The 288,358-nt window shown below is 37.4% G+C and overlaps 2 protein-coding genes across 2 annotated transcripts; one reads left to right on the top strand and one right to left on the bottom strand.

Annotated features, from left to right (window-relative positions):
- Positions 1 to 26,319: 26,319 nt before the first annotated feature.
- LOC782525 (elongation factor 1-gamma-like) lies at positions 26,320 to 27,782 on the bottom strand. Its single transcript, XM_059889360.1, has one exon. It carries the CDS (start codon positions 27,762 to 27,764, stop codon positions 27,255 to 27,257), a length of 510 nt encoding a protein of 169 aa, XP_059745343.1. The 5' UTR covers positions 27,765 to 27,782; the 3' UTR covers positions 26,320 to 27,254.
- Positions 27,783 to 163,705: 135,923 nt separating this feature from the next.
- On the top strand, positions 163,706 to 168,660 carry DMRTA1 (DMRT like family A1). The gene is made up of 2 exons (NM_001192640.1): positions 163,706 to 164,627; positions 167,813 to 168,660. The coding sequence occupies exons 1-2, from the start codon at positions 163,985 to 163,987 to the stop codon at positions 168,658 to 168,660; spliced, it is 1,491 nt and encodes a 496-aa protein (NP_001179569.1). The 5' UTR covers positions 163,706 to 163,984.
- The last annotated feature ends 119,698 nt before the right edge of the window (positions 168,661 to 288,358 follow it).

Genomic DNA, 288,358 nt, shown 5'->3' with positions numbered 1-288,358 from the left:
ACTTATTTTTATTGCATTTTATTATATTTTCCATGTATTTTACAAAAGTATTAGCCTGGAATAGACTAAAAAAGAAACCCAATAGTTTGAGAAGCACTGATGAGAAGATATGTTTAGAACAAGTAAGTGGCAGCCTAAGCAATTATGATAAAGGACTATGTGTTGGTGAAATGTACATGATTGTCATGGAATCTGGAATTGGAGTACAGAGGCTGAGATAATAAGTACATCTGAAAGGTATAGGACTGTCTCAATCTTTCCATGGTTGTATCCCCAGGGTCCAGAACAGGTTCTGGTATATATTAATAGTGAGCACTCTCAGTATATTTGGTCAATGAATGAATGAGTGAATGAGCTGTGGTGTTTTGCAGGCAGGTCTAATGGAATCACCAGAGTATGCTCGATTAAAATGCAGTCCTATTTCATTGTGCTTTTTCAGGCATTGTACAACGCCCTCTAGTTCCTTTTGTTCTGATTACAGAAACACCAAGACAACTTTCTGCGTATTAGTTGGGTTGTCAATATACACTGAATTCAAGTAGGATTAATGTAAAATTCTGGGCTGTATACCACAACAGATAGGATAGGTTGGATTATGTTTCTGTAATAAACAACCTCACTATCTCAGTGGCTTGATCCAGCAATTATGTTTTTTTTTTTCTTTTACACACATGCACTCAACAAAGGTTGTTATAGGGCGTGGTCATTGCAAGTCACCAAAACCTGTACATCCACAATAACCAAGCAGAGGAAGTGGCAAATCACACTCTGTTTCTTAGAGCTTCAGCATGACAGTGACACATTTAACTTCATTTTTTTTTTTTTTAAGCTGAAATACTGAGCATGGCTAATATCAGTAGGGTGGGAAACAGTCCTACCACGTATCAGAAAAGTGAAGAGCCAGGAATATTTTGTGAGGAGTGCTGATTACCAGCATATACACTCATCTATTGTGAATTACATTAACAAGAGTTATTCTGTCTTTGATCTTCGGTGATTGTGTCATCTGCACTGAGGTATGGCACTTTCAGATCTGAGGACCAAATCTTGCATGTGATGACCTTATAAAGGGAGGGTCATTTGTATCCTTGGCCTCAGCCATCCGCTCACTTACTCTAGCAGTTCTGTTTTCTGTTCTTTCTACAATAACAATAGTGACCTCTGTGAGAGAATACCATCTCCTTAGGTTCCGATTCTCTCTCCACCAACCAAACTTTACTGTTGAATACATCCTTTGCATCCATAAGAAGGCAGGTGGTTGGCCTTAGATCTTGGTCAGGGAGATTTCTTCTAGGGAATTTTTTTTAAAATGATTTTCAATAAAATTTTTTAAATAAATATTTTTGTATGAGATTGTTAGACTGAGTCAGCTTCCAAAAGGTTCATAAATCTTAAGAAAATCAAGCATATCAAGTTTCTACATTTGCAAACCTGAGCAGTAGGTCCCTGGGCCTAGTGATGTGTATATTCCTTCTTTTCTTTCCTCCCTTTTCTTCCTCCCTCCCTCCTTTCCTTCCATCTATTACCTATCTATCTATCTATCCATCCATCCATCATCCTTCGAGGCAGGACATACCTACATATCTAGATTGGCATAGAAAAGATACTTCTGAAGTACATGAAAACTTTTGCTTTCTAATGGAATATAAAACATTTTTGCCCTTTACAAATATTTTTATATAATCTGCTTGTGAATTTACCAGGAAAGAAAAGCTTGGCTTTAAAAAGATGATCTTTTTGCAGCTATTGTCAGCATTACTTGGACTTCCAAAATTAGTGGAATCTTAATCAAGCTGGGTGAAGTTTGACAGCACATTTGAAAAGCCCATACTTTGGAAATTATAAATAGAAATAAAAATATCAATATCTGCCTCTGTCTATAGACAGATAGCAGAGGGAGGTGGAAATTTGAGACTTCAAAATGTGATTAGCATAAGCAGTCAAATGAGATTGCTGAGATTCCCCCACAGCCACTTTGAAGAGGCCTATGCCTGTGGCTGCCTATGAACACATTAGCAGAGTAATTTTCAGATTTTTTCAGGATGGTGCCAGTGGACACAGACAAGTCACCCAGCTGAAAGGTAATGGGGGAGGGATCTTTTACTACTCCTCAATCAGCTGTTGCACATCTAGACATGTAACTATTCATTTGTTAGCCTCTAATTTTGGAGGTTGGCTCTAGATGATAAGCCTCATAAAAAGTTAACAAGGAGATTCCTTTGATAAGGTGGTAAATCATTAAATGGAGAAATGACCAGTTGATTTATGACCTACTGGACTACTTTAGACTGTGAAAGATAAACCTCAATTTCTGTTTTGCAAGTGATATCCCCCCTGTTTCTTAAAAAAAAAAAAAATTAAACATAGATTACACAAAGCAAAAAAGAGCACATTTTCCTCCAGTTTCAGAGATTCTGGCTGATTGGTGAAGCTCAAGTTCTATGTCATCCTATTTACAGAGGCTGCACTTAAGTTCTTTCAAACAGGGGCTGCATCTCTAGAGTAATCAGCCTGGTTTTGGCATAGTAGGTGCTTGGTGACAATCTTTTGACTGTGTGCACCAATCCTGGGTTAAAAATGTATGATTATATAGACAAAAAATATTGTGAAAAAGAGAAAGGATTGAGTCCCCTAAAAAAAAGTGGGACTCCTCCTTCAGTACTCCTGTTTCAGGGCCTTTGTGCTTATTCCTTCCGTCTGAAGTCTTTCTCTCAGATTTTGCTCTGGCTTGTGTGTTCAGTTCTTTCAGGCTTCCTTCCACAAGTCACTGCCTTAAAGATTCCTTACCCTGCCACCTTATACACCAGTATCACTCTCCCCACTGTAGCTCTGTTGTTATTTTCTTCATAAAACTGGAAACTACCTTACACATTTCTATTTATGGTTTTTCTTTGCTGTTAGAATGTGAACCCCATGGGACGGTGGGGGATGGGTAGTATGAGAAGGACTTCATGTTGTTTACAGCTCTTTTTCTTTAGTACCTAGCTGTGGGCCTACATCCTACCCAATGAGTGCTTAATACATATGCTTAAAAATGAAGAAATGGGTAAACGAAAGATGAGTCAATTAATTCATAAAACTGGAAAATGACTGTGACTCCCAGGAGCAGGATTTTTTTCTCTAAAGTTAGTTGTGTGCACGCATGCCCAGTCGCTTCAGTCAGGTCTGACTCTTTGTGACCCTATGGACTGTAGCCCACCAGACTCCTCTGTCCATGGGATTATCCAGGCAAGGTAACTGGAGTGGGTTGCCATGTCCTCCTTCAGGGAATCTTCCCAACCCAAGGATCAAACCCACATCTCCTGTGGCTCTTGCATTGCAGGCAGATTCTTTACTGCTGAGCCACTGGGAAGCCCCAGAGTTAGTTGACTGTATTAAAATCAGAGGTTGAAATAACTTCTTATAATCTACATTGCTATAATAGTCATATCATATAGTCCTCTCCTGTTATGAAGACAACTATTTAAAAGTTCTTTTTTTCTCACTATGTTGTAATCATATATGTACTAAAATGTATTAAAAATGATTTGATTTGGGGAGCATTAGGATCTTAATAATGAAGTAAATTCAGATACCAAAAGCTACTTCCTGTCAGTCTGTAGTTGGGAAATGCTAATTTATTAAAAAAATTTTTTTCAGTCTATATTAATTCATTATTTTAAAATCAAGTCACTTTTTATCTATAAGGTTTATCATTAGAAAATTGAGCCAACTTTATTTTAAATACTCATTTTGAATTAAAGAGACACATTTAAAACAATCAACTAAATGCTGTTGATAGGAGAAATAAAAATCTCAAACAAATTTTTTGAAGCATATAGTTCTAAGTAAACATAAAATAACTAAGGCTGACTCATGATCAATGTGGGTATTAGTTAAGTATACAGATATCACTTTTTCAGAGTTTAGTTAGATACAGTAAAATAATTTCAAATGCATCACTGTGATGGATTTAGTTTGTATTTGATTGTGCTGCTGCTGCTGCTAAGTCACTTCAGTCGTGTCCAACTCTGGGCGACCCCATAGACGGCAGCCCATCAGGCTTCACCATCCCTGGGATTCTCCAGGCAAGAACACTGGAGTGGTTGCCATTTCCTTCTCCAATGCATGAGAGTGAAAAGTGAAAGTGAAGTTGCTCAGTCGTGTCCGACCCTCAGCAACCCCATGGACTGCAGCCTTCCAGGCTCCTCCATCCATGGGATTTTCCAGGCAAGAGTACTGGAGTGGGGTGCCACTGCCTTCTCCGTTGATTGTGCTACAGGCTGCAAATACTAAAATGTCCCCAGACAGAAAATGTTAATTTCTTAAAGAATAAAGATGGGGACTTTTAGTCATAGGTAATTGTGTGTAGTTGCTCAGTTGTGTCCAACTCTGTGTGAACGCATGGACTACAGCCCTCCAGACTCCTCTGTCCTTGGAGATCCTACAGGCAAGAGTGGGTTGCACGCCCTCCTGCAGGGGATTCCCATCCTAGGAATCTAACCCAGGTCTCCCACACTGCAGGCGGATTCTTTACCATTTGAGCTACCAGGAAAGCCCGAGAACACTGGAGTAGGTAGCCTATCCCTTCTCCAAGGGAACTTCCTGAGCCAGGAATCAAACCAGAGTCTCCTGCATTACAGGCAGATTCTTTACCAACTGAGTTACCCAGGTAGCTATAGGTAGTTGGTGACAGCTAAAAGTTCTCAAAGTAAAGTTCTAAAATTTAGATTTTTTTGAATATAAATAGATTTTAAAAACTTACGAAAAATATATTTTAAAAATAATGTGAAAAAATTTGACGATGAAATCACTTTTCCAGTCCAAAAAGAATTTTTCTAACATGTTGAAGGCTCAGATTCTTGAAAGGCAGCACCTCTCCTGTTCCTTAGAAAATGTCTTATCCATAAACAAAGGGACTCCTAAAGAGTCTTTCTGAATTCCAACTGCAAGTTCACAGAGGCACTTCTAAATTGGGCAGGAAAACAGGACCGATGGCTTTGAATATGAGCTTTGGAGACGTGTTGAATGTATGTTGCATGTCATATCTCACAGTGTAACTACAAATCTTTGTAAAAAAATTTGGAAAAACATTATTCAATGCAATGCCTTGGACTTTAGACGTACTCAGTTAGGATAAATGATCATTACCTAGTTCTGGTATCCAATTTCCTCTTCTGACCATATAGGTACAGCATGTGAAATGCTGAGCTGATGAATCACAAGCTGGAATTGAGATTGCCAGGAGAAATAGCAACAACCTCAGATATGCAGATGATACCACTCTAAAGGCAGAAAGCAAAGAGGAACTAAAGAGCCTCATGATAAGGGTGAAAGAGGAGAGGGAAAAAGTTGGCTTAAAACTCAACATTCAAAAAACTAAGATCATGGCATCTGGTTCCATCATTTAATGGCAAATAGAAGGGGGAAAGTGGAAACAGTGGCAGATTTTATTTTCTTGGGCTCCAAAATCACTGCACATGGTGACTGCAGCCATGAAATTAAAAGACACCTGCTCCTTGGAAGAAAAACTATGACAAACCTAGTGTATTAAAATGCAGAGACATCACTTTGCTGACAAAGGTTCATATAGTCAAAGCTATGGTTTTTCCAGTATTCATGTATGAATGTGAGAATTGGACTACAAAGAAGGCTGAGTGCCAAAGAACTGATACTTTCAAATTGGGGTGCTGGAGAAGCAAGGAGATCAAACCAGTCAATCCTAAAGGAAATCAAGCCTGAATAGTCACTGGAAGGACAGATGCTGAAACTCCAATACTCTGACCACCTGATGTGAAGAGCAACTCACTGGAACAGACCCAGATGCTGGGAAAGATTGAGGGCAGGAGGAGAAAGGGGTGACAGAGGATGAGATGGTTGGATGGCATCACTGACTCAATGGACATGAGTTTGAGCAAGCTCTGGGAGATGGTGAAGGACAGGGAAGCCTGGCGTGCTGCGATTCATGGGGTTGCAAAGAGTCAGACATGACTGAGTGAATGGACAACAACAATTACCATGTAGGTAGGCAGTTCAGAAATAGTTGCATCAATATTTCCTTGAAAGCAGATAAAAATGGTAGAAATTATGAAGAATAAGTACACAAAGACAATATCATTTTGTGATAAAATACAACTTATAGCAGTGTTTGGCTGAGAATTGTTTAGGGATATACACAATTTTGCCATAATTTAATGAGGTGTACATAATAAGAAATTCCTGTAAATTACTATAATTGTTATTTATATTCTCAGATCAAGTTCTTCAGGGCCTACTTGGGGAAAGATTTGATGAGATAAAGCAGCAATTGTGTGGAAGACACGCTGTGTAGACATGGTATAGCTACAAATTAGTGGAAACAGGAAATGAGTCCTTTTCCTTAAGTAGACTTAATAACCTGGGAAAGAAAATTACTGTCTCTGATCCTCATTTGTCTTAGGTGTACAGTGGGGGATTTGACTTAATATAGCATTTCCATGCCATTTAAACTGCTATGACATGGAAATTCCCTGTGGCCCAGTGGTTAGGACTCTGTGCTTCCACTGCAGGGGGCACGGGTTTGATCCCTGGTCAGGGCTTCCCTGATAGCTCAGTTGGTAAAGAATCCACCTGCAATGCAGGAGACCCTGGTTCCATTCCTGGGTCGGGAAGAACCACTGGAGAAGGAATAGGCCACCCATTCCAGTATTCTTGGGCTTCTCTTGTGGCTCAGCTGGCAAAGAATCTGCCTGCATTGTGGGAGACCTGGGTTCAATCCCTGGGTTGGGAAGATCCCCTGGAGAAGGGAAAGGTAAACCACTCCAGTATTCTGGTCTGGAGAATTCCATGGACTGTATAGTCCATGGGGTCACAAAGAGTCGGACACAACTGAGTGACTTTCACTTTCACTTTCAGGAAACTAAGATCTGTCATGCAGTGCAGCATGACCAAAGGGGAAAAAAAAATTGCTGTGACATATGACTCACTTTCTGAATTTTTATCCAGGTGAAAATAGGTTGCTTTCTATTTTTCCTTTATTTTATAAGGTTTATTTAAGAAGAATTCACTCAGCTGAGTGCATAAAAAAAAAAGAGCTGAAAAAGAGATACAACTAGAGGAAAGAAACCGAAGAAGATAAAGTGATCAGTTGCTGATAACATGATACTGATATTATGCCGAAGATAATAAATGAAAAGTTCTTAGAATTAGTAAAAGTTTAAACTGAATTAATACAAAGTAAATATTCACAAAATGATTCCTTTCTTCTTTTATACCAATAATTAGGAAATAAAAGGTTATGGGGAGATGCCCATATACCATAGCAGCTATAAAAATAAAGCATCCTAAAATTAGCTTGTCAATAAATATGTAGAAATGATACAAAAACTATAAAATGTTACTATGAGTTATAAAAGAAGACAAGAAAAGGGACATATCATGCTCATGTGAGAAGACTCAATGTTCTAAAGATGTGTATCTTTAATCTGTATATTAAGAGTAATGTCAATCAAAATCTCAATGGAACTCTGTGGAAAATATGCCCAAATGATTCTGAAGCTCATCTGGGGAAAAGAAATGGAAATAATTTCTCCTACCTGTCCTCCTGGGGAGGTGAAGGTCTGGGCTGAGTGACAAGACATAGATGACAGGAAGGTGAGGAAGCAGGCTGGGGACAGAGGACTGCCATCACCTGGGTCCTGTGACCCATTCTCAAAGTGATCCAGAGCAACTCTTCAACAAGACTTTGGGCATTTCTTACTGGGAAATGAGTGTTTTTTAGTCATTAAACAAAGGTTGATTGAACATCAGGAATTAGGGGTAGAGCAGTGAATAAAACAAAGTCTCATCCTTGGGGAACTTAGATTCTAGTTGGAGAGGCAGACAACAAACTCAGGTTTTGCTGAATGATTCATAGGCCTTGTAAGGGAGACCTGGAGACACCTACAAAGATCCTAATGAAATTAATGTTTCTTAAACTGTTTGTCTTGAAGGACCAATTGTTTCCATTTCCAATCAGTGGCAGACAGATAATTTTGAAAATCTAGAATCTTTTGGTTGGATGATGTGGTACTACCAAATTTTTGTTCTTTTTTCATTCAGAACCCTGGCACACACTGAGTTACACCGAACTCAGGGAATGTGTTTCAAATGGGATATAGTGCTACAGACAAGCTAGTTTCTAACGGAAGTTGGCTATGGGAGTGAGTCTTGCTCCATTCTTTTGTCATTTCACAGTTGTTCCTCTTCATTCACACAAGAGCACACTTATTTCTAAAAGTGTCAGTCCTCTACCCTTCAACGTAGTCTCAGTAGCAGTGGCACGGGAGGGGGCACAGTGAGCTGCCAACAGGCTGAGTCAGCTGAGCAAAGTGAATAGGAGTCCAGGTTCTGAACTGAATCTTCCTGGATTCAAATCCACTAGCTCTGTGCCATTGAGTGGTAAGTGGGGTCTACTGAGAAAGAATATGGATACAATTCTAAAAAAGAGAAAGACAAAGACAGGGGATGTGAGAGTATGTTTCCCCCCATTGTATATTGAGAAATACCATTTCCATTTTTGAAGATTCAAAAATTAATGAATGGCCTAATCTCCCATCTAAATGCTAACTGAGTTTCTCCTAATTCCCGTTTCTCAAGGCTCTCAGACAGTGTGAGGATCTCAAATTTTGTCAGAAGAAATTGCTGTCTACTTAAAAAAATTTTTTTAAATCTCTCTGAGCAAAAATTTTCTTGTCAATGGAGATAATAATGATACACAATGGTAATCACATTGCAATATATAAATGTGTATTTATATATGTTGTACACCATAAATTTATACAAAGTTGTCAACTATGTCTCAGTTTAAAAATTGATATATATCTTGTAGGGCTGTTGAGATCATGAAATTAATTAAAGTTTGTGGAGGTCCTAGCACCAAGCCAGGGATATTTTAAGTGCTTGATTAATGGTAGCTGTTCTCTTAGACATAAGAGTTGAACAGGTGGTTATTTCTTTGTGTGTACAGTTTTCTTCTACTTCTAGGGTTTCTAAATTCAGGACTCCAGAATTTCAGAAAAGTATTTTCTTGGTTCATTTTCCCTTCTGATTCTCATACAAAAAGAAGAGGTGTGCTGGTATATGATCATTTCTACGGGTTTAGTTAACATGTAGGTTATGGATTAGACTCTGTGGACCATACTTTTTCTTTCCCTGATTGCTTGCCTTCAGAAAGACTTTAATCACAAAAATCATCTCAGTTATCCTTGAGAGAGACAGAGAAGAAGACAAGTCCCTGAAAGGCAACTGGGGCCCGGTTAGGTGTATGAGCGGAGGGGTGGTCTGAGGGGCAAGGGGCAAACTTCTGCCAGCAGACAGGGTATGCCCACCACAGAAACCTCAGTTCTTGCTGGCCCCAAATAAAGTCATCTTTGACTCATTTTAATTTCCCTCCCCAGGCAGAAGAAAGCTTTGGTCCATGCCACTTTATCACTTAATTTGGAAATTGTTTTCGACTGTCAGACACAACTATGTCTGAAATCAAGATTAAAGCCTGTGAGTGTTTGGTGAACAAAATGGAAATAAATGCTGAAAATTCCCCTACTCACCTTGAAAGGCTAATGTGGAATGAGAGACTGTTTTCTCGGTCAGTTTTATCTCTCCAGGTGTTGTGTAGAAGCCTAAACAGTCAGTCAGTGGGTATGAGTCACCCAGCTGTGGTCAGATTAGAAATTCCTAAAACATGATATAGAAGTCCAGATCTGAGGGGAAAAACGAAGAAGGGAGCTCTCTACGGCTTCTATCACCACCTCTACCTTTTGGAAGCCTAATTTCCTTCTTTAGTTTTGGACATGTACAGATTGAGATGCTGCTTGTTTTCTAATCTTCCTTTCTTCTTTTGTTTTCACCCCCTCTTTCCTGACTTTTAAAACCAGACACTTATTTATATTGCACGTATAACAGACCATCATTAGGGAATTGATCTATGTAAAAATGCTTAAAAGAGGGAGAAGATGAAAGAGGAGAGACAGAAGAGGTAGAGATGGGCAAGAGCAGGGGAGGAGGGAAAGTGAGGAGGACGAGGACACTGAGCCTGCAGAGACCAATGAGGAGAAGCAAAAGTCTGTGTTCCTTTAAAAGACAGACTGATGATGTCATACTTTGCTAAACAATAATTTTCTGTTTGCCCATGCTACAACTAAAGAAAACAAAGGCAATTGTTGAAGTTCACCTAATTTAAGTTTTAAGGTGTTTTGACTTTAAACATCTTCCAGAGCAGTTTCTGTATTCTTGAGATTGCTCAGTAGCTCAGAGCCGAGGATAAGCTGGCCCCTGGGTGTTTTCTATTCTGAAGTGCTCTCCAGAAGACTATTAGGTTTGGGCAAGAACAGTGTTCCCACTGAAAGTCTCCTTGGCCTGCATTCTGAAGCAGAGTAATACAAAATCTAATTGGAAATAAAAGTCAGCAGCTGAAATGTCCTTTTCTTTACAGAACTCCATATCATTTACAGCAGTCAGAAGTTCCTGTTTAGTAAATGCCCGTGCTCTCCCTTAGCACTGAGGGTTCAAAGAACCTGCATGATGTTCTTTTTTTTTCCCTTTTCTTTTGCATTTAGCACAGAGAAAGTTTCACTGCAAGGGTCATTCAAAGGAAACAGGTGGCTTGAGTCATGTTCATTCTTAAAGGTCCTCAAGTACTTTTGAAGTCGTGATTATTTTTACTTTGAGGACACCTAGTGGCAGTTTATTGAAAGTGAAATCGCTCAGTCGTGTCTGACTCTTTGCGACCCCATGGACGGTAGCCTACCGGGCTCCGCGGTCCATGGGATATTTCCAGGCAAGAATACTGGAGTGGGCTGCCATTTCCTTCTCCAGGGGATCTTCCCAACCCAGGGATGGAACCCAGGTCTCCTGCATTGCAGACAGACACTTTACTGTCTGAGCCACTAGGGAAGCCCTAGTTTATTACCTGTGTCCTTTAAAGCTGGAAGAAGCTACAGGATGTAGTAACCGCAGGCGAGCCTGTTTTTCTCAACACCTTCAGACTGAAGACAAACTTGCTCTGGCCCTGGGTGATCGGCTGGCCCTTGCCACCTTCTGCAGCTAAATCCCTACCCTCACCTTTCACAGTTATCAAACAAAATCCCCTGCCTAATTGTTTCACAAGTGGTTTTTAATGAGTTCATTTTTTATTTGCCACCAATGACCTCTTTTTAAACATTACAGGATGACCAACATTTGGTCAATTCACCAACTAATGAAAAGATCCTGACGGTCTGTTTTAGGCAGACATTTTGAAGAGTTTAGAAATATAAGACAAAGATCTAGGTGCATGGGATTTTTTTGGGGGGGAGGGGGAATCTCTTCTGATGGTGAAGAGCTCCTTCTCAGCTGTATTCTCAGAGCCATGACTTCATCCCTCTTTCCTTTTCCTTATCTCTAAAATGGAGGTGAGCTGTGCTTAGGTTAGAAGGTGGGTGTGAAGATTACAAGAAATCTCGCGATAACTCGCATAGCACCTAGTATCTGGTAGATACTAAATAATTGTTAAGAGCCTTCCCTCTCTACTCATCTAATTTTACTCCTGACCTGGGGCATGGCCCTTGCTCTGGTTGTCTTCCTGACAGAAGACAGCTGTTCACTGTTTCACTCTGATTCATCCCCATCTCAGTCCCAGAAACTTAACACATCTCACCACTTTCATTCTCACTTGCAATACAGATCTACTGACTTGCTCTGGATCCATCTTACAACCCTATTCTGTTAGAAGGAGATAAACCACACAAAGTTAAATCTCTATAGGCAGAGTTTCCTGTTAGTTATGATACCCAGCATCAAAACGGACTGTTTTAACAGTAAATTCCTTCCCTGATGGTCAAGAAGAGATGATGTGATTAGCTCTTTGCCAACAAGCCACTCATCCCCTACCCCCTGCTTTTTTTGGCTTAAGTTTAGACCGGATGGTTTCTACAATCCTCACTGCATTTGGTATAAAGTCCAAGCATTTTGATATGGCCTTTAAGGAGCCACAAAACTGTCTCTGCCTACCTCTTAAGCTGCATCATGATCCACTCTTGGACTTGCTTATTACATTCCTACCCATTAATTAAAAAAAAAATCTCCCATAAACCAAGTGAGCTCTTTATTGCCTTGTGAAATTTGTACACGAGTGTTGTTTCCGGACCTCTCATTCTTCTACTCTTTATCTGACTAACTCCTTCTTAGAGGATTCATACAGGTTGCTTCCCTGGAAAGTTCCTTCCTGACACTAATCTAAATTTAGTCTCTTCCTTATACTCCTCTTCTTAGCACCTATCATAATTTCTAGCTATGTGTTTATGTTTATATTTTGTTTATTGTCTGTGTTCCCACTAGAAACAGATTTTCAGTGAAAATAGGGACATGGCATTTTTATTTATTTCATTTACCTAGCAAGATATTGGCTCATGCAGAGCACTCATTATTGAATGAATGAAGCCAACGCTATTAATGAGGAAAGTCCATTTATCATTTCCGCACACTAACCTGCCCTACATTTCCATCCACAAAGTATTTTTGTTCAGCAGCCTTCTGGGGATTCCCCTTTGCCTCAGAGGTTATTTTTGGCTGCTGATAGTTTCTAATGAACAAAAATTGTTTCCTAAGAAGAATCTCTATCTTTTTACCATTCAGAAGATACTTTTCCCCCTTAAAATAGACAATTCAATTAATGCTCCTTACATATCTTTTTGTTTAAACTTATAATAGCACAAATTCTTTTTGGACAAATTCCCATCACAACAGATAGCTTTGTGTAATGAAAAGATTTTTTCATGCCCTGAGTTTTGTGGGTTGAGAAGTAATCCAAAAATCCAAGTCTGTTTTTCACTCAGTGAGTAATGCACAATTCCGTAGTTCAGAATTTCATAGAATTTCATAGTTCTTTTTCTTTACATGTGGTTAAGCCTAACTTACTGGGGCTTCCCAGTTGGTGCTAGTGGTAAAGAACCCACCTGCCAGTGCAGGAGAACTAAGAGAGGCAGATTCGATCCCTGGATGGGGAAGATCCCCTGGAGGAGGGAATGGCAACCCACTCCAGTATTCTTGCCTGGAAAATCCCATGGGCAGAGGAGCCTGGCAGGTACAGTCGATGGGGTTGCAAAGAGTTGGACACAACTGAAGCAACTTAGCACACACGCACAGTATGAAGAGCAGTATATTTAGATCCAGCATTATAATTTTTCAAAAACTAACCAGACCTTAAGACTAGAAATCTTTATAATTAAAATATGAATCATTTTGTCTTACTTTGGCTTCCCAGAAAGCAGAATCTAAAACACAGATTTTTGTACCAGTAGCTTATTTGTGAAGTGGTTTCAAGATTAAGACAGGGAAGGAGAGAAATCCAATGTGAGGGCATTATTGAAATTATTTTTGTGATCAATAGGGGCCTATGCTATGCTATGCTAAGTCACTTCAGTCATGTCCGACTCTGTGTGACCCCATAGACGGTAGCCTACCAGGCTCCCCCGTCCCTGGGATTCTCCAGGCAAGAACACTGGAGTGGGTTGCTATTTCCTTCTCCAATGCATGAAAGTGAAAAGTGAAAGTGAAGTCGCTCAGTCGTGTCCGACTCTTAGCGACCCCATGGACTGCAGCCCACCAGGCTCCTCCGTCCATGGGATTTTCCAGGCAAGAGTGCTGGAGTGGGGTGCCATTGTCTTCTCCGGACCTGCATATAGGTTTTTCAAAAGGCAGGTCAGGTGGTCTGGTATTCCCATCTCTTTCAGAACTTTCCAAAGTTTATTGTGATCCACACAGTCAAAGGCTTTGGCATAGTCAATAAAGCAGAAATAGATGTTTTTCTGGAACTCTCTTGCTTTTTCGATAATCCAGTGGATGTTGGCAATTTGATCTCTGGTTCCTCTGCCTTTTCTAAAACCAGCTTGAACATCTGGAAGTTCACGGTTCACGTATTGCTGAAGCCTGGCTTGGAGAATTTTGAGCATTACTTTACTAGCGTGTGAGATGAGTGCAATTGTGCGGTAGTTTGAGCATTCTTTGGCATTGCCTTTCTTTGGCATTGGAATGAAAACTGACCTATAACCTTGATACGGCATGTTGTAGGGGGAAAAAACCTTGAATTCTTAGTGAGAGTTTTTCTTTTATTTTTCTCCCCTTTTAAGAGTTTTTCAATAACCTTGTAACTCTCTCATTGAAGTTCAGCAAAACTGGCCACAGGGCGAAGTCGTTTGTGGTGGTTAGCTGAATACAGCAGCTGGCCCAGCTTATCTCAGTGCTTTGAGTCAAGAAACGGCAAAGCCTTTAAGACTGTGCTTCTATGAAGGAATTGGTCAGAGAGCTTTGATCTCCCAGGTGTCTTGGTAGCTATAGACGATTACAAAGTGATACATTATCTCCACTGACATTTTCCCTAAAAAGATGATTTCCTTTGTTTTAATTGAGACTAGAGTTGAAAATTGCTTCAAAGTCTTAGTGCTGGGCCATATTTAGAAACACAACCTGGAATCAAGATTGCTGGGAGAAATATCAATAAACCTCAGATATGCAGATGAAACCACCCTATGGCAGAAAGTGAAGAGGAACTCAAAAGCCTCTTGATAAAAGTGAAAGTGGAGAGTGAAAAAGTTGGCTGAAAGCTCAACATTCAGAAAACGAAGATCATGGCATCTGGTCCCATCACTTCATGGGAAATAGATGGGGAAACTGTGGAAACAGCGTCAGACTTTATTTTTTTGGGCTCCAAAATCACTGCAGATGGTGACTGCAGCCATGAAATTAAAAGATGCTTACTCCTTGGAAGGAAAGTTATGTCCAACCTAGATAGCATATTCAAAAGCAGAGACATTACTTTGCCAACAAAGGTCTGTCTAGTCAAGGCTATGGTTTTTCCTGTGGTCATGTATGGATGTGAGAGTTGGACTGTGAAGAAGGCTGAGCACCGAAGAATTGAAGCTTTTGAACTGTGGTGTTGGAGAAGACTCTTTAGAGTCCCTTGGACTGCAAGGAGATCCAACCAGTCCATTCTGAAGGAGATCAGCCCTGGGATTTCTTTAGAAGGAATGATGCTAAAGCTGAAACTCCAGTACTTTGGCCACCTCATGCGAAGAGTTGACTCACTGGAAAAGACTCTGATGCTGGGAGGGATTGGGGGCAGGAGGAGAAAGGGATGACAGAGGATGAGATGGCTGGATGGCATCACCTACTCGATGGACATGAGTCTGAGTGAATTCCGGGAGTTGGTAATGGACAGAGAGGCCTGGTGTGCTGCGGTTCATGGGGTCTCAAAGAGTTGGACACGACTGAGCGACTGAACTGAACTGAACTGATATTTAAAAACAAATACATGAACCTTAATTTTAGTCAATTGCAGCAAATGTGGTCATTCCACTTCCTAGTGTTTTGAAGTGCAGTTATGAAAGTCATCATAATGAAACCCAAAGTTTCCCCCGGCTGTAGTGTATGACTATGCCACGGGGAATATAGTCACAATGAAAGGAACAGGTTTTCTCTTTTTTTCACAACAGAATTGTAGATCCGATTCTCTCTTATCATGTTGATATTCGATCCTGAAATGTTCTCGCTTGTATTGTCCATCTTGCTGCTGCTGCTGCTTAATCGCTAAAGTCGTGTCCAAGTCTGTGCGACCCTATGGACTGTCGTCCACCAGGCTCCTCTGTTCATGGGATTCTCCAGGCAAGATTACTGGAGTTGGTTGCCATGTCCTCATCCAGGGGCTCTTCCCAACCCAGCGATCGAACCTGAGTCTCCTGCATCTCAGGCAGATTCTTTACCACTGAGCTACCAGGGAAGTGCATATTATTCATCTTAAGCCCTTGCAAAAATTCTGCAATTCACTTTAAGCATTGAGTCTCTACTTTTTACATTGCAAAGTGAGACTTAAAACATTTCCTGAATATGTCTTGCAAAACATCTGAGAATTTTCCTGAATGACTTAAAATAACTTTGGTTTGTTTAAACCAAGATCCAAACAAACCACTTGCCGATTTATTTCACTGAAGACTTTTTAAAGTCTGTTTTAATCTGGAATAGCAGTTTTTCCTCACTCCCCTTTTCATGGTTGTATCGGTCAGTTGTCCTATAGATTATTTCACTGTAGCAGATGCTTTTCGTACCCTGCTCATATTCCTTGCACATTCATTGTTCTCGTGTACTCTGACCCAGAAGACTCCAAAAGAAAGCAGCTTACTATGACTCTGCCCTTAGGCTTTCTTGCCTCTTTCTACCATCAGCTATACACCCTCTTCCTGTTACCGAAAATGGAAGAATGACTGCTTGCCACTCAAAAGCAAATAAAGAGGCAAGTTAGTGGAAAGGAAAATTTGGTTTATTTAGGAGCCTGGCGGGGAAATGGAGGAGGGTGGCCTCTTGTCTAAAGGCCAACTTTCCCCACTGACAGTCAGTGGGCAAGGGATTTTACAGATGGAGGGAGGGGGCTATATGCCAAAACAGCACAGTCAGCTCTGGCAGTCATCTTGATATTAGTCATGCGGTGTTCTGATTAGCATCATTTTGATTGTTTTAAGTATAGTTAAATCTTTCATTTCAGGATTGGCTTGTTTCCATTTCTTAGAGACAAGTTCTCAGAATTGTTGCATATTATGTCATAAGTTCTCAGAATTGTTGCATATTATGTCATGGCTTCAGTCTTGTCCTCCTGTAGTTAACTTCTTCCCCCCCGGTGGGACTTTCAATATCTATAAGACAGCTCACAGAATATGGTTCAGAATATTATCTGTCACACTTGAGGAGGAATTAAAGTCTTGATTTTACTTAATGACTAAACTCGTTATTTGGTCTCATTTGACTGTTTTCCTTTGTTTCTACATTTTCTCACTTCTTTGATTAACCTTATTCTTCAGTTAAAGTTTTTCTACAGAGGCTGGGGACATGCAGGCCAAGGACCATAGAGTCCTGCTCCATGTCACTCCCACTCCACCACCCCAAGCAGCCTTCAACCAATGACCGAAGTGAGTGAATAGAGGATGTATCTTCCTAACCTTTTGGATAACTCTGAGATAAGTTCGTAAACTATTGATGACAGGAGCATTCAAATGAAGATGTAGGATCAGAACACAGGTGAAATCTATTCCCTCCTTCGTGATATGAAGGAAGCATTAATATCAGATTGTTATTGTGAACACTGAGTATAGATTTTCCCATAGGAAAGTCCTATACCAATGGTAGTAATTACTACAGCAGTTTGTCATTCTGAAGACAAACATTAAATTGTAGAGCTACTTTTCCTTATATTTACTTTGAACGTATTTTCTTTTTAAAACTCATAGGTTTAAGTTATAATTTGCAGGTTCTATGAAATTCCATGTACAGGCAAAGAAGGAAATGCCTTTGAAAGGGAGAGATACATTTTTCTTAATCCAAAAGGACCTCATTTGCTGCAGTTCCAGAGAATCTTATTTTAACTTTAATTCACTGATGCTTTAATAGTGTTAATCTGAAGCAATGGAGACAGCTTTATTAATTGGAATCTTTCATTACAGCCATGATTTCATTGCTAGGGGAGTAAGTGGCCTATGTTTTTTAAAAACATTCATTAAAATGTCAATAAGTATCAATCAGAGAAATCATTTCCCAAACCTTTTAATCTTAAAAATAGGGTGAAAAGAACCTTCACGCTCATTTCTTTGTGCCAACAAGGGCTGAGATGACCAATGTCTTGAGTTAGAGCCCAGAACTGGCTGATTCAGTTTAGTGCACAGATTTTTTATTGTCATTTGAAATTAAAGAGCTAAACCAAAGTTTAAAAAAAATACATAAGAGAAGAGCAGCAGCTTATGCAGATCATTTGCCAAGTTGTCCTTTATAGGATAGAAGGCATACAAAAATGCAGTTTTTACAGGAGTTTTGACAGGCCTAGAATCCTCATTCATGTTGTGTGTCTTAGATCATCCCAAGGGTCTAACGACAGAAATAGGTCATCTCCCCAGAAAAATGCTCATATTTACAAATATTTTACATGCTATTTTGAAGCATTATTGACACACTTCCTCCCCTAAAGTCCATAGATTTTAGGTAATGAACTGCTGGTTTAGGTGTTCAGTTCCCAGAAACAGTCATCAGAAGGACAATTCAACATTTAATCTTGAGTTTGAGCCCTGATGTCACATAAAGCTGTGTTATAGTTTGGTTTGAAAGAGGTCTGAATTTCAAGGGATGATGTGATCAGTACATTGGCTCCCATACTGGGATATATCCACTCATACTTACTTTACCTAATCATTCAGAGGAAACAAAGCAGTCTTTCAATTCAAAGTTAGTTTGAAAAAACCTAATGAAAAAATAAGACTCTCCAAGGAGTTGGATGTAGGCATTAGAATGCAGTTCAAGAAGCAGACAGGCATGGAATATATTTCCATGAATGTTCCTTCTAGGTCCCAGCTGGATAATGAAAACCTGAACCCTTCACCTGAAGAGTAACAGGAGGGGTTTGGATCAGAGAAGGGCTGTGTTTGTTCTCTGCATCTATCTTGTTTCTAAGCACATGTTCTCTAATTCAGGAATTGAGTTTCTACTTTGTGCCTTAGAATGGGTCTGGACATTTAATTTCTTGATTTTATCTTTAAAATTCAGCACATTTCTTTTCTTTATTGGGCACAGTCAGCACCATCTGAAGTTTGCTTCAGTGGAGCTGAGGGTGAGTATATTCCTAAGATGACTTATGTGCTCCTAATGGTAGCCATTTAATTTCCCCACATTTGTAAGGTATATATAATTCATAAAAGGCTTTCATATTAATGACCTATGTTCTGAATGAAGGACAGGCATTACTATGTCCAGCTTATGGGTGAGGAAATGGAGGCTTGCAAATATTTGAGGCATACTGTCAGTAAATGAGAGCCGAGATTACACTCCGGCTCTCTGACCTTTATGTGGATGCTTAAGTTCTTAAGTGTACTTGAAAGTCCATTTTTTCTTTTACTCATATGTTGGTTAACTGAATTTATTTAATCATAGTTATGGTTGTGACTAAATATCACCTTGGGCCCATTTCTGGCTGCATTTCCATCCTATTAGTTCTTGGGTGGATTGGGTGGATTTGAAGCCAGAACTAGTCTGAATTCTGCTTCTGAATCAGTTTGTCTCATAATGAAAGTAGTCCTTTTGTTTTTAAAGGTTTCTACATGAATTACCGCATCTGTTTGATGTCATTCTCAGAAAAACAATTCATCCATGAAAGGTCATTTCACATCAGCTTTACAAAAGAATAATCTTAATTTTGTATGAACTCATTGTATAAAGGATTGTAGTTATAATAAAACCCCATCATCAAGGATGCCAGAGTGAAAGCCTCCTGCTCGTACCTGTGTCATTCTTACATTCTTGGTGCCTCCGAGTGCATGGCACTGGGTGGGTGTGTACTTAATTGAATATTTCAAAACATCATCACATTGGTCTTGTGGAAATAAAATTTGAATTTAAGAAAACATTTCCCAAAGCTTCTAAATTTTACAGAAATCTTAGCCTCCATATAGGAGGAAAGTTCTAAAAGTGCTAAAACTATAGCATTCCAAAACATCCTTCATCCTAGTATTGTGCATGAAATAGGACTAGGAACAAGCAAAAGCAAGCTCACCAAACACACAAATATGCCATGCACTCAACTTGACTTCTCAACAAAGAGGAAAATTAAAACTCTCTTTTCCTATTTCTGCATCTTTGCTTCTAAATGTTGACCGATTGCTTTTAGGTAAATATGTGTGTGTTGCTGTACATTGAAAAATAGCGACAAAACACCCGTAATGCTGACAGTGGAAAATGCATGCCTCTGTGGTCTGAAGAGCTCAAGCAGTACCTTTCTTTCAATTTTGTGTAGAGCAGAGCTACACCCTGCTTCTATGTTGTTAAGCACTAATTGCCTAATTACAGTGCTTTGGGACACTGTTAAAAATTGTGCCTGAGGCTTTTCAGCAAATTCAACTTTAAAGCAAATGATCCTAGTAAACACAGTACTAAACACAGTACAAAGTTTCTTCTAGAAAGATTATTTAAGGCCTATTACACTTGCTAGATCTTTAAATTACAAAACACTTGAGTACTTAGTGAGCCTGTTGCCTCTTCTCATGAGGACTTTTTTTCAGCACCAAACTATAGAAGGAAACATTATGTATTTGAGAAGAGTAGGCTCAGATCATGTGGCATGTGTATACGTCGGGGTAGGATGCTGGGACTTTCCCCATAAACCACTAAGTAAGCAGATCTTCTTAATATGAAAGCAGTTTCCTTTATATGAGGTTGCACAGAGTTGGACACGACTGAAGCGACTTAGCAGCAGCAGCAGCAGGCCATTTTGAAGAGGCATAATGAGTTGTTCCTTATCAGGGCATTATTTATAAATACAGAGTTAAAAGTTTATCTCAAAAAATACTCTCCTTGTGTTAAAATACAGTCATGTAAGCTACAAGGGATTTGAGTGTGTGCTAAATCATTGCATTATTTGAACACATTCCTTTCTTAAAATCTGTGTGGAAAATTGTATCAAACATTTTGCATTATTGAGAATATGTACAACCACTGAGGTCTATGAGGCATTTTCTCATACATTTCTTTTTAGTTTTTCTCAGCTCTCGGCTGGCATTTCCAGATCCATTTTACAGAAGAGGAAGTTGAGGCTTGGATGGACAAATATCCTTGTAAGATCACACTACTGGTAAGAGGCAGGAGCATGGGTGTTATGTATAGGTTAATTTCAAGTTCTTGGACTCAATTGCAATGTGTGTGTGTGTGCGTGTGTGTGCGTGTGTGCGTGTGTGTGCGTGTGTGTGCGTGTGTATGTTTGCGTGTGGGGGTAGGATGCTGGGAGTTTCCCCACAAACCACTATATAATTCTAGGACACCAGCAGGGTGTCTAAGAATCCCACTCAATTCAATTCAATTCTTACTCTATCTGTTGTACCTAAGTATAGCATCAGGTTCCACCATCAGTCCTATACGACTGTCCCCCTGCCCCCAATTCAGACACCAGTTGCAAGCACAGGCTGTTACCTATACTTCTGACAACTGGCTATGAATCAGAGCGTCCCACAGTCTCCTCCTCAGATTTGAAAAATTTGCTAGAGCAGCACACAGAACTCAGGGAAACATTTTGCTTCCTAGGTAACCTGCTTATTACAAAATGATATAATTCAAGAACAGCCAGATGCGCAGGGAAAGGTATAGGAAAGGGCTCAGAGTTTCTATGCCCTCTCAGAGTGAGCCATTCTCCCCAAATCTCCATTGCTCACTAACCTGGAAGCTCTCCAAACCCTATCCTTTTGGATTTTTATGGAGGCTTCATTACACAGGCATGAAGGATGCAGTCAATGGCCATTGGTGACTCAATTTCCAGCTCCTCTCCCCTCCTAAGAAGTCAGGGGATGGGACTGAAAGCTCCAAACCTCTAAGCACATGTTAGGTTCTCCTGCTAGTCAGCCCCCATTCCTAGGTTGCGGGGGGAATCCCCAAATCACCTTATTAAGTATAACAAAAGATATCTTGATTGCTCCCATCAGTTAGAAAATTCTGAACTCTGTGCCAGAAAAGAGGACAAATACCAAATGTATATTTCTTATTATAAATCACAATATCAGTTAAAAATGAAAACAGTGATGACATTTATACAGAAGATAGGGCAGAAAGGGAGATTTTAAAAATGAAAAGCTCTATAAAATATGCTGATAAAAAGTTGATTATAAATAAATTTTAAAATTGGGGATGTATTTTAATTAAATGTTTTTAAAATCTTTTAGCAATTTTTTTTTTAATTCTAGGCATACAACATAGTGATTTGATGTTATTATAGATTATACTCCAGATGAAGTTATTATAAAATGTTGACTATATTCTGTGTGCTGTACATTACATCCTTGAATCTTATTTATTTTATACCTAGTAGCTGGTACCTCACAATCCCTTTCCCTATCTGTTTCACCCCAACTCCTCTTGCCTACTGGTAATGACTAGTTTACTCCCTTTACCTGTGAGTCTGTTTCAGTTTTTTGTTATATTTGTTTGATTCAGTTTTTAGATTCCATATATAAGTGAGATAGTATAGTATTTGTCTTCCTCTGTGTGACTTAGTTCTTTTTTAAAAAATTTACTTATTTTAATTGGAGGCTAATTACTTTACAATATTGTATTGGTTTTGCCATACATCAACATGAATCCACCACGGGTGTACACGTCTTCCCCATCTTGAACCCCCCTTCCACCTTCCTCCCTGTACCATCCCTCTGGGTCATCCCAGTGCACCAGCCCTAAGCAACCAGTATCATGCATTGAACTTGGACTGGCGATTCATTTCATATATGGTATTATACATGTTTCAATGCCATTCTCCCAAATCATCCCACGCTCTCCCTCTCCCACAGAGTCCAAAAGACTGTTCTATACATCTGTGTCTCTTTTGCTGTCTCGCATACAGGGTTATCGTTACTATCTTTCTAAATTCTGTATATATGCGTTAGTATACTGTATTGGTGTTTTTCTTTCTGGCTTACTTCACTCTGTATAATAGGCTCCAGTTTCATCCATCTCATTAGAATTGATTCAAATGTATTCTTTTTAATGGCTGAGTAATACTCCATTGTGTATATGTACCACAACTTTCTTATTCATTCATCTGCTGATGGACATCTAGGTTGCTTCTATGTCCTGGCTATTATAAACAGTGCTGCGATGAACACTGGGGTACACGTGTCTCTTTCCCTTCTGGTTTCCTCGGTGTGTATGCCCAGCAGTGGGATTGCTGGATCATAAGACAGTTCTATTTCCAGTTTTTTAAGGAATCTCCTCCACACTGTTCTCCATAGTGGCTGTACTAGTTTGCATTCCCACCAACAGTGTAAGAGGGTTCCCTTTTTTCCACACCCTCTCCAGTATTTATTGCTTGTAGACTTTTGGATTGCAGCCATTCTGACTGGTGTGAAATGGTACCTCATAGTGGTTTTGATTTGCATTTCTCTGATAATGAGTGATGTTGAGCATCTTTTCATGTGTTTGTTAGCCATCTGTATGTCTTCCTTGGAGAAATGTCTGTTTAGTTCTTTGGCCCATTTTTTGATTGGGTCATTTATTTTTCTGGAATTGAGCTGCAGGAGTTGCTTATATATTTTTGAGATTAGTTGTTTGTCAGTTGCTTCATTTGCTATTATTTTATTCCATTCTGAAGGCTGTCTTTTCACCTTGCTTATAGTTTTCTTTGTTGTGCAGAAGCTTTTAATTTTAATTAGGTCCCATTTGTTTATTTTTGCTTTTATTTCCAATATTCTGGGAGGTAGGTCATAAAGGATTATGCTGTGATTTATGTCAGAGAGTGTTTTGCCTATGTTCTCCTCTAGGAGTTTTATAGTTTTTGGTCTTACGTTTAGATCTTTAATCCATTTTGAGTTTATTTTTGTGTATGGTGTTAGTGTTCTAGTTTCATTCTTTTATAAGTGGTTGGCCAGTTTTCCCAGCACCACTTGTTAAAGAGATTGTCTTTTCTCCACTGTGTATTCCTGCCTCCTTTGTAGCATAATACATTCTAGGTCCATCCATGTTGTTGCAAAAGGCAAAATTTCATCCTTTTTTCTGGTTGAATAGTATTCTCTTTTTGTCTCCACGAAATTAATTGACACAGTTGCCTATCCTGGTCTCGAAGTCATGTCCTTGTGTGGGTATTCCTATGCAGTCTGTGTGTTCCTGGTGGTTCAGGTGGAAGAGCTAGATCTAAAGTGAACACAGGCCATGTCTTCTCCTGGCTGTGCTGCAGTTGGTGCCTTGGTGCAAGGTGTGGCTAGGGATGGAGGGGCTATAGCTAGAGCCAGGTGTGAGCTGGGGCTTCTCTTGGGCTCAGTAATAATCTCTGCTGTGGTTGGGGGCATGGCCGGGGCTCAAGGGCTTGGAGCTGCCCTCCTGAGCTGGCTTTGCTCCTTCCTTTGTGTATATGCACACCCGCCATGGCAGTTTCTGCCCTGGCTAGAGGCAGGAGTGAGGCCCAAGCTGGTTCTGTGGCGAGGCAGGCGGGGCTGAAGCAGGAGGCTGATGTGGGCTGGAGGGTCTGTGGGGCTGTCCTGGCAGGATGGCCAGAGCATGAGGCAGTTTTCAGTCTGCTGTTTCTGTGCTGAGATGGGGAGCAAGCAAACCTGTGCATGCGTTCATTGAGAGTGGAGTCTTGGTTTTTCACACTCCTCTGTTAAGCCCCACTGATATTTAAATCAGTTAAGGCGATTTGTCTTCCTGGTGTTAGACCCCACAGCTGGGTTACCTAATATGTTGCTTGAACTCCTCACTCCAAAGGGAGGCTCCCCAAGCCTGTGATATCCTCTTCCTCTTGTGGGTCACCTGCTAGGGGTGTGGGTCCTGCCTGACTAGATCACTTCTCCCCTTTCTACCATACTCCATGTGGTTCTTTCTTTGGAGCTTTGGTTGTACGAGAGCCATTCTGCTAGTTTTCAGATCATTCTTAGAGAATGTTGCACTGTATGTATTTGTAGTTTTGATGTGTTTGTGAGGGAAAGTGAGCTCAGAATCTTCCTGTTCTACTATCTTGATCCCATCAGTCTCGCATTTATTTTAAAATCACTCTCCATCTTTTATGTTAGTCTAGGTTTCAAGTATCAGATTTGCACAAAGTGGGACTCACCCACAGCATTTAGAACTATACCTATGTAACACTTGTTATATCCTTTAACACATGTAATTCATATAATCCATTCACCTCTCTTGGTCTTTCTAGTTAATAGATATTGTGGTGTCTTTTATTGCATTGATAATATATTATGATATTTATATCAAATATCACCTTTATATATATATCTACAAAGTCCTTTTATGCCCTTCCCTGACCTATTTGAATTTAATGTTAAGCTGTACACATAATTATGTACTTCAAACGTAACAGAAATAGCCTTGACTTTCATCATCAGTAGTTTCTCTTTTGGTGTATTTTTTAAGATTTTTTTTTTTTTAGTTTAGACTGTGAAAATCCAGAAGTAGGTAAATTTACTCAGAAGGGTCACCTTAGAAGTTAGTGTCTATGTATATATTCACTACACCTAACCAAATCAACAAATTAAAAAAACAATAAAAAAAAAACTCTCAAGGGAACATCTCAAGAAAAAACTTACTTTTGGTGTAGACTTGCCTTGTCCATAGTAGGCATACAAAAATATTTCTTAAATTGAATTGAATAGATTATTCCTTGTTAAGGGCATTTCTTTGTTATAATCTTGACACTGATATATGATTTGACAATGCTGCAAGTTAGATTTTCTGAAAAACATACTCAGATAGCAATTGGTACCAACTTCTGGTAGGGAGCGTTCTTAGGGAAATAGCTAGGAATGGGCAGAAAGAGAAGTCGGTCTACAGTGTAATCTCAACCAAGACTTCAGTCAACCCCTTAGGGAGCTTTGAAGATGGGTTGACCCTTCTGATTTGTGTCTTATTCTGGTAAGAGAGCCTAGACCTTTATAATCTGGAACTGACCACTTATTTAGTATGAACTTCCCTACTTCCTTCCTAGTAAGAGTCTGACCTTGGCCAAAACAGCTGACTCCAGCTAAGGGCAATTTCTCGAGAGGGTTGACTGTAGAAATAGCAGTACTTCCAGTGGCTGGAATAATAGGAATAAATCCTGGTGCTTTGTAGGAGGATCTGAGAGAGGTACACACTGGATTCTGTATAGGTAGGAAGTTAAATTCAGCAAAAATGGCAAAAAGCAGTATTTTGACCATGTCATTTTTTTTTCACATCTCACCTTTCAATCTCTAATTCTGTCAAAGGATGGGCATTTTTATTTGTTTCTTTACTTTCAATACACAGGTAGATTTGCAAAGTCTGACTTGGCTAATTATTCTGACAATTTCCTATTCATTATCTCACATAGCAGGGAGCCTCATTGGACCATCAAGCCTGTAAATTTATGATTGTACATCAATCTGTGAAATATATTGCTAGCTGCTGGCTCTGGGCTTAGGGAGCACCAGATAAGCCAGGATGTGCACAGTTAGCCCCAAGGTTTGGTCAGGAGCACTCGGCCATCCGACAAGTAAAGGAACTTTGCAGTAATTGAGAAAATGAACACCTTGGGTTATTTTCTTGCTGGCAATATTTAGAAGCTCTTATCATTGAATTGCCCTGCTTTGTTTCTCATTATCTATCAAAAGCTTTGCCAGGAAAGAAGCTATTTGGCACAGATTGAATTTTAGCTTGTTTGGGGGTGAAGAAGGTGATTTACAAAAGATGTTAAGTTCTAACACAGTACAGATTCAGGGCTTTCGATTTTTATATTTTGTATAATTTTTCATTACATGGGTGAGATGGTGGAACTTAATCTGCAAGTTCTGAAGATCTTCTAAAAGTTTACATACTATTTAGCTATATATACATCTGGACATTTTCTTTGCCTTTTTTTTTTTTTTTTTCCAATGTTCAGTTTCCTTTAATGACCCCCATTCTCCCCGAAGGGCAGGTGCAGGCGGCTGGGCGATGGCAAGAGGTGTTCATTTGAAGATCTTGCCCTGATTGAAGGCTTTGCCCACATGCTGGAAGGCCCCTTCCCAGCAAAAGTATTCTCGAACCAGCGTCTGGGTCTCCTCGCTGCCGGGATCCAGTTTCCGCCATGTGTATGACTCCTAGTCCACCTGCCAATCTGGACTCAGCAGAAAAGCAAGCTCCTGGCCTCGAAAGACCCAGACCCCAGAAATGGAGCTGCTATTGTTGGTTCCAAAGAGAATGACACTGGCAAAGGCATTCTTCCTCAGTTTGTCCAATCGCTGGAACATTCCAGTGATGAGGTTGCAACTCATGAAGGTCTGGGTGAGCTCTTCAGGGAAGCGATACTCAGAGTACCACAGGGACCAGCCATCCTTATCAAAGTGATCCCAAAAGTACGGCAGCGCCACGGAGAGCGTATCCTCGTTGGAGTACTTGCGCTTAAATTCATCCAACACAAAGGTACTCTTGGGCAGATGGGCAAAAGGATCCTTGGCCTTCGGCTCGGCAGCCAGCGCCTGCTCACATTCATCCAGCTCCTCCTCAGGAGAGGGGGCAGCCGCCTTCTTCTCCTCTTTGCCCTCCTTCCGCTCCACCTGGGGCTTCGGCTTCTCTTCTCGAGAACCTTTCTCCTTCCGTGGGGTGTCCTTTTTAGGCTGGCTCTCTGCAAACTTTTTAGCATCAAACTGGGCCATTTTCTCACAGAGTTTCACCTCTCCCAAGACAGCCCGGAACTGGGGCTGGTTAATGCAGGTGAGGAACCAGTGGTTGGTATTAGGGAAGGCCTGGCGAAAAGAAGGCTCCAGAACCTGTTTGTAAAGCTACAGCAGGGTGCAGACAACTGTGATGTCAGCCAGCGTCACGCGTTCGCCCACCAGAAAAGTTCTCGTCTTCAAGTGAGCATCCAGCAGCCCCAGAATTCGCCTCATCTCCTCCTTTGCATTCTCTGTGGCCTGCTTGTTGTGGTGCATGATGCCCAAGGTAGGGAACACCCAGGTGCTGGCCGGTGGCACTATGTCGCTATCAGCAAAGCTCACCCACTGCACCACCTGCGCTGCTGCCTCGGGAGTACTTCCCCGCAGCTCCTCGTTGCTCACATAGTAGGCAATGGCATTGCTGTCGAACACACAGAATCCATCGTCACCCTCAAAGGCTGGAACCTTGCCAGCAGGAAATTTGCGGAGAAATTCGGGGGTGCGGTTGGTTTGGCCAAAATGGAAGTGGGGTGGTGCGGAGAGCACGCGGACCTGAGCCCCGCTGTACTGAGCGGCAATGAGGGCCTTGAAGGCCCTCCAGTTTTCAGGATATGTGTACAGGGTCCCAGCCGCCATGGTGATTCCGCAGAGAAAGCTTTCTTTGCTTTTTTACTGAGTATATTTGGCTGTAATTAGATGTTCAAAGTGACATACGATACCAGAAAGCTTAGAAATCATTGCACTAAAAATAAAACAAAATAAGACAGGATTCACTCTCTGATTTTTCAAAGCTTCTCTATATCATGCTTAAAAGTGTATTTGGACACTCCACAAGTACCCTCTTCAAGTTTTCTACAACTCATTCATCACAAGCAAACCCAATCACTGTTTTCTCCATTTCTGTTAATACCACAGTCGTTTAATCCTTCAGTTTAGCGATCTAGGCATTATTTCCTTCTCTTTTGCTTTGTTCCCCGATTCTGAGATCCATGTCATGATGTGGTTGAAAGACAAATTATTTTATTTCCTAGATATCCACTTATCTTGGTGGACTCTTATACACTGCTTCTCATGGTGCTTCATGAAACTTTGCTCAATTAGAAATAGTTCTGGAACAGGATAGTTATAAGAACAGAGTAGAAACTATTTCTTTATGTTAGGACAGAAAGAGCCAGTAAGGTCTAGTTTGTGGGGAAAATACTTAGTTTTTTGCATTGTGGTGGATGAATTAGGAGAGGGCCTTTCAGAGATCAAGCTGAACCTTGCTACCTTATCTCAATGATTATATAGGGGAAGCTATATGATCTGGAATCAGTCGCATGTAGGCTGAGTTTCAGAGGTCAATACTCTTTGAGAAGACTTGCTGTGAACTCTGCTCAGTAGCAACACTTCATACCTAGAGGGGCAAAAGACCTCATTTAAATTCACAATTTGGGGGAAACACAGATGTTAAGTGAAGAAACAGTCAGGTCACACAGGCAAAAATTCTTGTCCCTAGCAAAGTTAGGCAGATTTTCCTGGTGTCTTATGAAGTTTGCCACACATTCCTGAGCAGGAAGCTGCTCTTCTAAGACCTCCCTTTCTATTTCCCATGTATTCTTACAATGAATTCATTGTAAGCAATGAATTGGAAGCAATTTGCGTGTCTTTTCCTTGAAACTCTTGAGAATCTTGCTAGGCTGATAAAACCTCTCCAACTTAGAGGAAATATTGCCCTGCCAGTGAGCTTACAGGTGTTTACTGATGCCCAAGAGTCCAGTCACAAGGTAGAAAGCCTTTTATTCCACTAGGAAAGATGAGGAATAGGGAGGAAAAGGAGGAAGTCAATTTTTATTTATTGGGAATCTATTATGGTACAGACATTATACTAAGCCCTTTATTTAGATTATCTATTTGTATACATGACACTACCATCCAAGGTAGATGTAACTATCCCAGAAGAGGAAATTAATGCCAGTGAGTTTATGCAACTTGCCCAAAGTCAGTCATCTTTCCCTTAGGAGAATTTGTCATTTACCTATTTTCCCTCAGCTCCAAGTCAACTCTCCTAAAACTTCTTTGCCAAGGTTGTTCTCTTTTTATTTAGTTGTTAAGTTGTGTCAAACTCTTTTCTGACCCTGTGGACTGTAGCCTGCCAGGCTCCTTTGTCCATATGGAATTTTCCAGGCAAGAATACTGTAGTGGGTTGCCATTTCCTTCTCCAAGGGATCTTCCCAAGCTAAGGATCAAATCTGCATCTCCTGCATTGGCCAGGCATATTCTTTACCACTGAGTCACCAGGGAAGTCCCTGTTGTCTTTTAGGATCTGCCAATAGGGGCACTAGAGAGAGACTGGAAAGCGTAAGGAGGAGGGAGAGGACTTCTCTCCTGTTTTACCTATTTCTACAGTGTGAAGTGGGCTTCCCTGGCGGCTCAGTGGTAAAAAAAATCCACCTGCCCATGCAGGAGATAGGCTCAATCTCTGATCCAGGGAGATTCCCTTGGAGAAGGAAATGGCAACCCACTCCAGTATACTTGCCTGGGAAATCCCATGGACAGAGGAGCCTGGTGGGTTATGGTTCATGGTGTCGTAAAAGACGTAATTTAGCAACTAAACAAAAACAATGACAACATAGTAGGAGGCCCTAGCAGCGAAAGTTGGTTCCAACCTCTAATTACTTTTAGCACCCTAAGAACAGTGTCTTCATACACTCTTGGGGTACCAGCCATGGCCAATTATGTGCCCTGTCCTTTGAGGGCTGAGCACCAATTCCTAAGGCTCCTGGTTCATGCTCATAGGTCCTTGTAAACTCCTCTCTGCCTTTTCTTCTTTCAGTCTTAGGGTAGTAACTGCTTCTTGCCTAGTCTACCTCACAGCTCCCTTCTTTCTATTTTAGTCATCCAACACCTGTTGTACCAATTTCCTATATTAAGCCCTTTGTGTGTGTGTGTGTGTGTATGTATATTATTTGGCCACACTGTGTGGCTTGTGGGATCTTAGTTTTCCCATCAGGGATTGAACCTGGGCTAACATTGTGAGAGTTCAGAGTCCCAACCACTGGACAGCCAGGGAACTCCCAAGTCCTTTGTGTTTTGAAATGTCTCCGTGGTTTCTGTTTTCCTGACCAGATGTAGATTGTGTGTGTGTGTGTGTGTGTGTCTAACTGTGGAGTGGATACACACGCAACTGGGAGTACCAAAGGCTGGAGAAAACTAGAAAAATCTCTGATCTGGTCCAGTAAACTGCTGGCTGCATCAGAGGAGTGTTAGAGGAGGCATTATCTTGACTGAGAAGCTCTTGGAAGAAAATGTATGATTTCCACGTTATCCATAGTTAGAATGTCTCTTAAAGCACGGAAGAGTAAGGTTCAGAGAAATGCTTTAGATGCCGTGTCTCTTTAAAGTGAACGCAAAAGGCCACACAGAGGAGTCAGGTTTTCATATTGTGGCCTCTTTTCACTAAGTCAGGCTGTAAAAGAAAATCATTTACATTTTGATCCTTTTCACTGGAGATACCAGAATAGTCCGCCATCACGTGTCCAATCCCTCTCTTACTTTCAGAGAGCTTGGGGTGAAATGGCATGAAAAATTTGTTCCTCCCCCATCTAAAAATTACTCAGTTTTTCTTTCCGCTCAAATGTCATTGAATGCTTTCAATTGTTTTCTAAGGGAACAAATTACCTATTTATTGAAATGAGTTAACTGTAGCTTGCTGACAAACAGTATTTCATTTTCAGGAGCAGCTGTCAGACTTTTAAAACATGAAAAGCCCATCAAAAACATTTTAGAAAGTACAGCCAAAACCTTATAAGTGCCTTTCTAAAATCTGTTCTGCTCAGATGTATTCAAGGTAATTAACTAGTAGTTTTTGTATTCTGGGCAGAGGATTTGGGTTCTGTTTTTTGTTTGTGTGTGTGTTTTAGAAGTTTTCATGGATACATTCTTAAGTTCAACAAATGTACACTGCATGAAGCAGTGACGATAAAAATGACCATATTACATTGGAGACCTACAGTCTGCCCAAGGGTAATGAAAATTTCTTCCAAATTGGGGTGGCATGGAGCACCCTGATTTATCCCTCTCCTTTGCTTATAATTCCCTTTTACCCAGTCCTCCAACCTTATTTTTGGGTAGAGCCCTTTGGGAGCACACCAGATGGAATGATCAAAAGCCCAGATGGTAGGTAAAGGACCCCTTAATGCTAAGCAGTTTGGAATAGAAAAAAGCTTGGAATTTCAACTGGGTACCCATTTTCTGAAATGTATTTCATGTAATCTTGCCCCACAGTTGCTCCATGAAAACAGCATTTCTCCAGTCACTCATATGAGGGGAATGAGACAGACCCTCACTTGGGGATTTGGGGCTTCCCAGGTGGCGCTAGTGGTAAAGAACCTGCCTGCCAGTTCAGGAGACATAAGACACATGGGCTCGATCCCTGGGTTGGGAAGATTCCCTGGGGGAAGGCATGGCAACCCATTCCAGTATTCTTGCCTGGAGAATCTCCATCAGAGAAGCCTGGTGGGCTGCAGTCCATGGGGTCGTAAAGGGTTGGCCATGATTAAGCGACAGCACAGCACAGCAAAGTGACTTAGCACACATGCATACACTTGCAGATTTAGCACGTAAGTCATAGGCTAAAGACTCTCAGAAGTCCTTCAGTAAAGAACTCATCTAACTTTGCAGAAGGAAGTAATTTCCACATTTATGTGACCATGGAGCATCTCCTTCCTTTTACATTTTGTATGGTGCAACAACCCAATCTAATTTTACTTGGAACACATGTTTGGGATACTGTGTATAAATGAATGAAGGAAGAGGAAGACATTTAAAGGTCCTTCAGTAAGTGAAGCCAAAGGAAGATTAGCTTTATATATAGTCATATATACTATCTGAAAAATGGAAGACATCTTAGATCAGTTAGGACTCTCTGTTGAAAGGGCTAAGAAAATTGTTTCGAAGAGGCTTAAAGGGAAAAAGAGAATTTAATATTTCACAATGCTGAAAAACTGAGGGTCGATGTGGCTTCAGACATGGCTGAATTCAGGGACCAACCAGTTTTCCTTCATCTGCAGTGTTCCTGTATATTTTCTGGAAGTTCATTCTTTCTGTTTGTGGGGCACGGTAGCTACAGAGTCTCCATCCCTTCGTGTTTTCAGAATAGAGCCCCCTTGTTTGGTGGAAATAGTAATGGACCCTTTCAGGATAAATGAATTGAGAGGGAAGGCATTGAGCACTGTTAAAAAGAAACTGAGGATGGTTGCTATAGTCAGAGGAAATGGATGCTGGGGAAGACACACAATCAAAATGTCAAAATAATAATCTAGTGCATCTGCCTGCCCTGTTTTTTACTGTTCTGACAGGAAGGAAAAAACCCTTAGAGCATGCTTTAAAGGTATGTGTGCTTATTTGAGTGACTGGATAAGGGGAGAAGCTTGGAGTGTTGACCTGATTCTCAGATTGCACTGGAAGAGATGAGAAAGATATCCTGGTCAGGAGCAATCACTGGCGGAGTAGAAGGCAAAGCAGAGGCTCTTAGAAGGAAAGAATGTGTTGAACTATTAAAGTCCCCCAGATAGTTTGGAAATGTGGCCCTAGTAGTTTGCTCTAGCAGGAGCTCCCAAAGTCAAGGCAAGAAGAATCTAGAGAAGACACAGAAGGAAAATGGAAGCCCATGATTGGCCCATTTTGAATCTCATTCCTTTGGTTGCCATCCTCAACCCAGTGTCTAATCCCTTACAATTTTGCATTGCTTAGAGGGTTACCCCAGCTCTTCACTTTGTCAGTCCATCTCTCCCTTCCATATCACCAAGAATAGGTCTCTACAAATGATCACACAGCCCCTGACCTCTGTGGCTTGGATCTAGGAGTTTATTTTTGGTGACTGGTGAGAGATGGGATGTGAATTATTATTTATTGTAAACAGGGAAGATACTTTCCTTGCCATCCAAGGTGGTATTTGAATGATTTCCCTCCCTCTACTCACATCAGTACTTGGTATGTATTGAAGTTCAATGAATGCTTCTGTGAATTTTGATACTTTTGGGAATTATTGCCCAAAGAACCTTGTTGCCCAGTCTATAAACTGGCTCCTCCCAGTCTTACCAGTCAGAACTTACACTTTTATGCTCCATCAATGCAACCCTTTGAAGTTCTCCAAGCATTCCTATGCTGTATACCACTGTCTTGGGTTTGGTTCCCTGGAAACAGCCTGAGATGCAGATTCTTGTGCCAGTATTTACTGAGGAACTGCCTTCAGGAGAAACCTGAAATGGAACAAGGGAGGCACAACAGGACAGGCCAAGATGTGGGTTCACCTGATCCTATGGGGAGCTTTTGGAGCATGAATTATACCATAAAGCTTTCCTACCCTGAGGTAAGGGGACTGGCCATATCAGTGTATTATTGGTATTGTGCCACTTTTGGAAAGGGGAGTAACTTAGGCATTTCCAGGCAAGTTCTTTCCCATAGGTTGAGAACAATTCTCAGAAGAATGCAACTTGGAGCTCTTAACAACCCATCCTCAGAGCAGCTGGGAGATCTACTACAATCATCCCAAGTATTTGCTTACACAATTCACTCCATGAAAAAGCAGCAGCCCCTCCTCCTGTGTTACTGCCTGAAAACTTGCCCTAATATAGTAGTTTTCAAACCTTACCTAGGGAACCTACCTATTCACTCATACCCTCATCACCCTTCCCCTTCTTGGATTAGTACCCTTTTTCCTTCACTAACACTCTATGCACTTATTATACTCTTTGGAATTATACTTGGGAGAGTCTTTGCTCTCCCAAGACTCTCCAAGGAGAGTCTTTTCAAGGAAAAGCTTTGAATGAGTTTACCATAAAAATAAATTCTGTCTTGTTACCTTGCAAATCCTTGAGGACAGCACTCTATCTTATTCATCTCCTGGCCCTTACTCCTGGCCCTTAGAACCTCACCTGATGCCTTGTAGGAGTTCCAACACAGGTTTGCTGAATTAAACAATATCAATCTTGTTTAGGATTGGTATCATGGAAAAATAAGTTGAATTTACCTAAGTTAAATACATACATAAATTAAAATATGTTTAACTTACCTATGGGAAAATATGTCAACCTAGAGTAAACTTTTTGAACCTAATTTATTTTCCAGTTGAAGATTGCCTTCTCTAGTATGCTATGTCTATTCCTAAACATACAGAGAAAGACATTAACCTGACTTTTCGTACACAAATGAGTCACTTCCAAAAATAAGCACCATTTCTTGACCAACACTTACTTAATTCATCAACCTGTAATTTGCTTTTGGAAAAATCATCTCATAAAATGATGATGACTTGAGGTTTAAGAAATCTGGTGCAGAGCTAGAAAAAAAAGTAAACTTCGTGGCGACATTGCAAAGAACAAAATGCAAACTGCAGTTAGTGTTGGTAGCTGTTAAATGCAAGCATTCACTGTAGCAGACAGTCTTTCTTTAGAAAACACAGGCCAATGACAGAAGATAACAAATAGACACCCTTCTCTCTAGAAGAAACGTAATAATTAGCGGTGAGGGGGGGTGGAAATTAGCGAAAGGTGACTTTGGAAGAGTGGCTGGAGAGTATATAATGTAACGACTGTTCAGATGCATATTCATCAAAGCTGTTGACATAGTTCTCTTATTAGCTAATATGTAAAATGTTGTTTTAAGGAAATGGTGCCTCTGTAAAATACCAGAGGCAAGAGAGTCTGGAGTAGCTGCCATTAAACCTCTTTGCTAATTGGACACACCAGCTACTGCTATCACATTAATCTGCGGCCTTACCTGACAGGCTAAACAGCCTGAGCTAACAGAACATTTAGAATTAATGTGTTTACTTTAAGAAACACGAAGTCTGATTCTATTAACATTCAAAGTCATAGAGGCTACAGAATTAAACATTGGAGGCTTTTCTTTCTTTCTTTTTCTGTTTGATAGTCCGGTGTTTACAGAACTTACATTAATGATGAAGCGATGTAATTTTTTTTGTCTTGGAGGCTGAAAACATAAAAAATTGGATTAAAATTATGAAGCTACTCTGACATGATATATTAAAGAGCTCTGAATGATGCCTAGGGATGGAGGAGAGAAGAAAAACACTTGAGTAAGTAAACAGAGTTTATGAGACTTGTTTATGCCAGGAAAGCAGGATGAATATTTCTGACTAAAAGTTAATTAACTATTTTGCTTCAGCGAGCCAATTTGTCGTCCTAAACTTTGATTCATTAACTGCAAACTGAGAGAGTTGCTTGTTCCTTGGTGTACTCATATACTGCGCTTGTGTTAAATGGTGCCATGAGATATTGTCTGCTCTATCCAATTGAAACTAACGGAAAAGGCTATTATACTGAAAGTAAGACTTTTTAAGTAGCAGTAAGTAGATGGGTATTCTTTCAGAGCTATGCCCCCAAACTATATAGCTTAATTGCAAAGCTAATCAGCCCTTATCAAGTAAAATGAGGGTATACCAGGATTTTTGAATCTGTACATTAAATGGGGCATGAAAGTTGCCCAGTTGGAGATTCTATAGGCTTAAGTCTTGTGAACTTACCAGCAGTACTGCTTCATTTTTTGCCACTTGGAGACTATAATTTAGAAAAAAATCTGTTGTAAGGAGAAAATAAATCTCCATTTGTCAATAATGGAGATTATTTGTTTCTAATAATGATATGTTTTGTGAAAGTCTGTTTGCTATGTATAAAGGACCTTTGAGCTTATGACTGGGTTAATGAAAAGATAAGCATTTAGGAGAAAAAACCCTGGCCATACTCCTAGGATAGTGATGTTTCAGGTTTTAATCACAGTTGCATCCCAGCTGATGAGAGGTAAAGAATCTGCGTGCCAGCGCAGGAGAGGAAGAGACAGGGGTTTGGTCCTGGGGTTGGGAAGGGCCCCTGGAGTAGGAAATGGCAACCTGCTCCAGTATTCTTGCCTGGAAAATTCCATGGACAGAGGAGCCTGGGGGGGCTACAGTCCATGGGTTTGCAAGGAGTCAGATACGACTGAGCCACTGAGCACAACCACACACACACACACACACACACACACTCTCTCTCTCTCTCTCTCTCTCTCTCTCACACACACACACGACTAACTCTATATCATAGGACATACTTGAGAATATTTGTGAAAATTCATGCAACTTAGTTAATTTGGGTCTGTAAACCTTAATCCAAGTAGTGGAAATGTTGTTCTTTACAAGAAATGGTTGCTTTTTTCCACAGTAAAGCTTATGGACTTTCTGTCTTACACTGCTTCTCTGTCCCTAGTGTGGAAACAGAGAACATTCTGCCCCTCTCTGTGAAAAGTCTTTTTGTGAATGCAGATTTTAAAGCCCCTTGAACATGGGCTAGACTATAAATTCCATGAAAGTAAGGGCTTTGTATGTAAATAGCTGCATTCCCAGTTCCTGGAATAATGCTTATGGAATGAATAAAGTAATGAATGAGTGAATGAACAAATGAATGAAGGCTTCAGGGCATTTTAAATATCCTGAGGAGATTATAATATTGTTTCGGTAAAATGAATAATGAGTTAATCTGGGTTTCCCCAGGGCTTTGAATATTGGGTGCATGGAAAGTAAGTAAGTGAGTAAGCATGGACTGTGTGAAATCTTTGTTATAGTTACTGTGTAACTTTTGGCAAGCTATTTAATCTCTCTAAATCTTAATTTCATCATTCACAAATTAGGGTTAATAATGATAGTATCTTTCTCATAGGTATACTGAGGAAATATTTCATTGAGAAATGAAGAAGGTATTGTTTGTAAAGTGCTTTGAAGAGTTCACCTACTTAGCTGTAATTTATGAAGATGCCATGTGCTAATGGCAAAGAACACTCAAACTACCGCACAACTGCACTCATGTCACACGCTAGTAAAGTAATGCTCAAAATTCTCCAAGCCAGGATTCAGCAATATATGAACCGTGAACTTCCAATGTTCAAGCTGGTTTTAGAAAAGGCAGAGGAACCAGAGATCAAATTGCCAACATCTGCTGGATCATCAAAAAAGCAAGAGAGTTTCAGAAAAACATCTATTTCTGCTTTATTGACTATGCCAAAGCCTTTGACTGTGTGGATCACAATAAACTGTGGAAAATTCTGAAAGACATGGGAATACCAGACCACCTGACCTGCCTCTTGAGAAACCTGTATGCAGGTCAGGAAGCAACAGTTAGAACTGGACATGGAACAACAGACTGGTTCCAAATAGGAGTACGTCAAGGCTGTATATTGTCACCCTGCTTATTTAACTTATATGCAGAGTACATCATGAGAAACGCTGGGCTGGAAGAAGCACAAGCTGGAATCAAGATGCCAGGAGAAATATCAATAACCTCAGATATGCAGATGACACCACCCTTATGGCAGAAAGTGAAGAGGAACTAAAAAGCCTCTTGATGAAAGTGAAAGAGGAGAGTGAAAAAGTTGGCTTAAAGCTCAACATTCAGAAAATGAAGATCATGGCATCTGGTCCCATCACTTCATGGGAAATAGATGGGGAAACAGTGGAAACAGTGTCAGACTTTATCTTTTTGGGCTCCAAAATCACTGCAGATGGTGACTGCAGCCATGAAATTAAAAGACGCTTACTCCTTGGAAGAAAAGTTATGACCAACCTAGATAGCATATTCAAAAGCAGAGACATTACTTTGCTGACAAAGCTCCGTCTAGTCAAGGCTATGGTTTTTCCAGTGGTCATGTATGCATGTGAGAGTTGGACTGTGAAGAAAGCTGATCGCGGAAGAATTGATGCTTTTGAACTGTGGTGTTGGAGAAGACTCTTGAGAGTCCCTTGGACTGCAAGGAGATCCAACCAGTCCATTCTAAAGGAGATTAGTCCTGGGTGTTCTTTGGAAGGAATGATGCTGAAGCTGAAACTCCAGTACTTTGGCCACCTCATGCGAAGAGTTGACTTACTGGAAAAGACTGTGATGCTGGGAGAGATTGGGGGCAGGAGGAGAAGGGGACGACAGAGGATGAGATGGCTGGATGGCATCACTGACTCGATGGATGTGAGTTTGAGTGAACTCCGGGAGTTAGTGATGGACAGGAAGGCCTGGCGTGGTGCAATTCATGGGGTCTCAAAGAGTCGGACACGACTGAGTGACTGAACTGAACTGAACTGACTGATGAGGTTATTAATCCAGATGTGGAGATTGTCCCAAAAGAGAGTCAGAAAATATCAGTATTTGCAGTTGAGGCTCTGTAAAGACAATGGACATTTGGGTTACTTCCACCTGTTGGCTGCTCTGAATAATTCTGCAATGAATGTAGGTGCAGAAACATCTCTTGGAGATCCTGTCCAAGCATCTGTTTATTCAGCATTACTGGTGATTAAATCAAAACCAGATGGAATGGAGCTACTAACATGAGAAAGTAGTTATTGCTTGCTTTGATCTAGCAAATTATTTCTTATTCATTAGAAAGTATATATGGCTTCACTGCAAAGATTTGGATGATCCTTAATGTGGATGTTTGTTATGCAGAAATGCAGGCTCTTCATTTCTCTTGGCACCCACTCCCATTTTCTTGCGTCTTAGCTATTATTTTGATGTTTCTAAAGTTTCTGCCTGTGTTCCCCCTTTTCCTAGGGTTTGATCTTTTCTTCTGTATCAGACAAGTCCACAGCATCCTCTTATATCTTTGAATTTCCCCTGTGTGTATCTGAGGGCTAGGCATTCACTTCAGTATCTGTTTGTGCTGGGTTTCTTTTTTTTTAATTTTAATAATTTATTTATTTATTTTTTGGCCAGGCCACTTGGCATGTGGGATCCTAGTTCCCCAACCAAAGATCAAACCTGTGCACCCTGAATTGGAAGTGTGGAGTCTTAACCACCCGACCACCAGAGAAGTTCCCTGTGTGTGCTGTTCTGAGCCTCAAGTGTGGAGATAAAGAGGAAGAGAATAGGGGTGATCAGCAGTCTGTTTGCAGTAGCTTTTTGGATCTTCAGCTGTACTTAGAGAATGAATGAATGATTCTGTGAATGGCTACACGACATCTTGTGTTGTTGGGTTTCTGTTGAGCTGTATATTTGTTGGTCAGTGTTTGAGCAGTACTACAAAGGACTGTTCATTAAGTGGAGACTTAGAGTTCAAGTTGGTGTGCATATCCTTGTTCTGGTTTCATATAGGACCTAATGGCAGCAGCATAAGGTTATCCATTTGTAGTGAGGATGCAGCAGGGCCAGTGATAAAGGCATGGAAGCTAGCTTGGCAGGGAGTTTCAGTGGGGCGCTACCGAGCCATCACTACTTAAGGTGAAAGTACATAATAAAAGGCAGCAGAGATCAAGAAAAAAGGGCTAGAGACCAGGGCAAACGGATGTGTTCAGAGAGAGATCAAAACTAGGCAAGCTATTTGGACATCAGAAATGGGACCAACGCAAAAAGAATTAAGGCATTTACAGAGCTCTTGGATTAATAATATTAATAGTAAGAGTTTGGAGAAGGCAATGGCAACCCACTCCAGTATTCTTGCCTAGAGAATCCCTTGGACAGAGGAGCCTGGTGGGCTGCTGTCCATGGGGTCGCACAGAGTCGAACACGACTGAAGTGACTCAGCATGCCTGCACGCATTGGAGAAGGAAATGGCAACCCACTCCAGTATTCTTGCCTGGAGAATCCCAGGGATGGGGGAGCCTGGTGGGCTGCCGTCTGTGGGGTTGCAGAGAGTCAGACACGACTGAAGCGACTTAACAGCAGAGTTACATTTATTGCCTACTTAATCTGTGCCAGACAATGTTAGGTACTTTTATGCATTGTGTTATTTAGTTCTTCCTGGAGAAGGCAATGGCACCCCACTCCAGTACTCTTGCCCATGGGAAAATCCCATGGACGGAGGAGCCTGGTAGGCTGCAGTCCATGGGGTCGCTAAGAGTAGGACATGACTGAGCGACTTTACTTTCACTTTTCACTTTCATGCATTGGAGAGGGAAGTGGCAACCCACTCCAGTACTCTTGCCTGGAAAATCCCATGGATGGCAGAGCCTGGTGGGCTGCCGTCTATGGGGTCGCACAGAGTCGGACACAACTGAAGTGACTTAGCAGCAGCAGCAGCAGTTCTATGAGGCAAGTTCTATTATTACCTTAATTTTACAAATGAGGAAACTAAGTCTCAGAGAGATTAAGGATACGATTAGTAAATGAATGAGCTGGTTGTCAGACTCAGCAGTGCTTTCTGGTTGTGAGCAGATATGAACTGGACTGAGGGAACAAGGAGTAAGTACAGTGTCACTTATCTCACTGTACTGTGACTTGTAATGAACTTTATGGTGAGTAGCAGGTATCATTTGTCGTTTGATTACAATTCAGTCAATGGTTTTGCTTGAATAAATGATATTTCAACTTCAGTTCAGTTCAGTTCAGTCGCTCAGTCGTGTCCGACTCTTTGCGACCCCATGAATTGCACCACGCCAGGCTTCCCTGTCCATCACCAACTCCTGGAGTTCACTCAAACTCACATCCATCCAGTCAGTGATGCCATCCAGCCATCTTATCCTCTGTCGTCCCCTTCTCCTCCTGCCCCCAATCCCTCCCAGCATCACAGTCTTTTCCAGTGAGTCAACTCTTTGCATGAGGTGGCCAAAGTACTGGAGTTTCAGCTTCAGCATCATTCCTTCCAAAGAACACCCAGGACTGATCTCCTTTAGAATGGACTGCTTGGATCTCCTTGCAGTCCAAGGGACTCTCAAGAGTCTTCTCCAACACCACAGTTCAAAAGCATCAATTCTTCGGCACTCAGCTTTCTTCACAGTCCAACTCTCACATCCATACATGACTACTGGAAAAACCATAGCCTTGACTAGACGGACCTTTGTTGGCAAAGTAATGTTTCTGCTTTTCGATATGCTATCTAGGTTGGTCATAACTTTTCTTCCAAGGAGTAAGCATCTTTTAATTTCATGGCTGCTGTCACCATCTGTCTCCCTCAAATTCAGTAGTTATTTCTGCATAATCATACAAAAAAAGGATGTAGAAGTAGAAACTTCAAGATTTGAATTCTTGAGGGAACTCTATTTCCAAAATACTCTATCCTCTTCAAATGCATTTCCAAACATACCACAATTATCTTAAATTCTTGTTCAAAGATATTGTCACTGTGGAGAGAGGTATTAGCATTAACTGATGCATGTTTTAAGAGTTAGAAACATCTGGCTTCCAATCTAGATTTTCTAATTTTTCAATCATATATCTGGTATGAAATTTTTGAAGAAAGAGATATTGAAACAGTGATCTGAGACTCTGAAACTTGAGAAAGAATCTCGCTTTGAGAGGGGGAATGGCAAGATTGCAAATGTGGAAGAGTGAGGATTGTGTGGGATAGAAAGAATGTTAGATTTGGTGCCTAAAGATTTAGGTTTATATTTGACCCCTGCTACAGAGAAGGCAATGGCACCCCACTCCAGTACTCTTGCCTGGAAAATCCATGGATGGAGGAGCCTGGTGGGCTATGGTCCACGGGGTCGCTAAGAGTCAGACACGACTGAGCGACTTCACTTTCACTTTTCACTTTCATGCATTGGAGAAGGAAATGGGAACCCACTCCAGTGTTCTTGCCTGGAGAATCCCAGGGACAGGGGAGCCTAATGGGCTGCCGTCTATGGGGTCGCACAGAGTCGGACACGACTGAAATGACTTAGCCCCAGCAGCAGCAGCAGCTGACCCCTGCTGATTTCAAACCTGAAACTGAGAATGGTAATGTTGCATTTTCAGAGTCATCCCATAGTTCAAACAAAATAGTGTTATATGAGTGTCCTTTGTAAAATATAAATTTAATAAAGCAAATAGTAGGCACGCATTATCACAGCTAAGTTTCTAAAGCTTAATTTTTTACTTACAATGGTGTTTCTAGGATTGATTTTGAGAGTCAAGATAAATTCCTAGAACAACTAAGCATAGGTGAAATGGGAATCGTTCATTTGGTGAGATATTTGGTGAAGATGAGATAAGATATTAGACCTTCTCTTAGAGACAATGACTTAATCAAATTTACCTACATTCAATTTGAGTGGCTGGAGCTTCTAGTTTCAGAAGTGACTTCTAAGACCCACGAGAGGGAGCTCATGCACTTCTTAGGCTCTGCTGGTTAGCTTTCCAATATCTCATTCAAAACAGGCAGTCGTTGGGGAGGTGAGGTGTGATGGAGAAAATGATCATGAGAAATGAACTCCTTCAAGAAAAATTATTGGGAGATACAAACTTAATTTCTTTACTATGTCTGAAAGCTATTGAGAAAATTCTGGCCAGAATCCTTTTAACTGGCTCCCTTAAAGGAGGAAGAACTGCTACTACCATTTTAGATTAATATCTCTGCCTTAACACCCGTTCCAAATATTCTCCTCTTGCAAAAGAGCACTGAGAGATGATGATCCAGCAGGAATGATGTCCCACTCCACTTAGCCCAGGCAGCCTTGGGAGGCAACCAGGAATATCATAGTTTTGGCATTTGTGATCACAGCCTGTTTCAGTTAAATATTCAGGGAGAAAGGAGTCTATGCACACAAATTTAAATAAGTGTTGATTGTCTGAAGTACTTTTGTAAAGGCTGTCATAGACTGGGAAAGGATGAATGAGTGTGTGTGTGTATGTGTGTGTGTCGGGGCGGGGGCAATGGGGTGTGTGTGTGTGTGTGTGTGTGTGTGTGTGTGTGTGTGTGTGTGATGAGGGGATGGGATGGAAGGCAGCATGGACACATTCTCAGTTTTGATATTTTTCATTTCATGATGTGGCACACTTCTCAGAGTTATAAAACGTGATCAAAGGAGAGACGTCTAAAAGGCACTAAACCCTCTGCTTGTGAAGAAATTCTGCCAATGAAAGATGAGTTTCTGGCTCATCCATATCTTGTTGTGTTACATTACAATGGATGAGTAGGCTCAATAATATATTCAGTCAATGTATTATAAGCATTAATCATTATATTGAATGATTATTTTCCACATAAGCTTTGTGTAAACTGAATTAGTATGCATGAAATGGAATTTTATACTTCAGTCTTATAATAAAATTGAAAACGTATTTTGCTGTAGACATTTTTGGATCCAATACCTAATAACATTACTAAGGCAGTAAATCTTTTAAAATCAAACAGTTAAAGGAAAATAATGACTGTTTTGACCAATAATTAACAAGAAAATATTTTACTATTCATTACTAAATCAATAAGGAAACAAACCACAAAATACCAATTCACGGGGTTAAAGTTTAAATTGAATGAGCTGCAATGAGGTCAAGCTGTTACCAGGAAAGGCCAACTGGCCGTCTCCCAAAGGGTCTACATAGGGATGTATTCATTGTCTACAAAATCAGAAACTAGTTTGGGCAACCCTTTTGAAGTGAATCCACTTTGCAAGGATTAACTAATGCATGAATTAAAAAACAATGGGAAATGTAGCTTGCAATTAGAATCATCATGATCAGAGAATTATTTTCTAATAGGAAAAACTCCAAGGGAAGTCACATTTAATTAGAAGCTTGATTTGTGTAAAATTAGAACAGAAAGGCTGATTTAAAATAGTTTGAGGGTTTTTTCTTTTCCTCATGTAAGCTGTTTGAGTCTCCGTTCCCTATTGCAGGGATAGTTTTTCCAAAGGCATAAAAATATTAAATACCCGGGAGCCAACATCCTCTTCTTTGGACTCTATTTAGATGGTAAATGAGGCCTAGCTCTGTCCCTTGTGGGATTTCCAGTCTGGAAAAGTATGATAAAATGCCTAAAATAAAAAATAATATCTTAATTGACTTACTAATAACATTTATATCAGAACTTTTCCCTCATCCAGAAGTCCCACCATGACCCCTGTAATTACTAATACCCTTCTTTTCCCAAAGGTATCCATTGTCACCAAAGATAAGTTTTGCTATTTTCTGAAAATTCCATAAATGGAATCATAGAGTAATAATTATTTTCTTCTGTCTTCTTTGACTTAAGACTGTGTGTGTTAGGTTCATTGATATTGATTCATGTAGTTTTAGTTCATTTGTTTTAATTGCTGTAGAGTATTCTACTGTATGACTAAATAAGAAAAAATCTCTAGGCTAGTATACTGAAGATCAGGAGTCAGTAGAATTTTTCTGTCAATGGTAAGATACTAATTATTTTAGTCTGTGTGGGCTGTATGGTTTTTGTTGCAACTATTCATCTTTGATATTATATTATTACAGCAGTCATAGACAATGTGTAAATGATAGCTGTGGCTGTGTTCCAATAATGTAACAAATGAATGACAGGTTGGATTTGGCTTGTGGATCACCCTTGAATATTTGGATTGTTTTCAGGTTGGTGTTACCATGAATGAACCTGTGTAATTTCTTGTATGTGTCTTTTGGTGTTTGCATGTAGGTGATTCCCTTCGATATGCAGCAAGCAATGAATTACTTTGTTCAGCTTTGGTAGATGCTGCCAACTTTTTCAAAGTGATTTTCTAAACAGCCTAGGTGCTCCATGTTTTATCAACATGTGAAATTTTCATTCGTTGAAAATTTAGCCCTTTTGGTGGGTATGTGGTATCATTTCCCTAATGTAAGCCTTTTCTGATATGTCAACTGAGAAAGCCAGTAAATTCTGTCATATGAGTATATACATTCCACTGATTGTTCTATGGGTTTGTTTTATTTTATGCAAACGATTACCTGAAATAAAATAAAAATCAGAATATTTAAGTGTTGCAGTTCAAAACAAAAATATAAAAATACTGAAATTTGGCTTGGCTTTGAGAACAATGGAGGGAGGGGATATATGTATACATATAGCTAATTCACTTCCTTGTATAGCAGAAACTAATGCAACATTGTAAAGCAATTATACTCCAATAAAAACAACAGCAAAAACAAATTAAATGGAAGAATAAAGAGCTTTTGAAGTGCTTTTACCTGAGAAACTTTTAGGGTTTCAGAGCAGAGAGTTTAAGATTAAGAATTAGTTCTAGATTTATAACAGCTAGTATCAAATAGGTTATGAGGCTTATAAACTGTATGAGCTTGAAAAAGTAACTTTAAAGCATTGTTGTAAAGTAGAATTAATAAAATCTGTACCATCATTTCCACATGAATTTTGTGAGTATAAAATATGATTATATTTGTGATAATGTAAAATATTCAGAGAGAATTAAACTTCATTAAGGGTTCTTTATCCACTCAGGATACCAAATCTTAAATGTCAGGAATCTCCCAAAGTGTACATTCATCTGTAAAAATAGTTGAATAAATTCTCTAACTTAAAACCCTCTGAAGATAATAAAAGGGGCAGTTTGACTAAGAAAAGTATGATGTTGTGATTTATAATAAGAAATATAGATTTTACTTTTATCCCCTTTTCTGGCACAGAGCTCCTAAAATCCTTGGAGTTTCCTGAGAGGACCAATAAATGCGACTTTTGTTATGTGTTAGTAAGGTGACTTTGGGACCCCATCTAAGAGTGGGGACTGATCGATGGGAAAACCAACCATACAATTAGATGATTGGAACTTTCAGCCCCACTCCCAACCTCTGAGATGCAGAAAGGCTGGTGGTTGAATCAATCACCAATGACCAATGGGTTAATCAATCACAAGCCTCTATTCAAAAAACCAAAAGCAGGGGGTTTGGAGATCTTCCCGGCTGGTGAACAGGGAGATTATGTGAGACTGGAGAGGGCATGGAATCTCCTTGCCCCTTCTCTATACTCGCCCTATGCCTCTCTCCCATCCGGTTGTTCCAGAGTTATAAATCCTTTTACAACAAACTTGTGATACTGAGTCAATGGGTTTCCTGAGTTCAACGAGCTACTCTAACAAATTCATCAAACTCAAAGAGGAGGTCACAGGGACCTCTGATTGATAGCCAGTCAGTCAGAAACACAGTTAATAATCTGGGCTTCTGATTGACATCTGAAGTTTTGAACAGGGGGCATTCTTGTAGGACTGAACCCTTAAGTTTTCAAATCTGACACTGTCTCAGGATAGACAGTGTCAGAATTGAGTTGAATTGTAGGATCCCTAGCTGGTGTCAGAAAATTCTTTTTGTTGGTGTAGCAATACCATTCCTCCACCCCCTACACACACTGGACTTGGTCTCGGAACACCAAAAAATAAAACCATACTGTATAATGGGAACTACATATGTGACACAATTAGATTATGCATAGATACATTATCCTACTGTGAATTGGAGTTTTGGCATTTTCTAGCTCTTACTCACAAAGCAAAAAAGCTGGACAGAAAGTTCAGTTATTGAGATTTAGGAAGTGTTTCTCTTTTGGTTTGGGTTTATCTTTTCCTCAGTTCAGTTCAGTAGCTCAGTCATGTCTGACTCTTTGCAACCCCATGGACAGCAGCAGACCAGGCTTCCCTGTCCATCACCAACTGCTGGAGCTTGCTCAAACTCATGTCCATTGAGTTGGTGATGCCATCCAAGCATCTCATCCTCTGTCGTCCCCTTCTCCTCCCACCTTCAATCTTTCCCAGCATCAGGGTTTTTTCCAAAGAGTCAGTTCTTCGCATCAGGTGGTCAAAGTATTGAAGCTTCAGCTTCAGCGTCAGTCCTTCCAATGAATATTCAGGACTGATCTCCTTTAGGATGGACTGGTTGGATCTCCTTGCAGTCCAAGAGACTCTCAAGAGTCTTCTGCTACACCACAGTTCAAAAGCATCAATTCTTGGCACTCAGCTATCCTTATGGTCCAGCTCTCACATCCATGTGTCTACTGGAAAAACCATAGCTTTGACTAGATGGACCTTTGTCAGCAAAGTAATATCTCTGCTTTTTAATATGCTGTCTAGGTTGGTCATAGTTTTTCTTTCAAGGAGCAAGCATCTTTTAATTTCATGGCTACAGTTACTATCGACAGTGATTTTGGAGCTACCCAAAGTAAAGCCTGTCTCTGCTTTCACTGTTCCCCATCTGTTTGCCATGAAGAGATAGAACCAGATGCCATGATCTTAGTTTTTTGAATGTTGAGTTTTAAGCCAGCCTTTTCAATCCCCTCTTTCACTTTCATCAAGATGCATATTTTCCTAGGTGCTAACAATTCTTTTCTGTTTTCTAATTTTGTTGGAATATGATAGCTCTTTGCCTCATTGGATATTATTTGCCAACATTTTTCAGAGTCTGCTAATGTTATAGTCCAAAGTTCAGATCTTTAGTTTTGATGAAGATGTGGTTTTTCCATTAAGTTCTGCATATTGACTATGATTTTTAACAGGGGATGGCATTCTTTCCCTTAATTTTCTTGTTTTTTTTGGCTGTCCCACTTCAGTGGTTGGAAAGTCTACATAGCTTATGTCTTTCAGCGAGAAAAATAGCATCTTGTTTAGGGACCAACCTGATAATTTATCTCCCATCAGGGGAAAAAGGGATGTCATACTATTTTGCAAAATTTATTAAACATCCGTGGCTCAGAGTATGTTTTTTTGACCATTTCATTCCTAATAGTGGCTATCCTCCAAAAAATAGTTTTTAAACTGTAAAGCTCTCAGTTCAGTTCAGTTCAGTAGCTCAGTCATGTCCGACTCTTTGCGACTCCATTGACTGCAGCATGTCAGGCCTCCCTGTTCATCACCAACTCCCAGAGTTTACCCAAACTCATGTCTGTTGAGTCATCCAACCATCTCATCCTCTGTCGTCCACTTCTCCTCCTGCCTTCATCTTTCTGAGCATCAGGGTCTTTTCCAATGAGTCAGTTCTTTGCATCAGGTGGCCAAAGTATCGGAGTTTCAGCTTTAGCATCAGTCCTTCCAATGAACACCCAGGACTGATCTCCTTTAGGATGTACTGGTTGGATCTCCTTGCGGTCTAAGGGACTCACAAAAGTCTTTTCCAACACCACAGTGCAAAAGCATCAATTCTTTGGTGCTCAGCTTTCTTTATAGTCCAACTCTCACATCCATACATGACTATTGGAAATACCATAGCCTTGACTAGATGGACCTTTGTTGGTAAACTAATGTCTCTGCTTTTTAACACGCTGTCTAGGTTGGTCATAACTTTCCTTCCAAGGAGCAAGCGTCTTTTATTTCATGGCTGCAGTCACCATCTGCAGTGATTTTGGAGCCCCCCAAAATAAAGTCTGTCACTGTTTCCACTGTTTATCCATCTATTTGCCATGAAGTGATGGGACCAGATGCCATGATCTTAGTTTTCTGAATGTTGAGTTTTAAGCCCACTTTTTCACTCTCCTCTTTCACTTTCATTAAGAGGCTCTTTAGTTCTTCTTCACTTTCTGCCATAAGGATGGTGTCATCTGCATATCTGAGGTTATTGATATTTCTCCCAGCAATCTTGATTCCAGCTTGTGCTTCATCCAGCCCAGCATTTCTCATGATGTACTCTGCATATAAGTTAAATAAAATAGGTAGGGTGACAATATACAGCCTTGACATACTCCTTTTCCTATTTGGAACCAGTCTGTTGTTCCATGTCCAGTTCTAACTGTTGCTTCCTGACCTGCATACAGATTTCTCAAGAGATAGGTTAGGTGGTCTGGTATTCCCATCTCTTCCAGAATTTTCCACAGTTTATTGTGATCCACACAGTCAAAGGCTTTGGCATAGTCAATAAAGCAGAAATAGATGTTTTTCTGGAACTCTCTTGCTTTTTTGATGATCCAGCGGATGTTGGCAATTTTATCTCTGGTTCTTCTGCCTTTTCTAAAACCAGCTTGAACATTGGAAGTTCATGGTTCATGTATTGCTGAAGCCTGGCTTGGAGAATTTTGAACATTACTTTACTAACATGTGAGATGAATGCAATTGTGTGGTAGTTTGAGAATTCTTTGCCATTGCCTTTCTCTGGGATTGGAATGAAAACTGACCTTTTCCAGTCCTGTGGCCACTGCTGAGTTTTTCAAATTTGCTGGCATATTGAGTGCAGCACTTTCACAGCATCATCTTTTAGGATTTGAAATAGTTCAGTTGGAATTCTATCACCTCCACTAGCTTTGTTCATAGTGAACAAAAGCACAGTTGACTTTGCATTCTAGGATATCAGGCTCTAGGTGAGTGATCACACATTGTGATTATCTGGGTCATGAAGATCTTTTTTGTATAGTTCTTCTGTGTATTCTTGCCGCCTCTTGTTAATATCTTCTGCTTCTGTAGGTCCCTACCATTTCTGTCCTTTATTGTGCCCATCTTTGCATGCAATGTTCCCTTGGCATCTCTCATTTTCCTAAAGAGATATCTAGTTCTTCCCCTTCTATTGTTTTTCTCTTTCTTTGCATTGATCACTGAAGAAGGCTTTCTTATCTCTCCTTGCTATTCTTTGGAACTCTGCATTCAAATGGGTATATCTTTCCTTTCCCCTTTGTTTTTCGCTTCTCTTTTTTCACAGCTATTTGTAAATCCTCCTCTGACAGCCATTTTGCTTTTTGCATTTCTTTTTCTTGGGAATGGTCTTGATCCCTGTCTCTTGTACAATGTCACGAATGTCTGTCCATAGTTCATCAGGCACTCTGTCTGTCAGATCTAGTCCCTTAAATCTATTTTCCACTTCTACTATATAATCATAAGGGCTTTGATTTAGGTCATACCTGATTGGTCTAGTGGTTTTTCCTACTTTCTTCAGTTTAAGTTAAAGTGCTAGATAAATATTAATTTATAATGTTCATTGTATTGAACCTTGAAAGATAATTTCTTTTTTCTCTTGCTCTGTGAAATTTTTTTTTTCTCCCTACAAAAGCAAGGGAGAAAATCATGATGATGAATCCTAGACAAATGGAAGAAAGAAATTTCTTGTCTATTTCTTATATTTCCATATTTTCCAAAGTGAGTACCATAAACTAAACCTATCTCCTGAAGTTTCTTTTTCCTAACAGCTTAATCAAGATATACTTGGTTCACAAAACAAAGGACATATTTTATGTATATAATTTGATGGGTTTGTGGATACACATACACCTGTGAAACCGTAATCACAGTCTTTCTTTCCTTGTATCGACTAATTCTCCGTCTGTGGAATACAAAGAAGCTCAAGCTTTAAACTTTCTAATTTTGTTCTTGCTTTTAATCTCATTTTTGATGAAGCATTCTAAATTTTTACAATGAGGGAAAAGGCTCCAAAAGCTCTGGACATAAAGTCTAACTCTGTTTCAATATATACAATTTTCTTTTCCCCTCCATACCTAGTGAAATTCACACTCAGGATATGCTCTAATTAGTTTCACTTTTAGGAGTCTAACGGGATCATCAAAGTAACAAGTCTCAACTGACAACTTGACATCTCATTAACACGTGCATTACAACATATGGTGCTTAGGTGACTTGAGTTAGGAGGTGGTGGAGGTGGGGTGGAGTCAAATTTTCCTGGCATTTGACATGTTACCGTAAGGAAAATATTAGTTACATTTTCTGAGCACAGTAGATGATCATGAATGGAATAGAATCTTCAGGTCCAGCAATTTAAATGAGTTATTGTGTATATGATTCTGATACTTAAGTGAAAACATGCCTAATGCCAATATAATAGAGCAGAATATATATTTGATGGGGAGTTGCCATGTTTTGGCTCATTTATTGCAAAGGTGATCTAATTAAGTTCATTATCTGAAGCTCTAGATATAGTGTTTATACTTGAAATTCTTTTTCTATAGTTTCTGTAAAAAACTCAAGTTCTTTCTTCTTGACTTAGATTCGGATATTCTGACAAATTGTCACCTACAGTTTAAACAAAGTTTATTGAATAGACTGTATGTTTATTTAATTTGAAATATGCCTTGTTTTGTAGAAAGAGGAATGGGAAACTCTGGTATAGCTAGTTTTAAAAATTAGGCTTATGACATTTGTAAATCTAAATGTTAAATTGCTTTTACTTTAGCTATTCACAAATATTTTTCAGTTAGTCTACATGGTAAGAACTTCATTGAACACTATAAGCCTGAGGTGACCAGATGGTAGAATTATAGGATTTGGAGCTCAGAGGGACTCAGGGGTCGTTTAATCCAACATCTTAACTTTACAGAGGTGAAAACTAAGCCGTGGAGCTACAGCTTATATTTTTTAAACAGCAGTTGCTTCCTTAACAAAATGAGAGAGCTTTAGACAGACAACTGAGTCTATGATGAATGGATGTAGACAACCAATTCAGTTATGACAGTGTATTTAATATCCTGAACAAATGAAAGAAGAACCCATGGGAAGAGTTATGATACAGAATGCATTAAGGCCTGATGTCATAAGTCATGCAATAACATTGCTGTAGGTAGTGATTCTCAATTCCCAGAGCAAGAAGTATCATTTTTTAAGTAACTCTAATCGGTTTTCACACTGAGATCTAGGATTTCAAGGTATATATTCTGTAGAGTTGTATGTACCACCATGGAGAAATGTTTTACTCCATTACCATGCTTTCTCGTTTATTTCACTACCCTATGTGTTTAAAACATTGCAACCTCTTCTCTTAAGGTTTTGTAGTTTTGCTTTTTAACATCTTTTTCATTTTGGATACAGCATGTTTTCCTTAAAAATACATAATAGAACTTCAAAGCAGTCCTTTAAATTCCAGTGATGCTTAATTTGATCAGAATGTTTCATTTATTTTTGGTACAGAAATTACTCTTATGAATAGCTTATAGCATAGATTATTGGAAGAAGAAAAACAGACAAATGCCACATGATGCTCTGAATTTTTAAAGGTTTATTCAAGTAATGTTTAAAAATATGGAAGCAAAGAGGAAAATCAGCATATGTAACAGTTATAGGCAATTGTTCTCACTAGGGTAGTATAAAAAGTGTAAGAGTATTTATTTGCTTCTTTGTTTTTCTTTTAATTTCTTTACAGTTGCAGTTATTTTTTATTTCTCTAATGATGTAGACAACATCTTTTCATTGTGATAAAGTTTTAAAACTATATAACATATAATTAAACTTATTTCTTCCATTATGAATACCAAGAATAAAATATTATGTGATAATTTGTCTTTAATATGATGAAAACTTTGGCATTCATAATTTCATTCCTTCTTTATCCTCTCAATTTTTTTAATGTTAGATGGGATTTTGGTTCAATTCAGTATTATTTCTTTCAAGACTAACTTATAGATGCCATTTTGATATTTTGCTTTAAAGTTTAAGGGCTTATTAGTAATTCTATTGCAATTAAAAGATTAACCATACTTATAAATACAAAGAGTATTTGGTTGGGTTATTTTATCACTATCAATGCTTTTATTCTGAAATTTCCATAGTTTGTTTCTTTACGTGAATTCACCGCTTAGTTAGCTAGGCTATGTTTTTGAGCAATTTTACAGGAAGAAAATATAGGTGTCACAGTCTCTTGCTTACTTGTCTAAAATAACTTTTGGTTACTCTTGAACTTGCAAGACTGATTGACTGTACATGGAATTTTTATTTCAGAATCATTTCCTCTTCAAGCCATTGACACCTGGTATTTTGTGTTGTAGAAGAGAATTCTGATCCCAAACTGATTCCTTTTTTTTTTTTTTTGGCCTCTATTTAGGTAATGCTTTCTTTTCTCTGCTGTGGTGATTGTAGACCTTTTAAAATACAAGAATTTTAAAAATAGAAGGTTAAAAATTTTGTTCCTATTTGTATACATCCAGAATTTGACATTTTACTAGGTAAGAAGTACTCTTATTTGGTAAAATCCTTTTTATCTAGAGTCATGTCTTGGCTTCATTTCAGAATTTTTCCATTATTCTTTAGCTGTTGCTCAGTATCTATAGAGGAGCGTGGTAGGCTGCAGTCCATGGGGTCACTAAGAGTTGGACACGACTGAGCAACTTCCCTTTCACTTTTCACTTTCCTGATTTGGAGAAGGAAATGGCAACCCACTCCAGTGTTCTTGCCTGGAGTATCCCAGGGACAGGGGAGCCTGGTGGGCTGCCGTCTGTGGGGTCACACAGAGTCAGACACGACTGAAGAGACTTAGCAGCAGCAGCAGCAGCAGCAGCAGTATCTATTATGCTCTGTTGTTTCCAGTACACACAGATATCTTCAAATCTTATAATCTTTGAGTGGATTGCCTTAATTTTTGTGTAAGTTGTTAATTATCACCATTGTAGTTGGTAAATTTACAGCTGAGTTTTTAGTTTCGTATTATCTCTGATCTCAGAAGCCACCTGATTTTGTGACTGCTTACTTAGATATCCGAAGCTGGGATGTTTTATTAAATGTCATTGAGAATATTAATCCAAATTTTCCTTGCAGTTTTCTCTTGTATCTTGATACTCACTAACTTTCCCTCTTAAAATCATTCTCCTGGATTACAGTACAGTTCTTCATACATTTTATGACTTTTCCCTACTCTTGTTCTTTCATCTTGATATGACAAAATGACTTGATCTGCTATTCTGGCCCTCTTGTCTCCTGGCCATTGACTCTGAAGGAAATTCCATCCTACCGGCCTTGACCTGATATTTTCTGACTCCTCTTAGTCCAAGATTTTAGAGTGAGATTCAGTTTGAGTTTCCTCTATTTCCTCGCCATTGATCTTTATGTCTTATTCTGTCTTGTTCTATACACACCATACCTACTAGAAATTCCTTATATTTCTGACAGATAGTTTTGTACAGCTGATAAAGTTTATTGCTTATTTTTAAATCCTGTGGCCTCTGTATTCATCTGTGGAGGTCTAGCAAATGCCTTTGCTATTTCAACATATTACTCAGAAGTACCCAGGCTTTTCTATAGATCAATTAGTTTTTACCTTTTACATTTGAGTAGGTTAAACAGTCATCTGGCTTCTGACTCTATGATCTGTCAACTTTCCATATACTATAATCCATCTACTTTACTTTCCAGCCATGTAGAATCACCTTCTGTTTTCCATTAAACAATCACACTGTCATATCTCTGCATTAAATACCAGGCACACTCCTGAAAATGCATCCATCCATCAGTTTTCAGATCAAAGTCTTTCTGTCTTCTTCTAGGCAGATCTATTCTCCATTATCATAATCATTCTGTTGTTTAGTTGTTACTCATATACAGACATCTTCCCACTAAGATGTAAACTTCATGAAGGCAGATAATGCAATTTATTCAATCCTGAATCCCTAGCTCCTAGAAAAGTGCCTGGTCCATAGAAGGTACTCGAATGACTGGATGGGTGAATGATTGAGTGGAGCAAACCCATTACAAGCACTTAGGATAAGCAAGTCAATAGAACATGTGTAAGGGCTGAGTATGGAATGATATACTTTGGTCATCAGGTTCACAGGAAAACATCTCAATAAACAAACCCAACTACCGCAACCAATTATTGATCTACTCTTTAATGGACTACTGCTAGAGATGTAAAGACTCAGGGAGCTTACAGCCTCCCATTTCTCCCACATCATTCATAGGCTGCAGAGCTCTTACAGAACATATTTGTGTCGGGTTTTAATTTTAATGAAGAGTAATTTTGAAAAAAAATTACGTTAGAGAGGTATGTTGGACTAAGGAATCTGATGCACCTTTCATTTAAATCCCACATCCAATATTTATTGGTTGCCTGGCAATATTTGAAGCTCTTTGATCATTAATTGTTTTATTTTGTTGTTAGATATGTAAATACAAATACACATGATAGGTATATGGTACTGATTTGAAATCTTCCTTTCCCTTCAACTTATATTAATAATGTTGCTGTTGTTTAGTGGCTAAGTCGTGTCTGACTCTTTGCGACCCCAGGTACTGAAGCCCACCAGCCTCCTCTGTCCATGGGATTTACCAGGCAAGAATCCTGGAGTGGATTGCCATTTTCTTCTCCAGGGGATCTTCCTGACTCAGGAATTGAACCCACGTCTCTTACATTAGCAGGCTGATTTTTTACCATTAAGCTAACAAAGAAGCCCATATTAAGAATATAGGAAAATATAGTCTTTCTTCATATTAATTATGTGATTAATTTATATTTGAAAATAAATTGGTGACATTAATATCACAATTAATACCTTTCCAAGTTAGAAAGATAGTTCTCAGTAAAATCTTAAAGCATGACATGTATTTATGACTAGTGAGAAGAATCCTCTACATATTCCCTTAGTTATGGTTTGTACACAGTATTTAAAGTTTATACATTACTATACGTTTATCGGTGAGGTTTCAAAAGGCCTGTCCACATGGTGTATCATCTGATAGTAATAATGGAAACAAGAGCTACTTTGTTTCATAACTTTATGGTTTGCAAAGCTCTTTCTTACACACTTCATCCTTTGATGCCAGCTGGTAATGAAATGTTTTCTAATTATTATGCATCATTTGGTGGGGTGAGCCTGAAGGCCAAAAGCAGTTAACAGGTATTAATTGTAACTATTTACTTTTCTCTGAACTTTAATTGACATTCCCACAGGTTAAAATCCTTAAATATTCTATACATTTGCTTTCTCAGCTTTTTCTCTATTCATTTATCTTTTAAATATACCGTGTATCGACCACTTGATAAATTTTTGTGGCTCAATCTAGGTTGTTTCCTACTGCAGGTGATTTAATGCAGGTTTCTAAGGGTTCTTTGTTTTCTATTGAGCATATAGTAATTTGTGCTGGAAACATAATAAATAAATTCCCCAAAATGGTTATTGAAACTGAAAACAGTTAATAGAGACAATTTTTACATAGTCCAGTTACATAGACATAGTGCAGTTGGCCAACACCATATTTATTGACTTTAAAATCATTTAAGTGTATGGATTGAAAATAAACCAAAGAGCTTTTGGGTGACTGTAAGGTCATGGAGTTCAGTGACTCTCAACTTTCCTCAAGTTAGAAAGCCCAATCATAGTGTCTAGGATATTGAGTCTCATTAATCGTCAGAACAAAAACTTTTTTCCCAGGACTATATATATATTGTTGTTGTATAGTCACTAAGTCATGCTGAACTCTTGTGACCCCATGGGCTGTAGCCTACCAGGCTCCTCTGTCTATGCAATTTTTCAGGGAAGAATACTGGAGTGGGTTGCCATTTCCTTCTCCAGGGTCTCTTCCTGACTCAGGGATCAGATTTGTGACTCCTGCATTGGTAGGCTCTACTGCTGAGCCACCAGAGAAGCTCATGTATATATATATATAATAATTTAGGGCAGATTATATAACATGAAGTTGATGGGCAGTAGTGTTTGGAGTCGGAGAAGGCAATGGCAACCCACTCCAGTACTCTTGCCTGGAAAACCCCATGGACGGAGGGGCCTGGTGGGCTGTAGTCCATGGGGTTGCTAGGAGTCAGACACGACTAAGCGACTTCACTTTCACTTTTCACTTTCATGCATTGAAGAAGGAAATGGCAACCCACTCCAATGTTCTTGCCTGGAGAATCCCAGGGACAGGGGAGCCTGGTGGGCTGCCGTCTATGGGGTCGCACAGAGTCGGACACGACTGAAGCAACTTAGCAGCAGTGTTTGGAGTTGGTTTTAATTGTATAATATAAAACCCAAATGGACAAAAATGGTTATCCTGTTTGTATATGAACACTAGAATAAGAGTGCTCAGAAATATATATTTCTTAATACATAAGTGTTAAACAAGATAATCAGCACAAAATGTCATGCATGATATTTGGGGATCAACAGAAAATAGAATATGCTATAGGGAGCAAATTCTTTTTACAAATACTATGAAAAATGTCTATCCTAGCTAGACTGTTTCTATATGTAATTGGTTTCTCTCTATATATATGTATAGATAATTTGATAGCTGCTTTGATAGATGCTTTGATAGTTCCATTTCCTATCTCTTGTGGTACATCACATATTTGTCTCAAATATTAACTTTACTTTCCCTATATACATGTTCCTTGAACATGACTGTGGCTCTTCCCATTAAAGAGGAAGTGCATTTGTCTCTGGCTCTTGACTTTAGATTTCTCCATGTGACTTGCTTTGGCTAATAGAATAGGGAAATTACAGTATGCCAACTTTAGCTTAGACCTTAGGTGAACTTGTATGTTCCTCAATCAGGTTCAGCCCAGATTAACTGACTTTCAGTGGATCCACAGATGTATGAGTGAGCCAAGCTAAATACACTGTGTATCTAGCTGTTTGCCTGATTTTTTAAAAAAATTAATCAGTCTATTGATATATCACTTTATCCATCCTTCTCTTTATGTTTCTATCTAACCTCCAACCTTATTGTGTTAAAACTTGAGATATTTATGAATCTGAATTCATCAAAGGGAAATAGATGTAATTCATCCAACACTCTCTTGTGGATTGTAAATAGAAAGTAGGTAGAAAAGTGCTGAAAATTCTGTAATATAAATACATATTTTTCTTTAAAAGGTATCTGTTCCAATTTCAAAGCAATAAGGAGTGGAGGCAATTTTGTTATGTTTCAGATATTAATAGTTTTATTGGGCTTCCTGATATGGAAAAAAATTAACAAATCCATTCGATATCAGAATTGATCAACCTAATATTTACTGAGCGCCTACTATGGTCCAGAATATACTAGAGATGCATAATATACAGTATTCAACAAGAGACACATGATCCCTACCATCAGCCTGGAAATGATGATATTAATCTAAATAAATATTAATCCAAATCAGAATAAATACATAATGATTAATTGTTATATGTGATACGAAGGAAAATTGTGGGATGTTATAGGAGCACATAATAGGGGGCTTTATCATAGGGTCAGAGAAGGCTCGTTAAGTGACATTTTAGCTAAATTTGAAAGATGAGTAAGAGTTAAGGTAAAGAAGTCGGATTTGGAGAAGAGCATTGCAGGGAAAGGGGAAATCTGTGCAGAGGTCCAGAAAAAGGAAAACATGTGGTGTATTCTTAGAGCTGAAAGAAATAAAAAGTTAGTGTGATTAAGGAATGGTGATGAGGTTGAATCCAAACCTGGGGACACATGATGTTGGACCCTGGAGTCCATTTAAAAATGTTTGGCTTTATCCTAAGTTCAATTGAAAGCTATCAAAAGATTTTAGAACAGACAGGATTATATTCACATTTGCATTTTAAAAGATCATTTTGGATGCAGTGTGACAAAGCATGAGAGAGAAAAATGGACCTAGTGAGGCTCAACAGCCAGGTGGTGGCAGTAGCTTAGGTGGAAGACAGAGGTAGCTTAGACTTGAATAGGAAGGGAATTTTGGAAGTAAACTAGAATTTTATGGTGGGTTAAATATTGGAGGTGCTTAGATTAACCAGTGGTGTATGACAAGCTTTCCAAAGCCTCAATGACATACAACAGTAGCATTTACTTAGCACATGCATCTGTGTGTTGGCTACCTGTGATGGGCTATTAGCAGCTATGCCATGTGCCTTCCTGATTTTGGATCTTCATACATTTTTACTTAACTACATGCTGGCTAGTTTTGATGTTTCTTAGTGTTATCTTTGTCTTTTCACTAGACTGGATTGTGGTTTCTGGAGACTATGAAGTATCATTCACATGTTAAAAATATTCTCCAATATATAGCAAAGCATGTGACTGAATAAATGGTAGGTCCTTAATACCTTTTAAGTACTGGTTTATCTACCACTTTGTATAATATTTTGTTCAGAATTTGGAAGGGGCATATTGAATCACTTTCTAATGCCTTGCTTACTTGAGAGATGCATTAATATATTAACTTACCCAGCCCTTTATTTAGAAGTTATTCCAGCAGTCAGTATACTAGGTCTTCAGGATTCAAAAAATTCCAAAACCTTATCCCATCCTCATGGAACTCATTCTAGTAAGCGAAAGATATCTATAAAGGAAAACAATATGTATATGCCAGTCTTAATTATCAATAAATGCTATTACTTGACCACTATAAAAGTCACATTTAAAAATGCACTCTTGCAAAATAACAATTAAAATAGACCAATCAGCCTGAATTATATAGTCCAAATGCAGTGAACTTTGTTCATATCTTTTCAAAGATCAGTTATCCTCATTCCAAACTCCTAATCTACAATGTTGATTTAAATGCAAAATGCTCCCACTTCTTCCTTCTATAAACAAACATGTTCTTGCCTCTGGCCCATTCATTGAAGCTTCCAAAGACCAACATTCAGTAAATAGTATTGAAATGAATTTTATCCTTTATAAGGAGCTCAAAAATCTAAATGCAAGAAGAGAAATAATTTGACAAATTCTATTTAAGCTCCCACATGTATCCTAATTCCGGACATCATATGAGCATTGTGAAGCTAATACATACAAACAAAAAGAGGATTTTATGACTTCTGATTAGAATTAAAGAAGGAAAATCCAAAAGATTTTATAATGGAAAAGAATGATATTCTCTATTATGTTCCCAGTTATTATTTAACATTGAATACTGATACTGAAATAATGGAAGAATTTATTTTCAACTATTTTTAGTTCTGAAGACTGAAGACTTACAATAAATAAAGAAACCACTCCATCTTCAATTTTTTAAAAAGAAAATTGTAAAACTACCACATTAAAAATATTATTTTATAATGCTGGTAAGTAAATTCTCTATATACAAATATCAAATGCATCAGCTAGACATATATTAGACTATTGGGAAATCTTGCCAAGTGTGAAAGTGATGGTTTTCACAGCCGGTACAGAAAGTTTACAGTAATTATATTTGTTATTTATACTTTAAATTCATTTGGTCTCAAATAGCTGAAGTAAAAGTAGAATTTTTACCCATATAGGGAGTGCTAAAATGATTTAAACTCTAGTAAAAAGTTTTGGTAAAATTAAAAAAGAGACATTTCCATGGCTAAGTTTTTACAGTCTTATTTTTTTAACCTCCAGACAAATGTTTTGCTTTTTATTTAAATATTTTTACTCTCTTAGTTTTGAAAGCAAAAAAAGAAAAGTGATTTCATGTAATTGAATTACTCATCAAACCGCAAATATTTATTAAACAAAATTGTTGATCACCTGGATTTCATCTATATGTTTATAAAAAGCTTGTGATTTCTTTTTATGAAATTTTCACAAGGTATAAGGAGGAAGAAATTGTTTGCTAGGTAAAACCTGTAAAATTAGAGAATTTTTATTATCTGATATTCAGAGGCTTACTTTTGGTCTGTAGGATAAACTTTATGTACCTTAGCTTGTAATTGCACACAAAGAGATGATATTTAAAAATTTTCTATATGTCTTATAAAAGATATTTCCTACTCAAATTCAACCACTTTTCTACTGCCAAAACCTTAGGTCAGAATAATCCACTATTTCTTGCATTTACATATACACACTCACATACATACATTAAAAAAATATAAATGAGATCTTACCACACACATTTTGAGATATTATTATTATTTCAAGAGTTTATCTTGGTGATTCGCTAGTCTCAGTCTATACATAATTATTCACTAAGTACAATGAATTTCATAGAACTGCGATGACATAATTTATTTAGTTACTGTCGGAGAGAAATTAGATTGATTTTATTTATTTGTTTTAAAAAGTATAGCAATGAACTTATACATGAATCTTAGGGCAAATACAAATTTCAAAAGGCCAAATATATGCTGTCCTATGCTAAGTTGCTTAGTTGTGTCCGACTCTTTGCGACCCCGTGGACTGTAGCCTGCCAGGCTCCTCTGTCCATGGGGTTCTCCAGGCAAGAATACTGGAGTGGGTTGCCATGCCCTCCTCCAGGGGATCTTCACAACTCAGGGACTGAACCCATGTCTCCTGTGATTCCGCATTGTAGGCAGGTTCTTTATTGCTGAGGCACCTGGGAAATATCTAGGATAAATATATAGAAATAAAATTCATGCATATGGTTTACATACTTAGAAATGCTAAGTTTTAATATATATCGACAAAAGTACCCTCTAAAAATGGTTTATGACTTCAAACTTCCACGAATGGGTTATGAAAGTAATTGTTTCTTCATCAGATCAGATCAGATCAGTCACTCAGTCGTGTCCGACTCTTTGCACCCCCTGAATCGCAGCATGCCAGGCCTCCCTGTCCGTCACCAACTCCCGGAGTTCACTCAGACTCACGTCCATCGAGTCAGTGATGCCATCCAGCCATCTCATCCTCTGTCATCCCCTTCTCCTCCTGCCCCCAATCCCTCCCAGCATCAGAGTCTTTTCCAATAAGTCAACTCTTCGCATGAGGTGGCCAAAGTACTGGAGTTTCAGCTTTAGCATCATTCCTTCCAAAGAAATCCCAGGGCTGATCTCCTTCAGAATGGACTGGTTGGAGCTCCTTGCAGTCCAAGGGACTCTCAAGAGTCTTCTCCAACACCACAGTTCAAAACCTTCAATTCTTTGGTGCTCAGCCTTCTTCACAGTCCAACTCTCACATCCATACATGACCACTGGAAAAACCATAGCCTTGACTAGACGAACCTTTGTTGGCAAAGTAATGTTTCTGCTTTTCGATATGCTATCTAGGTTGGTCATAACTTTCCTTCCAAGGAGTAAGCGTCTTTTAATTTCATGGCTGCAGTCACCATCTGTAGTGATTTTGGAGCCCAGAAAAATAAAGTCTGACACTGTTTCCACTGTTTCCCCATCTATTTCCCATGAAGTGGTGGGACCGGATGCCATGATCTTCGTTTTTTGAATGTTGAGCTTTAAGCCAACTTTTTCACTCTCCTCTTTCACTTTTATCAAGAGGCTTTTGAGTTCCTCTTCACTTTCTGCCATAAGGGTGGTGTCATCTGCATATCTGAGGTTATTGATATTTCTCCCAGCAATCTTGATTCCAGCTTGTATTTCTTCCAGTCCAGCGTTTCTCATGATGTACTCTGCATATAAGTTAAATAAACACTCCTCCAAATGGGCATTATCAAATTTTAAAAGTGTATATAACCTGAGGAATAAAAATTACATAGTGATATTGTTTTAGTTTCAATTTCCTTTAAAACTATGAAGGTTTAGCATAATTTCGTATACTTATGTAGGGTACAGTTTCACCGGTGAATTCTTTCCTAGTAACTTTTATCCAACATCTTATAAGATCATTGCCTCTTCTTAATAACATGGGTGCTCTCTTTACACAATAATTATTACTACTTGTTTCTTAAACTTTTTACAAATATTTTCTCTCAGTATTCTTTTTTATTATTATTATGTTTTCTGTCAGTACTGTCTTTTACTATTATTATTACTATATTGTTGTTCATAATGATCTTTGCCACAAAGAAGTTTTAAGATTTTTATGCAATTAATCTGCTAGTAATTTTCTTTACTGTGTGTGAGACTGTTTCATTCCTTTAAGATTAAAAGCCATCATTCTATTAAATTTTTTAATAGTTTTATTTATATTACCACTTTAATTATTCTATAATTTGTTTTGTGTATAGTGTTCCAATTAACCTTAATTTAAAGGGCTAATCATACTTTTTTTAAAAAAATGTTTCAGTAAGTTTAGTTTCTTTAATTATGAATGCAAAAATCAGTTTTGAAATGTCAAAAAAGTTAAATCTTGCCATTTTGGGGTTAGATAAGTACTTGCAAGTATTAACTCCATACCAATTATAGAAACAAGTCCAATGTAGAGTTTCATTGGGTGGCTGCCTGACTGGGAGCTGGCAGGTTAGAAGCACAGTTTCCCACTTCCTTCTAGTTTCATTTTATTACAAAGTACACATCAAAGCAAGGGTGCTTTGAAGCTATAGTGCTCAAAGGGCCTGTTCTTGTCCCCAAAGTAGATTCTAGGTGACCTTAGGTGGCTCTTTTGGAAATCCTGCCAATGAAGCCAAGTGATGTTGGTGAAAATAATCAATAAACAATCATGGCCTCTGAGGCCAGCAGTTTCCAGCTACAGCTCTGGCCTCCTCTCACGTCTTTCACCTTGGGAGCCTCCAAACTTCCTAGAACCTCATTTTTTAAATAGTGCAATATTTCTCTACTAATTTAAATTTCCATTTTCTCTCATATATTAATATACATACATACATGTACACTCACCCATACATCTTCTGGACTCTCTATTTTGTTCCATTGGTAATATACTGCTTGCATTTTCAGAGTTTTAAAGTATTTGTTATGGCAAGTCATCTCAACTGTCCCTCTCAAATAGAAGTCCTGTTATGAATTTGGTTGGGATAATACTGAATTTATAATTATTTTATGGAAAATTATCTCTTCAATGTTGAGCTTAATTACTCTTAGTTATGCAATCATCCTTATGCTTAAAATTCCCCTTTTACCTGTCTGTGGACAGTATTTCTATTTAAGTTGCTTACAGACCATGGGAAAGGTGTGAAACACGCTCCTGAGTTGGCCACTAGTTTTCTTCCAGATGTGAGGCTACTTGGAACCATGCCCTGTGTTTTTCATCTCAGTGCCCATAATGCCGGCTTTCACGAAAATGGAAGTGTTACTTGCTCAGTCATGTCCTATTCTTTATAAGCCCCATGGACCATAGCCTTCCAGGCTCCTCTGTCCATGGAATTCTCCAGGCAAGAATACTGGACTGGGTAGTCATTTCCTTCTCCAGGGGATATAACCCAGGTCTCTTGCGATGCAGGTGTATTCTTTACCATTTGAGCCACCAGGGCTGACTTTATCTGGGGTGCAAATGCACTGTCTTCTGCAGTTCTCCCAACACTCATCTGCTGCTTTCTCCAGGGCCAAATGTGACATGATGAATCTGTTGATTCTGGCTCTGAAGATCTTTCAACAACTTCTAGCTCTGTGGCAGTTTTCACCTCTGTGTGTTTTAAACTGTGCTTTCCTCTGGTTTTGAAATTCTAATACAATCCCATTGACTTTTTATTATTCAAGAATCCAATTTCTTGTTTCTTAACAATGTTTTGGATTAAAAAAATTCTTCCACAGTTTTGGTAATATTCAGTGAAATGGTGGTTACCCTTCTTGTCACATTTTCAGTAAGCTATTGAAAACATTTTCTAGAAGAAAGCAAGTACCAAATCATCCCATGAGATTCAGTTTCTGTATTTGTAAAGCAGGGATGGTGAGAAACTCTTTTACAAGGCTATTCTGGAGATTAAATGAATCACACATGTATCTTAAACTCTTACCATAAAATACATTCAATATATATCAAAGAATATCACTTTTCTTTAATCTTAAATAAAGCTCAACCTCATGAAAAAAAAATTCTGACTGAAGGGTCATGGAAGGGGCAAAAATAGGTCATCTTTTGAAAGCATCTGAAATTTCTCGGTAAAATCTGCTACTAGAAACACTACAGGCAGAATGATGGGAAACTGAAATTTGGTCAGTAATCTAGATGTATTTGGCCCCACAGCTATAATCTGTTAGCAGTAAGAAAACTTCACGGGAAAAATGATATTGGGATATTCTCAAGAAATGACAGTGACACTGTTAGTACTATCAAGCTTCTTGTCTATTGTATAGCTGCTGTCGCAGCAATTCATTACTCTGATGAACTCTCAGTGAAGGTAGGGTTCAGAGCAGCAGCAATTTAGCAGCATCATAGAAAAGGCCATGAGGCCTCAGAGTCATTTCAATGTGATAATATAGCAGCAGCATTTAAATCACTGATGTTGATTGTTCTAACTAAAATCTAGTTTTAAAAGTAATCATCTGTCCTATTTGTGATCATAAGCAGTTATCAGTTCAGTTCAGTTCAGTTCAGTCGCTCAGTTGTGTCCAACTCTTTGTGACCCCATGAATCACAGCATGCCAGGCCTCTCTGTCCATCACCAACTCCAGGAGTTTATTCAGACTCATGTCCATCAAGTTGGTAATGCCATCCAGCCATCTTATCCTCTATGAACTCTGTCAGAAGTCAAAATGAAAAGTTTACAAGGACAAGTAGCTTTTTGCTTTTTCATCAGTTTTTAACTCAACCCTGAATGTGTGTAAAAACGTAGAGGCTTACATAAATCTAGCCTTGGTAAATTCAAAGAAATTGACATCATTCCAAGGATCTTTTCTTATCACAATGAGGTAAGATTAGATGTCAACTACAGGAAAGAAACTATTAAAAATAAAAACATATGGAGGCTAAACAACACTCTTCTGAATAACCAACAAATCACAGAAGAAATAAAAAAAGAAATCAAAATATGCATAGAAATGAATGACAATGAAAACACAACAACCCAAAACCTATGGGACTCAGTAAAAGCATGCTAAGGGCAAGGTTCCTAGCAATACAAGCTTACCTCAAGAAACAGAGAAAAGTCAAATAAATAACCTAACTCTACACCTAAAGCAACTAGAAAAGGAAGAAATGAATAACTCCAGAGTTAGTAGAAGGAAAGAAATCATAAAAATTAGGGCAGAAATAAATGAAAAAGAAACAAAGGAGACCATAGCAAAAGTAAGCAAAGCTAAAAGCTGGTTCTTTAAGAAGATAAATAAAATAGACAAACTGTTAGCCAGACTCATCAAGAAACAAAGGGAGAAAAATCAAATCAACAAAATTAGAAATGAAAATGGAGAAATCACAACAGACAACACAGAAATACAAAGGATCATAAGAGAGTACTATCAGCAACTATATGCCAATAAAATGGACAACTTGGAAGAAACAGACAAATTATTAGAAAAGTATAACTTTCCAAAACTGAACAGGGAAAAAATAGAAAATCTTAATAGACCCATCACAAGCACAGAAATCGAAACTGTAATCAGAAATCTTCCTGCAAACAAAAGCCCAGGACCAGATGGCTTCACAACTGAATTCTGTCAAAAATTTAAAGGAGAGCTAATACCTGTCCTACTCAAACTCTTCCAGAAAATTGCAGAGGAAGGTAAACTGCCAAATTCATTGTATGAGGCCACCATCACCCTAACACCAAAACCAGACAAAGATGCCACAAAAAAAAGAAAACTACAGGCCAATATCACTGATGAACAAAGATGCAAAAATCCTTAACAAAATTCTAGCAAACAGAATCCAACAACATATTAAAAAGATCATATATCATGACCAAGTGGGCTTTATCCCAGGGATGCAAGTATTTTTTAATATCCACAAATCAATAAATGTGATACACCACATTAACAAATTGAAAGATAAAAACAATATGATTATCTCAATAGATGCAGAGAAAGCCTTTGACAAAATTCAACATCCATTTATGATAAAAACCCTCCAGAAAGCAGGAATAGAAGGAACATACCTCAACATAATAAATGCCATATATGATAAACCCATAGCAAACATTATCATCAATGGTGAAAAATGGAAAGCATTTCCCCTTAAGTCAGGAACAAGACAAGAGTGTCCACTACTGTTCAACATAGTTTTGGAAGTTTTAGCCACAGCAGAGAAGAAAAAAAAATAAAAGGAATCCAGATTGGAAAAAAAGAAGTAAAACTCTCACTGTTTGCAGATGATATGATCCTCTACATAGAAAACTCTAAAGACTCCATCAGAAAATTATTAGAGCTAATAAATGAATATAGTAAAGTTGTAGGATATAAAATTAACACACAGAAATCCCTTGCATTCCTCTATACTAACAATGAGAAAACAGAAAGAGAAATTAAGGATCACCATTGCAATGAAAAGAATAAAATACTTAGGAATAAATCTACCTAAAGAAACAAAAGACTTATATATAGACTTTGACAAAGGAGGCAAGAATATACAATGGATTAAAGACAATCTTTTTAACAAGTGGTGCTGGGAAATCTGGTCAACCACTTGTAAAAGAATGAAATTAGAACACTTTCTAACACCATACACAAAAATAAACTCAAAATGGATTAAAGATCTCAATGTAAGACCAGAAACTATAAAACTCCTAGAGGAGAACATAGGCAAAACACTCTCTGACATACATCACAGCAGGATCCTCTATGACCCACCTCCCAGAATATTGGAAATGAAAGCAAAAATAAACAAATGGGACCTATTTAAAATTAAAATCTTCTGCACATCAAAGGAAACTATTAGCAAGGTGAAAAGACAGCCTTCAGAATGCGATAAAATAATAGCAAATGAAGCAACTGACAAACTAATCTCAAAAATATACAAGCAACTCCTATAGCTCAACTCCAGAAAAATAAATGACCCAATCAAAAAATGGGCCAAAGAACTAAATAGACATTTCTCCAAAGAAGACATACAGATGGCTAACAAACACATGAAAAGATGCTCAACATCACTCATTATCAGAGAAATGCAAATCAAAACCACTATGAGGTACCATTTCACACCAGTCAGAATGGCTGCGATCCAAAAGTCTACAAATAATAATAAATGCTGGAGAGGGTGTGGAGAAAAGGGAACCCTCTTACACTGTTGGTGGGAATGCAAACTAGTACAGCCACTATGGAGAACAGTGTGGAGATTCCTTAAAAAACTGGAAATAGAACTGCCTTATGACCCAGCAATCCCACTGCTGGGCATACACACTGAGGAAACCAGAAGGGAAAGAGACACGTGTACCCCAATGTTCATCGCAGCACTGTTTATAATAGCCAGGACATGGAAGCAACCTAGATGTCCATCAGCAGATGAATGGATAAGAAAGCTGTGGTACATATACACAATGGAGTATTACTCAGCCATTAAAAAGAATGCATTTGAATCAGTTCTAATGAGGTGGATGAAACTGGAGCCTATTATACAGAGTGAAGTAAGCCAGAAGGAAAAACACCAACACAGTATACTAATGCATATATATGGAATTTAGAAAGATGGTAACAATAACCCGGTGCACGAGACAGCAAAAGAGACACTGATGTATAGAACAGTGTTATGGACTCTGTGGGAGAGGGAGAGGGTGGGAAGATTTGGGAGAATGACATTGAAACATGTAAAATATCATATAAGAAACGAGTTGCCAGTCCAGGTTCGATGCACGATACTGGATGCTTGGGGCTAGTGCACTGGGACGACCCAGAGGGATGGTATGGGGAGGCGGAGGGTTCAGGATGGGGAACACATGTATACCTGTGGCAGATTCATTTTGATATTTGGCAAAACTAATACAATTATGTAAAGTTTAAAAATAAAATAAAATTAAAAAAAAGAAAACTATAAAACACTGATGAAAGAAATCAAAGACGACACAAATAGATGGAAAAATATATCATGTTCATGGATCGGAAGAATCAATATAGTGAAAATGAGTATACTACCCAAAGCAATCTATGGATTCAATGCAATCCCTATTAAGCTACCAACAGTATTTTTCAGAGAACTAGAACAAATAATTTCACAATTTGTATGGAAATACAAAAAAAACTTGAATAGCCAAAGCAATCTTGAGAAAGAAGAATGAAACTTGAGGAATCCACCTGCCTGAGTTCAGGCTATACTATAAAGCAACAGTCATCAAGACAGTACGGTACTGGCACAAAGACAGAAATATAGCTCAATGGAACAAAATAGAAAGCCCAGAGATAGATCCACACACCTATGGACACTGTATCTTTGACAAAGGAGGCAAGAATATACAATGGAGAAAAGACAATCTCTTTAACAAGTGGTTCTGGAAAAACTGGTCAACCACTTGTAAAAGAATGAAACTAGAACACTTTCTAACACCAAACAAAAATAAACTCAAAATGGATTAAAGATCTAAAGTAAGACCAGAAACTACAAAGCTTCTAGAGGAAAATATAGGCAAAACACTCTCTGACGTAAATCATAGCAGGACCCTCTATGACCCCCCTCCCAGAGTAATGGAAATAAAAGCAAAACTAAACAAATTGGACCTAATTAAACTTAAAAGCTTTTGCACAATGAAGGAAACTATAAGCAAGGTGAAAAGGCAGCCTTCAGAATGGGAGGAAATAATAGCAAACAAAGCAACTGACAAAGAATTAATCTCAAAAAATATACAAGCAGCTCCTGCAGCTCAATTCCAGAAAAATAAATGACCCAATAAAAAAATAGGCCAAAGAAATAAACAGACATTTCTCCAAAGAAGACACACAGATGACTAACAAACACATGAAAAGATGCTCAACATCATTCATGATCAGAGAAATGCAAATCAAAACCATAATGAGATACCATCTCACACCGGTCAGAATGGCTGCTATCACAAAGTCTACAAACAATAAATACTGCAATGGGTGCGGAGAAAAGGGAACCCTCTTACACTGTTGGTGCGAATGCAAACTAGTACAGCTACTATGGAGAACAGTAATGGAGATTCCTTAAAAACTGGAAATAGAATTGCCATACGACTCAGTAATCCCACTGCTGGGCATATACACCGAGGAAACCAGAATTGAAAGAGACACATGTACCCCAATGTTCATTACAGCACTGTTTACAATAGCCAGGACATGGAAGCAACCTAGATGTCCATTGGCAGACAAATGGATAAGAAAGCTGTGGTATATATACACAATGGAATATTACTCAGCCATTAAAAATGCTTTTGAATCAGTTTTAATGAGGTAGATGAAACTGAAGCCTATTATACAGAGTGAAGCAAGTCAGAAAGAAAAACATCAATACAGTATACTAACACATATATATGGAATTTAGAAAGATGGTAACGATGACCCTATATGCAAGACAGCAAAAGAGACACAGATGTAAAGAACAGTTTTTGGACTCTGTGGGAGAAAGCGAGGGTGGGATGATTTGAAAGTGTAGCATTGAAATGTGTATATTATCATATGTGAAGCAGATCGCCAGTCCAGGTTCGATGCATGATACAGGGTGCTCGGGGCTGCCGCACTGCAATGACCCTGGGGGATGGGATGGGGAGGGAGGTGGTAGGCGGTTCTGGGGAACACATGTGCACCTGTGGCTGATTCATGTCTATGTTTGGCAAAAACCACTACAATATTGTAAAGTAATTAGCCTCCAGTTAAATAAATTCATTTTTTTTTAAAGTAGAGGCTTATATCAGGTATGAATATGGCCACTACCACTGAGGAATCTAAAAGGTAAATGATGGTCCCTGAATAGTGTGGTAAGTCAGAATAAAGCACAGATCTCTGATGAATTTTTCTGCTGTCTAGACTCCCATTTTCCTCTCAGATCTATAATGCTACTTTTCTTCTCCTTTTTTGAGGTAGAGGAAGGGTTCTGCTCTGATGCTAAATTTTGCACATCTTGTCATAGCCTAGTTGGCATCCATATCAAAACATAAATAAATAAAACAACAAAAAAAGAGAAGTACTGTATGAGTCTGGAAGCATCTGCAGTGAATTTGAAATTTCAAGGACAACTTGGAGGTACCAGTGATTCATGAAATAGGAATGTTAGCCAACTCTGATGTAATATTTTATATGAAGGGCTTTTCACTTACAAAAGTCTCAGTATTTAACAAAATTAAATATCCAAAGCATACATTTCATCCTGCACAGACTAATGATGTGCAAATCGGATTGAATGGACCTGAGAAGTCATTTAACATACAGCAAGTGTTTATAGCAACTGAGCTAAGCGGATAAAAAAGAGCCTGTTCTTTTGAAACTACAGGGAAGGCTGTGAGCAGGCGGCCACAGGCATCCAGCTAAGTTGACTCTGTCTAGGACTCCAGGTTGTGGGGACATGACCATGGCCAGCTATATTTGCTAACCACACATTAAAAGTTATGAAATGTTTATTTTTGGCTTCTCAGGCTAGGGAAAGTTAAAGATCATATCTGTAACCAAATAGGCTTATGAGCCCTCTGTACTTCAAGCCTTCTCAGTAACCTTAGTCTGTGCAAACAAACTTAGATTTATCCCTTTTATAAGGGAGAAGAGATTATCATTCCTTATCGGTGAGCTACAGCAAGTACTGAATTATATACAGCCTCTAACATCAGAATTATTTTTAGACTTATGCTTTGTGAGACTAATGTTGTGGAAGACCAGCACTACCATCTGTCTCCCTCTTAGAGACCGTAATCTTACTTGCTTCTGTTGGAAGAGTTCTGTCTCCTTGGAAAAAGAGTTTGTTATTACAATATTATGCAAGAAACTACTGAAGTCGTCTTTAAATTGTGTTAGGAATCCCACTCTATTACAATCCATTTCATGTCCCTGTAATGTGGATCTCAGATAAACTGTGCAGGTGTACAATTTTGGCCCTATATTCCATCCAGTCCTTGAAAGAGACGTTTTGAATTAGCACTTTCTCCCCCAAAGTGTTTAACACATGACTTTTAGAGTTCTTAGTTCTGTTTTGGACTCTATTCCTAAGGCCAGATTAAGTTTGACTATACATATGAAACTAACACTTTCACTTTAAGGGCTTCCCTGGTGGTTCAGACGATAAAGAATTTGCCTGAAATTCAGGAGACCAGGGTTTGATCCCTGGGTCTAGGTCTGGAAGATCCCCTGGAAAAGGCAATGGCTACCCACTCCAGTATTCTTGCCTGGAGAATTCCATGGACAGAGGAGCTTGGGGGCTATGGGGTCACAAAGAGTCACGACACGACATGGGGACACGACTGAATGACTAACACCTTCAAAACCTATGAAAAAAAAATCTCACTAGACTGAATGTATGGAAAAGGAATGGGGTGAACACCATTGAGAAGTATGGATTATTTTAAGTGAAATGCAATTTTATTGCATTCAAGTACATTTGGCAAGAAGAAGTAGGCTGGATGCTTACCTATGCATGCTTTGATGAATGAATAAGAATGTAGTATAATTTCCTCATAATTCTATGCTTTTGATATTTTTGAAAAAGTTATGGTAGAACACAAAATTTTCTGACAGCTAAAACAAAAAATGAAAACCATTGGAAACATAGTGCTATTTGTCAGAAAAGAGAAATACACAATTTTCTCAACAGGGATAACATTTTTACTGACATTGAAATGAAGGTAAAGATATTGCTCTTTATATACTTACTGGCCTAAGCTAGTTAATTATCTTTTTTTATTGAGCACCTACTACATGTACTACTACATTTTATTGAGCACCTACTACAGGTACTGTGCTACGTACTGAGGTTTATAGACAAATAAGATATTGTCTCTGTACTCAAGGAGCTAACAACTAACACATAGAAGATGGTGCATAAAGATTTTATAAAAGTGCAATTTTATTCAAATGGTTGTCTTTTCCTTATATATATGAGGACACAATATTAAATCTTAATTAATGTATGTTATTCCTTGTATATTTGAGACAGTACTTTCAGGACCACACTTTTAATCCAGAGCATAGAGAACTGAGAGCAACAAAAGCTCAACATATCTACTCTACTGTCTTTCTCAAGTATCAAGTGTATGGAATGAGACTTTGGCCAATTTTAATATTCTTGTGAAACTTTTAAGAGTATATTTGGAGTTTGGGTTTTTTCCCCCAAACCATTTGGCCAGTCACCATCTGCTCTTCCTAGAAATCCAGGGAGCTAGCAGAAAGGGTTGATATTTTCCTCCAATAAGATCTCTGAATCTGTTTGAACCGTTTTGTGTGCTCTTGTTTGGTGCTGTTACCTCATTTCCCCAAGTTGGATTCCCATTTTTGGACTGAACCCCCAAAGCTAGAAATGGCTGTATTGAGAATAAAGTGACTTTGGGGCACAAACATTTAATCAGACTGGAAATAACCACCATATTAAAATCAGTGGTGCCTGATACCAAGGAGCTTACTAGAAGTCTTTTAGTTAAGGCTAAGAGATCTAACTTATGAGTTGTGGTCAACTTGCGTTAGTTTTGACATTGTGCTTGACACAAATGGATGTTGCTTCACACCCTGGCCCTGGTACATGGACCATAAGGAAAAGGAAAAAGGCAAACCACTCCAGATTGGTAGGTGGTAGTTTTAATAAGCAAGGGAACTTACATTTGAGGCTTTTCTCAGGCCACAAGATGAGTAGATCTCTGCATCTGCCTGCTAGAATCTTAAAAATTTATAGGGAGGCCTTAATTGAGTTACATCACATACACCATCCAGCTGGTCTCAACAACACATTATTCTCTCAAGGCTGTGTCCTCAAAAAAAATTTGCACTGTGTGAACTGTGGGCAGAATTTAACTTACATTTTGAGGCCAGGCCGGGGGAGGTGGGGGAGGAGCCTCTGTTCATGTCCAGCCAGGAGATCAACCAGTGGTCACATCCTCTCAGTGACTTAATCTGACAATGAAAGCAGACAACACTTAAGTATTTTTTAAAATTTCCCTCTATTCTTTAATGTGTCAGTTTGATGACTTTGGACATTTGTGATACCATCGCTATAATCAAGGTCATAGACAAATTCAACACCTCGAAGTTTTCTTGTGTCCCTTTGTTCTTGTTTTTGTGTTAAGAACATTTAACATGAAATCTACCTGCTTGATAATTTTTGAAGGGCACAATACTGTATTTTAACTATAGGCACCATATTGTACAGCAGATCTGTAGAACTTAAACATCTTGCCTAACTGAAACTTTATATCCATTACACAAGAATGCCCATTTTCCTCACCCTCCAGCTTATGGCAATCACTACTGTATTTGTTTCTATGAGTTTGAGTATTTTAGTCAGATACTTTGTATAAGCAGAATCATGCAGTATTTGTCCTTCTGTGACTGACATTTCACTTAGCATAATGTCCTCCAGGTTCATCCATGGTGTTGAAAATTGCAGGACTTCATATTTTTAAGGCAGAATAATATTCCACCATGTGCATATGCTATGTTTTCTTTATCTATTGACCCAGATGCTTGGGTTGTTTTCATATCTTGACTGTTGTAAATAAGCTGTAATAAAGAGGAGTGCAGATATCTCTTTGAGAACCATATTTCAAATCATTTGGGTATATACCCAGAAAGAGGCTGACTGGATCATACAGTAGTTCTATTTTTAGTTTTTTGAGGAATCTCCATACTATTAGCTGCACCATTTTAATTTCCCACCAACAGTGTACAAGGGTTCACATTTTCCACATTCTTTCCAACACTTGTTCTTCATTATTTTTTGATAACAGCCACTCAAATAGGTGTTAGGTGATCACAATCTCATTTAGTGATTTGGGCTTGCATTTCCCTGATAATTAGTGACATTGAGCCACTTTTCTTAAACTGGTTGACAATGAAAGCAGACAACACTTACATATTTATTTAAACTTTTATACTCATGTCTTCTTTGGAGAAATGTCTGTTTAAGTCCTCTGCCCATCTTTAAATTGGGCTTTTCTGTTTTTTTTTTGTTGTTGTTGTTATTGTTTTTGTTCTTTTTGCTATTGTGTTGTATGAGTTCCTTATACCTTGGAAATTAACTCCTTACCAGATATATTTTTTACAAATATTTTCTCCTATTTCAAAGGCTGCTTATTCGTTAGGGTGATTGTTTTCTTTGCTGTGAAGAAGCTTTTTAGTTATTGTTCATTTATTGTGAGGAGTGATTTAATTCCTGAATCCAAAGGATTGCCCAATGCCATGGCATATTACACTTGTATGATTTTAAGCGTCAGTGTTCAGAGACAGCATTTTATTTAAAGTTCTGTTCTCTATCATACAGACTTTATATTGAAGGCATGACAGTATCTAAATGATGGAAAGCCCAAAGCAATGATCGCATATCCATGCCCCATGTGAAAGGCTTTGTTTTAATGATGGTGTGCATGCTAAGTCACTCAGTCATGTCTGACTCTTTGCGACCCCATGGACTGTAGTCCTCCAGGCTCCTCTGAACATGGGATCCTCCAGACAAGAATACTGGAGTGGGTTGCCGTGCCCTCCTCCAGGTTTAATGATGGGCAGAGGGGTAAATCTCTACAAGATGTAAGGATATATACTCTTTTCTCAGAGTATTTCTATACTGGCAAACCAACACTCTGAAGTCCAAGTTGTCAAGAAGCCTAGGTCTCTTGTAAAGTGGGAAGAAACCACTCCACAATTCTGCTATTCTCTAAGCTTAATGAAATGCTAGCAGGCTGCCCTGCTGTTCCCCATATCTTATATTTCCAGGCCTTGCCACCTGTGCAACAAAAGCAAGCAATCTATTTAGAAGAGTGTTTTTCATTCTCTTAACTCTGAAGGTCTTTATTCTCAGCATGAGATTATTGCAACAACTTAACAAGCCGTGTTTTCTCCCCCTATTTTCCTTTCTTTTCTTTTTGCACCTATGTCCTTTTAAGTCCATTCAGGCCTTAGGGAAACATTTAGTACTTAAGCTTTGGTTTTTCAAGCTCAATCGGGTAGAAAATCTAACACAGAATGTGTGCACAAACGATAGCTCTGCACAATAGAGACAAACAAATAGCACAAAGAGAAAAGAAGAATATGAGTGTTCAGGGAGCAAGGCTGCACTTGAATTCAATTTCCCAACAGCAGACCTGATGCTTTCCCCCAAGATTCCCAGGTTTCAAATTGGCCGTATATTGAGGGCCAGTTACCTGGACAATGAGGGGAAATGGCAGTCAGTAATTATGATCTTGGTTTCTAGGTTGTTAAGAGACTAATATTAATCCTGAAATTGTATGAAGAATGTGTTCATCTGGCTATAATTGAATAGTGTTCTTGAAAGCATTTACCAGCAATGCTAATTTAACGCAAATCACCCCAGGGGAGTATTTCTGAGCTAATGGAGTTGCCAATTTATTGGTTAACTCAGGACAGTTACTTCAGTACAGAAATAGCAACCGGAAGCTTACAAAAAGACACAGGTATATACTTTCATTTTCTATCAGGTGAACAATTCATTATAAAGGTTATCAAACACATTTTGTTCTTTGAAAAATGAGATGCCTGTGTGGGCTGGCTGGCAAATGATTGTGAATGTTAATGAATTACACGCAATTAAAAGCATCATAAGATATTAACACCAGGAGATAATAATGCTATTTTCAGAAAACACATTAAATTTGAATCAATATATCAAAATGTTTTTCCCAGTGAAATATCTGTGTAGAAGAATGATTCATCCTACTCTCTCATTTTCCCCCCAAATTAAAGCATAGATTATAGGTGCCTTGTTTGTGTTTGTTTCTGTTCTGTGAGAGAAAAGAAGATTGAAAATCCCAAGAAGTTTCCAAAAGTGTTACATTTTTGAAACAAGACAAAAGAATCATGAGTATTTGCATAAACTTGCCTTTTAAGATGATTTTATTTTTCACAGTGAAGACTACTCTTTCTGTCTTTTGTGCTTCTTCAATCACTTATTTCATCAGAGCTGTCTGACAGGAAAAGGCAAATTTATGAACTTTTGGATATGTTTTATGTTCCATTTTTTTAGACAATGTGTTTTTAAGTGTTATAGAGAATAGTATGCAACTAGGATTGAAGCAACTTAGCAGCAGCAGCAGCAGATAATTTCACTGATTCATGGGGCCAACTCTGTTGTACATATGAGTAAGAGAATAATGTTGCCACAAATATTATAGCTCTTGGAAGAGAAATGTAGAAATATTCTCAAAAAAAGGTTGCTTTGTTACTGACTCTGAGTTTGTATTGCTCACCAGATGACAGGCCAATAAATTGAGAGACAAGTTTTTGGCACAAGGAAGAATGACTTTATTCAGAAGGCCAGCAGACTGAGAGGATGGTGGACTAGTGTCCCAAAGAACATTCTTGCCTGGGCTCGGATGCTAGTTTATTCTATAGAACAGAGAGCAGAAGGTGAGGAGGTATTTTAAAAAATATGAAATGGTATTGCAAATATTTCCTGTTTCTGGCCAGACTTCAGAGAGGATGTGTTAATTTCTTCTTGCATCCATTCACAGGTGGGCATGGTTAGGATGATTCCTGTGAGCTTAAGGAAAGGTATTTAGCTTAACATTCTTTTCATGGGAAGCAGGGTTCTTGGAGATGGGCCACTATGTATAATTTAAGATATAGGCAATATCCCTTTAGTGATTAACTTGTAGCAGAAATGATAGAATATAAAGTTTAAAGAAACAGATCCAATATGGTGTCAGATTTGTTCTTCCCTATTACAGGTTTATTTATTGACAAGACCATAATATTCAGTTTGTCTCTATTATTGATGATAATGATTTGGCATCTTAACATTAAGCAAACACGAGGAATAATGGGGATAGAATATTAACATTATCACTAAAATGATCCAAGAAAAGAAAAATTTCTTCCCAGTCTGGTTTTCTTTTCAGGGTAATGCTGGCCTTATAAAATGAGTTTGGAAGTGTTCCCCTAAGAGAGTTGAACACAAGTGTTCTCACCACACACAAAGGACATTCATAACAAGTGAAGTGATGGATAGGTTAATTAGCTTCTTTGTTATAATTATTTTACAATGAATACATATAGCAAAACATCACATTTTACACCTTAAATATATACAACTTTTATTTGTCAAGTATGCCTTAATGGAGCTGGAGATAAATAAATAATAATTGTTGAATAAAATTTAATGCAATATTAAACATAAAATAAATCATTATATTTAAAATTGAAAATACATTATCTCAATATTGCCATATTTAGAAAGCCTAAAATTAAACAAATGGTATTTTTCCTTAAAAATAGAGACAGCAGTTTGAATTTACATCTAAAATAACATAAAAAGCTATCATTGTGTAATTATGACTGATGTTCCTTTTCCAAGAAGTGCTTGGATTATCCAAGTTTGCATTCAGTTATTCTAATTTTAACTCAAAAGGTTTTTCATATCGCTCCTGCTCTTTTCTGTTCCCTACTCTTAGTTCAGTGTCTCACCTCAATTCAATGGTCTTTTAACCAGTTTCCCTATCTTGACTCTATTAAACTCATCTTAGTGTCAATACAGCTCCCAGAATAGCCTTTCTAAAATGCAGAATTAAGTTTTTAATTATTAAGTTTGATGACTTTCCATGGTGCAAAGCCAAACTTGATTGGACACTAAGCTCCTGAATCACGACCAAGCCTTCCTTTCCTTGGTTGTCAACCACCATGCCCTTCCATAGATGTTACAAATTAAGTTTATTTCTCTGAACACAATTTATAATTTCTTCTCTTTAGGCTTTGGATTTGCCATTTATTTTTCATGGATTGACACTTCTTTACTTCACTTAGAGAATTCAGACTTATCCTTCAAAATCCTTTAAAACATTAACTCCATATATATTGTCTTTATGATTCCTTCTGACAGAAGAACCAATCAATTAGTCTCCTGGGTTTATTTCTATGCCTTTATTTTAAACTTAATCCTTTAAAATATATTTGTTACACCATAAGAATGAACACCTTGAGATAAAGGACTTAGTTTTATGGCGGGGGGCAGGGGTTTGGGTATTTTTGGCCACATTGTGCAACATGTGGGATCTTGGTTCTCACTGACCAGTGGTTGAATCTGCACCTGTGCATTGGAAGTTTGAGGTCTTAACCACTTGACTAGAGGGAAATCCCTAGGTTTTATGTTTTTAAATGTCTCATTATATAGCATAAAGCTTAACACGTCATGAATCCTCAGTAAGCATTTGTTGGTTGGATGGATTGATGAATGAAAATCAATCAAAACTGTTAAGCATTAGACAAAGTTACAAAGTAACAGAAGGACTTGCACCCCTGGCTATGCACATAGGGATTTGTAAAAAAATTTTACTTTAAATTGGAGGCTAATTACTCTACAATATTGTGGTGGTTTTTGTCATACATTCACATGAATCAGCCATGGGTGTACCTGTGCTCCCCATCCTGACCCTCCCTCCCACCTCCCTCCACATCCCGTCCCTAGGGTCATCTGAGTGCATCAGCCCTGAGCACCCTGTCTCATTCATTGAACCTGGACTGGCAATCTATTTCACATATGATAATATATATGTTGCAATGCTGTTTGCTCAAATCATCCCACCCTTGCCTTCTCCTACAGAGTCCAAATCTGTTCCTTACATCTGTATCTCTTTGGCTGTCTCGCATATAGGGTCATTGTTATCATCTTTCTAAATTCCATATATATGCGTTAATATACTGTATTGGTGTTTTTCTTTCTGACTTACTTCACTCTGTATAATAGGCTCCAGTTTCATCTACCTCATTAGAGCTGATTCAAATGCATTCTTTTTAATAGCTGAGTAATATTCCATTGTGTATATGTACCACGGCTTTCGTATCCATTTGTCTGCCAATGGACATCTAGGTTGCTTCCATGTCCTGGCTATTGTAAACAGTGCTGCGATGAACATTGGGGTACACGTGTCTCTTTCAATTCTGGTTTCCTTGGTGTGTATGCCTAGCAGTGGGATTGCTGGGTTGTATGGCAGTTCTATTTCCAGTTTTTTAGGAGTCTCCACATTGTTCTCCATAGTGGCTGCACTAGTTTGCATTCCCACCAATGGTGTAAGAGGGTTCCCTTTTTTCTGCACCCTCTCCAGTATTTATTTTTTGTAGACTTTTTGACAGCAGCCATTCTGACTGGTGTGAGATGGTATCTCATTATGGTTTTGATTTGCATTCCTCTGATCATGAGTGATGTTGAGCATCTTTTCATGTGTTTGTTAGACATCTGTATGTCTTTGGAGAAATGTCTGTTTATTTCTTTGGCCCATTTTTTGATTGGGTCATTTATTTTTCTGGAATTGAGCTGCAGGAGTTGCTTGTATATTTTTGAGATTAATTCTTTGCTAGTTGCTTCATTTGCTATTATTTTCTCCCATTCTGAAGGCTGCCTTTTCACCTTGCTTATAGTTTCCTTCATTGTGCAAAAGCTTTTAAATTTAATTAGTTCCCATTTGTTTATTTTTGCCTTTATTTTCATTACTCTGGGAGGTGGGTCATAGAGGGTCCTGCTGTGATTAATGTCAGAGAGTGTTTTGCCTATGTTTTCCTCTAGGAGCTTTGTAGTTTCTGGTCTTACGTTTAGATCTTTAATCCATTTTGAGTTTATTTTTGTGTATGGTGTTAGAAAGTGTTCTAGTTTCATTCTTTTACAAGTGGTTGACCAGGTTTCCCAGCACCACTTCCTAAAGAGATTGTCTTTTCTCCATTGTATATTCTTGCCTCCTTTGTCAAAGATAAGGTGTCCATAGGTGTGTGGATTTATCTCTGGGCTTTCTATTTTGTTCCATTGAGCTATATTCCTCTCTTTGTGCCAGTACCATACTGTCTTGATGACTGTTGCTTTATAGTATAGCCTGAAGTCAGGCAGGTGGATTCCTCAAGTTTCATTCTTCTTTCTCAAGATTGCTTTGGCTATTAAAGTTTTTTTTTTTTTTTTGTATTTCCATACAAATTGTGAAATTATTTGTTCTAGTTCTCTGAAAAATACTGTTGGTAGCTTGATAGGGATTGCATTGAATCTATAAATTGCTTTGGGTAGTATACTCATTTTCACTATATTAATTCTTCTGATCCATGAACATGGTATATTTTTCCATCTATTTGTGTCATCTTTGATTTCCTTCATCAGTGTTTTCTAGTTTTCTATATATAAGTCTTTTGTTTCTTTAGGTAGATTTATTCCTAAGTATTTTATTCTTTTCATTGCAATGGTGAATGGAATTGTTTCCTTAATTTCTCTTTCTGTTTTCTCATTGTTAGTATAGAGGAATGCAAGGGATTTCTGTGTGTTGATTTTATATCCTGCAACTTAACTATATTTATTGATTAACTCTAGCAATTTTCTGGTGAATCTTTAGAGTTTTCTATGTAGAGGATCACGTCATCTGCAAACAGTGAGAGTTTTACTTCTTTTCCAATCTGGATTCCTTTTATTTCTTTTTCTTCTCTGCTGTGGCTAAAACTGCCAAAACTATGTTGAACAGTAGTGGTGAGAGTGGGCATCCTTGTCTTGTTCCTGACTTTAGGGGAAAATGCTTTCCATTTTTCACCATTGATGATAATGTTTGCTATGGGTTTATCATATATGGCTTTTATTATGTTGAGGTATGTTCCTTCCATGCCTGCTTTCTGGAGGGTTTTTTATCATAAATCGATGTTGAATTTTGTCAAAGGCTTTCTCTGCATCTATTGAGATAATCATATAGGTTTTATCTTTCAAATTATTAACGTGGTATATCATTTTGATTGATTTGTGAATACTGAAGAATCCTTGTATCCCTGGGATAAAGCCCACTTGGTCATGATGTATGATCTTTTTAATAGCACATAGGTATTTTATGCTGCTTTCTAAACACTCTTGGTATTATATAATCTCTTCTTCTTGGTGGAGAACTCTAGAGTTCAAAACATTCCCATTTTTCTTTATCTAAAATTTATTTGTTAGTGAAGTGTAGCTGTTAAAAGCATGGGTTTATGATTAGATTGCCTACCACCAAATCCTGATTCCCTTATTTTACACAATGTGTAAATCTTTTGAAGTTATTTAATGTCCTGTGCATTACTTTACTCATCTATAAATTGTTTAATTGTAGAATCCACCTGATAGCATTTTGGTAAAGATGAAATGAGTTAATGTATGTGAAGCAACCAAAATTACTTCTGGCATGCTTTCAAATATATTTTTGTTAGTTTTTAGCTATTATAATGACTGTTTATGAGTTTTAGATATCTAGGACTTTGTTGATCAGTGACTAGTGGATCTTCAAATGCACCTCTACTAAAGTCTTAGTGACTGAGATTAATGTGGACTTATTTATTTCCTCACAACAATGTGTGATTTTAAATACCTTTAATGGGACGTGCCAAAAAGGTGGTTTATGTGTGGGGATTTTGAGTATTATGATGACTTTTAAGTAAGATTATTGAATGGATCTTTTCCCAACAAATTACAGTTTCCACCTTTAAGTATCTATTTAAGAATCTTTCTTCATCCTGTATGATGCTATCTACAAACTGGGGGTTACCAGGGAAGAATGAAAAAAAATGTATTAAAAATGGTGCAAGTTTTAAACTAATAAACATAATATATTTTGTAGAAGACTGGACTTTAAAAATTATAGAAATTCAAGCATGTAGTGGGTTTGGGATAATCATTAAAGCTTTTTGGAGAGAGAATCCTGATTGATAGGCAGGGTAAGATGAGAAGATAAGAAACACAGAGCTAAGAAAAGGCACAACATCAATTTGAGAGGACAACTTGTTTGTCCATTAAATGACAAGAATGAGCACTGCTTTCAATGGTATATCTTAGGTTATAGTATGAACTCCTTTTCTTTTTTTGGTGTATGTTTATTTATTTATGTATTTATCATTTGTTTATTTATTTTGCCTGTGCCGTGTGGCATGAGGGATCCTAGTTTGCCAATCAGGGATAAAACCCATGCTTATTGCACTAGGAGCATGGGGTCCTAACCACTGGACTTCTAGAGAAGTCCCTGAATATCTATTTCTTATCCAGAAGTCTCAAGATAAAATACTAGTTCTTACCTGCCAATTGACTTTGAGTGTCAAATGTTGGCTATTGCTGTAGGACTATCGAAGGGGGAAATGTCTGTAAAGAATGTTTTATGCGTGCTGGGAAGGGATGGGAAAGACTTGCATCTGACACTCGACAGACGGCTATGAGAGAGGTGGAGCTCAAGAAGCCGGAAGTCATCCTGAGGGAGGCATGTGTGGAGAGAAGCAGTGGCTGCTGTTGGAGGAGAGATCAAGCCCTGAGCCTTTGGAGTGGGAGCACTGACTCCAAGACCCTAGACTACCAGAGATCTAACCCTAGGGAGTATCAAATAGTGAGAACTCACACAAAGAAAACCATTAGAATACAAGACCCAGAATCACCCAAACACCAGTAGCACCCTGTGCAGGACGCCTCATCTAAACAACAAACAAAACAAAATTACAAACTGAATCATCAGCAGACAGCATTACTACCTCACTCAGCCTTGCCCATCAGAGGAAAAACAAACATACAAACAGTCAGTACAAATCTCACCCTATACAAAGCTTACACAAACCACTGGACCAACCTAGGAGGGAAGAGACCAAAAGGAAGAAAGAATTCAACCTTGAAGTCCGGGAAAAGGAGACCTCAAACACAATAAGTTAAAGAAAATAATTAAAAGGCAGAGAAATACTACACAAATGAAGGAACAAACTAGAAACACAGAAGTCCAAATAAATGAAGATGAAATAGGCAAATTACCTGAAAAAGAATTCAGAATAATGATAGCAAAGCATCAAGGAAGAAGCAAGTAACATACAAGGGAAACCACATCTGCTTAACAGTTGATCTTTCAGCAGAAAGTCTGCAGGCCAGAATGGAATGGCAGGATATATTTAAAGTATGGAAAGGGAAACATCTACAACCAAGATTACTGTCCCTGGCAGGGATCTCATTCAAAATTGATGGAGAAATAAAAATCTTTTCAGATGAGCAGAAGTTAAGAGAATTCAATACCACCAAACCAGCTTTACAACATATGTTAAAGGGACTTATATAGTCAAGAAATAAAGAGAAGAAAAAAGATCTACAAAATCAACCCCAAACAGTTGAGAAAATAGCAGTAGGGACATATATATCAATAATTACTTTAAATGTAAATGGATTAAATGCTTCAACCAGAAGAGACAGTCTGGCTGAATGGATACAAAAACAAGACCCATATATATGCTGTCCAGAAGAAACCCACTTCAGACCTAAAGACACACATAGACTGAAAGTGAGAGGGTGGAAATATATATTCCATGCATATGGGAAGCAAAAGAAAGCAGAGTGGCAATCCTCATATCAAACACAATAGACCTTAAAATAAAGAAGACTACAAGAGATAAATGAGGACACTACATAATGATTAAGGGATCAATCCAAGAGGAAGACATAACAATTGTTAAATATCTATGCACCCAACATAGGAGCACCTCAATACATAAGACAAACACTAGCAGACATAAAAGGAGAAATTGACAGTAACACAATAATCGTAGGAGACGTTAACACCCCACTCACACCAATTGACAGATCATCAAAACAGAAAATTAATAAGGAAACACAAGTCTTAAATGGTACATTCAGTTCAGTTCAGTTCGGTAGCTCAGTCGTGTCTGACTCTTTGAGACCCCATGAATCACAGCATGCCATGAGATGAATCTCATTGATATCTTCAGGACATACCATCTAAATGCAGAAGAATACATCTTCCTTTCAAGTACACATGGAACATTCTCCAGGATAGATCACATCTTGGGTCACAAATCAAACTTCAGTAAATTTAAGAAAATTGAAATCGTATCAAGCATCTTCTCCAACCACAATGCTATGAGACTAGATATCAATTACAAGAAAAAAAAGAAACTGTAAGAATACAAACACATGGAGATTAAACAACACATTTCTAAATAACCAACACGTTACTGAAGAAATCAAAAGGGGAATAAAAAAATTTCTGGAAACAAATGACAAATGAAAACATGACAACTCAAAACCTATGGGATGCAGCAAAAGCAGTCCTAAGAGGGAAATTTATAGCAATACAATCCTACCTCAAGAAACAGGAAAATCATCGAATAGACGACCTAACTTTACACCTAAAACAACTGGAAAAAGAAGAAGAAGAACAACAACAACAACAAAACGCCAAAATTAGTAGAAGGAAAGAAATCATAAAGATCCAAGCAGAAATAAATGAAAAAGAAATGAAAGAAACAACAGTAAAGATAAATAAAACTAAAAACTGGTTCTTTGAGAAGATAAACAAAATTGACAAGCCTTTAGCCAGACCCATCAAGAGAAACAGAGAGAAGAATAAAATCAACAAAATTAGAAATGAAAAAGGAGGGGTTACAACAGACAATGCAGAAATACAGAGGATTATGAGATTATTATGAACAACTATATGGCAATAAAATGGATAACCTGAAAGAAATGGACAGACTATTAGAAAAGTTCAATCTTCCAAGACTGAACCAGGAAGAAATAGAGATTATGAATAATCAAATTACAAGCACTGAAATTGAAGCTGAGATCAAAAATCTCCCCAAAAACAAAAGCCCAGACCAGATGTCTTCACAGGAGAATACTATCAAACATTTAGAGAAGAGCTAATGCCTATCCTTCTAAAATTCTGTAAAAAAATTGCAGAGGAAGGAACACTTCCAAACTCATTCTGTGAGGCCACCATCACCCTGATACCAAAACCAGAAAAAGACAACACACAAAAAAGAAAACTACAGGTGAACATCACTGATGAACATAGATGCAAAAATCCTCAACAAAAGTTTAGCAAACAGAATTCAGCAACACATCAAAAAGCTCATACACCATCATCAAGTTGGGTTTATTCCAGGAATGCAAGAATTTTTCTATATACACATATCAATCAATGTGATACACCATATTAACAAATTGAAAGATAAAACCACATGATCATCTCAATAGATGCAGATAAAGCCTTTGACAAAATTCAGCACCCATTTATGATTAAAACTCTTCAAAAAATGGGCATAGAAGGAACCTACCTCAACATAGTAAAGGCCATATATGATAAGCCTACAGCAAACATTATTCTCAATGGTGAAAAACTGAAAGCATTCCCAAGATCAGGAACAAAACAAGGGTGTCCACTTTCACCACCACTATTCAACAGTTCTGGAAGTCTGTTATGTACAGCAATCAGAGAAGAAAAAAATAAAATAAAATAAAAGGAATCCAGATTAGAAAAGAAGAAGTAAAGCTCTCACTGCTTGCAGATGACATGGTACTGTACATAGCAAACCCTAAAGATAGTATCAGAAAATTAATAGAGCTAATCAGTGAATTTAGCAAAGTTGCAGGATACAGAATCAATATACAGAAATCACTTGCATTTCTATATACTAACAATGAAAAATCAGAAAGGGAAATTAAGGAATCAATCCCATTCACCATTGCAACAAAAAGAATTAAATATCTAGGAATAAAATTACCTAAGGAGACAAAAGAACTTTACACAGAAAATTATAAGACACTGATGAAAGAAGTCAAAGATGACATAAACAGATGGAGAGATAGTCCATGTTCCTGGGTAGGAAGAATCAATATTGTGAAAATGACTATACTACCAAATGCAGTCTACAGATTCAATGCGATCCCTATCAAATCACCAATGGCATTTTTCACAGAGCTAGAACAAAAAATTTCACAATTCATATGTAAACACAGAAGATCCTGAATAGCCAAAGCAGTCTTGAGAAAGAATGGAGCTGGGAAGAATCAACCTTCCTGACTTCAGATTATACTACAAAGCTACAGTCATCAAGACAGTATGGTACTGGCACAGAAACAGAAATATAGACCCATGGAACAAGATAGAAAACACAGAAATAAACCCATGCACCTATTGGTATCTTATTTTTGACAAAGAAGGCAAGAATATACAATAGGGCAAAGACAGCCTCTTCAATAAATGGTACTGGGGAAACTGGACAGCTTCATGTAAAAGAATGAAATTAGAACACTTTATAACACCATACACAAAGATAAACTCAAAATGGATTAAAGACCTAAATGTAAGATGAGAAACTATAAAACTCTTAGAGGAAAACATAGGCAGAACACTCGATGACCCTCGATGATTTATCGATGAACACTTGATAAATGGAAGCAAGATTCTCTATGACTCATTTTCTAGAATAATGGAAATAAAAACAAAAGTAAACAAGTGGGGCCTGATTAAAGTTAAAAGCTTTCACACAGCAAAGGAACTATAAGCAAGGTGAAAAGACAACCCTCAGAATGGGAGAAAATAATAGCAAATGAAACAACTGACAAAGGATTAATTTCCAAAATATACAAGCAGCTCATACAACTCAATGCCAGAAAAACAAACAACTCAATCAAAAAGTGGGAAAAGACCTAAACAGACATTTCTCCAAAGAAGACATACAGATGGCTAACACAGATGAAAAGATACTCAACACTGCTCATTATTCAGTTCAGTTCAGTTCAGTTGCTCAGTCGTGTCCGACTCTTTGCAACCCCATGAATTGCAGCACTCCAGGCCTCCCTGTCCATCACCAACTCCCGGAGTTCACTAATGAAAATCAAAACCACAATAAGATATCCCCTCACACTGGTCAGAATGGCCATTATCAAAAAATCTACAAACAATAAAAGCTGGAGAGGGTGTTGAGAAAAGGGAACACTCTTGCACTGTTGGTAGGAATGCAAATTGATACAGGTACTGTGGAAGACAGTATGGAGATTCCTTAAAAAACTAGGAATAAAACCACCATATGGCCCAGCAATCCCAGTCCTAGGCATATACCCTGAGGAAACCAAAATTGAAAAAGATACATATATCCCATTGCAGCACTATTTACAATAGCTAGAACATGGAAGCAACCTAGATGTCCATTGACAGATGAATGGATAAAGAAGTCGTGGTACATATACACAATGCAATATTACTCAGCTATAAAATGGAACACATTTGAGTCAGTTCTGATGAGGTGAATGAACCTAGAACCTATTATACTATTTTCTTTCTGACATAAATAAAAAGATAAAAATCGTATTCTAGTGCACATGTATGGGGTCTGGGGGAATGGTGCTGAGGAATTTATTTGTGGGGCAGAAGTAGAGAAATAGATGTGGAAAGTGGACTTGTGGTCATGGGGAGAGGAGAGGAGAGGGTGAGATGTATGGAAGGAGTAATCTGGAAACTTGCATTACCATGTGTAAAACAGATAGCCAATGGGAATTTGCTGTATGGCCCAGGAAACTCAAACAGGGGTTTTGTATCAACCTAGAGGAGTGGGATGGGGAGGGAGAGGCAAGAGAGTTTCAAAAGGGAGGGGAAAAAAATCCCAGGAAGTTGACATGACACTTAAGTTTATATGAATAAGCAAAAGATGCAGAATAGCCAACTCAATACTGATGGAGAACAGGGTCTGAGGACTGATATTACCTAACTTTAAGACTTAGTAATCAAGATAATTAAAAAAAATTGAATCTATATATTCACCTTACATCCTTCACAAAAAATTAACTAAAAATGGATCTGAGATTCAGCTAAAGAAAGCCGAGTGCCAAAGAATTGATGCTTTTAAACCGTGGTGTTGGAGAAAACTCTTGAGAGTCCCTTCAACTGCAAGGAGATCCAACCAGTCCATCCTAAAGGAAATCAGTCCTGACTATTCTTTGGATGGACTGATGCTGAAGCTGAAATTCCAATACTCTGGCCACCTGATGCGAAGAACTGACTCATTGGAAAACACTGTGATGCTGGGAAAGATTGAAGGCAGGAGGAGAAGGGGATGACAGAGGATGAGATGGTTGGATGGCATCACTGACTCTATGGACATGAGTTTGAGCAAGCTCTGGGAGTTGGTGATGGACAGGGAAGTCTGGTGTACTGTTGTTCATGGGGTTGCAAAGAGTCGGACATGACTAAGTGACTGAACTGAGCCAAGATGGTATGATACTGGCAAAAGACTAGACAAATAGATAAACGGAACAGCGTAGAGTCCAGAAATATACTGACATAGACAACTGATCTTTGACAAAGGACTAAATGCAAGACAATGGAGAAAAGTTCGTTTCTTAAGTAAATGGTGCTGTAATATCTGGACATCCACAAACAAAAAAAATGCATCTATATATTAACCTTACACCCTTCACAAAAATTAACTCAAAATGGATCTGAGAGCTAAATTTTAAATGTAAAACTGTAAAACTCCTAGAAATTGACATAAGAGAAAATTTAGATGAATTTGGGTTTAGTGATGAGTTTTTAGAAACAACACTAAAAGCACAGTCTGTGAAAGAAGTCCATTAGCTGGACTTTGTTGAAATTTTAACTTTCTGCTCTGCAAAGGACACTGTCAAAAAAATGAGAAGACGAGCCACAAATTGGTTGAAAATATTTGCAGAAGACATATCTGATAAAGGACTATTATCCAAAATATACAAGTAGCTAAAAACTCAACAATAAGATAACAACCCATTAAGAAATGGGTCAAGGACATTAGTAGACACCTCACCAAAACATATATACATGGAAAATAAACATGAAATGATGCTCAACATCATATATCATCAGGGAACTGCAATTTAAAACAATCATGAGATTCTACTACACACCTACTGCTGCTGCTGCTGCAAAGTCGCTTCAGTCGTGTCCAACTCTGTGCAACCCCATAGATGGAAGCTCACCAGGCTCCCCCGTCCCTGGGATTCTCCAGGCAAGAACACTGGAGTGGGTTGCCATTTCCTTCTCCAATGCATAAAAGTGAAACGTGAAAGGGAAGTCGCTCAGTCGGGACTACAGCCTACCAGGCTCCTCCATCCATGGGATTCTCTAGGCAAGAGTACTGAAGTGGGGTGCCATTGCCTTCTCAGAGACACCTACTAGAATGATCAAAATCCAGAACACAGACAAAATCACATGCTGTTGAGGATGTGGAGGAATGGGAACTCTTGCTCATTGATACAGAGAAGGCAAAATAGTACAGACACTTTTTGGGGAGTATAATTCCTTTACAATGTTGTGCTACCTTCTGCTGTACAACAAAGTGAATCAGCTACATGTGTACATATGTCTCCTTCCTTTTGGACCTCTGTCCCACCCTTCTATCCCACCTATATCTGGATCATAACAGAGCACCGAGCTGAGCTCCCTGCGCTATACAATATGTTCCCACTGGCTGGCTGTTTTACACATGGTAGTGTATATCAGTTCAGTTCAGTTCAGTCACTCAGTCCTGTCTGACTCTTTGGGACCCCATGAATCACAGCACCCCAGGCCTCCCTGTCCATCACCAACTCCCGGAGTCCACCTAAACCCACGTCCATTGAGTCGGTGATGACATCCAACCATCTCATCCTCTGTGTCCACTTCTCCTCCTGTTGTCAATCTTTCCCAGCATCAGGGTCTTTTCAAATGAATTAGCTCTTCGCATCAGGTGGCCAAAGTATTAGAGTTTCAGCTTCAACATCAGTCCTTCCAATGAACACCCAGGCTGATCTCCTTTAGAACGGACTGGTTGGATCTTCTTGCAGTCCAAGGGACTCTCAAGAGTCTTCTCCAACACCACAGTTCAAAAGCATCAGTTCTTTGGCGCTCAGCTTTCTTTATAGTCCAACTCTCACATCCATACATGTCCACTGGAAAAACCATAGCCTTGACTAGATGAACCTTTGTTGGCAAAGTAATGTCTCTGCTTTTTAGTATGTTGTCTAGGTTGGTCATAACTTTCCTTCCAAGGAGTAAGTGTCTTTTAATTTCATGGCTGCAATCACCATCTGCAGTGATTTTGGAGCCCCCCCAAAATAAAGTCTGACACTGTTTCCACTGTTTCCCATCTATTTCCCATGAAGTGATGGGACCAAATGCCATGATCTTAGTTTTCTGAATGTTGAGCTTTAAGCCAAGTTTTTCACTCTCCTCTTTCACTTTAGAGGCTCTTTAGTTCTTCTTCACTTTCTGCCATAAGCATGGTGTCATCTGCATATCTGAGGTTATTGATATTTCTCCCAGCAATCTTGATTCCAGCTTGTGCTTCCTCCAGCCCAGCATTTCTCATGAAGTACTGTGTATAAGTTAAATAAGCAGGGTGACAATATACAGCCTTGATACACTCCTTTTCCTGTTTGGAACCAGTCTGTTGATCTATGTCCAGTTCTAACTGTTGCTTTCTGACCTGCATACAGATTTCTCAAGAGGTAGGTCAGGTGGCCTGGTATTGCCATCTTTTTCAAAAATTTCCACAGTTTATTGTGATCCACACAGGCAAAGGCTTTGGCATAGTCAATAAAGCAGAAATAGATGTTTTTCTGGAACTCTCTTGCTTTTTTGATGATCCAGCAGATATTGGCAATTCGATCTCTGGTTCCTCTGCCTTTTCTAAACCCATCTTGAACATCTGGAAGTTCATGGTTCATGTATTGCTGAAGCCTGGCTTGGAGAATTTTGGGCATTACTTTACTAGTGTGTGCTATGCTATGCTATGCTATGCTAAGTCGCTTCAGTCGTGTCTGACTCTATGTGACCCCATAGACGGCAGCCCACCAGGCTCCGCTGTCCCTGGGATTCTCCAGGCAAGAATACTGGAGTGGGTTGCCATTTCCTTCTCCAATGCATGAAAGAGAAAAGTGAAAGTGAAGTCGCTCAGTCGTGTCCGACTCAGCGACCCCATGGACTGCAGCCTACCAGGCTCCTCGGTCCATGGGATTTTCCGGGCAAGAGTACTGGAGTGGGGTGCCATTGCTGAGTGCAATTATACATCAATCCTAATCTGCCAATTTGTCCCACCCTCGGGTCCACATGTCCATTCTCTGCATCTGCATCTCCATCCTTGGTCTGCGGATGGGTTCATCTGTGCCACTTTTCTAGATTTCATATATATGTGTTAATATAAAATTAAAGAAAAGAATGTTAGTATAAAATTAAAAAAAAGAATTGAACCCGGGTCTCCCGCATTGCAAGCAGACTCCTTTACATCTGAGCCACAAGGGAAGCTCAAAAAAAAAAAATGTTATATGGAAGATAGATACAAGTTTTATCAGTGGTGGGCAGAGTGGGTAGAAGGAAAGGGATGAAGATTTGATCATTTGTTTTCAGAAGCACCTTCAAACTCTGAACAGATGAATTTCTGATAATTAAATTTAGTTTGCAGTACAATGTATTGATTTTTCTGGCCATATATCACACTTTTACCTAGAGTTCAAAAGAATCTTCATGTCTTCTTTGTTAGAGCTTTTATCTTTTTTCATCCTCTAAGGATAATTTATGAGTACAAAATGATTCTGGAAATGAGAATTTATTCCTAAAGGATTACTGAGTAAGTGGGGTGAATGTTCCTTTGTATATCTGTAGTTCTTGGGAGGCTCTCAATCATTAAGAAATCCCTACATCTCCATAATTATTGTTAAAAAATTAATTTTCAGGATATATTAATGGGTGAAAAAAATTATCTAAGTCTTCTATAAATTTGACTACATATATCATTCTGTTTATAGTGGACACTTTTTCTCGGTGTAGAGAATGTCTTTGATGATGTAATGACAAAGTCATATTGCATCATTTCTTTCAAATGACCTGATTTTCCTTTGAACATTCTTATTAGCTTAGGAATTATCATGAACTGGCAGCCTTATATCAGGCATCTGAAAAATTTACTGCATCATGACTACTATAGGTTAGATTAAGCAGGACATGGCATATGACTTATCATCAAAGAGAGGAGAGGCCTGTCACTTTGTAGAATCTTTATATTAAAAAAAAGAAATATAAGGATAATGCTGCTTAGTTCTCTGCCCTAGAAAATGGGTTTTGAGATATTTTATAATTATATATTCAATAGAAAACTGTTAAAAGGCATAGGTCTGCAAGTCTGGCAGTCCTGGGTTTGAGTCTTATATTCACTCATTCTGAGCTGTAGTCTTTTAGCCTTCTCATCTGTCAAATGGGGTTAAGTCAATGTATATAAATACGTGCAACATGTGCTCATGTGTTCAGTCATGTCTGACTCTTTGCCACTCCATGGACTGCCAGAATCCTCTGTCCATGGAATTTTCCAGGCAGGAATAGTGGAGTGGGTTGCCATTTCCTTCTCCAGCAGATCTTCTCAACTCAGGGATAGAACCTGTGTCCCTTGCGTCTCCTGCATTGGCAGGTGGATTCTTTACCACTAGTGTCACCAATAGCATTAGTCAGGGTAAGGGCACTGACATATAATGACCTCAGTCTACATATTGATAATTTATTTTGTGATTAATGGGAACCACTTATAAAATATTTTCCCCCAACTCTTTCATTCGTTTGATCCTCAGGGCCTGAATTCAATGAATAGAGTAAAAATACAATTGGTAAAACTCTGTAAGAAAGTCCTGACTGTTGAATTCAGGTCTTTTCATTTGGGGCCTCTTCATCATGCCAACAGGAGAGAGATACCTTCATTATTTGTACCATTAATACGCCCCTTTCATTCTTTATACCATGTGGTCAAAAGCCTCATGGAGATGGATTTCTAGTTATTAGAATTCAATGATTTTGGAACAGGATTAATTTCTTATCTATGTCCCTGTCAATAAAATTGAAACAATAATATTTGTTTTTACCTATGGGTAAGAGGAGTCTAAGTGTATTGGAGAGTCCCACTTGGAAGGCCGCAAGATAAGGAACAAAAATCTGGTTTTACTTTGTAATAGTCATTTGAGGAAGTCTATGAAGTGTGTTGTTTTAAATATAAGAAGAAAGGAATGTGGAATTGACAACCAAACTTTATATGCAGCAGAACTGGATGAATACATGTTTCCAATTTCCACTCATTTATTCACTCATTCACTATCACGCATTATGCTAACAGAAATATAGAGATGAAAAAGATGCATTTTCTTTTTTGTCTTAAGATGTCAACTGTCTAATGGTGAAGACAACAGGTATTGATTGTTATTCTGGCACTTATTACTGGCATGAACTTGAGCTGGTCACTCACTTGCTATGATACTCTATTCCCTCATTTATAAATGAGGATAAGTATCCTACATTCCAAGGTTTCTGTGAATATTAGAGACGAGCTGTAACAAGTAGTCACTGAAAAATAGCTGTTAAAATACAATATGGGTGAAACATGGAGGGGATCAGAGTTTTAGAACCAAATTGTACACTCTAGTTAAGGATCACAGGGAATCACTGAAGGATATTTTGCAAGGACATGGCATGATCAGGTTTTCATATTGAAAGGTTTCACCTTGGTAGCAGGAAGGACGTTGAGCAGCACAGGGACTAACCTGAAGGGTAGGAAATCCATTAGGAAAGTATTGAAATAGAGGATGAAGGCTTACAAGTTAAAGAGATACTGTGAACTTGGAACAGAGAGAAGTTAAATTTTGGAGATAGAATAGATTTCCTTATATCTTAAATAGGGTTATTTTATGGGATTTAAAAATGAAATCTTAGGGAAAACCAAGTGTTAAGACAAGTGCTTTTTGCAGACAAATCCTGTTTTGAACATCTCTTGGTTTCGAGGCAGAATAAAGATCCATATTCTGGATGTTAATGTCCTGCCTCTGAGCTCTCTCCATCTCCCCTTCCCAAGGGTCAGTTAGGGATCGCGTTCTTTTGGGCATTGGCACCCTTCCTCATCTCCTTTCTAGCACATACATCACCACACTGCTCTTATTTTTTTTTGAAGACCTTCCCCAGTAGATGGAGAGCTCAAGGAATGAAGAATGTCTTTTTATGAATGCACAGAGAAGATATTCAGTAAATGTTTGTTGGATAAATGAATGGGTAAACAAGTAAGAGCAGAGTAGTTTAACATAAGATATTTGGAGTAGGACTAATAGGTTTTGAATCTTGATTCCATCACGAATTTCTAGCATGATAACCTTCTAAGCCTGTTTATTCATTGATTAAAAGGAAATTCCAATATCATAGTAAGTTAAACGGCACAAATATATGCAAAGTGAATTTAAGTGGCACAAATATATGGAGAGTGCTTAACCCACTCCCTCTCACAAAATAAACATTTGTTTCATTAAACTAGAGCTGTCACCATTACTATCAGTATTACTATCTTGAAGACAACTGGAATCTTCATTCCTAACAACTTTACTCCATCTCTGTACTCTCTGCTGCTCAATATAACCCTGATTTTAAAAAGCAAATTGAATCAGATGGTTTTATTAACTAAACATGCTGAACAGTAGGATAGATTGAGTCTTCTTTTCTTTTATTATTCTAGCTTACTTGTTCACTTTCTGCCCCATGCAATCGGTCTTAGCGTATATCTGTATCTGTAGCTATATATCTCTATAGACTACATATGATATATGGTATACATACACACATCTTCAACCTAACCTATATGTCCTATATATCATATAAAAGAGATATATATATGTGAATATATACAGGTGATATATATGTGTATATATACTCTACAAACCTATATGTCCTATATGTCATATAATTATATAAATATCCACTTGCCATAAAGAAGTATTAGAGAAGGAAGATCAGATCATTGGGGATCCAGAAACAGAAGCTTGACCTTTTTAAGGTACTAAGGCAAGTAGATGTCTTTGAAGAATTAGACCAATATAAACAAGAGTCACTGGGACAATTGTAAAGTAGTTTTCACAGCTTTGTTTTCATACGAACTGACCAAACATGAAAGATGAAACTCAATATGCCGCAAGGGCTCCCCTTTATACACTTTCTCTAGCACCTTCCATGTTTCCAAATAATTTGTTTGAGAAGCACACTTTGTGCTTTTTATAAAACACATGATTGGGCCAGATTTCTCTGTATTAGGAGACTTAATTTGCCAGTGAACTATAGCTTCAGGTTGGCCATCTGGAAAAATAAACTTCTCAACAGCCATGTAATTTGTCTTTTGTCTGGTTTCAGGCAGTGGATTTTGGGGGATTAGTATTGAGCAAATAGCAAGCAGATGCTTTCCTGGCTCCTTGAAACCCTCTCCCTTCTCCAAAGGGGCATCTTGCTAGGTTACAAGTTAACAAATGGTCCTTTTATACATTAGAGGAGAAGCAAATGCTCCCATAATGCCTTAGTCAACACTATGTATATATGAACCTAATTTTCCAAAAAACAAAACAGCTTTCCCTTTTCAACATGGGGAGGCAATGCCATATGGGCCAAAGCTTCAGGTCAGGAAAGCATATTGTCTGGAACACAGGCCAACACACCAGCTGTGCTGTTGCAGCAGAAGGTGAAGGGGTGGCAGGAGGAGACCTTTCTCTCTCAGCTCCAGTGCTTATCCTCACCCACCCCAGCTCAACAAGGTACAAGCTTGGTTGTTTGGGAAATGTCTTAGGAGACAGTCCCCAGCTTTTCCCAAAACTGAATGTATCTTTTCTCCCAAAACTTAAATACCAGGTTACCTTTATCAGACTTCAGCATGTAACAAGTAGGGCTTGGCAAGCCAGTGTTAAAATCTGCATTCACTCCGGAAAGCACCACAGTTTCTGATAACCTTCACTTGTTACAGTTCACAGTGACCTAATCATTACTCTCCCTTTAACTTCTCTCCATAAGAAAACAATTAGAGGGACTCCCAAGTTGTAGTTAAACTATGGGTGTGAGTTCAGATAGACTGGGTTTCCTGGCCTGATTCTGTAACCTCGTTAGTGAAGCAATCTTGACTGAATTATGTAACCTCCTAAACCTCAATTTTTTTCTCCTGTTTAATGGGGACAATGTAACAGTCATAGACTTCATCTCATGGGCTTATTTGTAATTCCGTGAGATCATGTCGACATATGGAGGTATTAAGACAGGTCTGACAAAAATACTTAATAGATTTTTTTTAGAATTTTTATTTTATTTTTAAACTTTACATAATTGTATTAGTTTTGCCAAATATCAAAATGAATCCATCACAGGTATACATGTGCTCCCCATCCTGAACCCTCCTCCCTCCTCCCTCCCCATACCATCCCTCTGGGTCGTCCCAGTGCACTAGCCCCAAGCATCCAGTATCGTGCATTGAACCTGGACTGGCATCTCGTTTCATACATGATATTTTACATGTTTCAATGCCATTCTCCCAAGTCTTCCCACCCTCTCCCTCTCCCACAGATTCCATAAGACTGTTCCATACATCAGCGTCACTTTTGCTGTCTCGTACACAGGGTTATTGTTATCATCTTTCTAACAGGGACTTCCCTTGTGGTCCTGCAGCTAAGACTCTGCACTCTAAAAGCAGGGGGCCTGGGTTCCATCCCTGGTCAGGGAACTAGATCCCACATGACTCAACTAAGAATTCGCATTCCATAACTAAAGACTCAGCATGCCCAACCAAAGATTCAGATGCTGCAACTGAAAAAAAAAAAAAAGGATCCCTACATGCCACAACTGAGAGACCTGGAAAAACCAAATAAATAAGTAAAATAAATACGAAAAATATGAAATTAATTAGGACAAATACACATTTGTTAGGCTCAAACCACACATACTCCCATATGCTATGCTAGGTTTTGAATATAATAATTATACTTACTTTTTATAGTTGTACTTTGAGCCAAGAACTAGGCCAAGGACTTTACAGCTACTATTTCTATGGTATAGGAACTGTTGAAACTCAGAGAAGTTGTCTAGTATTTCCAAGTTCATTTGTGAACACAGGATTTAAATTAGGATGCTCAGGCTCTTTGTATTTACCAAATTGCTAAAATCCTGATTATTGAGGGAAAAACTGTAAAACTTCATTCATTTGCCTTAGTGTTTAAGTGGTAACTTACTAATTTTATACTGTTTCTTACAATCTTCATAAAACAGTGGCCACACATGGGCAGTACCTTTGTTTATCTCCATTCAACTTGTATGCTTAATGGCTTTATCCAAGCCTAGTGCAAAAGAAATGGCAACCCACTCCAGTGTTCTTTCCTGGAGAATCCCATGGATGGGGGAACCTGGTGGGCTGCCGTCTATGGGGTCGCACAGAGTCGGACACGACTGAAGTGACTTAGCAGCAGCAGTGCAAAAGAAACTGATTACCTTCAGATATTGTCAGAAAGATTTACCATCAAAGTGAAAAGTGAGTCTGTTCTACAACTGTGTATTAGTTTGCTAGGGTTTCTGTAACAAAGTACCACAAACTGATGGCTTAAACATCAGAAATTTATTATCTTACGGTCTGGAGGCTAGTTTGAAACACAGATGTTGGCAAGATTGGTTCCTTTCGAGGACAGTGAAGGAAAGATCTATTCCAAGCCATTCTCTTAGGCTGTCTACTTCTTATGTCTCAATCCTTTAAGTGTATCTCTGTGCCCAAGTTTCTTCTTTTTATAAGGACACTTATCTTAGGCTATTGCAGCCCACCATAATGGCCTCACTTTATTTAACTTTATTACTTCCCTAAAGACCCTATCCTCCAAATCAGATAAAATCCTGAGCTACTGTTAGGATCAAAACCTGAGCTAAGGTTAGTATTTCAATATCTGAGTTTAGGGGGTGTGTCACAATTCAACCCATAACAAGCTCATTGGTGAATATATGCTTTATCTGCTGCAGAGTTTAATAAGTGTGGGTTGAATTAGGATACATACCATCAGCCTCAATCTGTAACTTAAAGGCCATTTAGAAAAAAATTACTGTTTTTACTTTCTCTATTATCTGCTATCCTACCAAACCTATCAAACTTTAGTCCTTTCTAGGCAAATTCTTTTTATTTGACACTTTTCATTTCCCTTTATAACTTCTTAGGGAAGGCTCTGGATACACTCTTAACATAAAATGTAATCCTGTAGTAGAAAATGTTGCTTGCTTACCCTGAAGTCATTCTCCCGAAAAAGTTCTTTCGTATTGTGACAGCTTGTCCCCAAAATGCCAGATAAATGTTTCCCATTTTAACTTTTTTCTTTTTTACAACTCAAGGCAAAATTTCAGCATCCCTAGCCTCTGTTCAGATTCTGGTTGTACTAGCCCAGTTATGATAAAAATGTGTCCAGACATTGAAAAATGTCCCTTGAGAGGACAGCAGAATTATCTCTGTTTGATAACCATTAAGCTGGAGTGTGCATATGAGGCCATGTATGGCAGATGGTAGACACTAAAAAAATGATATTTTCCTTTCCTAACATTTCCAAAACTTTAGATATCTTCTAAGTCTTTTCTGCTGCTGCTACTGCTGCTGCTGCTGCTAAGTCGCTTCAGTCTAGCCTCCTTTATTTCCAATTATTTTTGTCCATTAAAACTAAATAATGTCTTAAAGTTTCAACTTCATCCAAGATGTGTCCCAAAGATGTACTGTTAATCTCTCCAGGTCTTCTGAATACGCTATTAGACATTTCTTTTAGATTGTCTAACCTTTACCTTGGAGAAGGCATGGCACCCCATTCCAGTACTCTTGCCTGGGAAATCCCATGGATGGAGGAGCCTGGTAGGCTGCAGTCCATGGGGTCGCTAAGAGTCTGACACGACTGAGCAACTTCACTTTCACTTTTCACTTTCATGCATTGGAGAAGGAAATGGCAACCCACTCCAGTGTTCTTGCCTAGAGAATCCCAGGGTTGGGGGAGCCTGGTGGGCTGCCGTCTATGGGGTCGGACACGACTGAAGTGACTTAGCAGCAGCAGCAACCTTTACCTTATAACGAATGCATGTGTGCTATTTGCTTCAGTTGTGTCCAACTCTTTGCTCTGGCCTGTAGCCCGCCAGACTTCCCTGTTCATGGGATTCTCCAGGCAAGGATACTGGGGTGGGTGTCTATGCATTCCTCCAGGCGATCTTCCCAACCCAGGGATCAAACCCGCATCTCCTATATCTCCTAGCCTTGCAGGCAGATTCTTTATCATTGAGTCACTGGGGAAGCCCTCACCTTACAATAAGCTTACATAAATGAAACTCCTAATTTTATCCTCTCAAAAGATGTCCTTTCCTAATTTTATTATTTTAAATAATAGATTCACTTTTCCTAGTCACATAAATTGTGAAGTATAAGTACATACAAGCTACTTAAGCACTCTTTCCTCTGGTGGACCTAAGTTCATATTCCATCACTTATTACAGGCAAGTCATATAAACTCTGAACTCATTTATACACATGTAACTGTGGTTTTGAGGAATATAAGTTATATGAAAATGACATAATTATTAAGGCCTTAATAAATGTCAGCACTGTTTTATTAGAAATAATGAGGTAAATAATTTTATATGGAATAGTTTCCTGTTTACCATCTAGAAGCTGATATAATGAGTAAGTTACATTAAAAAGCATCAAAGCAGATAAATAAGTGTGATGGGATCCTAGAGAAAGAATAAGAAATATTAACATTAAGTATGCTGCTGCTGCTGCTGCTGCTAAGTCGCTTCAGTTGTGTCCACCTCTGTGCGACCCCATGGACTGCAGCCTACCAGGTTCCTCCATCCATGGGATTTTCCAGGCAAGAGTACTGGAGTGGGGTGCCATTGCCTTCTCTGAACATTAAGTATATGCATATGCTTAATATATATAACTTATATACTTAATAAATATAACATTAAGTATAACCGTATACTGTACTATACTGGTTATTTACCATATATTTATCACATGTCAGGAAAAATCTGAACTTTCAAGTGTAGTATATTGATACCTTTCTGAGGAAGTGGAAGTAGTACTAAATGGAGAGAGCACCTCTAGCTGTCATACTTAAAATTTACACAACCTTAAGTGCATCACTTCTTTATATGCCTTGGCTTATTATCCACAAAATTGAATAATATCCTTACCTCATTGGGAAAGGCAAAACGTTTTGCATGGTTTCAGAGATAATCCACTTTTAGCTAAATGGTATCTTGGCTGAGATATAAAGATTTCCCCAAACCATTGTGACAGAGGGCTCAAACACTTGATGCCTATTTCATCAGTAAGACGATCACTATAACACATTAGCCTAGACTGGAGAATTTGAAAATGTCAATGGAGTTCAAGAAGATGCTTTCTTTGGAATGGTTAAAATTAGTTCTAGGGTCTTATTGGAGGCAAATGTTCATGCGTGATAATTCACAGATTTTCTAGGAAAACCCTAAATACTGTAGAAGCTGACTCTTCTTCCTAATGCAGTGAGCATAGGGCTGCTGAAGCTCAGATTCACACATTCTACCCTGTCCTTCACTAATCAGTGCTAATTTGGGTGATGGAAAACCTGATGGAACACCCTCTTGCTGTTGCACTTATGTAGAATTTTGGTGCCATTCTTCTAGTTTCTAGTACGATAAGTTCCATGTAGGTGGAGAAACTTCTCGTGTAAATTGTATGTCAGCTGTAGGGAAGGAAAAAGAATGTTCCCTCTACTTTTCTGAGTTCTTAGCTGAGACCCATGAGATAAAAAGCTATTAATAAGAGAAAAAACAAAGTTTATTAATATGTATATATGTTAATATATAGGGAAAAATGAGTAAATCCCTGAGGTAACTTAGAATTCAGGCTTAAATATTATCTTAACAGAGAAAAGGGAGGGCGATGTAGGCTCTTAGGGGAGAGTGAATGATTTGTAGGAAAGATGAACGGGCCCTCAGGAGAGTAGATAGGAGGTATGACGGTTTGTGACAAAGTTTGTCTGGGTGCGATGTCAACTTCTAGTCTCCTCACTGGTGACAAGAGTCAATTTTCCCTGGTTGATGAATCTCCCACAGAGGGGATTTGTGACAAGTGAATTCTTTTGGAGAATCTGTCTTTAGGCAGAATCTCTCTGAGGTGAGTTCAGAGAAGGCCTCTCCCTGCATTTGCTGTTTTTCAAGGGCCTAAGGCTCAAAATAAACAGCACATTAAAGCGGCACATGTTGAAGTGGCATGCTCTGAACTCCTGTCATATTTTGGCAGGTTCTGCCATCTTTCACAACGTTTCTATGTTAGAAAAGGCACTTGCAATCTTGACTCATTTTTACCCATTTTCTCCATTCACAGAATGGATTGTGAGGTTGGGAAACTAAGGGCAGACTGACTTAACATATGAGAGGTTCTGCCCCACATAAGACAGACGGAGCCAGGAGTCTAAGAAGCTACAGCATTAGAAGATGTAGGTAAGAGTCAGTGTGCGTACTTGACATTTGTCTAAGCAACAGTTTCTCAAACTGGTATATTTTAGAATCACCTGGAGAGCTAATAAAGAATCAGGGGTTCACTATAGTCAGCATGTTTTGAACTCCTACTGTCATATTTTGGGATGGCATATCTTGCCATTCTTCACAACTTTTCTCTGTTAGATCCAGAAACTAGAGTGATTGGTGAGCTGCTTGTCTGGTCTGAAACTATGTTTTCCAGGAAGCGAGACCACTATCTGCTACTCAGAAGGTCCTAGCTTGGCTACCGAGTCTCTACAACACACACCATACACAGTGCCTACTGACATTTGTAAACCAGGAGGCAGTATGGGCATCTCCCGTATAGCGCTAGGAAGGTCCCTTGTAAGTCCACATCTTTTGTTTGAAGAAGCAAGAGAATGACTGATATTACTGTACCACAAAACCCTAATGCCCTTCGAGTGAATCTTCTGAGGATTCACCAGGTGGAAAACTCCATCCTGAAGCTCGAAGAATTTCCAGAGGGAGTAAGATTTGTTTAAATCTATATACTGGATTTGATTTCTAGAATGGCATTGGGAGTAGGGGATTGATGGGTAGCAGGGAGCAAGGAGAATGAAAAGACTGCCTTTCCTGTTACTTGCTAAATGCTGTCACTTAAGGGCATGTGCCTTAATTATTCCTCTTTCATGCCTGGGTGCCCTGTTTGCTGAAGGGGTTGTGAAAAGTTGCCAAGAGATAAATTCAACTGTTTATGAGAATCATTACAAGGTTCTGTGTTTATTTTCCTGGCACCCTCCAAGATCTACGGTTTGGAGCTGAATAGCTGTTTTCTGGTGCTTGCAAATAAAAGTATTTATAAATGTGTCTTAAACACATTGTTTGGAAAGTGTACCTACCCAAAACAGAATGTCTTTCTAGTATGAGGAAACCTATAAGAAGAAGGAAAGGACATGTTATCATTTGGCGACTGCTAACATTTATTGTGTGATTGGGATAATGTTACATTCTCTCAGTGCTGGTTATAAAGGTGGTGTTTAAATGGGCAGTTCCCACAGGCTTCTGACCAACTTAGAAGCATTTCTCTTTCTCAGGTTTCAGCTACTACCTCCCCTAAGAGGGAGCTGGAAAAGCCAAATAAGAAGACCTTTGAAGCCACACAATGTCTGGTCTGTCTTGGTAAACTGTGATGTAATGTAACTGACGTTATAGCAGAGAGCAGGATAATTCATGTCAGAACAATTCCTCATCTCCTTTATAGCAAGGAACAGAATGTACATTGCCATACGTCTGGGCAACCACTGGCTCCCCAACTAGAGAAGATGATAGTTGAATCAACTGTTGACCTGAATACTCTTCCAATATGGCTATAGCACAGTTTATCAATATCATATTAAAAGGATGAGTCTTTTCATTCAAAAAGACTCTGTGGACTTCCCTGGCAGTCCAGTGGTTGAGACTCCACACTTTTAGTGCAGGTTCGATCCCTGGTCAGGGAACTAGGATCCTGACCCATGGCACATACCCCATGGCAAGGCCAAAAAAAGAAAAAAAAGCAGTCATACACTATACAGAAAAGTGGGCATGGATGTGTTCCCATAAAACTTTATCTACCTAAGAACAGGTAATGGACAGATTTGGCCCATAGACCTCAGTAAAACAAAAGGCATACTCTGATGTTCTTCTTTTTCTTCACCTCTACTCCCAGCAGTCTATCTCATGGATTATAAGAGGACATTCAGTCTGGTTCTCCAGCGTGTGTATGACTGAGAAGCCAAAGCCTAGCTATCACTGTGCTGGGTTAGCAGGACTATGAGTTATCTATTAAACACTCATCTGTGTTGAGAAGCCATTGCTTTCCTATAGTCTTTGAAAGAAAAGCATTTCTATAACCCTCTGGTTAGTTGGTAAAGGAAAGAGAAGACAAAAGAAGTCAGGATTGCCATGTTTTGTTGTATAAGGACAAAAACAATTGTTGGGACATCCTTATGAATTTGTGGAATAAAAGTGTAGAGACTCAATGACTTCTCTGATAAAATTGCTTAAACTCCTGAAGTTGCTAAAGTGCCTCTCTATTTTAAATTGAGTTTTGTCTTTGAATCATTTAGCTGAGGTGTAGCCTAATCTCTGGGCTTCCCTGGTGGCTCAGATGGTAAAGAATCTGCCTGCAATGTGGGAGATTTAACCCCTGGGTTGGGAAGATCCCTTGGAGAAGGGAATGGCTACCCACTCTAGTATTCTTGCTTGGAGAACTCCAAGGACAGAGGAGCCTGGCTGGCTGGGCTACAGGTCATGGGGTCATGTTGTACATGACTGAGGAACTAACACTTTCTTTACTTTCAGCCTACTCTATATGGCTCAGTCTTGGGTAGTCATGGTACTATTTTGGGGGCCTCTGAAGCCAGACTCATTTCAGACTTGTGTCTAAGACTACAAAATGTCAAATGCTAGACCAATCATGTATTGTGATAAGACCTGATGAACACTTTAATTCAAAAGAGTGAGCTGAAAAGAAAGAATCCAGGGGAAATCATCACTTCCTCAATCTGATTGAAGGTTGAGAGGGATCAAGGAAAATTTCAATAGCTTGGAAACTAGGCCCCAGGAAAACAATGAATAAAGCCTGAGAGAAAAGAAAGGAAGCCTTGATGATTAGCTCCCCCTGTGGAGAGAGTCTCTGCCACTTGGCTCCCTTTGATGAGATTACAGTCTTCTGAAACTTGTTCCCACCAGGAAAGTAGACATGTTGAAAGAACATCCTTCTAAGTAGGCAGGGAACACATTCCTCACTCTTGGGAAAGTATACTATTTTGTTCTCTGGAATGACTTAATCATGTTTCCAACCCTGAGACCACAGTTTTGCTTCAAGAGGTTCTGAGCCAATCTAGTCTAAATTGAAGTTCAGATTCATTTCAGGAAGTTGCAGCATTTTCAGATAGACAAAGCACTGTGCTTTTATCTTTATACAATATTCCTCAATAGGATGGAGAGACCCTAATGGTTCTCTTATATTCCTCGCCCTTAAGATTGTTCCAATTGCATTTCTCTGTGGCCCCTCCATGCCCCACCATGTTGGTTGGGGAATGAGACTCTAAGCTAACTTTTTATTGATTTGGATATCACAACCTAAGAAATAATTTCTGCCCCTTCATCTTATGCTCTCAATTCTTACTCTATCTATATATTGATGCTTCAACTTATACTCTCACAATTTAAGACACTTAGAATTGAACAGGGTTCTAGCGTAGAGTTAAACTTCCCAGCCCAAGTGGGAAGTCCCATTCCTAACTTATTACCCCTAAGTCATGGCTTCCTCAAAGCCATCAGTGTTAGGAGAACTACTTGTTTGACTTAAACCTATTTTGGTACAGCTTGCCTTTAGTTCACATCCTCCACGTATACCTTCCCCTCATGTCTCTGCCTTTCCCAATCTCATATATCTTTCAAAGCCCAGGTTAAATCCTACCATTTCCTTAATAATTTCTTAGACTAAAGATGACCATATAAACTTATAAACCCTGAAGAATCAGAATCTTAAATCCAGAAGAGGATGTACAGATGTTCTAGTATTATCTCCTCATTTTACAGATGTGGGAATGAAGACAAGGGAGCTCTGATAAGAAAACAGGCCACATCTTATATTTTGATATCTTCTCTAATGCAGCCATAACAAATATTTAATATATATAGTAAAACACTGCAAGTATGTTTGTATTTTTTCTCTTAATTATGATCTTTTTGAAGGGAGTGGTTATAATTTCTATGATCTTGTCTGTGTTTAATACATACTGTGCTTAGTAGCTCATTTGTGTCTGACTCTGCGACCTCATGGACTGCAGCCTGCCAGGCTTCTCTGTCCATGGGGATTCTCCAGGCAAGAATACTGGAGTGAGTTGCCATGCCCTCCTCCAAGGGATCTTTCCAACACAGGGATTGAACCCAGGTCTCCTGCATTGCTGGCAGATTCTTTATCATCTGAGCCACCTGGGAAGTCCAAGAATACTGGAGTGGGTAGCCTATCCCGTCTCCAGAGGATTTTCCTGACCCAGGAATTGAACCAGAGTCTCCTGTGTTGCAGGAGGATTGTTTACCAGCCGAGCTACCAGGGAAGCCCAGATACATATGAGGTTGTTTTAACTCAGGGCTGTCCAGAGAACTTTCTAAGATGGTATAAATGTTCTGTGATATCTGCCCAATCTATCACTAGCCACATGTAGCTTTTAAGCACTTGAAATGTGGTTAGTGTGCCTGATGTATTAAATTTTAAAATTATATTATTGTAAGCACCTTGAATTTAAATCTATTTCACCACATGTTGCTAATGATTATCATATCGAAGGTTGCAGCTGTTATTCATTTGCTGATTCACATCAAGTGAGGAAAAATTATGGTATATTTGACTTGGTAATGTCTCAATATTGTTTGAATCAGAAAAACAGAGGTTTAGAGATGACATGGACCAAGTCTCATCACCTCAATTAATATTCCCAGAAAAATGAAAGCATTAGTTTAAAGTCACATGTTTAATTAGGAAGAGAGCTGGCACTGGGGCCTAGGCCTCCTGGCTATAGTTTTTCTTTATTATTGTTTTCTTGTTTGTCATCATATCTTGATGAAAGTGGGAGGAGGAGGAATCCCTCTTCCTAGTAGTAGAAGCAAGAGCCAATAGAAACTTTTAAAAATATGATGGGAATGAAGGAGGATTATAGATAAGGAAGAAGAGAAGAAAGGATGTCATACAAAAGTAGAGGTATTTGTCAATATCAGTGAACTGAGATGAATAAAAGAAAAAAGTTAAAAGCTCATACTTTCATTCACAGGCCAGTGAAGAAAAAAAGAATTCTCTTTTAAACAGAAAACAATGTAACTGTAATAAATCAGGGACCATTATATAGGTGTGCCCAGTATTACAAAATGAAGAGAGCTTAGTGGTTACTGAACCATGACAAAGTCCTCATACTAATGAATTACATTCCTCCAAGCCTTTGTCAAATCAATCAAAGAACTCTATGAATGAGATGGAATGTTAACGTCTGGTTCACCGAATAGAGATAACAGTTTCATCCAAAGCCTTAGTTACTCAAGCTTTTATCTCTCCCTGCTGTCCACTGATCCCACTTTATCCTTTCTTCTTGCTTTGCAGCTGTTCAATAAAGGAGAGATCTTACTGAAGAGCACTGGATTCAGTGGTGTGTAAATTACCTGGGAAGTAGAGAACGCTGGTGGAAGTGAGTTATTTTGAAGCTGAAAGTGTGCTCCAGATGCCCCTTCTCCATACAGAGCCTGATAATCTCAGTAGCTGTAGCAACCTTATAAGAGAAATAATTTGTGTAGAGACTGTTGGTTATTATGAAATAATAGAAGCAACTAGTTTCCCCAAACTCAGTGGGGTTCAAAACAGGATGTGACAGTTTGGGGGTGGTTGTCTCAGAGTATTTTGTATAACACTGAAGGAAGGAAAAACTAAGACTAAACTCTGTAATATCAAGATCTGTAACATGCATTTTGTTTCCTTGTATCTTTTCCCATTTCTGCAGGGAAGTAAAATGATACTGAACTTGGATCAGAGTGTGTGGAATATTCTTCTTACTAACTTAATGGTTGTTCAGTTAGGTCACAGGCATAGCAAGCTTTTTCTTCTCATCTTGAGTGCTGCTTTACCTGTTGATATGGCAGTAATTTCAAAGTCACAAACTTAGGTTAGGCTTTGTTCATTTAAGATTGCAAGTGGGAGTCAATGATCAGTCCCTTCCAAATCTTATTCTCTCTCTCTCTTCCTGCCACCTGCTTTCTTCTTCTGGGTCCCCACTTTCTTATTAATACTACTACTCATTCTGACCAATTGCATTAGAAGTCTGTGGGGCGTTTCAACTGTCTCCTTTCTCTTATGCCCCACCTCTAAGTGATGACTCCATCAAGCAGCTTTCCTTTGCAGAGTGTCTCACATTTGTCACCCTCCTTTCCATTTCGTTGCTTCCACCCTAAGCCAGAGTGGTCTTAGTTTTCTGTCTTTCCTGTCACCAGTACAAGCCACACACTGTCCCTAAATGAATCTAAAGATCGGGACTAATGGTATCATTTTATGGTTTAGAAACTTTCAATGGTGTGAGGTACTTACAAGAAAGAAAAGGAGAAAGAGACTGAAAGGAGGTGGAGGAGAAAGAAGAAAAGGAGAAAGGAGGAGGAAGTTGCAAGTGAAACAAAATAGAAACCTAAGAAATTTTATTATAGTTAAGAATTGAACATATACTACTGATGGCAAGTCAAATCAATGGGAACTATATTTCATGCAAGAGTTGTGAGTAATTGTTTCAAAATGTTTAAGTCAGAATCTTAGCTTCTAAAATACACCAAATAATTTTCAGGTTATTTAAAATGTTAAATGTAAAAAAAAAAAAAAAAAAAAGAACTTTCTAACCAAAATGAAAGCCAAAGAAGAAAGAATAAAAGATTAAACATAACACAGGCATTAAAAATCCAGTTAAAAAAAAAAAAAAACTTATCATCAAAAGTCAAAAGCAAATTGTTATCTGGGAAAAAACATATCCAAGATACATGACATACAAAATGTGACTGTATTTAAAATATCAAGATTTCTTACAAATCAGCAGGGGAAAGAATACTCTAATAGAAAAAATTTGCAAAAATTATGGAGAGGAATTTCACAAAAGAATATAAATGAAATATCATGAAGAAAAGACATTAAAACTTTTCTCCCCTCTGTGTGTTCTTCTATGTGTTTTAAGTTCACAAAAGCTTTCCTCATTTTAGGATTGGTCATCTTTTTTCCAGTTTATATTTTTAGTTGGCGTTTAATATTTTAATTCATTTAGTGTATTTGGATGTATGCTCTGAAACAATTCAGCTGTAATCTTTCCTCACCCTCCTGGATTGTAAATTCCTTGAGGGCAGGAACAATGTGCTATTTATTTTTGTGGCTCCTGTAGCATATAGCAAGTTCATAAAAGAATAGTTAACCCAGGAGGGGCAAAGAAGGAGGATCAGAAATATTTTGAAAGAGGAGGCATCTTTGAGATTAGAATCTCCAAATATTTTCAAGATACTATGTTTTTGTTTTTTCCTTTTGTGTGTCTCTTTTGGGTTAAATGTGGCTTAAAGGCAAGGAAATTTGACAAGAGATAAGTGTACTGAAAAATGACAAATCGGTTACTGACATTACTAATCACTTATGTCATTCTGAGCTTCAATTCCTCATCTGTAAAACTGATATACTGGTTACTACTTATATGGTCATTGTAAAGTGATAGGCATGTTGATTTCATTCCCTTCTTATTCTGCTTCTCTGGAAGGGACACTTTGCATCCCTTAGCCTGTTTTTCTGTGGTGAAGTAAAAACATGCTGGTTTGTGTGAAAATATCTTGTAACATGAGATGTTTCTAGTAGCATTAAGTAGTATTAATTATTTTTTTGCTCTCTATTGAAGTATAAATTGCTTGCTATGCTTTTGTTAATGATAAATTGAATGGAAGTGATGTTTGGGTGAGAGGTTTCAGAACAGATATGTAAAAAGAGGTAAGAAAATAAAGTTAAATGTGAAAAACAGGAAATTAGAAAAAATTCTGGTAAGTTGAAGTCGTATTGTAGAAATAGAACAGATTTAGGGGTCAGGCAAACACGAATTTGAGTCTTAGTTTTGCCATAAACTCTCTGTGCAGCTTTGGGAAGGCTACTTGCGCTCACTGAGGCTCAGTTTCTCAACCTATCAAGCTGGTATTAATAACATTGCCCTGGCAGGGGTGTTGTGAAGACCTGTGAGATTAGTAAACAAATCTTATGGCACACAGTCGACATTTGGTAAATGCTTGTTTTTTGCTTCTTTTAATGCGTCATATATGTTGGGCGTCTATATGTTTAAAATATCTAAATATGATTTATTAAGTACCCAGCAAACCACCAGTGAGCGGCTCAGGCTTCATGGAGAACAGATCGTACATTTAAGAATGCATTCAGACTTGATCCCTCTGTTCACAAAAGGATTTCTGGATCCAAGTATGTCTCATGACACAAAGTCTAAGTCTCTATCCATTTTCAGTTAATCATCTTGGTTTGTCTCGCAGGACCACAGCCATCATCTTGCTCCTTGGAGGATGGGACACTGTGTACCAGTTCCTTTCTTTTAGGAGACTATCATTAGTTGTTATCACTGCTTGCTTTTAAAATTTTGTGAGCTGTAAAATACAGTAGTATATATTCATGGGAAATTTTTCCCCCACTGAGAGTATTTAAGTTGAATGTTTTTCTAATAGTTTGGGAGGGAAGATACTGGTAATAAAACAAAGCACTTGTAAATTTAAAAATAAGCTACACTTTTATAGTAATTATGTAGAGATGGCATTAGTGATTAAATATAGTATTATAGAATAATATACCTAGAGTGAAAAATGTTCATCATTGTAGCCCACTGATTTTTTTCTCATTCTTTTTGTCTTTTAATAAAAGAATCCTTTTTTTTTTTTTTTTTTAGAATGGATGAATCATGGCCTACTTTATTTGCATTAGTTTATTTCATGTAATAGGATATAGCAAAGTCCTTACATCACTACTTTAATTTTAAAATTATTAGTTAAGGCATATGATTCTAACCTCTCTCATTTTTTGTTTAGATATGACCTTGAATGACAGAAGGAAACATCTCTTTTCTTCAATGTAAAACACTGCAAATACTATTTCCTCTTCCATTCCTGGGCTATGGAGATGTGGATTTGCTGTTTCCTTTACCTGTATGTACTGAGTCATAACTATCTTGCTAGAATCAACAATTTATTAATTAGCCCATCTGTCTTAACATTTGACTTGAGTCTTTTATGTCCACTTTTGTACTTTATAAGGATTATCTCATTTTACTACTTACTTTAAGGTTTGGTGATATAGATTTGATTGTCTTGTTTCAGAGCTGAGGGAAAGGGGGCCCAGAGAGCTTTTGGAAACTCTCCCACATTCTTATCTAGTGAGTGAGTTAAAATTATAAACTCTTTCTGAATAGCTGTAAATATAAGCTCTTTCCAAGTTAGTTCAGTTCAGTCGCTCAGTCGTGTCTGACTCTTTGCCACCCCATGGATCTCAGCACACCAAGCCTCCCTGCTGCTGCTACTGTTCAGTCGCTTCAGTCGTGTCCGACTCTGTTCGACCCCATAGATGGCAGCCCACCAGGCTCCCCCGTCCCTGGGACTCTCCAGGCAAGAACACTGGAGTGGGTTGCCATTTCCTTCTCCAATGCGTGAAAGTGAAAAGTGAAAGTGAAGTCACTCAGTCGTGTCCGACTCTTAGCGACCCCATGGACTGCAGCCTACCAGGCTCCTCCATCCATGGGATTTTCCAGGCAAGAGTACTGGAGTGGGGTGCCATTGCCTTCTCCGCCAAGCCTCCCATCACCAACTCCCAGATTTTACCCAAACTCATGTCCATCAAGTTGGTGATGCCATCCAACCACATCATCCTCTGTTGTCCCCTTCTCCCACCTTCAATCTTTCCCAGCATCAGGGTCTTTTCAAATGAGTCAGCTTTTTGCATCAGATGGCCATGGTCTTGGGGCCTCAGCTTCAGCATCAGTCCTTCCAATGAATATTCAGGACTGCTTTCCTTGAGAATGGACTGGTTGGATCTCCTTGCAGTCCAAGGGACTCTCAAGAGTCTTCTCCAACACCACAGTTCAAAAGCATCAATTCTTTGGCGCTCAGCTTTCTTTATAGTCCAACTCTCACATCCATACATGACTATTGGAAAAACCATAGCCTTGATGAGATGCACCTTTGTTGGCAAAGTAATGTCTTTGCTTTTTAATATGCTGTCTACGTTGGTCATAGCTTTTGTTCCAAAGAGTAAGCGTCTTTTATTTCATGGCTGCAGTCACCATCTGCAGTGATTTTGGAGTGCCCCCCCCCGCCCCCAAAATAAAGTCTGCCACTGTTTCCACTGTTTCCCCATCTATTTGCCATGAAGTGATATGACCGGATGCCATGATAGGGTCCTGGAATTTAATACTGATTTATAAGTTCTTAAATGATGATCTTTTTACGGTTAAAAGATTTTGTAAAGATAATGATTTACATCCCAGAATAGAGGAGCAGGCTTTTTGAGGGGAGGGATGAAGAGCTTGGCCTTCCACATGCTCTTTCATGAGTCTGCCACACACCCAGGTGTTTTTTGCTGTTGTTCAGTAGCTAAGTCATGTCCGACTCTTTGCGAACCCATGGGCTACAGCATGCCAGGCCTCCCTGTCCATCACTATCTCCTGGAGCTTGCTCAAACTCATGTCCATTGAGTTGGTGATGCCATCCAACCATCTCAACCAGGTAGAGTGGATATATAGAGAATCTAATCTTCAGAAAAAGAGTTGAGGACCAGAGATAGAAGTTTGGGAGCAGCAGTGATATGTACACTATAGACAAAAGGCACTTTGCAATCTTGTTTTTGCCCGTTTTCCCCAAAGAATGATTTGTGAGCTTGGGAAACTAGGGTCAGAATGACTTAACATATGGGAGGTTCTGCCCTAAATAAGACAGAGGGAGCCAGGAGTCTAAGAGGCTATACCATTAGAAGATATGGGTAGGAGTCAATGTAAGTACTTGATATTTGTCTAATACAGAATTTCTCCAGCTGGTGGTGTATATTAGAATCACCCAGGGACCAAATAAAGAATCAGAGACCCAGTATAGTAGGCCTGGACCTCTGTGTTTTTACTGAGTTCTCAAGAAGACTTTGGGCTTCCCTGGTGGCTCAGCAGTAAAGAATCCACCTGCAGTAAAGGAACCACAGGAGACATGGGTTCAATCCCTGGGTCAGGAAGATCCCCTGGAGGAGGGCAGGGCAACCCACTCTGGTACCCTTGCCTGGAGAATCCCACGGATAGGGGAACCTGGTGGGCTACAGTCCACGGGGTCACAAAGAGTTGGACATGACTGAAGCAACTTAGCATACACACATGCAAGAACACTGATAGGCTCCAAAGTTTGAGAAGCACCAGCCTAAATCATATTTTGAAATGAATCTCTCTTCACCAAGTAATAACTCTAAAAAAAAAATTATAAGGCCCTAAATTAATAAATCCTAAATTGATAATTTGGAAGGATCTGCTGCTGATTTGAAATTTGAAGTTAAAAATATTTATGTTTTATGCAGGTATCTGAGGCTGACAATGACACTGACATGGTGAAGTCTTTCCAAGATGATTGCACCTTGTCCCTTCTACACAAGGCAAAGATGAGTACACCTAGGGGATCTGAAAGATTTTCAAATGTTGCTCTCCCTGTGGGAAACAGTGTGAGGAAAGGACATAAGTCCTAACCTACCCTGGAGGTAATGCTTACACATATTTTGGAATCTGGGGGCAGCTGCCAATTTCACCTGGAGGCAGGAAGTACACACCTGTTAGCTACATGGTTTTAAAAATATCCTGTACTTGGCCAGATTACAAGGAACATTGTTGTTATGGCATCAAAAAGGAAGCTGACTTACATGCAATTAATCCTTATTAAAGGGGATTTTAGGAAGCAGGACACTTGAGAAAAGCAGGCAGTTGTGAAAAGAATATCTCCTGCTTACCTTTTTAAAAGCCAACAATTATCCCCAAATTGAGTTGGGATTAGATAAGGCAATCAGTTGTAATAGAGTTGATATCTGGGAAGGGGGAAATTTGAGTCATTCAGAGATAAACCTCTTATTATGGTTCCCTTTCCTTGATCATCTTTATCCTTCTACCCCACCCCTACCTTTATACATAGTGGTTGCTGGTGGGGAGAGGAAGGAATGACTTTGGAAGAGCTCCTTAACCAGGCTTTTGTATGCATTGTCCCAGGCTCAGGACTTTCTCATCAGCAGGCTTTCCAGCCCTGTCATTAGTCCTTGTGTCTAAGAACCTCATTCTCATGAACTGACCCATGCTACAAGCAGGTCACCTCAGATGGAAGCTTGCTGCTTTATTCAAAGGCTTCTGAAATTCCCAGATGTTAGGGCAAGATGGAAATATGGGGACACACTTTCCTGGCTCCTCAGTTCCTTTTTGGACCACTGGAAGGAATGGGGTTCATCTGCTGGCCAAACGCATGTTTCACATGGGGATGGTGGATTCTCACCTTTCATAGTTGCAATCGTGAGAAGAGTCTCTTTGTGAAAGCAACAGTTAATTCTCTCTGAATGTTACTACAGTTCTGCAAAAAAAAGTATTCCCCCCTCTTCTTTATATTTCCCCTTCACTTATACTTAAAGACAGGTAATTGGAGCAGGGCTTCGAAGTGTAATTTTGCCCAAAGGCTAAGCTTGCCACCTAATGACACAGGGTTGTTCTTCTTTATTGAGGCAGTCTTTCACTCATTATCCCTAAATTAGTTCCCTTTTCTCCTTTGCTTTATTATTCATCCACCTCCTCCTTTTTCATTTGGATTTTTCCAAGTGAACCATGACAAAGTGTCTTTATGAGGTTGTGTGTCTGTGCAACAGTGCATCTGTGTGAGTGTGCATGAGTCTTTCTTCCTTTCCTCACTGCCCTGCGTTTACATTAAGTGTTTATTTAAGCCAAGGCAGTGGAAAACTGACAAAAATCTTTGGCACTGATTGCCTCATACTGATTTCACATCAATCCTGGGAGGAAAATCTAGCTGAAAGTAGAAGAAGCTGATATTCAGTTGCAGGGTTCCCCTTGTCACAGTCTGATACAAGCAGTTCAAACTCTGAAAAAAAGTTGAAACTGGGTTTTGAATGAAGACTGTGAGAGTGTTTATGTAAAGGTATATAATTAAGACTTTAACATCCTGTTCTGTCAAAAGAAAACATTTACATACCTTTCATGTAATGTTATATTCAGTTGGACATGCAACGTATGGTAAAGACAAGAAAACACCGATGTGGTTTTCTTTCTTCAGATCTGGGCTGGAATCACTTCTTTACTCCTGGGAACCTACTGTCAGTATTACTTAGTCTGTTGACTCTCTTTCTTCATCTAAAATAGGGATAATAATATCAATCTCACAGATTTGTGGTGAAGATTAGAGATGATATTCAAAGTGATTAATATAATGACTGTTGTCTTGTAGACCACACATTACATTAAAAATTTGACATCCTTTTTGATTCCCTTATAATAAACTGAAACACAGCTTGGAATAGTTTTGACTTAATAGCCTAAGAATCTGCGCTTGGATTGTTTTTCTCTCTCTAAGATCATTTCTTTCTTGAACTTAAAAAAGGACCTAGAATTTCTGAAGCACACCCAGCATTTTTATTACATACCAAGCACTTTGCTTGGCAGTACAATCTTATCAAACACTTGGACAAACTCTGCAAGGGCTTACTATTATTCCCATATTGCAGATGGGAAAATAGAGGCTCAGAAAAGTTAAATAACTTGCCAAAGGTTCTAGAGTTAAGTGTTGGAGCAGGTATGCAAAAAAGGGTTTAAGTCCCAAAGGGTCTAAATACTACTGAGAATTAGTTCTATTTGATTCACCTAAATTTGCTTTAAGAAAGTTATTTCTTCAAATATAATATAACAATTTTTTGATTCAGAAGCCTGTACAGAGGAGAGAATATTTGCAACTTTGACAGCTTGATTCTTAAGGTAAGCATGCATTTAATAGTATGTGTATTCGATATATATTTGCTCTTGATATTATTAGTCAGGCTCAGTTATTTCTGCCTCTTTACCAAAATGATTTCCTTCAGACACACATCTCATAGATTACAGATTTTCCATCTCCTTTTCTTTGTCCTCCCTTGACATTCCAAAGGTAAGCACCCCACTTTGCTCCCACCATATTCCAGCTCAAATGTCCTTTCTCTTCATTAGGCTATGGGTACCTAGGTGTTCTTCAGTCTCTAGAGCACTGACAATCCTAGGCTGTTGGTTATGTTCTGTTATTCCTTCCACACTTAGTTTTTTTCTTATCCTATAAAGACATTTCTTCCTCTTCTCCTTTTTCTCCTTCCACAAAGCCAGGTAGCCAGGTGAGTGTCCAGTGATGTGGTGCAGGGGGAGATATAAAGCTTCTAGTTCTAGATTGGTGAACTTGGTGAGTGTTTACACTCCATACCTCAGTTTCCTCAGCAGTAAAAATAAATGTTCCATTGTAATTGATTGATTCTTTCTTGACCTTGGCTCCAGAGGCTGCAGATGCAATTTTTATGCCATGGCTTCCATCAGAGGTACAGTGTCTTATTCAAGTTGGTACCAATAATACTATGAACATATAGCACTCTGTATTCATGAGAATAGTATGGAGACGACATTTTACTTGTTCTTTCCAACAGAGTGACTTGGGCCTGGTTGCCCAGCTCGTCAGTAACAGGGCCAGGACCTGAATATGGTCCTCTCAATTCTGAATCTTGCATTCTCTGCTCTGCCCCTCAGCAGGGTAAGGGAAACTGGCTGGGGCACAATGAAAGAAGGATCAAAAGGTTTTTTGTGTGATGTCTGTATGTAAACCGTGCAGGGGGAGTGAATGGATAATAGAAAATTAAAGGGTAGAAGTGGTAGTATGAATTTTTCAAAAAGAAAATATTTCTTCTGAATTAATTATTGTTTCAGGCCTTGCAGCTTTTCCCAAACATCTGCAGGACATTTGAGAAAGGGGAGTGTAACAGAAAGTATAACTTCAACTTTAAAATCCTAAACCTGACACTAAAGAATGCAGAACAAGTTATTCTAGTGACTTAATTGATTTTCTTTTTTCCCAGATATTTTCTCTAAAATTATATTTCTTATTTTAAATTTTCTCTGTGGTTAGACTAAAGATTAGCTTATACAGTCCCTTGAATTACAAGCCTAGGGATTTGTAACATATTTTAAATGTCAAAATCAACAACTCCTTCTCTGGTTGACCTTGTCCTGTCTTGGTAAAAAGGATCAAATTTAAACCTGTCTATTGTATACTCAGTGGCCTCTTTTGACCATAAAAGAGTTCATTCTCCATTAAAAGGCCCATAACATATTCCAGATTCTTTGTGAAAGAATCAAACGTATCTCTTTTTGTTCAGGAGGTGGTTGTTAGCAGGTGGAGTGACAGGGGAACAGGGAAGTGGTGGTGGTTTCATCATACATGGCAGAAGTCTAATGTGATGCATTGGCCAACCGCTTTCCCCTTAAGATTTAAACCAATATTTATTTTTGAAAGGAAATTCAACCCATATGTATCTGCCTCAGTAGCCTTGTTGGCTTTTACTGACAGGAAACAGGAAGTTACTTTTTTGCCAACATTACAAAGGGCCTAAAGATCAAGTGAATTTTAATCTTGGCAAACTGTAGCTTCTATCCTGAAAGGTGGAACACAGGTTCCAGGTAATAACAAAAGAAAGCTAAACATTATCTTTAACTGTCTTCCAAGATAAGAGCAGAGAGGACTGAATAAGTTCTAAGAATTACTGATTGTTTCATTTTGTCCCAAAGCTAGTATAATTTATTCTTAAATGCAGATTCTCACATGCATAGGCGATGGTACCATTTATAGCTGTAGATGCTGAAGTCTTAGCATAAAAAGAAAAAAATTACTGTAATAGCATCTTTGATTATTTGTGGCCTTCAAAAAGAAACTATGGATGCAGGCTGTTTGTCCCAAGGAGGCTCCTATTTTGATCTATACTTTCTATATAAAATAGATACATTTTTTAGAATAGGAGACATTTTCACATCATCCTGAGGGAAAAAATCTATCTTTACTATCTTACATTATTTTCTAAGTTAATTAGTTCAGGAAAAAAAAAATGTTTCACAGAATATATTCCCCACTTTTTTTCATCTATTGTAAAGACTTGACACTGTGAATAGTTCTGATTTTCTGTTAAGCTAATTCAACCTAACCTTATGGAAGGGCTTGTTAAGTGGCACAGTGGTGAAGAATCTGCCTGCCAATGCAGGAGACACAGGAGATGAGGGTTCTATTCTTGGGTCAGGAAGATTCCTTGGAGGAGGAAATGCCAACTGACTCCAGTATTCTTGCCTGTAGAATCCACAGAGAGAGGAGCCTGTTGGGCTACAGGCCATGGGGTCACAAAAAGTTGGGGATGACTGAGCAATCCCGTGTGAATGCACTCATGGAAAAGTGCTCCTGTAGACTGACTGCCCTTGGCCTAAATAAGGGTTCCCAGGAGTGGCAGAGATGGAAACCAAGTTCTATAGCCCCAGGGCCAGATTGATAAGAGAGACAGGCACAAAATTTGGTAACTCTCCGCACTTAGTTGAACCAGGAGGCCTGGGCAAGATGAAGTCAGGAGGCAAGATGCTTAGTATCACAAAAATTCAAGCACAGAATAAACTTTATTTCTCCTTAGAATTTATCTAGGATCTGAAAGTCCATTTTCCCCATGAGGTCCTGAATTGGTAAGAAGTCCCTAGGCTCATTCCTTCCTCTAAGCAAAAGTCACATTTAAATAAGACTTTCTTTGGCCCAGACATTCCTCTAAGCAGTGTCTCTCACAGTGTGGTTCCCCAGACCAGGAGCATTGGCATAACCTTGTTATGCTTGTTACAAATGCAAATTCTCAGGCCTTGCCCAAATATTACTTAATCATAACCTCTGGGATTAGAACTCAACAAACCATGTTTTAACAAGTCATCTAGGTAACACCAGTGCTTGCTAAAGTTTAACAAATCCTGCTCTAAAGTATAGAATGCCTTTAAGCTTTTGGTGTAAAACTGTAATGTAATCATCTTATAGCAGTTTGAATTTATCCACAATTCATCGCTAAGAGTTGGACACGACTGAGCGACTTCACTTTCACTTTTCACTTTCATGAATTGGAGAAAGAAATGGCAACCCACTCCAGTGTTCTTGCCTGGAGAATCCCAGGGACGGGGGAGCCTGGTGGGCTGCCGTCTGTGGGGTCACACAGAGTTGGACTCGACTGAAGTGACTTAGCAGCAGCAGCAGCAGCCGTGAGTTTCAGTGCCAGTCCATATGAACAATTGGCCATCAGCCATATGTTTTAAATGAATGCATAGATTCTTTTTCTCTGGGAGCCTCAACTCTGACTCCCTGGTCAGCTCACTCAACTTAGCCTCTAAACAATGGTTACCATCTATGTGTAATTAGGCTGTTTGAACTCTGCCTATCCTGCTGCTGCTGCTGCTAAGTCGCTTCAGTCGTGTCCAACTCTGTGCGATCCCACAGACGGCAGCCCACCAGGCTCCCCCATCCCTGGGATTCTCCAGGCAAGAATACTGGAGTGGGTTGCCATTTCCTTCTCCAAGGCAGGAAAGTGAAAAGTGAAAGTGAAGTCGCTCAGTCATGTCTGACTCTTCACGACCCCATGGCTGCAGCCTACCAGGTTCCTCTGTCCATGGGATTTTCCAGGCAAGAGTACTGGAGTGGGGTGCCACTGCCTTCTCCTCTGCCTATCCTACCATTTCCTAAAAGAGTCAAGCTAGATTCAGGTGGCTCAGTTTGGAACAAGTGCCTGTCAGCCTCTTTCTAGGATATTCTGAAGCAATGGGTTATATACTTGTGCTGCTGGAAGTTCTGGCTGTCCTTAGGCCAGGTGAGAAAGGACCCATATTTATGAAAGCTCAAAACTCTTGGAAAAAAACTCAACCCCTTTTCCACTTCCAGACTGTATATATAGTACATAGCTTGAAGTGAATAAAAAACTAGCAACTTTAATTCCCCTTTCAGTGATAGGGAAAGCCTATCAAGTAGCTTTCAACCTTGTTTTTGCACATGTTTTGTGAGTCTTATATTTATGCAAAAACCACTCATCTAAAGAGACACAAAACTATTCTTGCTCCTACTCTCATACCAGAAATTTAGTCCTGACTTTGACTCCTTATTGATTTTTCAGAGGTTACTCCAGGCAAAGGAATTACTTATGGCTAGTTTGATCCCATTTCCAAATCCTTGTGGGAGTTAGGGGTATGTCACCTGTGACTTCAGGGATCCCTTTGTCACTTCTGTTGCTGTGCTTTACTCAGTCCTGTCCCACTCTTTGTGGTCGACTGGACTATAGCCTGCCAGGCTTCTCTGTCCATGGGATTTTTCAGGAAGAATACTGGAGTGGGTTGCCATTTCTTTCTCCAAGGGATCTTCCCAACCCAGGGATTGAAGTCAAGTCTCCTGTGTCTCCTGCATTGCAGGGAGATTCTTTACCCACTGAGCCTAAGCTTATCTCCTATGCTCTGAGTTCCACCTTGTCTTCTAGTCTGACTCATAATTGGAGAGGCACCTCCTTTCAAAAACATAATCTGAGAGGCAGGCACCCAGTGATGCTGGTATGAAGTAGGTAGAAGCATTTGTAAACTTCTTTCTGGGAAAGAAACCAAACCCCTCTAGTGGCAGTTTGGAAATCTAGTCAGTGGGCATATTTAGTTGGAAATGGATATACTCAGAGAGAGGTAAGTCTTAAAAACCATCCAAATACTTAGTGAACCATTTTCTTATTTTTAAAACCATTTTCTACTATAACATATGCTCAAAGAATTGAATGCTAAATGTGTGTCAGGAATATATATATTACCTAAGATATTTAATTTAATCCTTGCATCAGCCTCGTGAGGTAGGAATTATGAAGATCACTAGTTTATATGATGATAAACCAAGGTCTATGGAGTTTAGATGAAGTGCTGTCAAAGAGCAAGTGAATCAGGAAATGCATTCCATCCTTAGATGATTCTTTCATAAATTCTGCGCTATTAACCACTATGCTATTGGTTCTCAGTCTATATCACACTCAACCTCCACCCATCCTCTTTTATAATAAATATTTGAAAGACTCCCTTTACTATTAGGAAATATACAGATAATATAATCAGCCTACATATAAAACTCAAAAATTCATAAAATTACATGCTGTTCAGCAATGAAAAAAAAAGAACAAACTATGGACACATGAAACAATGCAGCTGAATCTCAAAAGCACCATGTTGAGTAAATTTGGGCACAAAAGAATACATTATTTCTGATTCCATTTGTAAGATACTTGAAAGCAGTAAAATTCATCAATGAAATTAGATGTCAGAACACTGGTTACTTTTGGGAGTGGAAGAGGAAGCGGATTGACAATAGAGACATGAGGTAAGTAGAGTGATTGGAATCTTCTGTAATTTGATGGGAGTATGGAATGGATGGGTTATATAGTTGTTAAACTCCCAGTTGTTGCTCAGTTGCCAAGTTGTGTCTGACTCTTTGCCACCCCATGGACTGTATCATGCCAGGCTCCTCTGTCCTCCACTATCTCCTGGAGTTGGCTCAAATTCATGAGTCATGGACTCATGCTAGGGATTATTTATATTTGAAGATGTAATGACATCATCAGATGCTTGCATCTAATATTAATACATAAACTTGGATTTTAAATTTTGAATTGAATACTGTAAAAAGTGTTTTTTACATCACATTTTGAAGATATTATACATACATATATATGTAGATAGAGATTCAACTAGAATGAAACTTTAAATGCAGACACATAGAACATCATACTGGATTCACTAATATCATGAGTAGTGCTGTTTTTGATGGAATGATGGACTATCCTTGGACAAATTTCCAAAATTTTTCCCCAAACCCTCCTCTATACAGTCATGTTAATTTTGGAAAATTCAGTAAATAAATTATGCAAAAATTATTTTTGTGTTTACATATAAAACAGAGTTAAGTTTAGAATCCAGATGATTAAAAGTTGGGTTTTTATCTATAAGAATGTCCAAATATTAAAAAATATTATAACTGATCCTTTTCCACCAAACATATGTAGGACTGTGCACTAACATTGAAACCCCAAACAAATCTTAATCTCTTCAAGAGGACTGACACTGGCAGAATTGAGAGCTATGCTCCATACAGGACTGCAAATTTTGAGATCCTTCTTAGGTGTTACCTCTTCTTCAGAGCTTATCAACATTCCTTCCGTCTTCAAGATGAATCAGAAAGATGTTTGTAGCTGTCCTCAAGAGAATCCCAAGGACGTTTCTATCTTAGAAATTATCTTATTTTTGATAATTGTTAGTATACTTGTCTGTGTCTTTCTGGAAATAAGGTCCTTAATGTTGGAAATATTTTTATTTCTAACACCCAGATAAGTGTAGGCACATGTTCCTCACTTAGAACATTTGTTAAGAGCATACATGACTGGATTAATGAAATAGCAAGTGTAAACATCAAATATACTGAGTACACATGATCCAAGCAATAGACTGAATTTATATTTCTTTGCTATGGTTATTTATTACATACACACTATTATGTTGTATAGTTGGGATTTACTAGCATTAGAACAAAGGCAAATTGAGGAATTCTTTCAATAAGATGTTTTTAGAAAACATGCCAGTGGCATTGAAAGATTAATAAATAGGTGTATTTTACATAAAGACCTCTTTGTTCTCATTTCCTTTTACTGAAATTAAGATGTGATGATAAGTGCTGTATCAGTTTTTAACCTCAAACTATCTCACTGTTATATAACAAGAGGGAAAAAAAGAAATTAAGCAAAAGGGCAGATTACTTAACGAAATCTTTATTTATTTGAAAAGACAAAATGTGATTCAGATATTGCTGTTACCAATGGGAAAGAGACCTAAGAAGTCCATTATACACAGAAAGGTAGCTTTGTTACCTTTGCACCTGAAGCTTTATCTGGGTTCTTACCTGTAGTTATCTGCAAAAATCTCAATAGGCTACATTCATTGCTGCTAGGTTTATAGATTTGGGATCTTCCTTGTTGTGAAGTGAGCTCCAAAATTGCAATTATATAGACGTCCCATTTCCAATCCCTCCCAGCTGTTAACACTGGATGACTTTTCAGATCTCTCAGTTCTGTGGAAATAAAGAGGTACAGTATAAGATTCCACCAAATCTCAGGCTAGCTACCATAGTTTTGCTCTGCAAATATGAGTTAGACTTGTGTTTATTTTTATCATAAACCAAAAAGGGCTAATAGCATTAAGATTTCCAGAAAGACCCAAGCTTGGATATATGTTTGGCTATAAACATAAACAAAATAAAACAGTAGTAAAAAGCTCACAGTTACACTTCTAGAAAGTCCCTTTTGAAGATTTTTTTTCCTTTATGTATGAAAGCACAGAATTCAGACCTGGTTAGGGGCAGTAAACAATAAAGGCAAGAATTTTACAATGTGTTATATCCTTTTTTGGGGGTGGTAGGAAATTTTTCCTGAATATAATCCTGATGGAGCCTTCTCTGAATCATTTTGAGGACAAGTTGGCCCCTTTGGGTCTTGAATTTGAACTCAAAGCTAGGATATTCTAATTTTGTCATTGTATTTGGGGCATTACGGAGAAAGAACCCCCTTTCTCAGTAGTTTTTTTACTGAGAAAAATGTTTGTAGCTGTACTCAAGAGAATCCCAAGGACATTTCTATCTTAAAAATTATCTTTTTATTTTTGGTAATTGTTAGTATACTTGTCTGTGTCTCTCCAGAAATAAGGTCCTTGATGTTGGAAATGTTTTTATTTCTAACACCCAGATAAATGTAGGCACATGTTCCTCACTTAGAACATTTGTTAAGAGCACACATGACTGGATTAATGAAATAGCAAGTGTAAACATCAAATATACTGAGTACACATGATCCAAGCAATAGACTGAATTTATATTTCTTTGCTATGGTTATTTATTACACACACACTCAGTTCAGTCAGTCAGTTCAGTCGCTCGGTTGTGTCCGACTCTTTGCAACCCCATGAATCACAGCACGCCAGGCCTCCCTGTCCATCACCAACTCCCGGAGTTCACCCAGACTCACGTCCATCGAGTCAGTGATGCCATCCAGCCATCTCATCCTCTGTCGTCCCCTTCTCCTCCTGCCCGCAATCCCTCCCAGCATCAGAGTCTTTTCCAATGAGTCAACTCTTCACATGAGGTGGCCAAAGTACTGGAGTTTCAGCTTTAGCATCATTCCTTCTAAAGAAATCCCAGGGCTGATCTCCTTCAGAATGGACTGGTTGGATCTCCTTGCAGTCCAAGGGACTCTTAAGAGTCTTCTCCAACACCACAGTTCAAAAGCATCAATTCTTCGGTGCTCAGCCTTCTTCACAGTCCAACTCTCACATCCATACATGACCACAGGAAAAACCATAGCCTTGACTAGACGAACCTTTGTTGGCAAAGTATTGTCTCTGCTTTTGAATATGCTAAGTTGGTCATAACTTTCCTTCCAAGGAGTAAGCGTCTTTTAATTTCATGGCTGCAGTCACCATCTGCAGTGATTTTGGAGCCCCAAAAAATAAAGTCTGACACTGTTTCCATCGTTTCCCCATCTATTTCCCATGAAGTGATGGGACTGGATGCCATGATCTTCGTTTTCTGAATGTTGAGCTTTAAGCCAACTTTCTCACTCTCCACTTCACACTTCAAACACACACTGTTATGTTGTATATACTTCAGTATGTTTTGAAAAGGCTTTCTAGGTGGCACAAGTGGTAAAGAACCTGCTTGCCAATGCAAGAGACACAAGAGGTGGGTTTGATCCCTGGGTTGGGAAGATTCCCTGGAGGAGGGCATGGCAACCCACTCCAATATTCTTGCCTACAGAACCCCATGTTCAGCAGAGCCCGGCAGATTACAGTCCATAGGGTCTGGTGACTTATGAGGCTCCCAGGCCTGTATTGAAAAAGTCTCTTCTTTAGAGTTCGAGATAGCTCTTTGTTCAGGCAGTTCATTCCTCTGTGCAGTTGTTTCCACCCATAAAACATTTGCAAATATTTTTACAAGGCAAATTGAACAGTGTCTGTAGAGTATTATTTCTGAATATATATATTCAATCATAAATAATACATATGCTTTATATGTAGGGGAAGTAAGCACACCTCCCAGTGGAAGCTGGATCTTCTGGAATCTCACGGGATCTTGTGGGATTTCACAGAATCCTGTGGGCACTCTCAGGATCTCGCGGGAACTCGGGGTTCCACAGGTCGACTTTGGCGTTATGGAATGAGAAATACCTGGGTGCTGTGGGTGACAAGAGGCTACGCTTTTGTCACCTCTCAAGCAAATGGCAGCGTCTCGCTGCACCTCGCCTCAGGGGCCCTGCCAAGTGCAGGACGGATCTGGCACAAAGGCTTTGAGTCACTCCTCAGAGTCGCGAAGTGAACTGAGCCTTCGGAGCTGCAAACCTGGTTAGCGCCGCGGACTTTTGGTGAGGAATTGCCGTGGCCCAAGCCGATGTCTGCCGGGTCCTAGGCGACCGCAACTCTAACTATTATCCTTGGGGCCAGCTGTTTTTCCCTTTGGTCCTGAGGGGGCTAGAATTCATCCTAAGAGACCGTGGCTGTTGCTCTCTAAAGAGCAGCCTCAGGGTATTGCTTTCTCTGATTCCGCCCAAGGCCGGCAGCCTGCGATGGGGGAGCTGTTCTCTTCACCCAAGTCCCTGTGAGGAAATGTTCTCCTCTTTTAAATACGCCGGAGAGCCGGGGCCAGGTGGGACCGGGTGGGTAGAGTGTTGAGTTTTCCAGGGAAGCTAACAGGGAACAGGTGGAGCCTGCAGTGTGTGCATTGTGGCTCGGCTGTGGTATCCTCCTCAGGTACTTAATTACGAGTAATAAAATTTGTGGGGGTAAGAATGACCTTATAAAATTAGGTAAGATCAAGAGTTGTAAATATAAAATTATAGGATGGAAATAAGAAAAGCGAAGATATTAACAAGTAAGATTATAGGACGTCTCTTAGCCACTCCCAGTGCAGGAGTCCGGGTTTTCCTGCACCTTGGAGTTCACGTGCAGGGGCTGAGAAAAGGATCTTGCCTATTAGCAAGAGAGGTCAAGATCCTGCGTGGTGCAGCCGGACCCAGCGCAGTCAAATAAATAAAAGAAAAGGAGATTATGAAAGCTGTTTCAGAACACTTCCCAGTCACATGACAAACTAAGCTAATACATTTTTAGCGGTCTTTCCACATTACACTACTCGTTGTCAGGCTTAAGGGAAATAACGGGCAATTAACATGAGCTAAAAATAAAAAAACTTGGAATCAGAAAGCCCAGTGTGCAAGTTGGTACTGTGACAAATCAAGATGGTGCTTGTGGTCTACATAAAGTGCAGGGACTAGGGATTTAACACTAAGAAATGTGGTCCTGGCTAACAAGAGTTGGAGAGTTGCAGTTAAAACCCTAATGTAAAGCTGGAACCATAAAGGGCTTCAAACTTTTTGAAAGATCGCTAAAAAGACTCCTCAGTGGAATAGAGAAGAGTTTGGAGTTTAGAATGAAGAGAAAAATCTATAAATAATCGAAATCCCAAGCATTATACACAAATAAAGCTCAAGTTCAAACTACTTGCATTGTAGTTTCAGGTTGAGAAATTAGCATTCTTTCCTGTACTAGTGAAACTCCTGAGATTCATAGCAGAATTAAATACAAAATGGGAATTTTCCCCTCCAAAGTCACAAGACTTATAGAAAACGTAATTTGGACTAAGATGAATAGATAACAACAACAAAATATTATACAAGCCACACATGAAAGCAATTTATCATAAAAGAGTTTCAATAGAAACAAAGAACAGGAAGATTAACCTCAAAGAATGTAAGGAAATGTAATAATTGGAAAAGATTTGGAAATAAAATTCAAGGGAGAAGATATGATGGAAACTATAGTGAGGTAATAGGACTGCTGCTGCTGCTGCTGCTAAGTCGCTTCAGTCGTGTCTGACTCTGTGCGACCCCATAGATGGCAGCCCACCAGGCTCCGCCGTCCCTGGGATTCTCCAGGCAAGAACACTGGAGTGGGTTGCCATTTCCTTCTCCAATGCATGAAAGTGAAAAGTGAAAGTGAAGTTGCTCAGTCGTGTGCGATTCTTCATGACCCCACGGACTGCAGCCTACCAGGCTCCTCCATCCATGGGATTTTCCAGGCAAGAGTACTGGAGTGGGGTGCCATCGCCTTCTCCGATCTATATAAAGAACTCTCAGATTTGATAAAGAATCACATGGAAGTTCTAGAAATAGTTTTTGAAATTTAAGTTAAGATAAACCCTCAAAAATAATTATATAGCAGATCAGACAAGACTAGGATAAGAAGAGAACTGAAAATAAGTTTGAGGAACTTACCAGAATGCACAGAGTTAAAGAAGGGTAGGTTGAGATACAAAGGACACAATAATAGATTGAGGAGAATTAATAGTGGAAAGGAAATTTTTGAAAAAGTGGCTATGAATTTCCAATGTCAAAGAAAGTCATTAGGTTGAAGAAGTGCACTGTGTCAAGCAGAAATTTGTAGATAGTATGTATATTATATATATCTAATACGTATGAATTATATATGTATATAATCCATCACACAGAATGATAAGCATCTTAAATTGAGTGGAGACAGGTTACCTACAAAAGAACAATTATACTCAGTTTGGAACACTAGTAAGCAGCAAAAGAAGCTGAAAGAAAATTGAATAATATATTCAAAGGTTTAAAATTCTGCGTACAGTGGAACTTATATAGGAATGAAGCAAAAAGAGAGACATTTTCAGATAAAGTCTGAGAGATTTGCCACTAACAGTCTCTTACTGAGATAACTAATAAAACATCTGATTCAGAAAAAATAGACAAAAAGGACCAAGACATCAGATGCATGTGAGCCAATAGAAAGATGCATAGATAAAAATAATAATAGTATTGAGTAATTTTGTGGAGTTTGAAAAGACGTTGAAAGTATCTAAAAATAAATACTAGAAAAAATGTAATACCTTGTTTAGTGGAAAGTTCTGTTTCTTATTTGGGAGGAAGGCAGAAAATACTGATTACAGTTAGATATTATTAAATGAAGTATGCAGATTAAAATTTAAATATTGTGAGGAAAGGACTAAAGCCATTTTTAAATAAGAGTAAAAAAATGATTATGGAAAATGTAATCACAGCAACTGAAGGTGGAAAGGAGACAAAAATAAAGCAAAGAAAAAGTTTGGCAAATTAAGAACAAAAAATGGTAGTACAAACAAATACAACAAAATGGTAATTACAGTAAAAAATAAATGGATTAAATTAACTCATTATAAGACATTTTCACATAGAAATCCTTTCTGAAATATCAGGGTATATACTGGACAAGAGACCTACTTGTATTTAGTCAAATTCATGTTTATAGTGTGAATTTATATTCCTCATTGAGAAACACCATCCCTGTCACTCCAGGCTAAGGGTTTCATCTTTTAAAAAGTCCAGTGAAAATGGAGTGATAATTAATTTTAGTTGATGATTACTCTTTTTAAACTGTGAGTTTGGTTTTTGTAAACCAAAATTTATCTTTTTTTTTAATAGGGCCACAAGTAATTGATCTCTTTATTTGTTAAAGAAGATATAATTCAAGTACATAGATACAACCTATATTTGCAGTAAAGATTTGGGGGCACAGATGAGGTAAGTAGTGTTTGTTACATTAGGCTGATAATATTCAGTAGAATGAATTTACATGTGCTGTTCCTATCATACACATTTATTTTTCTTTTCTGAGATACTTGAGTTTAGAATTTTCAATAATATTACGAATATTTTTTACTTGGGAAATTCCAAGAAGTTTGGGCTCATTTTCCTATTAAATATTTTTTCCCTCATTGAGTACCTAGGTCTGAGCTGTGTTCTCTTATTAACAAAATTTGTCATGAGCTTACTTCTTTTTTTCCCCCAAATATTACAAACTTACACCAAGCTCATATCATGCTGAATTGTTTAAAATGTTATGCAAATACAACTTTCTTCTTTTTCATTTGAAAAATTTTCTTTTCTCTCTCTGGTATGTGATGTGCTATCCTTAGATGTAGATCCTAAAAAGCCCTGGAGAACTAGGGCTTTATCCATAGTCCTTTTCAGCTTTCTACTACAAATATTCTCTCTTACTATGAACTGAGATTATATGAACTTCAAAAGGGATTTTGCTGGAACTTTTTTAACTTTGAGAAACACAGTCTTATTTAGAATATTGTGCAAAATTTGCTCCTTTAATTCAAAGATTGCAGTTTGATTAACAAAATATATATTACAATATTACATAATTTTCTCTTGCTACCATGAATATTTTTTGTGATTATGTAAGTATGACTTCATATTTTCTTAATGAGATAGAGGAAGAAACTAGTGATTAGTGAACACTGGTTATTTTACCAGACTGTAGCAGGCATATTACATAACCAGTTTAACAGTTTCAATTCCATGAGTTAGTTTGAATTTTCCCCATATTCTAGAAGAGAAAAACAAGTATTTGCTGAAGTCACAATGTTTTTGTCTTCCACATTCTAGTCTAAAAGGTATGACATTGATTTCATTTATTGAGTATTCTGAATAAAATTATCTTTTTTCTTGCCATAAGTGTCTTTACAGGTGCTTTAAACGCAGAGTTTATTTTTGTAAGGCATTAGTAGTTTAGAATACTTTCATCATTCTGTATTCTGTGCTACTTTCTATAAACATTTAGTTTAACACACGACAGTTTCTATTTGAGACAGTTTGCCCTGTAATGTTTTCTTGTAAAACCTTAGATATAGTTATTTAAAGTAGTATTTTCAATAGTTACTATAGTGTATTATTTTAGAGAACGTAAATGTAGACTCCTAAATATAGACTCCATTTGTTGGTGTGGGTGTGTGTATAAAATTCAGGCAAAATTCTCATACAAAAGATTGCAAGAATTCAAAGTACAATTTGATAAGTTCTGGCGTATGAACAGAGAAGGCAATGACAACCCACTCCAGTGTTCTTGCCTGTAGAATCCCAGGGACGGGGGAGCCTGGTGGGCTGCCGTCTGTGGGGTCGCACAGAGTCGGACACGACTGAAACGACTTAGCAGCAGGCGTGTGAACAAACCTGTGACACCATAATCATAATCAAGATAGGAAACATATACATCCTCCAAGCCTCAGTTTTCTCCTATATCTTTGTAATATCTTTTTTAATCCCCTCTCTTCTTTCATCTCCAGGAAGCAATTGACCTGCTTTCTGTCATCACAGATTAGTTTGCATTTTCTAGAGTTTGTTGAAATGGATTTTATAGTATGTACTTACTTTGGGTGTGAGGGGGTGGATAGTTTCTAGATCTTTCACAAAGCATAATATTTTGAGATTAATTCATACTGTATATATGTCAATAGTGTATTCCTTTTTACTGCTGAGTAATATTCCATTATATAAATATACCACGGTTTGTTTACTTACTCACCTGTTGTTAATTGGTTTTTGGTTTATTTTCAGTTTGGGGTTGTTACTAATGGAATTTCTGTAGCTGTTCATGTACAAGCCTTTATGTGGATATATGTTTTCTCTTGATCAAATACCTAGGAGGGGAATGGCTGGATCATGTTATGAGTATCTTAAACTTTTTAAGAAACAAAATGGTTTGCAAAGTAGTTGTGTCATTTTAGATTCTCACCAGAGTATATAAAAATTCATCTTTCCACATCATTGCTAAATTGGTATCATGAGTCTTCTTAATTTTACCCATTCTTTTAGACATCTAGTGATATCTAATTGAGGTTTTAATTAGGATTCCCCTCATAGCATGTTGAGCATCTATTCATGTATTTATTACCATTTACACATCTTATTTGGGACTTCCCTGGTGGCTTAGATGGTAAAGAATCTGCCTGCAATGTAGGAGACTCAGGTTCGATCCCTGGTCAGGAAGATCCCCTGGAGAAGGGAATGGCAAAGCACTCCAGTATTCTTGACTGGAGAATTCCATGGACAGAGGAGCTGGTGTGTTACAATCCATGGGGTCACAAAGAGCTGGACACGACTGAGTAATAACTTTTCACAAATCTTATTTAATGAATTGTCTGTTCAAATTTTTGCCCATTTTTATTTGATTATTTGACTTAAGGTTTTTGATATTCTTTGTTTGTTCTGGATACAAGTCCTTTGATATATGTTTTGTGTATTTTCTCCAGGTCAGTGGTTGAGTCTTTTCAGTCTTTCAAAGAAGTCTTATGAAGTGTAGGCCTTTTGAATTTTGATGAAGTAGAATTTGTCTTGAAATGTAGCTAGTACCATAATTTTGTTCTTTTTATTTAAAGTTATCTTGGCTCCTCTAGTTCTTTTGCATTTTCATATGAACTTTTGAGTTAATTTGGTGATTTCAAAAGAAGGCAAACTTGGATTGTGTTGAGTATACAGATCACTTTGGGGAGAATTGACGTTTTAATAATGTTGGTGTTGTAAGTGATGAATCTGGCTTATGAACCTTTATTTTTCAGACACTATTTTTTAATTTCTCACAACAAAAGTTTCATAGTTTTCAAGTGTATACATTGTTCATGTTTTTGTCAGATTTCCCCTTAGTTAATATTTTTGATTCTTTTAAAATTGTTTTATTAAATTTTAATTTCTGGTTATTTATTAAAAGTTTATAAAATACAACTGATTTTTGCATATCAATTCTCTATTCTACAACCTTGTTATACTTCCTTGTTAATTCTAGTAGCCTTTTTATAGATTCCATTGGATTTTCTCTACAGTTGATCTTGCTGTCTGTGAATAAAAACAGTTTGGCTTCATCCTTTCGGATCTGGAGCCCCTTTCGTCCCCTCCCCAAACTCATTTTTTGCTTGATAATAACAGCTAAAATTCTTAGTACATTGCTGATTAATAGTGTCTTGTTCTTTATCTCAGGTAGAAAATATTCAATGTTTCACCATTATGTTTTTACCTAAAGGTGTTCTTTATCATTTTGAGAAATTTTCTTCTACTCCTTATTTCTTGAATAGTTTTGATTAGCAATAAATGTTAACTTTTGCCAAATATTTTTTTCTGCCTCTGTTAGGACAATCATTTTTTTTTTTTTAGTTTCTTAATATATGATTTTGAAATGTTAAACCACCACTGAATTTATAAGATAAATCCCTTAAGGTATTATTATCCTCTTTATGTATTTTTGGTTCTAATTTGTGAAACTTTTACTTAGAATTTTTGCATCTATATTCACGAGGGCTATTAGTCTATAGTTTCTTTTTTTATTGTGATGTTTTTGTCTAGTTTGGGTATTAGGACAGTGCTGGTTTCATAGGATGCATATAAAAAATTCTTCAGTTTTCTGGAAGTGCTTTATAGGATTATCTTTTTCTTAAATATTTGGTAGAATTAACTGTTTTTCCATCTGTTCCTGTTCAGGTGTTCTCTTAATATCATTTTAATATCTGCGGAATTTGGAGTGATGTCACATCTTCCTGTTATTGTTAACTTGAATCTTCTCTTTTGCTTATGGGTTTATTGGTTGTCTCAAAAATAAGCTTTTAATTTCAGTAATTTTCTGTATTGTTTTTACTTTCTATTTGATTGATTGCCTCTTTGATCTTTATTATTTCCTTTCTCCTGCTTCTTTAAGTTTAATCTTCTCTTCCTCTTGTAGATTCTTAAGAGAGTATCTGAAGTCATTTATTTCTTATTTTCTAGTATTGGCATTTAGTACTATAAATTTTCCTCCTAAGTTCTATGTTGAGGACATGACAAATTATGATATGTGATGTTTATATTTGGGTTAAAATTGCACTGTTTAAGTGTTCTTTGATCAATGAGTTACTTAGAAGTGTGTTAATTTTTCCCAAATATTTGGAGATTTTCCAGGTATGTTTCTATTATTGATTTGTAATTTAATTAGGCAGAGATCATAGGTTGTATGACATGAATACTTTTAAATTTTAAGACTTATTTTATGGTGCAGAATATGGTCTAATTGATAAATCCCTATGTTTTTCACTTGCAATGATTGTGAATTCCGCTATTACTAGATAGTGTTCATGTTGGTGGATAGCATCATTTAAGTCCACTATATTATCGCTGATTTTCTGTATGCTCCTAGTGATTTTGAAGAAGGGGCACAAACATCTCTAATTCTGTTTCTGGACTTGTTTCTCCTTGCTATTTTATTAGTTTTGGTTTATATGCACATGCATGCTAAGTTGCTTCAGTCGTTTTGCAATTTTACAGCTCCACGGACTCTAGCCCGCCAGGCTTCTCTGTCCATGGGATTTCCCAGGCAAGAATACTGGAGTGGGTTGCCATTTCCTTCTCCAGGGATTGAACCCATATCTCCTGCATTGGCAGGTGGATTCTTTACCACTGAACCATCAGGGAAGCAAACCCACAAATCCCTGTGGAATGTAATAAATAAATATTATATAAGTAAGCAACTGTGTTTGTGACTAGCCTGAATTGTTAGGAAATGTTTCCCTTTACCATGTTGAATTTTCCACTTTGCAAATGTTGCCCAAGGTGGTACAGAACATATGATCTATTATTTTTTTATCTCTCTGAAGAAACTCAGTAGGTCCCAAGCAAGTCTTTATCATCTACTCTCAAATATAATTTGCTTAATTAAACAATTATTTACTGAGCCTTTATGATGTTCCAGACAGTAGGAATGAAAGGGCAGGGTTCAAAAGATGAAAGATTTGGCCCCTATCCTCAAGAAGCTCACAGTTATTAATATGCATGAAAAGAAATTGTGAGACACTTTGATGTACTTTGTATGGTATCATTATGTAAGTGACAGTTTCTTTTCTTTTTTTTTTTTTTTGCCTCTATCCCTTTGCCTTCTCTTGTTTTTATAGATAAGGGAATAGAGACATTTCTTACATTTCCAACTTTGATTCCGTTCCTTAACTTTTCTAAATTTTGTTTATATTGTCAACAAAAATAACCATTAACTATTTCTGGAACAGACAGTATTCATTAAAAGAGAGTCTTATTCCATGTCCTCACGTTACTACTGAGGGAAAGTAATTTCTGATCCAATTTCCACAGGTGGAAGAACTGGAATGAATACTTTCAAATGATCTATCCACTCATTTAATCTTTTTCCCCCTTAGAAATATGAGTACTTGCTCTGATTAAATTGGCAAGAACTTGATATCTTTTGGGTGATGTATCCTAGTGTACAGTAGAATTAGTCCATTCAAAGCTAGTATGGGGTAGGAGCAGGTTCATCCCTTGTCTCTGGCTTTGTTATATCTAGTTGTCATCAGATGAAGAGGCACTTGTGCTTCAATCAAGTACATTGTAAATCTTCTAGATATAGGTCCTCTGTACTGGAAGTAACTATATATTCCTGAATCTCTTCCAGAAACTGAAAAAGTATGTCAGATCATACTTGTTTTGTAGCCTGTTCTCTTCCATTTAAGAAGTGAGAGTGCATTCACCAAAGAAGGTGCATTCACCAACTTATTAATAGCTCTAGAAAGGGGCTTTGTGTTCTGGGAATAATTTCCCCACCATTAATAAAATAAATAATTTTTATTTGATTTTTCATTACTTTTATCTTTATTAGTATACTTTCATTGAGCATTTACTGTGTGCTAAATGATGAGAATACAGTGGTGAATGAGACAGGTTTTCTAAAAAGAATTAAAGGGAAAAAGTGAAGAAACTGTAAAATATTGAAAATGAAAGGGGGTATGTGATAGAGAGTGGCTGGGGAGCTCTTTAAATTGCATAGTTAGTATACTGTATTTATGTTTTTCCTTCTGGCTTACTTCACTCTGTATAATAGGCTCCAGTTTCATCCACCTCATTAGAACTGATTCAAATGTATTCTTTTTAATGGCTGAGTAATACTCCATTGTGTATATGTACCACAGCTTTCTTATCCATTCATCTGCTGATGGACATCTAGGTTGCTTCCATGTCTTGGCTATTATAAACAGTGCTGCGATGAACATTGGGGTACACGTGTCTCTTTCCCTTCTGGTTTCCTCAGTGTGTATGCCCAGCAGTGGGGGAAAGATGGTAACAATAACCCGGTGTACGAGACAGCAAAAGAGACACTGATGTATAGAACAGTCTTATGGACTCTGTGGGAGAGGGAGAGGGTGGGAAGATTTGGGAGAATGGCAATGAAACATGTAAAATATCATGTAGGAAACGAGTTGCCAGTCCAGGTTCGATGCACGATGCTGGATGCTTGGGGCTGGTGCCCTGGGACGGCCCAGAGGGATGGTATGGGGAGGGAGGAGGGAGGAGGGTTCGGGATGGGGAACACATGTATACCTGTGGTGGATTCATTTTGATATTTGGCAAAACTAATACAATTATGTAAAGTTTAAAAATAAAATAAAATTGGAAGAATAAAAAAAAAAAATAAATTGCATAGTTAGAGAAGTCCCCTTTGAGAAGTGACATTAGTGCTTAAGATGCAGGTTAATGTGAGGAAACAACTAAATATGGGAATACACATAAGGGAAGATCTAGAGGAAAAGTGTCACTGGTGAAGGAAACAGACACTATCAAAACCCATGAACTTAATACAGTAGAAGGATAGAAGAAAACTGAGGATGACTAGGGAGCATTTAGCTGAGGCAAAATAATTGGCAGTGTTACCACTGATGCTTTTTGTCTTTCATCCTTACTCATTTCCTGTCAATACTTCCAACTACTCTTTCTTTTGAGCCTCACTTTCTTCGTATAGTATTCTAGAATGTCTTAAACAACTTTTTTTTTTTTCCTTTTTGGTAGAATGTGACAACTTCACATGAAATCAGAGTGAGTAATATTTTTCTTTCCTAAAAGATTCTAACTAGAGAGAAGGCAATGGCACCCCACTCCAGTACTCTTGCCTGGAAAATCCCATGGATGGAGGAGCCTGCTAGGCTGCAGTCCATGGGGTTGCTAAAAGTCAGACACGACTGAGCTACTTCTCTTTCACTTTTCACTTTCATACACTGGAGAAGGAAGTGGCAACTCACTGCAGTGTTCTTGCCTGGAGAGTCCCAGGGACGGGGGAGCCTGGTGGGCTGCCATCTATGGGGTCGCACAGAGTCGGACACGACTGAGGCGACTTAGCAGCAGCAGCAGCAGAGTACAATGGTGTGTATTTTTTCAGTCTTTTTTGGCAGTCTTTACATATATTGATCTATATTCCTGAATCCAAAATTACCTCTGATATTTGAAAACAAAATATTCTGTTTTAAACTTTTTCACAAGGGAGCTTTAACATAAGCATTAAAAAAACTATAGGCTATTTTATGAAACTTACGCTCTTCTTTGTATTTTCTGTTTATATACTGAATGTTTTGTTGTTTTTCTTCTTTATGTCTGTAGGTTTTTCCAGATTTTATTTGAGTTCTGACAATAGTTATTCCTCTCAGCAGTTCTATTATACATTTATCATAAGCAATCCTTAACATATTCATAGATAATTCTATGATAATTTCTCAGGAGAATAGTAATCCTTGGGTTTGGAAGTGGGAGTCCTCAGCTAAATGCATATTTGACATAGTCAGGAACCTAAATAGGCAGTTGTTCCACTACTGAAAATTGTCTGAGTGGAATGCCTGAGCACTGGCGGTAGTCTAAAAAGAAAATAAGAGACATCTGTCGGGGTCCTTCAAGCAGTTCAGCTTTCTAATCAGACCATCTGAATTCCTTAGTGAAAGATAAGAAAAAATCCTGCTACCCATTAGGACAGTCACTCAATGGTGATAAAGCAGATGTTTAAACAAGGTACACATACTATGTCTGTCAGTCTGTCATTTAGTGAAGCGGTGGAGCGCACTGGAGAGGGGGTTAAGGAACAGATGAGGGAGAGGAAGCAAAGAATCCTGCTAGACCTGAGTCTGTGAGCCATAGAAGCAATGGCTTAAAATAACAATGTGGCAACCTAAGACACTGTTGCAGGTCTGAAAGAGAAGCTGCAATTTGCTAATTTTGAAAGACTAGGTTAGTGCAAGTGAACCATGATTGATAGAGACAACATAATTTGCACCCCCTGTCTCTCACATGCATAATTTCTGTGAGCACTAGGAGCATTTGGCCAGGATATATAAGTTTTTGTGGTGCATATCAAGAGAATAATTTTCCTAAGGAGCTATTTTTATTTGTTTGTTTGGCTGTGATGTAATGGAAGGTATGTGTTTTATGTTTGGTACTGGGTAAATCATTTGGTCTCTCTGAAGCCTGATTGCTTCATCTGTAAACTGATTACAGTAATGCTTTGAAGAGTTGTTATAAGAACTAGAAATTATGTATGTAAAATGCATGATAGATATAGCTGTCATCAGTTTTGATGGGGGTTTCTCCTGGTTAGTTGCTGAGGTTGTTGTTGATGACTTATCTTGTGATTACTGTGGGACTCCAGAGGGAGCATTCTTCATGAAAATTTAATAGGAATATCGGAAAGCCCTAAAATGGATTCAACTCAATGTCTTTGGACTAAGAGATTGTAACTACAGTGCCACTGGAGTGTCTACTAAGGAATATTTGAATTTAGGGATATCTAAGCAACTTGGGGGACAGCCTTCATAGTTCTTTTTATCAGAGGGATGCTCTGTGAGGACTTAACATACAGACTCATATGTGTGTACACACGAATGTTTTATAAATTGAGTGTACATGAGGAGGGAGCTACACCTGGCTTTGAGCAGGTATTTGCACCATGCAAACTACTTGCTTCCTTATGGGAGAATATAAATCTTAAATAAAGTAACAGGGAAACTTTTAGATATATTGTTAATATTCAAAATCAGGGCTTCAAAATCTGCTTACAGGGTAACCCTAGAGAATCCATAGATGGAGATGGACTTGAAAGGGTCCTTGGAACCCATGAATACTATATGTGAAATTTTTTATGTGCATTTTCCTTGGCTGAATTTTCATAGTTTCTATTTTCAGAAAGATCTCTGATCATAAGAAAGTAAAGAATTTCTGTTTATTGTATCAAATAAGATAAGATAAAGAAAACTGATCTTAAAAGCTTTTGAATATCTGCTATTTAGGGGGACAGGTGGTCTCTTTTAGTTGGATCTATTCATTCTTTGAGTTACCACCACCAGAAAATGAATAGCAGTAAAATGGTTATAAAATATCAATTTGAAATATTTCCCACTGTTTCCATTTAACATTTTTTTTCAGGCTCTCTTCCTGTTTGGTTCCTCTTTTGCTTCTAAAATTTCTATATTGAATTATAATCAGTTTTTAAGTACTGAGATAAACTGATAAAGATGAGTCATATCAGAGAAAATAGAATAAAAAGATAGATAGCTGGCTGAAAAGGACTCTAGAGTATAATGGGAATTTATAACGAGATCTGTAAAATTAGGCATAAGATAGTTTGAGAACTGATGAAATAAAGGCTGATTCACAGAAGTTCCTGCAAGGCAAATTGTGTGCCAGTTCATTACTTTGAGGAATCAAAAGCAATAATTCCTACATTATGATTTTGGAGAAAATACCTCTTTAAGAATTCAGTTGCTGAGTGTTGAAACTTGAAAAAGAATTTACATTGAGATAGTAATAGAGAACATATATTGTGTTTAAACCTGTTATACATATATATTATCTGATTTAATTTTTACAAACACTGAATGATAAAAATACACTTTCATTTTAATGATGAGGAAATTGACAGTTAGGTAGATTAGGCAACTTGACAGAAGTCTGACCACAAATCATAAAGCCAGGAATCAAAGTCAACTGACTATGCTACTGACAAGGAAGAGACTGTAAAATCTCAAATACATAAGTTGCTAAAGGATACAGAATAGCTTTGTTGATGATTAATATGATTAATGCCATTATTAAAAATTATACTAGTTAATGAATAAAGTATTACTGTTGCACTAATAATAGTGACTAAGAAGTAAGACATCCAAAACAGGAATCATTCATGATTCAGTGCTTTTCTGCCTGTGTTTACAGTCATTCTCACCTCCCACAGTGGATACTATATTATTTTTAATTTCCTTCATGGATTTCAACATAGTATTCTTTAATTTTAAGCAGCTCTAACATTATTTTATAAGATGCCTTTGAAGACTTGTACTGGTAAGCTTCAGTAAATTTGGCACATCATCGTAACCTTTCATTTTGTACTGGAGATATGTATTCTGAAGTCTGTGGGAGAGACTGGCATCAAAAAGCCAGCATCATATACATAATGAAATAAAAAAGTAGTGAAGTATCATATTGCTTCATTAGAGAAAAAGGAGAAACTATTATATTTCATGATTGGTATGTTACAAGGGAAATGGGCATTTTTCTGATGTATTTTTTGTGAAACCTAACTGCTGATTCAGAAGAATGTTTTGAAGTTGAGTTAAACATGAGGAAAATGATACGTCTACATCACTTCATGGCAAATAGATGGGGAAAAAGTGGAAACAGTGTCAGACATTATTTTCCTGGGCTCCAGAATCACTGCAGATGGTGACTGCAGCCACGGAATTAAAAGACACTTGCTCCTTGGAAGAAACGTTATGACAAACCTAGACAGTGCATTAAAAAGCAGAGAGATCACTTTGCTGGCAAAGGTCCATATAGTCAAAGTTATGGTTTTTCCAGTAGTCATGTATGTATGTGAGAGCTGAACCATAAAGAAGGCTGAGCACCAAAAACTGATGCTTTTGAATTGTGGTGTAGAAGAAGACTCTTAAGAGTCCTTTGGACTGCAAGAAGATCAAACCAGTCACTCTTAAAGGAAATCAACCCTGAATATTCATTGGAAGGACTGGTTCTGAAGCTGAAGCTCCAATACTTTGGCCACCTGATGTGAAAAGTTGAGTTATTGGAAAAGACCCTGATGCTGGGAAAGACTGAGGACAAGAGAAGGGGGCAACAGAAGATGGGATGGTTGGATGGCATCCCTGACTCAATGGACATGAGTTTGAGCAAACTCAAGGAGATAGTGAAGGACAGGGAATGCTTTCCTGGCATGCTGCAGTTCATGGAGTTGCAAAGAATTGAACACAACCCCACCCACAGGGAACAAGCTCCACAATAAAGAAGAACCACAGACTTCCAGCCTACAAAAGGCCACCCCAAACACAGCAATCTAAACAAGATGAAAAGACAGAAAATATTCAGAAGGTAAAGGAACATGACAAATGCCCACCAAACCAAACAAAAGAGCAGGAGATGGAGAGTCTATCTGACAAAGAATCCAGAATAGTGATAGTAAAGATGATCCAAAATCATGAAAACAAAATGGAGTTACAGATAAATAGACTAGAGACAAGGATTGAGAAGATGTAAGAAATGTTTAATAAGGACCTAGAAGAAATAAAAAAAGTCAATCAATAATGAATAATGCAATATTTGAGATCAAAAGCACTCTGGAGGGAACCAATAGTAGAATAACTGAAGCAGAAGATAGAATAAGTGAGGTGGAAGACAGAATGGTGAAAATGAATGAAGCAGAGAGGAAAAAAGAAAAAAAGAATTAAATGAGGACAACCTCAGAGGCCTCTGGGACAATGTTAAACACCTCAACATTTGAATCATAGGAGTCCCAGAAGAAGAAGACAAAAAGAAAAGGCATGAGAAAATACTTGAGGAGGCAATAGTTAAAAACTTCCCTAAGATGGGGAAGGAAATAGTCACCCAAGTCCAAAAAACCCAGAGAGTCCCAAACAGGATAAACCCAAGGCAAAACACCCCAAGACACATATTAATCAAATTAACGAAGATCAAACACAAAGAGCAAATATTAAAAGCAGCAAGGGAAAAAAAAATAACACACAAGGGGATTCCCATAAGGATAACAGCTGATCTTTCCAAAGAAACTATTCAGGCCAGAAGAGAATGGCAAGACATACTTAAAGTGATGAAAGAGAAAAACCTGGAACCCAGATTACTGTACCCAGCAAGGATCTCATTCAAATATGAAGGAGAAATCAAAAGCTTTACAGACAAGCAAAAGCTGAGAGAATTCAGCACCACCAAACCAGCTCTTCAACAAATGCTAAAGGATCTTCTCTAGACAGGAAACACAGAAAAGGATTATAAACTTGAACCTCAAACAACAAAGTAAATGGCAACGGGATCATATTTATCAATAATTACCTTAAAGGTAAATGGGTTGAATGCCCCAACCAAAGGACAAAGACTGGCTGAATGGATACAAAAACAAGACCCCCATATATGCTGTCTATAAGAGACCCACCTCAAAGCAAGGGACACATACAGACTGAAAGTGAGGGCTGGAAAAAGATATTTCATGCAAATTGAGAGCAAAAGAAAGTAGGAGTAGCAATACTCATATCAGATAAAATAGACTTTGAAATAAAGGCTGTGAGAAGAGACACTACATAATGATCAAAGGATCAATCCAAGAAGAAGATATAACAATTATATATATATATATATGCACCCAACATAGGAGCACCACAATATGTAAGGCAAATACTATCGAGTCTGAAAGGGGAAATTAACAGTAAGACAATAATAGTGAGAGACTTTAATACCCCACTTACAACTATGGATAGATTAACCAAACAGAAAACTAGCAAGGAAACACAAACTTTAAATGATGCAATGGACTATTTAGACCTAATTGATATCTATAGAACATTTCACCCCAAAACAATCAATTTCACCTTTCCCTCAAATGCACATGGAATATTCTCTAGGATACGTCACATCCTGGCCATAAATCTAGCCTTGGTAAATTCAAAAAAATTGAAATCATTTCAAGCATCTTTTCTAATCACAATGCGGTAAAATTAGATGTCAACTACAGTTCAGTTCAGTCGCTTAGTCGTGTCTGACTCTTTGCGACCCCATGAATCATAGCATGCCAGGCCTCCCTGTCCATCACCATCTCCCAGAGTTCACTCAAACTCACGTCCATCGAGTCGGTGATGCCATCCAGCCATCTCATCCTCTGTCATCCCTTTTTCCTCCTGCCCCCAATCTCTCCCAGCCTCAGAGTCTTTTCCAATGAGTCAACTCTTCGCACGAGGTGGCCAAAGTACTGGAGTTTCAGCTTTAGCATCATTCCTTCCAAAGAAATCTCAGGGCTGATCTCCTTCAGAATGGACTGGTTGGATCTCCTTGCAGTCCAAGGGACTCTCAAGAGTCTTCTCCAACACCACAGTTCAAAAGCATCAATTCATCGGCACTCAGCTTTCTTCACAGTCCAACTCTCACATCCATACATGACCACTAGAAAAACCATAGCCTTGACTAGACAGACCTTTGTTGGCAAAGTAATGTCTCTGCCTTTCAATATGCTATCTAGGTTGGTCATAACTTTCCTTCCAAGGAGTAAGTGTCTTTTAATTTCATGGCTGCAGTCACCATCGGCAGTAATTTTGGAGCCCCCAAAATAAAGTCTGACACTGTTCCCACTGTTTCCCCATCTATTTCCCATGAAGTGATGGGACCAGATGCTATGATCTTTGTTTTCTGAATGTTGAGCTTTAAGCCAACTTTTTCACTCTCCTCTTTCACTTTCATCAAGAGGCTTTTTAGTTCCTCTTCACTTTCTGCCATAAGGGTGGTGTCATCTGCATATCTGAGGTGATTGATATTTCTCCCAGCAATCTTGATTCCAGCTTGTGCTTCTTCCAGCCCAGCATTTCTCATGATGTACTCTGCATAGAAGTTAAATAAGCAGGGTGACAATATACAGCCTTGACATACTCCTTTTCCTATTTGGAACCAGTCTGTTGTTCCATGTCCAGTTCTAACTGTTGCTTCGTGACCTGCATACAGGTTTCTCAACAGGCAGGTCAGGTGGTCTGGTATGCCCATCTCTTTCAGAATTTTCCACAGTTTATTGTGATCCACACAGTCAAAGGCTTTGGCATAGTCAATAAAGCAGAAATAGATGTTTTTCTGGAACTCTCTTGCCTTTTCCATGATCCAGCGGATGTTGGCAATTTGATCTCTGGTTCCTCTGCCTTTTCTAAAACCAGCTTGAACATCAGGAAGTTCATGGTTCACGTATTGCTGAAGCCTGGCTTGGAGAATTTTGAGCATTACTTTACTAGCGTGTGAGATGAGTGCAATTGTGCAGTAGTTTGAGCATTCTTTGACATTGTCTTTCTTTGGGATTGGAATGAAAACTGACCTTTTCCAGTCCTGTGGCCACTGCTGAGTTTTCCAAATTTGCTGGCATATTGAGTGCAGCACTTTCACAGCATCATCTTTCAGGATTTGAAATAGCTCAACTGGAATTCCATCACCTCCACTAGCTTTGTTCGTAGTGATGCTTCCTAAGGCCCACTTGACTTCACATTCCAGGATGTCTGGCTCTAGGTGAGTGATCACACCATTGTGATTATGTGGGTCATGAAGATCTTTTTTGTACAGTTCTTCTGTGTATTCTTGCCACCTCTTCTTAATATCTTGTGCTTCTGTTAGGTCCATATGATTTCTGTCCTTTATCGAGCCCATCTTTGCATGAAATGTTCCCTTGGTATCTCTAATTTTCTTGAACAGATCTCTAGTCTTTCCCATTCTGTTGTTTTCCTCTATTTCTTTGCATTGATCTCTGAAGAAGGCTTTCTTATCTCTTTTGCTATTCTTTGGAACTGTGCATTCAGATGCTTATATCTTTCCTTTTCTCCTTTGCTTTTTGCTTCTCTTCTTTTCACAGCTATTTTTAAGGCCTCCTCAGACAGCCATTTTGCTTTTTTGCATTTCTTTTCCATGGGGATGGTCTTGATCCCTGTCTCCTGTACAATGTCACGAACCTCTGTCCATAGTTTATTAGGCACTCTGTCTATCAGATCTAGGCCCTTAAATCTATTTCTCACTTCCACTGTATAATCATAAGGGATTTGATTTAGGTCATACCTGAATGCTCTAATGGTTTCCCCTACTTTCTTCAATTTAACTCTGAATTTGGCAATAAGGAGTTCATGACCTGAGCCACAGTCAGCTCCTGGTCTTGTTTTTGTTGACTGTATAGACCTTCTCCATTTTGGCTGCAAAGAATATAATCAGTCTGATTTCAGTATTGACCATCTGGTGATGTCCACGTATAGAGTCTTCTCTTGTGTTGTTGGAAGAGGGTGTTTGCTATGACCAGTGCATTCTCTTGGCAAAACTCTATTAGCTTTTGTCCTGCTTCATTCCGTACTCCAAGGCCAAATTTACCTGTTACTCCAGGTGTTTCTTGACTTCCTACTTTTGCCTTCCAGTCCTGTATAATGAAAAGCACATCTTTTTTGGGTGTTAGTTCTAAAAGGTCTTGTAAGTCTTCATAGAACCATTCAACTTCAGCTTCTTTAGCATTACTGATTGGGGCATAGACTTGGATTACTGTGATATTGAATGGTTTGCCTTGGAAACAGATTGCATCCAAGTACTGCATTTCAGACTCTTTTGTTGACCATGAGGGCTACTCCATTTCTTCTAAGGGATTCCTGCCCACAGTAGTAGATATAATGGTCATCTGAGTTAAATTCACCCATTCCAGTCCATTTTAGTTCGCTGATTCCTAGAATGTCGACGTTCAACTCTTGCCATCTCCTGTTTGACTACTTCCAATTTGCCTTGATTCTTGGACCTGACATTCCAGGTTCCTATGCAATATTGCTCTTTACAGTATTGGATCTTTATTCTATCACCAATCACATCCACAACTGGGTATTTTTGCTTTGGCTCCATCCCTTCTACTTTCTGGAGTTACTTCTCCACTGATCTCCAGTAGCAATTTGGGCACCTACCGACCTGGGGAGTTCCTCTTTTAGTATCCTATCATTTTGCCTTTTCATACTGTTCATGGGGTTCTCAAGGCAAGAATACTGAAGTGGTTTGCCATTCCCGTCTCCAGTGGACCACATTCTGTCAGACCTCTCCACTTTGACCTGCTTGATTAGATTGACTAGTTTTCTGTGATGATGGTTTGCGTGTCTGCTCTCTGGTGCCTCTCACAACACCTACCGTCTTACTGGGTTTCTCTTACCTTGGATGTGGGGTATCTCTTTAATGGCTGCTCCAGCAAAGCGCAGCCGCTGCTCCTTACCTTGTACGAGGGGTATCTCCTCATGGCTGCCCCTCCTGACCTTGAACGTGGAGTAGCTCCTCTTGGCCCTCCTGCGCCTGCGCAGCCACGGCTTCTTGGACGTCAGGTTGCTCCTTTCGGCTGCCGCCCCTGGCCTCGGACATGGGGTAGCTCCTCTCGGCTGCTCCTGCGCCGTCCTTGCAACTGGTGCGCTTCAGGGACAAGATCTTGATCTTGGACTTCCTGTCTCCAGACAGTGGGGAAATAACTTCCTGTTACTTAAGACACCCCTTCTGTGGTAGTTTGTCATAGCAGAGCTAGCAAACTAATACATAACTCTGTTCCTAGGATTCAGGTAGAAACGATCGTCCCCTTACCGCTACAATTCCAAATTGTTTAGTCAGCTATTAAAAAGAACACATTTGAATCAGTTCTAATGAGGTGGATGAAACTGAAGCCTATTATACAGAGTGAAGTAAGTCAGAAAGAAAAACACCAATACAGTATACTAACACACATATATGGAATTTAGAGAGATGATAACAATGACCCTATATGCGAGACAGCAAAAGAGACACACAGATGTAAAGAACAGGCTTTTGGACCCTGTGGGAGAAGATGAGGGTGGGATGATTTATTTGAGAGAACAGCTTTGAAACATGTATATTACCATATGTGAAACAGATGACCAGTCCAAGTTCGATGCATGAAACAGGGCACTCAGAGTTGGTGCACTGGGACAACCCTGAGGGATGGGATGGGGAGGAAGGTGGGAGGGTTGTTCAGGATGGGAGACACATGTACACCCATGGCTAATTCACGTCAATGTATGGCAAAAACCACTACAATATTGTAAAGTAATTAGCCTCCAATTAAAATAAATAAATTAATTAAAAAAATAAATCACTACAATCTGAATCTATGAGGAATCATTTATAGTCTCAAAAATCTGTATCAATAAAAATGAAAATAAATATATTTAATTCCATCTTCAAAAGCTAAAAAATTAAAAATAAAATTATAAAAAAAGTTGGACATAGTGCCCAAACAACAGCAACATGTCTACAAGACTTTAAGCAATAAAACATAGAGCACCATAGTTAATATTTTTAATACTAATTTACTCACATATTTATTCATGTAGTCAATGGACATTCAGTGAGCACATACTGTATATCAGGACCTGTGTTTCAAGGCACAAATAATTTAAAAATTGGGAGAATGGCATTGAAACATGTGTAATATCATGTATGAGATGAGTCACCAGTCCAGGTTCGATGCACGATGCTGGATGCTTGGGGCTGGTGCACTGGGATGGCCCAGAGGGAGGGTATGGGGAGGGAGGAGGGAGGAGGGTTCAGGATGGGGAGCATGGGTATACCTGTGGTGGATTCATTTTGATGTTGGGCAAAACTAATACAATATTGTAAAGTTTAAAAATAAAATAAAATTAAAAAAAATTAAATAGAGAAGAACTTTGAAAGAGCTTAAAGTTTCTCCCAATTACAGGAAGATAGCTTGTAAATGAGACCATATTTTTCTATTTAATACGTGGAATTATGTGACTACAGAATCAGAATTGTTTAGCTGCTTCTGGATTTCTGATAGAAACTTGGTGCATTGAGGATGTGATGTCACCATGTTGCTAAGATCCTAATCTATCAATATCTTAACAGGATGCTTCCACAACCTTCCAACAAATGGTTAATTCTCTCTTCCTTTTCTTCAACCTAATGATAGTAGAATTTATGGGTAGGGTAATACTAGGAGTGAAAAGTAGGTAATTCATCCTTAATTTTTCAAGAATCCACCCCCCCCCCCGTTTTTTTTTTTTTTTTGCTAAAATCAATGAAGATAGCTTGGCTTTTGACTGTGTCCTCCTTTTTCAAATAGTTTTTCATGGTTCTTATAAACATTCATTCTCCCAGTTATTTTATTGACTTTCTGGATGTTCTTTCTTTTGCCCATTGTCTGAAAACCAATGTTTCCTTTATCTTTGTTTTGTGTCAAGAGGTAGGGTAAATCCAGTCCTTGTTATTCCATCAAGGAGGGAAGCAGAAGTTTGAGTAATCTTTTAAAGTGTCAAAAACAATTATATTGGCATTGAATAAACATTCAGAATGAATGTATGGTTGGCTCTCCATATCCATGGGTTTCACATATGTGGCTTTGACATCTAGGGATTCAACCCCCAGGGATCGATCTGGAGTTGATTGATTCCCCAGATGGAAGACAGGTGGATAAAGAGGGCCGACTGTATTCATTGTACCACATCCTTTCATATAAGGGACTTGAGCATCTGTGGATTTTTGTCTCTGCAAGGGATCCTGGAAGTAATCCCTTGCAGATACCAAGGGATGACTATGTTTATTTTTATAGCTACTCCAGCTTTCTTTTATTGGTGTTAGCACAGTGTATCATTCTTCATCTTTTTACTCTTTATCTATATTTGTCTTTATATTTAAAGTAAATTTCTTTTTTTAAATTAATTAATTTTTGGTCACACCATACAGCATGTGGAATCTTAGTTCCCTGACCAGGATTTGAACCCATGCCCCCTGCAGTGGAAACGCAGAGTCTTAACCACTGTACTACCAGGGAAGTCCCTAAGGTGGATTTCCTGTAGAGAATATATGATTGGCTCTTGTGTTTTGATCCAATATAATAATCTGTCTTTTTGTGGGGTGTATTTAGACCATTGACATTTAAAGTGATTTACTGATGTAGTTGGATTAATATCTGCCATATTTATTAATGTTTTCTATGTATGACTCTTGTTTTTTGTTCCTGTTTTATCTTGTACTAGTTTTGGCCTTTTTTGGTTATAATTAAACATTTTATGATTCCATTTTCTTTCCTCCCTAAGCATAGTCATTTAACTTTTTAAAGAACTTAAAAGATGGTTTCCATAGTTTGCAATATACATTTATAATTAATCCAAGTCACTTTCAAGGAACAGTATACCACTTCAGGGTATTTCGGATACCTTCTAATAACACAATATTCCTAATTCCTCCTTCGTATTAACCTTGAATCATTGCTGTCATTCATTTCACTTATATATAGGCTCTAATAGTCAGATACATTGCTGCTATTATTTTGAACAAATTATTACCTGTTAGATCAATTAAATATAAAAAATTATAAACATTCCCTCAATATTTATTTGAGAAAGTTGTTAGTTCTCTTACTCTTTTGAGAGATAATTTTGGAAGATAAAGAGTTCTAGGTTTTTTGTTTTAATTTCAACACTGTAAATATTTCACTCTACTTTCTTCTTGCTTGCTTGCATGCTTTCTGAGAATTTGGGTATAATCCTTATCTTTGCTCTTCTGTATGTAAGGTTTCTTTTTCCTTTGACTTTTTTCATGATGTTTTCTTTATCTTTGATTTTCTGCAGTTTGAATATGATGTGTAAGTGTAGGATTGTTTTTGTTTTTGCTCTTGGGGGGAGATTTTTGATGTTGTTTTTGCTGTTTTGGCTTTTGTCCTTTTTGGTTTTCTAAGCTTCTGGGATCTGTGGTTTAGTCTTTGACATTAATTTAGGGGAATTCTCAGTCATAACTGCTTCAAATATTTCTTCTCTTCTTTCTTTCTCTCTTTTTTCTGACATTCCCCTCGCACATGTTACGCCCTTAGTTGTTTTTCCACAGTTTTGGATATTCAGTTCCTTTTTTGGGGTCTTTTTTACCCTCTTTGATTTATAGTTTCTATTGACCTATTTCAAACTCAGAGAGTCTTTCCTCAGTCATGTCCAGTCTACTAATAAACCTATTAGAGACATTCTTCATTTCTGTTACCGTGATTTTGACCTCTTGCATTTCTTTTTTACTCTTTCAATTTCCATTTCTCTCCTTATATTTTCTATCTGTTCTTGCATGCTGTCTACTTACAGAGTCATTAGCATATTAATTATAGTTAATTATAGCTAACTTAAATTTAAGATTTCAATTCCTAGTCTGATAATCCCAATGTTCCTGCCATATGTGCATCTGATTCTGATGCTTGCTCTATTTCTTCAAACTGTGTTTTTGCCTTTTAGTATGCTTTATCATTTTGTGTTGTTTTTGAAAGTCAGACATAATGCATTAGAAAGAAGGAATTATAGTAAATAGGCCTTTGGTAATTTGGTGGTAATGTGCGGGAAGAGTGGAAAGGTTTTATAGTCCTATAAAATTAGGTGTGTGTGTTTGTGTTGTGATCTTCACAGGTGCTTTTCCTCCCTGCCCTACTTAGGTGAGACAGAATGGCTAAATGATGCTGGAGTGCATATTTCTCTTATCCTAGGTTGATATTCTCTTATCAGGTCTCATATCAGGTTACACTCTGATGTTACCCCAATAGTTTAGGTTCTGCTAAAACAATTTCTCTTGCTATTCAAACCTTGTTAAGAATAGAATGCTCTGATGTATTTCAAAATGGTTACTTCCCCCTCCTGCTGCTGGCAGCATTAGGAGATTTTCCCCTGACAGTCGCTGTTGGGAACCTGGTGGAGCCCCTGGCAGGAGAACTCACAAAAGTGCTGGGCCCTTCTGCTGTTTTTAACTCCTGTGCTATCCATGTTGAGCCTCCCGTAGTTTCTCAGTTACAATTCAGGGTTTTTCGACCCTGTACTTCTTCCAGGGAAGGTTCTGTTTCATGGGTTTCTGCTCCAGTAGGTTGTGATTCTCCGATTCTACCTGTCTATCTCTTCAGTTTGAGAGGAAGCAGTTTACCCCTGTGATCTCGTTTCTCTAATGAACCTAAGAAAAGTTGTTGGATGTTTAGTTTGTTCAGCTTTTTATTTGTTAGGGTGGAATGATGACCTCCAACCTCTTTAACAGAATGGAATCTAGAAGCATCCAAAAGTTTATATAATTAAATGTAGATTATTCACATTTAATGCCCTTCTATGGTGCTGGAGAAGGAAATGGCAACCCACTCCAGTGTTCTTGCCTGGAGAATCCCAGGGACAGGGGAGCCTGGTGGGCTGCCGTCTGTGGGGTCGAATAGAGTCCAACACGACTGAAGTGACTTAGCAGTAGCAGCAGCAGCAGCAGCATGTTACTGATACTTCTAGTTTTACCAGACTTTTCTCATTTTAGAGAATATAACAAAGAATTCTCTGTGTTCTATATAGAGGGAACAGCGTGACTGGCACTGTTTGTGTAATTAAGCCAACTCATATTTTCTGAATGCCTATATGTATCAGGCATGACTCTAGGTATTTTGATATATATATTATCTCATTTAATATCTATGTAACTCTCCATTTTTACATGAGAAGGACATCCATTGAGGGAAGTTGTGCTATTGTTTTTTATTAAGTTTTCTAGTGGTGGATGACAGTCAGGTGTGAACTTGGTCTTTTTGACTTATGGTATTCTCAAATAATAATCATCCTCTCATCTGAGTAGTCTTTCTTTCTTCTTTGTTTGTTAAAATAGTCACAATTTTCTTTGACTTTCCAGAGGTAAAAGGATTATCCTGACAACATTTAAGTGTACTGAAAAGAAAAAGAAGATTGGCTCAAAATGCCAATGTCTTTTAATGATTTTTAGAATGAGGAATTATAAGACTACAAAAAATAAGTAATAAATATTATTTCTCTAAAATTATGATATTAATGGCTGAGCACCTTGAGACACAGCTATCAATATTATTCTACATTCATTCATCCCTAACTAATCTACCTACTCTGCCTCTATTTATTATCCTTAATTACTGAAGGATAAGTTACTATATTTTTGTTTTAAATTGACATTCCTTCTGTTCTGTATATCTAGTGTGGATGCTTAGAGATTATAGACTAAAGATAGTTTTAGTCTGAGGAGATTAGCAAGAACTGAGAAGAAAAGTTGGAAAGAGAATGTAATCTTCAGTTTTTCAGAAATTATATACCAATTTCAATTAAAGTTTAAAAATATAATGTATTAAATTGATAGATATTAGAAAAATTTTGAGAAATATATTTTTATTATGAGGCAGTATATAAATGTAGGTTTATATTAGGGAGATGCACTTTTCCAGACCAAACATAAGTAATTTTGAAATTGACAGATTGCAATTGTAAAAAAATCACTCAGTAAATCTACAAAATAGTAATAGTTAAAAGGTCAGTTCAGTTCAGTTGCTCAGTCATGTCCGACTCTTTGTGACCCCATAAACCACAGCATGCCAGGCCTCCCTGTCCACTACCAACTCCCAGTGTTTACCCAAACTCATGTCCATTGAGTTGGTGATGCATTCCAACCATCTTATCCTCTGTCATCCCCTTCTCCTCCTGCCCTCAATCTTTCCCATCATCAGGGTATTTTCAAATGAGTCAGCTCTTCACATCAGGTGGCCAAAATATTGGAGTTTCAACTTCAACATCAGTCCTTCCAATGAACACCCAGGACTGATCTCCTTTAAGATGGACTGGTTGGATCTCCTTGCAGTCCAAGGGACTCTCAAGAGTCTTCTCCAACACCACAGTTCAAAAGCATCAATTCTTCAGCGCCCAGCTTTCTTTATAGTCCAACTCTCACATCCATACATGACTACTGGAAAAACCATAGCCTTGACTAGTGAAATCATATTGATCATTTCATTACTAGTGATGGACCTTTGTTGACAAAGTAATGTCTCTGCTTTTTAATATGCTGTCTAGGTTGGTCATAGCTTTCCTTCCAAGGACTAAGCGTCTTTTAATTTCATGGCTGCAATCACCATGTGCAGTGATTTTGGAGCCCCCCAAAATAAAGTCTGCCACTGTTTCCCCACCTATTTGCCATGAAGTGATGGGTCTGGATGCCATGATCTTAGTATTCTGAATGTTGAGCTTTAAGTTAAAAGAGGCTACTGCTATTAGTTTTATCCTGGTATTACTACTATTCCTATTGAATTTATGAGAATTAAATATAATTGTTGTAAAGCAAAAGATATAGGTAGCCAGCATAATTCTGTTATCATAATTCTGTTATCTATCACACTTTGTTGAAATCTCCATGAGTTCTGAGGAGTCTTATTCAGAAGACTTTGCTTAAGGGAGATTCTTTTGATACTTATAATCTGATGGTTGAGAGTCTAGAGACTCAAAATAGGAACATTTTTCTCATCCTAGACTTTGTCCTAAGCTATGAACTAGAAACTGTGCTTTTCTAGCATCAATATGATTTCACTACATATTTGTTGATACAATTTGTTGATACATTTGTTGATGTATCTTAGCTTGCCTTCCTTCCATGATAACCCTAAATGAACAAGGAGGTATAGTAGAAAGAGAAAGAACTTTGGTATAAGGCAAATCTGGATTTATATATCAACTTTCTACATTTGTTCTGTTATTTCAAAATAGCAGGCATGATAACTATCACACAGGAATGTTACGGGGATTAAGTGAGATGCTATAACTAAATTACCTAGCATGGTTATTAGCACAAAATAAAAATTGAATAAATTAATGGAAGTTTATATAAAAATTAAGGCAGCCATCTTAAGCAGAGTGAAGAGTTAAAGAGCATGTAAAGAAATAAAACAGTTTGAGAAAGACAATATCAAACATTTTTTTAAAAACAGTGCTTGAAATACTTATTGCTAAACTCATAGGATAAAAAGCTTGCTTTAATCTAAAGTATAAAAAGAGCAGTTTGAGAACTAGTCTCAGGGAGGGCAAAGGTTTTCCCTTATCCCTGAGTCTTGGTCCAAACTTTGGCACATTGATGTTATACAAACCCTTGAATAAACTCTTAGAGATTAGAAAGGAAAAACAGCTGCATTATAAAAAATAGCTATTATATGTTTGTTAATTGTGGGAAAATTTTATAAATTGTTTTGACAAACAATAATGGGATCAATTCTAAGACTATACCTCTTGCCCATACAGGATGTTACAAGCTTTCCCACTTAACACATTTAGATGTCACTTACAAAACATCTTCAGACTGTTGTATCCTTGAGAGTACACCAGTCCGCTGTCCCCTTATGATATAACTTTCTGCAAGGAATTGTTCCCCCAAAGTGTTTATACTGATGTCAGACTCTGACCAGGCCTCTCCCAATCAATGACTATTATGAGACCATTTCTGATTGAAGGATTCCTATAACCAGCAGGCTTTTCTATGGGGATCTCTACTGGCCTAACAGAAACATTCTCAGACTTACACTACAGTCTAAGGCTTTTCCTATGATCTTCCTTCCCCTTCTCTGTTTGCAGGTGTCATATATTATGGTCACTTTTGTAATGAAATGAAGTGTTCTACATAGTCCCCTAAAATGATCTCATTTGCCCATGAGACTTGTCATACCTTGGTCCCTTTTAGGCCTTTTTTATTTCTCTAATACATGTTTATTGATTATCTATTCCGTGATCAAGGCACTGAGACCAACAGAGGGAAACAAAACTACCCTATTTCCCATTCTTTTGGGAAGGGGATTCGGATAATTATAATCAAACAAGTGAACTATAACAGGCTTATATGTGAAAAAGGAAGACTTGAGGAATGAGCAAATAAGATCAGAAGAAATAGAGAAGTAGGAGAAAAAATAGAAAGTTATGATTTTATGGAAGTCAAGTTCAGCGTGTAACTATGCTGAATATTGCCAAGAGGTGGAGGAGGAAATGACAACCCACTCCAGTATTCTTGCCTGGAGAATCCCGTGGACAGAAAAGCCTGGCTGACTACAGTCCATGGGGTTGCAAAGAGTCAGACATGACTAAGCAGTGGAAACATATTTGTATTGTTCCCACTTAGTGGTCTTCCCAGGTGGCGCTGGTGGTAAAGAACCTGTCTGCCAATGCAGGAGACATAAGAGAGTGGGTTCAATCCCTGGGTAGAGAAGATCCCCTGGAGGAAGGCATGACAACCCACTCCAATATTCTTGTCTGAAGAATCCCATGGACAGAGAGCCTAGATGGACTATAGATGGCTGTAGTCCATAGGGTTGCAAAGAGTAGGACACGACTGAAGTAACTTAGCATGCATGCATGCACTTAGGTATTAAACATTTCTCAATTCAGTGAAAAATTTGAAGACGCTGTAAGAAGAAAATGATTTCAGGAATATGAATTATCATTATTGAATCAAAATGGCTTGGAGATATTACTTTTTTTGGCCTTATTTTCTCATCCTGTTACAGAGCACTGTTTTTGTTAAAACATGAATATAGATACTATAAACTGTAATCTATTAATAGAGAAAACTAATCAAAGTCACTTTGAACTCTTAAGATTCTGTAGTTCTGCATTCATTGCCTCCCATAGTAGACTCTAGAGACTTCAGAGACGGTTTTAGTTTTGTAGATTTGCTTTATGGAGGTTTTACACTGATACCAGCATAGAACCATAGAATTTTAAACTTGTAAGAGACAATGGTTTTTCCAGTGGTCATGTATGGATGTGAGAGTTGGACTGTGAAGAAAGCTGAGCACCAAAGAATCAATGCTTTTGAACTGTGGTGCTGGAGAAGACTCTTGCGAGTCCCTTGGACCGCAAGGAGATCCAACCAGTCCATCCTAAAGGAGACTAGTCCTGGGTGTTCATTGGAGGGACTGATGCTGAGGCTGAAACTCCAATACTTTGGCCACCTCATGCAAAGAGTTAACTCACTGGAAAAGACCCTGATGCTGGGAGGGATTGGGGGCAGGCGGAGAAGGGGACGACAGAGGATGAGATGGCTGGATGGCATAACCGACTTGATGCACATGAGTTTGGGTGAACTCCGGGAGTTGGTGATAGACAGGAAGGCCTGGCGTGCTGCAATTTATGGGTTCCTAAAGAGTCGGACACGACTGAGCGACTGAACTGAACTGAACTGGAGACTAGTAATCCTTTATGGTGATCAGTCTAAAAGGGGGCTTGAAATGCTATGTAAAATTGTGTTTACATGTGCATATGTTTAGATTGTCATAGATTTTACCTGATTCTTAAAGTAACTGCAGGAGGAAAAAGCATCTAAAACTACATTTTATAGAGGAGAAAAATCAGTGCCTTGGGAACCAAGACCTTTCCCTAATTCACACAAAACTTTAGTGGGAGCAATTTGTATTATGATGTTCATTTAATTCTGAAGTCCATAAACTCAAACCAGACATATATTTTTTTTTAATGATTTAAAGTCATTTGTCAGGCTCAGAGCATCTGCTGCATGACTCTACTGTACTATTAGGTGCTTTGGCAGAGTTTTAATTTTTTTAATGAGAAAAGTTCAAAAAGTAAAGGGAAATATCTTTGCCTTACTGGAAAAAATAAAGAAAGGCTATTAAAATAAGTTTATCAAATTAGATGTTGAGAGGAAAGGCATTTTGCATTGCACTAACACCAAGCTAACATTATCAGTACAACCTGAGAAGTGGACTATGTCCATTCTTTCTCTCTTTTTCTATTTCATAAGTGAATAGACATCTTGATAGGGCCCAGCTGCTATTTCCATTGACTTAATGAGTTTCTTAGTGCACCCCATTGTGACTCAGTATTAAAGAAACATATGGCACATTTAACTCTTAACTATGGATTTATTTGACTTTTTAATTGTGTATTTTCCACCTGTGACTCTGTAGATTCTTTAAGAAATCATATGGATATATATATAATATATATATGATTATATAAACATTCCAGTTGTGCTATTCAAATGGGTATATGAATGAAATAGTTTTTCTTCCTAAATGTTGTCAATAACTGTATGTTCTAGAAGAAAAAAACCTAAAAACAACATAAAACCCCTTATTTTAAAGCAATTGTGAATGTTTAAGACTTTTTGTAAAAGTAACAAAAATATGGAAAAAAGTACAACAAAAAGATTTAAATCAGTAACTTGATCAACTAGGTAGGATATCCTGAAATAATTGCACTAATGTCCTGTTTAAACATGGGCATTCTTTTAAAGATATTGGGTCAATAAAAAATGTCTTAAGAACAGAACTGCAATCAGTGAGGGATTCAGGAAAATGGGAGGATAACATGAATAAATAGATAGGTTTCTTTATTTTTATTCTTGCAATGATTTTCTTGAATCTCATTTGATAATGAATCTCAAGTTATAAGTCTTCACGTAAATCTTAATACACCATTATAGATGACTAATTAGAGCTCAACATGAGAATTAAGTCATTCCCTCAGGCCACCTGAAAGAGCCCAATGTTAACTGCATTATGGCAGTGGGTTTTGATGTGCAGCTATTATTTTCCAAGCTTTGACTTTGAAGACATTGATCAAAAACTGCCACCTCCTACCATGTACAATAGCCCTGTCATTAGGCCTGACAACACCTCATAACAACCACCTTATGCTCACAAAGAAATGAATTTCAAAACTAAAAGATGTGAATGGCTAGGAGCCAAGGAGGAACTGATTTACTGAATTTACCTCTTATTTAGAATCCTTATTGTGAATGGAAGCCATTTTCTTACTCACACAGCTTTTTAATTGGGAAACTTGTAATGAAAGCTCCAGAAGACAGACCCTGGCACGCAAAGATAGGAAAAAAAGCCAACATGTATAACACCTTTCAAAGTTAATTTCATCATATTTTATAACAGTAATGAACAAAAAACTATTTTCTAGATTCTGTGGCAATTCCTCATGAAGAAAAGGATATTGAGGAAATGACTTACATTTCTTATTTGTGTTCAATCAGTGGAATATAGTAGAAACTAATTCATTAAAATGTATCTTTTTAAAAAAGTTAACTATTTTTCTTTCCAAAAGAGCATATATCAACTTCTCTTTGTCAAGTTTTATTTTATGAAACATTTAATTTTTTTTCCTAATAGTGAATGGTAAGGTCTCACAGTAGTTACCGTAAAGGGAAAAGACCTCCTTTGAATTGAATATCAGGTCTTGACAGGAGTAAAATTTAGTATCTAATCTGACTTTAGTGGTGCTTGAGAATGAAAGGAAAACATGTTTCAAATTTCTAATGGTATAAATAAATAGCAAGATTTTTTTTCTTGATTTCATCTTATTGTTATTTACGTGGTAAGATGTGAGAAAGAAAGTGGAGAGTGATAAAAATTCCATCATCAAACTTTGCTAAAGATTTGTAAACTATGGAAATTTGAATTTCTCTCTCTTTTAAATTTCATACCCTCTTTTTAAACTGGAACTGTTATTAACTGAAAGAATAGATATAGTTTCAAGATTTCTCATGTCTTAGCCAATAAGCACCTCTTCTGAGTAACTATATCATGAAAAACTGTACTTAATAGATTGCTTTGTGTGTCTCTGTTATAGTGGGAATTTGCCTAACTTCTGGGGAGAAGCATGAATGTAAAGGAGTCTGAATATTAGAGTATTTTGAGGACATACACTTTTTAAAACTATAAATTTTTTTCATTTGTAAAACCAGGATAATATAATTGACCTCAATAAGTTGATTATGAGAATTAAATGATATAATATGTATAAAGCCTATGTATAGTACATGACACAAAATAACCAGCTCTTAAAGGGTAGCTATAATAAGGACAGAGAGGTTCTTCATATACTGAAGATCCTTTAAGAGAATAGCATTTTATGAAGAATTTTATTCATTAATGACTTGGTTTAATTAATTTACCTAGGATGCAGTTTTTAATTCAATTTCTTATTAAAATGCTTTACCATTTAATATATGCTATTCATTCTGTTATGATCTTTAGCAGCCATGTAAAGGGCTTTCACATGCTTTCTGAGTGAAACAGTCTTTAAATTGACTGTTTAAAAGACTGAAATCTGATGAAATGTTTCCATATACATTAATTTATAAAAGTGGATTCTATTCAGTGTAACACAAGTCACAAAGCTGATCTCAATGCCCGAGCATGAATTTCCTTTAAATATCCTGTGAGTTAAAAAGCAAAACAAGAGTTTCATAAGTTCTGAGCCCTATTTACACAGTAGATTTAGATTGATTAGAATAAACTAAATAAAGAACATAGTTTTGAACACCTGCTTACGCAATTAACCACAATGGCACCAAGGTTTCTACTTATAGTCTTTAAGTCAATAGCACTCCTTTATAAAGAATTGCTTAAATCAGCTAGTTCACAAAAGGTGTGTAATTTATTTAAAGAACCATCAGGGTATGTTATAATGATTGGAACTTTTGCCATGTTTTGCTTCACTTCCCCTCAGTCATACTCAATAAGAGATCTGCAAAATGGTGATTATCTTTCTATGAACTGAAACCTTGTAGAATTATTTTCCTAATGGAACTCTGGGTTATCATTGTTATTACAGGAGAAAATGGCATCAATTACCTAGTTTGAAAAAACACTCCCTTTAAAAGAAAAAAATATATATGGGATAATGATAAGATAAACTTCATATTAAAATTCAAATTCATTTTTCAGGATAAAAGTTAGTAGTATAAGTCAAAAGTTTAAAAAATATCCACAACCTTTAATTCTGTACTTTTATTTATAGGAATTTATTCTAAAGAGATAACTTATAATATAAAAAACATTTTAAAGTTCATATACTCATACCTTTCTTATTTAAAACAGGGAGGAAGTGAAAAATTATAAATATCCTTTATTAGAAGAATTGTTATTATTACATGACTAAATAATGGAAATTATGACTGCTGGAGCTCACAAAAGCTATGGAAATTGTATCAAAAAGTTAAATTAAAAGTGTTATATATACAGTAAATATCATAACCTTTTTTAATCTTAAAATAGATTATAAGCAAATGCTTATAATTGATGTTAATTCATCACATTCATAAGCAATTATGTGTTCTTAGATAGAAACATTTAAAAAAATGCTGGAATACAGTTACAGTGGGCATGAAAGTATAACTATAGAGTTTCATAAGACTTTTTAAGAAAAAAGTCATACTTTATTTAATATTAAACAAAAGTACAGAAAACACAGCAAACTGTAAATGATACTTAAAATCACACTCCACTTTATATAAACACCATGGAGCTAAAGCCAAAAAAGATGACTATTTAGCGCACTGGAAATAGTTCTCAAAATTTTCAGAATATGAAGGAAAAGTAATGTGATATTAGTTCTTGTTCAGCCAACTGACAAATAAGTCTTGTGGCATCTAGTCTTTACTTATTTTCCAAGATGTATTAAGTGTTTACTATGTTGGGGGGATTTAGAAATGGATATAGAAAAAAAATAGATACTTCTCTGTTCCCTGCTTTTGTTAGTTTCTTGATTTCTTGATTCCACGTAAGCATCCTCAACTGGTATGGAAAGGGTCATAAAGCAATAAGAGAAAATACGTTCTACTCACTTTTATAGTCCTTGTCCATTTGATAGTGAGGGAAAAATGTGTATGATCTTCAACTGGATTCTTGCAATCTGAGAGCAAGGGATCAGAGATGACATCCTCCAAGGAAGTCCTATTTCCTAAGATGTACAATGCTGTGGTGGGTTACAGCTCTAGCATAATGAATTAGCTCCATCCAGCTCTAGGGTACTCTCAGAAGGGAGCATTTGCTGGTAGATACTGGTTTTGGGGGGGAGTGACAATTTTTGGCCAGTGATGTATATCACCAAATACGTTCATCTTTTCTCCAATACTTCAGGCAAGACTGAGTCCGAGAAGAGGCCTATTTCTTCCCAGACTTGGGATGCCTACCCATTTGATGGGCCATAGTCCAAGGGCTGAAATTTGTCACTCTAACAAACTGTAGCCTCTCTCTCATGGTAATACTCAATTGACTCTTGAGAAACCCCAGAGAAAGAGAAGAGCAGTTCAAACTTCCCCTCAAAACCCACAAAAAATGACATTAGCACACCAATATGGATGTCCCTGGTGGCTTAGATGGTAAAGCGTCTGCCTACAATGTGGGAGACCTGGTTTCAATCCCTGGGTTGGGAAGATCTCCTGGAGAAGGAAATGGTAATCCACTCCAGTGTTCTTGCCTGGAAAATCCCATGGATGGAGGAACCTGGTAGAATACAGTCCATGGGGTCACAAAGAGTCGGACACGACTGAGCGACTTCACTTTCAGTTTTTTTCATGCCTCTCAGAGGGCTTCCCAGGTGGCACTAATGGTAAAGAACCTGCCTGCCAATGCTGGAGACACAAAAGACATGGGTTCAATCCCTGAATCAGGAAGATCCCCTGGAGCAGGAAATGGCACCACACACTCCAGTATTCTTGCCTAGAAAATTCCATGGACAGAGCAACCTGGCAAGCTATAGTCCACGGTGCTGCAAAGAGCTGGACGCAACTGAGCACATAGCACACATGGCTCTGCGAAGCCTTGGAGTAGTTGGGCTGTATAAGGTGTGTTCACATGTATCCTGAAGCATGGAGTGAATTATGCACAGAAGAATAAGCAATTTAAAAGCTTTTCCTTCCAAATCCATAGTCTTCTTGCCAGAACCTTCTAGCCAAACTAAGCATATCCTCTTTAACTTTCCTTTGCTGCCAGTTAGTACAATATATAAAGACAAGAGATGCTTTGACTGAGGCCTTAATGGGGGTAGTAATGAGGTTCCTCAGAGACTAAGAACATTAATGAAAAATAACTTCAGACTAGAACTGACAGATGAAGTGACCCATAGACTTAGAAATATCCTTGTAAATGACAATGTTTTCAGTTGCCAATGGGAAAAGTGAAGCTGACTGGGTTAGTCTTACCTAAGATCTTGTAGCTTAGTTACTACAAGAGCCAGGTCTATTTTTACAGTTGCTGATTCACACTTCCACTTCTCTGTGCTGAGTAGTTGGTATAGTGAACCAACAAAAAATGGCAGTTGACTATAAGAGTTTAGAGTGAATGAGGAATTGGAATAAAAATCAATAATAATTAAAAAAGGAGATGCATGGATGTTTTTGAGTTTGGGAGAAATTCTGTTTATTAGCTTCCCTTCCTTCTGATTTGCCACTATGTTTCCTATTTATTAGTCATTTTTCTTTTACTTTATTTAGAATAAATTTGTAAATGACATATCTGTGATACTTGTATGCAGTTTAATTAAAAGTAAGGTTTTTTTTTTTTTTTCTCATCACCTTTTCACTTGGTGAAACTGTTGCCACTGCTAAATTGCAGCTGTTAACATCTTCTTAATGATTTATAAGAATAGTTACAGTATTAAGTTGCTGTTAGATGCAGTAAAAAGCAGGGGAGGGGAATGTATATATAATTTAAGAGAAAGTATAAAGTACTATTATGAGAGGGGAAGAGATTCAGGCTTTCCAGTGTATTTGAGAAGAAATACAGCTTTTAAAATCATTGCTCTAGCTTTGGGTGATAAGATTAGGATTGTCTTTGCTCAGAATGCTATTTTATTCCATTCTTCTTCCAGAAGTAATAAGGAGTTTTATTTTTTATAACAGCTTTATAAGAGTATAATTGATATACAATAAGCTGCACATATTTATTATACACAAATGGTGTTTTGATGTATGTTTACACAAGTAAAGTCATTATCACAATTGAAATAACTAACATATTTATCATCTCCAAAAGTTTTCTTTTGATTCTTTGTAATCCTTAATGCCCATCTTTCACTGCCCCTCCACAACCCATTTCCAGGAACTGCTGATGTGCTTAATGTGATTATAAATATCAAGGATTTTATATAAATCACATCATATAGTATATATTCATTTTTGTATTTCTCTCAGAATAATTATTTTTAGATTCATTCATGTCATAGCATGTATCAATGTACTTTAGTTTGTTCCGTTATATGATTATACAAACTATTGATAAACATTAGGGTTTTTCCAATTTGCATCTATATAAATAAATCTGATATGAATTTTTTTTACTGAACATTTGCTTAATTTCTCTTGAATTGATACCTAGGAGTGGAATATAATGACTGGATCATATAATATGAGCATGTTTAACTTTTAAAGAAATTGTCAGCTGGTCTGCAAAGTGATTATACTATTTTACATTTCCATAAGCAGTGTTTGAAAGTTCTAGTTATCCACATTCTCATCAATACTTGATATGGTTAATCTTTCAAATTTTAGCCATTCTAATAGATGTGTAATGGTACTTCATGGTAAGTTTAATATGCATTTTCTTAGTGACTAATGGTGTCCAAAATCTTTTGTTGTGCTTATTTGCCACCCATATATCTTCTCTGGTGACATGTTTGTTTGTTCAAATCACTTAAAATATTTTTTTTTTACTGAGTTTTGAAGTTTGTTTATACATTCTGTATACATGTCCTTTAACAGATATATGTAATACAACTATTTTCTCTCAGTTTCTTAATAGTGCCTCTTGAAGAAGAAATTTATTTAATTTTGATAAAGTAAAATTTATTGATTTGTTCTTTTTAATGAATCATATTTTTGGTGTTGTAGATAAGAATTCCTTTGCAAAACCAGGATCACAAAGGTGTTCTGTGTTACATGATTTTATGACTTATATTTAGGTCTGTGATCCATTTTGAGTATATATTTATAACTATAAGGCACCGATCAAAGGTAAACATTTTTTTTTTTTTTTGCATACAGATGTTCAATTTTCTTTGGAGAAGGAAATGGCAACCCACTCCAGTGTTCTTGCCTGGAGAATCCCAGGGATAGGGGAGCCTGGTGGGCTGCCATCTATGGGGTCGCACAGAGTCGGACATGACTGAAGCGACTTAGCAGCAGCAGCAGCAGCAGCAGCAGCAGCAGTTCAATTTTTTTGGCAGAATTTGTTGAGAAAAAAATGTCCTTTCTCCACTGAATTGTCTTCATACCTTTGTCTAAAATCAGTTGTCTATTTTTGGGTAAGTCTGTTTCTAAAACTGTCTGTTCTGCCATATTGGTTGATTTTTCTATCTTTTTATCACTAATGTACTGTTTTTATTTTTATAACTTCATAATAATTCTTGAAGTAAGATATTATTGGCCTTGAAACTTTATTTATCCTTTTTTCTTCAAAGATGTTTTGGCATTCCAGGTCTTTCCTTGGCATTTCAAAATGAATTTTGGAGCAGGTTTGACAATTTCTACTAAAAAAGTCTGCTGGAATTTTGAGGTTGAATTTATCTATAGATCAATTTAGGTAGAACTATATTTAGAATGTTGAGTCTTCTGACTGATGGAAATGGTCTCTCTCTCCATTTATTTCAATTTCCATTATTTTTTTTTATCAACAAGGTTTGTTTTTAATCTTTCACACATTTTGTCATTTTGCATCTCAATAGACACACATTTTATTTAAATATGTTTACTTTAAGAATTATTTTCACTTATTTGGGTGAAAATCCATATCACTTGCCATAATTGGAAGATAACTGAAAATCAAATAAAAACAGAAAAATAGTGTTAAATTCTAGGTAAACGGTGTTACTTGTTGAGGTGCTTTTAATTTTTTTTTAAAGCATAATTGATAAGGCTTAACAAATGATAGTCATATTTATACCAAGTTGAGCATTTTCTTTTATGTAATCAAGATTATTGAAAAATAGTAGAAAAAAGGAATTGTTTTCTCACTAGGTATTTCACTGTGCTTTAATGATCCATATAGCACTGAAAACTCATTACTCATACATTTGATGTGAGTTCCACAATAGGGGAATAAATAGCTTTTAGGCAGGAGTGGCTTGAGCAAAGATATAGAAGTCTGAGAAAATTGGGTATTGTAGATTCCACAGAGGTTAGGAATAGATCCCACAGTGGCAGTTCAAAACCTTGGTTATATATAATCTTCACCTTGAGAGTTTAAAAGACTCAGAGCAAAAAGAATCAGAATACTTGGTTTAGAGTATTTATATAAGTTCCTTGCTGCTGCTGCTGCTAAGTCACGTCAGTCGTGTCTGACTCTGTGCGACCCCATAGACGGCAGCCCACCGGGCTCTCCCGTCCCTGGGATTCTCCAGGCAAGAACACTGGAGTGGGTTGCCATTTCCTTCTCCAGTGAATGAAAGTGAAAAGTGAAAGTGAAGTCGCTCTCCTAGGCAGTTCTAATACTTAGGAAGGGTGGGGAAGTTCTATGATAGAATATCAGGATGCCAATATGGGAGGATGGTAATGGTGATGTTGGTGTAAAGTGGGCCAGTAAGAGCAAGCCCATATTGATTAGCAATGTCTTCCCTGGATGTCAATAGGTGGAATGGTAAAAATTTCATTATTACTTGCTATCTTAGTACTAGAATATGAATTGCCTGTCAAGGCAGTTGAATATTACCTTGAAAAACTGATAGAACCCTGACTCTCTTTTCCATTAAGGAACACACTCATGACTTTCCTGCTTTATTTTTTATTTTATTTTTTACTTTCCTACTTTAAATTGTCTTTTGGTTTAAAAGCAATATGATATTTTCTTACAATTAAAGGCATTAAGTGCATATTTTAAGTGTGTAATTAATAATAGCATGTTTAAAGAATGGTCTAGATGACCCTCCCCAACACTTTACCATAGAAATGTGAAGTATTTTTGAAAGTTTTAACACAATTGCTACCTATAAGTAGTTATAGATAAGAAATTCATTAGGGTTTCTTTGGATGATAATATGTCAAAATATGATATATAGAATCCAAATTTGCATGTCTAAATAAAGAGATGCATGTTAAGATTCTGAACGTGAGTCAGGTCCCTTAAATACTTATCCACTGTTTGCCGCAGCCCTAAGGCCCTAAAATAAGGTATCTTTCAGGTGTGGGTAATATTTGCAGCTTGTTTGTTCTTTCTCATTAATTTCGACCGTGCTACCAATTAAGCTGGAGAAGGAAATGACAACTCATTCCAGTTTTCTTGCCTGGAAAATCCAAAGGGCAGGGGAGCCTGGTAGGCTATACAATCCATGGCGTCGCAAAAAGTCGGACACGACTGAGCGACTGAGCGACTGAGCACACACACCATCTTAAACACTTCATCTGGGAAAAGGAAAGAAACGGAGAACTCCATGTTCAAATCTTCAGATCGTAGGAGGAGCTAGGAACTGGGGAAAGAACTTCAAATCTTGCTTAATTTACGAAGGACAAAGAGGCATGGGGAAGGAGAGAAGATTATCTTTCAAAAAAAATACATTGAGGAATTCATGGAGAAGCAAGTGGGAGAAAAGAGCTTTTGTGTGTGCGTGAAGGGGCAATTTCTTGTGTCTCCCACCGCCCCTCCTCCCAAGACGGTCAGGTCCCGCCGCGGCCCTCCCTCCCCAGTTTCAGCCCTTGGCCAGTAGATTCAGTGGGCGGGGTAGCCTCTGCAGTCTTGCCTTCTCTTGCTTCCGAAGGCGAAGGAGCGCGGAGAGCACGGCATTAACTTAGCGCCCTGGGACTTTAAGAGGCTCAGTGGGCTTCTGCGCCTCTTCGAGTCTCCAGCTCTGGGAAGCGGTTGTCCCCAAGTTCATCGCGGGAATTGTGTCAGACTTTGTGGGTGTGGAGGTGGTAGGTAGAGGGACCAAGGCGGGCCCTCTCGGCTCCCGCATCCCACAGGGTTAGCTACGGATTGAGCACTCTTCTGTTGCGACTCCTCCCTCACCAGACACTTCTCGGAAATGGAGCAGTCACAGTGTGGCAGTAGAGACCGCAGCCGCAGCGGCCCACTCCACCTGGCCCCGGGACTGGTGGTCGCGGCCCCTCCGCCCCCGTCTCCGGCGTTACCGGTACCCCCGGGGATACCTGTTCCTCCAACTTTCCTGCGCCCGTCCAGCCTCTTTCTGAGGGCAGCCTCCAGCGCGGGAAGCGGAGGTTGCCCGCCGCCTGCCGAACTGGAAAGGGGGGTGGGCGCTGTGGCCGGTGGCTACCCACGGACACCCAAGTGCGCCCGTTGTCGCAACCACGGAGTGGTGTCAGCCCTCAAGGGCCACAAGCGCTTCTGTCGCTGGCGGGACTGCGCGTGTGCCAAGTGCACCCTGATCGCCGAACGCCAGCGTGTCATGGCCGCACAGGTGGCGCTGCGCAGACAGCAGGCCCAAGAGGAGAGCGAGGCTCGGGGGCTGCAAAGGCTTCTGTACCCTGGACCCTCAGGGCCAGGGGGTCGGTCATCCGGAGGCAGCAGCAGAACCGAGACTTCCCAGACGACCTCGAGCGGCCCTGCGACGGTGACTGCTCTGGGACTGAGTGCCTCGAGACAGGCTAGTGGTCTGGCGACCCCTGTTTTCGAAATTTTCCAGCCAGATTATATAGAGGAAAAACAAGGTGAGTAGATCTCACATTTGCTCTTTGCAAAATAAAAATGGTTGTTTTGGAGGAGGAAAAAAAATCTTTGAAATAAGCAGCCATGGCATGGAGGAGGGCGAGAAAGAACTTAAAAGAAGCATTTAGGTTCTGGGAAACTGCTTAGAGACTTATCACATTCACTTCCTTAGGGCTTTCTGTCCCCTTAGATGATAGGATAAATGAAAAAATGAAGTGCCAGTGATCAGTTGAGGAACTCATTCTAGGAATGCAGTTTGTGCCCAAATTTCTCTGCGAGAGAAGAACTTAGAGCAAAGATTGAGTGAAAAACTTAATGAAAGAAACTGCATTTTGAGCTTGCTCTGTATTCTTTTTAGTTGCAAAACCAGAGTTAATGGTGATCTTGCATGGAAAACTCACTTGTGGTTGGGAGTACAGTCTTTACCTGTGGGACAGATCAACTAGAAGTGGGGAAGAGACTGAAATCTTCCAAAGCATTTTTACTCTTTAAAAAATTTTAAGCGTTCCACCTCTTTTCTTCAGCTGCTTTTTAGCCTCCAACAGTGTAGAAAACTCTAACATTTCAAGTTTTACCTCTTCTCATAGGAAAGAAATTTAGGTTTTCTAAATTTAGGTTTGTAAAACCATTGATATGAATTTCAAAGTCCAAGAATTTCTTATCTTTGGGGATTTTAACCTTAGAGATTTCTTATCCAATAAGTTTTAATTTTTTTCTCTTATTGACTACAAACTGCCTTTACCCTCTATGTCAGGTAAAAAGATTTCTTTTTTTGACTAAGGTTATCCCAAATTAACCTTTCATGCTAACATAAATCTTACTGTATTTTAGCAAATTTCATAATTCTACAGTAGGTCATTCTTGCACGAAAATGTCATTTTGGTGTTTTTGTATAAATCCAAGATAGGTTGAGTCATATGAAATTAAAATATAATGATGTATTAAGTTATTAATTAGAAAACCTCTCTGAATTGTGAAAATTGCAGCTCTTAACAGATCACAGCATTTACTTTTGAAAAAAGACTCTACTTAAATAAGACATATATGATTTTGTTTTCACCTATGTCACTTTTTGTCCATGTTCTAGTTTGTGTCAGTGGACAAAATGTAGTTTAAACATTTCTCATCAAAAATCAAGGAGGGCTGAAGAATAAAGTTGTTAGGCAAAACTGCTATAAAAAGAAGCAAAAATTAAAATTCTGCAAACTAAATTGACAATGAGATCTGACTGTCAACCTTCTGCTAGGCATTGACTTATGTGATTTTTTTTGAGAGGGTGATGTTTATAGATCATTTATTTTATTTTATTGTTTGCCTCAGTTGACCTCTTTTTTTTGAAAAGACACTTCTAAATTGACTACCTTCTCTTATACAATATCCATGAACTGTAGTAAACTAGTGTATTTATTCATTAAACAAACAGTGGTTCAGAGGTGAATAAGATTTTCCTACACAAAAGAATATTATAATCAAAAGAAGGAAAATTATATGTGTCCTAAAACTACAGTATAATACATAGCATTCAATGATAAAAACCAGCTATAGGAGTTGAGAGAAAAGAGATGACATAACAATATTGCAGTATTTTAAAGACGCTTATTTTCTAGACAGTCTGATGCCATCAGTATTTCATTACATTGTATTGTGTTTTATGCATAAATTACTATAGAGATGAAAATTACTATAGAGATGAAACTGTGATACCTTACATGTTCAAGGGGTCATATGTAGTGAGTCATATTTATAAATAAAATGGAGTGGCAGACCAAGGCCGATCTATCTCTATATCATTAGATGACATTTATTGTTTTATTTAAAGGTGAAAATTCTAGAGTCTTTGTGATTTTGCAGAAGCAAAAAAAAAAAAGACTTTTTTTTTGTCATGTTTGACGTAATGACAGCATTTTCATTCTCAATGTGTTAAATTGTACACATTTAATTTTATAAAACAAACTGTAGATATTTGCTTAGAATATAGGACTGCTCTTTGAGAAAACATAGGAGCATTGCAAATCATTGCTATATGTGTTTTGTTAGTTCATAAATCTTGTTCGAAAAGAAAGTTTGACAATAAAACTGAATACCTCATTGACAGTTTACACTTTCTAATGGAAATAGAGAAACTCCATCTATAGATTAAGAGTAAATGTAAATCAAAATAAAAATATTTATTATTGTTTTCCTGGCATTAGCCTTGCAAAAAGTATTGAAAGATAGTCTTGTTTTATTAATATTCCTACGCTCAACATATTGAGATAGAAAATCAGATTTTTCTGTGAAACTGTTTTCGGAACATTTCCCTTAATATTGAAAGGGAGTTATGAGTTAAGGCAAATGACTAATATTTTCTACAAGATACTTTGAAAGTATATGCAGATTCCAATTGTGAAAAGAGTGCTGTAAATTATTTTCTTTTAGAAACAAATTGATTATAAACTCATTTACTGATATTCCCTAGAGATTTAATGAGAAAGTCCATATTTTACAGAGGATTATGAAAAATATCAACTCTCTATTGTGTCTCACACAAGCTCTGATATGATTTGAGATTGGTATAGCAGTTGTCATTATTGGTTTAGATTTGAAAGGAAATGAAAAATTCTGCTATTTTTTCACATTATTCAGGAACCTTATTTGGAACCTGAAATGTGAGTGAAAAACCAGTTTTTGAAATTTAGCATTAGTGATTAAATAGAATATTCATTTTAATAGTAAGATTGTTCTTTTTTTCTGATTTCTTATCTAAACAATTGTTTTATTTAGTGCTTTTTGCATATTGTCACTGTGGGAAAAAAGCCCTCATGTGAATAACAACAAAACTTGGGTAAAATTTATGAAAATTTTGAGTTGCTAAATGGGGCAAATAATGTAAAATATTGGTGTTAACAGTTTTAGGGTAACAATAGATTTTACTTTCTGATTCCTAAATAACTACAGCATTTGTATATTATAGAACTTTGTGATCCTTAAATGACATGATAAATTGCATTTTCCCACTATTGCAACACTTGCATTTTCAAATGATATTTAAAAATTTTTGTTCATTAACATCTTTTACAGTGAATAATAAGTATTATTAATATACTATGAGTAAACAAGTTATTTTATCCAGCATTAATTATAGGTGGGCAGTACTTTGTTCTTGGACATTTTCCCTTTATTTCATTCCTTTTTTTCCTCTTCCCAGGACAAAAGGAGAGTAAATGTGACTCATGCCAGAGTGGACAAGAAGAACTGGGGTCTAAATCCCATCAGTTTACCCTGAGATCATCTCCTAAGTCTAATGATGTCACTGGAAAACAAAACATCAGGTCATCTATTTCAGAAAACCCAAACAAGGATGATAGCATTCAGTCTCTTCATCCTGGGGAGCAGTCAGGAGGGGAAGAGAGTCCCAGGTCCCTGTCATCCTCTGATTTGGAATCAGGAAATGAAAGTGAGTGGGCCAAAGACTTCACTGATTCTACAGCCAGCCATCCCACTGTGTCCTCTAGACCAAGAGATCCTCTTGATATCCTTACCAAGATTTTCCCAAGTTACAGACGCAGCAGGCTAGAAGGCATTCTGCAGTTCTGCAAAGGGGATGTTGTCCAAGCTATTGAAGAGATCCTAAATGGAAAAGAACACAAACCAGACACCAGGGACCTAGCAAATTCAGGAGCATTGGAAAACACAGCTTTTCCGAGAGTTTCGAATTTTAGTTTAGCTGGAATTGGTTTTGGAACTCTAGGAAATAAATCAGCTTTCTCTCCCCTTCACACTTCTTCTGCTTCTTACGGAGGTGATTCAAGTCTCTATAGCTTAAATCCTAGACTAGGTATCAGTCCATTTCGACTGGCATATTCCTCTCCAGGGAGAGGGCTGTCTGGTTTCATGTCTCCCTATCTGACTCCTGGGTTGGTACCATCATTGCCTTGTAGGCCAGCTCTGGATTATGCCTTTTCAGGAATGATTAGGGATTCTTCTTACCTTCCCATCAAAGACTCAGTAACTGGTGGCAGACTGTATTCCAGGCCAAATCAGAGCAACCTGTAATGCATCTGCCTACCTCCCTTTCTGGAGTATTTCTAGAAGCATGCACTATAACCCACATACCCACATCTATTAATGTGTTCACTACGTATCAGTCTTTAAAAATGCTATTTTTTTTTTACAAGCAATATAATAGATTTGAGATCTAAAGACTCTTCTTTAGCATTTATTAAGTGAAAGAAACATTTAAACATCATGTGTGCCTTGAATAAAACCATTTCAGGAAATATTTTTACTTTAATGAATTTTCTCCCTAAGATATCGGTTGTAAATTCCCAATTTAAAACTATACTTGTTTTTAGTTCATTGAAAAAATGGAGCATATAATTATAACATACATTATGAAGCAGTCTAGGATTATATAAAATGAGCCGGAAGTAAGAATTGAAAAATTGAGGTAATTCTAAGTAGTATTCTAAACTTTTTTTCCTCCTTCTGCTTCTTCTACACAGGAGAGATAAAAGGTATTCAAAGTATTTTATTCACATATAAGTGATTAGTAGTTAGTAAAACTTTTGAGACATTTAAGTCCTTATTTTTTTCTGAATGCCTTGTTTTTCATTCCTATCTGCCATTGGTGATAAGTGCCATTTATAAAACATTTCTGTTTAAAGGACACTTTTTTGAGTTAAACAAAGGTCTATGAAGTAAATCTTAGGAAATGAGAAATGCTCCATCTCCTGGCCACTATCACTAATTGCAGCTAAGTGCTGGAATGGTGTAGAAATTAGATACAAATGGTTCCTAATATTAGTATGATGTAACCATTTTTTGAAAATGGTTATTTTGGATCACGCTATATTTAATTTTCATATTATAAAATGAACATCTAATGAGGATGAGGATTTAAATCTTTAGGCTTATGCTTTTATCTGGGGAAATAACCTTTTCCATATGTTTATGGCAGGACTATGGCAGCCATTCTCAAAGGTAAAAATCATTTTATTCAGAAAACTTAAATAGCTGCTCATATGAATATTAAATGACTCTAGATACATAATGCTTAATGCATTGAGGGGATAAGAGATTTCCAAGGGGAAAAATTGTCATTAAATTTTAAAGGTTTTCTTGAGATTTTAAAATTACTTTTGTTCTCCATCTAGAGAATTTGAAAGTTATTTATTTTAGTCAGTGGGAAGTCCCTGAGAACAAAACAATTTTATGAAATTTTCTTTATTTGTCATCATTTATCTTTTAAAGGATTGGAGCTCTATTCTGTTGTTAGGAATAAATGGAAATTCAGCTGTGGTGTGAAATAGTTGATGAATTAGAGATGGTTAAAAGAATTTGACAGCATTATTTACTAAAGATTTCTTAAATTATGTGTATGTGTGTGTGTATGTGTGTGTTTATATATACTTGTGTATCTTACTGTCTGTATATTATACATTTAAGCTCTGTTGGTTCTATCATCTTTAGACTTTTCCATTGAGCCAGATAAGAATATATTTCTAAAGTATATTTTACCAGCAAATAGCATATTAAATAACTGCATAGAATCTGATGCTGATTTAGGATGTAAATGTGTAATAGAGTATGCATTATTTTTAATGATATGAATGTGAGAAAGCAGATCTTATAAAGATTTGATACAGTTAATATTCATTATTTATTAAAAAGGTTTTAGATTCCAAGCCTAAATCATAGTATAATGCTTGGCAAGTAGTTGATATTCAATTAATATATACTAAATGAAGGAACCATTTTGGATGGTAGATCTCTTTGAGACTGATAAAACCAAAGAACTCTGCAAAGTGGTTTACAGACATAGTTTTGAATACAATTTCTTGGGATTCTTGAATCTCCTAAATGCCATTCAGGTTAGAATACTTGGTGATTTTTAAGGTATTTCCACTATATTAATTCATTTGTTGAATGTTATTTTAAAAGTGCTAGATTCTATAGAGGATACCGAATGTAAAATGTGCTCTCAAAGAAGTTACATTATACAATAGAGATCTGATACAACAACATAAGAGCGCTAGAGTTGCTGGATTCTTTACGTGGATTATGTGATGATGTGCATGTATCCATTTGCCTTTTGAACTGGGGAGAACATCCATTAGGGACAGTTTTCAAATTTTTAAAACTGTTTTATAATTTTAAAACTTAAGTTAATTTACATAGTACTTTATACATTTCCTACCCTTTACAATAAGTTTAAAACTCAAACAATCTTACAAAACATTTTGTCCAACCACTAACTTGAATGTGAGGAGATTGAGGTTTGGCAATAGTATTGCCCATCCTTATGTTAAGATACTATTGCCAGTTGTTAGGAGTGGAAGTTACTTTACCAGTTTCAATTAGACTATAAAGTCTGAGGAAGGATTCATGCCTGTTTGTCCACTCACAGCTTCCTAGAGTTTCTGGGACATAAATAGGTGCTCAAGTTTTCCACTGACTGAAGTAAATGAAAGATAAAAATACTAGTTTATTCAACAACTATTTATTAAGCACCTACTTTGTGCCAGGCATTGTGCTAGATGAGAGGATAAAGAGGTGCCAAGATATGAGACCTGCCCTCAAGCTGCTCACAGACTGTTACCCATGTATACAAAACCAACCCACCAACCAGTGGTGGCAGTATTTGACAGTGTTGCTACATCAGTGAGTTCTGTGTAATCTTGAGGTTTATGCTCATCCATGCAGCTTGAGGTATGAACTCCTAAATCACTAATTAAGGATGGGAAGGAAGAAGGAGAATACCTATTTCCGTGTTGATTCCTCTGATTCAATGCATAGGCCTCATGGTGTAAGCTGTCATCTAGCTATTCTGTGAAAATGGATTAGAGTTAGGGGAACAACTGAAGAGCAAGTGAGTAAAATCTGCTATTTTTCCCTTCAACTTCTGCTGAAACAAAAAGATGCTGGGGATTTTAAGACCTTCCCTTCTAGAGATTCCTATCTGTGAACTTGGAACTAAAAAAATTATTTATAAAGTGACCTATCCATTCAACTGTTTTTTAAAATGCATGTTCCTTAGACATTTATTTGTCTTTGAAATTAAAAAGCCTTCAGAATACAAGAGAAGCTTATGTACTGTGTAAATAGAATTATGCTGGCAAGCACAAGAGGAGATGAAGCATCATCAGCTTCATAAAGTCAAAGGTCTACTCAGGGCAGCCTGATTCTTAAGCATAGATGCTCATCCTTTAGGAGAAAGGATCTCACTCAGATTCATTCTTCCCATCCCCACACATCTCCAAATAATCTCATTATTGATGCCTGCACTGCAAAGCTATACCTTTAATTATTTGGCATCATGTCCTGTAAAATTTAAGCTGTTTTGATGTAATACTTCAGAGCAACTGTGCCAAACATAAAAACACCCTTTGTTGGTTTTTGCTTACTAAATATTTCTCAAATGAGAAAAATTCATTGTCATTTCCCCTTTCTGAACTCCATGCTAATGATGAGGGGTTCAGGGGAAAATAGGATGACAAGTATAAGAACTATAGAGATGTCTATTTCTCATTTTTACCTAATTGGTAATTTAAAAAATGGCATTTTAATTTCTCAAGACTGTGTCACAGTATCCGTAAGTCAAAATGACCACATGACGTTGTCTCATGAGAACATTAATAGTTTTAAAATAGGTACACAAATGTGGTCTTTTCAAAACATCTGTGTCAAAATGTTTTTTAAAAATATCCAATGTTAACATCCATCCTAGCAACAAGTTCAGTAAACAATGGACTAGATGTTTATAGTTAGCAGGAAATATAAAGAGAGTTGAGCAAGTGTGCCAAAGATTGTTGACTAGAAAAATCTGAGTCAAGCAGCAAATGTTTTAGAATCCTGTCCTTGACCTTTTATAAAACTTCTGACAGATGAAGAAATAAAGATATACAATTCATTGTTATCTTATTCATGGACCACACTCATCTGTGAACGGCAGCTGATTTTTCAGTTGACAGAATCAAATTTTAAATGATTGATTCTTAGACTGTAATTCCTATTGCAGTGAATTGATATAGCATTCAAGATCTTAGGGTTAAAAAAATCAACTGTACACACATAGATAAGAAGAAAGAGAGACCTGAGTTTGCAACAAGTTTTTGAGAAAAAAAGTAATGTTATTTATTGGTAGATTTACTGTGAGATTACCATGTAACATGGCTGTTCTAAAAGTTCAGTTGATATTTAGGTTACATTAATAGGAAAAATGTATGTAGAAGGAGGGAGATGATGGTGCCATGTACTCTGAAATATGAGTTCTTCAGATATTAGCTTAAGTAATGTGTTCAGTTCTGAGTGCCATATACGAAGAGTGATTCTAAAACTTGGGATATAAGCAAAGAGGCATAAGATACTAAATGACTATGGTGGCAATGTAGGGTTCTATAAGAAATATTTTTAAAAGTAGGAGAAACGAAAATGTTTAAAGAACTAGCATATAACAAAAATGACTATAAGGTGAATAGAAGGCAAAAGTTACATAGAGAATTTAGAGGAATATGAAGGATACTGTAACTGCATTTAATCCACTTCTAGTGAACCTGGAACCCCAAAGGCAGACATCACTAGAGAAATAAACAATGTTCGGTCCAGTTTGTTTGTTGCTGTTTGATTGTTGATTTCATAGGTGAGCCATTCTTTTTTTTAAATTTTATTTTATTTTTAAACTTTACAATATTGTATTAGTTTTGCCAAATATTGAAATGAATCTGCCACAGGTATACATATATTATTGTACATGTTTTTTTGTTTTTTTTGATTCTTTTGCGGGATATATGGAGTAAATGAGCAGCAAATGAGTTTTATGTTTATGCTACATTTATCAGTCAGTATTCAACCAGGAAAAGAGTACCAGTAGGGAGTTATTTTATATTATAAAATATAAAGTTATTTTATAAATTAGGGAGGTATTTTAGAAATTCGACTGAATACGTACATAAGGAGCTGGGAAGATAAAGTTTGGTAGAGGGAAATAGGCAGATCAGAGAGTTACTAACTAATCTGCCAAGTGTTGGTGTGGGTAGACAAATGGTCCTTTCAAGAGAAGTAGAAATTTTCAGGAAATCTGTGAGATCTAGCATGTCAAGTCACTCAGATGGTTCCAAGGAAAGGTGTTGTGAAGGAGGTATAAAGGAAGTTAATGACTCTGCACAGCTTCTAATACTGTGGGTCTGGAAGCAGGTACCAGGTGATGGACCTGCAACTACAGTTGATCAGCAAATCCAGCAGTCCAGTGCACCCCTTGTCAGTATGGCGTTCATACGCACTTTTACTAACCATATTTATTTCCCAATAAAGGTAAAACGTGATTCATTATTTCACCTAAAATTGATTCTTTGTTCAATGAAAACATATATGTCCCTTCATAAGAGAGGATACAAAGTGATTTACCCATGTTTGAGGGATGCTCATTCCTCTTCTGTCTGAGTCAGAACCCCCCTTGAATATCCTATCATTCTGAGGTATTGTTATAACCACTGTTAGTAAATCTTATGTTACAATAAGGAAATGGGGGACACTTAGAAGCAAGGAAGAAATAAATGCTCCTATCAGTGCCCTCATGTTTTCAACTAGTCATGAAATCAGTAATATTTATAACTTTGCCCATTCTCCATTTCATATTCTCTCTACTCTGCTAGTGTGTAAGTCAGTTGTGTTTCCTTATTTGTTGAGATTACCCAAATCTTTATTCCTGTCTGTTGTTATAGTCCTGTCTTTATTGGGTTGTTCTAGCTTTCCATTAACTTTTACCACAGAATATGGGAAGACTAAGCGATACTCTGGAGGATCTCCTGCATTCTGGAAATATTTTCCTCACCCTTTCTTGTGTCAGTGTTATGAGGTGCCCACAGTAGACAGTGGTAGTCTTAGGTTCCAGCACAATGCTGTATTCTTTGGTGGAATCATTTCTCCTTTTGGAAGTACAACTTCTAAACCCCCAAAAAGTTATAGGGAAAGGAAATGAAAATGTTGCTTTTGCATCATTATTGTTAATGTGAGAGGAGCTGTTTCCATATCTGTCCTATGGTTCCTAAACTCCTAAATTCTGAGTATAGGAAAAACATCACTACATATTTATAGCTTATTCAAAGCATTTCTTGCATCCTAGATGACATTATTTCAGCCCCATAAAGTGCTGTCACCAGCTGGTGCCATAACTGAGTCTTCCAAAGGCCATTCCATAATTTTATTAGGCCAGCTGTTTCAGGATGAGGGGAACATAATGACACTAGAGAAGTGCATGAGACTGAGACCAATGTTGCACTTCACTTGCTATAAAATTGTTTTTTGTCTTTTTTTTTTGGTCATAAGCAATGTTGTATGGAATACTGTGTAGATGAGTATAGCATTCTGTAAGCCCACAGATGGGGATTTAAGCAGAAACACTAGGGCAGGAAAGGCAAAACCATGTCTTTTCCAGTGAGAACAAAGAGCTACTCCTTCAATGATGGGAGTGATTCAGTGAAACAAACTTGCTACCAGGTGTCTGGCTAGTTTCCCCAGGGAATGGCCATTTTAGGGTTCAGTGTTGATCTTTGCTCTTGGCAGGTTGGGTACTCAGCAATGACTTCAGCCAAATTGGCCTTGATGAGTAGAAATCCATTTTGCTAAGCCTATATATAAGCTCCATATTTCTATGTAATTATTGTCTTCATGAGCCAATTGAGCAATGATGGGAATAAAAGAATGGGAAAAGAATGAGTTACCTTGTGTATATGTTTATTAAGGTCTCTTCTTCTAAGGTTGCTGTTTGGTGAGTATTTGTTTGGGACAAAAATGTTCTCTTATTCATACCCATTTGGAGAGGTCTTTCCACATACATCTCTAGATCATATTTCTTCATGTTTCTTCCAAGTTTCTGGCCATCCAGCCAAACTGTTAGTCACTGCTCATGACTCATTCTAGATTTATACCTCTTTTCACCTCTACTTCCAGGCAGTATGAAAGCTTGAAGTTCTTCCCATTGAAAAGCTTTTTTTTTTTTTTCCCACCACTTTCAGGGTCTTTCAGGGCCACACGTGCAGTGCAGCTGTCCACTTCAGCTACTGTCACAATAGTGTGGGGAATTGTTTGATTAAAGATCACATTGTGCTTTCTCATTCTGTTTTCATAGACAACTTCACATTACAGAAAAAGAGAGGAGGCAGTATGGCAGGAGTACGTGAACCATGGATGTTTGAGCCACTTTTTGTGCAACTTATTTGTGACTTCAAAACTTGTGGAGAAAAGCCTAACTATTACTTCCACTTGATGGAATACTGCTACAGCGAGCTTTTGGGGCAGACAACATCCTATTCATTAGGAGTGTTTCAGGGCACATCATTATTTAATGACCAGTAGTAAGTGTTTGCATTCAGGCAGGACCCAGTAATGTGTTAGAAGCCATTTCTCAGTTGAGAATAATCTGCTGAGAAAGTATAACTTTTCTCCAAAATCCCAAAGAGATATACTGTGTTTTATCTGTAAGGTTTTGCTTTAGGTTCCTTTAGGATCCCCAACTGTCATAGGCACTTCAAGCATGTGAACCAAGTGGCAAGACAGATTGAATAGAAGCTTGGTTCTGTTGTAGAACCTCCTTTTGATCTGGACCCCAAATTGACAGCCTATTGGGTAATTTGGTACACAGGTTAAAGTAAGATGCCCAAATCATTTATTTTTTGCAACCCAAATTTAGAGATCCACTTCTCAGAGATAGCAGGTATCAGATGCAGAAACACATTCACCATTTGATAAGAGAAATTTTGACAGGCACCAGACCACTGATGCCTAGAAACTTCACATATGTAATGTATCTCTCATTTTCTGTGGTGGTTATTTTTCCATTCTCTGGCATGCATATACCTTAATAAGATATTTAATGTGTATACTACCTTTTGCTCATCAGGTCAAATCAGCATGATATTATTTATATTGTTGGCTTGCTTGATGTCCTGTAGAATAGAGAAGCAAACAAGTTCCTAGTGGACTAAACTATAGAAAATGGCTGGAGGGTTGGTAGAGCCCTAAGAAGTTTACTGCTGTTTCTGGTGACTTTAACAACTCCAGAGAAAAACTATTTTTGAGATCAATAGCTCAAACTGGAGAAAAGGGGCAGTATTGATTTGCTCCAACAAAGCAAACACATCTGGAAATATAGCTGCAGTTGTAGTAATCACCTAATTTTATAATAGTGTACTCTCATTCCTCAAGATCCATCTGCCTTATCTATAGGCCAAATAGATGAATTGAAAGGGGATGTGCTAGAATCCTTTAAACTTCTGGTGGGGATACAAACCTTGGCAATCTCTCCAGGATGTTTGTTTCACTACTTCAGTGGGAGTGTAAGTTCTAAAGATCTCCATTTGAAATTTCCTATTTAATCATCCTCAATACACAGGAAGCCTAATTGTTGTAGGTCAGGGATCCAATTTGGGGATTCTCCCAGTTGCTAGATATGTCTTGACCAATTGTGCTTTCTAGAGTTGAGGAAATAAACACTGGGTAAATGGGTACATATTGGACCAACTGTAAGACTGGTTTGAAACAAAATGTCAGTAATGATTAGATCTCATTCCTCTTCCTTAAATCTTATCTAGCCTGGTGGATCATAGTAGCAGTTTAGCTTCCAAGGGAATAGCCATTATCCAATAAACACTGAAAAAATTATTATTTATCTTTTCCCAGGGTATAGTCACCTGGTAAATTAGCTCAGGTCCTCTTGGATTAAGCTAGGAGAAAGATTTATAGTTTAAGTTATTAGAAGTACAGCAAAGTCACTACTCAAGGGGATCATCCTAAGTTTTCATAACAGGTTCAAGATTAGACATGTGTTGAAGAGCCATGAGTGTCCATTATGGTGATTCAAGAAAGAGTTTCATCAGAGTTAGTGCTTTCCCACATATATAAATAAAGTATGACTTTACCATATTTCCCACCTATTTCAGTCCTAAAAATATGATTGAGTAGTCAATGCCAAAATCTCTGCAGGCCAAATCTATCTGTTGCTTCAGCTCAATGTTGTTTTTTTAAAAAATAATATTCATACTCATCCATCGGTGCCTGAAAGACATGTGTGCTCTGTGTTGTTTAGTGGAGTGTTCTGTATATGTCAATCAGATACTGTTGGTTGGTTGTGTTGTCTAGTTCTTCTTTATTCCTCCTTTATTATTATTCTGATAATCACATGAATTGCTGAGAGTGGGGTGTTAAAATTGCCAGCCATAATTGCGTTCTTTGCTCTCAGTTTTAGCAAAATATACACACACAACACATATACTTTTACCTCCATGTAGAAAATATTACTATTAGTAAATTAAATAATCGGGAATAATATAATTTGGTGACTGATGAAATGCTGAGTTTTTGTCATTTTCAGGTTTTCAAAACCAAAGCAGATGCTTTGGTTCATATATTATAATTTTATTCTTTGATTTAAAAGTTTGTTTTCTAACATACTCTTAATACTTTCAAAAATATAAGGATAAATTAAGTCTTATAATTTTTAATCCTTGTAGTCTTTATAGACAAATGTAGAAACCTATGATTATTTCCATGGGTGGAACACACTGGGAGTTTTATTACAGTAAGATTACTTTGACTTAAAAATGGTATGTCTTAACATCTTGTCAAAAAGCAATTATGAATTCACAGTTTAAACCATTTTACCCTTCTTGTTGAATATACATAGCAGTGATAGATTTAAAATACAGTTATTTAGAAATTAAAAAGACATAGCCTTGCTCAAAGACAAGATAAGTATCTCAAGAGATAAGAAATAGAGCAGGATCTGACAATAAATAGAGGGCTGGACTAATTTCCCAGCATTATCTTCTGTTCATGGGTAGTGGAATTAAAAAAAAAAAAGATGAGTGCTGCTAAGTCACTTCAGTCATGTCCGACTCTGTGTGACCCCATAGACGGCAGCCCTCCAGGCTCCACCGTCCCTGGGATTCTCCAGGCAAGAACACTGGGGTGGGTTGCCATTTCCTTCTCCAGTGCATGAAAGTGAAAAGTGAAAGTGAAGTAGCTCAGTCATGTCCGACTCTTAGCGACCCCATGGACTGCAGCCCACCAGGCTCCTCCGTCCATGGGATTTTCCAGGCAAGGGTACTGGAGTAGGGTGCCATTGCCTTCTCCGAAAGATGAATGAGACTTTGGAAATGTGGTTTATATTCAGTTCAGTTCAGTTCAGTCGCTCAGTCGTGTCCGACTCTTTGCGACCCCATGAATCATAGCATGCCAGGCCTCCCTGTCCATCACCATCTCCCGGAGTTCACTCAAACTCACGTCCATTGAGTTGGTGATGCCATCCAGCCATCTCATCCTCTGTCGTCCCCTTTTCCTCCTGCCCCCAATCCCTCCCAGCATCACAGTCTTTTCCAATGAGTCAACTCTTCCCATGAGGTGGCCAAAGTACTGGAGTTTCAGCTTTAGTATCATTCCTTCCAAAGAACACCCAGGACTGATATCCTTTAGAATGGACTGGTTGGATCTCCTTGCAGTCCAAGGGATTCTCAAGAGTCTTCTCCAACACCACAGTTCAAAAGCATCAATTCTTCAGCACTCAGCTTTCTTCACAGTCCAACTCTCACATCCATACATGACCACTGGAAAAACCATAGCCTTGACTAGACGGACCTTTGTTGGCAAAGTAATGTCTCTGCTTTTCAATATGCTATCTAAGTTGGTCATAACTTTCCTTCCAAGGAGTAAGCGTCTTTTAATTTCATGGCTGAGAAAGGCTGCCATGCTTTCCTAGAGTTGTACCTAGGTTGAGCTGATAGAAAAGAGAAAATAATCATGTAACTAGGATCTAGATCATGCTCTGTTATGGCTTTTGATATAACTCCAATACTAATGTGAAACAGGATCCTTGAGGTGCCAGTGTAATGCATGATTCTTGTCTGGAGACCCTAGAAGGCAGTGTAGGCAAGCACAAAACTGCTAGACAGGGAAAAATGTGAATAAAAAAGAAAAGAAAAATGAACTACCCCTAAATATAAGCATAGAAATTAAAATCCTAATGCACATGAGGAAATATACTTCCAAGACAGATAGCCATTTCAAGAAACAATAGAGATATGAGCATATATCTATGATATTCAAGTAATAGGAAGATTTATAGATGACTATATATTTAGGTAAAGATTTGTAGATGACCTTATAGATTTAGGTAAAGATTTGTAGATGACTTTATAGATTTAAAGGCCCCAAAGATATAAAAGTAGAATAGTTAAAAAGAAATTAATTCATGAAACAAATTCAGATTGATATGTATTTCTGTGGAATAGTTGGATATGGTAAAAACCAATAAAAATATTTGGGATAAAAAGTATTGAGAAGATAATTCATTGTAAAATTATACTAAAAATTCATCTGGAACCTAGCATTGAGAGAAAGAGATGAAAAAACTAAATGGTTATTTAAAATGTTGATAGGAAATAGATTGAGAGGCTCTAACATATGTCCTGTGGGAGTTCTAGGAGTAGAGAATTATGCAATAATAACGAAAATATTTTTAGTTGTGCAGTAGTTGGAAAAAAAGGAAAATAAGTTAAAAATATGTCAATAAATATTATAAGTGACTATGTATCTACTTTTTTAAAAAATTAAAAGAATTGTGGACGTTAGGTCTCGGCAACAACTATGTAGAAATTATTGGTGGAGGAATGGATATTTGTAGGACTCTCCAACCCACGGAGTTCGCATACTTGCACTGTGCCCTTTACACCTTCCTCAGAGTCAACTCTGTAAGGACTTGTTTTTAAAGTGTCCACTTGAGGGCGCTGACTACTGTGGGAAGTGAAATACCACAGACATCCAGTTACACAAGGAGCCTTTTTCCAGAACTTGACTTAATTTGTACCATGTTTCCAGTGTGTTCCAGTGACAGCTGTCCTTATTGATCAGTACCCCAGGCAGATGCCGTCTTTACCTATGCTGAGTACTTTACATTAGACATTTCATTACATTGCATTAATCTTCTCAAATATCTTGAGAAGAATACTTATCCCAATTTTATAAGTGAGCAAACAACCTGAAAAAGCTTAAGTAATACTCCCAAGTTATGCTAACTAGTGTGTGGTATAAAACTCAAACTTCAGCCTAGATTAGTGTAACCACAAAACTAATTTACATTCTTCCATGTTTTCTGCCTCTCTAAGGTGTGTATGTGTGTATGTAAGTATATGTGTATATGTACAGAATATAAATGTAATTTTACAGTTAATGGGAAAATATATATTTAGATCATATTTTAAAAATTACATTTAGAGCATATTTTAAAACAGATTCCAAATTAAATATCTTGATGAAGGAAAAAAAACAGATATAATTGTTTGCCTGTAGAGGAAATTCTGTTTTCTTACTGAATGATGCAATAAATGTGCTAAAGCAGAGACAGCATGCCCAACTGTTTTATCAGATTGGCAAGTCAGAATAAAACACCAAATTACTGTCTAGAAACAAAGCATATTTTTGTAACCAAGAGCTGTTTAAACCAAATGGAAAGCACCCTGGCCCATTTAATAAATAAGGTTGTCCCCCATTTCTTGTAAGATTGAGTTAGGTAAAGATTGTATTACTATTTGTATTTGTAAGGGGTCAATTCTCTGAGCAGACTAAGCTACTAATTTATATAAAGTTACTCTTTCACAATATAAATAGTATGCATTATTACTTCACTTGTATGCAAATATATAAAATTTCTTCTAGGTAGCCCAGTTGATGCCATGGTCCTGGGTATGCATAGAAACACACTTCTTCCCATCTTTTTGTAGTTCATCAAGAAGCTGATTCAGCAGGTCTAAGTTGTTCAAGAGAACAAAACTATGATTATAGAGGTTGAACCCCTCCCTTACCCCTATCATTTCTAGCAGGACCTCTTCCCTCACCAGGAAGCCAGGTTGGTTTTTGGGAGCCTACACATTCCCTGCAGTACTGTTTTATTTCCTTTTGCTCTATATAGAGGTTTGTGGAGTCAGATTCCTTCTCTGGAACTTTTCCATGTTGTGCAGTATAACTGTGCCTGACCTAAGGACAGCTTACCTGTGTGATACAAGCAAGAGTTTGAGAGTTTGTGTGTACTCTGCTACTCCTCTAGTTTAAAAAAAAAAAATAGTACTGAACAGTGCTAATATTATGTGAAATTGTGCTTCCTTCACCTGATACATTTATCTATGAAATGCTGTATGTGAGCAAGTAGGGCAAAGAATACCAAATCAGTGACAATGAGAGTCACAGCAAAAATAAACTTTTCTTCAAAGTCTGGCGTGTAACCTGTGCTCAGAACCAAAGAACCAACCAATTCACAACCTGTGGATGTATCTGCATAAATATTCCAACTGAATTGACTGCTCTGTTCATGTTTGCTATGAAGGGACACATTTAAGAAACCAGATCATGAAACTAACTTTGATTCAGGCACATCAAAATGTAAGTTTCTTTGAGAATACATCAGCAGAAGTGTTAATGTTAGATAACAATATGTTATAAATTTTAACACTGACCTTTAACATTCCAAGATCTGGGATTGCCTGAGGCTTGCTACTGTCTTTGCCTCAAGTTCTAGTTGAACAAGCTTTCATTTGACCCTCCAGAGGCACAACTGATGAAATCACTTTGAGAAATGTCAGATATAGATAAAACATTTTTGCACACATTAGGCCTGACAGGCAAACCTGGTGGGCTGATGTCAGAAACATAAAACCATATCCTGGACTTTTTTGAAATGCTTTGCTTGTCCCCTCTGCAAATATAGAGCCATTTAAGATTACCTTTCTGGCTGAGACCAGGACGTACTTCAAAGGACATGTAGGGTTGATTGCATTGATCACTGCTGGGGCTCTGAGATAGAAACCTGCTTTTCAAAATCTGGAGACCAAAAGGGAAAATTATGATGTTTAATTCCCACAGAGATGTATAGTTCTATGAAAATTGCAAGCAGAGGGTGTAACAAAAGATAAATATACAAAAAATTGCTTGGAGTGTAAAGGCTTTTTGGCAATGACAACCATTTTAGCTCAATGAAATATATAGCTCTCTTTTCTTAGTCTCCATTATTAGTTTCTTTGGTACACTTACACAGTTTCTATATGCAAATATAAGAAAATAGATATGAAATTTTATTCTCATCCCCACCCTTCTTTTATATGATCCCAAAAGTAACATTTCACTTCTTTCAATTAACAATATATACTGGAGATTTTTTGCATCAAACCCAAAGAGACTGCTTTTCACCCTGCCGCTTTAAGAGACTTTTTTACCCTGCCACTTTAAAAACTAACTGCATAGTATTCCAGTCTGTGATTCCCATTCAAGGCCATCTGTGTGTTGATAATTTTATGTGATTGCAAACAGTGTTTCATTGGATGACTGAATATTTGTTGTTTTGTTTGTGTACAATATAGAGGATATCCTATAGAGGATAAATTACATAAAATTGAATTTAGATTAATTTATAATTTTGAAAGATCTTGCCAAATTGCTCTCAATAGGTTAAGCTAATGTGTGGTCTTAGCAGCAATTTATGAATATCATTAATACAGTATGTCAAAAATATTTTGGTCTTTAATAGAGTAAAAGTGTTTGGGTTTTTTGGATAAAAAGTATATTGATATAGTTTTAATCTGCATTTATTTTATAATAAAGTTAAATATCTCTTAAAATGCTTAAAAAACATTCGTATTTCCTTATTTCTTTTTCTGTGATCCATCTGTACATTTGGTATATTCATGTTTCTATTGGGTTGCTATTCTTTTTCTTAAAAACTTAATTAGGAACTCTTTCCATATTAGGGAGGTTAGAATTTTATTTTGGCGATTTATGTTTTTCTTCTGTCTTTTGACTCAGGGTGTTTTTTGTTGTTGTTCTGCAGAATGTTTATTTTTAATTATGGTTTTTACATAATTAAATACATTGATCTTTTCTTCAATGGCTTCTGAGCTTTGAGTACAGTTAGAAGGGCTTTACCTACAATGCCTGCCCTTTAAATAATAAAATAATTGTACCAAATTTTATTTTAGTGGTTTTATATTTTAATTTTAATTATTAATAAGTAAACTATTAATGATATAAGCTAAAATATTTAAATAAAAGGATGAGAATATGAATAAATTAAAATTAATATGTAGTTATAGCAAATATTAATAAACACCTAAAAATATGGTGAATCATGTTCTGGCTTGTAGATATGTCTGCTTGGATGAAATCAGCATCACTTTTGACTCATATTTCATTGGCATAAGCAAATTATTATTGATACTATAACTTAACAACAGGGGATATGTAATATAACCCTAAATTTGACCTGGAAACATGAGAACTTTGACCTGGAAACATGAGACCTGGAATATCTGTGCATAGTTTGTGATTACTACATAAAGGTGTTTGACAATTTGATTTATGATTTTCAAGCTCCCTATATAGATTATTAAGGAGGTCTTGACTAAGGACTAAATTATGCTAGAGAAATGTAGTCCAAATACTTTTTTAACATTTTTATTTGCATTATATTTTTGTATCTCTGAACAAAATATGTTTAATATGGAGAAATTCTAAATATCTAAATTACTTGTCTAATGGGGATAACGAAAGTTATAACAATGAAAATGATAACTTAGAGAAAATGTCAGTTGTTATTATTTACTGAGCATTTAATATATGCCAATAATTTTATCCTATCAATAACTTAATGATGGATAAATTATTGTAGTTATTATATTCTTATACTATATTATTATTATAGTCATATTCATTTTCTGTTGAGACAACTTTCCTGACTGTTCAGCTAGCAGAATAATGGAGGTATGATTTGCACCCAGGAAGTATAACACCAGCACCCATTGTTCTAGAGATGACTTTGTCACCATGATTGAAAAAGTTTCCATCATTGCATTCAAAGTGTATTTTATTCCAAAATAAGGATTACAAAGACATAAAGAAGAAATTCTGTGGGAATTAAGGACCTTAATATTTATTGAAGAGGCTGTCTTTTTCCACATTGTATATTCTTGCCTCCATTGCTGTAGATTGATTAGCTGTATAACCATGAGTTTATTTCTTGACTCTCTATTCTGTTCCACTTATCTATGTGTCTTTTGGTACCCAAACTCTATTGCTTGATAACTATAGCTTTATTCACCCATCTCTTTATGCTTTGTTCTATGTATGTGTAATTGTGATAAATCTATTTTGATAGCATTCAGGTCACTCTCATAGATAGTTGCTCTGTGAATAGTTCTAATTTTGATATCCCTGTCAGAGGAGGTGAACATGGGAGCTTCCTACCCTGCTGTATTGGCCACACTTTCTTCAATATTTTTTCTTCTCATTACTTTTTCTCTTCTCCTGGTATTCTCACTATATGTACCTTGATGCTCAATGTTGTTTCACATTTCTCTGTCTCCATTTATCTTTTTTTTCTTGCTATTTAGGCTTGCATAATGCCTATTAATCTATATTCAAGGTTTTAAATTCTTTCTTTTTGCCATTATAAACCTGTTGTTGAGTAGCTCTAGTGAATTTTTAAAATTTTAGTTATTGTACTTTTAACTCTTTTATTTCCTTTGGGTAATTTTATTTTTTATAATTTCAATATCTATATTGGTTTTCTTTATTTGATGCAACATTGTCATCCTATCTTCTTTTATTTATTTAATCATGTTTTCTTTTGATTCTATGAGTATAATTCTGTAAGCATATTTAAAATGGCTATTTTGGAATCTTTTTCTGTTAAATCTAACATCTCATTAGTCTCATAGGCAATCTGTTGCCTGATTTCTCTCCTCCACCACAGTGCATGGGTCATATTTTCTTGTTTATTAGCATATCTCCTAATTTGTTTTTGGAATTTTATAATATATTGTAACAATAATATATTTTATATATTACTGTATTTTATTTATAAGTATATATAATTTATATTATATATATATATATAAAATCTATAGTAATTATACATTTTATAATAAATTGTAGCAAGTATAGATTTTCTTCTCTTCACTTTAAGGGTGTTATTGTTATTTGCTTATTGTTTAGTAATTGGCAGGATTATTTTAGTGATGTCTTTTCCCTCCAGCCTCCCAATTTTAACCTTCTAGTATTGCTGTTCAGGGAAGTACAGATTTGTATATGACTACAGTTATGCTGGGATAATGATGGTACTGGTAGAACTCTCTCCATTCTTTTTTCTGACCACACCTAGCTATTAAACTTGACTGATTTCCAGTTGATTGCTTCATTTAAAAAAATAACCTGAACATACATTTCTGTATTAACTAATCAAATCAAATTATGTCTCTTTCAACGGGTGAAATAGTTTCTGAGGTCAGTGTTTGATACTTGTTTTGACCCAAGCAGGATTCTTCTAAGTTGTCTTATTGCCTAGTTATCTCCTGTGACTAACCAGTTTATGGTCTAGGCTATATCTTCATTAGATACATGAATTTCCTCACTTTTGAATCTCCTTTCACCATAATCTCCATTATTTTCTTTTAAATTAAATTTACTGGGGTAACATTGATTATAACACTATGTAAGTTTCATATATACAATATATTTTGACTTTTGTAAACACTGACGTGTGCTCATCACCAAAATTTAGTTTTCATCCATCACTATATAGTTGACCCCTTCACCCATTTCACCCTCCTCTACCCTTCTTCCCATAGAGTACCCACAGCTTTGATCTCTGTATCTATGTGTTTGTTTTGTCTTGATTAGGTTATTTATTTATTTATAATCCATATATGAGTGATGTATGTTTGGCTTTCTTTATCTGACTTATTTCATTTAGATACCCCCAAAGTTCATCAATGTTGTTGCAAGTGGCAAGACTTTATCTATTTTTATGACTGAGTAGTATTACACTGGGCTTTCCTGTTGGCTCAAGGATAAAGAATCCACTTGCCAATGCAGGAGATGTGGATTCAACCCCTGGGTTGAGAAGATCCCCTGCAGAAAGAATACCCACTCCAGTATTCTTTCTTTCTTTCTTTTTTTTAACCCTAACCACTCCAGTATTCTTGCCTGGAAAATCCCATGGACAGAGGAGCCTGGCAAGCTACAGTCCATGGGGTTGCAAAGAGTTGGATACAGCTGAGCGACTAAACAACACCAACAACAGTATTATAATACATTATGTACATTTATATATCACATCTTCTTTATTCATCTCTTGTGGATTCTTAGGGTTTTTTTTTTTTTCATATCTTGGCCATTGTAAATAATGCTGCAATGAATATGAGTGCATATATCTTTTCAAATTAATGTCTTTTTATAATCTTCAGATAAATTCCAAGTGGAATGGATAGATCATATGGTAATTCTATTTTTAATTTTTGAGGGATCTTTATACTATTTTCCATAGTGGCTATACCAATTTACACTACCACCAACTGTGTATGAGATTTCTCTTTTTCCTACGTCTTCTCCAATATTTGTTATTTCTTGTTTTTCTGGTAATAGCCATTCTAAAGTATGTGAGATAACATTCCATTGTGGTTTTGGTTTGTATTTCCCTAATAATCAGCGATCTTGAGCATCTTTTAATGTGCCTGTTTGCCAACTCTATGTCATTTGGAAAAAATATCTATTCAAATGCTCAGCTCATTTAAAAAAAATCAGGTTGTTTGCTTTTTTGTTGAATTGTATGAGTTCTTTATATATTTTGGATATTACCTTTTATTGGATATATAATTTGCAAATATATTCTCCCATTCCAACCTCTGCTATTCTTGAGAGCATCCTTTGGTTTAAACCTCTCCATGCTCAGTTGCAAATGAAGCCAGTTCCTATCGGAGAGATTAGGAGCCATCTGTTTTACAGTCTGTTCTTCCCACAGGCAAAATCTCTGAGTCAGAGCTCTGGAGCTTTCAGTGGGGACAGTGACAAGTGTTCCTCTAAGTGACTCCTCTGCTCTTTGAGTTGAGTGCTTAGTGGAGAGAGTGAAGATAGCATAGAAATGAAAATAGAGAATATAGAAAGCAAATGGTAAAACCTGGGATACTGGATTAGAATTATAAAATATCATGATAAATATCATAAACACACACATATACATCCCTACATAAACTGGTTCATGTGTTGGGTTTTCTAGTGTTTTTTTGTTTCAGGAACTTTGATGAGGCAGACTATCTCCCATGTAACTCTAATAGTTGTGCTAATAGTATGTGGCTAACTTACTTGATGTATTTTGTACTAAACCAGAGATGAATCCTCATTCCCTCAGTAAATAAACTGATGTTTCTTTGCCATAAGGCTCTTTTGTATACATATTCTGTTATTTGTATAGAAAACTGGATAAAAACATGAAATTAACACTTTTTAGAGAGAGTAAAAACTGTATTTTTCAAAGATTAAATGAGTATAATTTCAAAGTTAAATATATTTAATCTTGGAGAAGTTGTAAGATTTTCATAGATATGAAATTCACTTTTTGTGTAGGATTGATGATATGCATGAATCTCAGTTTGACATATGTTTTCCACTACACATTAATGAACCAATCACACTATATGTGGCAGGAAGCAGTAAAAAATAGAAAGTAAATGACATTAAAATGAATTTTTTAATCTATGGTGGGTATGGATTTGCATTATTGAACTTGTGTGAGAAATGAAAGTTACCACTTCCTTCTTTTTGAGAAGTTTTCAAATTCCTGAGAAAGAAGGAGGAAGAAAGAGAGATACATAGAAAAAGAGAGAATCAAACCAAGCAAAAATTTTTGTATACGTTTTTGAGGTAATAAAGGGAACTTAATTGAATTACCTTGATTTTTTAATAATACAGTTTATGTAAAACAGATGTTTCAAAAATTATATATGATGCATAATGAATATTATTCATATTCTATTTTAAATAACAAATAATCCACATAATATGCTAACCATATGAAAAATATGTGTATTAAAATTTGCCCTTGGGGAGTTTATTAGTGCTCAAATATCTCTACATCAAAAGAAAAATAATGAGTAACAATAATTGCTTTTAATGTTTACCATGTTCACTGCTTGGAGGAATTAACATACTTTTAAATCATATTCCATAAATATTTTGGGCTTAGATTTGGAGTAGCAAATTTCTGTCCAAAGGAAGACTCTGGAGGCCTATGAAGTATAAAAGAAGAAAAACAAGGTTGTTCAGTAGAAGTATTTCCATCATTAAACCTTTAAAAATGTCAGTCAAAATCTAGTTATTATTTCTGAAGCTGGAAAGATACAGTGTGGCAAATTCCCAGTAGTACATATTCTAAACTTTGCCATTCAGGTGGAACTGTTTGAACACCACATTTTGTGCTTCACTTCCTTCCTTTTCCTGAGTTCATTTCTTTTTATTTGGTAGTTCTTAGACTGATATTCCCTGCTTTGAATAATTCACCATCTAAATAAAAGTAACAACATTAAAGCATCCCAGACTTAATATGCTTCATTCCAGCGTGGGCTCCCACAGGTTGATCTGAAGGAGACTGAAGAATTAATCGCCCAGGATAAGAGCCTAGAGCTTTTCATACGCTTAACACTAAAGTCACTTTCAGAAAAAAATTCTCTTTCCCTTTTGTTTTTGTGTTTAGTTTTCTAAACACTGTCATTCTGTTTCCACTTCAGCTCCAGATCCCCGGGATGTCTTGGCACCAAACACATGTAAAACAAATAAACACCTTCTTGCACACTCTAACAAGTGCAGCAATTAGTCTCCAAGCACAGCTTGCTCTCCACCACGGCAACTCATTTGGTGCTGGTTGTTATTGTAGGAGAGCAACTTGGAATCTGCAACATTTGTTTGATTCTTCAGTTTTCACCTCTGTTGGTACGGTGGCTTCTGTACATCCTTTGCATATAGTGAGTTCTGAGCCCCTATGAAATGAGCTGCCACCCAGCATACAGCCCTTAACTCCAGTATATCACCTTGTAACATTCTTATGGAACTTTCAGCAGTGAGTAATCTTCATTCCATATGGGCTGTATAACTACTTGCTGTGGTGTGAATTACAGATGATTTCAGTCTGGACCTTTTTTCTTTCCCTTTTGTTATATAGTAGTATAAAGTCAAAATAGTATTAATAATCCTTGGTAAATATTTATAAACAGCTTACACTGCAAGATGGAGATGTTATTTGTAAATGCCCAAGATGTTATATTTAGAAGTTTAGTCAGAAAACACTTTTAAAAATGTATTTATTTATTTTCATTTATTTTACAGGGTATTTTCTCTGAATTGATGTGCAAATTGGAAAGTTGTATATAGAGACCCTATCTATGGCTTTATTTGCTACACTGTCCTACTTTTCCAAATAATTTTATTTCAGAAACACTGGTTTTGTGTGTGTGTGTGAGGAAGGGACTAAATCATGTAAAAATATATCTTTTATCTTGAAACACAGTGGAGTAAGTTATGAGGCAAAATGCCTGTTTTCATCAGCAATGTACCATACTTTCTTATGTAAATTACTATTATTTGGAAGCTGAATCAAACGTTTTCAAGTACAAGAAAAATTGCTATTGAAATTTGTTTCAGGGTACTAACTTCTGCTTTTTTGGGACATTGTTAGTCAGTTTCCCTAGATCTTTTCAGTAATGCTGCTGCTGCTAAGTCGCTTCAGTCGTGTCCGACTCTGTGCGACCCCACAGATGGCAGCCCACCAGGCTCCCCCATCCCTGGGATTCTCCAGGCAAGAACACTGGAGTGGGCTGCCATTGCCTTCTCTGTTTCAGTAATGCTAGGTACATGTAAATGAATAAAGGTGATAAACTCTCACTCAGTTCTAGTCCCAGCTCTGGCTCATGGTGTGACTGGGTAAGCTGAGTAATCCCTGAAATCCAGTGCTTCATCAGTTACACAAAATGGTTAAATTAAGTGGTCTTCTAAAGCTCTTTATGATTCTAAAAATCCATGATGTTTAACCATATTGAATAATTCTTACACTTGGAGGATTTGATTCTAAGTGATACCATAATGAACAGTATGAAAAGGCAAAATGATAGGATACTGAAAGGGGAACTCTCCGGGTTGGTAGGTGCCCAATATGCTGCTGGAGATGAGCGGAGAAATAACTCCAGAAAGAATGAAGGGATGGAGCCAAAGCAAAAACAATACCCAGTTGTGGATGTGATTGGTGATAGAAGCAAGGTCCGATGCTATAAAGAGCAATATTGCATAGGAACCTGGAATGTCAGGTCCATGAATCAAGACAAATTGGAGTGGTCAAACAGGAGATGACAAGAGTGAACGTCGACATTCTAGGAATCAGCGAACTAAAATGAACTGGAATGGGTGAATTTAACTCAGATGACCATTATATCAGAAAGCAACAGTTAGAACTGGACATGGAACAACAGACTGGTTCCAAATAGGAAAAGGAGTATGTCACCCTGCTTATAAAACTTATATGCAGAGTACATCATGAGAAATGCTGGCCTGGAAGAAACACAAGCTGGAATCAAGATTGACGGGAGAAGTATCAATAACCTCAAATATGCAGATGACACCACCCTTATGGCAGAAAGTGAAGAGGAACTAAAAAGCCTCTTGATGAAAGTGAAAGTGGAGAGTAAAAAAGTTGGCTTAAAGCTCAACATTCAGAAAACAAAGATCATGGCATCCAGTCCCATCACTTCATGGGAAATAGATGGGGAAACAGTGGAAACAGTGTCAGACTTTATTTTTTTGGGCTCCAAAATCACTGCAGATGGTGACTGCAGCCATGAAATTAAAGGATGCTTACTCCTTGGAAGGAAAGATATGACCAACCTAAATAGCATATTCAAAAGCAGAGACGTTGCTTTGCCAACACAAGTCCGTCTAGGCAAGGCTATGGTTTTTTCCAGTGGTCATGTATGGATGTGAGAGTTGGAATGTGAAGAAGGCTGAGAGCCGAAGAATTGATGCTTGTGAATTGTGGTGTTGGAGAAGACTCCTGAGAGTCCCTTGGACTGCAAGGAGATCCAACCAGTCCATTCTGAAGGAGATCAGCCCTGGGATTTCTTTGGAGGGAATGATGCTAAAGCTGAAACCCCAGTACTTTGGCCACCTCATGAGAAGAGTTGACTCACTGGAAAAGACTCTGATGCTGGGAGAGATTGGGGCAGGAGGAGAAGGGGACGACAGAGGATGAGATGGCTGGATGGCATGATTGACTCGATGGACGTGAGTCTGAGTGAACTCCGGGAGTTGGTGATGGATAGGGAGGCCTGGCGTGCTACGATTCATGAGGTTGCGAAGAGTTGGACATGACTGAGCGACTGAACTGAACTGAACTGAACTGACCATTGTATCTACTACTGTGGTCAGGAATCCCTTAGAAGAAATGGAGTAGCCATCATGGTCAACAAAGGAGTCCGAAATGCAGTACTTGGATGCAATCTCAAAATGACAGAATGATCTCTGTTCGTTTCCAAGGCAAACCATTCAATATCATGGTAATCCAAGCCTATGTCCCAACTAGTAATGCTGAAGAAGCTGAAGTTGAACGGTTCTATGAAGATCTACAAGATGTCCTTTTCATCATAGGGGACTGGAATGCAAAAGTAGGAAGTCAAGAAACACCTGGAATAACAGGCAAATTTGGCCTTCGAATACAGAATGAAGCAGGGCAAAGGCTAATAGAGTTTTGCCAAGAGAATGCACTGGTCATAGCAAACACCCTCTTCCAACAACACAAGAGAAGACTCTACACATGGACATCACCAGATGGTCAACACTGAAATGAGACTGATTATATTCTTTGCAGCCAAAGATGGAGAAGCTCTATACAGTCAGCAAAAACAAGACTGGGAGCTGACTGTGGCTCAGACCATGAACTCCTTATTGCCAAATTCAGACTGAAATTGGAGAAAGTAGGGAAAACCAGTAGGCCATTCAGGTATGACCTAAGTCAAATCCCTTATGATTATACAGTGGAAGTGAGAAATAGATTATGGGACTAGATCTGATACATAGAGTGCCTGATGAACTATGGAATGAGGTTCATGACATTGTACAGGAGACAGGGATCAAGACCATCCCCATGGAAAAGAAATGCAAAAAAGCAAAATGGCTGTCTGAGGAGGCCTTACAAATAGCTGTGAAAAGAAGAGAAGCCAAAAGCAAAGGAGAAAAGGAAAGATATAAACATCTGAATACAGAGTTCCAAAGAATAGCAAGAAGAGATAAGAAAGCCTTCCTCAGTGATCACTGCAAAGAAATAGAGGAAAACAACAGAATGGGAAAGACTAGAGATCTGTTCAAGAAAATTAGAGATACCAAGGGAACATTTCATGCAAAGATGGGCTCGATAAAGGACAGAAATGGTATGGACCTAACAGAAGCACAAGATATTAAGAAGAGGTGGCAAGAATACACAGAAGAACTGTACAAAAAAGATCTTCATGACCCAGATAATCATTGTGGTGTGATCACTCACCTAGAGCCAGACATCTTGGAATGTGAAGTCAAGTAGGCCTTAGAAAGCATCGCTACAAACAAAGCTAGTGGAGATGATGGAATTCCAGTTGAGCTATTTCAAATCCTGAAAGATGATGCTGTGAAAGTGTTGCACTCAATATGCCAGCAAATTTAGAAAATTCAGCAGTGGCCACAGGACTGGAAAATGTCAGTTTTCATTCCAATCACAAAGAAAGGCAATGCCAAAGAATGCTCAAACTACCACACAATTGCACTCATCTCACACGCTAGTAAAGTAATGCTCAAAATTCTTCAAGCCAGGCTTCAGCCAAACATGAACCGTGAACTTCCAGATGTTCAAGCTAGTTTTAGAAAAGGCAGAGGAACCAGAGATCAAATTACCAACATCCTCTGGATCATCGAAAAAGCAAGAGAGTTCCAGAAAAACATCTATTTCTGCTTCATTGACTATGCCAAAGCCTTTGATTGTGTGGATCACAATAAACTGTGGAAAATTCTGAAAGAGATGGGAATACCAGGCCACCTGACCTACCTCTTGAGAAACGTATATGCAGGTCAGGAAGCAAGAGTTAGAACTGGACATGGAACGACAGACTGGTTCCAAATAGGAAAAGGAGTATGTTCAGGCTGTATATTGTCACCCTGCTTATTTAACTTATATGCAGAGTACATCATGAGAAACGCTGGGATGGAAGAGGCACAAACTGGAATCAAGATTGCCAGGAGAAATATCAATCACCTCAGATATGCAGATGACACCACCCTTATGGCAGAAAGTGAAGAGGAACTAAAAAGCCTCTTGATGAAAGTGAAAGAGGAGAGTAAAAAAGTTGGCTTAAAGCTCAACGTTCAGAAAACTATGATCATGGCAGCTGGTCCCATCACTTCATGGGAAATAGATGGGGAAACAGTATAAACAGTGTCAGACTTTATTTTTTTTGGCTCCAGAATCACTGCAGATGGTGACTGCAGCCATAAAATTAAAAGATACTTACTCCTTGGAAGGCTAGTTATGACCAAATTAGATAGTATATTGAAGAGCAGAGAGATTACTTTGCCAACAAACGTCCATCTAGTTAAGGCTATGGTTTTTCCAGTGGTCATGTATGGATGTGAGAGTTGGACTGTGAAGAAAGCTGAGTGCCGAAGAATTGATGCTTTTGAACTGTGGTGTTGGAGAAGACTCTTGAGAGTCCCTTGGACTGCAAGGAGATCCAACCAGTCCATCCTAAAGGAGATCAGTCCTGCGTGTTCATTGAAAGGACTGATGCTGAAGCTGAAACTCCAGTACTTTGGCCACCTTATGCGAAGAGTTCACTCATTGGAAAAGACTCTGATGCTGGGAGGGAATAGGGGCAGGATGAGAAGGGGATGACAGAGGATGACATGGCTGGATGGCATCACCAACTTGATGGACATGAGTTTGAGTGAACTCTGGGAGTTGGCGATGTACAGGGAGGCCTGGTGTGCTACAATTCATGGGATCGCAAAGAGTCAGACACGACTAAGCCACTGAACTGAACTGAACTGATACCATAAAAAACATAAGGAATTCTCCTTGTTTTACTGTGTAAATTCGGAAGAATTTTAACTATTCACACTTTAAACAAATATTTATTACAACCCCACTATGTCCTAGGCATTGTGCTAGAAGCTAAACAGAGTGAATGCAATGAACAAGATACTGTCCCAGCCTCAGAGAGATTATGACCTAGTGTATAAGATAGACAAGCAAATAACCAGGAAAATGACCATACAATGTGGTAAGGGGCAAGAATAGAGTAAAGCCTTCAGACAGGAGAGTGGGAACAAAAGGGAGATACCTTGGATAAAATAATTGTGGGTGGCTTTGCTAATTCTGGTTTCTTTAGAAATTTTGGTTGCTACAAAAACCACATAGACTATTCTTGTTTGTATAGTACCATCCTTTGAAAGAAGTGGTGTAGAAGGAATATGAGGTATTATTTCAGAAAAGGGGAATGGAAACATGCCTTTGTGTTACACTTTTCATGTGTCCTGGATAAATCTTTTAGCCTCTCTGGACTTGTTTCCTTATCTGTTATGGTGCTTATAGGGACACCTAATCACCAAACTGCTGGGAGATACAGTAGTTGCAAAAGCAGAAAATTCCTTCTGCCAATTCTTGATGAATGATTAGCTGCTTCTTCTTCTTCTTCTTTTTTTTTAAAGCATATTATTGAGAGCAAGACTTAAAAAGCAGTGGACAGTACTTTTTCCTCCTTTTCAAATTGGAGCAAGAAGCAACAAAAGTCATCAGCTAGAAATGCACAGTGAAAGGTCTAACAGAAATGCAGAAAAGCAGGCTGGTGCATGAAGACAGGTTTGCTGTGGCCAAGAGATAGCCACAATTTTCTTCCTCCTTTAGTCCCATTTCTACCACCATATCTGCATAGAGCCCCTTTTCCAACAGAGGGAGGGAGGGAAGTTTTGCTATTTTATTCTGTGAGTTGTGAATAAGGCTTCCTTACTATTTCTTTTTTGGAATAAGCTAAATTTTAAGTAGAATATACTGCTGGGGAGTCTTTTTGTATTAGCATTGCAGGGCCTGTAAATACCACTAGTGAACTAGTCATAGGATGAAAAGCCCTCCAAACTGGAATTATAGTCCAAATTCAGAAACAGCTAGTTAGAGTATTTATTTCCCAGTGTGAGAATTTATCATAGATGCCATCTCTTATGTTTCTAATGTCACAAACTTCATCTGTTTTCTCAGTTCCTAACCCAATAAGAGAAGCTTCTTCTTTATTATTCATTACCACATAAAGGAGAAACCCATCTTGTCTACTTCCTTGAAGACATTACTGTCAAATGCCCAGCCAAGTGTGTAGTGCTGATGGGACTGCATTTGATAACAGCATCAGCAGACCTTTATTGGTTCTGCATGTAGCCAAAGCTAAAGAGTCTCTGGACAAGCCTTATCCAGTTTAGCTTGTGTTAACTTTAGGATGCCTGCATCTTTAAATATATAAGCTAGGCTTAGGCTTTCAAAGATGCTGATTAAGAATTCCAGCTGTATTTACTTTGGGAAGAACAGAGTGATTTTTGTTACCATGTGATATAATGTCATATCTCCGAACTTGTGTGAATATATAATAGAGGAAGTTGTTCCCATAGTTTTCTTTCCATACTGGTGGGTTAAGCATTTATTTTCTAAATATACACTAAAGTTTCAGAATTCTTTGCTGTCAGGCAATGTTCTTTGGCTTGAGGGAGTTAGGTGGGTACTTGTCAAGTGCTATGCAGAAAAGACTGCATAATAAACATCTGATTTTAAAGATAATAGGAAATTTGAAAGCCTCCATCCAATAGAGACAGAAGAGCACATTTTTGTAGATTGCCCATGTTTTTCTGATTGTCTTAGGCAAATATTCATTATGGCAATCACTGTCTACACATTTGTACTCAGTTGTACCGTTAGTGGTATCTTTTCCCATTCATCTGTTCTCCTTATTCCCAATAAACTAATGCTCTTTTGGCATTAAGAGGTTAAAGAGTGATTCTAGCAAATGCTTTGAGATATGCAAAAATATGATTTACATTTTCTAAGGCATCTTTGGGAGGTTTTAACATTTTGCTGATTTCCTCAAACTTTATCTGTTACACACAGATACAAAATTCTAGCTTCATGTTTTATTGTAGAATATCTTTAAAAGACTGATGAGAAGAAAAATGTTGTCAGCTACATAAAAGGCATTATGCTAAAATTTTTACCTTCTTAATTTGAAATATTTCTGTATCCAAGAATTTATTACTTTTCCAAGATTTTATCACCTTTCTTTTTGGTGACAAAATACTTCCCTTTCTAGAGAAAGGCTGGAATTTTATCATTTCTTAGGATGTGGATGGGAGAAAAGGGGGCTAAAGAGACATTTGAAATAAAATAAGAATCAGAGTTTTCACCAATACAGTATATTAATGCATATATATGGAATTTAGAAAGATGGTATGATGACCCTATATGTGAGACAGCAAAAGAGACACAGATATAAAGAACAGACTTTTGGACTCTGTGGGAGGTGAGGGTGGGATGATTTGGGAGAATAGCATTGAAACATGTATATTACCGTACGTGAAATAAATAATAAATCATCAGTTCAAGTTTGATGCATGAAACAGGGCACTCAAAACCAGTGTGTGGTTGGGGATGACCCTGAGGGATGGGATGAGGAGGGAGGTGGGAGGGGGTTCAGGATGGGAGACACATATATACCCATGGCTGATTCATCTCAATGAATGGCAAAAATGACTAAAAATATTGTAAAGTAATTAGCCTCCAATTAAAAAAAATTTAGAAATTAAAAAAAAAAGAATCAGAGTTTTCTAAATTTTAAGAAATTTTGATAAAATCAAATATATACATACTGATATGCTGCTGCTACTGCTGCTACGTCACTTCAGTTGTGTCCGACTCTGTGTGACCCCATAGATGGCAGCCCACCAGGCTCCCCTGTCCCTGGGATTCTCCAGGCAAGAACACTGCAGTGGGTTGCCATTTCCTTCTCCAATGCATGAAAGTGAAAGTGAAAGTGAAGTCGCTCAGTCGTATCCGACCCTCAGCGACCCCATGGACTGCAGCCTACCAGGCTCCTCCGTCCATGGGATTTTCCAGGCAGGAGTACTGGAGTGGGGTGCCATTGCCTTCTCCGACATACTGATATACATACATACATATATATGTATATATATATGCATGAAGTGAAAGTGTTAGTTGCTCAGTCATGTCCTACTCTTTAGGACCCTATGGACTCTAGCCCACCAGGCTCCTCTGTCCATGGGATTCTCCTGGCAAGAATATTGAATTACCATTCCCTCCTCCAGGGGATCTTCCTGACCCAGGGATCAAACTGGTGTTTCTTATGTCTTCTGCATTGGCAGGTGAGTTCTTTACCATTAGAGCCACTTGGGAATCCCTTCCTGCATTGTAGGCAGATTCTTTACTGTCTGAGCCACCAGGGAAGCCCATATATATGTGTGTATACACACACACACACACACACACACACACACACACACACACACACACACACACACACACACACACATACTGATGTATTTTCTAGCCCTATGTTAAGAACTAGAAGAGAATGTTATCCTGAGATTTGTCTCTTAAATTGATTCTCTCTGGGGCTTTGAAAGCACAGATATGCACCTGAACTCAATTCTTCAATGCTCAGAAAATCTTCATCTGCAAACTATTGGGATTTGACCTTAGTGGTAATTAGAACTGTTTTATTTCTCTTATAACTGGTCTTAAAATAGTCCCACAAATCAAAATACATATATTCTATCTCTTCTATTTGGGAGAGGGAACATGTATAGATAACTCAAGTGAATTTTTCTATAAAATCTATTCTATTTAACATCTTGGTACTTGCACATTTTATGAAGAAAACATAATAAAAACCAAAAATTAAACCAATGTTCCAAAAGGATTCATTTCTAAAATAATTTATTATATAACACTTTAATCGGCATATATAAGAAAAACACTTTCTCTTCTTTCAAAGATTTTTTTGAGCACCTGGTATATGTAGTGGGTTATGCTAAGAAGTTCTACCATACATGTCCAAGTGTCAGTACTTCTAATTGAGCTTATTTGGCCTCAAGTCATATATATTAACTCAAACTCAAGTGTCAAAGGGAATATACCCAAATTTCTGAAGGTTATTCTTTGGAATTTAAAAAAGTAGAAGAAATGAAAAATCATTTATATAAAGGGTATTAATTTTGTTGTTAAACGGATGGTCTTGTGAAAGTTGATCATTCTACTGTAATTGGTCATGACAAGGCTACTCACTAAGTGAAATAAATTATGGTCACTTAGAAAAGCATCCTTGTTTTCATAATTAAAACTAGTCAGAACATCATTGGTATAAAGAAGAGCACAGTTTTCAAATTCAGTACGTACTCTAAGGAGAAAATCTCAAGTATTCTGTTTTACCAGAAACCCAAGTACATTGCACAAGCAATAAGACACTTAGATGAAAAATAGTTCTGACATACTCTGATCTTCAGAGGACTGAATGAGTATATATCTTAAAACATTTTATGACACAGAAAATTATTATTTGCCTAGTTGAAGCAGATATGTGACAGAGAGGGGTTTGGTGGAAATTTGTACCTCACAGGGACATTCTCTTGACCCTTACAATATCTTCTTGTAAATTCAGCATTTTTATGGAAAAGAAAGTTTATGGGAATGTACTGTTCTATGAAACTTGTTATACATGCACACACATATGTTGCTATTATGTATGCTGTGAATTAACTGTATGTTAAGTATAAGGTCAGGGCTAAAATTTCTGTCTATGCTAAGCAATACCAAAACAGAGAGCAAGAATACTGCTTAGACTGAGTGAGAAGCTCTCATGGACAAAATGGTTGAACCTCCACCTTGGCTAGGAAGACTTATCAGGAGTGTTAAAGATTAATCATCAAGAATGAGGAGGACTTTTGAGGGCAAAAACATGGAAAGGGCATTACAGTTAATTCTGCATATGAATGATAAAGGGTAAATATGAGATAATATTTTAGCACTTTATGTATTCAGTGACATATAAACGTCCTTTAAGGTTGCAGTGGGAATTGTTTTTGGTATATAAAATATCTGCTGAGATTTCACAAGCCCAAATTTAGACATAGAAAATTGAAAATCTTTTAGGCAGAAACAGATATGTATATCTTATTTGTATCTGTTCCCTGAATAACCACCTCAGTCAATTCTTTTTGTTTAAATAAAAGCAGAAATGAATACTACTACAATTTGTTGAATACCTACTATTGTCCAGGAGCTTGCTGTGGCTTTTTCAGAGGACTGTATGATTTTCAGAGGACTGTATGATTTTCCTTGATCTCCAAAAGAAGGAATAAAATTTGTTCCTATATCAGAGACCTAGATTTAATCAAGGTTGCAGAAGACAGTACAGAAATACTATCAATAAATTTTGAAACCTGAACCCTTGTACTCAAAGTGTATGAAGTTATTCTAAGCATTTGTTCTCAGATTCATAAATGGGGAATACAGATATTACAAGAGAAATGTCTTGATAAATCTCTATCTAAATCATCCTTGACACACTACTAGCATTTCTTTGGCTTCTGTAAACTACTTTTCTTATCTTCCTCTTATCTGCCTGCGATTTGCTTACCTTGGATTTTGACTGCTCTTATTTTCAATATCTCTATCAACCCAGTATATTGTCCCAAGATTATTTAATCTTTATGCAAAGTAACAGAAACTATATTATGTCTTTAATTATCATTGCATGCATATAATTACATTTTTTGTAGGTATTGGCCATCACTTGTGCTGTTGTCTTTTATTTTACAACCATCTTCAGATTAAGTCAACAATATTCAAGAAGCTTTATACAATAAGTTTCTAACTGAAAATATCCCCAGTAGAAGTGCTTTCATTTTCAGTTTCTCTACTCTTCTCTCTGGTACATGAAATTTCTTCTCATGGTCCAAATGAGACTATGCCAAACCAATTTTTGTATATTTTCTTTTATTCACCTTCTTTATCAAATCTTTTTATAACTTTTATTATATTTTCCCTATTAATTACATCTTTTTTTGAGGGGGTGGGCTGTATAGCATGGTATGTAGGATCTTAATTCCATGACCAGGGATCAAACCCTGCAGTGGAAGCACAAAATCTTAACCACTGGATGGTCAGGGAAGTCCCAATTATATCTTTGCATTTAATCATTTAATTTCATTTCCAGCTCCATAATTTAGGGCTTCAAAATCCATTTCCAAATTATTTTTTGATAAGTACTTTGATGTCTTTCTTTATTCTATTTCTTACATTCAAAATGTCCTCCTTTTTTCTCTAAGAATAGCTATCTATCTATCTATCCATATTCATCTTCTAAAATCAGTTTAATCCTATGAATTCTTCTCTGATGATGCCCGTACACCTAAACCTCTGCTTTCTGCCACTAAATCCTGAATCTTAGACATGAGATCATTCAGTTTAATCCTTTATTGAATTTTTTCACATTTTCTTCTCAGATAAATTGTAAGCTCCATGATGTCATGAATTGTTTTTCTTTTGTATCACTTTGATGAGTAGAAAAGCAATAGAACGTTGTGGAAGCTTAATAAATACTTATGGATTGACCGAAGGACATCTTCAAGAGGACAGAGAAAGGATAAGAAGTGCAACCAGATCTCAAAATATTAGTTCCCACGTTGATTCAGTATGCATAGATTTAGTAACAAGGTAAATATCAGTGTTTTGTATCTACCAAGTACAAGACCAAGTTAGTTAAATCCTTTAAGCCTCAATTTTCTTATTTGTGAAATACAGATAATCATATATACCTTTTGCTGTTGTGAATATTTAATGAGATAATAATATAAACTTACTAACATTTGTGCACTGCTAATACTGTAAATAAATATTTTACATGAGTATTTTCATTTGGTCCTTTATGAAAACACTCTGAAGAACACTGAAGAAGTAAGGTCTATTATTATCTTCATTCTGGAAACAAGGAAACCAAGATTTGGAGCTTAAGTATCTTGCCTGAGATTATATAACTCATGAACAGTGGAATAAGAATTTAGACCCAACATCAACTTCAGAATTTATGCTCTTAATCAGTGAACTTTAGAGTATGTGAGCATTTAACAAAATGCTCAGCTCATAGTAAGTATTCAGCGACAGCAGCTTTGTTAACATAAAGAATGTCTTTGCATAAGATTTGTAGGCCTGGTTAAAAAAAAATGAGTATATTCTCGTGCCTATTTCTGTTCTTATCATATGCATTCATAAACTATGTACTGCTATTTTAGCAATATTTTCCTGCCTATGTAGGAAACAAAACAATTAGGAAATTTCTCATTCTCAGCTATATGATCAAACAAATACAGCCTTCTCTAACAACTTCATACCATTAAGAATAAATATTTGAGGGTACTTCCCTGTAGTCCAGTGGTGGGATGCCTTGCTTCCACTGCAAGGTGTGTGGTTCCATCCTTGGTTGGGGAACTAAGATCCTTTATCCCATGCCCTCTGCACTGTCAAATAAAATAAAAAAGAAAGAACCACTGTAGGGACATCAGTTTTGTGTTCAAGTATTTTAATCATGATAACTCTAGCATCTGTCTCTACCATTTCCTTCAATTATTCCAATTGAAAGCCTTTTTCTTTTTTTTCTTAAAATAACCTGTAATCATCTCAGAGGAGGGCTTATGTTTATAAAAGTTGTTTTAGTTGCTGTCCTACCCTTCTTCTTTCATGGGCAAATGAAAGAACAGATTAGGATCAAGAAAATGAGATAGCAAAGTGCAAACATTTGATAGAATTGCAATATTTACTCAATAACAAAATTATTAATAAGTCATTAGAACTTTCTATTCATGAGTAATTAGTCAAGCAGTGCTGAAAGAAGTTTCTAAGGGGATGTTCACAGATCAAGAAATCAGGGGTATAAATTATGATTATGCTTATTTTATTTTAGAAAGTGACAGCATTTTCTTCTTATTTCTGCCACTCAGAGGCCAACAATGGCATCACTGATGATTTACCTGAGCTGTGCTCATCTGTTTACACTTTCACATTCAATAAAAATGTGCAGTTACTATGGCAACTGGAAGTCTATAGGGTCTGTTTCAAAACCTGTACTTGGCAGTTTATGTGCATAAATCCTCAACACACTGATGTGAGGCTCTAGCTCTGTGTTTTATTAATTTTATTTTCTTTGTATCTCAGCTGGTGTTTTATAAACTATAATGTCAAGCAGAAATTGGCTAAAGAAACAATGTCTCTTGGGAGTCTAACCTTGGAGCCTTAGAGAAGTCTGGATTATTAGTGTGAAAATGAAGCCAAAGCTTGACATTGATATCTTACATAAGCATTAACACTAATTTTTCAACAAACTGGAGCAAAGCATGGGATCTTTTGCAATTCAGGTTCTTAAGCAGTTCAGTGACTCCTCTCTCACTGATTTCTAAAGGAAACTTAGGAACAGTGGGGTGTATTTTTCTCCTTGATACTGATGTATAAAATATAATACATATAAAATATATAATACTGACATATAAAACTTTATGCTAGGTCTATGAAATGATAAACTATTTAGTACAGGTTAGGTGTATCATTGCTGTCCAAAAGAAAAGTCATTACAGAAAGAGCTCAAATGAACACTTTTGATCAGTAAAACATTAATATATTACACTTTCTTAATACACTCCTTTATATTGCACAGTGTCTTATAATTTTTCAGTGATTTCTCCAACAAATATTTGAACCATGTTAAGAAAGTGTGCTCAGTGTGGTGTATTTGAGCATGCAAGTCTCTAGTGTGAGATATAACCCACGTTTGAAACCTGATTCTTCTACTTGCTAAGTATATCAACTTTACCTTATTGAACTTTTGTTACTTTGTCTGAAAAATCCAAGTATGAATATATATTTGCTGAGTGGCTTTTATATTTGTTGTATAGATTAAGTGTTTTTTTAACTATGGTAAAATATCCATAACATAAAATTCACCATTTAAAAGATACAGTTCAGTGGCATTAAATACATTCACACTGTTCTGCAACCATCATCACCATCTATCTTCAGGATTCTTTTCATGCAAAACTGAAATTGACACATTAAACAACTTATTGCCTCTGACAACTACCATTTTGTTTTTATCTCTAAGAATTTAACTGTTTTAGCTACCTCATATAAGTGATGGAGAAGGAAATGACAACCCACTCCAGTATTCTTGCCTGGGAAATCCCATGGACTGGCAGGTTACAGGAACCTGGTGGGTTACAGTCCATGGGGTCACAAAGAGTCAACATGACTAAGTGACTAAGCATGCATACATGTAAGTGGAATCATATAGTATTTCTCCAGTTGTGCCTGGCTTATTTCATTTAGCATAACGTCTTAATATTCATCCATGTTGTAACATGCACCATATTTGCCTTCCTTTAAAACCTGAATATTATTCCATTGTGTGTACACACACACACACACACACATTTTGTTTATTCATTCATCTATCAGTGGGCACTTGGGTTGCTTTCACCTTTTGACTTTTGTGACTAATGCTGCTGTGAGTATGGGTGTAGATATAGCTCTTCAACTCTCTGATTTCAATTCTTTTGGGTATATACCCAGAAGTGAAATTGATGCCTCATATGGTAATTCTATTTTTATTTTTTTGAGGAACTGTTATACTGTTTTCCACAGTGGTTGTACCACTTTAAATTCCCATTAGGAGTGCATTAGAATTCCTGTCCTCCACAACCTCATAAACATTTGTTATTTTCATTTTTGTTTTTTCTAATAACCATTCTAATGATATTAAGTGGCATCTCATTGTTTTGATTTGCATTTCCTTAATGATTAGTGGTGTTGAGCATTATTTCATGTGCCATTATTTCATCGCAATCTGTGTATCTTTGGAGAGATGTTTATCTTTGGAGAGATGTTTATTAGATATCTATGGAGAGTGTTATAGGCTGAATTGTTTCCTCTACAAAACTCACATGCCAAAGCAGTAACAACCAGTACTGAGTGTGACCATATATGGTGATAAGCTCTGGTAATTAAGTTATTAAGTTAGAGTAGGGCCAATTCAATATATTGTCTAAATTAGGCAATATTAATATGTTCACTGGAAAAATATGCCAAAATCTATAGCATTGAAAGCATGCTATTTTTGCCTACTGATAATTAAAAGTACAAAAGCTTATAAATGAAATTTATTTAGTAGTTTGTATGAATATTTTCTTTTGGGGATACATGTGATTAAATGGTCAAAGAAATTGAAGTTAAATGCTATTTTGCAAAACAAAAACAAAAATAAGACAAAATGAAATAAGAAGTCCAAAATAAATGATAGATAAGCTAAATTTCCAGCTGTATCTTCTAAACCACTAACTTTGCCTTATGTGAGTAAAGTGAGCATATTTATTTTGAAATTGTTAGTAAAATATCACTTTAAAAAAGTCCTTTTTTATTTGTGTCTACTTGTAAACTATAAAGATTACTACAAAACTGGCTTGGAGGAATGGCATAACAAGTTTTGTTTTGTCATTTGAAATTAGAAATTTAGTAGGAAACTTTTGAGAAAAAATTGAGAAATAGATATGTAACATGAATTATACTTTCAATAAAACTGAAAAAGTAAAAAAAAAAAAAGGTATACCCACTAGCACAATAGACAATGGAAAATGGAAGAAAAAGTAATAAAATTGATACAGCTCTAAATTCCAGCTCTAAACAGAAGCACGTGTTAACCAAAGAACATTTGTAATACTCAATAATTGGAAACTACTGAAATATCCATTAGTAGTACGAGCTGTGTCCAAGAGCTGAGTACCAAAGAATTGATGCTTTTGAACTGTGGTGTTGGAGAAGACTTTTGAGAGTTCCTTGGACTGCAAGGAGATTAAACCATGTTCAATCTAAAGGAGATCAGTCCTGAATATTCATCAGAAGGACTGATGCTGAAGCTGAAGCTCCAATACTTAGGCTACCTGATGCAAAGAACTGACTCATTGGAAAAGACCCTGATGCTGGGAAAGATTGAAAGCAGGAGGAGAAGGGGATGACAGAGGATGAGATGGTTGGATGGTATCACCGAGTCGATGGGCATGAGTTTGAGCAAGCTCCAGGAGTTGGTGATGGACAGGGAAGCCTGGTGTGCTGCACTCTATGGCGTCATAAAGAGTCAGACATGACTGAATGACTGAACTGAAATATCCATTAGAAACAGAATGTATAAACAAATTGTGGTATATTCATATAAATTGAAATACAAATACAAATAAAACAAATACAGTAAAAATAGAAAACGTTTTTTTTGTTCTCTTTAGTATCAGTTGGGACAGATCAGCTGCATACTGGAGGATTCAACGTGGCTCATTCATAAGGTGCTTATTTCAGCAAGTAGCATCATTATGTTGTTGTTTAGTCACTAAGTTGTGTCTGATTATTTTTGTGACCCCATGGACTGTAGCCTGCCAGGCTCCTCTGACCATGAGATTTCCCAGGCAAGGATACTAGAGTGGGTTGCCATTTCCTTCTCTAGGGAATCTTCTTGACCCAGGGATCAAACCCACGTCTCCTGCATTGGAAGGCAGATGCTTTATCACTGAGCTACCAGGGAAGCCCATATTCTACTACATTTTTATATACATATGCTATAATACTGATGGTACTAGTGATTGAGAGATTACTTTGTGATGGATGCTATACATAAATCATCTCATTGAATTTTTTCTTTTGCTTCAGTTAAACTTATTTTTCATTGAAGTATAGTTGATTTACAATATTATATTAATTTACAGTGTATTCAGTATTTTTACAATTTACACCACTAAAAGTTATTACAAGATAAAGGTTGTAATTTCCTGTTTTGTGCAATATATCCTTGTTGCCATCTATTTTATTCTTATTAGTTTGTGTCTCAATCTTGTCCTCTTTGCAGCAATGTGGATAAACCTAGAGAGTATTATGCTTAGTGAAATAAGTCAGATAGAGAAAGACAAATACTGTATGATATCACTTATATGTGGAATCGTTGAATCTTAAGATTTAAAACAGGAGCTATTTTTGTTTTCATTTTTGCAGGTTAGAGAGGTAAATAATTTTTCCATGATTAAATAACTACCTAGGGTAGAGGTGGGATTTGAAAGCAGACACTTTGATACCAGAGAATGTTTTCTTAAGTTCTATGCGAACTTGTTTCCTGTTTGTATGTGCCAAAGTCTTGAACCAAAGCCAAGAGCAGATTAGACTATACTTATTTTATGACAATTTTATATCTTGTAAAAACAGATATGTTTTTGTTTCTCTCTTGGACATGAAATGGTTTCAGTTGACAGCACACTTTAACTCACTTTACTTCATAATCAAATTAAAAGGTATAGAACAAGCAAGATAATTTGAAATGCTAAGAAGTTTGCAGCTGGAATGACCAGGGAGAAGGGCATTTTAGGGCTTAGAGAAATAAGAACATTTTTTTTTCATCTTTCTTACCTAAATTTAATAGGACGCCATATACTATATACTTTTTGTCAATAGCGACATCCTTGGTGGTTCAATGGTAAAGAATCCACCTGCCAATGCAGGAGACATGGGCTCGATGGATGCCTGGGTTGAGAAGATCCCCTGGAGAAGGAAATGGCAACCCACTCCAGTATTGTTATCCGGAGAATCCCATGGAGAGAGGAGCCTGGTGGGCTACAGTCCATGGGGTTGCAAAACAGTTAGATACAACTTAGCAACTGTACAACAAAAAAAAAATGTGTGGATAATCAATATCCTGCATGCTGTGAGGGATGTAAAGGTCCAAAGTTAATGCTTTAAGCAGATATGAGGTTTAGACGAAAACTATCAGTTTGCAATTTAAGACAGTAGAAATCAAATGATTTGTCTGGGTTATTAGTATTCTGACTTTGCCAATCACTAGTTATGTGATGCTGCATGTTTCTTAATTTCTCTAAGATTCAGTTTCCTAAAGTGTAAGATGGGAATATTAACAGCATGTAACTTATATGGCTGATGTAAGAATAAAATAAAATTATGTACATAAAGCTTTTAACTTGGGTTCTTGTAAACAAAATGTTCAATAAAATTTAATTATTATTTTAACATGTTCAAATTCTTCAGTGCATGTTTTCTGGGAGTTGACTATGATAGAAAGTTTCATAGAAGAGATGGTGCTTGAAAGATTTGTCGGTATTGGAAGGAGATATTTTAGGCTGAGAGAATGAAGAGGTGAAAAGTACAGAAGTAGGAATTAGAATGATACAGAGTGATAGTTTTGGATTCCCAGAAGTGTTATTATAAGTGGTTCCTTCAGGTCATTTTGTCTTTGTGAGGGAGCCTAGACTGTCAGCAATGTAAACTTTTGTGTGCTTTTATAGTTATATGGGGATAAATTAATTTAATGACTGGAGAGACTTAACTGTACTATTTATTGTCTCATATTATTGTGGTTCAGGATTTAATGAGGCATTATTGTGTTTTATTGTATGTTGTTAATGTTTATTTCAGTGTATCAGTTCAGTTCAGTTCAGCCGCTCAGTCGTGTCTGACTCTTTGCGACCCCATGAACTACAGCACACCAGGCCTCCCTGTCCATCACCAACTCCTGAAGCCCACCCAAACCCATGTCTATTGAGTCAGTGATGACATGCAACCATCTCATCCTCTGTCGTCCCCTTCTCCTTCTGCCCTCAATCTTTCCCAGCATCAGGGTCTTTTCAAATGAGTCAGCTCTTTGCATCAGGTGGCCAAAGTATTGGAGTTTCAGCTTCAACATCAGTCCTTCCAGTGAACACCCAGGACTGGTCTCCTTTAGGATGGATTGGTTGGATCTCCTTGCAGTCCAAGGGACTCTCAAGAGTCTTCTCCAACACCACAGTTCAAAACCATCAATTCTTCGGCACTCAGCTTTCTTTATAGTCCAACTCTGACATCCATACATGACCACAGGAAAAACCATAGCATTGACTAGATGGACCTTTGTTGGCAAAGTGATGTCTCTGCTTTTTAATATGCTGTCTAGGTTGGTCATAACTTTCCTTCCAAGGAGTAAGCGTCTTTTAATTTCATGGCTGCAGTCACCATCTGCAGTGATTTTGGAGCCCCCCAAAATAAAGTCTGACACTGTTTCCACTGTTTCCCCATCTATTTCCCATGAAGTGATGGGTCCGGATGCCATGATCTTCGTTTTCTGAGTGTTGAGCTTTAAGCCAACTTTTTTACTCTCCTCTTTCACTTTCATCAAGAGGCTTTTTAGTTCCTCTTCACTTTCTGCCATAAGGGTGATGTCATCTGCATATCTGAGATTCTTGATATTTCTCCCAGCAATTTTGATTCCAGCTTGTGCTTCTTCCAGCCCAGCGTTTCTCATGATGTACTCTGCATATAAGTTAAATAAGCAAGGTGACAATATACAGCCTTGACGTACTGCTTTTCCTATTTGGAACCAGTGTATTGTTCCATGTCCAGTTCTAACTGTTGCTTCCTGACCTGCATACAGGTTTCTCACAGTTATTTAGAAATGTTTGATTTACATGTTTTTCTAAGGTAGGAGCACATAATTATTCATATATAGCAAATGGATTTCATCAAATATTTCCACATGTGGTAAATTAGTTGTATGAAAAATGGTTGGTTTTCTTTCCATCTGAAAGGCAGTTCAGTCCCTAATCATTGAAACCGTTGCTGATGTGAATTGCGTGTTTTGTTTTTTCTTAGCTATGTGTACTTTATGCCTGCATATTGGATGATAGGAGGTCAGTTGTACCAAGTGTGTTTACCAGATTGTGTGTGATAAGTCCATTAATCACATTCTAAATAAAATGGTGAAGCAGCAAGAGAATATTATCTACTTAGTACAGAGACTTAGAATCTAGAAAAAAGTATTTTCAAGAAAGTTATTGCTCATGATAGATTTAATAAAGAAATGAATTATCACTTATATTGTACAGATCTTTTGTATAAAGTGCATTTGGCTTTAGTTTTTGAGCTTTGACCTATGGTGGATTCATTTTAATACATTTTTTTAGTACTGGTTTCTTAAATAAAATATGAAAGTTAAAGAAAATCTACTTCAATTTTAAGATCACTTTAATTTCAAATTAAAAATTATAGTGAAAAAACATTCTCTTATAGGTGTTGTGTGTGTTATCATAGTATGAAGATCTGGCCGGAAATTGAAGTGTTCTGTTTACTCTAAAATATGCACAGTCTTATACATCAGAGATGATGAACATAGATAAGTGTAAAAATTTTTATAAATTCAAATTTCTGTGACTCTGGGTATTTTCAGATTTACTTGGAATGTAAAATTTTATTCAGAAAATATTGGATAAGTTCTAAAGTAGGAACAAGATCTCTCCAGTTTTGAGGTTACAAATATAACAGTTTTAAGTGTAGTAAGTTGATTATTTTGTTCTAGGAGGAAAAAAGTTATTTTAATGCCTTGCTTTTCTTTTGCCATCTCATTGCCTTTACCATCTTGAAAATGTTTGGAAGAAACATACTATTTAGGAAAGCATTCCTTTTGAGCAGTATATGCTGAGTTCCCCAGAAGGGAAAGCATTTAATTATTTTGATCAGATCAACAATTTTTATCTTATCAATGATGTCTTTGTCATTTTTCTGGTCATAAACCCATCTTCTCAATATAGTAAGAAAATAGTCGAACATTTATTATCTTATTAGGAATTCTCTCTCTGAACTTGTGTAAATATATGACTACATAAAGTCAGTGCTGGAGAGTGCTGCTGCTGCTGCTGCTGCTAAGTCGCTTCAGTTGTGTCCGACTCTGTGCGACCCCATAGACTTCAGCCCACCAGGCTCCGTTGTCCCTGGGATTCTCCAGGCAAGAACACTGGAGTGAGTTGCCATTTCCTTCTCCAATACATGAAAGTGAAAAGTATGCTACCTAACATTATATTGTCTTTGTTATTATTACTCCTAAACTACTCCTAGACTACTACTGTAGTTATAGAAAAGAACAATAGGCTTAGATTTTTTCTCTTTTCTCTTTAACATATTAAAAACCTCCAGGACTTCCGTGGTGATCTAGTGGTTAAGAATCCACCTGCCAATGCAGAGGACATGGGTTCAATTCCTTGTCTGGGAAGAGCCTATTTGCCTCTAGGAAACTAAGCCCATAAGCCCCAACTGTGCTCTAGATCCTTAGAGCTGCATCTACTGAAGCCCATGTGCCCTAGAGCCCATGCTCCACAACAGTGGAGCCACTGAAATGAGAAGACTGCACACTGCAACTAAAGAGTAGTCCTCATTCACTGCAGCTAGGAAAAGCCCACCTGTAGCAGCAAAGAGCCTGTGTACCTCAGAAAGACCCAGTGCAGCCAGAGATAACTAGGCAAATAAACAAACAAACAAACAAAAAACACAAAAACCTCCAGCACCATATAATTTTAAATAAACAGGTGATTCAATAGTCAGTAGCACTAAAGATATCTGCTCCTAAACTGACTAGTCTGGAGCTATATGAAGTCAATTCCATCTGGAATTCAATCACACTTTTTCAAATGGTTAATCACCAGATGCTTATGAAAGAGAATGTTGTCAAGGCTGGTAGGTCTGAAATTAGCTGTACAGCTGCATTTTGGCTATAGACAAACTCTATAACAAGATTAGAGTGTATGGAGGCAAAGATAGCTATGACTCTTCTACTCTTTTTTTATACTCCAGTAATAAAAGTGCTATATTAATAAAAAAAAGTATCTAAGTTTATAAGAAGCAGTATCTATCACTTCCTGAACTCCAAATTAAACTTGAATATAATCAGCATGTACCTAGACCTGAACAATGGGGCTTCTCTGGTGGCTCAGAAGGTAAAGAATCCACCTGCAGTGCAGGAGACACAGGTTTGATCCATGGATCAGGAAGATCCTCTGGAGAAGGAAATGGCAGCCCACTCTAGTATTCTTGACTGGAAAATTCCATACAGAGGAGCCTAGTGGGCTACAGTCCATGGGGTTGCAAAGAGTCAGACAGGACTGAACAATTAACACTTTCAGACCTGAGCAATAATTAACACAATGTCTTTGAGATTTTATAGCTGGCATATGCAGATTTCTGAATTTTATTCATATGACTGATACATTTCTTCTGATCAGGATAATAGGTTTTGTTTTTTTTAATTATGTTTTGTTTTGTTTATAATTCACAGGCAAGGTCCTAAACATTTTGAAAGCTAATAGAGGAGGGGGAGATGGTTGAAATGGCCTGCTATAGAATGCTTTTGAATGCCTGGAATTTAAAAGTTAGTATCAGCTATGATTTTTGATTGAGGACTAGTTACTTGAAGATATCTGAAATTTATGGATCTCTTAAATGATGATTACTCTATTATCAATAATATCTCTGTTTATTTATTTATTTATTTATTCATTTATTTATTTCTTACCACCCTCTCCCTCTCCCACAGAGTCCATAAGCCTGTTCTATACATCAGTGTCTCTTTTGCTGTCTCGTATACAGGGTTATCGTTACCATCTTTCTAAATTCCATATATATGCGTTAGTATACTGTATTGGTGTTTGTCCTTCTGGCTTACTTCACTCTGTATAATAGGCTCCAGTTTCATCCACCTCATTAGAACTGATTCAAATGTATTCTTTTTAATGGCTGAGTAATACTCCATTGTGTATATGTACCACAGCTTTCTTATCCATTCATCTGCTGATGGACATCTAGGTTGCTTCCATGTCCTGGCTATTATAAACAGTGCTGCAATGAACACTGGGGTACACGTGTCTCTTTCCCTTCTGGTTTCCTCAGTGTGTATGCCCAGCAGTGGGATTGCTGGATCATAAGGCAGTTCTATTTCCAGTTTTTTAAGGAATCTCCACACTGTTCTCCATAGTGGCTGTACTAGTTTGCATTCCCACCAACAGTGTAAGAGGGTTCCCTTTTCTCCACACCCTCTCCAGCATTTATTATTTGTAGACTTTTGGATCGCAGCCATTCTGACTGGTGTGAAATGGTATCTCATAGTGGTTTTGATTTGCATTTCTCTGATAATGAGTGATGTTGAGCATCTTTTCATGTGTTTGTTAGCCATCTGTATGTCTTCTTTGGAGAAATGTCTATTTAGATCTTTGGCCCATTTTTTGATTGGGTCATTTATTTTTCTGGAGTGGAGCTGGAGGAGTTGCTTGTATATTTTTGAGATTAGTTGTTTGTCGGTTGCTTCATTTGCTATTATTTTCTCCCATTCTGAAGGCTGTCTTTTCACCTTGCTAATAGTTTCCTTTGTTGTGCAGAAGCTTTTAAGTTTAATTAGGTCCCATTTGTTTATTTTTGCTTTTATTTCCAATATTCTGGGAGGTGGGTCATAGAGGATCCTGCTGTGATGTATGTCAGAGAGTGTTTTGCCTATGTTCTCCTCTAGGAGTTTTATAGTTTCTGGTCTTACATTTAGATCTTTAATCCATTTTGAGTTTATTTTTGTATATGGTGTTAGAAAGTGTTCTAGTTTCATTCTTTTACAAGTGGTTGACCAGATTTCCCAGCACCACTTGTTAAAGAGATTGTCTTTAATCCATTGTATATTCTTGCCTCCTTTGTCAAAGATAAGGTGTCCATATGTGTGTGGATTTATCTCTGGGCTTTCTATTTTGTTCCATTGATCTATATTTCTGTCTTTGTGCCAGTACCATACTGTCTTGATAACTGTGGCTTTGTAGTAGAGCCTGAAGTCAGGTAGGTTGATTCCTCCAGTTCCATTTTTCTTTCTCAAGATCGCTTTGGCTATTCGAGGTTTTTTGTATTTCCATACAAATTGTGAAATTATTTGTTCTAGCTCTGTGAAGAATACTGTTGGTAGCTTGATAGGGATTGCATTGAATCTATAAATTGCTTTGGGTAGTATACTCATTTTCACTATATTGATTCTTCCAATCCATGAACATGGTATATTTCTCCATCTATTAGTGTCCTCTTTGATCTCTTTCACCAGTGTTTTATAGTTTTCTATATATAGGTCTTTAGTTTCTTTAGGTAGATATATTCCTAAGTATTTTATTCTTTCCGTTGCAATGGTGAATGGAATTGTTTCCTTAATTTCTCTTTCTGTTTTCTCATTATTAGTGTATAGGAATGCAAGGGATTTCTGTGTGTTGATTTTATATCCTGCAACTTTACTATAATCATTGATTAATTCTAGTAATTTTCTGGTGGAGTCTTTAGGGTTTTCTATGTAGAGGATCATGTCATCTGCAAATAGTGAGAGTTTTACTTCTTCTTTTCCAATTTGGATTCCTTTTATTTCTTTTTATGCTCTGATTGCTGTGGCCAAAACTTCCAAAACTATGTTGAATAGTAATGGTGAAAGTGGGCACCCTTGTCTTGTTCCTGACTTTAGAGGAAATGCTTTCAATTTTTCACCATTGAGGATAATGTTTGCTGTGGGTTTGTCATATATAGCTTTTACTATGTTGAGGTATGTTCCTTCTATTCCTGCTTTCTGGAGAGTTTTTATCATAAATGGGTGTTGAATTTTGTCAAAGGCTTTCTCTGCATCTATTGAGATAATCATATGGTTTTTGTTTTTCAATTTGTTAATGTGGTGTATTACATTGATTGATTTGTGGATATTGAAGAATCCTTGCATCCCTGGGATAAAGCCCACTTGGTCATGGTGTATGATCTTTTTAATGTGTTGTTGGATTCTGATTGCTAGAATTTTGTTTAGGATTTTTGCATCTATATTCATCAGTGATATTGGCCTGTAGTTTTCTTTTTTTGTGGGATCTTTGTCAGGTTTTGGTATTAGGGTGATGGTGGCCTCATAGAATGAGTTTGGAAGTTTACCTTCCTCTGCAATTTTCTGGAAGAGTTTGAGCAGGATAGGTTAGCTCTTCTCTAAATTTTGGTAGAATTCAGCTGTGAAGCCATCTGGACCTGGGCTTTTGTTTGCTGGAAGATTTTTGATTACAGTTTCAATTTCCGTGCTTGTGATGGGTCTGTTAAGGTTTTCTATTTCTTCCTGGTCGAGTTTTGGAAAGTTGTAATATCTGTTTTGAAATTTTAACATTTCTTTTTGAATGTCATCAGTAGTCTTAGCCATACATAGAAACAGGAGCCCAACTATTATTCCATTTTACCCAAGCAGAAAATTGAATTTAGTATCTGGTGTGTGTTACACAGTGACTATTTGGTTAGGGATACTGAGTGCATTTCTCATCCAGTGAGGCATTATGGGAATTAATGCCTTCAGACATTTGCCACTGAATTTTTATATTGAAACATTAAAGCAGGTTTTTTTGAGGAATCTTTGTCCAATGTATCCTTGGGGGAAGGGATCATTTGTCTCCTTTTTGACCAATAATCAAAGTCTATATTTGTTGATTTGGATTGGAAAAACTGTTTTCCCTTTAATGGTAGGCAAATAACCCGTAATAAAATTGAATTGAAACTGTGATGACTTTTGAAATAAACTTTTTCCTATAGAAGTATAATTTAGTGTAAAAAAGTACATAATTTTTTGCATATATAACTCAGATATGCAGTCATTCAAAATGACTCTGTTAGAGGCTCTTTTATTTTTTGAAAAATCTCATAAATTGCACATATCAAAGATTGTTTTTTTCTGAGCAGAGTATACTTTAGATAAGCATATAGAATTAAAGATGTGCCAAAGAAAGGCTTAGTAAAGAGGCACTAGACACAGACAGATCTTTTCCAGCATTATTTCATCATCCTTTGCTTTGCTTAGATACTGCTATAACTATCCCTCATGACGAATGGTTTTGTCATATCTCCTTGTGAAGATTAAATAGGATTTCTCAGTAAACAAACATGTCCCATGATGCAGTCAGCTTTAAACACCCCACAGATCCAGATGCCACAGGACTCAGTTGTGAGAGTGCCAGTTCTAGCTTTTCTTAACCTGTTTTCCCTTCTTTCTCTCTGTGTTACAAGAATACAGAGGCCTACTGTCAAGGTTAACACACTGTGGGAGAAGAATTAGAAAAAGTGAGAAGAAACCCACTATTCCCCTTCTCCAAGGCTTGTCAGCTTTGGCTGCAAGAAAGGAAACAATTCTATTCTAAATTAAGTTCAGTGTATTGATTATACGGGACAGGGTATTCTAATTTCTGAATCTAGACTGTACTTTGGATTTAAAGTGGTTGTATAACTGTAGAAAGTCATGGGGCCTAGAGATTTTTAATTTAGGGTCAGGGAAAAACAGACTTTCTACTGAATAAAATTTAAAGGGGCAGTGGGAGTAAAAAGTAAAGATGCATTTTGATTACATCCCATTTGTTATGCTTGATTAATTTAAGTAGAAAGAATCATCAGAGGAAGGAATAGCATCTCCAAATACATAACTAACAAGCTAAAACATAGCCACTTCTGAATGGAAGGGAACCTAGTAGGCTTGTTGATGCTAAGCTGCATGCAACCAGTAAAGGTTGTGGCTGTTTATTTTGTTTTATTTATGAAAATCTTTTTATTGAATTTGTTACAATGTTGCTTCTATTTTATGCTTTAGTTCTTTGGCTATGAGGCATGTAGGATCTTAGTTCCTCAATCAGGAATCAAAGCTGCACCCCCTATATTGAAATGTGAAGTCTTAATGACTGCACCACCAGGGAAGTCCTATAGCTGTTTTTCTTTTTTAAAATCTTCCATTTCTTTTAATCAATAGTTTAGATGGGAGTGAGATTATATATATGAAATGACTCTTCAAATTCAAATGAAGTTGCTAAAAAATGCAAATTATAATTATAGAGAAATATTTAGTTATGGAATAATTATGTGATGGTAGATCTATGAAATGTTAGAATAGCACAGCCCCAAACTCCTTAATTATGAGGCTATATTCCAGGAAATACGCAAAATAAGTTCTATAGAATTAAGTAAAAACTTAGTGATTTAGAATGGGTAGATAAACCACAGCCTGAGAGAAAATATTGGTAAAAGACACATTGGATAAAGAACTGTTATCCAAAATATAAAAGAACTCATGAAATTAAACAATAAAAAAATGAAAAACTCAATTAAAAATGGGCAAAAGACATAACTAGACACCTCACCAAAGAAGTCATATAGATGTCAAAAAGTATTTTAAAAAGATGGCTCCACATTTTATGTCATTCAGTTCAGTTCAGTTCAGTCGCTCAGTTGTGTCCAACTCTTTGCGACCCCATGAATCGCAGCACGTCAGGCCTCCCTGCCCATCACCAACTCCCGGAGTTCACTCAAACTCATGTCCATCATGTTGGTGATACCATTCAGCCATCTCATCCTCTGTCATCCCCTTTTCCTCCTGCCCCCAATCCCTCCCAGCATCAGAGCCTTTTCCAATGAGTCAACTCTTCGCATGAGGTGGCCAAAGAACTGGAGTTTCAGCTTTAGCATCATTCCTTCCAAAGAACACCCAGGGCTGATCTCCTTCAGAATGGACTGGTTGGATCTCCTTGCAGTCCAAGGGACTCTCAGGAGTCTTCTCCAACACCACAGTTCAAAAGCATCAATTCTTCAGCGCTCAGCCTTCTTCACAGTCCAACTCTCACATCCATACATGCCACTAGGGACGGGCAAATTAAGACGAGATAATACCACTGCATAGCCGTTAGAATGGCCAAAATCCAAAACACTGACAACACAAATGGCAGCAAGTATGTGGAGTTACAGGAACTCTCATCTATTGCTGGTGGGAATGCAAAATGGTGCAGTCATTTTGGAAAACAGTTTGTTTCTTATAAAACTGGACACATTCATACTATATGATCAAGAAATTACACTTCTTGGTATTTACTCAAATGAATTGAAAAATCCACACAAAAACAGCACGAGGAGGTTTATAGAAGCTTTATTTATAATTGTCAAAACTTGAAAGAACCAAGATGTTCTTCAATAGTTGAATGGATAAATAAACTGCAGTACTTCCAAACAATGGATTATTATTCATTTCTATCAGGGCATGGAAAGACATGGAAAATATTTTAAATGTGTATTATTAAGTAGAAGAAGCCAAAAGGACAAGACTGTGTATTGTATGTGTCCTGCTTGGCAGCAGATTTTTTTTTTTTTTTTAACCACTGAGCCACCAAGGAAGCCCAGGCTTCCCAGATGGCGCTAGTGGCAAAGAAACCAATGCAGGAGATGTAAGAGACACAGGTTTGATTCCTGGGTTGGAAAAATCCCCTGGAGGAGGGCATAGCAACCCACTCCAGTATTCTTGCCAGATTTTGAGTTGAACACTACTGAAGTGACTGAACACACACACAACAGGGAAGCCCAATGATGTGTTTATGTAGGTTCACTGATTGTAATACATACCACTGTGGTATAAGATGTTGATAACGCGGGAGGTTGTATATGTGTTGGAGTGTGGAGTTTACTGGCACTCTCTGTTCTTTCCACTTACGTTTTGTGAACCTAAGACTACACTGAAACATAAACTTTATTATTAACAGAAAGCATAATCATTGATTATTTATTCAAAACTATTGATTTCATGTCCTTTGTGTGTTTGGCATTCTGTTGCACATGTGGTAAACAAAGATAAGTAAATAGTTTAATTGGGACACAAGTAGTACAATATGTAAGTCCTGTCCTACAATTTAAATAGAAGCAAAATGCCTCAGCAGTCTCTAATTCAGATAAAGAAAAAGGAGTGAAAAAAAAGAAAGATACTAACTTAGCTTTACTCAAGTGAAGTTTCACATGTGATGAGAGTTGAACTGAGCACTGAAGTAAGATTAGGAGTTTTCCAGTTGGTCTTTCAGGCAAAGGCAATTTAAACATTAAAATATGAAGAACTGTGGTAACTATGAAATATGATTGATCAACTGTTCTGAATGTCCTGGACCACTATCATCATTCTAATTACAGTGCTATAAGGTTATTTTCTTGATGATGAAGCTCTGTGTAGATAGTGGGTAAATGAGGATACTGATGATCATGAAAATTAGTATTTTCTTGGTCAGGTGTAGAGGAGGAATTCATATTAAGATGTCCATTAAAATATTGTCAAATTTTTCTTTTAATAAATCTGAAATATGTATTTTTCTAGCTATCTTAATTAGCTTACATAGTTTATATTTAATTAGACTAGCATGGAACATAATAGAACCTCTCCATTTGCTCAGTAAATGAATGTTTTAGTCAATAGATTGCTTTTGAACAGGGTGTTAGTTTATGATGCTCCTTATATCAACAATTAATCCAGTCTAACATTCTAATGGAAAGGTTTATTTCCTTTCCAGCTAATGTGATAAACACCAGCAGTTCAGCATCAACACATTAATTACATACAATGAAGGCTAATATTAGACAAATTGTATTCTGTTGACTACCTTCGGTTGAATGGATTTCAGCAATTGAAATAAACTCCTTAATGAAAAATGGTGTACATGCAATGTGTGATCATTATTATTACTATGGATTTGGATATAAACTTTTCACAAATCATTTGAGATGGCAAGGGTTCTACATTTGAGTTCAGTTTACAGATACTGCTGTATGGTTGATTGTGTGCAAGACACTTACTATTACTTTTATTGCTTTTTATTTTACTGTATGTTATCATTAGGGCGTTGATGTTTTTATATTATGTAGTCTCACATGTTTTTGGGACCTGAGTGTGGTCATCTTTCTTTTCAGAGTGAGTTTATCACCCTTAAATACCATTCTTCACCACATCCTCTTATGCAATATCTTATTTATATAATATCATAAAGACTATGGTTAGAAGGGAAGAATATTTTCCATAATGAGGTATTTAGTAAACAGAATACATGATACATACTTAAAAAATAAATTATGAGCTAAATGATGAAATGAGGCATAATATATTAACTCTAAGAATTTGGGTTAATATGTTGCTATGTTAATATGGCAGAGTAAAAATAATTAACGAGAGCTCAAGAGATATCCAGTTTTTTTCAATCCAAATTTACTGAGACAACATCTTTTTTGAAAAATTATAAAAACATCTTAGATGTTTTAGGTCTACCATGAAATTAGTGGTAAACAGAAGAAGCTAACAATATTTCTTATAAAAGAGGCTTGAATATCCATGATGATTCACAAACAGTTAGTGAAGAACAATCTTAACGCATTCATGGAAACGTCTGTTGAGTAGTCACTCTGTGTCTGGCATGGTGATATGGAGGTGTAGATCATTCATCTGGCCTTCAGGAAACTCACAAAAAGTAAACCAATCATTACAATAACAATGGCTTACTATATATACACATTTTTTTTTTAATTTATTTTGGCTACACTAGGTCTTTGTTGCTCCACTCAGGCTTTCTCTAGTTGCAGTGAGTAGGGGCTACGCTCTAGCTGAGGTGCACAGGCTTCTCACTGCAGTGGCTTCTCTTGTTGCAGAGCATGGGCTCTAGGGTGAGTGGGCTTCAGTAGTTATGGCACACAAGCTTAGTTGCCCTACACCATGTGGACTCTTCCTGGACCAAGGATTGAACCTGTGATGACTGCATTGGCATGTGGATTCTTAATAACTGGACCACCAGGGAAATTCTACTGTGCGCTTTGAATATGGCAGGATTTGCTTCAGATATTTCACATGTGTCATCATTTCAGCTGTACAATAAACCCAAACTATAGAACCTATGTGAAACACAAAGGCATGGAGAAGGTGAGGACCCTTGCCCAGTATCACACAACTAGTATGAGGCACAGTTAATATTAAATTAGGATCCATCTGTCCCCAGAACCCATGTGGTTTACCAGTTTGTGGTTTGGCCTTCTATCAGTATGTACAGTTAACCACTGTGATGGAAGAACTCCCTAGTGGTGAGGCTACCCAGAAGAGAGATGTCTAGTTCTAGAAAGGAGAAGTAGTGTGTGAGTATATATTAAGATCGAATTTAAGGGAACTATAAGCAGTTCGGTGTAGCTTAAGTATATAGATCATGAATGTTAGAAAAGGAAGGAGGGGAGGTTGATTAGGCCTGAATTATGAAGGATAGGAGAAATTGGGAAAGAAGATAGGAGAGTAACATGTTTGGATAGGATTTTAGATACAATATAAAGTGGGTAACAGCAATTTACAATATAAATTGCTAACAGGGGAGTCATATTCAGAGGCTTGTAGCATAATCCAGTCAACAAGTGGTAAGGGCCTGAGGAAAGGCAGTAGATATCAAAAGTACAAGAAAAAAATTTCCAGGGATAATTAGTAGTAGAAGTGACAAACTTTGGTGATATGTTTGGTTCGGAGTGAAGGGAGGGAGAACTATGGTCTAACTTCCAGCTTTCTGGCTTGCAGGACCAGGTATAAGCTGATGCACCGCACTTACACAGTGATCTGGAAACTGGTTTGGCACAGAGAGAGGAGAAGAAAGTGTTGGTTAAGCTTGTGATTCACTGATTTGAGTGGGCTGATCATGTAGATCTGAAACAAAGACTATCCCAGCCATCATCAGCATATGGGTAATAGCTGAAGCCAGGAATTTAGATGAAGTCACCCATGGAAAACTCATAGAACACCAAGCACTGAAACCCAAGTGTGTGTGTTAGTCACTCAGATGTGTCTGACTCTTTGTGACTCCAGGGACTGTAGCCCACCAGGCTCCTCTGTCCATGGGATTCTACAGGCAAGAATACTGGAGTGGGTTGCCATTCCCTTCTCCAGGGGATCTTCCCAATGCAGGGATCAAACCCAGGTCTCCCTCATTGCAGGCAGATTCTTTACCATTTGAGCCACCAGGATGGAACCCTGTGTAAAATAAAATTGATGAGGGGCAGGAAAATGAGGACCCAGGGGAGGACTGGCCTGAAAGGAAGGAGGAAAACCAGGAGAGAATAGTACCAGGACAATTTCTTTTAGTTGAGAATAACAGGCACAAAACAGGTGGCAATTCAGGGGTCCTAATACTAGTTACATGAGCTTAATTCTTTATCTAATTTCTTTAAAATTACTTTCCCCAATTATCCTGTACTTTATTTTATTCATTAAAATACTCTTGATTTCAAATACTATGAGATTCCTCCCATGTCAAATTTTGGATACATGTTAAGGTGAAATTATGCATTCATAGAAGGAAATACCATAAGCCCCAAATAGAAAATATCTTAACACACAGCATTCTGCTTAAGATACCCAGAAGTATTATCTTTCATTGACATGCAGTTATTCTTGCACATTTGTCACCTTTTCTTAAGTTCATACTCTACTACTAAGTTAGGTGTAAACAGAAGCAGGAGAGAGAAAAAATCTCTCACACACGAAGATAAAAGAGAATGATGAAATACAAAGTGAGGAATAATTTTCTTTTTAAACCTGCAGCACCTGCTACATTTCTTGGAGCTTAAAATGGCCTCTGTTGCTTTAGCTACTGCTCTAACCATCTGCTAAGCTGCAGAGAAGTGGTCTGCAGCAGCTGAAAACCACTACAAATGCTGCAAGTCAGGCTTTTTGGCACAGTGAGGAAGCCAGGAATGTATTGGTGCCAAATGCAGGTCCTGTTTCTTTTTCTCTGCTGCCATGAAAAAAATTAACCAAGGCCTTAAGAGCTGCCATCGACATAAACATGATTTAAAGTCTCTTTAGCATTTTAAGAACCACAGAATTAGCAGAAGCCTTGGAGATGTGTAAGAGTGGAATCTCGAAAGTTGTTCTCTGGCAAGCCATTTTAAAAGGATATGCTGTGAGTGAACTTCAGTACAGCTGACTATTAGGTGATAGTCCTTTAAACACATAGAATGTGAAGGAAGTGTACTTTCTGTTTTCTTTATAGGATAGCAACTGACATCTGTCTCTCTTAAGTGTGGGAACAGATTTCCTGCTCTGTCTTCCGTTTTCATGCTTCTCTGAAGCATGGTGAAGAAAGCCCTTGTAAAAACAGGAGAGCTGTCAGTATGAATCTATTCATGAATTAATCTATGTAATTATTTATTTACATAGCATCTCTTTGGTTTTACAGGGAACTTCTTGAGAGCTGGGACAAGATCTTTTTTTGGTTTAAATCCTAGCACTTCTTACTCGTTTGTGAATTTGGGCAAGAAACTTAGCTACTTGGAATCTTAGTATCCTCACATGTCTCACTGCTTCTGTGATGCTGAATGATGCTACAATTTTCAAAAGTACTTAATTAGATGCCTGACATGTAGTAGATGCTCAATACATGTTTATTAAATGAGAGATTTATGTGAATGTTGCAAAAGATTGTCTTTGAATTCTAAAATATATATAATTTTTTAAATATTTTATTTTTTAAATATAATTATTTTGAAATATTCTATACTGTTACTGGCAAACAGTTCCAATCCATTTATAGTCTTAATAGAAGCTCCTGCTGCTGTTTTAGTGAAAATGTGAAGATTTGCATTACATGTTTGCCTTATAGTTTTATGAATGCTTTCCCTTCATCTATGAATCAAGTCTGTGCCTAAAATGTGAAGGGATATGCTAGACTGGTAACTTTATGTGGTTGGTGAGAGAATTCAGAGGAATCTTACCTTACCAATCCTTAAGAGCTGGATAGTTTAGACATGCTCCCTGTTTTTAGATTCTATCCTGTATTCCCTTTCCTCTGTTTTATCAAAATGTAGTTTTGCTTTAAGATACTTCTTAAAACTGTTTTTTTTGAAAGCTGACTTTAAAATTAATTCATATTGGTAAAGTGGCTAAAAATGTCTTAAAGCAGTGCTTTTAAAACTGTATTCTGAGACTTTCTAGGGATTTTTCAGGGAAACCTGCTAAATAGCTGGAGGAGTCTGAAGCTTCAAATCAATGAGGCTCTTGGTACTTTATCCCCAATACCAGTTTTAATCAGAAAAGTTTTACCCTTTATAAAACAAGGGTATATGTATATTCTTATACATATATGAAAATATATCTTTACTTGAAGAATAGGTTTCACTGTTTTAAAATAGATTAAGATTTATCTTTAAAAAAGATTTAAGATTACTGACTATTGTATCTCCTTTCAGCACATATACTTTTGTCATGAGACAATAATTTAACTGGAAGAATTCCTTAATTTTAGAATCCTAGCAAGTAATAGTCACTATGGATCACCATGTGGTCACTAAATAAATGAAACAGATTTACTTCACCTCTTTCTGTAACCGAGCTACTAAATTGAGGATAAAACATTTGACATGGAGTATTTGTACTTCAATAATTCATTTATCAAAGCATAGCATGTATTCTCATGGATAGAAGGACATATGAATAGACTGTCCTTACAATTAGGTAAACTAAAAATTGACATAATATTAACCAAATGACCTGATTTATAGATAAACATCCATCTGGATAGAAATTTCTGTTGATCACCTCCAGGCTGTGTCTATGGTCTTGTCAGATTCATTCATTTTAGAGTTAGTGATTTGGATGAAACTGTAGAGAACTTTAGTCTCATCAAATTTGTAGATGACAAGGCTGGGAGGGATAAAGAATGTGTTGGATGGCAGAATTGGGATCCCAAAAGATCTTGACAGGCTGAAACATTTTGAGCTGAAAAAATAATAAAATTTAACAGGGGTAAATATGAGGTCCTGCTCTTGGGTCAGAAACCAGAACTGTAGCTGTACTTGCAGAGGATGGGGAAGTTTCAGCTTCTGAGTGGAATGTGTGAAAATGCCTAGAGGTATTAGATGACAATCATACTTCCAGAAATCAACAACATGATGTAGATGTCCCCAAAGCTAATATAGACTTAGGGGATACATTAATTGAATAAACAGATTGTAGGATTAAGCTGGGTATAGGTCCACTTTTCTTAAGAATGCTTAGATTTTTCAGTGATAATGATTTAAGAGATAATTAGATAAACTGAAACACATTCAAAAGGGGCTGAATATAAGGACACTTGAAACTCTTAAATGAAGAAAGTTCAGACCCTGAACTTCAGGGAATAGATTCTGTATGACCTATGGAAAAGAATAGGATGTATCAAGGGCATCATCTAAAAATATTTAAATTATTATTGTTTAGAAATTTAGGCATGAACAGGTGTGGTGGAGGGAGTCAGACCAATGAGAAGAGGTCTCAGATAGAAAGATAGCATCTCAATGTAAGGAAGAACTTTTTCACAAGAGCTATACAAAGAAGATGCAGCCTCCAGAAGATAATTGTTCCTCTCAGTCAAAGTGCCAAATCAGACTGGACTATCATTGACAGAGATGTACAGTCTAACACATTTGTAAAGATGGATTAATGAGTTAACTTTTTTGTTACATATTTAATATTTAAGTTTCTAAGGAATATTTTTATATTTCTCACTGTATACATCATCAGTAACACTTTAAAGACTTTTTCATGATAAGAACATTTATTTCTCTAAATTATGAGTTATCTGTTATTATATTAAAAAGAAATGTTTCTAAAATTCTGCTGTTAGCATTTTCTGAATATATACATAAGTTTTTTTGCAGTGGTTGGATTTATTTAAACATAATATATTCTTATTAATAATTTATGTCCCTGGGCTTAATGCAGATTGCTTCTATTTTAGCTATTCCTTTTCCAAACATCTAATTCATAAATGGAGAGATCCGGTGAGCTTGAAATGGCTTTGCTTCTTCTCACTGTGAAAGGAACTTGCTATGCTATGCTTTTGCCACAGAGGGGCATTACTGAACTTCTCTTTTGTATCAGTCCTCTCTATAGCAAGAAAATAATCCCCTAGAACTCGTTTTTCATTACCTTTAAAAGGAAAACAATATATTAATACACCAATAAAACCCCTCAGAGGTAGCTCCCACTTACTAGTTACATGTAATTTTTAAGCTAGAGAAATATTTTCTTGAGTAGATTATTACAGACAATGATTCTTTACATTTTATCAAGACAGAAGCAATTATATTTTTCTAGCCATATCAAATTTCCTTATGTAAAATACTTCAATATTTCAAGGAAATCTATGACTCTTATTTCAACAGAATGCTGGGCCAAATAGGACTTGTGAAACAGAGTAACTCATGAGAAAGAGAATGCAACTTTCATTAGAGAACAGTCAAACTAGAAATATGTTTTGAAACTGTCGTCTTTATTCCCCCTGTCCACCCCTCAAAAAACAAAAAATTACTGGTGTATATGTTCTTGCTGCTTCCTAAACATTCATAATAACGGGTTTCAGAAAGGAGGAAAAAACAGGCAGAGAGAGAGAGAACAAAACACTAATAAGATCCTGTATTTGTATAGTGTTTGAGAACTTGATTCCTTATATTTAATACAAGGTAATGGAAATTATTATCTACTCCAGTTTAAGTCTGAATCTAAATATGATCCTAATTAAGATCACGATCATGAGATTCACACATGTACAATACTTTCAAACTGAGCAAAATTAAAATAGTGCTAAAGAGACAGTCTTCTGATATTTCCCTTTAGAAAAAAAAGCATCAACACAGCTGTGAGAGTTGTTCTCTAGAAGTTCCTTTAAAATAGAATAGCAGTGCAAAGGTCCCCATGCAGTGGCTAAGCCCACAAATCAAATTAAATGGGCAAGTGTCTTCTTCCTACCCAATTCAGTTTGGGTTAATCATGTCTTGGCATTTTCATTTGCCTTCCTCCAGCCACAGGGCAAATGAGCTGTTGATCACATACTCAGTTTCACTTTGGGGTAGCTGGTTAATTTCATTTCATGACCTCAAATTAAGTATTCTACTTCAAAGATATTAAAATATTTTATGCCAGTTGCCATAGAAAATTTATAAGAATTACAATTTCATCTTGAAATTACATTTCACTGCTTTTATTTATCTCTTTTCTTTTCAACCATTTCATCAGTACTTTTCCTTCAACTGTTTGCTATCATTTCCCTTCCAAATACTTCTTCCCACTTGTGATGTTCAACATAATTATTCAACTTCTCTTGGGAGAAGTAGCAAGAACTTGTCCTGAGGCTGTGCCAGCAATTGTTAGGGCCACAGAGAGGTTTAGTGCTCCTTATAATCTGGTTCTGTATACTATATGGAAATGTCTATTGATTTAATCTTAGACTGATTTGGGAAAGTTTGGGGCATTTATGGCAACCCTGTTGGATTCTAGTTTGATATCATGGTGAATGTAGAAAGCTCTTTAATATTTAAGTGGATTCCCAGTCTGTAGGCTGGAAAGTCAGATCTCTGGCACTCTCCAAGGTTTCAGAAGTGACCAAAAGCATGTAAAGGGGTTCATTATATAAAATGAATAAAAATGGAATTCTTTTCCAAACTCTGATTCCATCTCAGGAATTCTTGGAATTTATAGTGCTTGATTCTGGCACAGATACTTCAGCTTTAAGTCTTGATCTTATTTCTCCTGTACCTGATTTCCCCAGATTCATGTTGCAGATCACTGCTCCCAGATATAGGCTCAAAAAGACCTTGGTTTCCAAGCCTATCTGGATATACATGCTTATGCCTTTACTACACCTCACCGCATTGGAATTAATTAATTTACTTTGAATATGGAAGGCAGTCTGCAAGCCAGGTTTCTGTTTTACTCTTCTCAATTTCTTTCACCACCAACAAACATTGGATAGTGACTCCTCATTTTCAGTATTGTTTCTCCCACTTATTCCAGTAAAGTCTTGAACTTATGATGCAGAATGAGGTTTATATCTTGGTCACTCTTCCTATCTAGTACCCATCTCTTCTCTAAGCTCAAGCTCATCAAAGAATGAATCCCTACACTGAATAGTGACTGGAGTTGAGACATACCTTCAATTCTTCCTTCCTTCTCCTCTTCTTGATAGAATCCACAGTATATCTTCAATGAAAAAACTAACAGCTTTCTTTTACAGAATGTCTACAATATATCAGAAATTTTATACAAGCTATCTCATTAAATTTCCCCCATAATCCTGAGGGTTATTGTAACCTCCACTGTACAACTGAAGCTACTGAAAGAAGATCTTACATCTAGTCAGTGACTAAACTGTAATTTAATCTTAGTTCTTTCTCAAAGTCCACATGCTTTGCACTCTGCAACACTGCTTTGGGCACTAGGGGAGAAGAAGCTGGTAAGTCCGGATGGATCAGGCAAGTGATCATTGCATGTAATGTAACCTGAAACATACTGTAATGAAAAGTTAGGTGCAAAGTGAATAAAATGCTTTAGGAGGCAGATGAGGGAGAGAATATTCTTGAGATGCTGTCATGTTAGTAATTTCAGAGAAGTTACATTCGAGTTGGCCTTTGAACAGAGATGTGGAATTCATGAAACAGAAAATGGAGCCAGTATTTAGAGCCATTTATAATGGCACCCCACTCCAGTACTGTTGCCCAGGAAAATCCCATGGATGGAGGAGCCTGGTAGTCTGCAGTCCATGGGGTCGCTAAGAGTCAGACATGACTGAGCGACTTCACTTTCACTTTCCACTTTCATGCATTGGAGAAGGAAATGGCAACCCACTCCAGTGTTCTTGCCTGGAGAATCCCATGGATGGAGAAGCCTGGTAGGCTGCAGTCTATGGGGTCGCACAGAGTCGGACACGACTGAAGCGACTTAGCAGCAGCAGCAGCATACACTTTTTCTTTTCTTTTTATCCTATTGTCATTCTCCCTTTAAAAGATCATATTTCATTCTAAATAGGAATTTTTTCTCCCCTCCCATTTGTGGTCTCTTCTTGTTCCTCTTCATTCTATGTCACTGTGTTACGCTAATATCTCAAACCTGAAACTACTTACTTTATAAGGAAACTACTTACTTTTCAAGGAAAGAGAGAAGTAAAATTATTTTGCACTCCGGTTTTTCTTTTCTTTTGTGAGAAAGTTCAGTAGCACTGACAAAAAAGGTAAATTCTTGTAATTAGGTATGTTGGGAAAGACATATGAAGAAGATAAAATTCAGATGACATGTAGTAAGGAATAATAAGACATCACAATTTTAAAGGACTAAAACTACTTGTCTGAGGGGATTAAAGATTATAATGAAATTTTGGATGGCTAAAAATGAAACATAGTTGAGGTCAGTGAGTTAGAAACAAAAAGAATGGGTATTGTAATGTCAATTACTAAGGTTATTTTTTTATTTTTTTTTTAATGCAAAAATATCAGCTTTTTTTTAAATTTATTTTCCTTTTTTTTAAAAATTTTATTTTATTTTTAAACTTTACAATATTGTATTAGTTTTGCCAAATATCGAAATGAATCCGCCACAGGTATACTTGTGTTCCCTAAGGTTATTTTTTTAAAAGAGAGTAATATTATTGAACTGAAAAATATAGATAGACTAAAAGTACATACTTATTGTGGAAGAGTCTTCAAATATATACCTGAGAATCAACATATTAAGTATGTATATTCCACCTGGAACCTGAAACTAGATTATTTAGCTTCAAATCCTGGTTTCTACCAGATTAGTTAGGCTACCTTGGACAAATTATCTAATTTCTTTCATTCTACCTTCATGTCTTCTCTAGTAAAATAGGAGTAGTAACAACAGTACTTCTGCTTCTGTTAGGTCCATACCATTTCTGTCCTTTATCGAGCCCATCTTTGCATGAAATGTTCCCTTGGTATCTCTAATTTTCTTGAACAGATCTCTAGTCTTTACCATTCTGTTGTTTTCCTCTATTTCTTTGCATTGATTGCTGAGGGAGGCTTTCTTATCTCTTCTTGCTATTCTTTGGAACTCTGGATTCAGACGTTTATATCTTTCCTTTTCTCCTTTGCTTTTGGCTTCTCTTCTTTTCACAGCTATTTGTAAGGCCTCCCCAGACAGCCATTTTGCTTTTTTGCATTTCTTTTCCATGGGGATGGTTTTGATCCCTGTCTCCTGTACAATGTCACAAACCTCCATCCATAGTTCATCAGGCACTCTATGTATCAGATCTAGTCCCTTAAATCTATTTCTCAGTTCCACTGTATAATCATAAGGGATTTGACTTAGGCCATACCTGAATGGTCTAGTGGTTTCCCTACTTTCTTCAATTTAAGTCTGAATTTGGCAATAAGGAGTTCTTGATCTGAGCCACAGTCAGCTCCTGGTCTTGTTTTTGCTGACTGTATAGAGCTTCTCCATCTTTGGCTGCAAAGAATATAATCAACCTTATTTTGGTGTTGACCATCTGGTGATGTCCATGTGTAGAGTCTTCTCTTGTGTTGTTGGAAGAGGGTGTTTGCTATGACCAGTGCGTTCTCTTGGCAAAACTCTATTAGCCTTTGTCCTGCTTCATTCTGTATTCCAAGGCCAAATTTGCCTGTTACTCCAGGTGTTTCTTGACTTCCTACTTTTGCATTCCAGACCCCTATAATGAAAAGGACATCTTTTTTGGGTGTTAGTTCTAAAAGGTCTTGTAGATCTTCATAGAACCGTTCAGCTTCAGCTTCTTCAGTGTTACTGGTTGGGGCATAGACTTGGATTACTGTGATATTGAATGCTTTGCCTTGGAAACGAACAGAGATCATTCTGTCGTTCTTGAGATTGCATCCAAGTACTGCATTTCGAACTGTTTTGTTGACCATGATGGCTACTCCATTTCTTCTAAGGGATTCCTGACCACAGTAGTAGATACAATGGTCATCTGAATTAAATTCTCCCATTCCAGTCCATTTTAGTTGAGCTTTAGTTGAACTTTTTCACTCACTCATCTCACACGCTGGTAAAGTAATGCTCAAAATTTTCCAAGCCAGGCTTTAGCAATACATGAACCGTGAACTTCCAGATGTTCAAGCTGCTTTTAGAAAAGGCAGAGGAACCAGAGACCAAATTGCCAACATCCGCTGGATCATTGAAAAAGCAAGAGAGTTCCAGAAAAACATCTATTTCTGCTTTATGGACTATGCCAAAGCCTTTGACTGTGTGGATCACAATAAACTGTGGAAAATCCTTCAAGAGATAGGAATACCAGAACAGCTGACCTGCCTCTTAAGAAACCTGTATGCAGGTCAGGAAGCAACAGTTAGAACTGGACATGGAACAGTAGACTGGTTCCAAATAGGAAAAGGAGTATATCAAGGCTGTATATTGTCACCCTGCTTATTTAAATTATATGCAGAGTACATAATGAGAAACGCTGGGCTGGGAGAAGCACAAGCTGGAATCAAGATTTCTGGGAGAAATATCAATAACCTCAGATATTCAGATGACACCACCCTTATGGCAGAAACTGAAGAGGAACTAAAAAGCCTCTTGATTTGAAAGTGAAAGAGGAGAGTAGAAAAGTTGGCTTAAAGCTCAACATTCAGAAAATGAAGATCATGGCATCTGGTCCCATCACTTCATGGGAAATAGATGGGGAAACAGTGTCAGACTTTATTTTTTTGGGCTCCAAAATCACTGCAGATGGTAACTGCAGCCATGAAATTAAAAGATGCTTACCCCTTGGAAGGAAAGTTATGACCAACCTAGATATCATATTCAAAAGCAGAGACATTACTTTGCCAACAAAGGTCCGTCTAGTCAAGGCTATGGTTTTTCCAGTAGTCATGTATGGATATGAGAGTTGGACTGTGAAGAAAGCTGAGCACCGAAGAATTGATGCTTTTGAACTGTGGTGTTGGAGAAGACTCTTGAGAGTCCCTTGGACTGCAAGGAGATCCAACCAGTCCATTCTAAAGGAGATCAGCCCTGGGTGTTCTTTTTTTTTTTTATTTTTTTATTTTTTGCACATTTTTAATTTTTAATGTCAAGCTTAAAGAAAAGTTCCAAAAATAATACAAATAATATCCATATAACCTCTGCCCAGATTTTTCACTTGTTCTTATCATTTCACCCCATTTCTTTATTATTTGTCTGCTCCCCACCCAAAAAGTTTTTTTCTAAACTCTTGGAAGGCCTGCTGCAGATATCATGGTTTTTATTCCCATGAAGTATCCCACATACTTCAGTACATATTTCTGAATTTCCTAAGAATAGGGTATTCGGTTAATAACTGTAATAGTACAGTTGTCAACTTCAGTAATTTAACATGGATAAAATACTTTTATTAAATCTACTGTCTGTATTCTAATACTGTTAACTGACCCTCAGTGTCCTTTTTAGCACTTTTTCCTTCTAGGACAAGATCTAGTCCAGGATCAGATATTGCATTTCATTGTCATTTTGATAAAGTCTCTTTTAATCTGGAACACTTTTACAGCCTTTCTTTGTTTTTTATGATATTACTTGTTAGGATTTGTCTTACATACTGCGGTGCTTCCATGTTGGGTGGATATATATTTATAATTGTTATATCTTCTTCTTGGATTGATCCTTTGATCATTATGTAGTGACCTTCTTTGTCTCTTTTCACAGCCTTTGTTTTAAAGTCTAATTTATCTGATACGAGTATTGTGACTCCTGCTTTCTTTTGGTCCCAATTTGCATGGAAAATCTTTTTCCAGCCCTTCACTTTCAGTCTGTATGTGTCCCCTGTTTTGAGGTGGGTCTCTTGTAGACAACATATGTAGGGGTCTTGTTTTTGTATCCATTCAGCCAGTCTTTGTCTTTTGGTTGGGGCATTCAACCCATTTACGTTTAAGGTAATTACTAATAAGTATGATCCCGTTGCCATTTATTTTATTGTTTTGGGTTTGAGTTTATACACCATTTTTGTGTTTCCTGTCTAGAGAATATCCTTTAGTATTTGTTGGAGAGCTGGTTTGGTGGTGCAGAATTCTCTCAGCTTTTGTTTGTCTGAAAAGCTTTTGATTTCTCCTTCATACTTGAATGAGATCCTTGCTGGGTACAATAATCTGGGCTGTAGGTTATTTTCTTTCATCATTTTAAGTATGTCTTGCCATTCCCTCCTGGCTTGAAGAGTTTCTATTGAAAGATCAGCTGGGTGTTCTTTGGAAGGAATGATGCTAAAGCTGAAACTCCAGTACTTTGGCCACCTCATGCGAAGAGTTGACTCATTGGAAAAGACTGATGCTGGGAGGGATTGGGGGCAGGAGGAGAAGGGGATGACAGAGGTTGAGATGGCTGGGTGGCGTCACTGACTTGATGGATGTGAGTTTGAGTGAACTCCAGGAGTTGGTGATGGACAGTGACGCTTGGCATGGTACAGTTCATGGGGTTTCAAAGTGTCGGACATGACTGAGTGACTGAACTGAACTGAACTGAGCAACACTACTTACTCATTGGGTTACTGACAAGATTAAATGAGTTAATATATGTAAAGTACTTAGGACAGGGCTTATCACAGAGTAAATGCTATATAAGTATTTACTCTCATTTTCGTTACAGATATAGACACATTAAAATGTTTAGAGAGTATAATATATGGATTTATTAATTAATTTAGATAGGGCAGGGGCATAGGATTGTTCTGTAGAGAATCCAGGTCTCCCACATTGCAGGCAGATTCTTTACTCTTTGGACTTCCCTGGTGGCTCAGTCGGTAAAGCGTCTGCCTACAATGTGAAAGACCTGGGTTGGATCCCTGGGTTGGGAAGATCCCCTGGAGAAGGCAATGGCAACCCACTCCAGTACTCTTGCCTGGAAAATCCCATGGACAGAGGAGCCTGGTAGGCTACAGTCCATGGAATTGGAGAGTTGGATATGACTGAGCAACTTCATTTTCACTTTCTTTACTGTTTGAGACACCAACAAAGCCCTGAATGAGAAACAGGATTATATCTTTAGGAATAGCATGGACTCTGACACAGGTAACATGGATTTATTTATGGGATAAATAAATTATTATTTATTTAGAACTTTAAATTCTCAAGTTATTATTTAGAAATGTTTTATGGAGGAATGTCATATATTCCATTAGTATATTGTTTAATTTATATTCTCTAGCTACTTGTGATTTGAGATGTATCTTTCCACAAATGTGGTGCCTATACACTAGTGGAGTTCATAGGTGGAGTGAGTATACTCTACCTGTAGTGGAGTACAGGTGTCATGTCTTTGGGTATAAGCAAAACAAACTGCTCTCAGGTGGCCTTGTCTGTGGTCACAGTTTACTTGCAAGTGGGAGCAAGTAGCTTGTATAACTACCCATTTCTCACCTAAGCTATTTTGAATGCTTTTTCTAAACAATTTTATGCCCTGAAGTTTAAATGAATTTTTTCTACATTGTGATCTCTTGTACTTTTCTTCAGCTGCTGATTATACTGGGAAAGTTCATCATTAGCTAATAATACTTCTCTATGTTGTGGTACTTTCTTCTAAAGAGCTCAAGGCACTGTACACATTTTTCCTCTATTATCTAATTCTATACTTGCACTTATAACTATTCCTCTTATCCTATTCTCTAATTTTCAGATGCTTATTATTCTCTTCTCAACTGCAATTTCCTTATGAATCCCTTTGCCTTGAAAATTTCCAAGACTGCTTAACAGAGGTGCCATATTTAGCTTCTAAATGTGTCTAATTCTCCTCTACAAGATTGTTCTCTTTTCACTTGGCGTCAAGGGATTGACTCAAAATAACTATCCTTTTGTTGCAAAGAAAGAGGAGCAAAACCAAAGAAATTCACTGAAATGGAGGCTTCACAATCAGTTTAAAAAGGAAAGTCATAAAATGTCTGAACACCAGCAGCTTCCAAGAATGGCAGTTCTGCGGCACTCTATTTGCTCTTTGGGAATTCCATTTGGAAGAACTGATTTGATTTATGATGTCACATTGTGTGAGAGGGAAGGTTCAGTACCAGGCTTCAAATTTAGATTAGAGTCAAAGAGACTAAAGCTATCATAAGGCTTATTTTTAGTATACACTATTGTATAGCTTTTGTCGTTAGTACTTTGTGTTATCAATGTGGCATTTATTGTACACTTTGATTCTTACACACCAGTTTTTTCTGTCTTAATAGATTTAAACTTGTGCTTGTTTCTCTATTAGCCTGATATACTTTTAAAAATCTGTCAAATGAATAAATATTAATTATTGAACAGCAAATCTGCTTTTTCTTTCAAATCAGAACTAATCCAGAACTAATGTCTTTCAACAAAGAGATCTAGAAAAAACACCATCATCATCATAGCTTTTTCCTCTAGGCATGCCTTTTTAAGTAGGTTAAAAGTAAGTTTTTGCTTACCATTCTTCTATCATCAAAAAAGGACTCCTAAAATCACAGTATGAATAATTATTTGGAATGTTTCTCTTCTGACACTGATGGTCTAATGTTGTTGCTGATAATAAACATAATGGTTTGTATTAATTGAGACCTTTCTATAGTTTAGATCCTGGATCATAGTAGGAACTTAGTAAAATCTGTTGAAAGAATAAATACACAATAATTTATTAAGTGCTTTGTCAAATGTTCTCATTTAAGTTTCAATAAAAATTTGTGAAAAGTACAATTTTTATCCTCAGTTCTCACATTAGGATAATAAAGCTCAGTGAAGTTAAGTATATTGCCTAAGGTCACATAGCTAGTGACAGAGATGACTCCATGAGCTATTGGTATGCCTCTCACCACAGAAATCATAGAATCTGTTTGAATCTTGCATAAAGGCAGAGTGCTCCCTAGCTTCAGTGCTTTCTCAGTCACAGATCAAGGGAAATTAATATGAATCTTACTTCAATCCTATCCTGGCCTTTTGGGAAGCAAACCAGGTGATTTATTGTTCAATTCCAATTGGAACAAAATCAAATAAGAAGGGAAAAAAACTAGAGAGGAAACTGAAGCTATAGAGTAAAATCAGACTGAGAGCATGTTAGGCAGTGTAATATATCTCTCCATTCCACTTTATCTACAATGAAAATATTAAAGGACTTGTCAGCTAAATCATGAAAATTATTTCTATCATGACTATCCTGTAGAATCTGTCAAATTCTTTTCTTAGATTAGATTATAAGCCACATGCTGTGACCTAAGGCAACTTGAGGGTTTATTACATTTTCTTTCTGTCTCTGTTTAAATAAATATGCTAGTTCTTCCAAAGAAGTACTTTATTTGTTATTCTGGCCTAATCTTTTTTAGACTGTCATTCTCCAAAAGGATTTCGGCTTTATAAAGGTGATTTTCTGCTCTTTTGTTTGTTTATTTGCAGTTTCTGGGTATCATTTGATATTGACATTGAATTTGATATTGCTTGAATTCTTAAAATATGTGTTTGACATGTATATATAATCTTAACATCTTATATATTTAATTGACTATTTGTCATTATGTTGCCAGATATAAAATATTCCATTGAACCCTTGATTCTTCCAATTAATTGATATAAATAAATTCATAATCAAAAGAATTTGATGAAAAATACTTACTGGATGGTCAATTTTTTTCCAGTTAACACAAAAGAGAGGCAAAAATTGGAGCCACAAAGTTGCCAAACTAATTTTAGCTGATAAAGTATAGCACAATGATACTAGGTATTTCCAATTTATAATCCATGGTAATTGGTTATGGCTATTACTTGTCATTGCATTCCAGATCTATGATAGTGGGAAGTCTTAGAGGTCATTTATTCCAACTTTTAAATTTTAGAGATGAAGAAATTATAAAAGGCAAATGATAGTAATCACATAGATAATATTTGATATAATAAGTTTGGAATCTGGGTCTTTGTATGGCTGATATTCCTTAGAATATTAAATTCTTACATATTTCACACATGTTACATTATTAGTAATTTGGTTAAGAAAATAGTGACATGACTTTTTATTTCTCTTTGAAATTCTCCTATGGTAAGAGAGATCTCTTGATAAATGAGATATCATGTTTTTCTGGCCAACTAGGAAGCTATAAGTATAGATAATGCAGCAGAAAGAGTTAGTTTTTGAGTTCCCAGTATGTGCTACTCTTGTGTTTTGTCCCATAATGCAACCAAAAATAAGCACTGTATAATTAAACAGTCAAACAGCCTTAGGTTTCCAGTGGGTTTGTATTATTCTTGACTATCCAATAAGAAAACAACTAGGTCTTTGAGAAGCTTTCCTAACAAGTATATGAGTGACTCTGGGAAAGCCCACTGTGGATATTGTTATATCATTATATCTAATATTATCCCTCACGTACTAATGTTGGTATTAAGCTGGTAGAACTGTTGGTAGAACCTTGGTGATTTCTGCAGTTTTTTGCATAAGTCAAAAGGGAAGACTTCAAATGAATTACCCCTGAAAAATAACTTTCAGAATACAAATGCATTGTTGTTTGAATAAACCAAACCAACCAAACCAAATAAAGACAAAAGAAGAGGAAAAAAGAGGATTAAACTTGGAGCAGACTGTCAAAGGTATAGAATGACTCCAGAATTTGAGTGGGTCAGAGAATTTTCAAAGTCACAGATGTTCTGTGGTTTGGTTGCTTCTCTAGCTGAGTTCTTTGGTTGTAGATTTCCATAAGTGATACTTTCATTCTCAAAATACCTTAATTGTACTTATAGCAAAAGCTACTGAGAGGATTACATTCTGGCTCTAACTCTTGGAATTAAACATTCTTTCAAGCAATATGAATTGAGCACCTATTAAGTTGAATGGTCCTATGAAGACTTACAAGACCTTTTAGAACTAACACCCAAAAAAGATGTCCTTTTAATTATAGAGGACTGGAATGCAAAAGTAGGAAGTCAAGAAACACCTGGAGTAACAGGCAAATTTGGCCTTGGAATACGGAAAGAAGCAGGGCAAAGACTAATAGAGTTTTGCCAAGAAAATGCACTGGTCATAGCAAACACCCTCTTTCAACAACACAAGAGAAGACTCTACACATGGACATCACCAGATGGTCAACACCAAAATCAGATTGATTATATTCTTTGCAACCAAAGATGGAGTAGCTCTATACATTCAGCAAAAACAAGACCAGGAGCTGACTGTGGCTCAGACCATGAACTCCTTATTGCCAAATTCAGACTTAAATTTAAGAAAGTAGGGAAAACCACTAGATCATTCAGGTATGACCTAAATCAAATCCCTTATGATTGATTATACAGTGGAAGTGAGAAATAGATTTGAGGGACTAGATCTGATAGACAGAGTGCCTGATGAACTATGGACAGAGGTTTGTGACATTGTACAGGAGACAGGGATCAAGACCATCCCCATGGAAAAGAAATGCAAAAAAGCAAAATGGCTGTCTGGAAAGGCCTTACAAATAGCTGTGAAAAGAAGAGAAGTGAAAAGCAAAGGAGAAAAGGAAAGATATAAATGTCTGAATCCAGAGTTCCAAAGAATAGCAAGAAGAGATAAGAAAGCCTTCCTCAGAGATCAATGCAAAGAAATAGAGGAAAACAACAGAATGGGAAAGACTAGATATCTCTTCAAGAAAATTAGAGATACCAAGGGAACATTTCATGCAAAGATGGGCTTGATAAAGGACAGAAATGGTATGGACCTAACAGAAGCAGAAGATATTAAGAAGAGGTGGCAAGAATACACAGAAGAACTATAGAAAAAGATCTTCACGACCCAGATAATCATTATGGTGTGATCACTCACCTAGAGCCAGATATCCTGGAATGTGAAGTCAAGTGGGCCTTAGAAAGCTTCACTACGAACAAAGCTAGTGGAGGTGATGGAATTCCAGTTGAGCTATTCCAAATCCTGAAAGATGATGCTGTGAAAGTGCTGCACTCAATATGCCAGCAAATTTGGAAAACTCAGCAGTGGCCACAGTACTGGAAAAGGTCAGTTTTCATTGCACTCCCAAAGAAAGGCAAAGCCAAAGAATGCTCAAACTACTGCACAATTGCACTCATCTCACACGCTAGTAAAGTAATGCTCAAAATTTTCCAAGCCAGGCTTCAGCAATATGTGAACCGTGAACTTCCTTATGTTCAAACTGGATTTAGAAAAGGCAGAGGAACAAGAGATCAAATTGCCAACATCTGCTGGATCATGGAAAAAGCAAGAGAGTTCCAGAAAAACATCTATTTCTGCTTTATTGACTATGCCAAAGCCTTTGACTGTGTGGATCACAATAAACTGTGGGAAATTCTGAAAGACATGGGAATACCAGACCACCTGACCTGCCTCTTGAGAAGCCTATATGCAGGTCAGCAAGCAACAGTTAGAACTGGACATGGAACAACAGACTTGTTCCAAATAGGAAAAGCAGTACATCAAGGCTGTATATTGTCACCCCGCTTATTTAACTTCTATGCAGAGTATATCATGAGAAATGCTGGGCTGGAAGAAGCACAAGCTGGAATCAAGATTGCCAGGAGACATGTCAATAACCTGAGATATGCAGATGACACCACCCTTATGGCCGAAAGTGAAGAGGAACTAAAAAGCCTCTTGATTTGAAAGTGAAAGAGGAGAGTGAAAAAGTTGGCTTAAAACTCAACATTCAGAAAACGAAGGTCATGGCATCTGGTCCCATCACTTCATGGGAAATAGATGGGGAAACAGTGGAAACAGTGTCAGACTTTATTTTTTTGGGCTCCAAAATCACTGCAGATGGTGAGTGCAGCCATGAAATTAAAAGACGCTTACTCCTTGGAAGGAAAGTTATGACCAACCTAGACAGCATGTTCAAAGGCAGAGACATTACTTTGCCAACAAAGGTCGGTCTAGTCAAGGGTATGGTTTTTCCTGTCGTCATGTATGGCTGTGAGAGTTGGACTGTGAATAAAGCTGAGCACTGAAGAATTGATGCTTTTGAACTGTGGTGTTGGAGAAGACTCTTGAGAGTCCCTTGGACTGCAAGGAGATCCCACCAGTCCATTCTGAAGGAGATCAGCCCTGGGATTTCTTTGGAAGGAATGATGCTAAAGCTGAAACTCTAGTACTTTGGCCACCTCATGCAAAGAGTTGACTCATTGGAAAAGATTTTGATGATGTGAGGGATTGGAGGCAGGAGTAGAAGGGGACGACAGAGGGTGAGATGGCTGGATGGTATCACTTACTCGATGAATGTGAGTCTGAGTGAACTCCAGGAGTTGGTGATGGGCAGGGAGGCCTGGCGTGCTGCGATTCATGGGGTTGCAAAGAGTCGGACATGAATGAGTGACTGAACTGAACAGAACTAAGTCTCTTGAACTATGTTAATTATAGGAGTTAACAAAACTGTATAAACGAGGATCCCTGCCTTTAAGGAAATTGCAGTTTACTGAAAGACCCTCACTCAAGTTAATCAACAAGGACAGTGGCAGTTGATAAATATTATGTTAAAATGAATATAAATATATATATTCTTTAGGTATGGGCAAAATTTCTTGGAGAAGATAATTTTGAAAGTGAGTTTTGAAGTATAAGGAGGAGTTAACTAAGTGAAAGAAGTGCAAAAGAGTATTGTCAGATGGAATAGAATACATAAAGACAAAGGAATATAAAACACATATGTGAAATTCTAAGTAGTCTCTATGACTGTGTCCATCATTAATTTATTTAACAAATATTTTTTGAATACCTGTCATGTGCCAGATCAGTTTTACGCTTTTAGCTATGGCTGTGCTCAAAAACATATATTTCCTGCTTAAATTCTAGAGTAAAGAGGACCACAATGAACAGATATGATATATTAGATGGTAATAAATAGGCTGACAAAAAACAAAGCAGAGAAAGGGGGATAGAAAGTACTGCAGCAGGGTAGGGGTGGAATGAGTTGCTATGTCATATAAAGTGATAAAGAAGACCTCTTGGATAAAGTGACATTATCCAAGATAGATGTCTGAAAGATAAAAGGAAGATAGCAGATATTTGGAAAGAGCTTCTTAGACCCAGGGAAGAACAAGTAAAGTAACTCAGAAACAGAAACATACTCAGTGCATTTGAGCAAGGAAGCCAAGGGGTCTAGAGCTGAATGAGGAAAGGGGTGATGAATGAGGTGCTGAGTGAATGAAGAGGAGAATGGCAGAAAATTAGGTGAGATTAAGAGCAATGGGGCCTGGCTACAATCAATTGTAAGGATTTTTGCTTTTATTCACAGTGATATGGAAGTCTATGAAGGTTTTAAGCAAAAGAGAATTGACCTGAATTATGTGTTTTAAATGATTATTCTGGCTGCTGTGTTGAGAATAGACTATAGGTGCAGAGTGGAAACAGAGTTGAGACGTGAGGTTTTTTCAGCAACCCAGAAAAGTGATGATGGTGTGTTAGGTGGTAGCAATGGAGGTATTGAGAAGTGGTTGGACTCTCTATATATTTTGAAGATAGACCCAACAGGATTTCCTGATAGATTGGACATGATGTGTGAGAAAAAGAGAAAAATCAAGAGAGATCCCATTGTTTCAGTGTGAGCAATTGGAAAAATGGTGAAGCTGTTTACTAAAATGATAATGACAGTAGGAGCAACAGGTGTGAGCAGGAGGGGGTGCATAGAAACCAGGTACAGTCTCCATATCTGCAGATTCCACACCTGTGGATTCAACCAACCTCAGATCAAAGAATATTTGGGAAAAAAATTCCAGGAAGTTCCAAAAAGGAAAGCTTGATTTTGCTATGTGCATGCAACTACTTACATAGCATTTACATTGTATTAGGTATTATAAGTAATCTAGAGATAATCTAAAGTTTTGGGGAAGATATGTATGTTATATGCAAATACTATACCATTTTATATAAAAGACTTGAACATCTGCAAATTTTGGTATCTGCAGGGATCCTGGAATCACAGGCAGATACCAAGGGGAAACTGTGTTTGATTTAAGATATGCTGTTTTTGGAGATGACTATTAGATCTAACTAAAAATTAAGGAGCTACTTAATATTTCAGTCTGAAGTTTGGCGGAAATCTTAAGGCTATATATTTAAATTTAGAACACATCAGCCTTTAGGATATATTTATCTTTATTGGACATATTTTAGTGGAAAGCAGTGTGGTATTACATACTCTGGAGCCAGGTTGGCTCTGAACATTGCCTGTGCAAACTTGGGTAGCTAATTTATCTGTGCTTCAGTCTCCTTATCTGCAAAATAGGAGTGATAATAATCATAAGATTGTTTGGAGATTTAAATTGTTACTTATGAAGAACTTAAAAAGCAGTGCCTGGCACAGAATAAATGATCAAAAATACTAGATGTATTTATTATATGTAGGAGCTATGGCATGAGATGGATATAGTGGGCAATATTTCTAAATTATTAAAATGATTTATATTTATTTCTCCTTAAATAATTGCATCTTGTACTTTCTCCATGCAATATATTAAGAACACGATGCCCAAAGTAAATAACTCATTATTTAGTTCTGAGATTTAAAGCCAATTTTCTTGAGTTCCTAGTGACACTATGGCCTTCTAAACTAAGATTTGATGAATGAGAAAGGGATTTGTACATTCCAAAGCTTCTCTTTATAAATTTAAAATTCTAGAAGGTCTGAAAGTAGAATTATAATATAAGCCATTTTCAAAGAGGATATAGGATTAAATGGATTAAATTGAAATAACTGCCTGGCTTCAGGGGATCTATAGTGCCAGCTAGATATAAGGTGAAGACCTAGTCAACAGAGAAGGTGGCTGTGTGCCTTGGGAGCAATTATCTGGTGTTGCCAATGCCAAGATCAAGACGGATGATTTATACCAGCTGTAGACACTCCAGTGGATATTAGAGGGACAGAAATCAATGCCCAAATACTAGGTGAAATAGACAGCAAAAGAAGTTAGTTTTAGGATCCAACACTCCTATACCTCTCCATGGTGGTATATAGTCTCTCTTCATCCAAGTCCATTTTGGACTATGGATTGTAAATTATCTTAATATTTCTCTGAAAAAGACTGATTTAAACTGGGTTACACTGATTTATTAAATCTTAAAATATTTATTTTTAGTATTAGTGCAAGGGAATGCCAAAGCAGATTAATATTTTATTGAGAATAAAGGACTTTCTATTTTTCATGAATTACAGTTTTAGTATATATATAGTCACATCACTAGACAAGACAAGGAGGATAATAAGAATGTATACAAAGATAATGATTTTGGACTATTTTCTGAACCACTGAAAATAAACCATTTGAGAAAGATATCCCAAACTCAGTGTGGGAGAAAGACTAGAAAAAGAGATTGATGTTAGAGATAAGAGATCTGATATTGGTTGGTGTATGTTTATCTAGAGTAAATGCTTTATTTTTGAACTTCCCAATGAAGGTAGTTAAGTGTCATTTTAGCAGAAGTATCAAACTTAATCTATGAGGAACATCCTTAAAGGGAGGATCTGCTCCCCTTCTTCTTTTCTGTTTCAAAATGGATAATGACTGACAAACATCTTGAACTATGAAGTGACATTAGGAGAAGGGAGCCATGCACAGCCATGCATCTGAACCATGCATTCACAACCATGCATCTGAACAACAAATTGGGATAAACTCTAGATACCTTGCATTTTGGAATTCTAACATCCCTTGATGACTGCCTCCAGTTTTTGAACAACCTCCTTATTGTTTCAATCAGTCTTATTTTGAGGGTTTTTTCTATTCCTTACAAAGAATCCTGGCTAATAAAATATTTAATGGAGAAAATTTAGAAGACACAGAGAAGTATATAAAATAACATATAAAGAGAAGTATACAAAATAACATGTTAACTATGCATAATTTCACCATAAAGTATCTTGTTAATATTTCTCTTTACTTAATTTCAGTCTTTTTGCCCCAAGCATATATATAACCCTCTACTTAAAAATCACTGATACAGCCATTAAAAAAAGAAAGAAAGAAAAACAGTGGTATGGTCATCATTACCAACTGTTAACCAAGTTTATTAAGCTGATTTCATGGCAGGATTGAACTTCTTTGCATCCAAAAATAAACAAATAGGACCTAATTAAAATTAAAAGCTTCTGCACAACAAAGGAAACTATAAGCAAGGTGAAAAGATAGCTTTCAGAATGAGAGAAAATAATAGCAAATGAAGCAACTGACAAACAACTAATCTCAAAAATATACAAGCAACTCCTACAGCTCAACTCCAGAAAAATAAATGACCCAATCACAAAATGGGCCAAAGAACTAAATAGACATTTCTCCAAAGAAGACATACAGATGGCTAACAAACACATGAAGAGATGCTCAACATCACTCATTATCAGAGAAATGCAAATCAAAACCACTATGAGGTACCATTTCACGCCAGTCAGAATGGCTGCAATCCAAAAGTCTACAAGCAATAAATGTTGGAGAGGGTGTGGAGAAAAGGGAACCCTCTTACACTGTTGGTGCGAATGCAAACTAGTACAGCCACTATGGAAAACAGTGTGGAGATTCCTTAAAAAACTGGAAATAGAACTGCCTTATGATCCAGCAATCCCACTGCTGGGCATACACACTGAGGAAACCAGAAGGGAAAGAGACACGTGTACCCCAATGTTCATCGCAGCACTGTTTATAATAGCCAGGACATGGAAGCAACCTAGATGTCCATCAGCAAATGAATGGATAGGACATCTGTGGTACATATACACAATGGAGTATTACTCAGCCATTAAAAAGAATACATTTGAATCAGTTCTAATGAGGTGGCTGAAACTGGAGCCTATTATACAGAGTGAAGTAAGCCAGAAAGAAAAACACCAATACAGTATACTAACGCATATATATGGAATTTAGAAAGATGGTAACAATAACCCTGTATACAAGACAGCAAAAGAGACACTGATGTATAGAACAGTCTTTTGGACTCTGTGGGAGAGGGAGAGGGTGGGATGATTTGGGAGAATGGCATTGAAACATGTATAATATCATTTATGAAACGAGTCGCCAGTCCAGGTTCGATGCATGATACTGGATGCTTGGGGCTGGTGCATTGGGATGACCCAGAGGGATGGTACGGGGAGGGAGGAGGGAGGAGGGTTCAGGATGGGGAACACGTGTATACCTGTGGTGGATTCATGTTGATATATGGCAAAACCAATACAATATTGTATAGTTAAAAAATAAAATAAAAAATAATTAAATAAAACAAAACAAGACAAAACACCTTTCATCAAATCCAAATTTGCTAAGGATTACCCCTTTTTAGAGAGACTTTGTCTCTTCTTTTTTTGTCTTTTGAGTTTCTAAATTATAATATTCTTTATATTTGAAGTAAAATTACCTTTTAGGAAAAGCTGAATTTATTCAGTCTGGGAAAAATAAGACTGATATACTAGGGAAAGAGGATATAAAAACAATATTAAAAACAAATTTTATATTTACCTGAAGAAATATGATAATAAACATGATAATAAATAAACATGATGCTAGTCCTATAATTTATTGGTAGATATTGAAAATGTGATATTGTTGCTTTTGAAAACCAAGGATGTTTTGCTTTCAAAGAGTAAACAATAAACTTTTAGGGTAAATAAAATCCTGAATCACATATATAGTATTGACATATTAAATGAAAGAACACTTGATTATTTTAGAAGTAATATAGACACAAGATGACAGAGTAGAAGAATGTGCACTCATCTTCTCCTGCAATAACTCCAAAATCACAACTTGCTGCCTAACCACGATCCGCAAGTGAATGTTGGATCCCACCAAAAAAAGATACCCCATGTCCAAGGATAAAAGAGAAGCCCAGGATGATGGTAGGAGGGGTGAAATTGCATTTAAAATCAAACCCAATACCCACCAGAGACACTTGGAGGGCTTACAGAAAACCTTGTGTGCACCAGGAGACCCCATAGAGACTGAGCCAGATCTACCTTTGAGTGTCTCCTGTGGAGGAACAGGTCAGCAGTGGCCTGCCACAGGGGCAGGGGCTCTGGGTGCAGCAGAACCGGGTGTGGCCTTCTTAGAGAAGATTGCCATTAACCCCACCATAAAGCCACCAGAACTTACACAGGACTGGGGAAACAGACTCTTGGAGGGCACAAACAAAACGTTGTGCACTCCAGGACCCAGGGGAAAGAAGCAGTGACCCCACAAGAGACTGACCCAGACTTGCCTGTGAGTGTCCAGGACTCTCTGGCAGAGGCATGGGTTGGCGGTGGCCTGCTGCAGGGTCAGGGGCACTGAGTGCAGCAGTGCGTGGATGGGATCTTCTGAAGGAGGTTGCCATTATCTTGATTGCCTCCACCATAGTTTGGTCTCAGATCAAGAACAGGGAGGGAACAGCCCCTTCAATTAACAGAAAATTGGATTAAAGATTTACTAAGAATGCCCCACCAATCAGAATAAGACCCAGTTTCCCCCACATTCAGTCTCTCCCATCAGGAAACTTCCATAAGCCTCTTTTCCTTAGAACTGACTCGTTGGAAAAGACCCTGATGCTGGGAAAGATTGAAGGCAGGATGAGAATGGGATGGCAGAGGATGAGATAGTAGAATGGCATCACTGATTCGATGGACATGAGTCTGAGTAAGCTCTGCATGTTGGTGATGGATAGGGAAGCCTGGAATGCTGCAGTCCATGGGGTCACAAAGAGTTGGACATGACTGAGCAACTGACCTGAACTTATCCATCAGAGGGCAGACAGAATAAAAACCACAATCACAGAAAACTAATCAAAGTGATCACATGGACCACAGCCATGTCTAACTCAATGAAACTATGAGTCATGCCATGTAGGGCCACAAACCAGATGGGTCATGGTGGAGACTTCTGACAACATGTGGTCCACTGGAGAAGGGACTAGCAAACCACTTCAGTATTCTTGCATTAAGAACCCCATGAACATACGAAAAGGAAGAAATATATGACACTGAAAGATGAACTCCCCTGGTTGGTAGATGCCCAATATGCTACCAGAGAAGAGTGGAAAAATAACTCCAGAAAGAATGAAGAGATGGAGTCAAAGCAAAAACAACATCCAGCTGTTGATATGACTGGTGATGGAAGTAAAGTCCAATGTAGTAATGAACAATATTGGATAGGAACCTGAAATGTTAGGTCCATGAATCAAGGTAAATTGGAAGTGGTCAAACAGGAGACGGCAAGAGTGAATATTGGCATATTAGAAATCAGTGAACTAAAAGGGACTGGAATGAGCAAATTTAACTCAGATGACCATTATGTCTATTACAATGGGCAAGAATCCCTTATAAGAAATGCAGTAGCCCTCATTGTCATAGTAGCCCTTATAGCAGAAAGCAAAGGAGAACTAAAGAGCCTCTTTATGAAAGTGAAAGAGGAGAGTGAAAAAGTTGGCTTAGAGCTCAACATTCAGAAAACTAAGATCATGGCATCTGGTCCCAACACTTCATGGCAAATAAATGGGGAAACAGTGGAAACAGTGGCAGACTTTATTTTCTTGGGCCCCAAAATTACTGTAGATGGTGACTGCAGCCATGAAATTAAAAGACTCTTACTCCTTGGAGGAAAGCTATGACCAACATAGACAGCATTTTAAAAAGCAGAGACAAATTACTTTGCCAACAAAGGTCTGTCTAGTCAAGGTTATGGTTTTTCCAGTAGTCAAGTATGGATGTGAGAGTTGGAGTATAAAGAAAACTGAGAGCTGAAGAATTGATGTTTTTGAACTGTGGTGTTGGGGAAGATTCTTGAGAGTCCCTTGGACTGGAAAGGGATCAAACTAGTCCGTTCTAAAGGAAATAAGTCCTGAATATTTATTGGAAGGACTTATTTGAAGCTGGAACCCCAATACTTTGGCCACCTGATGCAAAGAACTGACTCATTTGAAAAGACTCTGATGTTGGGAAAGATTGAATGCAGGAGGAGAATGGGACAACAGAGGATGTGATGGTTGGATGCCATCACTGACTCAATGGCCATGAGTTTGAGTAAACTCTGGGAGTTGGTGTTGGACAGGGAGGCCTGGCATGCTGCAGTCCATGGGGTTGCAAAGAGTTGGAAACGACTGAGCAACTGAACTGAACTGAACTGAGCCCTTGTAGTCAACAAAAGAGTCCGAAATTCAGTTCTTGGGTGCAAACTCAAAAACGACAGAATGATTTCTGTTTGTTTCCATGGCAAACCATTCAATATTAGAGTAATCCAAGTCTATGCCCCAAACAGTAATGCTGAAGAAGCTGAAGTTGAACAGTTCTATGGAGACGTACAAGATCTTCTAGAGCTAACACCCAAAGAAGACGTCCTTTTCATTATAGGGATCTGGAACGCAAAAGTAGGAAACAAGAGATACCTGGAGTAATAGGCAAATTTGGCATAGGGGTACAAAATAAAGCAGGTCAAAGGCTAACAGAGTTTTGTCAAGAGAACACACTGGTCATAGCAAACACCCTCTTCCAACAACACAAGAGAAGACTCTACACATGGACATCACCAGATGTTCAACACCAAAATCAGATTGATTATATTCTTTGCAGCCAAAGATGGAGAAGCACTATAGAGTCAGCAAAAACAAGACTGGGAGCTGACTGAGGCTCAGATCATGAACTCCTTATTGCCAAATTCAGGTTTAAATTGAAAAAAGAGAAAACCACTAGACCATCCAAGTATGACCTATATCAAATCCCTGATAATTATACAGTGGAAGTGAAAAACAGATTCAAGGGATTAGATCTGATAGAGTACCTGAAGAACTATGGATGGAGTTTCATGGCATTGTACAGGAGGCAGTGATCAAAACCATCCCTAAGAAAAAGAAATGCAAACAGGCAAAATGGTTGTCTGAGGAGGGCTTACAAACAGCTGTGAAAAGAAGAGAAATGAAAGGCAAAGGAGACAAGGAAAAATATACCCATTTGAATGAAGAGTTCCAAAGAATAACAAGGAGAGATAAGAAAGACTTCCTCAGTGGTCAATGCAAAGAAATAGAGGAAAACAATAGAATGGAGAAGACTAGAGATCTCTTCAAGAAGATGAGAGATACCAAGGGAACATTTCATGCAAAGATGGGCTTGATAAAGGACAGAAATGGTATGGACCTAATAGAAGCAGAAGATAAAGAGGTGGAAAGAATACACAGAAGAACTATACAAAAAAGATCTTCATGAACCAGATAACCACAATGGTGTGATCACTTACCTAGAGCCAGACATCCTGGAATGTGAAGTCAAGTGGGCCTAGGAAACATTGAAGGCAGGAGGAGATGGGGACAACAGAGAATGAGATGGTTGGATGGCATCACTGACTTGATGGTCATGAATTTGAGTAAGCTCCAGAATTTGGTGATGGACAGGGAAGCCTGGTGTGCTGCAGGCCGTAGGGTCTCAAAGAGTCAGACATGACTGAGTGACTGAACTGAGCTGAACTTAATGTAGACACAATCACCAGATCTTAGTAAAAGTGTCTCATGTTTACAAGCCACAATCTGAATTTAAAATCAGTACAACAAATATAGAGGAACCAGAGAACTTATTCTAGCAGTATAAATTTCTGTTATGTTTGGTAGGTGGTTTCCAATACTTTTATAATTTTAAGAAATATTATATTTTAGCTTCAAGATAAATAACAGTAATGTAACAACTGGCCTATGTAGTGACTTCTACCTTTGTGTTATTGGCCAGAACAGCTTAAAACCAAGAGTAGCAAAAAGGTTAATATTTTCAATGGCATAACTTTGACATATAGGATAAAATTGCGGTTATGAGTAAATAAGGAAGGAGAAAGCAGTAATTGGGTAGACAATTATCTGTGCTTGCTGCAATATCTCAATAAATGATAATAATAATAATGAATATTATTAACCTTTTCACAGATGAGGAAGGTAGACTGACTGCATATTTAAGTAACTTGCTTTAAGTCACAGAGCTAATGGGTGGTATAGGGACACCACCAGGTTTTTGAACCTGGCAGCTTGGCTCCAGACTGTGCTCTAAACTGTTTTATTAAAAAGCTTAAAAATGCATGAGTAGTCTTAAAACACATGCATACGTGTACATTTGTATATTTTAGCATCAAAGATCATGGTTCAACTAGTTTAAGAATGTAGAACTCTTTGGAAAAAGCCATTACATGTTTCTATTTACTTTAACTCTTTAAAAGTCTCTTTTAAATTATTTTTAAGATCAAATTTTTTTAAGTGATAAGGAAATAAAAGTGTACATAGAATCAAACTGAAACTATGGTAAATAATATAGATGCAATATGAAAATGCAAATGGATGCAATAAAAAGCATGTCTCTCTCTTACCCTAGACTCCAAGTTTCTGGAGGCAATCACAGAAGCAATCCTTGTCCTGTCAGAGGTTGTTATTACTCCCTGCATTCCAGGATGTCTGGCTCTACTATCCAAAGTTGCTTTCTTCCTTCAGTAACTGACCATCTAATTTTATGTGGCCACATGGGTGCTTTGCTCAACAGTATTCTTTCTAGCTTTCCTTATAGCTAGGTGTGAGCATTTGACTGAATCCCAGGCAATGGGATATTAGTGGTATGATGTATATAAATTCCTCCACCTAAATAATGCAGGCAGTGGCAAATGGAATTGTTCCTAGATTAAAGAGAATTCACCCATTTTCTGTCTATAGCTCAACTGTGAACTGTTATTTAGGAGAGAATAAAAAATTTTCCCTCTTTAGTTTCATGCACAAAGTTGCTGAAACAAAGAGTCATGGAAATAAAAATAACATTTCTTTAGTCTCTAAGCATTAAATTACTTCTTAGTTCATTTGATAAAGACTAATGATAATATATTAATACATGTTTTGGCTTCATAAACATTTTTGAATTTTCTAAGCCTTAAATTTCCAGTAGGAAACACTGTTGATCAAATTTCTCATATATCAACACTCTTTGTTAAGAGATAAGTTTTATTTTAACATGTTCTTTTCTCAAAGATGAAATGTTAAGAAGCAAAAGTTAATAAATTTGATTGATTTTGCTTTTCTGGATGAAAGCCTGCCTTTTATGTTTTTAGAGTAGTTATATAATGTGGACACTAAATAAGGACTGGCCACAGTTTTGATTTTTTTTTAATCTTTGTAGATGGAACAATCAAAGGATCTTATATCATCTAAGTGAAAAAGACAAAGTGGTTTTGTGTTTTGTGTGTGTGTGTGTGTGTGTGTGAGAGAGAGAGGGAGAAAGAGGGAGAGAGAAAGAGAGAGAGAGACTTTTTGTAGATGTTTTAATATTAAGAGACCAAGTGTTAGTCACTCAGTCATTCGTGTCTGACTCTTTGTGACCCCATGGACTGTAGTCCACCAGGCTCCTCTGTCAATGGAATTCTCCAGGCAAGAATACTGGAGTGGGTTGGCATTTCCTTCTCCAGGGGATCTTCCTGTCCCAGGGATGGAACCCAGCTCTCCGACATTTCAGGCATATTCTTCACCGACTGAGCTACCAGGGAAGCCCTTTAAGGGACCAAAACAAGGCAAATACCTCCACGCTGAGAAGTTGCTTCTTCTTTTAGTCAGTTTTGTTAATACAATTCTGGAGATTACTTTTCAGTTCAAATGAGTTTAAAACAGCAAGTTGTGTGACAAAATTTGAATTGATTAGAACAACATGTGTTGCTAAGCTGACTTCCAAGCCAGTTGGTCTTGCCTTCTATTTCCTACCTTTCTATGCAGGGAAAATGCACGTACTTATTAGTGTTCTCTGAGATCCTGCATAAACCCCACAGAAAACAAGGAGGAAATGTAAAACAGGGATCAAAATATATTCAATGTCTTTTTATGTACCTTTTTATTTCCTTTCATCTCTGTTTCTTTAAAGTTTTCATTACATGAGTTAGTGTTTATTTTTTGTAGTGTATACAATTGTTCTTTATTTGCAACCAAACACCTTGTAGAAAAGAAAAAATGTAGTTCAAGGTCAGTGAAGGATTTTACAGACTAATTAGAGAAACCATAAGGAAAACAATAACCTAAAGGCATATGGCTGTTTTATCCTAGTTCAGAGAAGGAAATTTCTTTTAGTTTCTCCATAAGTATAGTGTTTGTTCTATTTATAATTTACTAAAATTGATTGGCAAGGCTGGTAGAGAAAGTAAGGTTAAACTCCTTTTTAATTTTCTTATGGGTTCATATTTATTAGAGAGTAAAATGTGTATATTTGTTGGACATAATAGAGAATATTCCATATCCCCAAAATGTGTTATATAAAACTGAGTCATTTTTAACATCCCCAAGGCAATGGCACCCCACTCCAGTACTCTTGCCAGGAAAATCCCATGGACGGAGGAGCTTGGTAGGCTGCAGTCCATGGGGTCGCTAGCAGTCGGACATGACTGAGTGACTTCACTTTCAGTTTTCACTTTCACGCATTAGAGAAGGAACTGGCAACCCACTCCAGTGTTCTTGCCTGGAGAATCCCAGGGACGGGGGGAGCCTGGTGGGCTGTTGTCTATGGGGTCCCACAGAGTCGGTCACGACTGAAGTGACTTAGCAGTAGCAGCAGATACTGTTGGTAATTGAACATATGAAATTGAGGGAGCGAAGTCAGTCACATCGAAGCTTCTGAAGCAAAATCGGTCTCAGATTTTGAAGAGTTACTTCATGTGTTTTAAGCATGTGGTTTAAAAAAGGAAATATAAAAAGATCTCAACAGTCTTTCTACATACATTTTGGCTCAAAGTATGGAAATTGCTGGGTGAGCTTTAAATATTCTTAATGACTTTTACCATTCTGTTGCCATGTAGAAATATGAGCCTATTATAAAAGACTCTGTCTGGTTTTCACTGAAGTCTGAAGGCTACCATCTTTATCCAGAGGTTTTATTTTACAGGGTAAGAAGTTAACCTGCCTCCTGCACCATCTCCATCATCTGCTCACCTCTACCTCTCTCCCCTGTGGCCACTACCACCACCACATCCCACAGCACTCATTAGAGTCTTTAAGTGAGTTTAAGAGAACCATTTGCTTATAGGACAAAAGTTAGCAGTAGTGTACATTATTGAGTAAAGGAGTTTTCTGTAATTTATTTCTCTCTCTTGTTCTGTTTTCTGTAATTTGCCTGTCCTACATCTCTTACTACAGGGCCTGCATTTCTCAGTGGGAGCTCTATTGGCAACTTGGGTGAGACAATGCTTTATTTAAGTGCAGAATGTCACTTCTCAATTTTTGACATTTAGCAACCCTGGCTCGCACTCACTAAATGTTGTAGCACACTTCCTAGCCATTGTGAAAAGCAAAAATGTTTTCCCACATTTCCAATACCTTATAGGAAGCTAGTACTAGCCCTTGTTGGGGACCATTGGTAGACTAAAGCTCCACAAGGATATTGGTAGGACATATGTATTTCTGCTATTCAAGCATTAATGTTTACTCTGGGTAATATGACAGATGTGGAAGCATATAAAAGTCAAGACTTGCCAGCAAGACAATCAATGAACAAACTGGGGCTTCCAATTTCTTCACACTGTAATAATTCTCACACAAAATAAATATATAGGTTTTGAAATTGTCTGCAGTTGTTCTGGTTTTCCTAAGAACTATAATCTACTGGGTAACAGAAGGAAATTCAGTTTCATTTTATGATCTCACTGTAATCAACAATGTCAGTGACTTTCTATATAACCCAAACTCTTCTTAGATGCCTCAGAAAAACACTTGGTCTTTTCAGGTTTGCTCCATTGCCAGGAAGTGCTGGGGTATATAGGGAAAAGACGGCTGAAGGCATCCACTTGGCAGCAGAGAAGATGAAGCTCTCTAATCATCCTGTTGCTCTTTAGATACTCTTTGTTGGTCTCCTCTCTGAAGGATTCCTGTTGTACTGCAGCTCACCGTGTTTAGCTGTTTGAATAAACATGATCTTCCAGATGAAGACCAGGGCTCACCTGAAAGTCTTTGAGCTTGACATCCCCACAAGAGATAGATTTCTTTTCTCTGGGTCTAGGGAGTTTTTTTTTTTTTTTTTTTTAACTTTCTTTCCCCATATAGGCAAAGACTTCTTCTCTCTTACACATAGGCCATGGAAAGACAGGACTGTTTCAGTTTTACCTGTCTACCTGCCTTGCAATATTACTTTAGCTCTGATGCCAAGGCTGGACTGGAAATGTCAGTGTGCAAACGTGTAGAGGTTTACTCTCTCACCTTGCAACTGCCTGGGTATTTTCGGTCACCTATGTACTTCCCCTGCAATTTCTAAATGTACCCCCCTCCTCCATCTTACCCCAAATTCCTTGGTACTGCAAGGGGTGGGAAATATCTTCCCTAATTTTTCTTTCTGTTGCTGTTCAGTTGCTCAGTTGTGTCTCTGCGACCCCATGGACTGCAGCACGCTAGGCTTCCCTGTTCTTCCTATCTCCTGGAGTACTCTCAAACTCATGTCCATTGAATCTGTATATAAATTGTGAACTGTGACAAGCATCTGTTTTAACAATACCAAGATTTCAAACATATATTTTGCTGTACTATTTTTTTGACCAAAAACAGATAAATATTAACAATTTTTTCTATTTCTGTTCCTCTTATTGATATTAATAAACTAATTGGACAGATGGCTACATTTGGCTACTAGAGGAGAAACTTGTGTTAAGGAAATGCATATATATATATATATATATATATATATATATCAGTTCAGTTCAGTTACTCAGTCATGTACAACTCTTTGTGACCCCATGAACTTCAGCATGCCAGGCTCCCCTGTCCATTACCAACTCCTGGAGCTTACTCAAACTCATGTCCATTGAGTCAGTGATGCCATCCAACCATCACATCCTCTGTCATCCCCTTCTCCTCCTGCCTTCAATCTTTCCCAGGATCAGGGTCTTTTTAAATGAGTCAGTTCTTTGCAAAAGGTTGCCAGAGTATTGGAGTTTCAGTTTCAGCATCAGTCCTTCCAATGAATATTCAGGAATGATTTCCTTTAGGATTTACTAGTTTGATCTCCTTGCTGTCCAAGGGACTCTCAAGAGTCTTCTCCAACACCACAATTAAAAAACATCAGCACTCAGCTTTCTTTGTGGTCCAACTCTCCCATTCATACTTGACTACTGGAAAAACCATAGCTTTGAGTAGATGGACCTTTGTTGGCAAAGCAATGTCTCTGCTTTTTAATATGCTATCTAGGTTGATCATAGTTTTCCTTCCAAGGAGCAAGAGTCTTTTTATTTTCTGGCTGCAGTCACCATCTGCAGTCATTTTGGAGCCTCCCAAAATAACGTCTCTCACTGTTTCCTTATCTATTTGCCATGAAGAGATGGGAGTGGATTCCATGATCTTAGTTTTCTGAGTGTTGAGCTTTAAGCCAAATTTTTCACTCTCTTTCACTTTCATCAAGAGTCTCTTAAGTTCTTCACTTTCTGCCATAAGGGTGGTATAGTCTGCATATCTGATGTTAGTGATATTTCTCCCGGCAGTCTTGATTCCAGTTTGTGCTTCATTCAGCCCAACATTTCACATGATGTACTCTGCATATAAGTTAAATAATCTGGGTGACAATATGCAACCTTGATGTACTCCTTTCCCTATTTGGAGCAGTCTGTTGTTACATGTCCAGTTCTAACTGTTGATTCTTGACCTGAATACATATTTCTCAGGAGGCAGGTAAGGTGGTCTGGTATTCTCATCTTTTTCAGGATTTTCCATAGTTTGTTGTGATCCACACACTCAAAGGCTTCTGTATAGTCAATAAAGCAGAAGTAGATGTTTTTCTGGAACTCTCTGCTTTATTGATGATCCAATGGATGTTGGCAATTTGATCTCTGGTTCCTCTGCCTTTTCTAAATCCAGCTTGAACATCTGGAATTTCATGGTTCACATCCTGTTGAAGCCTGGCTTGGAGAATTTTGAGCAATACTTTGCTAGCGTGAGAGATCAGTGCACTTGTGAGGTAGTTGGAGCATTCTTTGGCATTGCCTTTCTTTGGGATTGGAATGAAAACTGTTTCCAGTCCTGTGGCCACTGCTGAGTTTTCCAAATTTGCTGGCATACTGAGTGCAGCACTTCCACAGCATCATCTTTTAGGATTTGAAATAGCTCCACTGGAATTCCATCACCTCCACTAGCTTTGGTTGTAGTGATGTTTCCTAGGCCCACTTGACTTCACATTCCAGGATATCTGGCTCTAGGTAAGTGATCACACCATAGTGGTTATCTGGTTCATGAAGATCTTTTTTGTACAGTTCTTCTGTGTATTCCTGCCACCTCTTCTTAATATCTTCGGCTTCTGTTAGGTCCATATCATTTCTGTCCTTTATCGAGCCCATCTTTGGATGAAATGTTCCCTCAATATCTCTCATTTTCTTGAAGAGATCTCTAGTCATTCCCATTCTGTTGTTTTCCTCTATTTCTTTGCAGTGATCGCTGAGGAAGGCTTTCTTATCTCTCCTTGCTATTCTTTGGAACTCTGCATTCAAATGGGTATATATTTCCTTTTCTCTTTTGCCTTTCACTTCTCTTCTTTTCACAGCTCAAATAACCATTTTGCCTGTTTGCATTTCTTTTTCTTGGGGATGTTTTTGACCACTGCCTCGAGTACAGTGCCACAAACCTCTGTCCATAGTTCTTCAGGCACTTTGTCTATCAGATCTAATCCCTTGAATGTATTTGTCAATTCTACTGTGTAGTCATAAGAGATTTGATTTAGGTCATACCTGGATGGTCTGGTGGTTTTCCCTACTTTCTTCAATTTAAATCTGAATTTGGCAATAAGGAGTTCATGATCTGAGCCACAGTCAGCTCCTGGTCTTGTTTCTGCTGACTCTATAGTGCTTCTCCATTTTTGGCTGCATCTGGTGATGTCCATGTGTAGAGTCTTGTGTTGTGGAAGTGGGTGTTTGCTATGACCAGTGTGTTCTCTTGGCAAAACTCAGTTAACCTTTGACCTGCTTTGTTTTGTACTCCAAGGCCAAATTTGCCTGTCACTCTAGGTATCTCTTGACTTCCTACTTTTGTAATCCATCCACTATAATGAAATGTTTCTATATATACATATATATAGAAACTTGTATACAAAGAAAAGCATACTGATTTATTTTTCTGTTATTAACAACATATAATAGCCATGTGTGTTGATAATTATGAATCTTTAAGTTGATCAAATGTTATCTGTGGGTATTATGGACCATGGGAAAATTTAATCCGATGTATTAGTGTGGTATGGAATCTGATACATAGGTGTAAGAAAGTGAAAGTCGCTCAGTTGTGTACAACTCTTTGCAACCCCATGGACTACACAGTCCATGGACCTCTCTAGGCCAGAATACTGGAGTGGGTACCCTTTCCCATCTCCAGGGGATCTTCCCAACCCAGGGATCAAACCCAGGTCCTGCACTGCAGGTCTATTCTTTACCAGCTGAGCCACAGGGGAAGTCCAGTTGGTGCGAATGAAAAGGAGAGAAATGGCACAATTACCACAATTATTTTGAAATTTTGTATATCTGAAAACATAATATAATTTTAAACTGTCTGAAAAATAATTATATAAAGGGGTATAAAGACACAAAACTAACCATTATAGAGTTTTTCTAATTCTCTCTCCAAAATGCCATAAGAAATACCTACAAACACATAAAAATAAGAAAGACAAGACATAAATCTAAGGAAGACTTTCTGCTCTTTGTAGTAGTTATTTTAGTGTTGTTAAAAAACATTCTTTTCTAATTATTCAGTGGTTTAACTTCCCTGGTGGCTCAGATGGTAAAGCGTCTGCCTACAATGCATGAGACCTGGGTTCAATCCCTGGGTTGGGAATATCTCCTGGAGAAGGAAATGAGATATTCTTGCCATTCTTGGCCATTCTTGCCACTCCAATATTCTTGCCTGGAAAATCCCATGAACGGAGGAGCCTGGTAGGTTACAGTCCATGGGGTTGCAAATAGTCGGACACGTCTGAGCAACTTCACTATTACTTTCAGTGTTTACTAGAGGAATATGGTATCAGTGCCCAAAGGTTTATAAGGTTTTTCTTTTTCTTTTTTTTTTTGAGAGAGAAAATTTAAAATTGGAAAAAAAATTTAGTTCTCAAAATAATTACTTTTTCCTTTGCCAATAGGAAGAAAGGCTATCTTTATTCAGTTTTAAGAATAGAAAGCTTCCTTAAAGATGGCAAAATTATTTTTATTTTTTTAAAATTTGAATTTATTTAATTGGAGGCTAATTACTTTACAATATTTATTTTAATTGAAGGCTAATTACTTTACAATATTGTATTGGTTTTACCATACATCAACATGAATCTGCCACGGGTGTACACATGTTCCCCATCTTGAACCCCCTTCCCACCTCCCTCTCCATACCATCCCTCTGGGTCGTCCCAGTGCACCAGCCCCAAGCATCCTGTATCCTGCATCAAACCTGGACTGGTGATTAGTTTCTTATATGATATTATACATGTTTCAATGCCATTTCCCCAAATCATCCCACCCTCTCCTTCTCCCACACATTTCAAAAGACTGTTCTATACATCTGTGTCTCTTTTGCTGTCTTGCACACAGGGTTATCCTTACCATACTTCTAAATTCCATATATATGCATTAGTATACTGTATTGGTGTTTTTATTTCTGGCTTACTTCACTCTGTATAATAGGCTCCAGTTTCATCCACCTCATTAGAACTGATTCAAATGTATTCTTTTTAATGGCTGAGTAATACTCCATTGTGTATATGTACCACAGATGTCCTATCCATTCATCTGCTGATGGACATCTAGGTTGCTTTCATGTCCTGGCTGTTTTAAACAGTGCTGTGATGACCACTGGGGTACACGTGTCTCTTTCAATTCTGGTTTCCTCAGAGTGTATGCCCAGCAGTAGGATTGCTGGGTCATAAGGCAGTTCTATTTCCAGTTTTTTAAGGAATCTCCACACTGTTCTCCATAGTGGCTGTACTAGTTTGCATTCCCACCAACAGTGTAAAAGGGTTCCCTTTTCTCCACATCCTCTCCAGCATTTATTGCTTGTAGACTTTTGGATTGCAGCCATTCTGACTGGCATGAAATGGTACCTCATAGTGGTTTTGATTTGCATTTCTCTGATAATGAGTGATGTTGAGCATCTTTTCATGTGTTTGTTAGCCATCTGTATGTCTTCTTTGGAGAAATGTCTATTTAGTTCTTTGGCCCATTTTGTGATTGGGTCATTTATTTTTCTGGAATTGAGCTGCAGGAGCTGCTTGTATATTTTTGAGATTAGTTGTTTGTCAGTTGCTTCATTTGCTATTTTTTTCTCTCATTCTGAAAGCTGTCTTTTCACCTTGCTTATAGTTTCCTTTGTTGTGCAGAAGCTTTTAATTTTAATTAGGTCCTATTTGTTTATTTTTGCTTTTATCTCCAGTATTCTGGGAGGTGGGTCATAGAGGATCCTGCTGTGATGTATGTCGGAGAGTGTTTTGCCTATGTTCTCCTCTAGGAGTTTTATAGTTTCTGGTCTTACGTTGAGATCTTTAATCCATTTTGAGTTTATTTTTGTGTATGGTGTTAGACAGTGCTCTAGTTTCATTCTTTTACAAGTGGTTGACCAGTTTTCCCAGCACCACTTGTTAAAGAGATTGTCTTTAATCCATTGTATATTCTTGCCTCCTTTGTCAAAGATAAGGTGTCCATAGGTGCATGGATTTATCTCTGGGCTTTCTATTTTGTTCCATTGATCTATATTCCTGTCTTTGTGCCAGTACCATACTGTCTTGATGAGTGTGGCTTTGTGGTAGAGCCTGAAGTCAGGCAGGTTGATTCCTCCAGTTCCATTCTTCTTTCTGAAGATTGATTTGGCTATTTGAGGTTTTTTGTATTTCTATACAAATTGTGAAATTATTTGTTCTAGCTCTATGAAAAATACCATTGGTAGCTTGATAGGTATTGCATTGAATCTATAGATTGCTTTGGGTAGTATACTCATTTTCACTATATTGATTCTTTTGATTCATGAACATGGTATATTTCTCCATCTATTAGTGTCCTCTTTGATCTCTTTCACCAGTGTTTTATAGTTTTCTATATATAGGTCTTTAGTTTCTTTAGGTAGATATATTCCTAAGTATTTTATTCTTTTCGTTGCAATGGTGAATGGAATTGTTTCCTTAATTTCTTTCTATTTTCTCATTATTAGTGTATAGGAATGCAAAGGATTTCTGCATGTTGATTTTATATCCTGCAACTTTGCTATATTCATTGATTAGCTCTAGTAATTTTCTGGTGGAGTCTTTAGGGTTTTCAGTGTAAAGGATTATGTCATTTGCAGTGAGTTTTACTTCTTCTTTTCCAATTTGGATTCCTTTTATTTCTTTTTCTGCTCTGATTTCTGTGCCCAAAGCTTCCAAAACTATGTTGAATAGTAGTGGTGAGAGTGGGCACCCTTGTCTTGTTCTGACTTTAGAGGAAATGCTTTCAATTTTTCACCATTCAGGATAATGTTTGCTGTGGGTTTGTCATATATAGCTTTTATTATGTTGAGGTATGTTCCTTCTATTCCTGCTTTCTGGAGGGTTTTTTATCATAAATGGATGTTGAATTTTGTCAAAGGCTTTCTCTGCATCTATTGAGATAATCATATGGCTTTTATTTTTCAATTTGTTAATGTGGTGTATTACATTCAATGATTGAAGAATCCTTGCATCCCTGGGATAAAGCTCACTTGGTCATGGTGTATGATCTTTTCAGGCAAAATTATTAAGAAAAATAGTCTTAGTTTTAGTGTTCCCAGGTGGCGCTAGCGGTAAATAACTTGCTCCCAATGCAGGAGACAAAAGAGATGCATGTTCAGTTCCTGGGTCAGGAAGATCCCCTAGAGGAAGAAATAGCAATCCACTCCAGTATTCTTGCCTGGAGAATCCGGAAGGCAGAGGAGCCTGGTAGGCTATGGTCTATAGGTTTTCAAAGAGTTGAACACGACTGAAGTGACTTAGCATGCACTCTCAGTTTTTAAAATAAATGTATTCTAATCTAGAAGACAGACAGTAGTATAAACAAATCAAAATACAAAATGATATTATTATCATAGAAATAATAGCAAATTATTGGGGAAATGCTAAGAGATGTACCAATATCTTTTGGGAGCTTATAGCTGAGATGGATCTTGAAAGATGAATAATATTTTGCAAGGTCAGTGTTAATCTGGAATATCATCAACTCCATCTTAAGGTTGAATTTTAGTTTGCCATATATTTTAAATATGTTAAGAAAATGTTCATCTATTCCCTTAAAATATTTAAAAACATCAAGAATCGTTTTATATTTTATCAAAAAAGTTTGGTATTTGATGAAATAATTAAAGATTATTTCTTATTCTAGTGTAGCAAGGGTGAACCTCTGTGCAATTTACAAATAGTATATTGCTTAATTCTTCTTGTCAGGTTTTTTCTTTTAAAACACTATTGAAGTATATTTTACAATATGTAAAATATATCTATTTTAAGTGTAAATTTTGATCAATCTAAATAGACAGTGATAAATTTTATAAATCTTTTCCAAGAACCAGCTTTAGGTATCACTGATTTTTCTCTATTGTTTTCCATATTCTATTACATGGATTTTAGCTTGGACCTTTATTATTTCCTTTCATTTACTTATTAAGTTTCAATTTTGCTCTTCACTTTCTAGCTTCTTAGATAATTTATTTTTTACCTTCCCTTGTAAAAAAATTTTAAAGCCATATATACTCCTCTAAATTATATGTTAGCTGTATCTCACAGATTTTGATATCTTGTATTTTTATTACCATTCAGTTGATAGCATTTTATAATTTCCCTTATTATTTCTTTGTTAACCATGGTTTGTTATCAACTTTATTGTTTAATTTACAAATAGTGGGAATTTTCCAAGTATCTTTTTTCCTCAATGTTTATTTTAAAATATCCAGACAGTACAACTCACTCTTTTTGGTGTATGGTTCTATGAGTTTTGACAAATGCCTGAAGCCATGTAAGTATCACCATCAAGCTACAGAACAATTTTATCACCCTTACCAAATTCCTTTATGCTTACCCTTTGTATTTGATATCTTTTTGAAAACCCAAGATGAATTTTGGCTTTGGTTCTCTGCTAGTTATTGTCTTTTTACTTTCATCCAAGACTCAATTACTAAGGTGAGAAAATACCTTGACTGCAATTTTGTATCAGTTTAATATTCTAATGTCCAGCCTTATCTTGTTTACCCCTCATTCTTTCCCCTGTTATCTTCAGTCTGCCAACCATATGATTTTTTTTAAAGTTATTTTATGTTTCAGTTCCAAAATTTTAATTTGGTTCTTTTTTATACTTTTCATTTCTATAATGATACATTCTGTCTTTCCCTTTATTTCAAGACTGATCATTCTTATTTATTGGAGTATGGATATAATAGCTGTTTTAAAGTGTTAAGTCTTTGAAAATTCCAACATCTGTATGTCTTGGAGTTGGTATGAGCTGATTGTCTTTTTCTTTGACATACATTGAAATTTCCTGATTCTTTGTATATTGAGTAATTTTGGATTGTATTCTATACACTTTGAATTTTGTTAAGTGAATCTGGATCTTGTTTAAATTCTACAGAGAATATAGTTTTTGTTTCTGTTCTTATTTTAACATGCATTTGACCCACCTAAATTCAGGTTGCAAGTCCATACCTTCCTTCTATAAACTATTTGTTCAATGTCAATTTATTTTTCAAAACCTTTCAGTACTACTTGTGTATATTTCATATGTTTGTTATATAGTGGCTAGTCTTGAATCTGGGAAGTGCTTTATCCCATAGTTATGTTCTTACAATTTTGATATGCTCCTTGGGGTCAGTTTAACCAAGGATAGCTCAAGGATAGTTTCCTTGAGGATATTTTCTTGAAAGTGAAATTCAAAGTTAAGTCGCTCAGTCGCGTCCGACTCTGTGACTCTGTGGATTGTAGCCTACCAGGCTCCTCCATCCATGGGATTCTCCAGGCAAGAATAATGGGGTGGGTTGCCATTTCCTTCTCCAGGGGATTTTCCCAACCCAGGGATCGAACCCAGGGATCGAACCAGGTCTCCTGCATTGGAGGCAGACGCTTTAACCTCTGAGCCACCAGGGAAGCCATTTGGGTATCCTAAAGGATATTTCCTTGAGGATATCATTTCACCAAGGATAGTTTCACCAGGAATTCATCTATAATTTTGCAGAGTCACTCTCTTGAGGTTTTTCTCCACCAAATATCCCCTTCATTATTTGGCTCCTAGGTACTCCTTTTTATTTTCCTCTGCCTGGAAAGTCAGGGCTTTAGTTTGTCTGCTTTGTCACACACTTCTTGAAGCTATATTTGCATCCAAGGCCATGAGGAGAGAAGATATAAAGGGGAACAAACAATGGGATTTTTCAAATGCTCTTGTGACTGCAATTCAACTGACCCAAGAAATGGGTTTCCACTCTTTGTGGTTGTGCTTGCCCAGAAACTATGGCTATTACTTTTAGCATTGCCATGAGATTTCCTGATTGTTGGGCTACAAGAGAAAAGAAGAAACAAAAAATCCAGGTTTTTTTTCCTTGCACTCTTTCTTTCATTATTAGTATCGTTTTAATTTTTTTTTCCTGTCTTTTAACAAGAAATGTAGAGCTTCTCTTGAGACTCTTTCTGTCTTAATCTGGTATGCATGTCAGCTTTTTGCTGCCTTTGAGTTCAAGCTGGGAGATATTTGAGAAAGAAAAAATGAACTTCCTATTTGGTGACACTTTGTGTTCTAGTAAATTGCTTCACTTGTGTCCCACTCTTTGTGACCCTATGGACTGTAGATTGCCAAGCTCCTTTGTCCAGGGATTATCCAGACAAGAATACTACAGTGGATTGCCATGCCCTCCTCCAGGGGATCTTCCCGACCAAGGATCGAACCTGCATTGGCAGGTGGGTTCTTTACCACTAGCACCACCTGGGAACCCCTTTAATAGTCTACTTGCTATAATTTACTTTTCAGAATCTTAACATAGGTATTCTGTGAATTGTCTTCTGAATTTTAGGTGTATTCAGGGTCATTGTCAGGATAGAAATTAGTTTATTTTGACTGGAACTGGAACCTGAAGTCTTTAAAAAAAAAAAAAAGACGTAGAAAGGCAGTTATGAAGAGGAGAGGCAGTAAACTCATAGAAAAAAGATGAAAAGGAAGCTGGGACTGGTAAGAAGATAATGAAGAAAACAGTGAGTAATTATAGAAATGAAAACCACTATCAGAAGATATTATTCTTTCTACAAATAGGTTAAATTTGGTGTCTTCAAGGAACTAAGATTGAAAGGACTCATAAAGAAATTAAAGAACATTGAAGAAATTAAAGGACACTGTGTGGTAGCTGTAGCTTGTATACTAGTTTGAATTCTCATTATTGGTGGTAAATGGAGCACCATAAGGAAAAATGAATGTTTTGTGTGGGCAAGTAGAGAGGAGAACTTGTGAAACCAGAATATGTTTTTATTAAAGTAATTCCCTCTTCATCTACTGTCTAATAAGATCTATGAAAAGTTTGATTATAGGAAGGACATATCAAACTGAATTTTGAAGATAGACTTATTCTATTAATAATATATTGAGAAATAGTAAAAGTAGATTAGAAATGAATGCAGCAATTTAGGTGTTGAGTAAATGATTTATAATACCAGAGAATGTTTGTTTAGTCATAGCAGAAGGTACAGTAAGGCATAGTAAATTACTTTAATTCAAGTCAGCAAAAATCTTAAAGATATTTGGCTCAGTAAGTACCAACAGAGTTGATACATATTTTTAAAAAGAAATAACATGCAAAAAGAAATCTATAGCTTCATTAGTCTTGGCCATTATTTCTTAATCTTGGACACAACAAAGTATTTATAATCATGCTGAAGAGATGAGACTAAACATCATAAACACTTTTTTCTTCATAATATTACCAAAGTTAGAATGCAATCTATCAATTATTAATTGTAAACAAAATGAATTCTGCTTTGAGTAATCATGGTGTTTCTGTTCTTGGTACTTTATATTTGATTCTAGGATCTTATTCCTATTTATTAATTTAGACTTTTAAATCTGAATTTTCTTTTCCTATGCATTTTGTTTAATTTTTTTTCATTTCTACTGTACTGATTTAGCTAAATCCATATGGCTTCTCTGGTGGTTCAGTGGTAAAGAATCTGACTGCAATGCAGGAGATGCAGATTAGATCCCTGGGTCAGGAATATCCCCTGGAGCAGGAAATGGCAATCCACTTCAGTATTCTTGCCTGGGAAATCCCATGGACAGAGGAGCCTGTCATGTTGCAGTCCATGTGGTCACAAAAGAGTCGTACACAACTTAGCGACTAAAACAACAATAACAAATATGGCTTTAAACAGTCTTCTTTCTCTTTCCAGATGTTTCTTTTTTTTTTCCTCCCTCAGACCTATTTCTTGCTTTTTTAATCCTCTTATTCTTATTGGAATCACTCAATGTATTTTTTACTTCTGCTCCCTACCCTTACCCCATTTTGTTGTTCCTGACAAACTATCTCCTGTTCTTAGAAATAAAAGAGCTTTGTAGGGTCATATTAATTGTCACATGTTTACTTTTGGATGAATGGCATAATGACATTTTAAGATTTCAATGTAAAGTCATCTAGCAGTTGCAATGGAATTCATCTTTAGCGAGTACTCTATGTCTTTGTTTCCATTATTTGTGGAATCTCATTATGTTTGATTTAACTGTATGAATTTTATCTATATATATTATGGAATACTAAAAGCCTCTTGATGAAAGTGAAAGAAGAGAGTGAAAAAGTTGGCTTAAAGTTCAACATTCAGAAAACTAAGATCATGGCATCTGGTCCCATCACTTCATGGGGAATAGATGGGGAAACAGTGTCAGACTTTATTTTTTTGGGCTCCAAAATCACTGTAGATGGTGATTGCAGCCTTGAAATTAAAAGATGCTTACTCCTTGGAAGGAAAGTTATGACCAACTTAGATAGCATATTAAAAAGCAGAGAGATTACTTTGCCAACAAAGCTCTGTCTAGTCAAGGCTATGGTTTTCCCAGTGGTCAAGTATGGATGTGAGAGTTGGACTGTGAAGAAAGCTGAGCACCAAAGAATTGATGCTTTTGAACTGTGGTGTTGGAGAAGACTCTTGAGAGTCCCTTGGACTGCAAGGAGGTCCAACCAGTCCATCCTAAAGGAGATCAGTCCTGGGTGTTCATTGGAAGGACTGATGCTAAAGCTGAAACGCCAATACTTTGGCCAGCTTATGCGAAGAGTTGACTCATTGGGAAAGACCCTGATGCTGGGAGGGATTGGGGGCAGAAGGAGAAGGGAACGACAGAGGATGAGATGGCTAGATGGCATCACCGACTTGATGGACATGAGTTTGGGTGAACTCCAGGAGTTGGTGATGGACAGGGAGGCCTGGTGTGCTGTGATTCATGGGGTCCCAAAGAGTCAGACATGACTGAGTGACTGAACTGAATTGAAAATGTAAACTTGAATTATCATGAGATAGAAAAATAGAATGGGTTAATAATAAGATAGAAAGGAGGTAAATTTACCAGGAGGTCTAAATGCTTGGCTCCCATCAGAATCAATGATCATTTACCACAATTAATTCCTTTTTAATTGTTTCTTCTAACATGTTAGTTTGGCATTGCCTTTTATTTTCCACACACCGATTGGAAATGTCCAACCACCACAATTCCAATAAACTTCAATTTTAATGTTCTTTACTGAGCAATAAAGTCCTAATGTGGTCTAGGATGAGTCAGCAATTGATAGGAGACAGATGGGGGTATTCCAGTATGGCTCTGACTTGGATTTTATTTAGTGCCAAAATAATACTGAACACTGAAAACACACACACACACACACACAGGGTTTCTCTTTCCCAGGTTAATGACTTAATTTAGGAACCTAAAGGAAATATTCATACCTGAATGGTCTAGTGGTTTCCCCTGTTTTCTTCAATTTAAGTCTGAATTTGGCAATAAGGAGCTCATGATCTGAGCCACAGTCAGGTCTTGGTCTTGTTTTTGCTGAATGTATAGAGCTTCTCCATCTTTGGCTGAAAAAAATATAATCAATCTGATTTCAGTGTTGACCATCTGGTGATGTCCATGTGTGGAGTCTTCTCTTGTGTTGTTGGAAGAGGGCATTTGCTATTACTAGTGAGTTCTCTTGGCAAAACTCTATTAGTCTTTGTCCTGCTTCATTCTGTACTCCAACGCCAAATTTGCCTGTTAACTCAAGCTGTTTCTTGACTTCCTCCTTTTGCATTCCAGTCCCCTATAATGAAAAGGACACCTTTTTTTGGGTGTTAGTTCTAGAAGGTTTTGTAGGTCTTCATAAAATAAAATCAAATCCCTTACAATTATACAGTGGAAATGAGAAATAGATTTAAGGGTCTAGATCTGGTAGACAGAGTGCCTGATGAACTATGGACAGAGGTTCATGACATTGTACAGGAGACAGGGATCAAGACCATCCCCAAGAAAAAGAAATGCAAAAAAACAAAATGGCTGTCTGAGGAGGTCTTACAAATAGCTGTGAAAAGAAGAGAAGTGAAAGGCAAAGGAGAAAAGGAAAGATATAAGCCTCTGAATGCAGAGTTCCAAAGAATAGCAAGGAGGGATAAGAAAGCCTTCCTCAACGACCAGTGCAAAGACATAGAGGAAAACAATAGAATGGGAAAGACTAGAGATCTCTTCAAGAAAATGAGAGATACAAAGGGAACATTTCATGCAAAGATGGGCACAATAAAGGACAGAAATGATATGGACCTAACAGAAGCAGAATATATTAGGAAGTGATGGCAAGAATACACAGAAGAACTGTACAAAAAAGATCTTCACGACTCAGATAACCATGATGGTGTGATCACTCACCTAGAGCCAGGCATCCTGGAATGTGAAGTCAAGTGGGCCTTAGGAAGGAAGCATCACTACAAACAAAGCTAGTGGAGGTGATGGAATTCCAGTTGAGCTACTTTAAATCCTAAAAGATGATGCTGTGATTGTGCTGCCCTCCATATGCCAACAAATTTGGAAATCTCAACAGTGGCCACAGGACTGGAAAAGGTCAGTTTTCATTCTAGTCCCAAAGAAAGGCATTGCCAGAGAATGCTCAAACTACTGCACAATTGCACTCATCTCACATACTAGCAAAGTAATGCTCAAAATTCTCCAAGCCAGGCTTCAACAGGATGTGAACCATGAACTTCCAGATGTTCAAGCTGGCTTCAGAAAAGTCAGAGGAGCCAAAGATCAACTGCTAACATCTGGGGGATCATCAAAAAAGCAGGAGAGTTCCAGAAAAACATCCATTTCTGCTTTATTGACTATGCCAAAGCCTTTGACTATGTAGATCATAATAAACTGTGGAAAATTCTGAAAGAGAAGGGAATACCAGACCACCTGACCTGCCTCTTGAGAAATCTACATGCAGGTAAGAAAGCAACAGTTAGAACTGGACATGGAACAACAGACTGGTTCCAAATAGGAAAAGGAGTATGTCAAGGCTGTATATTGTCACCCTTCTGATTTAACTTCTATGCAGTGTACATCATGAGAAATGCTGGGCTAGATGAAACACAAGCTGGAATCAAGATTTCTGGGAGAAATATCAGTAACCTCAGATATGTGGATGACACCACCCTTATGTTAAAAAGTGAAGAAGAACCAAAGAGCCTCTTGATGAAAGTGAAAGAGGAGAGTGAAAAAGTTGGCTTTAAGCTCAACATTCAGAAAACTAAGATCATGGCATCCGGTCCCATCACTTCATGGCAAATAAATGGGGAAACAGTGGAAACAGTGGCTGACTTTATTTTGTTGGGCTCCAAAATCACTGCAGATGTTGAGTGCAGCCATGAAATTAAAAGATGCTTACTCCTTGGAAGGAAAGTTATGACCAACCTAGACAGCATATTAAAAAGCAGAGACATATATTTGCCAACAAAGATCCGTCTAGTCAAGGCAGTGGTTTTCCCAGTAGTCATGTATGGATGTGAGAGTTGGACTATAAAGAAAGCTGAGCGCTGAAGAATTGATGCTTTTGAACTATGGTTGGAGAAGACTCTTTGAGAACTCCTTGAAGTGCAAGGAGATCAAACCAGTCCATCCTAAAGGAAATCAGTCCTGAATATTCATTGGAAGGACTGATGTTGAAGCCAAAACTCCAATATTCTGACCACTTGATGTGAAGAGCTAACTCATTTGAAAAGACCTAGATGCTGGGAAAGATTGAAGGTGGTGGGAGAAGGGTATGGCAGAGGATGGCATGGTTGGCTGGCATCACCGACTAAATGGACATGAGTTGAGTAAACTCCAGGAGTTGGTGATGGACAGGGAGGCCTTGTGTGCTGCAGTCCATGGGGTCACAAAGAGTTGGACATGACTGAGTGACTGAACTGAACTGAACTGAGCTGAAAGGAAATATTCATATTTCAAACATTACCTTATATAATTTGTTTAGCACTGATAAATAAATTGATTTGCCCAACTGAAAAGAGTATGTAGGAATTTAAGAATTCTTACTAAGATTCTGGTTATTTGGGTTCTAATTCCTTCTCTGTTATGAGTTACAGCATTTTGTAACTTCCATCAAGTAAGTTACACCATCTCTCTTGGTCTTTCTTTTTATGTGTAAAGTGAGTTTGTGTTCTATAATTTCTGTGGTTAAATAATGATCTCCAGTATTCTATAATTCTGTAAAATATGTTATCAAATGTTTGAGTGAATTTTTTAAAACTTTTTTTCTGAGAAGGCATATATTTCAGCTTTCATTTCATATCCCAGTTTAATTTAATACTCTTATTGATCAAGTAATTTTACACTTAAGAAAATATATCTAGTAGCCATTAGCTTGGGTGAAACAATTCTAGGGATCAGCTCAATGAAATTTTTGCAACATTTAATACTTTAATATCTTATAAAATGAATAGGAAGTACAGTTTATTTTTTGTACCATTGAAAACAGGATTTTTATCTAGATTATTTAACTTGGTTTAATTCTGTGATAGCCAGAATAAAGGCCCCTCAAAGATGTACATGTTCTAATCCCCAGAACCTGTGAGTATGTTAACCCATGTTGAAAAAACCACTGTGCAGATGTAACTAAGATTTAGAACCTTGAGATGGAAAATTATCCTGGATTATCTGGTTGGGCCTAATATGATCACATGAAACCTTGAAAGCAGAGAATCTTTCCTAACATCAGAGGCAGATGTCACTACAGAAGAATTGTCCTAGAGGTACAATATGGAAAGGATTCAATCCACTGCAACTTGTTTTGAAGAGAGTGCTGCTGCTGCTAAGTCACTTCAGTCGTGTCCGATTCTGTGTGACCCCATAGACGGCAGCCCACCAGGCACCCCCGTCCCTGGGATTCTCCAGGCAAGAACACTAGAGTGGGTTGCCATTTCCTTCTCCAATGCATGAAAGTGAAAAGTGAAAGTGAAAGTCGCTCAGTCCTATCCGACTCTTAGCGACCCCATGGACTGTAACCCACCAGAGTAGAGAAGGACTATAAATCAAGGAATGTTATTTCTCCTCAAATTTGGAAAAAGCAAGAAAATGGATTATCTGCAAGAGGCTCCAGACAGAAATGCAGCCCTACTGACACTGATTTTAGTCCAGTGAAACCTATATAGGTCTTCTGACCTGCAGAACTGTAAGATAACATATTTATATTGTTTAAACTGCTAAATACTTTGTGATTTGATATACCAGCTGCTGCTGCTAAGTTGCTTCAGTCGTGTCCGACTCTGTGCGACCCCATAGATGGCAGCCCAACAGGCTCCCCCGTCCCTGGGATTCTCCAGGCAAGAACATTGGAGTGGGTTGCCACAGGTGAATACTAATAAACACGCCTGGCGAATATTGTCTGCTAAGATTATTTGTATCAAATAAAGGGAGAGGAGACATGGTGCTTGGGAAAAGATTTTGCCTCCTCAGATTTAGTAAACATGGGACCCAGAAAACTGATGAATTTGAAAGCTGAGCTTGGAGACAGTAATCATAATTTAATCTCACAGAGGACAATTACTTTTGACTTCCACAATAAAATGATCATACACAATGCACCATGAAGGGTGATCCTCCCAGTTCTCCTTTCTTACTTTTCATAGGTGTCTATCTCCTTATATTGCATGCACAGAGTTTCCTTAACAGAACCCTCTGCATCTCATTATAAATATATCTTTGCAGTTAGAATAAATATATTTTTGCAGTTAGAATATGGCCAATAGACTTTTTTTCCGGGTCATCATGAAGAAATGTTAAACCTCTGAATCAGAGGCAGAATGAGTAACCCAGATCAGTTGTCCTAATGTATTTCCTAATGTAAAATTTGCAAATCAATTAAATCAAATAACTACATTCTCTAACATCAGGGTTATCAATCATTTTATTTTTTGTAATTCATAGTTTTCAGAGCATGACTAGATTTTAAGGAAGGATATTGATGCTATGAAGCAAATGATGGGTACCATAGTTTACAGAGCATGACTAGATTTTAAAGAAGGATATTGATGTTATAAAACAAACTGAAGGGATAATGATTTATTATCAGAAGTTTTAGATCATTAGTAAAAATTATTAAATAAATCTTAGAGCAAATGTAATGTTTTGGAGTAAGATAATCATAAACAGAAGTTTATTATGAAAATGGGGATGTTTTTGAGGGGTAAAGTTGGCCTTACTATAATATTTTTGCTAGTATGGAAGGCAACCCAGGATCTATAATGATACTAGTTATGTGGAATTCCAACTTTATCAAGAAGTATTATATAAAACAATAATTTTATTCATTAATAAAAATGGGAAATATGTCAAACTTCAATTGTCTAACTCTAACAAAACCCCCTGATACTTGGTACATATCACCAATCTAATTTTAGCAAATTACTGTTGAGAATGACTTTGAGGCTCAAGTCAAGAGGATTGAGTTTCACCAGCCTGCTTTGTGTCTTTTGCCTGCAAAGGTCCTTTAAATTTTCTTTTACATGAAAAAATAGATATTTGCTGATATTTAAGTTCTGTTTGAGTATTGATATAAGTTTACATAGAATCAGTATTGGGAGGTCTTTTGTACTTCTTATAATAATTACTCATACTGTGGTTTTCTATAAGGGTAGTTCATTTTCCTTGAAAATTTGTTGGGGCAACACTGATTATTCTAATTATTAGAGATCACACTACTGGCATTTAGTGGGTAGCTCTTGGGATACCATGTACCTTTAATGCTTAAGAGCCCAAAATGATAAATTGTATTCTTTCCCTCACAACTTTTTCAAGATGGAGGAGGAAATGGCAATCCACTCCAGTACTCTTGCCTGGAAAATCCCATGGATGGAGGAGCCTGGTAGGCTACAGTCCATGAGGTTGCAAAGAGTTGGACACAACTGAGTGATTTCACTTTCCTCACATCTTCAGAATGTTCCATATATAATTTTGATCTGAGAAATAAAACTACCTTATAAATAAATGCAAAATAATTTTGCATAGTTTAAAGATAAGTGACTTTCAGGAATTGTACTATTGTGAAAACTGGGGAAAGTTGTGTTTTATTTTGTTCTTTGCCTGTAATTAGTAATCATTTAAAAAAAGCATCTCACTCTTTGAAGTGCTGCTCGTGACATACATACACCTAATTCACTGGGCATCTGTAGCTTCCCACTGATTCTACTAATTTCAACATTTATATTGAAATATATAATATTTTAAAATATATTAGTTTATTGCATAATTTTCTTTTGAAAAAATGTTATGTATGTAGATAGATTGTATTATCTATGAATTTCATTTTAAGAGAGTAAAAATATCATATACAAAGGTGTATTGAGTCTGACAGAGTTGAAAATTACAGCCTTAAGAAATAGGAAAAGCTTGTAGCATTTTAGTGATGAGAGGAAATTTAGAAATCAGACTGCATAGTGGATAAAACAATGGACTAAGATTTGAAGGCCTGAGTCCTAATTACAGCTCTGACATTAGTCAGATTACTTTTGAAAATTATAGTATTTTTATATGCAAAATTTAAAAGTTGGGATGACTTGAAGTGGAGGGAATAGACTGTTTCTATATTGGTCTTATTCCAAGATACATAGCTAGCAAATACATGGAAATAGAACATTAATTAACATATAGAAAAATCCTCAAATAATTGGGGCTACAAAAATGAATTTACGTACATTTAAGGCATTTCAGGCTTTGTCTGGTTACTCATTTGCTATGACGGGTATGGTTAGAGGAGGACAGATTCAATAAGGGCTACTCAACAGAGATGCATGTCAAAATCATCATTGAGGCTTATAAATCAGGTACCATGGATCTGGGGCCTACAGACACTTCTAGAGTTTCATGTATGATTCTGGTACCCACTCCAGATAGAAAATGAAGGCGTTAATTATCTCCAATATTTTCTTCAGTTATAAAATTATTTCCTACCACTGTATAGAGTTATCTCTTAAAAATAGTGTTAAAGCAATAGACTACAAATAGATAATTCACCAAGTAGTATTTAACTCATATATCTCATTCAATTTCCAGACCTAGTTTGTGTTCCCCAGGGATTCTCTAATCATCTCAGAAGATGTCTTGATATTTAAATTCGCTTTAGAAATTATGTATGATGTAATGCTTTAAGAAAAAGGCCTATATATGAAATCTTAAAAGATTTAAGGTGTTTTACCAGTCTGAGTGAAAAGTCAAAATTCACTAATACGACCAAGAATTCAAAAGAAATATTGAAGCTTATAGAGTTCCATTATTAGGTCTTGCTCTTTAATTTTACCACTTAGTCTATGAACTGGTCTTCCTGATATTTGTAGCCTTGATTAGTTCTGCTCACAATGAAAGTGAAAGTGAAGTTGCTCAGTCATGTCTGACTCTTTGCCACCCCGTGGACTGTAGCCTACCAGGCTCCTCTGTCTATGGGATTTTCCAGGCAAGAATACTGGAGTGGGTTGCCATTTCCTTCTCCAGGAGATCTTCCCAACTCAGGGGTTGAACCCCAGTCTCCCACATTGTAGGCAGATGCTTTATCGTCTGAGCCACCAGAGAAGTCCCAATGAAACCACTCCATAATTCCATGATACTAAGTTTCTGGAGCCATTGCCTTCTCCAAGTATGTCCTGGTCTTATTTTAGATTTTTTTTTTTAGAAAAGTAAACTGAAGTTACTCAAGGATTAATAGTTTGAGGGTACTAACAAGGTTATGCTAATATTCAAATCTTATTGGCACTCTTTGTTGAAGCTGAAACTCCAATACTTTGGCCACCTGATGCGAAGAGCTGACTCATTTGAAAAGACCCTGGTGCTGGGAAAGATTGAGGGCAGGAGGAGAAGGGGACGACAGGGAATGAGATGGTTGGATGGCATCACTGACTCAATGGACATGGGTATGGGTGAACTCTGGGAGTTGGTGATGGACAGGGATGCCTGGTGTGCTGCGGTTCATGGGGTCGCAAAGAGTCGGACACAACTGAGCGACTGAACTGAACTGTGTGATAACAGGAGTTCAGTCCCCGTTTCAGAGCTCCATGTTCTCTCAAGTAATTTGGGAGATCCTTAGGGCATGAAGCACGTTCTGCAATGAATCTTAGCCCCTGTTCACGTTTGAAGTGCTTCACCCTCTACATGTAAGCCTTCTACTCAGTTTGGGTCTTTGTGCCTGGAACCTTCTTCACATAGGATATTGATTTGGGATTGTAAATAAGAAGCATTCTTCAGTCTCCACTGGCAATTTGGCTTCTTTGGGCTGCACATCCTTTCTATCAGATCACAGTGATATCAAGGTCTAGCTGAGGATGTGACTGCATTTTTCATCCAGGAGGCTTTTTGCCTTCCTGTAAATCAAAGTGTATATGGGTTGAGCAGTACTCCTTAACATCACTCAGAAGATACATCCACACCTCAGATTTGCCTTGAGTCTAGGAAAATGACTTATTATGGGGAAGGGGGGAAAAAAGAGTGAAGGTTAGCTAGAACAACTGAATTTTAGATCAGACTTTTAGACAGAGACTAACTGTGTAACTTTAAATAAATCTTGTAATTTATCTAACCTTAGTTTCTTCATCAACAAAATATCAAAGGTCTGAAGTATATCATCTGTCAATGCCTTCCAGATCTAAGGGTCTGTCATTTTAGGTATAGGCTCATTGACAGCAGGAAATTTACACTTTTCACGTTGTACTCATTCCAAGCTAGTGCAGTACTTTGTGTATCCTAGGACCTTGCATGATAAAGGAATCAAAGTTTTGATCAGTTAGCCAGAGACTTCGATTTGAGTTCCAGCCATGTTTCCATAGAGTCCTGTGACTACAACAAATTATTCACTTAATCTGTTTACTTGTAAGATAATGCTCTTGAAGGTGCTTACATCTGTGAGGGGGAATGGTTAAGGTACAGACTATATTATTTATATGCCAATATGAGAAGGTATGTCTTGGATTTTTCCTTTGTTTAGCCTCTTATTTTGTCAAAGGATATCTCTAAGGAGATTTACTCAGGTATCAAATCTCCACTATTTATCTTCAGTGAGAAATCTTCTACTGAGTGGAAGTGAAATTCTGTGTGTGAATTATGTTTACTTAGAAAGGCTTTACCTCTTTTCTTTTTTCCTTGCTGTTTTCTCCTTGTCTCTCTATGATGCACTCAGGGGGCTTGCATTAAGCTTATGATGCCTGGCATGATTGATTGTGTTTCCAGTGGCTGGACACTTTGCTGGGAGCCGTGGTTATGTCTTGGAAAATCACACTAATCGAATTTGAAGACACCGATGTGCATTCTCAAGTAAGAGCCTGGCTCTTGGGGCTTTCATCTAGGTCAGGCCTTATAAATTAAGTGATGATTTTTTTCCTTAAGTCAGTAAATAAAATTCATCAGTGGCCTCACATTGCCTTCACACTTCTGCAGCTCAGTCAACCTATGAGTCAAGCAGCATTTTTATTTTCTATAAAGCTAATGTTTTGTGGTAGTTGGCAATCCATTTATTAAAGGAAGAAGATGGGAACACAGGGTAATTTGAAAACAATTTCTGAGATCACCAAAACACTAGAGAAAAATGGTCTTTAAATATATGTCTCAGAAATTTTTGGAGAACATATGTTTACTATAATTTCTTTTATAAAGAAAGTAATGTAGAATTTTCCAAAGGCCTCAGATCAAAAGCAATTTTAAAATGGGAAAATGTCTTTTTTATTTCATTTATTCATCCACTTATTCAAAAATATCAAATACCTACTCTTTGTCAGGCATAGGCACCACATGGTATAGTAGAAGCTCATGGGCACTGTAAGGAGGCAAACCTGTATCTGAATTCTGTTTTGCCACTTACTGGGTAAGTGATAACACATAAGGAAAATTACCTTTAAAGCCTTAGAGTTTTGTTTTGTTTTTATATTGGCCATTTGGGTTGAAAAAAAAACAGCAGATACTGAGAATCAGCTTACAAGAATGGTAACACTAAGATGATAAAACTAAGTATTATGAAATATTAACAAATGGCACCTGGATTACAATAGATATTTGTATATGTTAGTTTCTCTTCACTAGTGAGAGATGAAGCTGAAAAATGTAGATTGTTCTCAGACCACAGAGGATATTGAATGCTATAGTACTGCATGCTATGTACTAATCCATGGCCTTACTAAACACTTGTGGGTGCTTAATAATTTGTTTATAATGAATGAACAGAAAATACAAAGTCACTGAAGATATGATAAATCTGTTGAAGATGCTGTGGGTAGCTTTTGCATTAGATGGGATGTTACTCTTAGTGATCTTTATGGGAAAAATATTTGCAGAACCAGAAGAGAGGGACAGACACCACTGAAGTGTGAAGTATGGTTTACTGAGGAAGCAAAGACTCATCAGGACTCCCAAGCTCTCATCCCATGGAGAGGTATGCTTGACTAGAGTGTAGTTAGATACTTAGTGGAAAGTGATGCAGGAGTAGGACCCTGTACCCATCCTGATTTCCACTTCTGTAGAGAAGCTGGGGGAGGGAGCAGATAGCATTTGATTGACATTGTATGAAGTTTTTTGGTAAATAAAGTTGAGCTTTGAACTTTGGGAACTCATACACTTTTTTACATTAGTTTGCCTAACCAATATTAATGCCTAATCACCTGTATTAATGAAACCTGCAGAGGGAGAGTGCCTTTAGGCTATCTAAGAAAGAGAAAGTCACGGGGATTATATAGTAAATACAAATACTGTCTCTTCTTGGTGTTGATGATGTTGATACCATCATTTGTGCTTTCAAACTTTTGCAGGTCCTAGATGATGCTATGACCCAACTATCTGTATGAAGAAGGAGCCTTAAGTTTGTTTCTCCGTAGTCATTTTGTTAACTATTGTGTGCAAAGCATTAACTGTTATGAAGAACTGTCATTCATGGGGATTTTTTAAATGTAATCTGAGTTTAGATTTAGTTTAGGAAGGAGATTCTTAGAAGTCTCAAAGTGAGGATAGACAAAACCAAAGTGACTCTTGAGACAAAATCTGCAGGCAGGATGATAGTTTTAGGGATTCAGATTATTAAAAATTGATCTCTATGTTAAGATAGAAATAAAGAACAGACTATTGGTTACTTGAGGATGGATTGTCTAAAGCTGGGGTACCTACAAATATTAGGAATATATAGTAGTAAGTTGGAGGAGAGAGGGTTAGGATTATACATAAGCTTTCTGATTTTACCTTTTAGAATTAGCTTTCTTTTTTTTTTTTTTTAACTTTTCTAAATTTTATTTAGAAAGAATTTTGAATTTACCCAAAAATATACAGATACAAATACAAATACATCCACATAATAGACATGGATGTATTTTCTTTATCACTGTGCTCTCTCTCTTTCTCTCCCCATGCATACAAACACTTTTATCTGAATAACTTGAGTTGAACACATCATGGCCCTTTACCCCCAAACATTTTGATGTATATTTCCTAAAAATAGGATATTCTCTTATATAATTGTGGTGCAGTTGTCAACTTCATAAAATTACAGTCATACAATCCTTAAATCTATTGTATATGTTCCAGTTTTATAGTTGACCTAAAGTACATTCTTTTTTTAAAAAAAAATCTGTTTATTTATTTATTTTACTTTAAAATATTGTGTTGGTTTTGCCATACACTGACATGAATCCACCATGGGTGTACATGTATTCCCCATCCTGAACCCTCCTTCCACCTCCCTCCCCATCCCATCCCTCTAGGTCATCCCAGTGCACCAACCCTGAGCACCCTGTATCATGCATCAAACCTGGACTGGCTATTCATTTCACATGTGGTAATTCACATGTTTCAATGCCATTTTCCCATATCATCCCACCCTCGCCCTCTCCCACAGAGTCCAAAAGACTGTTCTATACATCTGTGTCTCTTTTGCTGTCTCACATACAGGGTTATCATTACCATATCATTACCATTCTAAATTCCATATATATGTGTTGGTATACTGTATTGGTTTTTCTCTTTCTGGCTTACTTCACTCTGTATAATCGGCTCCAGTTTGATCCATCTCATTAGAACTGATTCAAATGTATTCTTTTTAATGGTTGAGTAATACTCCATTGTGTATATGTACCACAGCTTTCTTATCCATTTGTCTGCTGATGGACATCTAGATTGCTTCCATGTCCTGGCTATTATAAACAGTGCTGCTATTAACACGGGTACACGTGTCTCTTTCAATTCTGGTTTCCTCGGTATGTATGCCCAGCAGTGGGATTGCTGGGTCATATGGCAGTTCTATTTCCAGTTTTTTAAGGAATCTCCACACTGTTCTCCATAGTGGCTGTACTAGTTTGCATTCCCACCAACAGTGTAAGAGGGTTCCCTATTCTCCACATCCTCTCCAGCATTTATTGCTTGTAGACTTTTGGATTGCAGCCATTCTGACTGGCGTGAAATGGTACCTCATAGTGGTTTTGATTTGCATTTCTCTGATAAAGAGTGATGTTGAGCATCTTTTAATATGTTTGTTAGCCATCAGTATGTCTTCTTTGGAGAAAGGTCTGTTTAATTCTTTGCCCACTTTTTGATTGGGTCATTTATTTTTCTGGAATTGAGCTGTAGGAGTTGCTTGTATATTTTTGAGACTAGTTGTTTGTCAGTTGCTTCATTTGCTATTGTTTTCTCCCATTCTGAAGGCTGTCTTTTCACCTTGCTTACAGTTTCCTTTGTTGTGCAGTAGCTCTTATTTTTAATTAGATCTCATTTGTTTATTTTTGCTTTTATTTCCAATATTCTGGGAGGTGGGTCATAGAGGATCCTGCTGTGATTTATATCAGAGAATGTTTTGCGTATGTTCTCCTCTGGGAGTTTATAGTTTCTGGTCTTACATTTAGATTTTTAATCCATTTGAGTTTATTTTTGTGTATGGTATAAGAAAGTGTTCTAGTTTCATTCTTTTACAAGTGGTTGACCAGTTTTCCCAGCACCACTTGTTAAAGAGGTTGTCTTTTCTCCATTGTATATTCTTGCCTCCTTTGTCAAAGATAAGTTGTCCATAGGTGCATGGATTTATCTCTGGGCTTTCTATTTTGTTCCACTGAGCTATGTTTCTGTCTTTGTGCCAGTACCATACTGTCTTGATGACTGTGGCTTTGTTGTAGAGACTGAAGTCAGGCAGATTCATTCCTCCAGTTCCATTCTTTCTCAAGATTGCTTTGGCTATTTGAGGTTTTTTGTATTTCCATACAAATTGTGAAATTATTTGTTTTAGTTCTCTGAAAAATACTGTTGGTAGCTTGATAGGGATTGCATTGAATCTATAGATTGCTTTGGGTAGTATACCTATTTTCACTATATTGATTCTTCCAATCCATGAAGTATATTTCTCCATCTTTTTTTTTGTCCTCTTTGATTTCTTTCACCAGTGTTTTATAGTTGTCTATATATAGGTCTTTTGTTTCTTTAGGTAGATATATTCCTAAGTATTTTATTCTTTTCGTTGCAATGGTGAATGGAATTGTTTGCTTAATTTCTCTTTCTGTGTTCTCATTGTTAGTGTATAGGAATACAAGGGATTTCTCTGTGTTGATTTTATATCCTGCAACTTTGCTATATTCATTGATTAGCTCTAGTAATTTTCTGGCAGAGTCTTTAGGATTTTCTATGTAGAGGATCATGTCATCTGCAAACAGTGAGAGTTTTACTTCTTCTTTTCCAATCTGGATTCCTTTTATTTCTTTTTATGCTCTGATTGCTGTAGCCAAAACTTCCAAAACTATGTTGAAGAATAGTGGTGAGAATGGGCACTCTTGTCTTGTTTCTGACTTTAGGGGAAATGCTTTCAATTTTTCAACATTGAGGATAATGTTTGGTGTGGGTTTGTCATATATGGCTTTTATTATGTTGACGTTTGTTCCTTCTATTCCTGCTTTCTGGAGAGTTTTTATCATAAATGGATGTTGAATTTTGTCAAGGGCTTTCTCTGCATCTATTGAGATAATCATATGGCTTTTATTTTTTAATTTGTTAATGTGGTGTATTACATTGAATGATTTGCAGATATTGAAGAATCCTTGCATCCCTGGGATAAAGCCCACTTGGTCATGATATATGATCTTTTTAATATGTTGTTGGATTCTGTTTGCTAAAATTTTGTTAAGGATTTTTGCATCTGTGTTCATCAGTGATATTGGCTGTAGTTTTCTTTTTTTGTGGCATCTTTGTTAGGTTTTGGTATTAGGGTGATGGTGGCCTCATAGAATGAGTTTGGAAGTTTACCTTCCTCTGCAATTTTCTGGAAGAGTTTGAGTAGGATAGGTGTTAGCTCTTCTCGAAATTTTTGGCAGAATTCAGCTGTGAAGCTGTCCGGTCCTGGGCTTTTGTTTGTTGGAAGATTTCTGATTACAGTTTCAATTTCCATGCTTGTGATGGGTCTGTTAAGATTTGTCTATTTCTTCCTGGTTCAGTTTTGTAACATTGTACTTTTCTAAGAATTTGTCCATTTCTTACAAGTTGTCCATTTTATTTTCATATAGTTGCTGATAATAGTCTCTTATGATCCTTTGTATTTCTGTGTTGTCTGTTGTGATCTCTCCATTTTCATTTCTAATTTTGTTGATTTGATTTTTCTCCCTTTGTTTCTTGATGAATCTGGCTAATGGTTTGTCAATTTTATTTATCTTCTCAAAGAACCAGCTTTTGGCTTTGTTGATTTTTGCTATGATCTCTTTTGTTTCTTTTTCATTTATTTCTACCCTAATTTTTAAGATTTCTTTCCTTCTACTAGCCTGGGGTTCTTCCTTTCTTCCTTTTCTAGTTGCTTTAGGTGTAGAGTTAGGTTATTTATTTGAATTTTTTTCTTATTACTTGAGGTAAGCCTGTATTGCTATGAACTTTCCCCTTAGCACTGCTTTTACAGTGTCCCATAGGTTTTGAGTGGTTGTATTTTCATTTTCATTAGTTTCTATGCATATTTTAATTTCTTTTTTGATTTCTTCTGTGATTTGTTGGTTATTCAGCAACATGTTGTTCAGCCTCCATATGTTGGAATTTTTAATAGTTTTTCTCCTGTAATTGACATCTAGTCTTACTGCATTGTGGTCAGAAAAGATGTTGGAAAGATTTCAAGTTTTTTGAATTTACCAAGGCTAGATTTATGGCACAGGGTATGATCTATCCTGGAGAAGGTTCCGTGTGCACTTGAGAAAAAGGTGAAATTCATTGTCTTGGGGTGAAATGTGCTATTGATATCAATTAGGTCTAACTGGTCTTTTGTATCATTTAAAGTTTGTATTTCCTTGTTAATTTTCTGTTTAGTTGATCTATCCATAGGTGTGAGTGGGGTATTAAAGTCTCCCACTCTTATTGTGTTATTGTTGATTTCCCCTTTCATACTTGTTAGCATTTGTTTTATATATTCCAGTGCTCCTATGTTGGATGCATATATATTTATAATTGTTATATCTTCTTGGATTGATCCTTTAATCATTATGTAGTGTCCATCTTTGTCTCTTTTCACAGCCTTTGTTTTAAAGTCTATTTTATCTGATATGAGTATTGCTACTCCTGCTTTCTTTTGGTCTCTGTTTGCATGGAATATCTTTTTCCAGCCCTTCACTTTCAGTCTGTATGTGTGCCTTGTTTCGAGGTGGGTCTCTTGCAGACAACATATATAGGGGTCTTGTTTTTGTATGCATTCAGCCAGGCTTTGTCTTTTGGTTGGGGCATTCAACCCATTTACATTTAAGGTAATTACTGATAAGTATGATCCCGTTACCATTTACTTTATTGTTTTGGGTTCGGGTTTACACACCCTTTCAGAGTTTCCTGTCTAGAGAAGATACTTTAGCATTTGTTGGAGAGCTGGTTTGGTGGTGCTGAATTCTCTCAGCTTTTGCTTGTCTGTAAAGCTTTTGATTTCTCCTTCATATTTGAATGAGATCCTTGCTGGATACAGTAATCTAGGCTGTAGGTTATTTTCTTTCATCACTTTAAATATGTCCTGCCATTCCCTTCTGGCTTGAAGAGTTTCTATTGAAAGATCAGCTGTTATCCTTATGGGAATCCCCTTGTGTGTTATTTGTTGTTTTTCCCTTGCTGCTTTTAATATTTGTTCTTTGTGTTTGATCTTTGTTAATTTGATTAATATGTGTCTTGGTGTGTTTTGCCATGGGTTTATTCTGTTTGCGACTCTCTGGGTTTCTTGGACTTGGATGATAATTTCTTTCCCCATTTTAGGGAAGTTTTCAACTATTATCTCCTCAAGTATTTTCTCATGGTCTTTCTTTTTGTCTTCTTCTTCTGGGACTCCTATGATTCAAATGTTGGGGTGTTTAACATTGTCCCAGAGGTCTCTGAGGTAGTCCTCATTTCTTTTAATTCTTTTTTTCTCTCTGTTTCATTTATTTCTACCATTTTATCTTCTACCTCACTTATCCTATCTTCTACCTCCATTATTCTACTGTTGATTCCCTCCAGAGTGTTTTTGATCTCATTTATTGCATTATTCATTATATAGTGACTATTTTTTATTTCTTCTAGGTCCTTGTTAAACCTTTCTTGCATCTTCTTGATCCTGTCTCTAGGCTATTTATCTGTAACTCCAATTTGTTTTCAAGGTTTTGGATCATTTTCACTATCATTATTTGGAATTCTTTATCAGGTAGATTCCTTTTCTCTTCCTCTTTTGTTTGGTTTGGTGGGCATTTATCCTGTTCTTTAACCTGCTGGGTATTTCTCTGCCTTTTCATCTTATTTATATTGCTGAGTTTGGGGTGGCCTTTCTGTATTCTGGCAGTTTGTGGAGTTTTGTTTATTTTGGAGATTCCTTACTGTGGGTGAGGCTGGATGGGTGGCTTGTCAAGGTTTCCTGGTTAGGGAAGCTTGTGTTGGTGTTCTGGTGGGTGGAGCTGGATTTCTTTTCTCTGGAGTGCAATGGAGTATCCAGTAATGAGTTTTGAGATGTCAATGGGTTTGGTGTGACTTTGGGCAGCCTGTATATTGAAGGTCAGGGCTATGTTCTTGTGTTCCTGGAGAATTTGCATGGTATGTCTTGCTCTGGAACTTGTTGGCCCTTGGGTGGTGCTTGGTTTCAGTGTAGGTATGGAAACATTTGATGAGCCCCTATCGATTAATGTTCCCTGGATTCAGGAGTTCTCAAGTGTTCTCAGGATTTGGACTTAAGCCTTTTGCCTTTCATTTTCAGTCTTATTCTTACAGTAGCCTCAAGACTTCTCCATCTATAGGGCACCAATGATAAAACATCTAGGTTAATGATGAAAAGTTTCTCCACAGTGAGGGACACCTGGAGAGGTACACAGAGTTACATGGAGAAGAGAAGAGGGAGGAGGGAGCTAGAGGTGACAGGAGGAGAAGAGGGGGAATCAAAAGGGGAGAGAGCAAGCTAGCCAGTAATCACTTTCCTATGTGCTCTCCACAGTCTGGATCCCTCAGAGATGTTCACAGAGTTACACAGAGAAGAGAAGAGGGAGGAAGGAGACAGAGGTCGCCAGGAGGATAAAAGGGGGAATCAAAAGGAGAGAGACAGATTCAGCCAGTAATCAATTCCCTAAGTGTTCTCCACAACCCAGAACACACAAAGAGATTCACAGAGTTGGGTAGAAAAGAAAAGGGTGAGGGGGGAGATAGAGGCGACTTGGTGGAGAAAAAGGAGAGTCAAAAGGGGGAGAGAGCAATCAGGCCAGTGATCTCGCTCCCAAGTAAAAATGGGTACTGAAGATTGGGTTCTTAAAGGTACAAAGTTGATAACAAATACCAAAAAGCAAAGATTAAAAATCTAGAGTAGAGGTTAGATTCTCAAAAATACAATATTTAAAAAAAAAGTCACAAAAATTATAAAATATATATATATGAAGTTTGCTTTAAAAATGGGGTCTTTTTTTTTTTTTGCAAGGTAATATTAGGTTATAAAAATGAAAATTAAAGGAGTAATAGGGGACTTAAAAATTAATTTAAAAAATGATAATAGTAAAATATACCTAGGACTTTCTCTGGAGCTGTTGCAGACAGTGTGGGGTCAATTCATTTTCACATAATTCCTTGGTTCAGCTTGTACTTCTCAAGGTCTGAAGGCCCCTTCCTATGTAGTCGGTGCTAACTATAGGGTATTATTTACTTATTTATTTATTTTTAATTTTAATTTTTTAAAATTTTTTATTTTATTTTTTTTTTCCCTGATATCTATGTGACCCCATCAGGTACTCTGCCAGATGTTTGTTTACTTACACATGATCTCACTGCCAACATGATTTTGGCAGATGATGACAGAGGATGAGATGGTTGGATGGCATCACTGACTCAATGGACATGAGTTTGAGTCAACTCCAGGAGTTGATGATAGGGATGCCTGGTGTGCTGCAGTTCATGGGGTCGCAGAGTCTACTGAACTGAACTGAATTCTGACTTGTGTGAGGTGATATGTCATTGTGGTTTTGATTTGCATTTCTCTAATAATGAGTGATGTTGAGCATCTTTTCATGTGTTGTTGGCCATCTGTATGTCTTCTTTGGAGAAATGTCTATTTAGGTCTTTTCCCACTTTTGATTGGGGTCTTTTGTTTTTCTGGTATCAAGTTGTATGAGCTGCTTATATATTTTGGAAATTAATCCTTTGTCGGTTGTCTCATTTGCTATTATTTTCTCCCATTCTGAGGGTTGACTTTCCACCTGGCCTTTAGTTTCCTTTGCTGTGCAAAAAGCTTTTGAGTTTAATGAGGTCCCATTTGTTTACTTTGAACATGTATATTTCTTTTTAAATCATGTACTGTCATAATTTTTTAAAGTTACTTAAAATTTCCTTGTAATAAAATTTTATTTTATTTTTAAACTTTACAATATTGTATTAGTTTTGCTAAATATCGAAATGGATCTATTTGCACATGTCAATTCCAAAGCAGTTCCCTCTGTTTATTTTAGCTTCTTCTGTTCGCTGGTCTTTTCAGTGTCTAATTTCTGCCCTGACACAAGGGGAGCAGTGGTGGTCACTTTTTTTAGGCTCACTTGTTCAGTCGTGCTGTGGGAAAGGAGGAACACTGCAAAGAAATATCACTGGCGTGTGCTCACAGTGATTCAGCCACACTGGGTTTGACCCCGCTCACGGCGTGTGTGCTTTCCCAGTCTACACTACTCAGGCTCTAGGTTGCTGTGTCAGGAACTGTCTGATGCTGGCCCTGGGTTATATGCACTCCCCAGGTCTCAGCCGCTCAGGTTCAGGTTCTCAGGTACTCCACAAAGGCGCAAACTTGGTTGGGCATGTGTTTTGTGCCCGTCCCAGGTCCGAGCAGCACAGGTGAACAGGGTCTTGGTGAGCATAGTTGCCCCCAGTTGAAGGCTGCAACTTATTGCCTCCCCCGTCGCAGCTGGTCGGTTTTCTGCATGTACAATGGGTGTGCCTTCTCAGGTGTGCCGTGTATGTCTTCTGAGGAGCTGATCTCTGGCTGTGACCCTCCTGGTGGATATTGATTGTCTAGAATCCCAAGAAGTCTTGGTTAGCAATGAAGTCTGCTTGCAGTTTGGTATAGGATGCCTCTCTGGGGCCGTGATTGCCCCCTTCCAGCTCTGGCTGCCCTTGCCTGCCTGTCTCTGGTGGGGGATGGGCTGGTCCTCAGCCAGCTAGCTCTGCTCAGTCCTTTGTTCTGTGAGAGGACCGGGCGGTGTCTTCAGTCAGTTTAGTTCAGTGGCTGAGTCCTATCCAACTCTTTATGACCCCATGAATCACACAGCACGCTAGGCCTCCCTGTCCAACACCAACTCCCAGAGTTCACTCAGACTCACACCCATCGAGTCAGTGATGCCATCCAGCCATCTCATCCTCTGTTGTCCCCTTCTCCTCCTGCCCCCAATCCCTAGCATCAGAGTCTTTTCCAATGAGTCAACTCTTTGCATGAAGTGGCCAAAGTACTGGAGTTTCAGCTTTAGCATCATTCCTTCCAAAGAAATCCCAGGGCTGATCTCCTTCAGAATGGACAGGTTGGATCTCCTTGTAGTCCAAGGGACTCTCAAGAGTCTTCTCCAACACCACAGTTCAAAAGCATCAATTCTTTGGCGCTCGGCTTTCTTCACAGTCCAACTCTTACATCTATACATGACCACTGGAAAAACCATAGCCTTGACTAGACAGAGCTTTGTTGGCAAAGCAGTCTCTGCTTTTGAATATGCTGTCTAGGTTGGTCATAACTTTCCTTCCAAGGAGTAAGCGTCTTTTAATTTCATGGCTGCAGTCACCATCTGCAGTGATTTTGGAGCCCAGAAAAATAAAGTCTGACACTGTTTCCACTGTTTCCCCATCTATTTCCCATGAAGTGATGGGACTAGATGCCATGATCTTCGTTTTCTGAATGTTGAGCTTTAAGCCAACTTTTCACTCTCCTCTTTCACTTTCATCAAGAGGCTTTTGAGTTCCTCTTCACTTTCTGCCATAAGGGTGGTGTGATCTGCATATCTGAGGTTATTGATATTTCTCCCGGCAATCTTGATTCCAGCTTGTGCTTCTTTCAGTCCAGCGTTTCTCATGATGTACTCTGCTTATAAGTTAAATGAGCAGGGTGACAATATACAGCCTTGACGTATTCCTTTTTCTATTTGGAACCAGTCTGTTGTTCCATGTCCAGTTCTAACTGTTGCTTCGTGACCTGCATACAGGTTTCTCAAGAGGCAGGTCAGGTAGTCTGGTATTCCCATCTCTTTCAGAATTTTCCACAGTTTATTGTGATCCACATAGTTAAAAGTTTTGGCATACTCAATAAAGCAGAAATAGATGTTTTTCTGAAACTCTCTTGCTTTTTCCATGATCCAACGAATGTTGGCAATTTGGTCTCTGGTTCCTCCGCCTTTTCTAAAACCAGCTTGAACATCTGGAAGTTCATGGTGTCTTAGGTTAGGGCTTTTCGCGGGGTGGCTATCCCACAGTATGGGTTACTATCTCAAGCTAGTTCCCTCAGATTGCCTTTGGGGCATTCAGGCCTGGTCCTTACCCTAAGCAATTCAGACCGCCACTCCCTGTCCAGGTCCTGCTTGCTAGTGGGGGATGTGAGCGTCCGGGCTGCTGCTCTGCTGGGAGTTGCTGTTAGGCACGTAATCTGTGGGGTTTAATTATTTATTTATTTTTCCTCCCAGTTATTTTGCCCTCTGAGATTCCAAACTCGCCACAGACCCACCAGAGAGAGTGTTTCCTGGTGTTTGGAAACTTCTCTCTTTTTAAAGACTCCCTTCCTGGGATGGATCTCCATCCCTACCTCTTTTGTCTCTCTTTTTATCTTTTATATTTTGTCCTACCTCCTTTCGAAGACAATGGGCTGCTTTTCTGGGTGCCTGATGTCCTCTGCCAGCATTCAGAAATTGTTTTGTGGAATTTGCTTGGTGTTCAAATGTTCTTTTGATGAATTTGTGGGGGAGAAAGTGATCTCCCCGTCCTATTCCTCCGTCATTTTAGGACCGCCTCGGATTAGCTTTCTTGATTATGTTGTTCTCTCATTAGCTGCTGCAACAAACTGGGAGAAGAAAATCTAAAACATGGATTGGATCCTCTGAAGTTTGGATTTATCCTTAGCTTGGAAACTACACTCTGAGTGGACGCCCAAGGAAATGAGTGATATTTCTAAATTTCCACATAATAGGTTCAGTATAATCTTGGACATAATTTATTCTCTTGGCTAACTAAAACTAAGCAAAACCAAAATGTCTCTTTTCAGACACTTTTCTCTTAATTGTAAGCACTTGCATGGAAAGTTAATTTGTGTGGGTTTAATTTATTTACATATATTTACATTTGACTCATTAAAATCTTCCTTCCAAGAGTTGTTTTGCAACTGTTTGAGCATTTCAAGTCCTTTTGAAAAATGAAAATATTCTTTTTGCCAACTGAGAATAAATTTAGAAGCCTTAAACTTTGGATTGTGGTGTGACTAACTTCTAAATATGAGAAAATATTTTGTGCTGTCCACCACTACATAGCCAACAAATAAAAACAAAGCTCCAAAGTAAGCAATCAAATCCTTCTCTCATATGTGCACCTTCCTATTTGCACCCACAACAAACCTTTATGAAATCCATAGAGTTAAGGTAAAAGTGACATGACCACACAAAAACTGGCAAGAAAAATGGAAGATGGACATAAATTTCAGTTCCATATTTGTGAATACTCAGTCACTTGTCCAAACATTTATTAAATACCTACTTTGTACAAGACATGAAATTAAACACCCAGATTTGTTATGAACTGTGCTCCTTGTTCTCAGAAAACATATCAACCAAAAGTTCAAGGTGTTACTTATTATTATGATGATACAAATTTATCACCCTTTAACCTTCCTGTATTGTTTTTTATCCCATGATGAGCTCATAGCATTTGTCATTTGATGAACCCTTACTTATCACTATGCTATATGCCTACTATGTCATATGTATCACTTCATTAAAAGTCTATGACTACACCTGTGGTACATGGAATAATGTTGATATGACCATTTAACAGAAGACAGAGGCTGGGAAATTGATGAACTTTTCAAGGCCTGTCTGACTAGAAGGCTAACTCATTAAATTGTACTTTTTCAAGTAGTTGAAAGAATCAAGATATCCTTAGAAGAAAGGACTAGGTGATAGAGGATTGTAGAGGATAATGTTTCATATCCTATCTAGATAATAGTGGTCTTTTGTAAGAAAAACATGATAGAACAGCTCCAGTGAAGCATACAGAAAAGATTCCTTAGTTATAGAACAAAGACAGTGGGGCTATGAAACCAAATATTTAGAAGGAGGAATAATAGTTTAATTGCTTTGTTTGGACTCTTTTGATGAACAATCTAATGGCACTGAATGATTTCTGATTGTGTCCAAAGACATTTTAGCTGATTAAACTATGTTAATCTTTTAAATTCTGACCACTTAATAATGGCCAGTAAAGAAATCCAAATAATTAAAAAAGCTTTGCTTTACCTAAACCTTTAAATAAACCACCTTAATAGTCTCACTGAAGAGTGAACATTATGATCTAAAGGAAAAAAAATTAATCCTGTCAAATTCA

This window comes from Bos taurus, chromosome 8, assembly GCF_002263795.3.
Source record: "Bos taurus isolate L1 Dominette 01449 registration number 42190680 breed Hereford chromosome 8, ARS-UCD2.0, whole genome shotgun sequence".
NCBI lineage: Eukaryota > Metazoa > Chordata > Mammalia > Artiodactyla > Bovidae > Bos > Bos taurus.
This window is presented reverse-complemented; position numbering and strand designations above follow the sequence as displayed.

Coding starts and splice junctions, on each gene's coding strand:
- DMRTA1 (NM_001192640.1), top strand. CDS start 163,985: ATGGAGCAGTCACAGTGTGGCAGTAGAGACCGCAGCCGCAGCGGCCCA. Junction 164,628..167,812: donor TTATATAGAGGAAAAACAAG/GTGAGTAGATCT, acceptor TCCTCTTCCCAG/GACAAAAGGAGAGTAAATGT.
- LOC782525 (XM_059889360.1), bottom strand. CDS start 27,764: ATGGCGGCTGGGACCCTGTACACATATCCTGAAAACTGGAGGGCCTTC.